At 37.0% G+C, this 222,558-nt stretch overlaps 3 protein-coding genes across 13 annotated transcripts; 2 read left to right on the forward strand and 1 right to left on the reverse strand.

The window, feature by feature from the left end:
* Positions 1 to 5,501: 5,501 nt before the first annotated feature.
* BTAF1 (B-TFIID TATA-box binding protein associated factor 1) lies at positions 5,502 to 60,106 on the forward strand. The gene is made up of 38 exons (XM_007429153.4): positions 5,502 to 5,810; positions 16,212 to 16,335; positions 17,293 to 17,407; positions 18,198 to 18,344; positions 19,810 to 19,973; positions 20,359 to 20,495; positions 21,396 to 21,507; positions 22,102 to 22,170; positions 23,667 to 23,756; positions 24,651 to 24,746; positions 24,831 to 25,007; positions 26,845 to 26,985; positions 27,100 to 27,224; positions 28,958 to 29,078; positions 29,363 to 29,467; positions 30,094 to 30,243; positions 32,942 to 33,084; positions 33,214 to 33,388; positions 33,886 to 34,089; positions 40,372 to 40,798; positions 42,131 to 42,321; positions 44,125 to 44,278; positions 44,359 to 44,468; positions 44,994 to 45,195; positions 45,494 to 45,642; positions 48,377 to 48,529; positions 48,930 to 49,051; positions 49,138 to 49,305; positions 49,467 to 49,544; positions 49,640 to 49,769; positions 50,379 to 50,520; positions 50,658 to 50,788; positions 51,880 to 52,005; positions 53,467 to 53,619; positions 54,627 to 54,838; positions 56,424 to 56,583; positions 57,030 to 57,200; positions 58,560 to 60,106. Exons 1-38 carry the CDS (start codon positions 5,797 to 5,799, stop codon positions 58,707 to 58,709), a joined length of 5,538 nt encoding a protein of 1,845 aa, XP_007429215.1. The 5' UTR covers positions 5,502 to 5,796; the 3' UTR covers positions 58,710 to 60,106.
* A 10,017-nt stretch (positions 60,107 to 70,123) lies between these two features.
* On the reverse strand, positions 70,124 to 179,897 carry CPEB3 (cytoplasmic polyadenylation element binding protein 3). 11 transcript variants are annotated; one of them, XM_025167245.2, is made up of 11 exons: positions 179,691 to 179,897; positions 170,565 to 171,463; positions 142,013 to 142,172; positions 116,814 to 116,870; positions 109,863 to 109,886; positions 99,119 to 99,286; positions 97,117 to 97,206; positions 90,738 to 90,856; positions 85,966 to 86,080; positions 78,125 to 78,306; positions 70,124 to 76,057 (listed from the first exon to the last, which is right to left on the reverse strand). In XM_025167245.2, exons 2-11 carry the CDS (start codon positions 171,450 to 171,452, stop codon positions 75,830 to 75,832), a joined length of 2,031 nt encoding a protein of 676 aa, XP_025023013.1. In that variant the 5' UTR covers positions 171,453 to 171,463; positions 179,691 to 179,897; the 3' UTR covers positions 70,124 to 75,829. The 11 variants fall into 11 exon arrangements, with proteins under 11 accessions (XP_025023013.1, XP_007429209.1, XP_087985119.1 ...); XM_007429147.3 differs by lacking the exon at positions 179,691 to 179,897 and adding an exon at positions 173,837 to 173,969; XM_088128993.1 differs by lacking the exon at positions 179,691 to 179,897 and adding an exon at positions 171,697 to 171,867 and having other exon boundaries at positions 142,082 to 142,172.
* Positions 179,898 to 180,000: 103 nt separating this feature from the next.
* Positions 180,001 to 216,942, forward strand: MARCHF5 (membrane associated ring-CH-type finger 5). Its single transcript, XM_088128998.1, has 6 exons — positions 180,001 to 180,347; positions 195,814 to 196,016; positions 199,190 to 199,320; positions 204,274 to 204,457; positions 204,818 to 204,984; positions 209,147 to 216,942. Exons 1-6 carry the CDS (start codon positions 180,304 to 180,306, stop codon positions 209,255 to 209,257), a joined length of 840 nt encoding a protein of 279 aa, XP_087985124.1. The 5' UTR covers positions 180,001 to 180,303; the 3' UTR covers positions 209,258 to 216,942.
* Positions 216,943 to 222,558: the final 5,616 nt, after the last annotated feature.

A 222,558-nucleotide genomic window follows, 5' to 3' on the forward strand; every position in this document is an offset into this window, starting at 1 on the left:
TTCGCCAAGGGCCTGGAAGACTATTATAGCCAGAGGCTTGTAGCATTCATTCGATGGAGCTATTTATATTTTGATTTATATCTTTCCCTTTGGCTCATACACTTAAAAGCCACGCTCACAGACAGTAAGTGATGCACAATTTAAAGTGTGAGTGTGTTTTGTGAAAGTGCTATTCATGCATGAGAAGCATGGACAGCTTTTCCATGGAGCCCAGAGCCGCCCCATGTGAACAGAAGATAAAAAGTGAAAGTGCTTTTGTCATCAGGCAGATAAGAAATAAACTCCACTGCTGAACAAACAGGATCAGAGATTACGCATCTAATTCAGCTCTTTCCCAAAGTTGTTGTCTTTAAAAAGAGAAAATAAAATGATAGAATGGAATTTGCCGTATAGATTAAACAAACATTCTAGATTAATATAGTTCACAAAGGCAACATTAAGTTATAGGAGTAGGATTGAGTCTGTTTGAATAATGAAAATGGGCTGCTCTTGTTTTTCTTGCAACTTCCTCTCCGTGCCATGTATTCAATTCGCAGATGTCAGTGTGGACACCTGTGTATGAGGGTGTCACATTCCTTACCGCAACTGATTTTATTTTTGATTTAGGAACTTCTAAAAGAAAGGAAATTAGTGAGCTGCAAAGCAAAAAGCCAGCCTTGTGGGTAATCCATTTTCATGAGCATTTCTGAGCCCCATATAGAGCCCAGGAGCATTCTTAGAAAATAAAAAGGATAGGAGGACTCTGCCAATGCTCTGCTTCTGCTCTCCTGCTTAGAAAAAAGGCAGAGCTGAACTGAAACAGTAGAAAACATCCTGGGAAGTTCTGAGGGGTCAAGTTGAACAATCTCACTGTCTGCCCCCTGGGAAAGGGGTATTTTTTGCCTAATCACATCCATCCCATAGTAGCAGTCATTCTAGCAGAAAATATGTGATTCCATATGTGATTCCAGCCCAAAAAGTGCTTTCTTTGTCAGACCCTTGCATGGTGTCCACAGAGGGGAGGGAAGGAGGGATCAAGAGGCAAGTCATGTGTCATGACATGGCCATGTAATCCTGGTGGCATCTGACATCAGGATTCAAGAATTAAAGGACAGAGTTTGGGGATGGCATCAACGCAGGCATGCTGTTGTTTCTTCATCATTGTGGTTATCTGTGAATGCCTAGTGATAAGGTTTAAAACTGCCAGAAAGAAAAAGGCCACGATTTCATCATAATTACTTGACAGTATACTCCAGTGAACTCAGAAGGATTTACTTTGGAGAAAATATGCTTCGGTTCAAGTGAAAGTGGCTTGCCAGTTATTCAATGGCATCCAAGGGGCAGAGGGTCAAAATCTGTAAGATGGTGGAGGTAGCATTGTGAACCAAACTTTTTGTAGATGCTCATACAAAAGGTATGGGGCTTGGATTGTGACGCCACACTTCCCATCTTGCAGAGTTTAACTGCAGATGGTGTTACGGGTATTAATTGAAGTTGAAAAAATATTTCCTGATAGTTTGTACTCTTTTTTTCTTACTTTGCCATATTTAAGTAGGCAAAGCATATGGAACTTCTTGTACTTATGTACTAAGGATACCAGCTCTGGCTGCAAAAATCCAGATGACAGAAAACTTTTAATATTTTGCATCTCAAATCTAGTATCCATAGGATGTTTGTAGTACTTTCTTTTGGAAGTAATGAATATCTAATTTCATAAGTTTAAAACGATCCCAAGGGAAGTTATGCATTTCACTAGCAGGTATACTCATTATGACAACCCATAATGTGTGTGTTTTGTTTCACCTGGGCAAACCCTACCACAGTCATTTGTAAACCTTGGTTCATAGCTTAGCATGATTTTGTGAACCCTGCCATTGTGTTTAGCCAACACACCATGGATAAACGCATAACAGTTTAGCTACCTTAGTCTGCTTGTACTTGCGTGATATACCAAATCATAAAACAGTTAACCAGATTTTATCCAGGTTATTTTATATTTCAGTGTGTTGTGCAAATCAGTAAACCATGCTTCAATTAGCCATGGGTTAGTTGTCTTGTATGAACATACTGCCTATAATAATGTGTCTTCCCAACACATAGATTGTTTTTTGTAGAATATGCTGAAATGCAAACTAGCCAAATGCATTTTAGTCTAGTGTGTTGTACAAACCCAACCCATAAGACTAGTTTATGGTTCAGGGTATCATGCAATCTCAGAAAATAAAGTCAAAGTCAAAGTCAAAGTAATCTTTATTGTCATTGTACTTCTCGTACAACGAAATTAAATGCCACCCCAGTGCAGCTTTAAAAATATAAAAACCATAGAACGCGTAAAACACATAACACACATAAAACACAACCGTCACATTCCATATTGCACAACCCCTGATGCTGCATTAATACTGCACTATACAGTAGAGTTCAGTATAGTTACAGCTCTACGATAAAAGCTATTCTTCAGCCTATTTGTCCTTGTTTTCATTATCCTGTACCGTCTGCTAGATGGTCATAGTTCAAAAAAAGAATGTCCCGGGTGGGATGGATCCTTAAGAATGTTTTGAGCCTTCTTAAGGCAGCGGGAACTATAAAGTTCTTCCAAAGAGGGGAGAGGGCAACCAATGATCCTCTGGGCAGTGGTGGTAACCCTCTGGAGCGCTTTCCTATCTGCCACTGTGCAGTTAGCAAACCATACACAGGTGCAGTAGGTTAAAATGCTCTCTATAGTACAGCGGTAGAAGGTCACCAGCAGTTTTTCATTCAGTTGTTGTTTCCTGAGAAGTCTCAGGTAGTATAATCTCTGCAGGGCCCTCTTAACCAAGGCTGCAGTATGAGAGCCCCAGATCAGGTCCTCCTTTATGGTAACACCCAGAAACGTAAAACTGGCCACCCACTCCACTCGGTCTCCACTGTTAACCAGGGGCTGGACATCTAATCTATTCCTTCTATAGTCCACTATAAGCTCCTTGGTCTTATTGATATTAAGAGCCAAATTATTGTCTCCGCACCACGAAAGCAGCCGGTCCACCTCATCCCGGCAGGCAGACTCATCTCCTAAATCAGGTTAGGTTAACCATAGGCTAGCTTAACCTATGTGAACACAGTCATTAACTATTTATTTTGTATATCGCCTAGAGACTTTAGCGTGACATGGTTTATAAGTCTAACAAATGAATAAATTGCAAAACTAAGTTAACTAGCACAGGTACCCCATCATCCATCTTCACATGGACTACTCTTTAACTGAGGTTTGTGGTTTATCCTGTCATTCAGACCTGGAATGGCCATGATTTTGAATGCCTGTAAACTAGATATAGTAGTCTATGACAAATCTAGGTTACAAAAATTTCAAGATAGTCAAGATGTTGGTTATTTCACATTGCACTATGAATCAGAAATCTTAATTAAAAACTTTTTGTGACAAGATTATATGGCTATACACATGCACTAATTAAAGTTAGCACGTAATAAACAGTAAGAACAAAATAGTTTTAGCTATTTTTCAGAACCTCTTCTATGATTGTGCATCCGAACTGTAGCAATTGACATTTGTGGAAAAATGACATATAATCTTTAAATGTAATAATCAAGAGTATAATGGGTGAAATGTATGGTTGTGTTACTATTATTGTTCATATATTTAATACTTGAGGAAATAATATAGCGTGGGTGTAGTTCAGACTAGAGGAAGGCATGATGGCTTTTTGCAGAATAGGTTAAATTATCAGCCTTTCATTGGGAAGTGGAAAGGCGCAGAGTGTGTTACAGGTTTTTTCCAGTACTGTTTTGTTTGTGGCGAATTAAACTATTAAAAACAGGCTTCTAATTAATAATGGGATTTTTGCCAAATTCTATACTAGTTTAAATTTCTTCCATATGGAGGCTTCAATGTTATGTGTACATTAAAAATGATGAATTGATGATTTCCCACTGTACAAAGGATAATAATCTTCAATATTTAATGGCTCAGGCAATGAGAATGTGGATGCATTAGTCACCCTCTACAGAAACTTCTCTTAATGATTCATCATTAACCCTAAGATTCTCTTTCTTTAAAACTTGGTCAAATACTTTAATGATGCATATCTGGATTACATAAAGTCTGTCTACTTTCTGTTTCTGAAACTCCACGTGTACCGTATTAGCATGCCTACCATAGTGAATGACCCAGAAAATAAATGTGTGTGAAAAGTGATTTTCAGCCTCATGAACAGAACATTAAAGATGGACAAGAAAAATAAGCAAGACCCTTCCCAGTAGAATCAACTGCCCATTTAACAGCCTGATTCATACATTACATGAAATGGTAGTTTGTATCTTATTGCAATGTGGGAACCCATCATTGGGTGGATTGATGAACCCACCAACTATAGCAATCCATGTTGTTGCTTAGCAGGGCTGCCAAAAAGGCTACCAGATGGCAGCAAAGGGATGGCTGCGATGTACTAGTTGCAGGTCAGATGCGGTAGCTCCTTTGCCCCGTTGCAAATCCAGTTCATGAGGTTTATACGTAATTCAGCATAATTTGCAAACCAAGGACCCCGTCTTAGGTAAACCCCCATTCGATTAAGCACGGATCGGTTGTGCAAATACAGGCAGGATGCGGTGCAGTCCTTATCAGGTACGGCTCTTTCGAGACCTTCTTGGAGCCCGTTTCTCCTCAGATTTGGAGAAAGTAGTCTAGAAGCTATCTTGCGTACAGGATAGCTTTTCTAAATCGCGCGGTTTATATTGCGCTGTCCCATTTTTTGTTCTTGTGATCTGAGGTCATTTGCTTGCTATATAGAACGGCACACAGATATGCCATTCTATGTAGACCCAGCCCTCTTCTCGAACATAAAAAAAAAACCCAAAACTCCACTAAGGCAGGATGTAAACCTTAAGTATTTCACTTTGACAGAGATTTCAACGGACGGTTCCTTCTGGAGAACAAGATACCCCCGTGTTCTTGTGAAGTTGGCCTCAAAAGACCCGAATTCACCGCAAGAGCAAAGTAAAGCTTCGCTTCATAGACAGGCAGAAGAAAAATCAAGTACTCCAAGCGCCGATGCTGCAATGGACGCCGGGAGGTGTAGTCCTCCAACTCCACTTCCAGGCAAGTTTCTTTGATCATCCCAACCCCTGAAAAGGGGCTTATTCTATTACACGGGTTCGTAGGGGGATTACGGATTTTTTCCCCCCGTGGTTTAATGCATTCACCACTTCATTGTACAAATTAAGCACACCGCGCGGCTGGAAAATGATTGCTTTTCTCCTTCTCTGAGGTTGGAAAACTGATAAACCTGCGTGATTTTATCTTTCCATTCAACTGTATGCTTGGTATTGCCCTCTCCCATAATGGCGGCAAAGCACCGCCTTCTCTTCTTCTTCCAACTCCTCAACCGACTTTGCGAACTCTAATGGTAAATTCCTATTTAGCCCCTCTGTGTTCCCGCCCCCGCGCTTTCCTTCAAACGACACCTGCTATTGGTTGCGGTCTGGCGTCCATGCCAATCAGGAAGCGGCTTCCATGGAGGAAGGGAATAAATACAAGATGGCTGCTCATATAAAACCAGGCGTCGGGCTTCTCCCTGGTGATGGAGGAATAGAGGCTTTAATCCGTGCGGCTGGTATTTCATGTTGCTGCTGCTCGCACGGGCGCCCGAAGGGGGGAGGGGGGCTCAAGCCGGCGCTAGGTACAGCCGCTTCTAGTCGCCCCTTTGCTTGTGGGCCGCGGCGTGCTTTCCGAAGGCCAGGCCGGGGCCCTGCCCCCTCCTTCCTCCCTGAGCCGCGGGGCTCTCTCCCTGCTCGGCCGGGCCGTAGTTCCGTCTCTTTCCGGCTATGGCGGTCTCCAGGTCAGTGTCAAGTAGTGGACTTAGGGGAGCGGGCGGTTGCCGGAGTCTTCTTGTGGGTCGGGGCCCGCTGCGCCTGGCTTTCTTTCTTACGAGTGGGGAAGGCCTCGTGGGATCGTCATGGGGAGGCTCCTCATTGGGTTGTGGGTAGCCCGGCTTTCCTCTAGCCCTCGAAAGCGGGGAAAATGGATTCTAAGGGCTTGTACCCTCCGCTTTTCTTCAACCTTAAGGGCCATCGCGCGTGGCATCCCTCAAGATCTCCGTATCCTAACTTTGGAAAGTATCTAGGGAAAGGACAGCGAGCTGAAATGTGATGATCGAGCCCCGGGAGTTCATTGTACTAAAGCTGTCGGTGTCATATTCTGGTATTATGGAAATCAATGGGAAGCGAGAGTGGTCAGGATTTGTAGTGATGCCCTGGTCTACTCTTGGGGTACAATTCAGGAGTGTAGTGTAAGAATGAACTAATTAGCATCTCTTTCAGCCTCTCCCCCGCCCATGCTTATCGAGTTGGGTTAAACTGGACTGGATTCATTTGGGATCCTACTGCTGCAGAATTGAGTTGTTCATCTCTTAGCTGCTGAAGTTTCAGTTTCATTTTGTCTGCTTACACCTCTTTCAAAGCTAACACAATGTGTACAAGTGAGGATTTTTGACTTTTGCTGTTTGTGTTACCTACCAGTGCTCTTCATATATTTTTACACAATGCAGTTTTGTTTGCTGTCTGCAACTGATAATAAACTAAGTTCAGAGGAAATCAAAGTACTTTCTCCTTTGACACATTCCTTAATGTTCAGTGGTTTGTTAGGTGGCAAATAAGGATACCGTGAAACTGATAATGTAGGAGGAGAGCTGTGTTAATCTGTGATAGCCAAAAATCGGGAGTCTTGTAGCACCTACATCATTTAAGCCACTCCTTGCATCTGATTAAGAGAGCTGCAGCTCATGCATGCTTGTGCCTTCTAGTGAAATGTGTTAGTTAGAAAATATGCTACCAGACTCCTCCTGGTATAGAGCTGGTAAGTATGTCTGGATTATGTAGCAGGCAACAATGTCAGCTATAGGGCAGCCTCATTGTTAGAACCTAAAATTTTACCACATTTAGAGTGATTGAGCATCATATCTCAGGTGGAATCTCTGACCTTGGTCCTCATGTAAAAAGGAGGCTACCTACAATCTGTTCTAGACAGTTCTGAACTCTGATCTGTTCCTGCTTTTAAAAAAATATGCTCTAGTAATCCCTTATGTTTCAAGATTGTTTGGATTGTTTTATATTATTTTCTGATTAGTTGGTTATGTTAAACCATAGAGCTGTATCATACCTTTCTTTCATAGAGTTAACTGATTAACTTTGTTTCTGAGCATTTAAATTCCTCTTATGCTATATTTTTGTATAATCAGTAACTGACAGTTATGAGTTTTTCTTGTTTTACCTCCATAATTATGTAGTTATTGTGGCATAGTGTAATAACTTTAGGAAATTCATAGTTCAGTGGCAAAGTACAGGCTTTAAAAGTTGTTAAATTCAATCCTTTAATTTCTTCATTTATTCATAAAAACAGGGGAGACCTTTTTTGAAGCCTCTAGAACCCTTAATTGCTAATATTATAGACAGGGAAAAATGGGCAGCACTGTCTGGTTATCACTAGCAGTTGCCCTTGTCTGTGTTACTATTACAGAAAGTGAAAACAGGGGTGACTTAAGCTACACTAAGGATACAGCATATAGGTTTGAGTTAACCAAAAGTTGTTCTTAGCATTTTAATGTTATGGGTACAGACACTATATTTCATTAAAAGTTTGTCCTGACTAAAGCAGAACAGGTTCTGTTGAATATCATTTTCAAAGTGTAATGACTACATTACATATTTTTGTCTTAAACTTTTTCACTTATGTGATTGATAATGTTCCAATCTTCCACTTACGAAGTAGCAACTCCCATTGAATACAATGATACTACTAACAATTAGTGACTGTGTTTTGTATGATAATGAAGAATATTTCATTATGAATTTTAATGTGAGGTAATTCAGTCAATAGAGCAAAATTCTGAATGCCTTTATGAACATTTCTCATCAAAATAACAGTAATACAGTTCTTATAGGTAGTGATAACTACAAGTAATTAAATTAATTTGTCTATATTATAAAATGGTTGCAATTATGATGGTCCATATGAATAAAAGTCAGAGGTTTATGGGGCTCCTTATGCTAGATAACATTAATCCATGGTCAAAAAAGGGAAGATAGCACACGATAGAGGAACTATAGTAGCCATGATGTATTTTGAAAAATAGGAAATTCTTGTTTTAATTCTGAAATCATAAGATTATGAATATTGTGTGTCAAAAGCTTGAACTAAAACTAAAACTATTATGTCTTGCCTAGAATTCTCACAGTACAGGAGATAAGTTATATAAATCCTGGCTCTAGAGGATCTACAGTTTAGCTTCAGTTTTTCCTAAACTGGGTTGTGGGCTGGATGTCCCCTCTTTATTTCTTGCTCCTGGAAAGAGTTGTCTTCCCCCCACCTTGATGTTTAGGTAATGATAGCTGCTGAAAAAAGTTTTTTACCAGTTGTACCATCCTTCCTTAAAACATGCACGGGGACAGAAGTGCATATGAAAAAACAAGAGAGATAGAAATGTATACCACTATGATTTCTTCTTAGCTTAGGGTTTTTAAGTACCCCTATTCTTAATTTCAATTCAGAATCAATTTATGAAATATAATTAAAAGATTGTTTCTAGTTCTTTTGAAATGTTGGTTTTTATTTCATTTCTAATACAGTACATGTAGTCCTTGCTTAATGACTACAATTGGGACTGGAATTTAGGTCTCTAAGCGATGCGGTCATTAAGCAAAACATGTGACTGGACCCGATTTTACAACCTTTTTTGTGGTGGTTGTTAAGCAAATCACTGTCATTAAGCAAATCATGCGGTCATTAAGTGAATCACGCAGTTCCCTGTTGATTTTGCTTGCTGGAAACTGGCTGGGAAGATTGAAAATGGCAATCACGTAACCCCAGGATGCTGCAACCATCATAAGTGTGAGCTGGTTGTCAAGCACCTAGATTGTGATAACTTGACTGCAGGGGTGCTGCAACAGTTGTAACTTTGGGCACCGGCTGTAGGTCACTTTTTAGCACTGTCATAACTTCGAATGGTTGCTAAACAAATGGTTGTTAAGCGAGGATTACCTGTAATTAGCAACAAAATAGGTTGATATGTCAGTTTCCATTTCTATGTTTCTTTGGTTACAAAATGCTAACTTCTCAATATTGTTCCTCAATCTCCCTTGGCTGTTAAAATATTCAAATTCCAACATTACTTTTGTCCATGCATTGTTCTTTCTTGGAAAAAGTAAGGGTCTTTTTTCTTTGCCTCTTATGTATTTTAATTTCCATGGAATTAATCAGGAATAAGTTGCCTCACTATAGATTCTATTTCCATGCACAAACTTCATAAATTGTTAAAATAGCATAATTGTTCAGAACGTGAATAAAAAGTCAATTTAAAATGGAAATTTTCAAACTCAATTAAAATGACAGAACTACCAAAGTATGTGCAAGTCCTAAAGATGTTTTTATTCTTTTCAAAGCTATTGTATTGCTATTATTTTATTAAGTGGTTCACAACTTTTTATAAAATATTACATATGGGTTTGTGATTACCAGGGTCAGAAAGTCTTTCAGTGGGTATTATAGCTAAGCTCACCACACTTAACTATTACATGTTCTGTCCTGTGGTCAAAGAACATACATTCTGTGTACTATTAGATTTTTGAAACTTGGCCTGATAGTGAAGTAATAACTCAAGAGTTTGGGAGGATATAGGTAGCAAACTGTTCATAGCTATGTAAAAATAAACAAGTTTTCATAAATATTGTATCCTTGAGCATAATCTGCAGCTTAAAGTCAGTAGCACTTCTGTATAATGGCATTTTAAAGGCATCTGAAATTTTCCTGCCTTATGCTGTGATCTTTACTATTCAGGTTTCAAGAAAATATGGCAAATTAATTCTGTTAGTGTTTTGTTGAAAAATTTAGCCCTTTCATTGTACATTGAAAATCAAATTATAAAAATACTCAAATGGAAACATTTTTATAATTGAAAGTTAATGGAGAAGCAAATATGGATCCTTATTGGGAAAATAAGCACTGTTTGATGAATGTAACCGAAAAGCAAGTCTTCATCCCAATAAAATCTGGGCTCAAACTATTCCCTATAATAGACAGATGGTAAGATGGAGAATAGAGCTGTGCAAATCTTCCAAAACGGTTGCTTTGAAATGTGCAGTGCAGTAGTACATATGAAATACCTCTTTTTGAATTGTTAAAGCAGCCACATCATTTTTCTAGGGTAATGGTTGTGCATGCATTTTTAATACATTTAAATTTTTAAATATTTATTTGTTTATTGTTTGCCTTTCAGGAGCTCAAGCCAGCATACACAATATTCCCTCCTGTATGACAACATGTATCATTGCTTTTCTAAAATAGAAGTTATTGTGTGGTCTGTTTAATACAGTGTTTCATTGTTCATTGAGATTGTGACTTGGACTGACATAATAGGCCTGTTGTAAACATTTGAATAATGCATATTTCAGCATCTTATCTTTTAAAACCTTGTGATTCTAAATTGCAAATGCTTCTTTACTTCTATAATACATTTTTAATTGTACTTGTATGCCTCCCTGTAAGTTGATATACTCTTAAATAGTATGCAAAAGCCAGTTTCTGGGTTTAATTTTTTCTCTGCATTTTTTCTTGTCAACTTTTATTTTTTTTCCAAATAATTTTATGGAAAGTTTTGAATAAAGCAATAGAAAGATAATACAGACTAAAAGAAAAAAAAAGAAATGCAAACAAATAATAAAAAAATTAAAACATTATATAAAGTAAACCCCTCCCCCCTAAGAAAATGAATCCCCACCCTCATCATGGCAAGTATAAACAGTACCCTAATCTCTTCACCTCCTTTTAGTTAAGAAATATAAAACTCTCCATCCCATAACCCATTTCTTAACAATAAGCAAATCAAATAATGTCTTCTTCAGTCTAGTTACCAGCAAAAGATCCAAACAAAGCTCTAAGATTTTAGCATTAATTAACTTATATAAAACTCAACATTCCACATCTTACCTCTTAACCAAAGCAAAATCCCATTTAAAAGTCATAAAATGGCCCCAATATTCTAATATAAACAAGCTCCCCAAGTTTAGCATGATAAAAAGAGACAATTTTGCCTTTACAAAAGAACAGCCCCAATACACAACATTCCAAATAACAACTTATCCCATTCAAATACAGTGGAACCTCGGTTCACGAACTTAATTCGTTCCGTGACTCTGGTCGCAGCCCGAATTGGTCGCGACCCGAAGCAAATTTTCCCATAAGGTTCAATGTAATTACCATTAATCCGTTCTGGCATGGAGGACAGGGAGGCGGCTATTGCTTGGAGGGAGAGTCCCCCTCCCTACGACCACGTGTCGGGGCGGAAAATGGCCGCGGGCCACGGGTCGGGGCGGAAAATGGCCGCGGGCCACATGTCGGGGCGGAAAATGGCCGCGGGCCACGTGTCGGGGCGGAAAATGGCCGCGGGCCACGTGTCGGGGCGGAAAATGGCCGCGGGCCACGTGTCGGGGCGGAAAAATGGCCGCGGGCCACGTGTCGGGGCGGAAAAATGGCCGCGGGCCACGTGTCGGGGCGGGAAAATGGCCGCGGACCACGTGTCATGGGCGGGAAAATGGCCGCGGACCACGTGTCACGGGTGGGAAAATGGCCGCAGATCCTGTTCATGACCCGATCCGGCGTTCGCGAATGGAGGCAAAATTTTGCGACTGGAGCTGTTCGTGACCCGAATTGGTCGTGAACAGAAGCGTTCGTGACCCGAGGCACCACTGTATACATTCCATATCTCCACTGTAAACTATAGGCACATCTGTGTTTCACAAATATAAAGTAATCCCAATATCCTAATATAGATAAAAATGTGAAGTTTAACATAACAAAAAGAATTAATTTCTCCTTTAAAAAAACCTCTCCAAACTTCCTTACTTTGAATAAAGAGAAGATGTAAAGCCAAGTTAAGTACTATAAAAATTAGGATTACACATAATAACTAGAGTAAAAAGCTTTTACATCATATTCAGTTCAGGCAAATCCAGTACCCCATATTTTCTAATTAATATGTCAATAAATCTGGAAAGAGCCACCCAGAATAACAACATATCCCATTTAATCCCTGATCAAATAAACCAACTTTGTAGTCTTTTTTTTTTCTATAGGGACAGTCTTTCTCTGTAATCCATTTAGATATTATTGATCCTTGTTACAAATTTCTTTAGCATTTTAAACAGTCTCTTTTGTAAATCTAACAAGGGAAGATTATTCCAGTTGTTCTCTGGGAGTATCATTTTTATTTCCTTCTTGATTTTAGAACCTCATCCAGTTTTCTTTGTGTCTGGTGACAGATTCTTATTCAAAGTCTCTATATTTTCTCAAGTAAATTTTGCTGCATATCTTGTTCTGTAATAGAAGCAAACTGTTCTCAAGAAGACACCACATAGCTGACATTTCATGACGCAGGTCTCTACCCAGTTCTTGAAAGATGTCTCGAAACACCATTATAAATTGCTTGTCTTATACCTCCAATCTCACAAAACAATTTCTCTTTTCCACAAGCATACTTTTATTTTAAAAAAACAAAATCTTAATATTTGCAGTCCAAAACTCTGTTTTCTGAGCCCTTAAAACTTTCTGTAGCCAAAATCTTGTCTTACTTTATGTTGGTTATTTTGAGTTCTTAAGGATAAAGGTAGATCTTCATATTCCTATATTGAGGATTGAAAACACTCACTCACCTGGTGTTCCCAGTCTTGTCATTCCAAAGGTGTCTGGTTTCTTTAAATCCGTTAATAGGCAATTTCTGAAAATAGTTAGCAAGGGAAGTTCACAAATGTGGTGTCCTTTGAAGGGCTCCATTTGCAGCTGGAGCAAGTATGATGAATTCCCGCATCTCCCGGTTTCCCACTCCACCTGAGATCACTGTCTCTTCCTGAGGAAAAGGCACAACTGTAAGGAGAAACATCTTGGGCAATCTCACGTCTCTCTCTTTAATCCAGAGAGGATCAGTCTGCTTTGGCTCACTTGTAAATTGCTACATTGCTCTGCTTGTCAGCAGAGCTGTCTTCAGTTTGCCATCTTCCCTTGGAAGCCTTGTGGCCAACTTCTATAAAGAACTTGGTATCTAATTTGTCTACTTTTCCATGAAATACATATTGGCATGGCTAGAGGACAGTACAAGTTTGCATCTGAAATTTGTCCTTAAGTATATATTTTCAATTTCTACTGGGACAATAAGCATACTACAGTGGGCGTATGGACATTATATATAAAATAATAAAATGGTCTGCCACTTCAAGTTAAATGGTCCCAGTGACTCTTGAGTTTCTTATAAAAATGATATATAACCCTATAATGAGGTAGTAAGTTTCTGGTAATATATAAAACCAATATAATAATATTAATTATGAATAGTAGTGGGATCTCAAACTTCTGCTGCAAGAAGGAATATATATTGTCATTGCCCCTATTTCAGTAATTGTGTTACATTTCATTTGTTCCTTGTCTGGAAAAAGCAAAGTAAAACTGCCTCACATCTCACTTCCGTTCTGTGACTTATTAATGTATGGGATGTAAGTAGGATTCTTTAAGTGCCTTGGTAGCTAAGAAGAACTGAGCATCTCCTACCAAAAACTATCCAAATCTTAAAATATGTCAGAACCAAAAAAGGAATTATTTACAACTGATGAAAAGTGAATGTATTACTGTACACACAAGGATTTGAAGAAAAAGGAAGAATAATAGTAATGACAAATGTTTTTTTATATGAAGAAATGCAAAAAAAAAGTTACATGCAGAACTAAAACCATTAGTGTGCAAAAATTACATTGGATATGCACACTTAGCTATAGTTTGATTCTTGACATTCAAAACTGACAAGCAAAATTAGCAGTTTAATTTTTAATTCTTACATAATTTTTGTACTACCTAAGTTTCTATTAGTCCAGTTTGTTAATTGGAGCTAAAATAAACAACATTCAGGGTTGTTGTTTTTTTAATTTCTAAAGATTAGAAAGGTGGAAGGATTCAATTTATTGCAAGCTACTCAACAGCTGTGCATCTAGACTTATTTGAAAAGATCAGGCCAAATATGGCTTGGAAGCTTTAGAAAGGACATGTGGGAAATAATAAAATACATCCCACAGAGGTTCAGCAGGTAGCAGCACCTGGCCAAACTTGTCTCAGTTCAGAAGCTAAGCTGGGTTGAGTTTGGTTAGTATTGGGTTGGGCAACATGCAGAGAATTCCAGGGCTGTAAGACTGGAAAGTCAAAAAAGCCCCCAAACCAACAGGAAACTACAGGTAGTCCTCAGTCAACAATGGCAATTGGGACTGGAATTTCCATCACTAAGCGATGCAGTCATAAACCATGACATCATGTGACCGCGCCACTTAGCACTTCTGGTTGCCATTGTTAAGCACGATGTCACATGGTCACCATTTGTGACCTCCTGCCGGCTTCCCCATTGAATTTGCTTGTAGAAAACTGGTAGTGAAGGGTCACAAATAGTGATTATGTGACTGGGACGCTGCAATGTTGTAGTTGCAAACTGGTTACTAAGCATCTGGATTGCTATCGTGACTGTGGGGACACTGCGACAACTGGACTTCAAGAACTGGTTGTAAGTACCACTCATTCAGCACTGTCCTAAGTTTGAACAGTCGCTGAACGAGTGGTCATTAAACGAGGACCACCTGTACTTCCATACTGTTGCCAAGAAAACTGTAATAGCAATAGTATCTTTATTAGTCAGTTGAACATACCAACAATGTCAACTGAATAAAATAGAATAAGGTAAAATAGAATAAGATGCTAAAATATAAAATAGGGTGGGATAAAATAATATAGGACAAAATAGAATAAAAAAGAATAAAATAAGATGGGTGCCGAAATATAGAACAGCATGTATTCAGATGAATGCATCACCTTTACGTGCTCCCCCCACTATGTTTTATAAAATGTGCTCTCAGTTGAGAACCTTATTCTCAAAAAAAAAAAAAAAAAAGCCCTATTATCTGAGCAGTTTTATGGACTACATATATGTTTGTGTCTTGAAGGAAATAAAACAGCCTATTAGTGAGGTCCTAATGTGTCATTCTGTCAAGTAATGTCTGTAAGTGCTGACCCTTGCTGGGGTGTATACTTGATAATTAAATAAGACATGCACAATATCTTCTATATCTAATGTTCCATATACATACATACTCAGAGAAGGACACTTGGTGGAATTGTCTGTATTTAACCATTGAATCCAGCTATTCAAATCTTGTTCTGCTAAGGGCTATTCTATCGTATTGAGTCAGACCCATCGTCAGATTTTTTTTTTTCTGTTCAGAAATATGTTTTATGCCAAGAAAACAACATGGATTTTGTCTGTATGTCGCAGGAGGTGAGCTCAGCTTAAGTGCATCTTTACCTTTTTATTTCAGAAGCCAAAAGCAAACTGCAGATGGAAGGGCCGGACAGCTTTTAAAAAAAAAAAGTTAATAAAAAATCAAGCATCAGTACAGTGAAAAGAAGACAAAAAATAGAGGGAAATGTATCTCTGTTCTGGAATGGAATTCCTTTTTAATTCACAGAGAAACCTTTAAATTTCTTGTCTTCTAATTGGTCTTTTTACTTCTCCAGTGTGATACTCTGAATATTTGATTCTGGATTGCTTAATGACATTACAGCAGCAGAAATTTGCAAAAACAGTTCCAAAATTGGGGGGGGGGATTACCTCTATATGTACCTTGTTTGTGTAATAGTTACGTTAAAGCCAGAGCCTATTTTTTTGTTTTTCTAAACATAAATTACCACTGGCAAGTGCTTACATATAGTGGTAACTTACATATAGTGGCACTGGCAAGGGGGGGTAGAAGGATTAACTAACCATGAGTACTGCTACTCACTAGAAATTGCACTTGTCCCAGGATCAGTTAGCTTTAGAAAATAGATCTTGTTTTTGCAAATAAGATATTTTCTCTAAAGCTGTTTTTGTATAATCTCCTCCCAAGAAATTTGTAGGAAGGAGAGATGAAAAAATGGAAAGTGTGCCCTCCATTGTATACTGCCACTTGTTAAACATGGAAGAAAATGTGCCCTTTGAATTGAAATATTGTAAGCTTTTTCTTGTAAGCTTTCCAAATTATACTCTTATGAAATACAGGAAATGCAACAGGTTGGAGTTCTTTCTATCTCTGGCTAGACAATAATAGCAGATTAATTAAACATGGTTTTTTAGACTGATGAGACAGAATATATATTTTTCATAATTTGTTGTCCCCTCTGTCAGGCTTGATCGCCTCTTTATCTTATTGGACACTGGCACAACGCCAGTAACAAGGAAAGCAGCTGCCCAGCAACTTGGGGAGGTTGTGAAACTTCATCCACATGAATTGAATAATCTCTTGGCTAAGGTAAATGTTTTGGAAATGATTATAAGCATTGTAATGTTGGGTTTATTCCTACAACTTAAAAGCGAAATAGTATTTTCTATAACATTCTATCACTGAAAGAGGGTTCTACTTTGAGAGCATTGAGGTATTCATAAAAGTACTTATTCAACATTAGCCTTATATATCAGGAATGCAGAATTTCTATAGCTTGAGGGCTGTGCTAGGCATGTTGAGGGCTATATTCTAAAAATGAGTGGGACCAGAACCTGTTGGGGAGCTGGATTCAGGGACTTTAAGGGGGGGAAATGGGTGTTTTAAGCAAATATTATGGCATTATCTTATCCATAAACTTTTACCAAAATACATGTTTGGCCCCATCCATTTGAGGGGGACATAATTTTTTAGACACCATGCATATTTGTCTTGGAACTGATATTGGATGTGCTGAACCTGTACATTGGAATCTTTATTAGGCTACTGTGTTTCCATTCTTGAGTCATTAGTATTGGTAATCAGAGTATTGGTAATTGGTGTTATCTGTATTCTTAAGGGACATAGACAGTGATTCGTCTTTGATGCTCCATCCATAAATTATTAAAAGATTAATATTTGTATATAGGTTGATTTAAATGGTTCTTTGAAAAAAAAAATGGAATGTTGAAAGCCATATGTTGATACATTATTTTTAAATAATAATGATTAAATGTTTAGGTTTCTCTAGAGTCTTCTGTACAAACAGAATAATTAGAAAAATGTCTTATTAAATTTAGTAATCAACGTTGGCACTTTCAATCTAGCATTTGATAACTGCCAGCTTATGGGGATCTTTAAAGGTGATTTATACTTATTGACCCTTTTTTTAACTATTAGTTTTTAATCCATCAGAAGCTCTTGAGTGTTGGGCAGAGTATTAGGAACTAAATGAAGTACATTTAAGATATGAAATATGAGTAACTCTTTTTAAAAATTTACTTAAAGGTATTGGTACACTTAAGGAGTACAAACTGGGATACCCGCATTGCAGCTGGACAAGCTGTGGAAGCCATAGTGAAAAATGTACCAGAATGGAATCCAACTCCACAGCCAAAGCAAGGTGCTTTAAAGAGAGCTATACAGAATTCTGCTTATAGATATATAGTCTATACATGGATTTCATCTTCAAGAATCTTTCTAGACCTCGCCTGTAACATCTCTTGAATTATGTAATATGCTTGCAAGTTAATAAAGAACACAATAAATGCAATGGCCGTCTTCTCTCTAATCAGAGGTCTGCAGCTTTTTTGGCTGTTGGAAATATTGGGAGTATAGAGAATATATTATAGGTGCTTTCTCACAGAATGACTGGCATGATACATGTGACTAATTTCAGCACCCATTTATCAGAAAGCAAACCACTAAGGTTGCTCCTCCAAACACTCTCTAACCTCTCCTGATGCTCTTTGCCATCTCATTATGCCTTTATATTTTTTTATGGGCAGGTGGGCATGCTCCCAAAGACAGCATTACGATGCAACCTCCCGCTACTTCATTTTCTAAGAATGCCTTGGGTGTTTATATGGGTCCCTAAAGCTTTATTGGAAACACACGGCTAGTGCTTTGCTTTGTAGTAGGCTCTCTCTTTGCTTTTTAAATTGTAAATAAATGAAATCAGTTGGGCAAGAAAGTATAGCAAGCACCAAAAGAAAAGTTCCTGGGCCTATTGGTGTCCTTGGGCATAAAATACTGGGAAACTGGGAACTACATGATATGAGCATTGCCTCTTCCTTCACTATGCTTGCATATGTAATGCTTTACAATGTTAGTAAAATAGAAAACGACTGAATTGTGTTTGAGCCATGTGCTTCACTGTAATCTCATTCTAAGTTTTGCTAACTTCTATCTAGAACGTGGCTGTGAAAGTCAGGTGGAAGACACCTCTACTTCTGATCGGTTGCGTTTTGACAGATTTGATATTTGTCGACTTTTAAAGCATGGTGCTTCTCTTCTTGGGTCTGCTGGTGCTGAATTTGAGGTTCAAGATGATACATCTGGTACTTGTTCATTAATACTTCAAGTGTGCTATATGCTTAAGCAGTACTCTTTTTTCTTATGTTGTAAACATTACACTTTCTCCTTTTGTGATTAAAATACACTTAGGTGCTTCTACAGCTAACTGAATAATTATCTCACCTTTAATAATTCAGGTTCATTCTTAACCACATCTGCCAGAATCGTACTACCTTTATCAGATAAGCAAGCAAAACTAAATTTTTATCCTGCTGACATAGAAACAAAATAATTCCGTTCTGCTCCTGATTTTGGTGGTAGAATTATTCTCATAGGGTTTATAGTTCATGGGATATTCCTTTTCAAAGCTCAGTAATTCCTCATTGCTTCATAGGAAATTTCAGTTTATATATGTTCATGTCATTGAAATGTTGATTCCTCTATTTTTGTTACATAGGGATTATTTGATTTTGTATATTATAGTAAAACTGGGATAGATAAAGGATTTCTCCTTTTAGCAGAGTCATTTTTTTAATTGCATTTGAGATGGTTTGGCTGGTGGAGAGAGGAAATAGGGCAGTGTTTTCCAATTCTTTATTCTCTCTCCAGCCCTGGTGGGTTCTGGAGAGTTCCATAACACTCTGGAGCAGGGATGGGCAGCACAGAAGGCAGGAGAAGAAGAATTAATGAAAATCCCCTTTCTGTTTTCTCACTGGAAATGTTATTTATTTTTTATTTAATTAAATGTATAAGGCCACACAACTCTGGGTGGCTTACAGTAAAATGAAGGCTAAAATACAATTAGAAACCCACACATGGAAGAACAACTATTCAAAAACAATAAAATGCATAGGACCTAACTCAAGGTCTGGGGAAAGAACCAAGTTTTCAGGGCTCTTTTAAAGGTGGCTGGCAGGGTGAAGAGGGGCAGACATATCTCAGAGGGATGGCAACAGAGAAGGCATGCTGTATGTTCTGCATAAAAACCTTTCTGTGGTTAGAAGGAGACTCTCCCTTCATAGAAGGTGAACTCTAAATACAATCTACTACCTGTATCTTTGAAATAATTAGTTGGGTTTAAGTACATTTTGCCAGAATTATCTAAGTGCATATGAATTGGCAAAATAGGTTTTTCAGAACTTTGTTTTTCTGTAGTGTGTAAACTTTCTGAACTTAATAATGGAATAAGGCCTTGAAAAGATTAGTTATCTGAAAAATAAAATATAACAACAAAAGCAACTATTGTGCAGTTCTTACACAATAGGTCTTCTAAAGAAGTAGAGACTTTCTTTTCAAACAGTGTTCTAACAATAAAAACCAAACATAGTTTGCAAACCAAACATGCTAATAATCAAGAACTATTTGGTGTACTTTACGCAAAATGCCTCTAAGTTTTACTGAAGGAAGCTAAGCTGTTATTTTTTGCTTTTAGATTTAAAATGTGTTCAGTACTATTATTTCAGCAAGATATAGACATGTTTTGTAAGAACACAGTGTATCATTTTTAAGGTGAAGTGGATCCTAAAGAGAGAATAGCACGACAAAGGAAATTGCTTCAGAAGAAACTTGGCCTCGATATGGGAGCTGCGATTGGAATGAGTACAGAAGATTTGTTCAATGATGAGGATTTGGACTACACACCTGCTTCATCATTTCTGGTACCCAAACAACCTGTAGGTAAAACTTCAGGCTATTTGACTGCATGGACTTACGCAGTGGATTTTTTTTTCATTTGCTTGTACATCTGCCAATAAATACTGTTCTAGAAATGCCAATCAACATTGTCACTAGAAATGATTTTGCAGGTTGGGGGCCGTCTGTTCTCCTTTAAAGAACAGGTTGGTGAGATCAAAACACTGATGTAAGCTTTATTCCAAGTGTAATTTTGTATCTCAAGCTCACATTCTTCTAAAGAGCTGTACAATTTCTTTGGTGGGGCAGCAAGGTGGAGAGAAATATAATTAGCTGCAACAAGATCGGAGGGAGGAAAGTTGTTTTTCATGAATGGAATGAAATTCTGCTTCTCTTGGGTTTATCTAAATTTATGAACCTTTTCAGACTCTCCAAGCAGCAGAGTTGATTGATTCAGAATTTCGAGCTGGTATGAGTAGCAGACAGAAGAATAAGGCTAAAAGAATGGCCAAGTTGTTTGCAAAACAAAGATCGAAAGATGCAGTAGAGACCAATGAAAAAAGGTACTGTAAATAGAATAAAAAAAACCCTAGAGTTGGAAAGGAACTTAGAAGCCATCTAGTCCAGCCTTCTGTTAAAAGACATAATGGGAAACTTGGATCTTTTGCTGAGAAATCCAGCTCAGGGTTGAATATGTTACATAGCTGTGGGGATGTTGAGTGAAACAGTTGAGAAATGGAATAGAGAATTATGATAAAGGATAGGCTGTTCCATTTGAATTGCTGAACCAAAGAAAAGTACTTCCTTTTGTACCTTTTTTAAAAAAATAGTCTTACAAAAAGCTATCTTGTCCATTTAGATTCACTGTTCTCAGTACTGTATATTGTCTTACATCTTATTGTCCTGTTATAGTAAAAATGGTAAAATTCTTGATAACTCTTCTCAATTTGCCTCCTTTCCCTGACCACAATTACAGTTTATACATCCAGGTCACCACATTTCAGTACTTGTTCCATTTAAGGAGGGCACCTCCTACCTCGTGTATGTTTTTAACGTAATGAATCAGCCATCAGAACATGAATTGTTATTCCCATATTTTCCAATAGTGTTTTTGGATTTTATGAAGTAAAATATTACTAAGGGTGTAATGATAGATTATAAATTGAGAGGCAGCATACATATTATTACTGTTGTTACTGCTGGTGCTGTTATTAATTGTAGTTCTCCTTTTTTCAGTTTTTAGAAGTTTCTGATATTAGAATATTCTCAGTAATTATAATTGCTTGACTTATCCATATTCCACATTTGTTGATGATAATGTGATATCTTTATAAAAGACACTTTCCCATAATATGAACTATTTTAATAGCATTGTAGCTATTTGTTTGAGGTATAAATGCAGACAGTGTAATGTGGTAAACATTATGGAAGTATTTGACGAATATTTCAATGATCCTTTCTAGCAATGATGGCACTGATGGTGAACCAGAAGAAAAAAGAAGAAAAATTGGAAATGTTATCATCAGTCAACCTGCAACTGACTCCAAACTTTTAGTTGATAATATTCCAGAAGAGGTATAGATAACCATCATAACAGATTTCATTGACAGAAAATCCATCCTCTTTACTCTAAATGCAATATTTTGAAACATTTATATAACACTTTCCATTAAATCCTGCTCATAATAGACATATTTCTGCCACTGAAAGCAACAGTAATCAAAGCAAAGTAGAGAAGTAATTTAGGATGCTGAAGTTTGGAATGCAAGCTTTCTCAGTTTGAACAGCTCATCTTAATACAATGCCAGTTCAGATCCTTTAAAGCTTAAGCCTGGGAATGTACTATCTTTAATTGGACCTTCCCTACCATTAGATTCAAGACCTAGAGGTAAGGAAGAGGCTCAGGGTGGGGAACAGGAAGCAGAGAGATCTTGCTTCTCCTGTCTACTTGAGAAAGGAAGAAGATGGGACTAGAGAAGGAATTTTTAAACCTAAAGCCTTACATTAATCACTTTCATTATTGTATAGAATTGCTTTTTTTTTTTCAAACTATGCCCAGAGGATTATTCTAAATGTAGATGGTAGTATATCATTGTACAACTTCATTTTCTTAAATGTAACTTCACCAATTACTATCATGAGTCATTTTTGTTTTTGTTTTCCCTTTAGAGCAATGAATGGCCTTTGGAAAGTTTTTGTGAAGAAGTATGTAATGATCTCTTTGATCCATCTTGGGAGGTAAATATTTCTTTCCCTGTCCTTGATAATAACTGGGTTGTAAGGAAGAGGAGGTTCTACAATATGAGCACATTCAGGCCAGAGGAAGACTTTCCTGGAAGCGTGCACATTTATTCCGCCCCTCAGCATTGCGGCTCAGAAACAGCGATCTAGAACTCATTTAACCTTACTGTATCACCAGCCAATAACATACAAAGCATACTCAAGACTAATTTAAAACAAACAGTGGAATAATTCTGAGTAGTTGCTCACATAAATATCCTAATAACAACACAGTCTAACAAGCTGCTAACAAGTGTTTCTAGTTACTGAAATATACCACCAGGTATAAACAAGTGTTTCCTTGATAAACTATCCTCAAGGCATAACATCAGCCCAAATATTGTTGTTGTGTTCTTGCTTCAGGAGAGTGAATATGTTTTTCCTAGATAAGCCATTTTTCGTTTAGTTAACAAGTCTGTTTATTGGTCATTGCTGTACAGTAATTCAGCTGCATTCATCCTGTGGAAAGTTCAGTAACCCTTATTGACTTTACATGAACATTCACTAATGCTAGTATTTCACATTTTTTATGCATGCAGTGGGAACTTTGTGCAATGTTTTTTTGTTGGTTGGTTGGTTTGTCCCTTTGAGTCAGTCTTGACTTGTGATGACTACATGGACGTCTGTGCAGTTTTCTTGGCAAGATTTGTTTGGATGTGGTTTGTCATTGCCTCCTTCCTAGAGCTGAGAGTGAGTGACTGCCTAAAGTCACCCAGATGGCTTCATGCCTAAGGCAGGACCAGAACTCATGGTCCCTGTTTTCTAATTTGGTGCCTTTAACCATTACATCCAACTATCCTCATGCAAGCTTTAGTGGTTTGAACATTAAGGTTTAGCTAAGATGTCAAAACCAAATTATGGATTGAGTATTGGGGAAGTAGTGTAGTCTTGGACCTGCCACTGGTTTTTTACACACTGATTTCATCTAAGTTGTAGATTGGTAACCATAATTTGTCTTGATAGTTCTAAAATAATATTTATTTTGTTATGCCTTTCAATTGATTTAAATTTTTGACTGTTTCTCAATTTTATCTACCTCTGTTCTTCTCATGTTCTTTTGTTCCTTTGTATATTTGCTTTAGGTTGAATTCTCTTTTATCATAATTATAAACATAGGCATCCATTCCTAATCATGATGACAGCAGAATGACAAATGCGCATCATGATATCATAACATATTTACCCTTTTGTATTTGCATTGCAATGTTTCATGCAAGTTCATAAAGGGAGGACTTTAAAAATAACTGCAAATGAGGTCACACTGAAGGCAAGATTTTGGGTAGAGATAATCAGTGTTCTCTGAACATCACAGCAAACTCTGGTTAGCTGCCCCAAGAGCAAAAGTAATAATATAACAAGAGATAGGGGTGTGTATATGTGTATTTATGTGTGTGTGTGTGTATAAATCTTGTGTGATGAATCTTAATGTGTTTGATTTGTGGGGGGCTTTTTAGATCCGTCATGGTGCAGGTGTTGGACTGAGAGAAGTACTTAAAGCTCATGGGAAAAGTGGAGGTAAAATAGGAGACAGCACTGTAGAAGAGGTAAGCTCAAAACAGAATTTATACACTCATAGTGCTAAGTTTTAAGTTGCATTTGTGTTATCCATGAACAAGCTGCTAAGAGCTTTCCAAGAAAGTAAGTAATAGGACATCTCAACGCAGGCTTAAGCTCTGTGCATCAAACCCAACATTCCACTTTGGCTATTAAGATTTCTACTGTTAGTGGAAAACAGTATGTCAGTTTGTCATGATCTTCAGAATGTTTGTGTGTTAATGGAATTTTTCATAAGATAATTGAACTTGATACAGTTTTGGTATCTAGTACTTGGCTTTAAACATAAAGTAAAATGAGTTGGAGAATCAATTACATCACTGTGTGTATTGGGAGGTGAGGAGATGGTCAAATTTTGATGCTTTCTTTTCATGGGGTTCTTTAATAAATTCAGGTGGAAGTTAGCATAGCAATGTGAAAGCTGTACATAGAAGACTTTTCCCTCTTCTTTTTTTTTTAATTTGGGGAACATAATTCACAGTATGCTATCCTAGTCTACCACCTCAGAGTTGTACTAATTCTTTAACAGAATAAGCAGAGCCTGCTTGTGTAACTGTTCATTGATCAAGTCCTGTTAGCGTGTGTTCCCATGGAATATAATTGACCTTATTTTTTTAAATAAATATAATTTCTCAGGTACAGGGTAACCTTTCATGATGCACCTTATAATAAAGCAATCGAATAGCAAAATACAGAATTATCTTTTCCCTATTCCATTATTGGTTATCTCTAACAATTTCTGCTGTAAGCTTATCAACAGAACCAAATATGCAGCATGAAATGTGAATTTCATATGTTTAATAACTATAGTTGCTTTTATGAGAGCCTTCATACTAAGGGGGAATGTTTTAATTTCTCACCAATTTAAAATCTCTGATGAACAGATGATTCAACAACACCAAGATTGGCTGGAAGATCTAGCTATCAGACTCCTTTGTGTATTTGCATTAGACAGATTTGGTGACTTTGTTTCGGATGAAGTAAGTATGCACCTTCAAAGCTTCTGTGCACACCCTAATTTTTGAAATGGCATCTACTAGAGTATTGTTTTACTTACACCTTAGGTAGTGGCGCCTGTGCGAGAAACTTGTGCTCAAACATTGGGAGTAGTGCTGAAACATATGAACGAGACTGGAGTTCATAAAACTGTTGCTATCTTGCTAAAATTACTTGCACAAGAGCAGTGGGAAGTAAGGCATGGAGGCCTTCTAGGGATAAAGTATGCTTTAGCAGTTCGTCAGGTAACTTTTTAAACTTTCTTCAAACTTTTGTTGCTTTGTTGATTTTTTTCAGTCATTAGACTAATTTGTGTGTAGCAGGAACCCATTTTTTAAAATATATGTGAATTTCTCAACCAAGCAGAGCTACATTTATAGAACTTTCCTGTCAGATCAGACTCTCTGGGAATAGGATGTGATTTATGTATTTCTTGTATGTTTTCTGACCATTGTTACCCAAATAAATGCAGCCAATGTAGTGCAATATTGATAGATGATAAAGGCTAAAGCCAAAAATTGGATATGGAAGCTTTAAAAAAAATCACACCATCAAGACTGAAGTAATAAAATTTAAACTACTCAAAATGCTTCTGAGTAATATTAAATATTTAAAGATGGAGAAAACAGAAAGCTTGAAATTAAAGAATGAAATCCCAAGAGGAATGTATGACCCCAAACTAGGGTGGGGAAGTACTGAAAAATCTCATCATTCTATATATAACAGATAACTATTTTAAGGTGTGGATGTTACTCATGGAAGGACATGTTCCATTGGATGCTGAGATCCAAGCAAAGCTTTATAGGTCAGAAGCCATGCTATGGAATTTATTGGGAAACAAACTGAAATCATTAATTTGGGGGGACATTTTAAGAGTGGGGGTTAGAACAATTTACTTTCCACTTACATTCTCGCTCTTAAAATCCTTTTCAAAAGGAAGAGAAGACCATAATTGGCCTAAAATGATGGTTTGGGGTGTTTAAGAGAAGAAAAGGGAATATGGAGCTTCTACTTTCATCCTTTCACTTCGTTTGGAAAACAAAAACATCTTACCACCAAAATATAGCCTTTTTGCTGCTAAATTTTGGAGGCACAATCTGAGGGAGTTTGGGGTCATATGTGTACCGTCCTAAAAGTTTCTTAGTTTCACAGAGGGGGATAGTTATGGTGAAAGTTTTATTTTACTTGGGTGCTTTGATTTTTTTAAAAAGGCTCTCTAGTATTTTCCAAATGAGCCCCATAAATGATTTCTATGAAGAGATTAATGCTTGCTTTATTAATAATAAATAAACAGGTCCAGTCGGACAATTTTGCTGTGTATCTCTAGGATGAACGCTCTTGTTAAGAGCTCAAGCAACTGTGGAACAGCAGGAAACTTACATTGGCTAATCAGACAGCTGATAAGGAGATTTAGAATTTGAGAAGAAATAAGGAATAGCCTTCAAATTCTATCCTATTAAGTCCCAAATCTATTTTATATTTGAGTGATAGGCATACATGAAAACAGAAAAAGTTCCCTATTTTTTTTCTTTCCTTTTTTATGTGCCAGGGAACATTAACACTGTGACATTCATCTCCCTCCCATTCTTCATTTCTGGGATATTTTCTATGAATTGTTAGACAGATAAACAACTAGTTTGCCATCTCTTTTTTCCACTGATGCTCTACTGTTGTGTCTTGTTATCAGGCACAGAGCATTTTTTAGACTGGCATAATCTGTTTTATTTCTTTCAGGGCCTCACTTTTCAGTTTCAACTCAACTGCCAGAACTATTCTATAAATCTAGTTCACATATGTTCTTTGAGCCTTTTAGGGGTGGGGAAGGAAGGAGGGTAAATGTTTTTCTTTTCATTTATAAACTTCTGGTTATGTAAAGAGACTTCCAAAATTTTATTTTGAGGCAGCTCCAGTTTACTTTGAATGTCTAGCCTATCAGTTTTAAGGACTTGGTTTCACTGTTGGATAGAATGATATGAATATGAAAGAGGGCATGGGTTCTGTACACTGGAAAATAATTCTCCCTGCAGGTTCACAGTCTCCTTTATCCTTGGAACTTAGGCTTAACAGATCTTACTTTTATAGGACCTAATTGATACACTACTACCTAAAGTTTTGCCTGCAATCACTGAAGGACTGCAAGATTTGGATGATGATGTTAGAGCTGTTGCTGCAGCATCTCTGGTACCAGTAGTAGAAAGTCTAGTCCATCTCCAGCCAGAGAAAGTAAGTAGAAATGCTAGTATTTCTGTACTTAGTGGCTTTGTTCTGAAGAAAATCCCAAGTCTTAAGTCCCATATTTGACCTCATGCATTTTTCATTGCTCTGCTCACATTTTAGGTATCCTTTATTCTTAATATACTGTGGGATGCACTTCTAGATTTAGATGACCTGACAGCTTCCACAAACAGCATCATGACTCTTCTTTCATCCCTTTTAACTTATTCTCAGGTTCAAAAATGCAGGTAATCTGTATAATTTTTTTAATAGTTGAAATTCCTTATTCTATCTTTATCATTGTTTCTGTTTTTGTTTAGCTGGCAAAAAAGGATCTTAGAATATATTTAATATATTTGTGCAGGCATATATTGTCTTAGCTGTTTTGTGTGGTAGGAACTATAGTGGTAATATATTTGCTTTACATGGTTCAGTCTCATCTCTGCTTCATTTTCCTATACTCAAGGCATTAAATGTACCCATGATCATCTAAAATAATCCAAAAATGCTTAAACTTTATATGTTTTCCTTTTAAATTATATGGATCCTTCTTCAGGAATGTTTCGTGTATTGCTGGCATCCCAGAAAGCCTTAAAAATCTGGCTGTGAACCTGGGCGTGGGGGTCAGGAGGCTAAGGAGCTCCATGACACAGATGTTATTGTGTTGGTGTGGCCCTCAGCGGCCATTTAGTGTATATTTATTACTATTGGGTTTTTTGCGTTGTTGATGGTTTGTTTTTTTCAATTTTTTAATTTTGTCAGCTGCCCAGAGTCACTATAAATTGACTCAGTAAAGAAATAATAAAAAGTGGAAATGCATTACACCATGACATAGCCTTTTGAGTACTGAGGGCTTGTTGAAATATTCAGAATAGTTCAATATGGTATATCTTGCTGCCACCTCTTAGTTAGATCAAGATACTTTCCAGAGGGCTTTTGGTGGAGGAGAGATAGAATCCTTCCTTTTGCTACAGGGAGAAAGCAACACATGAGTATGAAAAAAGGAAATGCCACAAAGCATTGTGAAGTATAGAGCTTCTCTTCACTGTCAGTTCAGCCAAGCCCCCCGTGAGATAGGTCACCTCCCATCCATTTTTCTTTTCCTCCCCAGGAGTCATCTACATGCTGTGACCACTAACACGCTCAAATTTGTCTGGGCTGTTGTGGGAGGGGGTTCACCCTTAGAAATCTTTTCCCAACTGTTTATATCTGAGTTAAACACAAGTTCTGTGATAATAATCTTCACTGTGCATAAACATTGGCAATCAAGCTTGAACTATTCTTTTTCTCCTGTTTTTGTACTGTATTTAATTAAGCAAGATGAAGTCTTCTTCAATTAAATATGATACAATCCAATTCTTTTTGAATGTTTTTCTTTAAAAACATAACTTGCCTCACCATGGTTAAATGAAATGGATGCAAGATTTATTCATACCGCTTTGAACCATGGTTCCTGTGATCTGCAATTGCTCTATTCTCTATATCCTTGAATAATATAATAGATATTCCCATTTTGGTTTTACATAAAAATGCATTTATTATTCATCCTGCCTTTCTTCCAGAAGCTCAAGGCAGATTTATAGCACTTTCTGTTCCAGTTTTCCCCAGAACAATCAACATGTGGGGGTTGGGCTGAGAGAGGCTCCAAATTAGCCAAAAAACTTCCATGGCTGAGGGTGACTTAGGACCTAGTTCTTCTCCACACTCATCCAACTCCTTTACATTCCTACACCAATATAAGATTAGTTTTAGAAAAAAACTTCCAAAAGTATAAAATAGATTTTTAAAAATAGTAATAGTAATAAGGCTATTGTTTGAACCTCTTATTCACTGCCAGTTGGATAGATGTTAGTAGGCCACGTGAGCTGACTTATATACACATAATGTTTTCAACTTGAAAATCTGAATATACATTACAAAATTTATTGACTCATTTATTGACTCACTTTTTGCTCTTAATTGTTCCTTCGCCATACCTTAGTATTCAGCAGTCGCTCACAGTTCTGGTACCTCGTGTGTGGCCATTTCTCCATCACACAATATCTTCTGTCCGAAAAGCAGCATTAGAAACTCTGTTTACTCTGTTGTCTACACAAGATCAGGTGAGTAATTGCTATCATTAGAGGAGTTTAGGGCAAGGGAACTTTGGTTGTACTTAATTTCTGATTATGTAGAAATCCCATTTTTCACTTTTGTTTTCTCTAAAACACATTCAAAGCATTTTTCAGTATTACAATGATCCAATTTTTAAAAATACAACTAAAAGAGCAGAGATGAGTAATTTAATTGATTTAAATTTAAAATATTGCGACATGGTAATTCTTACTTTGTTAAAGCAATTTGCTGCTAATCAAAATAATTTTGATGTATTCTTCTTTGCTATTAGACTTCTGCAGCCTGGCTAACTCCCATTTTACAAGACATGTTAAGACATATCTTTCAGTTCTGTATTTTGGAAAGTAATCAAGAAATTTTAGAATTAATACATAAGGTATGTGTCCTGTTGTACCTTACATTTGCCTTACCTTATTGATAAATCTGGTTGTGTATTTTTTCTGATGGTTAAGGTTTCAGCATTGATTATTTTGATTTTATTGGATACCATATATGAAATGCAGTTCTGTAGAACTGAAGTTGAGAAGTCTGGATATAGTTTGTTCACTGAAAGAACAAATAATATTCTTTAATAGTTTTAGAACATGCATCGAATAACAAGTATCTTTTTTTCCCCTATGTTATAAATCGTAGCACATTGTGTTGTTTCCACACTGATATTTGTATGTTTAAAAATTATTAACATTCTATTTAAATAACTCAGAATATTGAGAATAGAAAAGAGAAAGAAAAAATATTCTATCAATGTTAATTACAATTTAGGATGACAATATTACAAATATTAAAAATGTTTTAGCTTTTTCATCCAAAGTTGAGTATCACATTGAAAAAGAACTGCTATAACTCACATCAAAATTGTTATATACTAGAGGCTTTGATCTTAAGCTGATTACATATTAAGAATAACAGGTATCTTTACATTGCCCATGAAGTCATTTTCTTCCTTCCTTCCTTCCTTCCTTCCTTCCTTCCTTCCTTCCTTCCTTCCTTCCTTCCTTCCAGGTGTGGCTTGAATTGTTGAGCAAAGCTTCTTTACAGTATGTGGTAGCTGCTGCATGTCCATGGATGGGAGCCTGGCTCTGCTTGATGATGCAGCCTTCTCATTTGCCTATTGATTTGAATATGTTGCTGGAGGTGAAGGCCAGGCTGAAGGTCAGACCTGAGGAAACAAAGTATTGTTTTAACTCCTATGTGCCTGTTAGAATGGGGTATTTGCAAATGCTGGACAGTCTTTCTCTTACTTTGGGAGATCCCAGTTCTGCACCAGAGAGTCCTAAATTCTGTATGTCAGTATTTCACTAATAGAAAGAATTAGCACTTTCCTTGCCATGGCCTAATGCAGTGTTTTCCAAACTTGGCAACTTTGAGATTTGTGGACTCCAGCTCTCAGATTTGTGGACTTCAACATGCTGGCTGGGGAATTCTGGGAGTTGAGGTCCACGTGTCTTAAATGCTTGGACATTTAATACTGGCCCATGTGAAAACAGCTTGAATATAGACACTGTATAGGAAACAGCACTTTAATATATAAATATAGTGTTATTTTTATTTATTTCTAAATATTGTTTTAAATCAAGTAGCTAAATTATATTTGATTTGGGAGGAGCCAGCAGCATAAATTGCTTATGATATTGCTATTTGATAGCTATTGACCCTCAGACTGAGTTAACTCTGCAGTGTCTGTATAAGCTTCGAGGGGCTACGCTACCTGATTTAGTTGCCTCTACGTTTCCTCTACTGTAAATTATACTGTTGACGTAACACTGAATATCTTTTTTTTCAATTTGTTTGCTGCTGTTCTTTGTATTCATTGCAAGCACTTATCTTTTTAAAAGACCAAGGTCCCCAAATTGTGCCAGACAACTTTCAAAAATTATTTTTACTTGCTAGAAGAAAATAGTGTCTTTGATTACATGCCAAGTGTCTTTTTCTTTCAGTCTAACAAGGCACAACCTGTTTTTCCCACAGAATAAGACTAAGTCCCTTGTATTTTTGAAAATTGAACATTGTTTCCACCTCGTAGCAGAACAGAGCATAAAGAAACAACCATCTTGTCCATAGATTATAAATCTTATGAAAAGCTTCTCTTTGCCAACAAAAGGCACTCTGTTTTTCTCCTCTTCACCATTCAGGCTCCTGTGTTTGCGTCTGTGAGAGTCAATCTTGTTCTAGAAAGCCAAATGTGGGGTTTGTTAACTGGCATAGAAAAGTTAATGTCAGAAGGGCAGTAGTTGCAAATGAGTTAAGAGTTTGGAGAAATGGCTGGTGTGGGTCTTCCGGGCTGTGTGGCTGTGTTCTGGAAGTTTTGTTTCCTAACGTTTTGCCAACATCTGTGACCGGCATCTTCAGAGGGCAGGAGCACAGACAGGAGGGGCACAGAGAGAACTGCTCCTGTCTGCGCTCCTGCTCTCTGAAGATGCCGGTCACAGGTGCTGGTGAAACGTTAGGAAACAAAACTTCCAGAACACGGCCACACAGCCCGGAAGACCCACACCAGCCATCGTATTCCGGCCGTGAAAGCCTTCAACAATACAGTTTGGAGAAAGATTGAGGAAAACAGTGACAAAAGGAATTGTCTTTTGCTTGTTTTGCATCCAATTTGTTAGAGTGCAGCTAGAGTTCTCCTTTTTCAAAAAATAAATAAATTCCCTGAGATGAAAATGAAACAGTCCAGGAACTTATTTACTGGGAAGTATTTGGAAGTGAGGAGAAATGAGAAGAAAAAAACATAAAAAATAATTAATATTTGGAAAGAAATCACTATTAATATCTCCATAATTTTTTGGCGTCATGCCCCCTTTTTAATTTTTTAGAAAACGCTCCCATTTTCCATGTTGTATTTAATCCCCATTTAACCAACATTTCATATTATTGTTATAATTAAAAATAAGCACAAAACACACAAACACACACTGAAAATAAAGTAGCAGAATAAAATAAATTTGACCCTCCTTCCCATGAGACTGCCAACCTCCTGAATTCCCTGTGCAGGCCCAACTGGGATTGTTGAATGATCAACAGTGAACAGTGAACATGATGAAATGTGAGGACACTAGTTTTGTCCAGTTTTTGGTTGGTCACAAAAGTTGGAATAGGAGTGGTTTCATTTGAAATACCTCCTGGCCCCCTTGCCACTTTCCTCTGAAATTAACTGCACTAATACTATATCTTCATTAGGTTACACAGATTTCACTGAAACGCATATCCAAGTGAAAAACCTAGCATTAGTCAAATCTTAAGTTTCAGACAAGAAGGAAAAGGAGTTCTTTTCCTAGGCATGGAATGAAACAGATCAAAAAACCCATCAAGTATCACAGCTTTTAAATCTTCTAAAAGGGAGTCTGAGGCACTTGTAATTATTAAGAAGGAAAGAATAAATGTCTCAAGTGGACAAACAAAACACCTCCGTTTATACTTTGGAAATGGAGAGCAAACCCATATTTGCCTCTTATCTGATACTGTATCTGTGTCGGCATTTTTCTCTCTTGTACTCATCAGGACAGAATATAATCGGTTTTTAGCCAACAGTTGCAGCTGAATAGCAAATGCTGTTGTATAGTTTCCGAACCTTAGAGCAGAGGTGGGAACTAGAGCCAGCTGGTGTTACAAGCGTATTGCTCTTATATATCTGTATGCTTATGCTTGTGTTTGAAATTATCATCTCCAAAAGTAGAGATGAACTCCAAGTTTATATCATATTTGATTTAGGAACCTGTTACGTTCCTGCATAGGTTTCATCTGTGATGAATATACACATTTCAAATATTACTGTTCCAAATATAGAAAGAAAAGCTTCGTGTATGAAAAAAATCCAGTGCCTTTCTTAACAGTAGGTATATTGTTTTCACAGGAAAAGTCAGGCGGGAAGATGCGTCCAAGTCAAACCCAGACCAAAGAAGTGATACAAGAATACATAGCTGGTGCCGAAAGCGTGGCTGAAGATCCAGCAACCAGAGATTATGTTGTTATGAGAGCTCGGATGATGGCAGCAAAGTCAGTTTATTATTGAAAACCTTAATGTTAAACAAGAGAGAACTTGTAGTCAAGATACATGGCTCAAATTAGATTGCTCTGAACACTGTGTGGTTTGAAACTCAGCTAACAGGAAATATATTGTTCCAGGTTACTTGGAGCACTCTGCTGCTGTATTTGTGATCCGAGCGTGAATGCCGCTTCCCAAGAAATCAAGCCAGCCGAATCACTTGCCCAGCTCTTGCTTTTCCACCTGAATTCCAAGTCGGCTTTGCAGAGGTTCAGTGTTGCATTAGTAATCTGTGAGTGGGCTGCCCTGCAGAAGGTAGGAACAGTACAGCTGTTATATATATATATATATATATCCTCACAGTTAAACCATTTCTGCTTCTATTAAATAAAGCTGAGTTATAATTTTCAGATGTACTGCCTTTTTCTTTCAGCTGATAACCATTCATATGCAAGATAATTTTCAGGTTGACTGAAATGGACAGAACTGTAATTCATACTCTTAGTCACATCAGCTGAAAATACCCAAATATTCTTCTAAGCATATGCATAGCAGCATTTAAACTTTTGTGTGTGAACAATAGACTTCTCTACTACACTGAAATGCGCTTCCAAAAATTGCTTGAGATGTGAAAGCCAATAGGTGACTATTTGAAAGATTGCTGCTTTTTTGGGGTACAGAACTGGGTGAATCTTTTTTTTTTTTTTTTTTTGGTTTTGATTTAGAAGCACATTAATAGTAAGTTAATCCTCTGCGCCACTTTAAGATCATTTTCATTTAAAATGTAAAATTTTGGTTGTATTTGTTTTCAGGAAAATAAAGTAGTGGCCGATGCTGTCCTGTCACGCTTACTTGGTGTTCTTTCTGAGCATCTTTATTATGATGAAATTGCTGTTCCCTTCACCCGAATGCAGAATGAATGTAAACAGCTTATCTCTTCATTCACCGATGCAAACATTGATATTTCCAGCAGAGTAAACTGCAGTGTGTTTACAATAGATCAAGCTAATGAACTGGTGAGTGAATTCATGAAAAGATTTGCCTCTACCTAACTCTGAAGTACAAAAAGTATTGGAACTACTTTGGCACAGAGTGGATCTAATGTTCTTCAACTCCTGTCTCTGAATCTAGCTTTTAAAATAGTTCTGTTGATCCTCCAAAGTAGGTATTGTCTTCTTGCATATCACTTATCCGATACTGTATCCAGAGGGTACCTGTATTAAAATACTATAGAAGACAGAAACAATCTTCAATGACAGGTTTTTATCCAGTGGGGGAAAGCTTTAATACTGTGGATTTAAAGAAGTAGTTCCCAGGTTAGGCTCCTTCATCCATAATCTCAGCATAGACCATGGCCATAGATGAGAATTGTAGTCAAATATCAAGGGGTCCAAGGTTGGAGCCTAGTGCAGTGTTTTTCAACCTTGGCAACTTTAAGATGAGTGGACTTCAGCTCCCAGAATTCCCTAGCCAGCATGCTGGGGAATTTTGGGAATTGAAGTCCACACATCTTAAAGTTGCCACAGTTGAGAAACACTGATCTAGTAATTACTGCTGAGAAGAGTGAAAGATAGCAATTTATTCTTAGAATTCGGCAGTGTGACTTAAATCTTAGTTTCATAGAAGAGACTTTGGTTTCCTTTCATTTAATTGTGAGTAATTATGAATATTTATTTTTTGTAATAATATATAAAAGAAGTGGCATTTCAAAAAAATGGATAGCCCTGTCAGTCAATTTCATTTACAAATGACTGCTCTGACCATAATAAAATGCAACTGGAACATCACACTGACATTGATATCAAACCAGTAGATCAAGAATTACACAAATCCTAAAAACATTCTTTATAGCAACCTTGCAAAAGTATAATCTTAGCATCTCTTAAACTTAAAAATTTTCTACTCATCCATAGAATCCAGCATTTTCTTTCAGATAGTTGTAATATTAATAATTGTAGATAAAAAAGCAGTGCTTACAATGACATATTGAAATCAGCCACCTCACAAAGCATTATCCTTTTAGTTGAGATCCTCTTCAGCGTTTCCCGCATTTATCCCCCAGACTTTTTCTTATAATATTTTATTCTATTTTACTTTATTCCATTTGGATGCCACCCAACTCCAACTGACTCTGGGTAGTTCACAACAATAAAATAACATTAAGAAAGCAAATTAACCAAAATGAGAATAAAAATAACTACAAAATAATCCCAAGATGGCAATCCAGCAACAAAGCAAACCTAAAACATCACAACCAGGAGAGTCCCATCCACCCTACCCCAAGGCCTGGGTAAATAGCCAGGTCTTTAGGGCTTTCCATTATCAGGTTAGGATAGGATCAGCTTTTCAGAAATAATGCATCAGATCTTCTATAAATGCATAAGTGCTCACCAGCTACCTTACTATTATACCTGCCTTCCACTATTGCCAGTGGCTACAGGTTCAGCTTTTTTGGTGAAAGCCATTCCATATTATGAAATAGCTACATTTATTCTGCCCAGTTGTCAATATTAGTTTGATATCTATTGGCCCCATCACGTGAATGATAATGAAGTAATTTTGAGATGGAACTGTCACTGGAAAAATATCTCTCATTGGGGAAAATAAATTACTGTTTCATTAAGACTTCTAAAGATGAAAATATGTCATTGCTTAATCGTTCCTGTCTTTTGAAGAAGTAGAATAAGCTAAACTTTCCTGTAAATGTCTTCATCTCCTTTTACCTTGTGCTGAAAAAATCTGTTTCTGCCTTTGAAATGAGAAGATGACAAGGAAGCATAGAGATACAAGGTGATTTAAAGAGGATATGATTATCAGCCATAATCAAAGCCCTGATTTTGATAACAATCATACAGATGAGCAGAATAAGTCTCTTCCAAGATGCAGTCTATTTTTAGTAAGGATGATCCTGTTAATAGCTACAGCCTTTCTGAGAGTGAACAGGGGACAGGCAGGTGTGCAGTTAAAACTTTTAAAATATGCTACTGCAGCTAGTGATGCTTCTGTTATAAAAACCTTTTTTTTTAATATGGCTGTCTCCATATCGAAAGATAAGAGTGTACCTGAGAAGTTACAGTTGTGTCTGTTCTGTTTTAAAATATGATTACGGAGCAGGTATTCCATCCTGGGTAAGAAATAAAGGGGAAAAGTTCTCAATTACAAATATTGTAGGGATGCTACAATACAAATACAAATACTGTAGGTGCGCGGGCAGGAGAGCTGAAAAAAAGTTGCACCCAAATTCAAAAACCAAGGGCAGGATGAGATTCGGGGTGGAATTTTGTGCTTAGAAATAGATTTGCAGACACTTTTGCGGAACAGCCGATTTTGGCTCCCCAGGAGGAAAATTCGTGATGCCGGCTAAAATTCTACTGCAGGAATTTTCCATTCATATTTTTACGTTTATGTCTAACAGTATAAGTGGTGTCTAAAGAGTAGTTCCCATACTGTTGGTGGAATGCAGAAATAGCCTAGATGATACCTAGAAGTCCATAAAGTGTCTCGTGCTCTTAGATCTTACTGTAAATATTAAATATAATAATAGCGTACCTGTAAAAATTATAAAAATTCTTCTTTGAATCCAAAGGGTTTTTTTGTTCCTTTTAGAGTCAGGCCTAGGTTCTTTGATAGAAAATTTTATAGGATATAGAACAGGGAAAGCTGTGACACAATTGTGGAAGATGTCATAGCTACTTTAAGGAGTTTTATATTGTAGTCAAGTTCATACATCACATGTTCCAAAGCTCCTTTTTGAAGTACTGTACAGCCTGATGATATCTTGATGTGTCAGAAAAATCTTGACCAGTGAATAGAGCAGCTTACCCCCACTGAAATTGTCAAATCATGTGGGCTCATGGTGGATCCATTTGGTTTCCAGAGGGCTCTTGGGGAGTTTCCTGAGTTTCTGGTCAGCAGTTCAGCCAAGGCCTTAGTCAACACTTAGAATGAGGGAAACAGTGGCAGCCTTAGATTGGATTGTTTGAGGATCTTCTCCCAGTACTGTATCCCAATCCCTGCAGGAGGGGGGCCTGGTTTCTGAGAAGCTCCAGGAGATGACGTGGCATACGAGATTTCTGGACAGCTACTGAAGAAAAGAAGAGTCAGTCTCTCTGAAGACACGTAGAAACCCATGTTAGGGTGTACTACTGCATAAGGGCAGCAAAACATAATATTTTCTACTCTTACTATGTTCCCAGAATGTTTACCAGCATCGCTTTTTAAGACAAACGATAAGCTTTTAGGGAAGGAAGGGCATAAAAAGTATCTGAAAAGCTGCTGGGAGGAATATTCTAGGTATATGATGGTTAAATTCCTCAGATCTGTTCTGAAATGGATTTTGACTAGGCAGGTCCTCTGGAGTTGGGTGAGATAGGGTTTTGGCCTGTTATCTGGAAGAATTCAAATCTCTGAGTCTCAGGGAAGTGGATAGGGTCTTTGGAAGTATTATTGCCACCATCTGCCTGATCTCTGTTTCTCCTGGCTGATCAAGGAGTTGATGACTAGTGGTGATAAATTCATCCTTGGTCCCACCTAACCTGAGGCACTGGTATGTCTCTCCTCAAAAAGCCATCTCTGGATCTAGCATTGTTAGTTTGGGTTTATTTGTTTTTTTAGTTGTCTTCAAGCTCCTTGTTGAGAAAATGGTAGGGCCGTGGGTGAAGTGGATTATCTGGACACTTTTCAGTTGGGCTTTAGGCCTGGATAATAGCACTGAGATGGCATTGGTCATGGCTGTGAATTACTGTGGAGGAAGAAATTCAGATTTAATACTGGTCACATGTATGCATATATTTTGGTTATAGCTTGTACTCATGCTGTGTGTTCTGTGCTTTTCATTTAATTATTGGCTTTTTGTTGTTGTTGTTGCCATGCCTATACTTACTAAAATACCCCAAATTCCTATAGAATTTATGTCTCTAGTGAAATGTAACAGACTCAGGAGTGGTGTTATCATTATCACAACTATTTCCACAGTTAAGTATTTGGTTAGCTCATTAGAGTCAGAATAACCATTTGAAACTTAGTATTACTCACATATCAAAGCTGTAGTGTTGCATTTCAAAGGAGGTTACTGTAGTGTCTTCACACTTGCAATGATACACCAATTCCCTCAAGTTATCTTCTTTATCAATTGTAAAGCAATTTTGTCTTCACATTTGGGATCTCTATGATATCTGTGCATGCTCCAATTGTCTTTGGTCAATATACTATATAAAAACTATGTAAATTTGTAGCTTGTGACAAACTATCAAAAATAACAAATGATCATTGGTTCCTCTCCCATTGTTGCTATTTCTTGCACCTAATTATTTCTGGTGGGACTGGGATAGGGATGGTGCGACTATCCTGATTCTACTTCATATCTTAATGGCAGTGAATATAATCTTGGCATCTTTTGGTCCACCTCTGGAACCTGGGAGGACACTAGTTTTTTGTTGTTGTTTTTTAATTATCTTTATTACTGTGATGGAATGGTGTTATGAAGGCTACGCTCAGGGAGATAAGCATTTCCTTAGTCCTCAACAGGAGTGTGGGAAGTTTAAGAAGATGAGACTGGCACCACTCTAAGGAATTCAGGGTATTGTGGTTTCCTGGCTTGGGAACTTAGGTTCAGTCTGGAGAGATTTCTGTATTGAGGTGAAGCTGATAAACGCAACAGAATTGTACTGTACTGTCTGGTGGAGTTCTTTGGGCTGAACCTGACAATTACATACGTAAGAAATAATCATGACTTCAGATGGATCAAACTCTGTATCTTCTCATAAGGCTTACAATAATAAAACATATTGTGTGCAAATCATGATAGAAAAAGTGAGATAAAACAAACTTCATAAAGATAAATGCAAAATGGAATCTGGACATACAAGGGCATACCTAGTACCTTCAAATAATAAAAGCAACTACTACGAGTTTCATGGTCTTCCTAGATATTTCAGTAAGTTAATCCTGAAATAGCTGTTTTGTAATTGCTGATTGAGATTGGTCTGAAAATTTGCTGACAAGCAGCACAGCAAAAATGAAATTGTGAAAATCTTAAAATGTAAGATGTAAGATAAAGGACATTTTTATAGTATGAATCACAGATTTACCTTCAGTATCTGAACAAATGCAAAGATGGTCCTGGTAAGGGATATTATTGTAATCTCCCATTATCGTAATCAAGGGCAAGGTTGAATTCTTGTTGATGCAAATGCCCTTCTATGTGGAGCATGAAGGATATTATCAGAATATCTAGATATTTATCATAGCTGACAAATATTGTTCAGTTTATAAGATACTCATTATATCTTACCCAACATGTAAACTGTTGAGATTTCAAAATCTTTGGGTTAGGTAAGACATTACAGAAGGCTGTAAAATGAAGAGAGGAAAATGTGTATTAGTGTTAAAATAATAAAATTCTTTACATTCCAAAATGGGATGTGTGGACTGAGATTACAAACACCAAGGTTAGGCTAAACTTTGCATTGTATTGGTTTAAAGTTTTTCAGTTTATTGGGGGGTACTATGTTACAGTGGTTCTTCTTTCTTCATGCATAGTTTCAGTCTGTTTTGGTGTGGGGAAAAAATAAGCCCAAGGGTCTTTCCTGTGGGAGGTTCCTCAGGCTTAATACTTGCCCCATTCTTATATAAATTCTACATGAAATTGCTGGGTGAAGTCATCCACCCACATGGGGGTCAGATGTCATCAATACATAAAGGATACCCAACTGTATATATCGATCCTGGGTTGAAGAGGTGATTCTCTTGACATCTTGTTCTGCTGCCTGGAGGCTGTTAGGGTCTGGATGGGGAGATACAGGCTTTGAGCTCAACCCTAGCAAGACACAAGTGGCTTTAGATTCAAGGTTCTTCCATCTCTATGGGGTTTCCAAATTTAGTTCTTTATGGGGTTGTACTTTCCAATGGCACTTGTGCATAATTTAAGATTAATTTGCTACTTGTTTTATTTGTCTTTCCTTTGTAATTGTTTTAACTACTTGTACTTTGTAAATTGCCTAGAATTACAATTGTAGCAATCTATAAGTCAGTTGATTAAGTAAGTAAAAATTTGGTTATTTTCTTTCTGACTATCTGAAGCATTTCCATGGTTGTACAATATTCTTCCTACAAATATTGTTTTATTCCATAAGTGTAGTCTTATTTTGAGTTTCAATATATTTTTTATTACTTTGAGTATTTTGGAAGGAGAGATCAAAATCTATGAAAATAAATAAATATGGGTTTGTACCAGCTTCTAGTGATTTAAGATTCTTCAGGGTCCTAAAATAATTTTATTTTTATTTATTTTTCTTAAGGTTACTACTGTCTTTAGTGAAGTTACATCATCCCTTAATCTAAATCCCAAAGTTTTACAGCAATTAGAAAGCAAACGGCAGCAAGTCCAAATGACAGTCACAGAGACAAACCTTGAATGGCAAACATTGCAGCTGAGAGTACATACTTTTACTGCTTGTGCTGTTGTAAATTTGGAGCAACTTCCAGAAAAAATAAACCCTGTTATAAAACCTCTGATGGAGGCTGTGAAGAAAGAAGAGAACACACTAGTACAAAATTATTCAGCTTTATGCATAGCAAAATTACTTCAGCAATGTATAACGAGATCTCCCTGTCCCAACTCAAAAATCATTAAAAATCTTTGCACCTCGCTTTGTGTGGATCCACATCTTACTCCTTTAGCATCATGTCCAGCACAACCACAGAGCAGCCACGAAAACTCAAAAGGTACGTTGGCCATTAATCTTCAGCATATATAACCATCTTCACAACCTGTAGAGTCTGAAACAAGTTCAGATGATGTAGTTAGCGTAAATACATTATAATATTTAATGCTTTCTAAAACATTTTTAGTAATTTATGGTTAAAACCATCTCTGATGAACTCTTACCATTTTGTTCCAGCTGCTGTGGAGAACAACATCACCTTATAACTGCTTATGGAGGTTTTCTGTATGCTTAGGCGTGGTTCACTACGTCTCACTAAGCTATGGTTTGTGGTATAAACTGAAATTAGTTTGCTATCTGAGCTAAAACCAGAAGACCACATTGCTGCTTAGTGCAATTGGTGAATCTAAGATAAGAATAGAATATCACAGAAGTTTTATGAGTTTAATTCATGTGTCCTTTCACCATACTAATGGTAGATGATGATAATTGTACTATTTCATATAAAGTATGTTTTCAGCATTTAAAGGGGTCACTTTAAAGTGTGTTTCATTTTTCTCAAACATTCATGTTTTGAGTTGACGTCTTTTGGAATACCGCTGGTTTTGGTTTTGTGAACCACCATTGACTACAAGATTTGAATTTGAAACTGCCTTCCTTTACTCATACTATCAGAAAAATAATCATTATTTCCAAGATCTGTGTTTCTGTGAAATGAAAACCGTTAAAATGTTGAGGCTAGAGCCTTTCTCTAATAACTATGACTTAGTTATTAACTCATCTCCATGACAAAAATAGTGGAGGGAGTGAATATGCCACAGTCATCTCCCTAGGGATATTCCCAAGCCAGGAAAAGAAAAAAGTAATTATTACTTATTTATGCCTCCCACATTTTATCCAGAGATACTCCTATTTTATTTAATCTTCAGAACATCCCTGTGAGAAAGATTAGATTGAGCTACAGTAACTGACTGGAAGTCATCCAGTGAGCTTATTAACAAGTAGAAATTTGAATCTGAGTTTCTCTAGTTTTATTGCAGCATTCTTAATTGCTATTCCACACTGATTTACTAAATTGCATATGTATTTCCTAATTTCATGCCTGTCTCAGAATAACTTGGACCTCATTTTGATTGTTTCCTTGCCAGTGTGTTATTCTGAATTTCAAACCAGATATTCTAGTGATCATAATCCCTTTTGTATTTCAAGTTCAATTTTTTTAGGAATTGATATTTGAGATTAATTTTTCTCTCTAATTGAGAGAGATTAAATTGAGATTAATTTCCTTTTCCATTATAATTTGTGACAAGAGAACATATTTCTGCCATTCCCTGCTGCTTCTGTCACAGCAATTGATGACTGACAGTGTTTTTAATTGCCACCTTTTTTGTAGGATCTAATTCTGAAAGAGATGGGATGCATCATACAGTCACCAAGCATAGAGGTATAATTACCTTATATAGGCACCAAAAAGCTGCATTTGCCATCACAAGCCGGCGAGGTCCAACACCAAAGGCCACCAAAGCCCAAATTGGAGATTTGCCTGCAAGCAGTAGTGGAAATATAACAACAGAGCTTGATGAAGTGGGTACAAAGTTTAATTTTCAGTTTTGCAAACATTACACAGTGCTCCAATATAAATAGATAGGTAACTTGATTTTTACTTAGAAAAATGTACCAGGCTACTCTGGTAGTGAGGGGAAAAATGGTATATTTGAGAGCAGGGGGGTGAATACAAAGGATTGGTATACATTATATGCTGAATATGTATAAGGGAGGCTGGCTTCAAAGATGAGTGTGGTTTTAAAATTGGAAGAAGAAACATTAGTAACTTGCACCATGCTGGTGATGCTACTCTGGTAGCTGAAAATGCCAATAATTTGGAAGCTCTGGTAATGAAAGTCCAGGAACACAGTGAAAAACTTGGGCTGTCATTAAATATGAAGAAGATCAAACTAGACAACAGGTACAGCAATCAGGCTTAGAACTCACAAGATATTGAAGTGGGGGGGGGGTAGTGTCTTCCTTTTGGATTGACTATTAACAGTAAAGGAACCAGTAGTCAAGAAATATGCCACAGAGTAGACTTGGTAGGGATATGATTAGGATTAGCAGTGAAAGCCTTGGAAAAGGTTAGGGTTTTGCTTTTGAATTTTGGTGTTGGAGACATCTCCTGAAAATACTATAGATAGCCAAGAAAAAAAAATGGATCATAGATTAAATCAACCCAAAGTTCTCATTCGACGCACAAATGACCAGGTTCAAATTATCATATTTTAGATGCATTATGTGAAGACTTAGCTCCCTTGAGATGTCATAATTCTGGGAAAGGGGGAAGGAAAGAGAAAAGGATAACGAGCAGCAAGGGCTTGATTATAGCAGTGATGGGTACACTGTTGAAAGACCCAAAGGACCCGGCTGGGGGCAGATTATCCTGGAGAATGTCTGTGTAGTTGCTGAGAGTCAGCATCAACTTGACTGCGCATAATCAAAAAGGAGTTACATAATGAAAAGCTTAATATTTCAGCCTTTTAAAAATAGATTGTCCTATTTTCTTTCCTTGGCCATAACATCCTTTCCTCCCCACCCCCTTTCTTTTTTGATGGAAATGAGAGAAGCTTTTGTGCATGCCTAGACTGATCTCCTTCTGCCAGTCCTTTCACTGTTTCATTGCTCCTGGGAAAATGAGGCATGTTTATTTCTTACACTTGTAGGATCAGTTTTAAAAGAGATTGAGAAAGGCAGGAATGGAAGGCGAGAACAAGGTTGCTGGCAAATATTTGTGTGATTCTTTTTTAATCTCGCTAGCTAGTTCACACAGAATCATATGTATGTGTTATTCCCAACTTGATGATTTGTGATCTTGGGAATTAAATGCATAAAAAAAAAAAAAGCATTGTGATTTGAAGCAGTTACAGTATTACGGAGTTCTTTTAGCCTGTTAGTGATCCCTTTTCTCCTCAATGTTGAGCATACGTTGTAAAACAGCCCTAAAAACCATTCTCTGAATTTCACATTGAGTTTGGAATATTTCTGTTAATTTTAAATTACTCATATGCGTGAATTAAAAATGGTGGGATCAAAATTTTAGCCATCAACCTGATATCAATTATACCATATTATTCTCTTGTACCGATTTATGTTGTGCACTGTAGGTCTGTTCTAAAGTTGAGGGTTGATCCTGTTATTGTTCCTGCATTTTGCTCCTTTATTTGGATCAGCAGTATATTGTAGTATACTTCCCACTGATTTTCCTTTATCTATTTGATATATGGAAACTCTAGAATAGCACCCTATTTTTTTTCTGGAGTGACAGTGCATTAGATACAAACATGCTACTTTATCTGCCTTTATTTGCTTTTAAATTATCCTCCTGTTAAATTCTAGGCTCAGAAACCCTACATTGTACAGAGGAGAGGAGCAGAGTTTGCTTTATCCACTATAGCAAAGCATTTTGGTGGTGAAATGGCAGTAGGCTTGCCACATCTCTGGGACACTATGGTCGGTTCCTTAAAGAACAGTATCGACATAAATAACTTTGGTAGGTATATCTCTTAAGGCATGGCTGTTTTAAAATTTCAATTTTAAAAAATATCTGATATTGAGTATTTTCTACAATAGATCGAAAGTTGCTCTTGGAAAAAGGAGACGGACCAGCACAGGAATTGGTGAATTCTCTACAGGTTTTTGAAATAACTGCAGCTTCTATGGATGTTCAGCTTCACTCTCTGGTACTGAATTTGTTTAGAAATAATTAGCATTCACACTGAAGTTCACTAATAGTTTTTTGGCTTTTGGCTTTTCTTAAATTTGGAGTAATGATTAGAACTGCCATCTGCAGTTAAAAAGATTATGATAATTAGGATTTTTATATTTAAATAGACCTTTTTTTTTTTTTTTAAAGAGAACTCAGTCTACTCTAAGAGTTGTCATGGTTTTATCTTTAAGAGGCAACAATTCTTGAAGCTACTTTAAAAGCTGCTTTTCCCAGCATAACAATGACTTGACCACATCTTTAAAAATAAGGCTCCAAATGCCTGTGTTGCGGACCATCATATACCTGTGTCTATTTCTGATTGTACAAACCCACATTGGCATTCACCTGTCCCTGTTGCATGTGCAAGTAGATAAATCACGGTACTCAGCATGGTGAATAACTAATACTAAACTAAAATAGCTGTCTTTTAATAGAATAAAATAGTATCTTAAGTAGTCTTTACTGTACCTGTAACTGATTTATGATTTCTTTTTTTCAGTTGGTGGAGCACTTGCCTTACCTTTGCATGTGCCTTCAGCACCCCAGCACTGCAGTGAGGCACATGGCTGCTCGTTGTGTAGGGGTAATGAGCAAAATAGCTACCGTGGAAACCATTCATATTTTTCTGGAAAAGGTTCTTCCTTGGCTGGGAGCAATAGATGATAGTACCAAGCAAGAAGGTGCAATTGAAGCTCTCGGCGGTATCCTGGCTAAATTCTGTTGTAGTCTATCTATGTGGGGATGTCCACTGCGGGCTAAATTTGTCTAAATAAAACTTAATCCTGAAATTGGCTCCTTGAAAGTAATAACTTCCAAGGTAAATACAAGAAAATAAGGTTCTCCTTTTACCTTGATTAAAAAGATAAGCAGGGAGACGCCTTTCCTTCGCCATCTGGGGCGAGGGGGGCAAAAGGTTGGAGGGGGGAATGTTAGAATTGTTCCTGGGGTAAAAGTGGTGTCTAATGCTAGTAAGAAAAAAGTCCTTAACAATGAATACAGCTATAATGGAGCAATTAGATGTTGGAATTATTCCCTATATAGTTCTGCTTGTGGTTCCTGTTCTGGGCAGAATGAGTGATCAGACGGACAGTGTCCGTTTCATGGCTACCCAGTGCTTTGCTACACTGATTAGATTAATGCCACTTGAGGTAAGTCAAACCCTTTCCTGTTCTGTCTGAAGACATGCCTTCTTGGTTGGCTGGCTGGCTGGCTGGCTGGCTGGCTGGTTGGTGCCCTGAATCCGGGTGCTTGTGATTGCTATTATTCAAGAGTGATTTGCTGTACCTGGAAATTCTGCAGAGGATGATGGGATGGGATGCTCAGATTCTGTCCTTTGGTTCATGATATTTCCCCTCTGTTCTGATTCTTTATTCCTCTGTCTGAAAAGAGCAATTGTCCAGTATTAAAATAAAGATGGCTAGCTAAGTTAAATTAATTCAGCCAAGAAGGAAGGACTGAAGGAAGAACTATTCTTTCTCTACAACCATCTTGTTAAAATTACTCTGTAAGTAGGAGTTTAGCCAGATTTCATATATTTGTGTTCAGATCACCTTTTGGACTATAAAACAAACGTATGGGTATGCCTGTGGGTCTTTCTTTTATTTACTTTATATATTACAAATGTTTTTATGCAACTTCAATCAGTTCCAGCTCTAAGTAGATTACAAGCAAGAATATCAGTGTAGTAAACCTATCAGTTATAAAGGGAAGGCTCATAACAGTGAATATAACAAATACAAATAATATGAATAGAATGAGAATGTGCTGTAATAACCATTTTAGTACTTCCAACAAATCTTTGCTACAGCTTTTAGCACATATAAGTACTATTCCAACTGAAGTCAGCAGAAAGTATGCTAATTTAAAAGAACAATTAGACACTGCTATAACAGATTTGTGTTTTCTTTTATGGCTTGTTTTTTGTAATCACATAGAAGATTTAGTTGAACCTGCATTTTTCGCTGAAGAGCTTTTATTTTTCCAGTTCTTTCTCAGTCAGTATTATATAGAAGTTCTATTTTACTGATTTTCAGTGAGTAGTGTAAATATTGTGGAAAGCGTTAGAGTGAGGGTTAGCTGACATAGAATTCATTTTAGTAATCAGTGTTATTAATATGAGGACATTTTCAGATGGGCCAAATTGAAATTCTAATACCTAACAGATGCAAGACATGTGAAAATTCTATGCATTTTGTGAAAGATTATACCAGGGATAAATATAAAGTTAGATGATAGTGTCAAATAATTCATTTAGTGTTTACTATCAAAATCAATAAATAAAATTATTCATTAAAGGTGATTAATCTTAATGATGAATGATAAACTACATTTAAGTACTTTTTGGGGAAAATTGTCCTTTCCCTTCTAACTAAATTACTTGAACTATACATTTATATCTGTCTAATAGAAGAGAATATATGTAGCTCAGGGTTAAACTGTGAAGTCCTTGGTGTTCTCTGAGCTTGGTTGTTTGCTTGCAGACATTTCATTACCTGATTAGGTAACATCATCAGTGCTACTGAGTGTGGGGTTTTCTCCCTGTCTGTATACAGTAGCTTGCCCTGCCAGTGTTGGTGGGACTGTGGCTTTCCCCTTGGTAGTTACTTGATTAGAGTATTGCTTTCTGCTTGATTGTCTTTCTGGTGGAGTCCTTGGTGCTCTCTGAGCTTGGTTGTTTGATTGCAGACATTCAACCAGACTAGATCATATCAATGCTAGTGAGTTTGTCTGGTGTTAATCCCTGTTTATTTGGGTGTTGGTTGGTGGAGAAGATATGTTTTAGACTTTCTGATTCCTTTTTCGCTTTTTTATTGTCTCTCTTGAATGGTATGTAAATGTGATTTATCTCTGTGTGTCTATTGATGGCTGATTTATCTGAATGCCAAGCTTGCAGGAATTTGTTTTTGGATTTGGCTTGGTCTAGGACGCTCACAGTTTCCCAGTTGAAACTGTGGTTGAGTCTGTCTGTGGGTTGTGAGATTAAGGAGTTTTCACTGTGTCTTCTGACTGCTAGTTGGTGTTCATGGATGCGCTCTGCTAGTCTTCTGCCTGTTTGTCCTACATAGTGGCTGTTACAGTCTTTACACTGTATGTTGAAGATGACTCCTGCTTTTTCTTCTTAAACACAAATTCAATGGTAAACTAAATATACACATAATATAAACAAGGCATAGCTATTGAGACTCTGAAAAAGATTATCTCCATTTCCTACACTTCTGCATAGTTCATAGTTCAAGATTCTTCCAGTAGGAGAGCCTTCTCTGCCATTGCCCCCACTCTCTGGAATATTCTCCCCCCAGAGGTATGGTGGGCCTTACCTTCCTGGCTTTCTGGAAAGAACTGAAGACCTGGTTTTGCCTGCTTACATGGAGCAAGAAGAGCTTTAACCAACTTTGGGGGGGCTGACACCCTAATGATGCTCCCCAAGCCTAATAATTTCGAGCTACCATCACTTTATTTAGGACTAATTGTTATATTGTATTTTTAATTAATATTTATCTTTTCTGTAAACCGCCCAGAGTTGCTTTCTAACGAGATGGGCAGTGACAAATTTGATTGATTGATTGATTGATTGAGATAAAATATATATTTTCTATTTAAACCTCTATTTCACTGAGATTTATCATTTTTCCAATTCTTCATCCTTGCTTGGCCTTTCAGAACACCCCTTCTTTCATTCTAAATTACGATCTATTCAGATAGATAAATGACTGTGCAAGTTTGCTTAAATATTTGACTAATGTAAATTTTGGGATTATATGCATTTTACAAACTCTGAAAACAATGTGACTTTTGTTTGCTTTTTTAGCAGACAGTAGATCCTGGTAGAAATTTTTAAAAGTTCCAGGGCATTTTGAACTTGTACTTTATCTTTTCTTTCAGGCTGGTATTCCAGACCCACCAAATATGTCTGAAGATTTAATTAAAATAAAAGCCAAGGAGCGCCATTTCCTGGAACAATTGTTGGATGGGAAAAAACTAGAAAATTATAAAATTCCAGTACCAATTAAAGCAGAACTCAGAAAATATCAGCAGGTAAGTTTTCATTTGCTAAAGATATAGTTTTCTAATTTGAGGCCTTTTTTCTGAACTGGCTTTGATAGTCTCATCTAGTTTTTTTTAGTAACAGTTCCTCTCTCATAAAACTTCTTCTTTAGACAGGTAAGATGAAATGATCCATTTAGAAGAAGGATACTTTAGATTGACAACTAAATTGTTCAAGTTTCATTAATGTTTTATTATGTTTTGACATTTTCTGTTGCTCAGTTCATTTTGTGTTTGTCACCTTTTTAATTGTCAAAATATATAACTTGGAAACTGCTTCAATGGCTTTTGTTGAGGGTGAAAGTATTATGTAAATATAACAATAAATAAGAGAAGCCCAATATATATTTTTCTGCTCTCCTGCTGTTAGGATATTTGTCTTATGTTACAGGAAGGTGTGAACTGGTTGGCTTTTCTCAACAAATATAAACTTCATGGTATCCTCTGTGATGATATGGGCTTAGGAAAAACCCTGCAGTCCATCTGTATTCTTGCAGGAGATCACTATCTCAGGTAGACTATATTGTTTTGCTGCTCAGTATTTCTCCAGAAGTTTTTTCAGCACAATAAATAAATGATCCTTCTACTGTACTCCAAAGGGCCCAAGAATATGCAAGAACTAAGATGGCTGATAGTATTCCACTCCCATCCTTGGTGGTGTGTCCACCCACCCTGACAGGTCATTGGGTGGATGAAGTGGGCAAATTTTGTTCCAAAGAGTTTCTTAATCCTCTGCACTATACTGGCCCTCCCACCGAAAGGGCAAGGTAAGCAGTGCATTTAAAAAGCTTACTTCTTACAGTTTTGGTTTGGTTTTGGTACATTTCCTTTTCTTGGAATTATTTGAATCCTTAAAATCTTTTTGTCGGTTTTATTACTTTACATTGTACGTAAAGGCCTTAATTCATTTATCTTTTGTCTCCTTCAGGTTGCAACACCATGTAAAAAGACACAACCTAATTGTGGCTTCTTATGATGTTGTGAGAAATGACATTGATTTTTTCAGGTGAGAGCTATTTTCTCTCTCTCTCTCTTTTTTTTTTTTAGATGTCTCATATACTTTAAAACAGCTAAAACTAATTAATGGCATCTCCTTTCCAGAAATATTAAATTCAACTACTGTATTCTTGATGAAGGACATGTCATCAAAAATGGAAAAACGAAGCTATCCAAAGCTATAAAGCAGTTGACTGCCAATTACAGAATAATACTCTCTGGGACACCAATCCAGGTAATCCATGTCCAAATAGGCTCGATGTACTGGCAAAATAGATCTTTCAGTTTCTAAAATCACTTATTTGGTTCAGTCAAGGGTATGTATTGAGAGATGAGATTACAACCACATACCGTAAGCACCTCTCTATCATCAGGGGATGCTGGATATCCACATATTTGATTGCCAGATTCTGTGTGTGATGTTGATTACTAAGGGCTGTGCAAAGCATGTCAGCATAAACAAGGCACCCCTTCTCAAGGGTTGGTACAGCTGCTTTGAACGCTTTTCCCAGCTGTGCACGTGCAGCCACTTTGCTTCACTGGCCAACCCAGTGGAAGGATTGTCACATACCCACACAGGCAGCAAGGGAAGCCTTTGAAACAGTTGTGCCAATCTCTCCAGAGATTGTAGTGGCTTTAAATCACTTGTGCCTCAAAGTGCCCCTTTCAAATGCTTTGATTGTATACTTTGAACTTGTGTGCACTAGATTTTTCATGTGTATTTCATGCCCAAGCAAAACGTGCCAGAATAAAGGGAAAAGTACTTGGGTGGGCAGTCCGGATGAATTTCTCTATTTTGCAATAAATTCACTGCATTTTTTCCTAACTAATCTTTTTCTTTCAGAACAACGTCTTAGAATTGTGGTCACTGTTTGATTTTCTTATGCCGGGATTTTTGGGTACTGAGCGCCAATTTGCAGCTCGCTATGGCAAGCCTATATTAGCAAGTAGAGATGCTCGGAGCTCTAGTCGAGAACAGGAGGCAGGTAAGAAGTTCTGTTTAATAAAATACCTTTCCTTTTGAAAAAAATATATGAATCCTGCTCTTGATTTTCTGGAAGAATCTGGGTTATCTTAAGGGTTTCAATAAAATATATTCCTCTCCTTTTATGACTATTTGTAGGTGTTCTTGCAATGGAAGCATTACACAGGCAAGTCCTGCCATTTTTATTACGAAGGATGAAAGAAGATGTGCTACAGGATCTTCCGCCAAAAATTATTCAAGACTATTATTGTATTCTCAGTCCCTTGCAGGCAAGTTACTTAATTTGAATTACACTGACATTAACATGCAACAGAAGAATCAATTGGGGATCTTCTCAAATCCTGTAATTGTTCTAAGTGGGTACTTTGTTATATTGTTGAAAGCGTGCTTGGAAACCATGTAGGATTTGGTAAAAATTTTTGATAGAAACTTGCTATATTTATTGATGCAGTTGCCTACAAAAATAGATTGAGTACAATATTTCTTCTTGCAAATGAAGGAGATCATGATTTTTGTCCCTTCTCCCTTCATTTGCAGCCCCGTATCTCATTTAAGAATTTGATGAGAATTGTGGGAATGTATGGAATAGAGATAGGCACCAGCAGAGAAGGTGGTGTATTTAGTAAATGTAGCTTCACTACTGTTGGAAGATTGAAATGGTGGCTCCATGCATTGGCTTTTCCTTGGAAATACAGGAATATTTTGATTGAAATTGGTTGATCTGTAGGATACAGTCAGTTTGCCTTTCCAAGTATTTGCAGTTGTAGTTTAGCATATTAGAGTCACCCATACATGTTGAGGTAGCACTTGGCTTCTAGACTAGGATTTGGCAATTTGCTAGTGAGAAGATAAAGCAGTTTTAGTTTTTTAATAAAATCATCCGGTGGCAGTTCATCTCTTTTGATGCAAAACAAAAATCCTCCTTGTAGAAAATGGTCTAGTAGAGCAGGTCTTTCAAAATGGTATTTGTAGGGTGGTAACAATAATTTCACATTCCTTGCAAAGAAGAAAAGTAGAATATAAAGAGAAGATTGTTGACCCACAGTATGCAATTATGTGTTTTCAAAGAGTAGAAATTGCTGCACACAGTGTTAAAAAACCATTTTAACCTTTATTTTGTACAGCTTCAGGCTGCGTACATAGTGCTGTTACCTCTTACCTCCCCCCCCCAAGAAACCCCCTGTGAAGTGGGCTGAGCTGAGAGAGAGAGACTGGTCCAAAGTCACCCTGCTGGCTTTCATGCTTGAGGGAGAATGAGACCTCCCGGGCACCTGGTTTCTAGTGTCCAGCAGAATTTTAGCCACTATACCAATCTGGCTCCAGCTAACTAAATAATTTATATATTTGTCTCTTTTTATAGATTCAACTTTATGAAGATTTTGCCAAATCTCGTGCCAAATGTGATGTGGATGAAACAGTTTCAGCAGCTTCACTCAATGAAGAGACTGAAAAACCAAAGCTTAAAGCTACAGGACATGTATTTCAGGTTGAAAATACATCAGTTTATTTTGCCCCCTAAGTAGGTGCAAAACTCTGCCCCTCAGCCTGAACAAAATTTCACCTCTCAGCACAGGCACATTTTTCCTACATAGCTGCCTCTGTGCAGAGAAACATACCCTATCTGAGGGCCAAATTTGCAGAGAACATCCTGACCATAATAATACAGATAGAGAGGCCTTATGAGCTAGAAGTTCCTCAAGTTGGATTAAACTCTGTAAATTAAATTTAACCCTATTATACTTTATATTTGTGCAATGATAATGTGAAGGGTTCTTCCTTGAGCCCCTGAGGCCATTAGGGAGGACTAACGTTTAGGTCAGAAACTGCAAGTTGTCACGTCTTCTCAATGGATGAGGCTTCCCCTGGATGGTAATAAGTCTTCCAAATTCTTGGGGACAACCTGGTTCTATAAGGGACAGAAGTGAAAGAGATAGCTCAGTGTTCACCTCCTAAAATTCAGAAGAGGTGGTAATAGGTTTTGACTAAAACTTTGAAGTTTGATTATAAATTATCTAACTTCTCAGTTTCAGTACCAATAGGTACTGATTTTGCTATTACTTCCACAGCATGGGATTTTAGAGCATGTGAGCATAGGTGAGATGGGCATATTTTGATTTCAGGAAATGATCATCCAGGGTGTTGTTCAGTCTGCCATTCAAACTGAAACAACCTCATGAAAATACCTTGAAGTTCTCCACATTTAATGACCAAATGCTTGACAAACATATTAAAATTAATATAAAATTGAATGTTTAAAGACAGAATATGTTTATAAATATGAGCTTTCATAGCGCACCTATTCAGAAAAGCATCTTTTGACAGAATAATTCAAAAGGGCGTATTTAAATGAGGTGTGTGTGTGTGTAAAATTCCTTAGAATTTCAGATTAATGCAGAAGCTGGGCCAATCAAATTTAGGGATAAACCTGTTTGGAAAAGGGTCTCAGAAAAGATTTCCTACCAAATTGTTCAGCAGCAAAATATCCAAAAATTATTTTCATTATATATTAAAGTTGGAAACACATTTATATAATAGTTTGTATCCTTAGAAATAGAAGTTTATATGGAATTGAGAAACATTTTAATAATGTTTAAATATTGGTAATATTTAATAAAGTGGTAAAACAGCTCACTGGAATTTCCAGGATTCCGGCCGGTTTAGAACAAACTTGAATATAGAACGCAAAATAATTCCATGGGCAATAATTTGTTATCACTGCTGAAAAACACCCCTCTCATTTAAAGCTTCAAACAGGCTTTTTCTTCCTCAGTGTGAACATTAGTTAGTGATTAAAATTAATTGTGACTGGCAATTGGCAAACCATCCATCTCCTATCTTTTTTTGCAAAGATTTTCACATTTAATTGTATTCTGCCATGTAGGAAGTAAATGTATCTTGAAAGTCCTGTGCTTATTTAATGTCATGTTTTGTGGCTTGTTTTTAAAAGGCATTGCAGTATTTAAGGAAATTGTGCAACCATCCAGCACTAGTTTTAACTGCTCATCACCCGGAACATAAAAGGATCACGGAGAAGCTCGCAGCAGAGAATTCTTCTCTTCGGGACATCCAGCACGCACCAAAACTCTCTGCTTTAAAACAGGTGGACAAATCCTCGATTGTGTATTTGACTTAAGAGACGAGGACTCTTTCAAATATTCAGAGAGATACTTCTGCTAGTTTCTATAACCTTCACTGTATACTAATTAATTAGTAGTAAAAAAGGAATATCCAGAAATGTTAGGAAGGTGAAACCATGAAAGAGGCAATATAAAATATATTTTAACACAATGTTTCTCAACCTTGGGAATTTTAAGACGTGTGGACTTCAATTCCCAGAATTCTCCAGCCAGCATGCCTAGCTGGGAAATTCTGGGAGTTGAAGTCCACACGTCTTAAAGTTCCCAAGGTTGAGAAATGCTGCTTTAACGTAAATTCTTGTGTGTGTATAGTTATGTATAACTAACAGAAAAACTGTTTTGTTGCCATCTTAGGTTTAAAGGTGGGTGTTTTTTTAATAGAGTCAAACGTCTTGTGCTGTCAGTGGAATAGGAGCCTTGTTCCAGTTTTGCCATAAGCCTTTGTATTAAAATCTCATTTTTTAAAAAATAGCAAGTAGGTTTCAGTTACTAGTTTTTACCAAATTGAAGTGGTAGTATTATTATTTGCTATAATTCTCAGCTAGTGTTTAGTATCAAAAAGTGCCAGAATTTGAGCCTGCTCTGTAAGGTTAAGTACAATTCTATTTCATAGTTTGATATAGTGGAACAGAAAGATGTCCCTTTTTATTTGTTCATTTAGTCCAGTATTTTTATTGAAGTAACTCTGGGACCTCAAGCAGAGGTTTTTTCCCAATCTCCTGATCCTTACATGCCAAGAATGGCAAAGAAAAGAAATGTACCCTTGAGTTACAATCCCACAGTCGTTCAGATCTTGGATTGGACTAAGTGGCTGAAGGTGTGACTTTGGGCCAGTCTCTCTCTAAGCCCAACCACCTTCAACATGAGATACATGTGCAGTAACCAGTATGTGAAAGTTTATTGGATACTACTGGGGAGAAGAAGCCTTGAGAAGCTGGCTGACTGACTGTTTTTGTATCTGTTCTTCAAGTTATTGCTCGACTGTGGCCTGGGAAATGGTGGCTCTCCTGAGAGCGGCACCGAAACAATAGTTGCCCAACACCGAATTCTTATCTTCTGTCAACTGAAGAGCATGCTGGACATAGTAGAACATGACCTTCTGAAGCCTCACTTGCCCTCTGTTACCTATCTGCGATTAGATGGCAGCATACCTGCTGGGCAGAGACATTCAATCGTCTCACGGTAAAGCCAACATTTATTTAGTCCTACCAAAAGACTTCTTGTTTTCCCAGCTCCTGTTTTGGCTGAAATGTTATGTGATTTTGCTGTTCACTGGGGTAGAATGTTAGGCTGTTCCCCTTACCTGGCCCCTGTATATTGTCTGGCACTGCCATCAGTATGTTCCATGTGCACACTGGTAACTAATTGGGAAATCTTTCCTCCTCACTATCTAATGTAAAGGCATGTATAGATGGGACCAGCAAGGGAGAGATAATTCCTTTGCAGCTACTTTATCCACATTCATGTGGGTTGTGGATAAGAGAAGTCTCTGCTCAGTTCATGACTTCGTCTCAGGAAAATTCAGCTCTGTGGTTTCTTTGACTCTGTATTTGGTGTATAGAGGTATCACTTTTCCAAAGGGAAAAAACAGGCTGTTTGAGGAAAAAAGAGGAACACGTTCTTGGTTAAGAATAAACAAATCCCCACCTTTTCAGAAGAAAAATCCTCCTGTGATCCTTCCCAGGGTGACAAAACAGCCAGCAGTGGTACAGTTGAAGCCTTCCACTTAGCTCATCACAACCAAGACTTTCACAGTGCAATAGCTGTATTTGGGAAATAAATGATCTTCCAATAGAGATGGACAAGCTGCAGCAGAAAGATGTCATGACTTCATATTTTCCTGCTGAGAGAGCTCAGCTGAAATTTCATTAAACTGATATTTATTGAAAGTGAAAGCTTGCCGTTGGCAGCCCACCAGATGGTGGCACAAGTCCTTGATATAATGGTGGCAACTTGCAAACAGCTGAAGGTGTTTTATATCATTGCTACTTCTCCACAGTGGATTTGAAGATCACTGGGCGAAGCATCTTTTTAGAGAGCTTTTCCTATTCTAATCTATACCCAGTTGTCTTGGTTTTGTAAAATTAGTTTGGGTAAAAAAGGTAACATTATTCACCTTTTGCTTGATAAAAAGTGGTGGTATTCCCTTGGTCTTCCAGAGCAGATATAGGGAACTCTTGAGCTATTGGCCAAATATGGTCCATGGTGGTTCCCCATATAACCTGCAAGCTTCTAATGTCACCTGTCATTGGCAAAAAAACAGTTTTTATCTGTGATCAGCTGTCAGTCAGAGAACAGAACTTGTATATGTTCCTTACTGAAATTTTTAAAAACTTTAGTGGTGCCAGTTGAGTTTTTGCTGATTGCTACATTTGGGGACAGGTCATTGCTGGGCAGTGCCATACTTATCGAATGCTGTGCTTACTGCCTCTTGCCTCACCTGACCAAAATTCTCTTAGTCTTCTGGATATCTTCCATAGAAGAAAGTGTCCAGTTAACCCATCACTTACTTCAATTAACTGCTATTAATCTGCCATTTCACAAGGGGGACTGTCATTAGAAAAGATGTACTACAAAAAACCAAGTGATCCAGTTCCACCTGTTGTACTTGCAGGATGGTGTAATAACAACACCATACTAGAACATCAGTATTCTAGGTTAGATGGACTACAACTTAAACAGTGTACAGAGCAAAAATAGGATGCATGTAGAGAAGTGACTTCTCCATTCCATCTGCAGTCATAGTTGGATTTATTTTAATTGACAGGTTTAACAATGACCCATCCATAGACGTACTGTTGCTTACTACTCATGTTGGTGGACTGGGCCTTAACTTAACTGGAGCTGATACAGTGGTATTTGTTGAACATGATTGGAATCCAATGAAAGACCTCCAGGCAATGGATCGAGCACATCGTATTGGGCAGGTAAAAAAGATTAATCAAGATCATTTAAAACAAGTTGAATTAATCAAACATTGGTTGACATTTCTGAAGCCAAAGCCATACATGGTGAATCACTCAGAACCTGGGTTTGGGGGGGGGGGTTATCTTATATATAATCATAATGTTATAAAATACTAGAGTAGATTAGAAAACAAAAGGGATACAAGACAGGAACCAGGTTTTACAAGAACTGCTCAGATGAAAATGATGACTCTGAAGAACCATTTCATTTGAGCAGGGTTTGTGTTCTTAATACTGTTATATTCAAGACCCTGTATAAAAGTCACATGTATATCATTTATTTAGTTGTTGCTTCTTTGCTGCTGTAATTAGGTGTCTATTATTTTCTTTTGCTATATGATTGCTTTTTATAGCTAGCATCAGTATAAATTTCCATTAAATCCCCATAAATATTAACTATGTTGCAGAAACGCGTTGTTAATGTTTACCGCTTGATAACAAGGGGAACCTTGGAGGAAAAAATAATGGGTCTTCAAAAATTCAAAATGAATATTGCAAATACAGTGATCAGTCAAGAGAATACTAGTTTGCAGAGCATGGGAACAGATCAGCTTCTTGACCTCTTCACTCTGGATAAGGTAAAATATACTTCATTTGTGGAGTGGCTCAGGGTTCAACGCTCTCTCCTCTCCTGTTTAACATCTACATGAAACTTTTGGGGAAGGTCTTCTATCAGTGCAGGCTCCCATATCATCAATATGCAAATTATACCCAGATACATATCTCAGCCCCAGGCCAGCCAAGTGTTCCGGTTAGTGTCCTGTCTCAATGTCTGGAAGCTCTGTGGGTCTGAATGGGGAGGAGCAGACTCAGACTCAATCCTCCAAGATTGAGTGGCTGTAGATATTTGACCCTCCCCCAGATCTGGGGACATTCCATCTTTAGTCTTGGGCTGCACTTCCTCATTTGAGATGGGTGTGCAGTCTGGGAGTTGCCTTGGACTCCCAGCTCCTGCTCAAAGAGCAAGGGGCAGCTGGAGCTGGGAGGGCCTTTGCACAGCTCCCTCTTGTGTGCCAGTTGCCCCATTCCTTGATTGGGAGGTCTGCCAGGTGGTTACTTGTGCCCTAGTTACCTCATGGCTGGACTGTCGCAATGCACTCTACATAGGACTACCCTTGAAGTTGCAGCTGGTCCTGAGTGTAGCAGCATGAGCAGTGGTGGGCAGCCTCAGTGTGCCTATGAGACACCTCTGCTTCGCAAGCTGCAGGTGCTACCAGTGAGCTTCCATGTGCAATTCAAGGTGCTGGTTATCATAGCCTTCGAGGGACTGCTCTTCCTCAGTAGTTTCTGTCCATCCAAAAAGATTGGGCAGAGTTGGTGCACTTGCAGTCCCATCAATTAAACAATCCCCTCTACTGGGAACAAGGAAGCCTGCCTTCTCTGTTGTACTGCTTGCCCTCTGAAGATCCATGGCTCCCATCCTGTCGGTGATCCAAATGTCTTTAAAAACCTGGCTGTTCCTCCAGGCCTTGGGGTAGGATAGTTGGAGTCAGCTCTATTTTTGTAGCATATATAGTGTGCTTTGCTTGGACACACACAGTCTCTTCTGTTCTTTATATTTTTACTCTTAAAGTGTAAGCCACCCAGAGTCACTCTGGAGTTGGGCAGCCTTTAAATTTAATAAATCTGATAAAATAAAATATAGTTCATAATAGATCTGAATATGAGCAACAAATAATACAAGAGGTATTTTGCTTTTGTAAGTAAATGTTTAGTCGTTCTCCATTGAAGAGTCACTCATCACTAAGACATTATGACAAGGGAATTGTAAATGGCTTTCTTCTTCCCATGTCTCATAATCTTCAAGTCATCTTAGATTATTAGTTTGTTGCTTAAGTAATGATTTCCACAATGTTTTCATATTATTGCCATAGGAATGTATGCACAGATTTTAACGTGTTTCTTTTTCCTCAACATTGCTCCTCCAAATCTTTAAGGATGGAAAAACTGAAAAATCAGATGGTGCCACTTCTGTTTCTGGGAAAACAACTATGAAGTCCGTTCTTGAAAATCTTGGAGAACTTTGGGATCAAGAACAGTATGATTCAGAATATAGTCTAGAAAAGTTTATGCACTCGCTCAAATAACCATTCTTATGGTTTTTTTGGTTTTTCAGCTGATATTCAGCATATTTCAAAACATTTATAGTGGACTTCTAGCATCACAAGGAAAAAAGCTGAAGAAAGACTGATGTTCTGCATAAAGCCACCATATTCTGTTGGGATAGATAAGTCTTAAATACTTGCATTGTTAAAATTCTAAATTGCAGTTTAGCTTTGAATTTCCAGAATAACTATAAATTCTTATGGTTTTGCGTATGTTGCTAAGTATTACATATTCATTCAAATTAAGTTTGTCATTTCCCTTTTCCTGAATCTTCCAAAATTTGTGCAGATTGTTTTGAGTATTTTGTTATTTTAAACCTACTTGTTTTAATGGTACACTGTAGGAATGTTCAGTTTAACTATTCAGAATAATTTGTTCCCTTCAGGTTGTACATTGACATAATAATGGCAAAGCATACCATTCTGGAAGACACTGAGGAATTAAATGAGCTTTGCAAATACTACAGTTCCCACCTTTATATATTTAAGTATGTGGTGCTCTTCAGTCTTCTGACGTTTTGAGAGCAGTTGACTTTTTAATAAAATTACAGAAAATGGCTAACTTAGGCCATTTCTTCATCCTGTTTAGAGGGTGCTATTTTTATGAGTGTTTGTGGGTGTATATAATGGCAAGAGCTAGCCAGCTCAGAGATCTAAAGTATGCAGTAGGGTTCAATGTTATATTTTTTGTAAGAGAGCAAATATATAAATAGAGCTTTTCCAGCAGTAGATCTTATAAAATTAAGAGTTCATGCTGGAAAAATTCCCTAATGCACTAGTGCATGATCCTCTTAAATGGAAAAGGGTAATGTTTTATTTAGGGATATAGCTAAAAACACCCAATTTAGAAATGCTTACACTGCATCAGAGAGAATAAAACGTTGAGCTGAAATCATGTAATACAAATTTTAAGAAGCCGTAATAAAGGAAAGTAAGAATAACAGTTGTACATTTTTAAAAAAATGTATTCTTAAAGGAAGTCAGTAGTGACATGTCTGTGCATAGATGTCTATGTCCGTACCAAACGCATACACCGTTTTCTAAATATTTTAAGGCAAACCTGCATAAGCTGTTTAATAAATAAGTATATGTATAGATGTCATATCTAAGGTTTGGAGCATGTGTGCACTTCAGCATCAGAGCTTGAACAGCTATGAGGCCTCAGTAATGTTTAAGTAATTGTTTTTTAAAATTTTAAGGGGAAAAACAACCTGTTGGCTTATGGAGCAAGATTGTTTTTCAGCACTCGGATATGAATGAACTTGTGTCATATTTCAGTAGATATATGAACTGCCATACTGTAACATTAAACTAGCATTCCTTGGAAAAAAGAAAATAAAAAAGCCAAATTGGCATTAATTGATCTCTTACATGTTTTATGAGATTTTTCTTCCTGCATCTTGGATTATAAATGTTACACGTTCATGGAAGGAGAAAAACAGTTTGTATCTGGTTAATAAATAGCTTGTGTATGATTCCATAGCAGCACTTTTACAGCTTGAGTGATCTGACTTTTCTACTCCTTTTATGGAACAGTGCAGTAGAATAGAAATGGGTCTAAATGTAGGTGCCAGTAGTCCTAGCAGTGAATTTTAATGTTGGATTATAATACTTTACTTACAAAAAAATTACATTACAGGAAATGTATGATAATTGTTGCTTGATTGGGTGTCCACAGTCCTGTTAATCATGCCATTACCACTTTGTTATTGGAAGAGCTGATTTTCCATGGTGGGCTAGAAATATGGGGCTTACATTTTTCATTGCCATCCTTGGCAGCTGCTGGCAAGTTACAACAGAAAACTCCAGCTGTTCTTAGAATCTGTATATATTGCCTACTGTTGTTTGAAGTTGGTCACCTTGCTGCAATGCTTGGGCACTTTTTTAGTTCTTAACCAAAGTGGCTGAAATTTGTTGGCCTCTTGGTCATGTATAACCAGTTCTGTTCCTTTTAGTTCTGCACATCATTAATATTCAAAATGGAACAACTGTTTCTCTGTAAAAAGAGGTATTCCTGTGTTGGCTGGGAATTCTGGGAGTTGAAGTCCATATAAAAGTTGCTAAGGTTGAGGAACACAGGTCTAGAAGGGTATCGTGCTCAATAGATATCAAAAACTGCTGAGAGGTCCAGGAAAACTAGCAAAGTCACTCTTCCCTCTTCTACTTTCTAACATAGGTAGTTTTTGATAACTCTATATACTGCTGGATAAGTGACAACTAAAGCAGCTGGATTAAACTGATATCATGAAGATGCCTCCAAAGTTGCAAGGCCATTACCACTTTAATCATCTTTCCCAGAAACTGAATAGTTGAGATTGGCTTGCAATCAGCAGCCTCCACAAGAGTTCAAAATGATGAAAACAGTGTGGGCTGCAAATTCCGCCCCTTTTGTATACACCGTTACCTATAATTATCTGGATGTTTCAGAAGAAGGGTTTCTTCAGCTGAAGTGTAATCATTGCTGCTTTGGGCAGGAGGGAAACACTTTCCAACTACACCAGATCAGATCAGACACTGATCACTTCCTATAAGCATAAGGCCAGGAGGGGAGAAGTTTGTGTAAAAGGTTGGTAGCCCTAGGATCTAAGGGCTGCCACCCAATTAATGCTTCACCACATCCCTGTGATCTACAACCCAAAAATAATCCAACACAACAGGAGAAAGTGTTGCCACGGTTGATGCCTATGACCTACTCTTAATGTTGATACCTGATCTGAGGCAGATCCAACTGACTACAAGGAAAGATTCAAACAGTTGACAGTCGCAACAACACTGTTCTGTCTCTCACCCACCCACCAACTTCTTGGGGGAAGTGCTTCCCCAAGCAAAAAAAATTTTGTCTGCTTTGTGCAAATGCACAGCTAGGAAAGTAGACATACTCAACTATATAATTACAAACAGAAGGTAAATGGTGGCACCTTCAGGAAAGATAGACAAGAATTTGGTATTGCTCCGTTTTGGTGCCAAAGCATACTTAGATGCTTAACTGAGACTTGGTGGATCCAGTGTGATGTGGAGAAATCAAAAAGATCACAACTGTAAGATGCAGTGCCAGTCCCCGTCTTGCATAGGCTTAAGTTACATTGAGTCATTTGTGGGGTGACGTCAGAACTCAGTCAGCTGCCTAGGTTTCCAAGAAAGAGAACCGGAAAGAAGAAGGGATTGAACAAGCCAACCGCTTTGCATCAAAGTGCTGGCTGCCATCGGCTGCCTTCCTGGTCAAGGGGAAGGGGTCAGGGATGCAGTGACTTTAGCAGTACTGTTCAGATCCAAGGGTTCTTGTGGCCACTTCTTGGAGGTAGGGGCTGGAGACTGCGGATGCCCAGAACAGTGACATTTGACGCAACATATTGGCAGAACCTCTAGTAAAGACATTGGCTTGATTTAGTGGCTGACTGGGTCAAGGTGTTCTGGGAGCAGGGCCTAAAAGTACAGTAATAGCCAATGTTAGACTAACGTATGGAAGATCAGGTATCAATGGCTACAGGCCTGTACTCAGTTTTTGCCTGATTGGGCACTATTCTTTGCATATTCTTACGCTCACATTGCTTCCTCTGGCACAAACTTGTTACTTTTATAGAACATCTCAGCGTTTAGTAGTTTGAGGTCGTTTCTACATGATGATGCCTTAAGAGCTCAATAACTTAAGATTCTACAGTAAAGATACTGGCTTTATTGAAAATGTTAATAGCAAAATGTTAGACTGAGGGAATATCAGTATAATCTAGGCAAGAGATTTGGAGAGAACTATGATTTTTTTTCCCTTCTGCAGTTTTTGAATATGGTTTGCTCACCTATGACTTGGACCAGGGTTTCTCAATCTCAACAACTTTGAAAAGTATAGACTTCAACTCCCAGAGTTCCCCAGCCAGCACTAGCTGGGGAATTCTGGGAGTTGAAATCCACACATCTTAAAGTTGCTGAGATTGAGAAACACTGATTTAGTCTTTGATACTGACATTTGAAGCCCATCCTAATAGCCTGTAATCAAAACTGGAAGAAAGGTAGAACAAACCAACGTACAACAATCAGCAGCCAAACTGATGATTTCTTAGCCTTTGCTACCTTATTAACTCAGTTAGCATTCCTTTAAAAAGTAAGCCAAGTTCAATTTCATTGGAATACTTCAGCTGAAGTGTTGCACGTTTCAGTTTAATTTTAACTAACTACTGTTAAAAAAAAAATCTGTAATATAATGTAGAGTTAATTACAAAGGCAACAAGGCCATCAAAAGCATTTCTGGCTGAATCTTGCCTTAAAACAAGGATTGATATTTAACTGTATTGGCTAGGATCCACATTCAACTAATGGCTATAGATATGTAGTTCAGGTCCAACACCAAGCTTCTTCAGCTAGGCCGACATAATCTCTTGTTGGAAAGCCTGGAGAATTAATGGTGAAAAGTCTAGACCAGGTGGACCAGCTTAGGAGTCTCCTGCATTCTATCTTATGCTTGCTAACTAGGAAATAAACACCATTGAACCACAGTGGAATTTTGACCTAATTCTATTTAGGAAACTGCTAACAGTCAAGATCCTTTGAAAGGGGGATGTTACTGTTTCTAAAACTAGACTTTGGAGTGATCTGTTCTTTGTTTTCAGTAGGTATGATTTTAAAATGTGAAGAGTTAACAGGTAATTGTTGAACCAAGATCTTCATCCCTCAGTTAATAGGCCGCCCCAACATGGCAGAAATTGAATAAATAAGGGCACTTGGGAACCAGCAAGATACCTACAAAATCTAACTTTCCCCAAGCTGAGGATACTTCAAAACCCCATCAACCTAGCATACCTGCTCATGTCCATGTGACAAGGAGATTGAAATCATTTTGTGTGTACAGGTAATCCTTGACTTACAACCATTCGTTTAACGACCAAAGTTACGATGGTGCTGAAAAAAATGACTTACAACCGGTCCTCGCACTGTTGCAGCACCTCTGCAGTCACATGTTCAAAATTAGGGCACTTGGCAACTGGTGTGTATTTATGATGGTTGCAGTGTCCCGGGGTTACATGATCGCCATTTGCGGCCTTCCCTGGATTCAAAACTGTTTTATTACCTGTGCAGTAGCCAAATTCTGTGTTGCCACAATGAAAGTAAGGCATAACTGGTTACAGAAATAATCACTTTTTTTTTATTTATCACTTTAGGTTTAACACATACGAGCTATCATGTTTTTAGATGATACATATTTTACTTCATAGTCTGTCATCTTTTAGATTTACACTTGCACAGGTAATTAATGCACCATTATAGCAGTGTATGTATGTCACATTTTATGTGTCACTTTACCTTCGTAATGCTAATATTTTATCTCACCTATTTGATTTTACTTTTTTTTTTTTAATTTTTGCTGGTCATTGACCAAATAAACTGTTATATATACATCCCTAAGCTGTAGGTTCTGTTGATTCCACAGACTAGATCAAAACATTTACTCTGAATATACATAGCAAGTGCAGACAGGCAATTAACTGGGACTTTCTCAGTTGAAATAGTTGAAATAATTATTTCATTTGTTTTGTTTTATACATGTTGCTTTATCCAAAACCAGACTCTGGGAAGTATTTCAAGGACAATGTTTTCCTCCAAGAATAACAGAGTCCTTACTGGGGTTGACTGCTCAACGTAACCATTAGGAAGGGCAGATTCATGCCTCCTTTTCACATACAGCAAACTCTATTCCTTAATCCATGCAAATGGATAAATCTATGATGTTTGTATTAAACCCATACGTGCTTTCGTTCAATGAAACTGCCTGTTAGACAAGTCTAGTATTTAGTTCAGCCAGCAGTAACACAGCAGGGTGTGTTGTACAAGCGCTGCAGGGAACCACACGTAGAAGCAGAAAATGCTTACCAGTGACATCCCAGGGACGGCACTGTTTGTATTACGTAAGAAAAAAGTATTTAAAAATGTAGTTTGAAAGCTACTAGGTTGGAGCCAGGCAAGTCTATGTTTTTCTCTGATAGGCTTATAAGTACACCTCTGTTTCTGCCTCAACCGAGCATCCATTTTTAGCAGTTGTGATCATAGGCTACAAAAAAGAGAGTTGGGGGCCTAACTTGCCCATTCCTGTTCTCAAAGGCTAGAGATTCCTCCTGCCTCCTCTATAGCACCAGCAACTGCTGGAGCAGTTCCTCCTTCCCAGAAACTCTGCACTGCTAATCTAAGATACCCTGAAGCAAAGAGAAGCGTCTCAGCTGCTCTCCCATCACCAAAAGGCTGATCCTTTGGGAAAGTAAACACAGCACAAAGAGCTGCCTTTTGTTTAAACCAGTCCTATCAACCCTAACCCTGTATTTTCAGGGACTGACCAAGAGAGGATTGGAAATCTGTGTCCCTTCGTTACTGTAAATTGTGCACCCGGAAATTCCATCTTTTCTCAGAGTTGCTTCCAAAGCAGAAAGATTGTAACTGAGGGATTAAAACCCATGGATTGGATGCAAAAACAACAAACCGACACACTTTGAAATCTTTGCATTTTTTGCTTGAAAAAAACACAGTGAAGCTGGTCATATGAACAAACCCACTGGTGAGCGGGCTATGCATAAACTCCAGCAGAGAAGTCCCCTGAAGGACAGTTAGAAGCGCTCGATCCCCACTTGGAGGGCTCATCTCCTCTGGCGGCCCAGCCATATTGGTGGTTCCTCACACAGGAAGGACCCGATCGGAAGGATGATTCAGTATTTGAACTGGTGATGGATTAAGGCTTTTCCTTCAAGGCAGCAACATCAAGTGGAATCAAACAACATTATGCTGAATTTGTAGCATGCAATTATGTTTTCATGGAATGATTTATCCATTTCTTTCAGCTGTTTACACAGAACAGCTGAACAATATCAACAGCTGAACATTATCAGAACAATATCAGCACAAGGTAGCATACAAAGAAAAAAGATAAAACAAGCATTTCAAACAATCACAAAAAAATAGTCCAAAATATAACAAAGGGAACAGTATGAGAGGCAGCATAAGTTTTATTTACTACTTTATTTACTTATTTCAACAACGTTTAAAAAAAACAAACCTCTTCACCAACCAAATGGGGAATTTATTTCTGAGTACTGTGGGAGGTTTATGTTATACACGTGTCAGCCTGCAGCATAAAAGAAGTAGTCTATAATCCTTTCATAAGCCATATGAACAAGAACCCAAAAAAGCAATGAGGTCCAGCTTTCAACAAGCTTCAAATGTGGGATTCTTAGCCATTTAGCTAGGGGAAATCTTAGATGGAAATGGAGAATGCCACTCTGAAGAGGACAGATGGGGTTTGTTGTGCAAAGAGGCCCACAACAGAAGTAGCTTGGTGTATGTTGACTTCAGTTGGGCCAGAGAACTCTGGTCTTCCAAGCGCTGCTCCATTGCAACTCCCAGGATCCTTTGCTTATTGACCATGTGCTGATTAGGGCTGCTGGAAGCTGGCTCAGCAAATCTGGAAAGCCACTGGTGGTCAATCCTTTTTTAAAAAATGTGCCATTCAGCAAGATTATTATATGCACAAAGATGGAAAGACTCTGAACTACCTACAAGGGAGGAATGGTTGGTGAAGGTGACAGAATTTTCAGAGATGGCAACAGTGACTTGTTTGATTAGGGAAAAGACAACAACTACATTTGTTAGTGACTGGAAACCCTTTACGGACTTTTTGCTGAAAATGGAAAAAAATGAACTTGTGATTTATGGATTTGATGACTAGAAAGGGTAGAATATGGAAAGAAGGGAGCCATGATGTAGTCTTAGAGAGGATAAATTATAAATATATTTATAACTGCTGTAAAGAAGATTGGAAGCCACTTCTTTATATCTTTTTTTTTCTTTTTCTTTTTGTCTTTTTCTCTTTCATTACTTTTCCATTTACCTATCAGTTTACTTCCTTTTTTCTTCAAATTTGTATAGTTTTTACTTTGCAAAAAACTCCTATAATAAAAATTAGTGTAAAAATATATGCTATTTGTGAAGTTGGACATCCTTCAAAACATTAAGTTACTGGTTATACTGGTTATATATAAAAGTTATACTGGTGAATCACTGGGTTATAAGTCACCAGATTTTATTTAGGAATCAAGTGATTTGGTCTAATGGACATTAATCATTCCTTTTGTTGGACAAAAACTATCCCCTAAAGCTGAGCCTCATGCTGTTTTGGAATCTGTATTGGCTTGATCAAGGACAGCCACATCTTCAGTCCCCGGTTCTACATTGGTTCCATCCCATGAAAAACAATTGAACGTTCAGGACAACTTATACAGCTGAACCTACAGAGGTTCATATGACAGCCCATCCCAATGGAATCTGATCTAATCTGATGGCTTCGTTTCTTGATGAAAGCCTTCCCAGATGCTTCATTGTTTTCATCTAAGGTATACTCATAGGAAATTAACATACTTGTTTTAGTATTAACTATATTGTGATATTTCACATGCAAAGCTATACAACAACCATGGTTATATGTGATCAGCCTTTTAAATTACATCTTAATATTTCAATAGAAAAAACCGCTAGGAAAAACTTACACTATTTTTTTAAACTATAGACTAGTACATAAATGTGGAATTCTGTGGCAATTGCGCTCAAAAACGTTTTTGCTTTTCTATTGCACAAGATGATATTGTGGCAATAGGTTCACTAGACATCTACTAAATTTCTCTTCTCTTCTCTTCTCTTTTTCTCTCCTCTCCTCTCCCCTCCTCTCCCCTATGTCTCTAGCCTATCCAGCTATTTATCTTGAGAGACTGCAATTCACATGGAATATATCAATCAGTTCTCCTACCTGCAACTAATGTTCTCTATTTTAACATGTTCCCCTCTAGTTTGCCCATCAGATTGTTCCCCATTAAAGTCAATCTACTTTAAAGCATCTTAGGGACTGGCTGGCTTTCCATTATAGTGGAACAGTAGTCTGACAGGGCTCTTAGTCTTGACAGTATTAGAGGATGATTGTTTAGCCACTTGATACCACTTCCTACTCTGCTGCTAACAAAGGTCTTATAGGGACAGTAAATCAATGTTTCACTTTCTCTTGCCTAGGTGTCACCAAAGTTGTTTGAGACCTTGGGGTAAAAGAGCTATGCTGAATTTAACATTCACGAGCGCTGTCAAAACATACAATGAGTCCGATTTAAAGCAGCAGTAATGCAAAGCTAGAGAGATTAAAAACACCTAAAAATAAGAATAGCTATGCTCTTCTGTAAGAGGAAAAAAGCTATTCAAAATCCATAGGACGACAATGTCTTTATTAAGACCAAACAAAATGTCATGAAAATATATGCATGGTTTCCAGAACTCTCCATCAGGCAAGAAGTGATCAACAGCAATAGAACGGGAACAAGCAGGGAAGTCCAAAAATTAGGCGAAATCAGCAACTCAAAGGATGTTGCAAGATGGAGATTGTAGATGGAACCCTGTACTGGCCATATATTACTGGTAGATGTCAGTGTCAGATTTCACCCTGCTTTCAAGGACATCTGTGAGTGATCAGAAATAAACTGTACTGGAAATAGGCACATTCCCCATCTATTCCTTGCTTCCAAATGTTGCCATCATGAGATAGCAAAAGCAGTCCAGATATCACGAAAGCAATATTTGAACAGACTGATAGGTGTATCCACGCAAAACACCATCAAACAACCTAAAATAAATCCTCTTCAAAAGAAAGTTGGAAGATGTTTAGGAAATTACATTAGAGCTTGTATCAATAATCAGCAGAAAAATGCAGGAGATGCCTTTAACTTTCAAAGAATGAAGATTTAGAACTAATAGGTTGGATCCACAGCAGAGTGTTTAAAACACAGTACTTCTGTCCAGGTTTTTAATTGTTCTGGGTTTGTTTTGGTAGGTAGTGGGATAAACTCACTCATGCCAATCCTAACCATATTAACTTTTTGTTTTGTTTTGTTCATTGATGTCTATGGGAAAATTTCATCCCTATCCACAAAGGTAGGGAAGTTGTTAACACTTACATGACCTCGCAACAAAAAGATCCAGTATTTGTATTCACAAACTGCATTAATCTTGAATATGATAGCCTGCTTTTGGACTTAGCAAAAGTGTGAAGCCAGCCATTGTAGCTTATTCAAAAATATACATTTAAAATGATTTGTGGTTTAAAATGCTGTAGAAATTCATTTAAGAACTAATGTACTGTCTTTCCCTATCAGTCCATGGAGCTGACCACATCAGCTACTGTATTTGAGTGATGAGAATAACAACTGTGTATGTTTTTAATACAGTATGTGAAACAGTATTTTCATAGTACACATCGACTGAATTTAAGGTCAAACTTTGCTTCCTCTACACTCAAATACCATCTATAATCTCTTTCTGTATATTACACACATACATTTTTATTTATTCCTCTCAACACATAGCACATCATCCATCTTTGCTGCTTGCCTAGAACTCTTCCCTGTCAGTCAGGTGTTCATATTAAGAGTAATAGTTTTGAGAAAATGGAGTGGAAAGGATTAAGTGGAAGGTTCACTACCTATATTGATTTGGTTCATTGAGGCACTAGCTAGATGTTTTAATTGATTATAAACAACTAGAAAAGACAATTTCTCATTTGGTCATTGTCCTTCTTCACCTGTTTCTCTCTAGTTGCAAAATATACTAATCATCAGGATTTGACCTACACAGTTATAGTTCGAACTTGCATAGTAGTTCATAGGATGGGGTGGGAATCTCACATGGCTTTAGGCTCAGAATAGTTTGAATTTAGAGATTGTTTTTCAACTTTAGGAATTGATAGACAAAGCCTTATGACCTTTTCTCACTATTACAATCTCAACTGGATTTATAGTCTTTCTTTATAACATTTTTTTTAGACAGAGCAGTAGCAATTTGCTGCTGAAACATCATTATTGCCTCAGTCAGATCTGTGATCAAGGTATAACACAAGGACCTATTAAGCAACTTTCAGGGTAGAGAAAAAAAGTAGCATTGAGAAATTCTGCTTAGGAAGAATAGGATTATGTTTCCCAGCAACTGCAAAATTGCATTATATCATCTTCCTCCTCTTCCAACAAGCGAACTTGATTTTAGTGAACATTTTTGTCTCAGTGTATAGAATGGAGCATACAATTCATCCAACCTGAGAAATGAGAACAAAATGATTGTAACCTTGCCCTTGAAAGATACTTAGTGACAATCTCTCAGTATTGTAGTAGGTAGGTACTACAATACGCAACTTGTACTTGTGTAACTGAACTTTGGTGTGAAATTCTCCGAATTCAAGTGATGAAGTAAAATGAGAACGAAAACACTATGTAAACGTGTGCTTTGTTAAAGTGTAACATGTAGCCAAACGCGTGCCTTCTTCAAATTTCCAGTTTCTAACCCAACTGTATCTTTCCCGTTGCTTTTTTTAATATGCAAAGGATGACAAGTTTCCATACTTCATACAACTAGATTTAATAAGTTATTACAGAAAAAAAATTAAGTCCAAACTACAAAGTTGAAGCAGTTGTAAGCAATAGCAGCGTGGAGCTTCATGTTTAGTCACAGTACTGCAGTTCCATACAAAGCATTAGTCCAAGCCAAAAAGAAAAAAAGGTAAAAGCCTTTTAGGGTTACTAGCAAAACCCGTCTAAGAAACATGTAATAAAAGATATGGTACACTGAAAATTAGTCAGTTGAAAAAACAAGTACAGAGATCTTAGCTGTGAACACTCATCTCCATTATTTAGACAGCAAATTACAAATACCTAATACTTTATACCCCAACAGAACGACATCCAGAAACAAACCAACCAAAAAAATTGTTTAAAAAAGCAGAAATGATTATCCTGTATTAGCACCCTGGATATCTATTTGTTGCTAAACATTGTTAAATAAATTTAAAATGTGCAGAATAACATAACAGCTCTTGCTCGGCTCCTGTTCAGGAGCAAATAAAAGCATGAATATTAGAACAGACTCTGTGGTTAAGACAGAAACACTACAACAGTGGAAATTAAGAGAAGCTTTTAAGAGGAAAAAAAAAAGAATGCCGACATTATACAAGCTGGTGTAAAAAGCAACTACATACAAGGCAGGTTTAACAAAAATAGTTTAAAAAACAAATCTGTGACTAATCTTTCACTCGTATCTTGCAAGTAGAGATGTCACAATACTGAAATATCAACAGAGGAGATTTCCCCCCAGTAAAGCACTGTATTTTTTGTACTACTCTAACAAAGATAGTGAAATCAGCAGAGTTAATCTGTAATAACTGCATATTTGTAATACAATTGTCTTTTAACCCTGCCTTCCTAAAAGGTAAGTGTGTAGGCAGGAGTTTAAGCACACACACTTCATTCCACTCTTGCAGGAATTGGAGAAATTCCTCCTTCACTTCTATGATGCTTTTACAATTTGGGTATGTTCCAACCGTAGAATCTAATTAGAATCTAAGTTTTACTCACTATTGGAATTTGCCTGTACATTACTTACAAAGAACTCACAAAGGGCCAACTCCAGATATTTCTACAAGAGATCAAGAGGCAGCTTCCCTTCAGCTGAAGTCCTCTTAAAACAGATAGGATCTGACAACCGATGTATCTAGGGAAGGCCATTGTCTGTTCTGTTTATGTAACACCAGTTTGAGTTGCAGGATCTAAAGCAGCGTTTCTCAAACTTGGCGACGTTAAGATATGTGGACTTCAACACCCAGAATTCCCCACCCAGCTGGGAAATTCTGGGAGTTGAAGTCCATACATCTTAATGTCGCCAAGTTTGAGAAATGCTGGTTTAAAGGAAGGGATAATAGTATCCAGCTTCCACACAGAAGTTCTGCCAGGATAGCAGCAAATGGGTCAGGGTTAGACAGGCAAAGGTGGAGATGAACTACAGAAAAGAACACTGTGTGTATTATAGCAGCAACAGATGCTGCTCTTATGCTACAAGAACCTAACACAAAGAAAGGGAGAAATATACAAGCAGCTTGAAAAAAGTGCTCAGATTGGGTAATAAGGGTTCCTACACATGCATTAGATAGCACTAACTATGAGTAACTTACACTGTATGGTACACTGTAACATTATGTAGATACTATACAATTTCCTCCATTTGTTCTGAGTTACCATGTAAAGAGGTGCATGGAAATGCAGCATGAAGGACAAGTTTAATAAATAAATAAAATCATGGCAGATTACCCTGAAGCAATTTGGGAGAGATTTAAGGTAATAGTCCCCAAAAAAATAGTCTGTTAAGAGGATGGATGGTCAAGTAAGGAGGAAGTGACTTAGCCAAGCCTTAATGCTGCGTAGTCTCCATTTATTTTTGACCCTTGCACCCACTGTGCAACAGTACAGAATGTGCCCATGGTAATGGTGAGGAAGCAAATTGGTAGGACGCTAAACAGCCAAGATTGTAGACCTGTTATTTCTATAGATTGGAGTGAATTACAACAGCAACAGTGTTTATTAACATTGGTGTTGTAGAAATCTAGACAGCGAACTGGTACTGTGACATCCCTATTATCTTCCTAAATCATTCTGATAAAGGAAAAAGCTTCTAAAAAATATCACATCATTTTCCTGCTTCATTCTGTAATTTTATTGCCCAATTATTCATTACAGTTTTTCAATCATTTCACATATCCAACCATTTTCACACCATTGTAAACCACATCAGCAAGTTAATACATAAAGCTTTGCATTTCAAAAAACTAGACACTTTAGTAACAATATTACAAAGGTTTTTTAGCTTCAAAAATAACTGAAAATGAAAAAAATAAACTTTTAAAGAATTAGCATCATAAAATTAATTTATTCCAAGTAAAAATACAAAATAATATTAATGACATTGACCAGATATGAAAGTCTCTCCCAGAAACAACTATATTAATGGTTGAGAAAGCATTCCTTAAAGAAAATCTGAAATAAAAATGAAAAATATGTCAATGTTTAAATTTCTCTTAGCAAAAAATCTTTCTAAAAATAACAATGAAAATCTGTCTCAGTACAAAGGCTACATTACTATTGAAAAAATACCAGCATGAAGAAAAGGTACATATTTGACAGTAGAAAAATGATCTTAGTGAATCACAATGTCTAAAGTTTGCAATGAAAATAAATTTGCAATAAAGATTTATGCCTTTTTTCTTTTCTTTTTTTTTCTTTTTTATACAAACAGTACAAACAGTATTGCACATAACAACAAATAGTCGAGGTTAAGTTGCTTTCAAAAAGAAAATCGACTAGTTCAAGTCTCGCATCGAGGGAAGGCCACGAGGGGGCCTGTTGTACCCGGGGGCTCCTTCGTCCAGTTGCAGTTCAGAACACTTTATTTTAAAAAATAACTTCTTTTCTGGAAGGACCCTCTTATAATAATAGGATAAGATATTAACAACCTGGGGGGCACATTCATTTACAAAACAAAAAGGGACCATGTTATAATTTAATAAACTAAAAAATTATCTTTAAAAAATACAAACAGAAGAACTCTCACAATTCTGGTCAGTCGTGCATAATCACTTGATTATAAATATACAAATTAAGGGGAAAATAGGTTTTTCACCTTCTGTTCACAACTTCCAGCACCAATGCAGTTTGTTTTACAACTCCTTGCTGTACTCATTTTAATCTCATCATTTATATAACTTCCAGCATCTCTCCCCCCTTTCTCCTTTCTTTCCAGGCTATGTTTGTACACGGAAGAGGGACATTTCTTCATAAATGTATATTGTTTCACATAATTAGGTAGACTTCTGTAGGTTAGCTATGATCTTCAATATAGTTATAAAGCTCTAACTTCTTCATTTTCAAAAACGCAAATAAGCATGAAAAAAATAAAGTTACCCATCTGTTAAATCATTTCCTTGCAGAATTAAATTAATATATATTTTTCTGAATAAACTTACTTAGAAAATATTTTCTTTCCTATATTTCAAAATTGAGGTATTGCAAAAGATCATGTCAGTCAGAAAGCATGCCTTTTTTCTTTAAAAAAGAATAATCTGCCAACTATTGAAAACTGTCTAGTTACAAAAAGTAGTGCATAACAAATCTTGTATAGATGAAAAACAAAAAAAAGGAAAAGGAAAAGAAAACCCCAAACAAAACAAAATAGGCTGCTGGGCTAGATAAAGCAATATCACAAAAATGCCCAGGAGAAACTGTGAAAGGGATACCAAGAAGAATGAATATTTTTAAATCAGTAAAAAACTACTTTTTTTTCAACAGAGAAAGGTTTTCTCCCCCACCCCCCCAAAGCCAATAATTCCAACCGAACATTAAAAGAAAATGTAGAAAGTTACAACATTAACAAGGCCATCACAACACTCACAACGGGGACATTTCAATATCTACTATGCGGTGCCATATCCAGTCAGATTGTCCCCAGGCCTCCAAAACTGGGGATGGGGTAAGGGAAGAACAAACCCACAGAAAACCCAGAAAAATAATGTACACATTCTCACATTTTCATAAATAGCACACTAATATGTGTTCATGTGTTTGCCTTGTAGCCCCATATTATATGCTAAAAAAATGTCCACTGTTACAGATTAGATCTCAAATATATTCAAGCTTCACAGGATACATCCAGGATTTAAGAAATTAAATATCATACCCAAGTTAATTTTTGTACGCAGACATTTCTTTAGCGCCACTCCCCCCAATCATAAAATGTGCCCAGTTTATCAGCCACTATCTAAGCTGGCAGTGTACATATGCTATCATGAGCTCTTTGGTTTTCTGGATGTGGGCTGCAGCTACTGAAAGAGTGCAAGCATTCATGAGATAGGAACTAAGAGCTCAAAATTTATTTTGTGAGTGTGCATATGTATTTGTGTCTGTGGTTGAACTTTCAAAAGAGTGTGAATGTTAGACATAGAGGCTTAAACAGTTAAAGTTTGATCACAGTACTAGACATAATCACTTTACTATATAAAATAAATTGCACAATATAGAACAGAGCACCGCAAAGTACTTCGTCTATCATTCACAAATCTGTTTAAGGATATTTCTACATCTATTTTTTTAAAAAAATATCTGTTGTAATATAGGTCATACTGCTATGGGCTGATTTTAATTTCAGAAGCATTTACATATACTTAGGCATGCCTTCCTCCAGTCAGTAACCTGTGTGCGTGCGTGCATGTGTGTGTGTTGGTGTGTGTGTGTGTGTTTTAAATTATTTTATCGAGTACTTTGTAGCCTATATAGAGTCTTAATTGGTGCATTGTGGGCAGATTTTTGTATTAGATATCTATAAAAGATTTATTGCATGCATCAACCTGATTAAACATGCAGTCAAAACTATTGACCTTTCTTGGAAGCTTTCTGAATGCTCTACTGATCTTCTTTCAGCAGCCATCACTGTTTTAAATCACATAATTATCTTTTTAAATGATACCCTAGCTTGAATAGAGTAATGTGGTATTAGTAATACCATCTTAATAGCAGCAAAAGCTATTGCAGCATACATTTACATAACACTAAAAGGCCTAAACAAATAGGAAACTCTCAGCAAAGTAAAAAAGGAATGGGGAGGTGGGGTGGAGAAAATGTGATCCGGCTTATGAGGTATCATCCTTACCAGTAAAAATAGAGAGCAACTAAAGATTTTTTAGGGTTATTCCTACTCTAAATGATTGCTGAATATCCACTGTAAGTTTTTGCTACATCTGCCACCTACTTGTGAGTGTTACCTTTGGTAAAACATGTGCTAGGGGCAAATCAAAGTTTCTGAAAATAAGTGCATGCTCCAGTTTTAAAATAAAAGTAATCATAATTTAAAAAATCTTAATCACATATACATCAACCTAGTGGAGGCTGATGACCATAGCAGTCTACTTATTGTCAGCCATGACAAGTCTCATGTAAGAAATTAAGGTACCAAGCAGATGTTTGTGTGAATCAAAGTGCAAAATCAGTACAGTTACACTCTGCTAGGCTTGTATTATACTGGACATAGCGTTCAGTAATGTGACTGTAAATAATCATAATCATCATCATAATCATAATCATCATCATAATCATCATCATAATAAAAAGACCCATCTCTTCATTAAAGTCAAGGATGAATGCACAGATTTCCAGAACACGAAAGCCCTGAGGCAGCACTCCTTTTCCCTTCAATCCAGTCGGCTCCAGTACTGCTGGACTTCGGCCCGGGCCTCAGCTCCAACGGAACGGGACGTGGCGGGGCCGGTCTCCTCCTTCCTTCACGAGCGGTTTGTGGAACTCTCGCCCAGCCCGAGAATGAATGCTCGCCCAACAGTATTCACAGTAATACTGCAAGCAGGTAACGTTGGCACAAAAGAATGGAGCAAATTTTCCACCACAGCGAGTGCCCTGGCATTCATCACACATCTGATCATCAAGCACATATGGCTTTACTTCCACCTATAAAAGGAGAAGTTTACAGAGTCACTCAGGAAATAAAGAGTGTTTGTGAATCAGCCTCGCACATCAGAATTGAGCAGAACCCAGTACTACTGTATCACAACCTCCCACAACGTAGGCAAGAGCCAGAACTCCCTAGCTTTAAAACAAAGAGAGACAGTTTTTCAGTTTTAAGACACCAAATGTATTGAACAGAAGTGGTAATTTTAACTGGTGTAGCTTGTCTGATTGCAAATTTAGAAAGCTGTATCAGAAAAAATAACCCACTCTACTCTTACAGTAAACTATACATCTGTTACAGCACAGACACATGCAGGGATCATACCTAACACAATGTGCTTTATAATTGCTCTCCAGCACTAGTACACCCGTCCTCCAAATATGCTTCAGAAAGTTCCAAAATGCACTGAGATTTGAGGGATATATAAGGAGGGGATGGTGGTTGTAGTGGTGGTAGTAAGAATACTGTTCTGTCAGCTGATGGCCAATATTCACAGTTGAATACAGCCCCCTAAGTGAAAGATGGACACTTCTCATTCAGAAGATATAAATTTAAATATCAAATGGAAGTGGAAAAGAACAGACATTCAAGGTTATATATTATTCTTCTCTTGCAGATCAGGGAACAAAATGAATGAATGAATGAATGAAAGAAAGAATGAAGCAAGAATGAACAAAGAAAGAGTTCTTTGTTACCAATCTTGCAGCAATTCTCTTTGTATTAGGATTCTAGCTATTGATTCCTGCAGTTCTATCTAGAACTAATTTTAATTTTTCATGATCATGGTGTTGGAAGAGATTTGCACCATGAAGAATCAGAGTTAAATTTCCACATTTCACAATATTTGCAGGAAAGGTTGGTTTTTGTTATGTAAATTACCAAAAAAGTTCTGCTTTTAATTTAATTATTGTTAAAATATTACTGTCATTTCTTTCCCCATTACAATGAATGTTTAGGATCTCCTTTTTCTCAGGTTTAACCTTACTGGAGATTTGGAACTGAAAGTCCTATATTGGTAGTCCTCACTTACTGACCGCAATTGGGACCAACAACTCTGTTGTTAAGTGTGATGTCACATGACCATGCCAACTTATGATGTCAGTTCCAGCTGTGGTCATTAAGCAAATCACTGCAGGTCGTTAAGCACAAATCATGACTTCCTGCTGTCTTCCCCATTGACTTTGCTTGTTGGAAGCCGCCTGTGAAGGTCACAAATGGTGATCACGTGACTGCGGGACGCTGTGACCGTCATAAATGCACACTGGTTGCCAAGTGCCCAAATAGAGATCATGTGACCATGGGGATGCTACAACAGGCACAACTTTGAGGACTGGTTGTAAGTCTCATTTTTCAGTGCCATCTTAACCATCATAACCATCATAAGTTCGAATGGTTGATGAATGAGTGGTCGGTAAGGGAGGACTACCTGTAAAACTATCAGGCATATTTGAATATACTCCATATTAAAATATAATTACCCATAACATTCTATTAGAAATTCCATCTTTCTCCTATTGCCTTATTTTTCTTGTCAACGTATTAGATACTATGATCAAAATAAGTCTACAATGTTTCAGAGTCAAGGTAATTCTATTTTGAACTCAGATTTTGAGATAAAGGGACAGCATGATTTAGTATGTTAACACTGTTCAAGAACTTCAGTAATTAGTGGCTTAATAGAATGAGGTCTGTCAGATTTGAAAGACTGTAGTAGGGTCATGTAAATTTTTCAATCCTTCTGTTTTAGTCCCCTCACCCCCAGTGAAGAATAGCAGCTGTGATGTGCAGATACATGAAGAGGCAACCAGGAGTTTCAGAAGCAACCACACAAACCTGAAAAAAGCACGGCTGCTTTAATGATAAGGAAAAAAGGTGTTTTATATGTGCTCCTACCTGTTCTAAATTTCAAAAGATTTGTACAAATTTATACCATAGCCTTAGCCTCTTTAAAGAAATGTTTAGCTACAGGAGATAATCCTGCATTATAGACCAACTAATGGTCCAACTTCACCAGACATCTGTGCAATTTGACAGCAGGGTTAAGCCAACCAAAGATATTTACTTACCCGTTTATCGATGTCATTGTGCTGGAGCTGGACAAAGCGTGCGCTAATAGCAGCAATATAGCTCTGCTGATTGGAGAAAGCCACTCTACCAGCACCTTTGGGGTATTTTAATTCTGGGTCTGTATCAATGCCAGCATAGCAGACTCCTCCATACAAACGATCCATAATCATAGCTAGTTCAACTATAAAAGGACATGAAAATGGTAAAATGGCTATAAATTTCATCTCTAGAATCTCTGGCACTTCTATACTGTCACTGTTCTTACTTAGTTCCTTGGAAGCTGATCCCTCAATTGTCTTCTATCAACTACAAATGTGGACAGCAATGGGAAGGGGCAAAAGGAGCTAGAAACACCTTGCCCAAATTGTTCATGGAGTTAACACCAAGAAATCTAATGTAGAACATCTTTGACCTATCATATAAGAAACAAACTCACAGAATAAGATTTAATTAGCCATAAGAAAAGAATACCATTATCAGCACTCTATCGACAGCTAAAAAATCAGTTACACTGCAATTTCATCAATTAAAAGTAATCATAGGTAGTATCTCAATGCATGTCTTTTTTCAGGAGTGTATGTTTAATTGAGGTAATTAATCTAAGTTACCAAATATCCAAGGGAAGAGATTATTACCACCACCCCCAAAAAATCCTTCCTAAATGGCTTGAATCAAAAACTGATACTATGTAGCACATGCCATATTAATAACAATAGAATTAATCAAAAACACTATCCTGTGTTAAAAAAATAATCAAATGGGAATGTATTATATACATATGAAAAATAATAATTTGATTCAGAAAAGTTCAAAACCCATTACTTAATAAAATTTAAAAATACAAACAATACATTTATAGAAAGAACTGGAAAAACATTTTATCCCAAATTCTTGAGGTTCCCAATATGGCACACAGGATAACAATATGCCCATAAACACTTTCTCCAGAGCCCACTGTACTCACTGCCATATCTATTTTTTAAATTATTACTAAAGGGATATTTTAAAATTAAACTTCATGTTTTGTTTCTTCAAGAAACACATACCAAATCTAAATATCAGTTTTTTAGATCTAAAAAACTAGTATTCAGTAAACCAAGAGGAATGCTAATAGTAATAAATAAAAACACAAATGTCATATGCCAGAAAATAAGAATATGTATAGAAAAGAAATAATTCTGTTAATAGAAAACTGGAAACTAAAGATATACTATATACTAGCTTGGTATATAGTCCCAACAGAAGGCAAAACATGAAATGAAGTTTTTCAAAAGTTAAATAAATTTAGGAAGTGGGAAACATTCTGAGGAAGGGGCTTTAAATAAAGAGAGATACCAGTCAAGAAAGCAAGAATAGAGAATTTTAAAAAGGCAGAGAGAATTTGGACTAATGGAGCTTTGAAGACATTTGAGTTCTAATGTTAAGGACAACAACACCTACTACCTGATAAAACACAATTCATAATCTAGGACTGATTATAATCTTGTTTCAGATTCGGTAACGGAGCACCTTTCAATTCTTATTAATTGGTCTAGGACCATATCAGTTTATAAATGGGGTTTAGTGAGAATAAATTTGTTGGAGAATAAACCACGTATCAGAATTTCAAGACTTAGAGTAGTTTTATTAGCATGGAAGAATCATCAGAAAGGATTGCTCAAAGCAGTTGGTGAATTTTTTCATAAAAACAGCATAGAAGAACTGGCAGTACAGATAATATGGGATGCTATGAAAGCTACAGCTAGAGTAATAGCGATCTCAGTATGAGCTGTAGTTAAAAAGACCAATTTAAAATAACTAATTAAAGAAAAAACTGTACAACTGAAAAAGCAATATAAAAGGACTAAATCTAAACATTATTAAAATTACTTAGACGAAGGAGAAAACTTAAAATAAACAGACACAGATAAAATAGCAAATAAGGCCATGCTGTTCACTAAATAAACATGTCACGAGTATGGAGACTGAAGTTAAATTATTAGCCAATGCATAAGGGAAAGTTCCTCTTTTGAAAGATGAGTTCCTTTTATTACTGGATTATAGTAAAATAAATCACTCTTTTCAGAGATTCCATCATCAGTTGTACACAGCACTCAGCTTAAAGAAATAGATGTAGATAATTATTTGAAAGAAATCTTAGTTCAACCTTTTTTAGAGTAACAGTACAGGTAGTCCCCACTTATTGACCACACTTGGAACTAGCAACTCCATTGTGTTCATCAATGTGGTTGTAAATTGAAAAGTCACGGGACCACACCTGACCTATGTCAGTTCATCAGTTCCAGCTGTGGTTGTTAAGCGAATCACCATGGGTTGTTAAGCGCAATGTCACGTGACAGTGACTTGAGACTTCCTGCCGGCTTCCCCATTGACTTTGCTTGCTGGAAGCCAGCTGTGAAGGTTGCGAACAGTGATCATGTGACCATGGGATGCTGCAACTGTCATAAATGCACACCGGTTGCCAAGCACCCGAATCACAACCACATGACTGCAGGGATGCTGTAATGGCTGCAACTTCGAGGACCAGTCATAAATTTTGTTCAGCACCCTCGTAACTTCAGTCACTGAACAAGTGGTGGGTAAGCGAGGACTACCTGTAGTCATTCCCGGAGATGGGAAGGATTATGCAGACATTTCCAGCTATAGACCTATCCCATTAGTAAACCAAGATGTTAAAATATGCAGATCAATATTGGTTAATAGATTAAACTCAATGATTGGTAACTATATTAATCTGGATTAAACTGAATTTATCAAGAGCAAACAGACTGGAAATCCAGTTAGATATATCCTTAATATTCTACATTGGAATAAAAAAAAAAAAAAAAGCCTGTTACTCCAGATGCCTACGAGGCCTCCAGTATGTTGGAATGGCCATTTTTGCTTAAAACATTAGAAAAATACATATTTGGAGTTAAATTTATAAATGTATACAGAAATTATATTTTAAATTAAATGTAATTGTTAAGGGTCAATTATATGAATTCACAACATATAATTAGAGAGGAACAAAACAGGTTTACCCATTCACTCCTCCATTGTATAAGATGTCATTGAAGGCCTTTTTATAGAAATTACACAGTAACATTAGTAACAACAGTTATTGATAACAGTAACAGCCTCATAAGAAAGCAACTTATACGTGCTCTGATGATACTGTTGTGATGTTGCCTAAGCCAAATCAGGAATTCCCTTTGGTCATAGAAGAAACATTAAAATAATTAATCATGCAATAGCATGGCTAAAAATAAAATTTAAAAAGACCAAGGCATTGTTTACCAACATTGACTCCAAATTATAGCATGAGGTAAGGGATAAAGTTGCCATAAACCCATAAAGTATATTGGAATTTTAATTCCCCTAACAGTTTCATATTGGATACATTAAATTTGCTAATGCATAAAATTAAAGGTGAACTTAACTATAACTTTCATCAAATTTATTTATTTCAGTGAAAACTGCATCTCCTTAAAAATAATTCTACTTCTTAAATTATTATATCTTTTCCAAATACTACCAGTCTCCTTAACTAGCAAAATTTTAATCTCATGGCAATTTTAAAAAAACAAAATTTGTATTAAAAAAAGAAAAGCCATGTATAAACAAAATAGAATTAAAATCTTGGAAGAGTTAATATATTTAATAGGTGTTCAACTGATACTTTTTACATTATATTGAAAAATAAATTTTAAAAATGGACAGAGATTGAAGAATTCTATCTATATGGTCAAAACTTGCCATCTTTTTAAACATAAGAATATTGTATGTACAGAAACTTCAGAATCTTTTTGTAGGCTTTTCTAATGAAATCTGAAAGTAGCATCAAAAATTTGCATTATACTCTTCCCTATTAGGTCACTGAAGACAAAGAAAGGGAAGCAGGCGTTGTTTTATAAATGGAGGATTAGGACTATCCTAACAACAGTGTGTGCAAGTTCTATCAGTCCTTAAAGATGAAGATATAGAAGAACTTGCTTTATGCTTACAGATTTCAAAAGAATAATTATTGAAGTAGAGAAAAACATCAAAGGGCAATGTCAAAAAAAGTATGCTATGTTATGCAAGGTTTCTGGAATGCAGACTCTTTAAAATATTTAGAGGAATGGGAACTTGGCAAAAAATACTGGGGATAAAAAAAAGGATATGTTATAGAGGGAGAAACCGTTAACAGCAGTCTCTGAATCAACTAGAGAAAAATTATTGAAATTAATATATTGATGGTATCATAGTCTAATTCTTTTGGCAAAAAGTTCAAGTACTATTTCTAAAGATTGTTGGGAGGAATGTGGCAACATTGGAACATACTGGCACAGCTTTATGGGATTGCTCCAATGTCCAACAATTTTGGAAATCAATTTGAGGGAGGTATACAGTGGGGCAAAAAAGTATTTAGTCAGCCACCAATTGTGCAAGTTCTCCCACTTAAAAAGATGAGAGAGGCCTGTAATTTTCATAGGTATACCTCAACTATGAGAGACAAAATGGGGAAAAAAATCCAGAAAATCACATTGTCTGGTTTTTAAAGAATTTATTTGCAAATCATGGTGGAAAATAAGTATTTGGTCAATATCAAAAGTTCATCTCAATACTTTGTTATATATCCTTTGTTGGCAATGACAGAGGTCAAACGTTTTCTGTAAGTCTTCACAAGGTTTTCACACACTGTTGCTGGTATTTTGGCCCATTCCTCCATGCAGATCTCCTCTAGAGCAGTGATGTTTTGGGGCTGTCGCTGGGCAACACGGACTTTCAACTCCCTCCAAAGGTTTTCCATGGGGTTGAGATCTGGAGACTGGCTAGGCCACTCCAGGACCTTGAAATGCTTCTTATGAAGCCACTCCTTCGTTGCCCAGGCGGTGTGTTTGGGATCATTGTCATGCTGAAAGACCCAGCCACGTTTCATCTTCAATGCCCTTGCTTGAAGGAGGTGTTCACTCAAAATCTCACGATACATGGCCCCATTCATTCTTTCCTTTACACGGATCAGTCGTCCTGGTCCCTTTGCAGAAAAACAGCCCCAAAGCATGATGTTTCCACCCCCATGCTTCACAGTAGGTATGGTGTTCTTTGGATGCAACTCAGCATTCTCTCTCCTCCAAACACAATGAGTTTTGTTTAGACCAAAACATTCTACTTTGGTTTCATCTGACCATATGACATTCTCCCAATCCTCTTCTGGATCATCCAAATGCTCTCTAGCAAACTTCAGACGGGCCCAGACATGTACTGGCTTAAGCAGGGGGACACATCTGGCACTGCAGGATTTGAGTCCTTGGCAGTGTAGTGTGTTACTGATGGTAGCCTTTGTTACTTTGGTCCCAGCTCTCTGCAGGTCATTCACTAGGTCCCCCCATGTGGTTCTGGGATTTTTGCTCACCATTCTTGTGATCATTTTGACCCCACAGGGTGAGATCTTGTGTGAAGCCCCAGATCGAGGGAGATTATCAGTGGTCTTGTATGTCTTCCATTTTCTAATTATTGCTCCCACAGTTGATTTCTTCACACCAAGCTGCTTGCCTGTTGCAGATTCAGTCTTCCCAGCCTGGTTCAGGTCTACAATTTTGTTTCTAGTGTCCTTCAACAGCTCTTTGGTCTTGGCCATAGTGGAGTTTGGAGTGTGACTGTTTGAGGTTGTGGACAGGTGTCTTTTATACTGATAACAAGGTCAAACAGGTGCCATTACTACAGGTAACAAGTGGAGGGCAGAGGAGCTTCTTAAAGAAGTAGTTACAGGTCTGTGAGAGCCAGACATCTTGCTTGTTTGTAGGTGACCAAATACTTATTTTCCCCATGATTTGCAAATAAATTCTTTAAAAATCAGACAATGTGATTTTCTGGATTTTTTCCCCCATTTTGTCTCTCCTAGTTGAGGTATACCTATGATGAAAATTACAGGCCTCTCTCATCTTTTTAAGTGGGAGAACTTGCACAATTGGTGGCTGACTAAATACTTTTTTGCCCCACTTATATACACTGCCAGTTACATCATCAGAATTAAGTTTTAATCACTGTTTGAAGGAGAAAATGAAATATTAAAATCAAAGACATTATTAGATATACGTAATGGTAGTAAAAGTGTCTACAGCCCAGAAGAAAAGAGTAACATTTCCATTTTAGACCTTTGGAACTCCAAATTATCAGAAACACTTTAAAGTAAAAGGTTGTGGTCACAATACATAAAATGTAAAATATTAGGTATAACAACTCTGTTCACCTAATTTATACATTTTTTTGCTTAGGTTGCTATAAATACAGAATCAATTAAGTGACATTTGTCCTCATTGATACACAAATTGTGGAGTGAATATTAATATTTTGAACAGGGGGGTTAAAGAGGGCATCATGAATGAGTATGTATTGTGCATATTCTTTATTTTTTAATAATTTGACATTTATTTTTATTTTTAATTGATAATTGTTAACAGTGTAATTTTAGTGATTGCATTAATGAAATCAAGAAATTAATACCTTTTTAAAAAGGCTATTTTTAAAATGTAAAAAATGCCAAACTCCAATGTGAACTTTATTCCCAAGAATGCCTTTGGGGCCCCCAAATGGGTCTCATAAACTGTCTAAAAAATAAAAATGATAGGTAGTTGTAAGAAAAAGGATCAAAATAAGCAGGGACAGGAGAAAGCATTTGCAGGTAGAGGCTAATAGGTAAATATGTGCCTTGGAATTTGTCCACGGGCATCTGGAGGGAGACAAGTGAGGGGCAAATGACAACATGTTTGTTATGTTATCATGCAAATGGCATAATTTACATATTTGCACCAGACATCATGGCACAATTATATAATCTCATCACTTGCACAATGATGTCATCATACACATGTTGTTTTGATGTCACTGGGGCTTATTACAGATGCTGCTGAACCTGTTATATCCCCCTGGCAGGCATTTTGTGAATGGGAAATCCCTTCCCTTAGAAGCCATTTTGTGAGCAAATGTACATATTGTCAAAATTCTAAATAGGCCCATCAGTCCAAAAAAGTTGGGGACCCCAGCCATATACTGAAAAAGTGCATTTTTTAACTGAAAGACATACCAAGAATTCTCAGGATTTTTATTTAGAGTAATCTGACATTTTCAGAAAAAGACTTAAATATCTAAAATTTATGCACTTCCAAGGTGCAATATATTATGTAATATAATATAAACTATATATTATGAGGACTGTTGTAATTGTTTTCCTACCATTTTTAAAAAACCAAGGATTATTCAAATGCTTCCCTGTATTACTTTTTCTAATCAAAAGTTACTTTTTTACCCCAGAGGAGAGACTTTAAGACCCACAAAGTTCCTTCATCTTTATCAGCTTAAGAAAATTAATTTCAAATTGAAAAATGATCAGGAGAAACAAAAGGGATTAGCAGTACTTTTATGGAAATCGCCTTTTTTCACTTGAAATGCAAACTGGCAATGCTTTCAGGGTTTATTCTTTTAAAATACCCCCTTTTAAATTAAACATAGCTGCCTATGGTAACTGGTAGGACTCCTTTGGTTAAGAAAACCAAGTTCCTCCCTATAGGAATAAAGGGGTAGGACTGCAATTTTCACTTATTCTCTCTCCTGAGTTTCAACCTCTAGTTACAGCTGTTTGAGAAGTTCTCCCAATCATCCTGGAGAGATTTTGAAATATAGGAGAGAGAAGAGTATCAACAAAAATCAATTGTGAGATCACCCAGTTGGCTCCATTAAATTGCAATTTAAAACAGAAAATATACAAAAAGAAGTAGAACTCACTCATTTGAAATACCCTGAATAAAACTAGGCAGATTATTTTATTAAGCTTCAAGCAGTTTTTCACATTCAGCTGGCTTTTTATACTTTTACTCACCAGCTCGGAGGGGTCGTGGAACTCCTCCCACAAAAATAGTTTTTCTGGGGTCTAAAGGTTGAGAACCATCCATTACAAAGTCACTGTCGCTTAAATTCCAAGGTCGAATTTGTACCTGAAATATTCCAAAGATCAACTTCCTTTTAATCTGCCTTTCGAAAATTAATCTAAGACCAACAACTTTTATGCAGTATTTTATCTATCTATACTAAAAGAGTGTACAACTTATGTTTGTATTAAAATCAATTGATAAACTGAATGTTTTAGAAGTCCTCTTTACAAAAACATGTTTTCCATGAAAACCTGCAGTAAAACCATTAATAACATCTATGCTGTGGCTTGACCTTGATTCATGACTATATCAACTAAGGATCATCAAATGCCCATTAGCCTTTGCCAATATGGCAAGATATTCTCATACTGTTTGCCTAGAAAATGACGAATTTCTATGGGCCATCCTGGCATCTCCACAATCTTACTCTTACACTAGTGACTGCCAATCACAATATTAACTTGTTTTGCAAATAAGAAAGATTAGTCAAAGCTTAGGTGTAAGAGGTTCATCACTGAATGGTGCAGCAACACAGAATATTTGGATAAGCAACAAGATATGCAGCTTGCTATTTTATTTATTCAGGATACCCACAAAATCCATAGGCTTACCCTCTAAGACATCAGAGCAACATGGGGACTTTGTAATATTAAGACAACTTAGGTCAAATGTGAAGCATCCTAGCTGAGCCATATGATGAGTAAGAGTAGTTGATAAGTGAGCCACAAGATATTAAAGTACCTGCAAACATGATGTTGTAAGGGTTTTGCTATTGTGGGATGAACAATTTTGATAAAAAAATATAAAAACACAGAACTTCAAATGCACGTGCAGAACAAAGAATAAGATAGTTCATAAATTAGTTGATAATATGTCTTAAGAAAGTATTCAACAACTTAATTTATATCACAGAAAAGCTTTTCTATTTGGGCTCTTTTCAGTTTCAACTCAGTTACTCAATTTTTTCTTTTGTGTGAGAATAAAGCCCAGACCATTTCATCATTTATATTACTCTCCAGTTTCTATAATTAATCATCTTTCCTTTAAAGTAACCATTGTTTGAATTAAAATCTGGGAAGCAACCAAATCTTAGATGCAGAAGTATCCACATAAAATGACTAATACAAACACACACACTCCTCACTTACTGACCACAATTGGGACCAGCAACTCCATTGCTAAGTGACCCTGTTATAAAGTGAAAAATCACGTGACTGCACCCAGCTTAACATGGTAATCTGGCAGTTCCAACTGTGGTTGTTAAGCAAATCACCATGGGTCATTAAGGGCAATGTCATGTGACTACAACTTGTGACTTCCTGCTGGCTTCCCCATTGACTTTGCTTGTCAGAAGCCAGCTCTGAAGGTTGCAAATGGCAATCACGGGACTGCAGGACGCTGTGACCATCATAAATGCATGCCAGTTGCCAACACCTGAGTCGCCATCACATGACCTGGGGACACTGCAACAGCCCCAACTTGGTGGACTGGTTGTAAGTCTCCTTATTCAGTGCCATTGTAACTTTGAATGGCTGCTGAACAAATGGTTGATAAACGAGGACTACCTGCATATGCATCATAATATGTAGGATCATATTCCAAAACAAATAAGTACTAAACAATTTGATGGTAGGATTGGCTTATGGAACCAGAGGGCCCATTGTTATCACCAATTTTGGAGTACCTACACCAAGCCCTAAATTACACATAGATTCTTGCAAAATGTGATGCTAAATCTATGTATTCAAAATGGAATACACACAGAACCTGAACTAAAAATTAAAAATCAAACAGATTTAAAAAAATCATGATAAAATAAAATCCTGCCTAGGAGATGTGTTGATCCAATCTGCCTATTTGCTAACACTACACTATGAATCGACCTGACCCCATCTGTCTGTTCAAAACCCTGTCAGGCTGGATCTACTGACTGGCTAATACAGAGAATAATCTGAAAACCCTGTTGGCCTGCATCTTTGGGGCAAGATGATATAGCAGGCAGCTGCAGTTTCTCTGTTTTCATATCCTCACTCCCTCATAGTCCATTTGAGGCTGCCACTCTGCTACACACCTCCCATTCTGGGCCCCAATGCAGCTGCATATGCTCCACCTCCCTTAAACTGCCTAGGAAGGAAGGAGGAGGGAAAGAAAGAAACTGTAAGTAGATAGCATCTGGTCAGCTTATCAGGAGTATAATAAAGTTTCTGGTTGCTGATGAATCTATAAACAGGAATGGGATAAAGTTCTGCTACAGGGTGAGCTCTAGTTCTTCCCCTCTTCATGAATTTGCTTCTCAAATTAAACATGTACAGCCTCTGAACAGAATGCCTATTATGATTTAAATAAATAAAATATTAAGGTTTAAATAATATTTCCTTTATAATTTCCTTCATTTCTAGTATAAAGAAACCAAGATTAGAGAAATGCATTCCTAGTTCATATGAAGGGGTTTGAACTGTATTTCTTGAATACCCCACCTAATAAAACATGTTAAATTACTTTTAATATGGAGAAGACTTTTTAAAGTAATTTATAAATATGGCATAATGGTTTACTTATTTTTAGGGAAACAAATTCTAAAAACTATTTATGATCCAACCTTTGCATGACAGAGGATGATCAAACAATATCCTCTGCAATCAAATAGAGTTTTTGCTATTTAATAACATTTTGAAAGCTAAAAAAAAGTTGGGTGAAAAAGGAATGAATTTATTTATTTACTTAGGCTAAGAGGTCTGCCTGAATGGAAAGCATTTACTTTGTTCATTTAAGCAGCTAGCTAGCTGAATGCAGATAAGCTGTTGAATATTTTGTACTAAGCATTTTCAAAAGAATAAATAAAAATCTGATAAGTCTTATAAGCAATGTGAAATAAGTAGATATTACATATCCACAGTTATACCATTTTATTTATCATTTCAAAACTTCATTCTGTGTAGCATTTGTATTGGCTAGTTTTAGCATTCTCCCCTCAGTAATGATATAGAGAAAAAGCCCACATGGAATGGATAAAGTTGAAACAGTAAGTCAAGTTCTCCTGCATTATTTACTGTATTGGGACAATCACTCTGTTCTCACTGACCCTTTTTAGTAAACAGCCTAACAGACCCGTCTGAATTTACATCCACTTGTTTTGGCAGATCTGAACCTATCACTACTCTTAATATGGCCTTTGCACAACTCCTATCTTGTGTTCCAGTCCTGATCATTCCTGGATAGGAAGCCTTGCTTACAGTAACTCATGTCTTGACCAACCCCTTAAATGAACTATTGCAACTGTCTCTACATAGGGCAGCCTCTGAAGACCACCCAGAAGCTATAGCTGATCCAGAATACAGCAAGTTGAACAGTTAAGGGACATCCCAGTTTATTCAAGTAGCACTGCTGCTGGAAGAAATACAGTTTGCCAGTTGGTTTCTGGGTGCAATTCAGGGTACTGTTTGCAATTTTTAAATCTACATGGCTCAGGACCTGGTTATCTGCAGGACTACTTTCTACTGGTTTCTGCCTATTTAGTAAGTTCTAGTAGAGAAGATCACTTTGAATTCCTGAGGTCAGGTCAGCTCCAATCCTATTAGCATTCAGGAAAGCCACCAAGACCTAACTATTTTGGAAAGCCTTTGGGGAATGACGTTACAGCAGATTTTCTCCCTGCAGTAGGCAATTGTTGCTTTTGGGTTTGTGGATGTTGGTTATTTTTTTTTTAACTCTATTTTACTTTTTCATTAATGTAAACCAATCTTTTGAACTGAGCAGCATATAAATCACATGTTTATATACTGGTCAATTCCATATATATCTATATGCATTTATATAGAGAGTTATATAGACAGATGGATTGAGTTGTTGCCTGCAAAGGAAGGTAGATGTTGACCCAGGAATATGATTATTGCTATTCCCATTACTCAAGTGAATATAATATATGATACAGGCAAGAGCATGTGATTCGATACTTCTGTCCTAGTTATTCTGATTCCATGTCATTGTATATTATGAAGTACACTGCTGTATGTGTGTGTGTGTTAGTCATTTGCTTGTCTGTCATGTATGTTTGTATTCCTATTTGTCTAGTCAAGGAAGGCAATAAAAAATTATTCATCATTTTATATAACAGATTAGACAATCCTCACTTATGGTATCTCCTGAACTATTGTGTGGGGAAAACAACATATAATTTGGGGCTTAAGTCAGACAGAATGTCTATTTATTAATTTATTTATTTATTTATTAATCACATTTATATGGCCACTCATCTTACAAAAAGCGACTCTGGGCACTGTTCAGCAATATGTAGAACATTCCATTGCCTACTGACTCTGATCATAATGATTTTAAACAGATTTTAAATAGATCACTTGAATGAGCAAGATCCAGCAGTGAGCTATTTTTTGTTTTTTGCATTTACAAACAGCTGTTTCGTTGGGATGAATAATTTTTAAACACATTCCAAATATAAGGACAGTTAGAGTGCTTTAGGATTTCCAGTATACATAAAATGAATACAGTGGAGAATATAATGGATGCAATGATTAGATTTGGATACATACAGTAAATGACCTTCAATGTAACCTTGAAGGCTACCAGTACCACCATAAGAAGATTAAGCAAACCCAGGATTATAACCCTAAAACAGCCCTCCTCAACCTGAGCAGGCAACTCCTTCTGAGTACATTTGGTTTTCAGCTATTGAAACAAATGACTACATTATTATTTTACTTACTGGTTTGTCCTTGATAGTGGGACTTGATACACATAAATAAAGTTTCCCGTCCTCTTCCAGACAGGCATCTATCAGAGCTTGAACAGAGCTTTCTTCTTGGAATAGCAGAAAAGCATAACCTTGCGGAAAAAAGAATAAAGTTAGTAAATACAAATTATAGAAAACACAGCACAAACTAACCACAAAACATAACATGAATTTTGTAAAATAATAAGAGTATCTTCAAAAACACAATACCCTTGATCCAAAACATAACATTACAGGTAGTCCTTGTTTAGCGACCACAATTGGGACTGGCAACATTGGTCATTAAGCAAAGCGGTTGCTAAGTGAAACCATGACTGTGCTTATGATCTTTACTTCAGCTTTCCTTTGCTTTACAGACCTGTGAAGGTCATAAATGCATGAATTGGTCATAAAGTTACTTCTTTATCGCCACTGTAACTGCGAATGTTTGCTAAACAAGGCAGTCGCTAAACAAAGACTATCTGTAGTGGGGAAAGCTGATCACAGCATTCCAAATCATCCTATGCCCAAACACCTTAGTATATCACCAGCATAAGCAACAAAAGGTTACAGTGAGACACAGCAACTGCTGCATTTGCACAGATTTTTAAGCAGAAACTGAATACTGCCCCCTAATATAATTTTATACAATTATATGTTACAATGTTGCACCTCACCATTTTTGTCTGAAAAATTGGTAAACAGCAGAAATGTTAATAGTAAAATAACCCAGACTTAGACTGGTGTTGAGTGTGCCCAACCTATGGACATGTTAGGCATCCTAAACATATTCTGTCTCACAAACAGCAGTTTGTGAGTTAACAGTAGATTACATAATATCTAGCTGTTTTGCACCATTTCTTTCATAACATTAAATATGAAAACTACTCCAAAATAGTATCATGTCAAATGCATTATATTAGGAAAGAAACACCACTGCTTGAGGGTTATTCACACTTTTAGAACTTTAGAACTTTTGTATGCTTTGAGCACTCAGAAAATAATTGCACTTCTAAATCCAAAGTGAAATGAAAAATCAGGAAGGATAAGCAATTGTATATTTTTATTCCCATACAATACTCCTCTATTATAAAACTACAAGCGAAATTTTACAACTTTATTGCTTTTGGAATTTTGCATTAAGATTTTAAACAAGGCAAGGGGCAATCTTTAGCCTCAAGCCAACAGACAGCTCTAAAATGCCTTTTACAACCACCTGAACCATCCCCATTACTCTGCCAAATTTCAATAAACCCAGCTATTAGAATTTAGCAATAACACACTTATTAAAAGTTGGTGTTTTGAAGCAAAAAAGAATAGAGACATAACACATTGAAAAAGAAAATAAATACATTCCTATCCTCTGCAAAAAAAGAAGTACGGAAAGCATGCAAAAGATGGCTTCTGGAATTCTTTCCAAATGTTTTACTAACAGCTGCCATAGGAAGATCCTGTATTTTATTCTGTGTAACACGGTTGCAAATTTGCACACTAGGTCTGTGTGTCTATTCTTCCTCATGCGTGTGCACTGGGAAGCATAGGGAGGGCTGCATACTTCCACTGAGTTACATGACTAGGAAGGAGGCAGGAGGGCTGAAGAATGGAGCAGTCAGCAAAAGAGAAACATTCGGGCATTTTTAGGGAGAGAAAATTATTTTCTCTCTAGCCCCCAGCTAGATCCAGCCAATTTTTAAACAATCTTTCTTTTGCCAGCTTCTCCCACCATATCAAATGTGGTCCCTTTCTATTTAATTTTCAGGGAGTTATCCTGCTTCTAGATATTTACATAGAATCCTGAGTCCATTTGCATAATTTATTTATAACATTAAGCCATTCCAGGATGTGCAATACCTCTTTCCTCATTTTGTAGTATTGTTTTACTATACCCCTTGCCTTTTCTACAACATTGCACAGTCCAGGGTCACCAAATGACTATTCTTTCCTGCTTTAAACAAGTATTTGCATTATCTTCAAGTTGTTCTTGACATGGTAAAAACTAGCATTAATCTATAAAGTAGAAATCAAAATGGAAGAAAGATATTTCTTCCTGGGAATAAAGAAAAATGAGTCCATCTTTTAATAGTTGAGTTAAAAGATGGAAGAAGTTGTAGTGTACCTTGATCCATTTTCAATAAACCTCTAATATTTCTCTAACATAAGCCTAACCTTATAAGCAGGCTCTGATGTAGTGGTGTACCTGCTCCCATCAATAAATTGCAACCAGAATAGAAACAAGAATAAAGTCAGAAGGCCTAATATACAAGTAGTCCCCAGGTTAAGAATGCCTAGTTTACAGAGGACCTATAGTTAAGAACGGAGCCTATTGTAGCAAAATTTGAGTTAAATACACAGTGATTTGAGTTAAATGCACAATGGTTTAAGTTCATTGCACAATACTACTTATACAGTATTATATAATAATACTGTTCCAGCTTACTTACAAATTTGATTTAAGGACAGACCTTGGGAATGGAACTCAAAATGGGGACTACCTGTAGGTGTAATAAATTGTAGCTGTTTTACAGATTCATCTCACTGCACTGGGATTTCAGACATTTCAACAACCATACCCCAAACCACCAATAAGCATTCCCTTTATCTTTTCATTCACGTCATTAATAAAAATATTGAAGACTCAGGATTGAATCTAGGGGCAAATCACTAGAACTCACACTAGTTTGAGGAAGTATTGAGTAGTTTTTGAAAATGATTTTTGACTTATTTTTCCACTTTTTTACAATACAATTCACTTATAACTAACTTGCTAATGAGCATGTCACAAGGTACTCTGTCAATATTTCACTGAAATCAACACATATTATACCTACAGCATTCCTACAGAAAGTTGCCCAATCAAAAATTAAATAAGGTTAGTCTTACAAGACATGTTCCTGACAAATCCATGCTGACTTCATATAATTACTGCATTGTTTTCAAGATGTTTACAGATGAATGTATTTATTAATTGCTCTAGGATTTTCTGTAGTAGCTAATGAAGACTGAATGGTCTGTAGTTTGCTGGATCTTTCTTTTTCACCTTTTTGAAGACAGGGACAAGATTTGTTCTCCAGTCACTCGTTATTTCACCGTTTTTCCATGATTACTCAAGGATAATATGTAAAAATTCAGCCAGATTATAGCTAGCTCTTTTACTATTCTAGGATGCAATTTTTCTAGCCCTGGAGATTTTAAATTCATTCACCTATCATGAGTCCAATAATCAGGCTTTATCCTGGTTTTCACAATTACTTAGGGTATCACATATTTTCTTACTAGAGACAAATTAGGAACTGAGTAGCTTTGTGTTTTCTTTGTTATTTGTTGGCCCCTCTTATTCACATTTTGGATTAGCTTTAGTTTTAAGAAGTCATCTGTGTACAACCACTTACATAACTCATAGCATTACAATACTCCATTTATAATTATGAGTTATGATGCATGAGACTGGACAGAATTGTTTGTCCTTTTAGAATATCTTTATGTATATTTCATTCAGGATTTTTAATTAACAGAATATTTGTTTAATATAGAAACAATATTCTGTGAACAATGTCAATAATCATTATAGTAACAGAAGTTACATATAACGTAAACGGAAATAATTAACAGAGCATTTCCTGGTAACCTAATTGATACATGTTATAAAGTAATAATAGTTATTATTAACCAGCACTATAATCTGCTGGTTAAATGTATAAAAAAGATCACTGTTTCCTTAGCAATCTTACAAGTAGGAAAGCCTGATGAATTCTCCGGGACTTCATGCACAGTAACAGTGTCCCATGGGTATATCAATAAATTTAATGCATTAATAAACAGGTGGTTGTTTGGGAAGTAAGGGTTAGAATTTGAGCAGGGCAGATGTCTGGAAAGATCAGATGTTAATTGTTTCAGTAGAATGAGAAAAACATCAGCATGCATACTGAGTGGACTGACTTGAAAGTAGGATAAATAATTATATAATAATTATATACCTCCCATAATGTGAAGAATGTGAAATATGCAAAGGAAGCAGAGGTTTGATTACTACTGTGAAAGCAAGCAATCTTATTATTTGGCAGCTACTGTATACATTGCTACAAGGAAAGGATGCAATTTCAATTAGGTGAAGAGGAAGCTAAAGAATAAGGGAAGGGACACCAGAGCTTTAGCTTTTTCCAGTTGCCATTCAGCTTCAAGTTACCTGGAACCTAATATAGCCTTTCCACAGATATAACTGCTGAATGCCTTGTTTTAAGCAGAACAACTTTATTGCACTGAAGGATGGAGAAGTTTTGTATTCAAATGCAGCACTACTCAACAGAGGAAAATTTGTGAATCATATATACAAATTCCTTCTCTTTTGCCAAACTGGAAAAAAAGACTTAAAAGTAACCCAGCATTGGTTATAACAAGAGACGTGTTTCTAGTGTTTATTTTATCAACTTTAAATATGAATTCCTAGCACTGAGAATTTTACTGAGGTACTATTATGTGGTTGACTCCTTAGTTGAGCTAATCTCCAATCTAATGCTGAGATCATGCAATTCTGGGACCTCTAGAGAACAGAATTTCTAATAATCATGCTGTAGGATGTCTGCTGAAACTCTCACAGCTCAGAAGTCAGTTATAAATAATCTGGAACAGTTGTGACCAAGTGTTGTTTAGCACTTTCAGACAGGCATTCATGGCAACTGGCAGGCACTTTGAAAGCTGTTTCTCATATTAGTGTCATGGCAAAAATAGAAAAGACTATACCCTTGTCTTCTGCTAAAATAGATTTCACTCAAGAATGTTTTTAATAAACATAAGAGAGCACTGATTTAACCTCCCAAAATGCAGGATGCCTCAAAATCTATCATATTGGATGTTTAACAACGATTTTTTATTTTGTAGTTCATGAACAACAGTCTAGAGAACTCAGCAATCCTTTATTGGAATTCTCCATTCCTAAACCAAAGAAGTTTATATATTAGGTGGCATGAAGAAGTTCAGTAGTGCTAAAACCAGAAAGAAAAACTGCAGTTAAATGATTCTTCATCAAAGCACAGAAATTCCTCTTCTCATATATGTAATTGAAATGCAATACATTTTTAACATGTTGGAAAAACTTATGAAATGTTGCTACTAGATAAAGGAGTGAAGAATTTTCCTTCCTTATTCCTGCATGTTCCTATGCTTCTAAATGATAGAGATGGGGAAAATTTCAAAGTGTTCTGGGGAAAACAGAAACTGCTGGCTTTCTCTTCTTCCTGGCACCTAGAGCAGAGCCTCTGTCAGATTGTACAGTCTTTAGCACAAACAGAAACAGCTATACTGTTAATGAAAAGGCAATTCTGAAACCAATCCACAGATAATTAGGAATCATCTGGTAAAATAGGAACTGAATGTATATTAGGCCTTTTTGATAAAATTAAAAAAAAACCGTAGCTTACTACAAAATATATTTATAGAAAAGTCAACATATTAATAACTTCATTCAAATGAACAAGGTAGTTTAACCTTTTCATTCATAGATATTTTATACCTACTGAATGAGATACTGTATCATTCTTCATTACAGTTAAATGGACTAGCATTTGAAAAGAAAATCTGAAAAACAATGTTTGCTCTAAATATTAAAAAGTTACTTTGATAAATGCAGTTGTTTTTAACAGTAACTATTATATACTGGGTCTCTGACAATTATCCACTATTCTGATAAGGAATTGTTTGGATATTTGAAAAAGTTGCAAAAACATCAGTTCCTACACTCCATGCTCTGATCATACTCTGTTTCTAGAACTGTGAAGAATAGTTAGAGTTGTACTCACCAACTAGTATAAACAATTCTAGAGTTGTGGAAAATGCCATTTATTATGATTAAAAGTGTGGCAGGCACTGTCCTATCAGGAATAACATCAATGCCTTTATGCTGTGCATCGTTTTGACTTGCAAAAAAATGTGTCTATAGAATGACACTTTATTTGGCTAGTAACAGTACAAAAGATTTAAACATCCCCTCTGTTGCAGGATAACCATAAAAATGGTTATGGAACCACAGGAAACACAATATTATTATGGCTAAAATTTCACTACAGCCATGTAATGGCACGCTCAACATAGCAACAGGGAATAGATTTCAAAAGTTATAGACAACAAAGATGATGAAGCCAAGAACAAAATAACTGTTTAGACTAAGGGAGGCGGGAAGGGAATTCACATATATGTTTACGATTCTAAATTAATTTCTGAAAATACACCATTAAATAAATTCATTTTTTAAAATGTCATTTGTCTATATTTTCATTAGTTTACCAACTGAATAATATTTCAAACATTTAACAATATATTTAGAAATTTATTCATACACAGAGAAGAACATCTTCCTGCTTCAGAAAATTGAAATAATTACCTTTAGGTGGAAAATACGACTTGCTTTCAGCTTTGTGAGGCCAGTCCACTACAAGAGGTCCAAACCTACGAAAGCTGGCAGTGATTTCATCTGAAACAAAAGTAATAATTAAAGTAAATAATAATTAGAAAGAAAAATGAATGATAAAACTAAGTACTTCTCCTTAATGTTTCTGAATTTTTTAAGTATCTGTTGTGCCTGAAGTTCAAGCTTTTCAGCTTTGGAACTACAGTGCAAAATGTTTTGAGCATGAAATTCCATGAAATGTTTTGCACTCAGGGCAAAATGAGCTGTTTCAAGCATTTTGGAGGTGTTATGAGCTTAAAACAGAGTCAATCCAACTTTGAACACTTCAAAAGCTCAAGCAGAAGTGCCTGCCAGTTGCCCTGAATATCTGTCTGAAACACCTCCAAAGTACTAAAAAAAATCCATTGTGCACTTGAAATAGCACTTTCCCATCAAAACAGGATGTTTCATTAAATTTTGCACTTTATATATTTCAAAACAAAACAATTTGCACACACCTATTTAGAATCATATGTAAGTCCTCAAATTATTCATTTTTACTCTATGTTTAATTTTTTGTCTTGTCTTATATCTGTCCACTTCAGTCTCTTTGTCTATCCTTTAAAAATGCAGAAAAAAAAAGAAACTAGGGTCCAGGTCAATTAAGCTGAGGGTTAGTGACTAATGCCAGTATTTTGCTCATATACAATGAGAAGTATCTCTAGCCATGAAAAAACAATACTGCTTCAATATTAATAAAAGTAACACTAAGAAAATTAAAAATATTTTATATTCCATATCATATGGAGAAATTACTAATTTGTACTGTAAATCAGTTTAATCTCATTTGATTCAAATTCTATGTTATTATACTAGAAGAATTAGAGGTAGTGTATTGCCATCACAAAATTATCCTATCAGAAAATGATACTTTTTTATGTCAAAGCAATTATATTCAATTTACTGTTATGTTGGTATACTTAGAAGTAGGTCCCACTGAGTTCAGAGGAATTTATCGCCAAGTACATTCATACTGGACTGCAGTCTAAATTGCCAAATTATAATTTTCACTGAGATGGTATTATCAACATTATCTTGTCTGTTTCTATCTTCTTTTTCCTTCTTTGTATAAGCAATAGAGAAGAAAAAAAAGGCAGTAGACAAGGTGAATAGATGTGTGATTCAAAGTGCTGGTTGTTACTTATAAAGCCCTTCATGGCATAGGGCCTGGTTACTTGATGGAGTGTCTATCTCCCATAGAATCTGCTTGCCCAATTCAGTCTGGCAGGGTTGACATACTCCAGGTTCCTTCAATTAAACAATGCCATCTATCAGGATCCTGGAAACGGACATTCTCTGTAGTGGTGCCTGCCTTCTGGAATGAGGTTCCCCTTGAGATCTACATGGCCCCAACCCTGCTGGTGTTTTAAAGGGCCTTGAAGACGTGGCTCTTTGCCCATGCCTTTGAAAGGGTGAATGAAGCCTCCTGGAATGTGTGAGTTTGTTTTTCTTCTGTTCCTGTTCAGTTCTTGCCATCCTTGCCATCTTTTATTCTTCTAATTTTGTCTCTTACTGTATCTTTTTCTTGTTTCTAATGTTTTTACTTGTCAGCTGCCCAGACTTCTTGGAAGTTGGGTGGTGTAAAAATTTAGTAAATAATAATAATATATACACATGCATATATACTATGTCTTTGTGTGTATGTATATATGTATATTGTGTACATGTGTATGACTATGTATGTATACACACACACAGGTTTTTGTATTTTTTAAAAGAATCCCAATAATTTTTATATCTTTTTACATTTCCATATGTTTGCATGTACAAAAGTTCTTCAATGAATAAAATCCATGCTATCAGAATATAAGAGCTTACTCTAATAATCTGGGTATTAAAGAAATGAAATATCGCTATAAACAATTGTTGAGTCTTACCTGCACCCTTCCTCCCTGCACCCTTCCTCCCACCATTACATATCATTATTCCACTATACCTTCATCAATGTCAGGAGGCAGACCTCCAACAAACACCTTCCTAGAATAGCGTTCCACTCTTTCACCATTCTGGCAGCGAGTTGGAGAGCTGAGACCTGATGATAAAGACTGGTCACCATGACTGTCATCTAAGAAGCCATCTTCAAAAGGAAACAGTGAAGATCGACCTGTGAAATAGAGACAGTGACTTAAAAATCAGATATTTACATATCTGAATCAGATATGAACAGAGGCATTCCAATAATAAATCTACATAGCTTAACATGATTTCCCTCAATATTTTTCAAACTTTTCATTGCCATCCCTATTATAGTCATATTCTACATACAGATATATTTGCAAGTAAATACAAAAAGATTAACGTTCCAATCTTTTTAACTTGCATATCTGCAAAATATGAAATAGGGCAGTTTGAATTGTGGATCTTTAATCTCACAAACAGAAATTGTCATTAACCTATGAGGATGGCTATAAGCATTAAGCTTATAACTAACCAAATAGAGGTGAATTCACATGCTATATCTCCAATCAATTTGTGTTTATGTGTAGTTTGGCATACTCTCCAGTCCTATATATGAAAACCATAATTTCTGACACAAGCATGTTCTAGAAACTTTTCTAGCAATGACTGGCTTCAACACTTGCTGAGAGGGTAATACCAACACCTATTCTCTCCTGCTCAACACATGCTTGCAAATTGCTGAAATGAATTCAAAAATTAATTTCAGTCACCTTGGAAAGAAAGAGATAGCAGGAACTATTAACATATTATCCCTACTGAATTTACACGCTCACAAAATAATCTCGTAATTCGCAAGCTTCTCCCTCCCAACATGGTCATTTTCATTAGAGCATAAGCCTAAAAGCAGATCTGTCACATTTAATGTTCTTTATCTAATACTCAGATTATAAAGATTATAAAAATCCAATATGAAATATTAATATGTTCCATCATCTAGAATATCTATTACTCATACAGCATCTACAAATTTTGCTCATTGTTCAGTACAATAGGTTTTAAATGTAACTAATTTAAGTGAAAACCTGAACCATTCGGTAATGTCTTGTGGAAAACATTTACACTATGTCATCATTTATTTTATAAAAATAAAGCCAAAATGGAGAAGCCATGTGTGAAAAACTAAGTACACCTTATGATTCAATAGCTTGTAGAACCACCTTTAGCGGCAATAACTTGAAGTGATTGTTTTCTGTATGACTTTATCAGTCTCTCACATCATTGTGGAGAAATTCTGGCCCATTCTTCTTTACAACATTGCTTCAGTTCATTGAGGTTTGCGGGCATTTGCTTATGCACAGCTCTCTTGAGGTCCCGCCACATCATTTCAATCGGGTTGAGGTCTGGACTTTGACTGGGCCATTGCAACACCTTGATTCTTTTCTTTTTCAGCCATTCTGTTGTAGATTTGCTGGTGTGCTTGGGATCATTGTCCTGTTGCATGACCCAATGTCGGCCAAGCTTTAGCTGTCGGACAGACGGCCTCACATTTGACTCTAGAATACTTTGGTATACAGAGGAGTTCATGGTCGACTCAATGACTGCAAGGTGCCCAGGTCCTGTGGCTGCAAAACAAGCCCAAATCATCACCCCTCCACCACCATGCTTGACAGTTGGTATGAGATGTTTGTGCTAATATGCTGTGTTTGGTTTTTGCCAAAGGTGGCACTGTGCATTATGGCCAAACATCATTTTAGTCTCGCCTGTCCAAAGGACAGTGTTCCAGAAGTCTTGTCGTTTGTTCAGATGCAACTTTGCAAACCTAAGGCATGCTACCATGTTCTTTTTAGAGGGAAGAGGCTTTCTCCTGGCAACCCTTCCAAACAAACCATACTTGTTCAGTCTTTTTCTAATTGTACTGTCATGAACTTTAACATTTAACATGCTAACTGAGGCCTGTAGAGTCTGAAATGTAACTCTTGGATTTTTTGCAATTTCTCTGAGTATTGCACAGTCTGACCTTGGGATGAATTTGCTGGGACATCCACTCCTGGGAAGACTGGCAACTGTCTTGAATGTTTTCCACTTGTGACTAATCTTCCTCACTGTAGAATGATGGACTTTAAATTGTTTGGAAATGGCCTTATAACCCTTCCCAGATTGATGGGCAGCAACAATTGCTTCTCTAAGATCATTGCTGATGTCTTTACTCTTTGGCATTGTGTTAACACACACCTCAATACTCAAGACCAGCAAACTCTTTAAACTTCAGCTTTTATAGAGGTAGTCACACTTGCTGATGATCAATTGATCAAGGGCATTTGATTAGCAGCACCTGGCTGCTACTTAGCCTTTTCATACCTGCGGAAGCAGTAAGGGTGTACTTAGTTTTTCACACATGGCTTCTCCATTTTGGCTTTATTTTTGTAAAATAAATGATGACATGGTTTAATATGTCATGTGTTGTTCATCTGAGGTTGTATTTACCTACTTCTGAGAACTGCTAAGAACCAGATGATTTTTATTATGTTCCGATATGTAAAACCATAGAACTCAAAGAAGGTGTACTTTCTTTTTCACATGACTGTATTTACTCAGATACTATGGATTGAGGTATAGGTGAAAGCACTTAGAAATTTTGGCTTATATTGAAAAAGCTAAGCAGGATGACAATATTTGGATAGGAGACCAACAGGAAATCTCAGGGCTGTAGACTAGATAGTGAAGGCACAGCAAATCATTTCTACACTGTTGTCAAGAAAACAACCTGGATACATCCCTATAGCTACTAGCTCAGCTCAGCTCAAATGAGACATTTATGGGTTGGACAGTATGACAAGAACTTAAGAGAGTTCCGACAAGGAAGCTTTTTCTTCCACTATTTGGAAGTCTCTACGCTTGTAAAAAGCCTTTTCAAGGGATCAGAGTCTCTCCTAACAACATGAGATAGGATTCCGAAGCTCAAGTGGTTTGGGGCAAATTTCCATTGCCTAACTGGTCCCCACATTCCATCCCATGTTCAAAAAAGCTTTGATGCATGGAAAAGGATTTTCAGTAACTTAGATGGCTGCTGGCTGCTAAGGTAAGAATGGGGCAGGAAACTCCTTCTGTAAACCTCTTTATGTTACGTTATATCAGAATCCAGATCTAAATCACAATATTCCAACCCCTGTTCTTATGTCACTTTTGCTTAGCAGAAGTTGTCCTAAACACCTAGAAAGTTGTTAGATACATTGGTTAAACTCAGCTTCCACATTAAAGTACTATATTAGTTCAGATTTGCAAGTCACTTTTTCAAGTGTCTTTCAAGACAAAAGTCTTGTCCTGAGAAAGTAATATTGCATTCTCTTATCATTTTACTAGTCAATAGTTGTGAAAGATATTCACATTCATTTCTAGTGAGAATAACTACTGCAATGTTGTCAGTATAAATATTATGAACAGAACATTTTATAAGTGATAAGAAGTAAAATTTTATAGCAAGCCAATCAGAGCGTGTAAAGTGTTAAGCATTTTAAAAAATATTTCATATATCAAGTATACATGTTTATATAACATAATCTTGGTACAAGAGGAAGGACCTTACTGATGCCTGTTTACAGAAATAAAATTTGCTTCTTCTATAAAAGAAAGATCAAAGCTTGTTTTGTTACCAAGAAGAACCTGAAAGGGCAGAGAAGGAAACAAAAATCTAAAGTTGACTATTTAAAAGAAACATTACGGGGATTATTCATTAAGTGTCCATGTTATGGATGCATCTGCAAAAAACACAAATCTGCAATACCTATATTTGCTGGAATAGGAGCAACCCAACAAATTAACCTAGTTAATACTTTGAGTAATGGCATGATCAATTTCATCACAATGAAGCTGAACTATCTCACTGAGCCATTGCTACAGCCATGCAATACAAACTATTCAAAACATCTGACCTGAACTACTGGACTTAGGCAACATTGCCAAAGGCCTGAATTTTGATCTTGAATTTTGACTGTGGGGACACTGCAACAGTTGTAAGTCACTTTTTTCAGCACCATCATAACTTTGAACGGTTGTTACACGAATGGTTGTAAGTCAAGGACTACCTGTACAATAGTAGACCTAATGAGAGGGGATATATGAAATGTATGAGGGAACTATGGATGGACAGAAGACCTACATCCACACTAACTGAGAAACAGCTAGTTATCCAACGCTTCAACATAGCGAAGAGGAAGCTGCTCTCATCACTTGAGATAGACCAACTGTACCTGGACTCAAGAAGACCCAGAAAAACAAGTGAATGTGCAGCCAACACCTGAAGCTGGATCATCACTACCACCCCCTCCATTACAAAGCACAGCAGCAGATATATGGCATAAGATCATGGATAAATTAGCTATAGTCAACCCTCAAGACCAATTACCAAAGCTCAGCGTAGAGGTACCATCAGATAGTATGCTAGAAGATGCCAATAGAGCCCTCATGACAATCCTACTACCTCCATAACTCAAACCAATGAATTGGTATACGTGATAGCTGCTGTAATCCCAGAGATGCTTAGCTACGTGATCAAGGAGAACAGTAGCACATACCGTGCCTCCTTCCCCCGCTCCCGGTAAATAAAGTTGGAGGCTAAGATCAAGGCAACTTGGAGAGAAGTTACTCAGCTGGTGGAAAAGGGAGAAGGGTGTGGAGATTAAGGATAACACTCAGCTACTGAAAAAATACAACGGTCTGACTCCATCTGAAGCCCTAGAGACTGCTAAACAAAGGCTTACAGCACTGGCTACCAGGCTAAGGAGATACACTAGAAAAGCAGAGGCCAAGAAGATAAATGCCTTGTTCTTCAAAGAACCATCCAAGGTGTAATCCCAACTGCAGTGCAACAACACAGTAACAGCAGAGCTACCAACAGCAGAACTGAACATTACTGGAAGAACATACAGGAGAAAAAAAGACACATAACACCAGTGCAAAGTGGCTGCAGGATCTGAGAGCAGACCACAGCAATCTCCGAGAATAGAAACCAGTCACCATCACAGTAGCAGACATCTAACAGTGGGTCAAGAACATGAAGAGCTGGACAGCACCTGGCCTGGACATGAGCCACACCTACTGGCTAAAGAAACTAACAGCAGTGTATGGATGCCTAGCAGCACAGATGAACCAGCTGCTAGCAGCAGGCTCCCACCCAGACTGGCTAACACAAGGAAGGACAGTGCTGATCATGAAAAACCCCCACTAGGGAACAGCATTGTCCAACTACCGGCCAATAACCTGACTCCCCACAACATGGAAAGTCCTATCAGGCATCATAGCCACCAAGCTATAGGACCATATGGGCCAGGACATGAGCACCAGTTGCTCATAGGTAGAGCAGTCACCCAAGACTCAGGGTCTAGACAGATCAATCTGAGTACAGCCTGGATTGACTACAGGAAAGCCTACGACTCAATGTCACACACATGGATCTGTGAATGCCTGGTGCTGTATAAAGTCAACAGCACACTAAGGACCTTCCTCAATAACTATGGAAGACAACACTGGAAGTCAACTCAAGTCAGCTCACACAAGTGGCCATCAAGTGTGGAATATACCAAGGAGATGCACTGTCCCTGCTGCTGTTCTGCATAAGCTTGAACCCCCTCAGCCAGATAATCACAAGAACTGGATACAGTTCAGGACTGGAACTACCATCAGCCACCTCCTCTATACGGATGACATCAAGCTGTATGCTAAGAGTGAATGAGACATCGACTTGCTGATCCACCTGACACAGATCTACCGTAAGGACATTAGAATATCATTTGGACTGCAGAAGTGTGGCTGGATGGTAGTAAAGAGAGGGAAGGTAGTTAAGAATGATGGGGTGGAACTACCAGCGGGCCACATAGCAGACATACAGGCCAGCTACAAGTACCTTGGTGTCCCACAGTCACATGGAAACCACGATGAGGAAGCAAGGAAGACAGCAACATCCAAGTACCACCAAAGGATAAGGCATGTCCTGAAGAGCCAGCTCAATGAGAAGAACAAATCCACGCCATCAACACGTATGTCCTACCAGTCATCAGATACCCTGCTGGTATAGTGAGCTGTCCAAAGGAGGACATGGAGGCTACTGATGTGAAGACCCAGAAGCTCCTCACAATGTACAGAGGTCTCCAGAGCATCCAGGAGTACATAAGTAAGATGGCACCCAAAGATGAGCTGCTGAGAGAATGCAGAGGAAGTGCCATGGTAAGATGAGTCCCTGCATGGGATATACCATTGACAGATAACTGAGGTGGCTGACACTGGGAAATCCTACCAGTGGCTGGAAAGGACTGGACTAAAAGACAGCACTGAGACACTGACCATAGCAGCCCAAGAACAGGCACTAACCACTAAATCCATAGAAGCAGGGTCTACCACACTAGATAGGACCCAAGGTGCAGAGTGTGCAGAAAGGCCTCAGAGACAGTCCAATACATAATGGGAAGGTATAAGATGCAGGCAGGAACAGCATACACTGAATGGCACAACCAAGTAGCTGGCAATGTGTATAGGAACATCTGCACAGTGTATGGAGAATGATAGGGCTAAAATCCTGTGGGACTTCCAGATCCAGATGGACAGGCAGGTACTGGCCAATCAACCAGACATCATGGTAGTAGACAAAGACCAGAAGGCAACGGTGGTGATAGATGTAGTGGTGCCAAGTGACAACAACATCAGGAAAAAGGAGTATGAGAAGCTGGAGAAGTACCAGGGCCTGAAGGAGGAACTAGAGAGAATGTGGAAAGTAAAGGCCAAAGTGGTCCCAGTGGTGGTAGGAGCACTCTGGGCTGTGACTCCTAAGCTGGGAGAGTGGCTCCAAGAGATCCCAGGAACAACATCAGAGCTTTGTGTCCAGAAAAGTGCAGTGCTAGGAACAGCTAAGATACTGCGCAGAAACCTCAAACTCCCAGGCCTCTGTAGATTGAGGAAGACACATACCACCCATAGGGATGAAATGGGATCTTTTTTTAGGAGCCAGGTTGGTGTAGCAATTAAGGCATCAGGCTAGAAACCAGGTGATCATGGAATTCTAGTCCCACCTTAGGCAAAAAGCCAGCTGAGTGACCTTGGGCCAGTTACTCTCTCTCAGTCGTGGGAAGGAGGCAATGGCAAACCACTTCTGAAAACCTTGCCAAGAAAACTGCAGGGACTTGTCCAGGCAGTCACCAAGAGTCAAAAACTGACTTGAAGGCATCAAAAATAATTTTCTTTCTTTCTTGTAGGATACAAAGCAATAAATTTAGAAAAATATTCCCAGACAGGCATGGCCTAACTTTCACTTGGTTACAGAACAGACTTGTCTTTCTGGTTTAGCAGCCTCCAGATATATTAGACTATATAACTTTGTTTAGCATAGTACAATGGTTAGGAATTATGGTAGTTACAACCCAATGCATCTGGAGGGCTTGAGGTAAAGAATCTAGAATGCATAATCTAGTTTAACCATCTTGTAATTATGTTACATTCTCTTTTAATGTTAGTATAAGTTTAGTAGGTCTGCAAGTCTTTAGTTCTTTGCATAGAATTTTTCCCAGTTTCCTGAATCAATTAATATTCCATTTCTTTCGGCAGTGTTGTAGACCGTTTACCTTACCTTCACAATTTTAACCTATTAAGTCACATTAACCAAAAACAAACAAAAAATAGGAGGGCTGACCACATAACAATAGGAGAAAAGAAATGAAGGTTTAGATCTAAACAACTCATATTTGAATTCACTTATAAGTGACAGTGCATATCTGGCTTTCTCTATCCTGAGACTGGCAAAAGATATGCAAAAAAACCCCTATCAGAACCCAGACAATCAGGTAACCTTACCTATTCAGTGAGAAAATTATCTCAGCTAGCTTTAGTAGTAATTTTAATTTATCAAATAACTTTTTAATCTACTTTAGCCAAGGGATTGAACTGAAAATATGTTTGCTACTCTCAATAGTTTTTTTCTTTTATTTCAAATGCAGAGTACACATCTGTATTTAAAGCTGAAAGTAGTGCTGTATAGCAGTGTAGAAAGATGTGTGTTTTTCACTCTTCCTTTCAGAACATTCTCTTGTTTTTGGTTGAATTTATTTCCAAAAGCTATAGATACCCCTTAACTATATTTAGATTGTGCAGTAATCAAGGGATCTTTCATTTTTCTCCTATTTAGTATCAGTTCCTTCAGTCCTTAACGGCTGCCAGCACAATCAACACACTAATCTTCATCTATTAGTAATTATGATTTCCAATTGGAACATTATAACCTAAATGCAATAGTACACCAAGAAACAATCTCCAAAGGCAGTGGTTCTAGGCCTTTTCTTTTTTTAGCTTTATCATCAGCAATGAACAAAAAAATAGATGGCCACTCATGATGGTCAAACAATTGCTCTGAAGAAATTTTCCAAAATCAACATCCTGAGCAAGGAAAGAGAATGCTTTTCAAGCTGAATGCTGCAACTGATGTTGGGCAACATTCCCAAAAATGGGTAGAGCCAGTGTATAAAATGGAATGGATAATAAATACTATTATCATCATTACCATTGCTTTCATAATCTATACTCTTATACTTACTTCTGTAAGTATCAACATTATTATTACTCTCACTACTTACCATCATTATCCGCGTGCTGTCATCGTTATTATCAGCAGTATTAACACTCACTTTAAAATCACAGGACTGTATATATGCCTGCAGATCTACAGTAGCTGTAACTCAATGTTTTATTGAAAAGAAGCAAAAGCAACTTGTTGCAAATTAGATTATTTGATTTTTGGAGGATGTCATTTAAATATTGAGGGCTTAATTACTGAGAGATGTTTAAATATATTGGTAAGTTCAAACCATCAGCAGCAAATTGCAAACTGATTTTGACAGTTCTGAGATGTCAGTTCTGATTGGTTTATTTGAGGAGTCAAGTTCAGTTACTTGCCTAGCATCAAACAATTGTCCCAACTAAGCTGAACAATATCAAAGTGACCATAATTACGTTTCTGTACAGAAAAGATAAGCAAATTAGCGCTGGTGCTCTCCAAATGCTTTTGGACATAACTCCTACAATCCATTATCCTAGCCATCCTGGATGGGACTGGTGGGAGCTGAAACCAAAAATGTCTGAAGAGCATCAGGTTACCTATCCTTGCTCTATCATCTCCACAATGCTGGCCATGTTTTAACTTGGCCAGACAACAGTAGCATGGTCTGTACTACTGCTCTAGAATCTACAGAAAGAGATTGATGATAAGAGCAACAGAACCAAGACATGCCAGACTCACAAAGCTGGAGGAGCTTTGGCTTTAGCATCCAGCTCATAAAAATATAGTTTCCATGAAGAAGAGAAAAAGAATTGCTTCAGATCTTGCCTTGGAGTTTTGACAAAGGAGCAGCATGTCATCAAGCAAGGAAAAAAAATAGTGTGGCAATCTAGTGCCATAGTAGTACTAATATACAATAAGCATTACGTTGATGGATTACTAACTGATGCAGAGAATCATCAATTGGGAGGTGGGTGAAGAAAAATTAAGAAAACAAAATTATTGCTTTCGTCTCATCAAAAAAGAAAAAAAAGTAAGCTTTAATGGTGCTACAGCCTGCAACCATTAAAAAAGAACTGAACAGAAAGGTAATAGTGGATAAGAATGTGAGGTCTGTCACTGAAGTTTGATCAACAATATTTATTATCCAATTTTAAAATTACAAACTTTGTTCTGTGTAGTTGCAGAATACATATGTTGGGCTGTACAGGATATGAAGAAGAAAACTATCTTTTAAAGAGTATTTCTGGAAATTTTTGCTTTGCAGCATAATAATTTAATTCAACCTTTATTTCCAGGTTCACAAAAGGCAAAAGTTAGCTTGGTTCAAAAATCTCAAAATACCTTTAAATTCAAATTGTTATTATAAAGTCACTAAAATGTACTAGATCTGAGTTTAATGTAAAATAAAACAAGTCAAAAAAATTTAAAATATTCCTTGAAAAAGTTAAAACTAAGGGCGTTCACATATGTTTCGATTCTGTTAATTAATTTTAATGTAAATTGGAATCATAGTGATTCACTTATCCCTAGTCATGACAAGAATCACAAGTTTTGCAGACACTATTTGCATTTTGACCAAAATCTCTGATTTCATATTAATATGAACTGTATTCTTATAATATACAGCAGATAGAGGATTCCAAGGGGGAAAAAAAAAAAAGATAAATGAAGAGAGATAATACCCTGTCCCCTCAAACCACATTGATCTGTTTTCATGTATCTTAGTGAGGGCACTTTTGATTAAAAGTCATGCATTGAATCAAAGACTGTTAATAATATCATATGCTGTTTGGCTTTAAGCTTGCCCAAGCATATGTCAGGGTATTTCTTCTAAAGCATTTATTGCAGATTCCTGGAATATTCTATTTAAAAGCAATCTCTTTTTTTAAATTTAAATACATAGAGCATAAGGCTTATGCAAATATTTTTATCTAGTTTTAAAAAAAGAGAAAAATTGCATGATTATTGGAATGTATTAACATTGCATCATTTTTTTTCTTTAAGCAGATAAAGCCAATTATTCTTTGATACTCCTATCCAGTTTTAACTTTAACAGCAGTGAAATTCTCTTTCAACACTCTCACTAATAATTACAAAGCTACTGAGCAGGATAAAGACTACTATCATTGTTATGGGATGAAGAATGCAATTCTTGGGTTTTTTTACAAAAATATACAGCTATATTATTCTATAATTTGTTGTTCTCATGACCATATCTGATGAAGCATTCAAAAGAAAAATTTACCTCGTCTCCGCCCATAGCTCCTGGCTGCATGTAAATAAAAAAAAATACAATAGGTATTGGCATAATAACAATGACTACATTATAATTTTCTTCAAAATTCAAATTTGAACAGTATAGTTCAGATATTTTAAACAATCTTGGAATAAGCATATGAAATACAGCCAAATACAAAATTCTAGATTTCTAAATTACATGGGTAACATCTACTTGATACTAAAGAACTTGTAAAAGGTACCTAGAATCTGTCTCAAACAATTATTTAATTGAAATCATTTTTTAAAAGTTCATTTTGTTTAATAAAGTAGACATATATTTAGCATCCTTCACATCAAATCATATTACAATTAGTTTAAATGGCTAAATATACAACTGAAAATACAGTAGATTAAATATATAGTATTCACTATCAAAACTAATAACCTTATAATCTTGGTTATACAGCTTCATTCTGAAATTCTGATTTTATCAAAATACTAAAAGCAACTTAAAAATTACATACTGCCAAATAGAAATATAATCTGCAAATATTATAACAATTGAGCCATTATATTAAAGAACATACAGATTACAAAAATAACTATTAAAAAGCACTGGCTGGAAGAGCCAACTAAGAATAGGGATTGTAACAATCTGGAATCAATGTCAAATCTCTTGTCCCTAAAGACACATTGATCTGCTGGAGCACTTCTCCAGCTCAGCCAACAAGCTTTCAGCTGAGCTGTTGCTCCAGGGAAAGAGCTGCAAAAATAACTTTCCAGCTTTTCCACAGGAGTTGCAGGACAGGTGGTTTTCCCCTGGTGGGAACTCTCGACTTAATAGTTCCTGAGATCTCCTCCTTGCAGATTTTCATCAAGGGATGGCTGTACTTTGCAGCTGTTTATCCTCAAAACTTTATTGAGCGGAAAGATGGCTCTACTATTGCACCTTGCATAAGGATTGTTTTTGTTCCTTGCTGTGAAATGAGAATGGAGGGTGCAGACTAACTATTTTCCTGCTCAGCATTGGATAGCTGAAGAAAACCTGGTTAGTTCATGGAGACCTGTGTGTGTGGTGAAGATGGCAACTGTGAGGATACTCACAGGGTGGTGCAAGCTTGCTCCAAGTGAAGTCAATGGCTGTGTAGAAGCAGCCAGAGATAAGCATATATAAAATTTCAGGTCTTATCTCGCTAAAAGGGTAAATGGCAAGATTTCCATTTTCTGCAATGTATAATCCAAGAATTCTTTGCCTTCTTCTGTGCTTTCTCCATATGAACTAGCTAGTACAGGCAAGACTGGTTAGGGACAGGAAAAATTGAAATATGTGTTCTAATTACTGAACTGAGCAAGATTTTAGGCACAGGACATTGTAGAATTTAGCCAAATAAACTGTTCTTTCTAGAAAACTAATGTAGTGGACATTTGAACCTTTATAGCAATTGGGTGATATTTTGATCTTCTTCCGCTATTTACCAGCCAAATAATTTAACAATTTTTTTCTTTAAACTGTACATTTTGGCATTACTACTTAGAGCCTTTTAATGACTTCATACTGCTAATTTCATCAACTGCAAAACATATTTCAAATTCAAAACATGCAAACAAATATAACTGAATTTCAAAAACAAATATGTAGTGCTACATAAATCTATTGCTTCACATATAGGTTATAAAATTAAAAGCTGAAGAAAGGGTGGTAAACATTGAAAATAATAAAGAAGTTGCTATCAACGTAAAAGCATGATTCTATATTTGAAGCTTCCTAATTACCACAAGAAAAATATGAACTCTACTCTCCTAATTAAAATGTAAGATTTTAGAGATTATACACCACTTTTTACCTTTAAGCATAAAGCAGTTCACTGCAAACATTCAAATTAAATACAAATAAAGTAGAAATAAGCCAACAAAACATAGCAGCAGCAATAATAACACAACACATTTAAAAGGAGAAGTGAACATTTGTCAAGCAGCAAGAGACTCAATAATCAGCCATCTATATCAAAGACATATTTTAGTGACGTTGCAAGAAAGTTTAGTTGAAGAGGTGATCTCATATTTACCTGACTAAAAAGAGTGACTAAACTGACCTTAATAAAAACGTGTAAAAATATTTGGCAAACTCCAAACTAATGAACCCCAACTCAAATAGATGAAAAGGCTTTTGTCATTATTTGAATATATTTTTACCCAAAACCATATCCTTTTTATATCCTTTTAAAAACCAAAAAAAAAAAATCTACTTTATGAGAATACAGTGATTGCAGTCACAGGGAATCGTTTTATATTTCAGCACTCTTCTTTATAATTCTTAGGCAGGGGACAAAATAATCATTTCTGGTTCAGATGTGCAGTATCAGCAAATTGTGATGGCTTGTTTCTATAACTCTGAACCATAATTATGAGTTTCATTGTTCATCTGAAGCACTCATCCATTCTCTTTTCAATTTTTTTTTTTTTTACTGATGCATAGTGTTGAATGCACTGCATAATCTAGCAATGGAGGTAAAGTATAATAATGTGTGCAGTTCTTAAATTATTTTAACTCTGGGAAGGAAAGAATCTTAGAACAAGGTCTTCCACTTTCAAAAAATAAAACATTTTCTACATGTTTGGATATATATTTATGTCAGGATTACTTGAAACACTGAAATAAATGGTCATCTTGCAGAGAATATAGCACCAGAAAAATGGGCCCTAAATGAGTGATAGTTCACTGAAATTAATATAGAAGGACTAGACACAAAGAAATAAAGTACACTTTAAAAAGTTGCTGTAGAACAGGGAACTAAATACCAATACCAAAACACAAGTTAAAATAAAGAAAATGCTAATTAAAATTTAATCTTACTCATTTACTGTATCCCTACTCTAGAGATATATTTCACCCCTTTCTATTATGGATCAGAACAGGTGAAAATATTCTATGTTTAAGTTGCATCATGGCAAAGTACATAATTGATTCTAAGTCTATACCTAATATTTCAGTTTTATTTAAGTAACTAATCAATCCAGAATTAATAAATGTAATAAGTATACAAAATAACAAGACCTAGTAAAGCAAATTCAATGTAGCATCTGTGAATTCTTTGCAGTGCACAAAGATGACATGGAAGGCTCTGCATAGTTTGATTTTCAAGAGCTGGGTTAAAGAGATAAATTCCCATGTACAATTCAACATGTGAGAAGCAGTGTTGAACTGTACAACATGAACATTGCTTGTTGAAGTACGCACAGTAATATATAGCCTGAAAAGGACTGAAAGCTTTCACTATATTACTGATAAGCTTAGCAATTTTGGGATAGCAAAATGGGTCTTCTTATGGAACAATTCTTGAAGAAAGAACAGAAAACAGTATATATGACTGCATAGTTTTTACAATGGAGGGATACAAGAAAGTTACTTCATAATCTGTACCACTACAGCACTCAATTGTTCATTAATGAATTGGAATCAGAAGTAAGCAGTGAGGTAATTATCACTGATGACACCAAATTATTCTATATGACAAAAGGATTTGCAAAAATCTCCAAAAGGATCTTTCCAAAATCTCCAAAAGGATCTTTCCAAACTGGGAAAATGGCCACTAAACTGCCAAATATACTAAACTGCCATATAACCACATAATGAAAGACTAGGATCTACATTCCTAGCTTCACACCTACAGTTTTTGTTTGAGCTAGTGGTGACTGACCAGAACAGGGACAGGGATTCTTGGAGCTCATGTAGCTCAATATAAATGTCAACCCAGTATGCACTAGCTGTAAAAAAAAAAAAAAAAGTGCAATTCTGAACTTAGGGATCACGATGAGACAGAATTAAAAAAAGAAAACTTTCAATATGGTAAAAATGGTGTGATATTATATAAAATATAATACACAGTTCTGGGATATTGTAGAGCAGGAAAAACTGGAAAACTAAATCAGAATCAAACAAATGAATAAATGATCCTCATCACTGTCATTGATCGGCATTATATGAGCTTTGAGATAGGATAACAGAGTTTAGGTAAAGATACATTAAAAGTCTCTGAACAAATGGGGAAAAAAAACCTAAAATAGACTATATACTATGAATACTAGACTACTAAAAATGTAAATATTTAAAATTAATCACTGAATTATAAAACTACTTGGTGAATAAAATATTAAAATAGAATCATGCATCTGCATATAATAGCACTGCTATTCACCCAGTATGAATAAAATGTTACATATTATAGTACATAATAAGACAAAGATGGACAAACTGTTGGCTGCAATAGGTCACACCTAGCATTTCAGGGAACCTGAAAACCATTGTGGGTGGGACAATTCTGCAAAAAACAAGCGGAATTTAATTTTTCCTTGGTTTGCTGGAAATTTGTGGGAGGGGGTTCTTTTCCAAATTCTATTAAGCCTATTGACTAAGCTCAAAAGGATGAGATGCTATGCCTTCAAGTTTCAGCAACAATGGTAAAAAGCTACTTCAGGGCTGTAAAAAAAAAAAAAGCAGAAAATCAGTGGCCTTAGGTTGCCCACTTCTGTGATAAGAAGAGGATTATTTTTTCAAGTAAACTGTGAATGGGCAAAGGTGTTCTCTTATATTCATTAATAAAAATAAACTGGTGGAAAATGCAACTGACTGCTGAAAAGGGTCAGTTGCCTTTGAAAATTAAGAGAAGCTGCTTGCCTACTGAATTTCAATCCTGTTTGTAGTTCCTGAACCTACCTGCAAATCTTTAAAGCAATCATGTCTTTCCCCAGGATCGTGTAGCTACCCTACAGAGCTGCCAAAAGATCCCAGGAATAAATGCAGCTATTTTAAAGGGTTGAAGACAGATGCTACGCTTATCCTCGTGTGCTCTGAAGTACTTTGTACAATCAATTTCAAAGCATTGCACAGCCCTAATAATTTCCCTAATAGTGTTTAATTTCTCAAAATGTTATTTTTATATGTTTAAATATCACTGCTTTGTATTCTCTACATTTTAAAAGGTTTTCTTTAATTTTAATTGAAGCCAAACTATTGTCCACATTTGCAATCAAACTGCATTAAGTGCATGGGTCCATTTGGTAGAAAGGACTGACATGGTAGCCAACTGTTTTCTTTTCTGTAACTAAATAACTTCTCATCCATATCTATTTGGATTTATTTAAAATAAATGTAAAACTCAGTAATTTGTCTTAAGCTATTACCCGCATGATAAATGCAAACATTGGTTTGACCCAACAATCTACTCTTTCTTCTGAGTAAACTAGATGTAAACTAATCATTCCCCAAATAAGAAAATTAATGAACCATAGGTGTATAAATCAGTCAATCTGTCTGTCGGTCTATTTCACAGCAACAAAGCGCTGTCCTACATTAAAGAGATAGTTGTTGGCAGGTTGTTTTTTTTAAATACTGGGAGTGAGGATATTGAGGAATAATGTCTTGCTAGGGTCCTAATTATATATCCCACAGGTTTGGGCCACATTACATTTTAGAAGACTACCAATTACTGGAGTTAGTCTAAAGGAATATAATCTAGGATCAGGTAGAAAAACAAATGGCATGGATATGAAACAGATTGTATTGATTGGACATTGCCTGCTAGGTGGCCAACAGAATCATACAAAGTACACCCAAATGCACTAGATGCACTATTGGAAGAGAAAAACCTGGTTTGCATCTCTCATTAATAATCAAGTAAGAGCAACATATAACCTGCACTCATCCAACTTAATTCAACAGTTGATTATGACCAGTATTTCCACTGTACTAATGTGGAATACATCCATACCCACTGGGTCTATATTAATGTCAAAGTGCATTAAAAATAGGATCTCAGAAAATTTATTAAGTTCACACATTTGCAAGGCAATTCCTACAAGTTATTAATCATAATGTTTATGGAATAAAAAATAATGCTTGAATACTAAAAACAAGTATGGGTTAGGTATAATTACAAAACCTGATTTTAAATTTAAATAGTAAACAGAACAATTTTGTAAGCCTTGTACAAGTAGCAAAAAATAATGTATTATCATCAACTTTTTAAAAAATATAATGCTTCTGATCATAACTGAACCCTCCCTTCTTCAGCCACTCTATTAGGATATTAGATTGCAGAGAGAACTGTATCTGTATTTAAACAAGTACAAGCCTTTGGATCTCCCACATATACTTATGGAGATCACCATTATTAAGAAGTGAGGAAATGTATATGACCCATCCTCTAATCATTTTCAAACCCATGCTTTAATTAAGACATGCAACAGGGCTTCCAGATTTAGATACAAAATCTCCAATGATCAGAAATTTGTACAGATACATAAAACTCTGGGAGGCAGATCTGACAGGTAATACTGTCAGCAATAATAGAATCTATTAAAGTTGCTTCTGTATAACTCTTTCTGACTTAAATCATATTGCTACTCTTCTCCAGAACAAACTAGATTGATTATGCAAATGGTAATAATAAAATCTATGCTGAATTAAAAAAATAAAACCTCATTCTTGACTTAAATGAATTCATTTAAAGCATATTTAACAAAATGATTGTAACACTCCCCACACTTTGATAGTACGCAATTTTATTTCTAATAACATAAATAAAATAAGCAGATATTGGCTGCCAAAGAGAGAAATTCAATCCAACATTCAGCTCTGAATGCAAGCCCTTCAGGAAATGTTTACCATACATTTTATTTATATTCATATTCATATATATATAAAAACAACCAGAAGATGTTTACCATAAATTTTAGTTTTCTCCAATGTACTGAACAGATTTTACAACCACAGTATCTGAAGCAACTTTCTTCTCAAAAATAAAATCCTCAGTTTGGAATGATGTGATAAAAATAATAAAAAAACTAATGAAATGTCCACAGACTTTTATATTAGCTATTTCTACTCCCTCTCCTTTATAATCAAAACAGATAAATGTAAAAGCATATTGAATATACAAGTTGTACAAAATGCAGTATAAGTAAAATATGAACTTACTATTGAGAGTCATAATGTTATCTGTTCCCGGATGATGAAAATTTATACCCATACGACCTAAAAAATTTAAACAGAACACTAGATTTAATTTAAATAAAAAACTAGTTACAAAATCAAACAGATATAAAAAGTGTTAATTATCTCAAAATGTGTTCTTTCTGTACCTCTCCATAAGGTATGTAATAATAACTATGTTATGTTCATTACAGGCAAAAGCATGACAAAACATTTGAGAAAAAAATTGAACCTAAAAAAAGGTTAATCTCCTTTTATTGGTTTTTTTAAAAAGGAAATATTTCTACTCATATTTCTACTTCTTAGATTTTGATTTTTAGATTAACGTAGAACACACCTTTTAATTAATTAACTGTAGCAAGAAACAGTATTTTATGTGAAATATTGAGCCTTTGGAAGAAAAAAAACATTATTCCCTCACCTCCACCTCACTGACTCAATAGGGAAATCTGGGAAGTAATACCAGCAGCTTCTTGTCAGAACAAACCATTCAGTGTTTCTTTAACTGGTTAATGCTAGTGTGGGTAGAAATAACTTGCTTATGCTTCCCCAAGAGAAACCAAAGCCTGATTCACACATGTACTGTGGTTTGGATTTTCATTAACTGGTGAATGGAAGAAATTTCACTTTAACTTCTGGAAAGTGTTACAAGCCTCTTTAATTTATTCAAGATTGTATTGTGATAAGAATAATGGAAATATTAATCAGAGAGTCTCTGATCTGAATCTTATATAAAAGTACTTTTAAGTCAGTCATTTAATTTGAGTCTCATCTCTTCACCTGTACTGCAGGAATGGTAATAGTAAAGTGCCTTGCAGGTTGTTATAAGGAAATAAACAAGGTAATATATATTAAGCCCTAGAAACTTCCAAAGTCTTTTCCATGTCCATTTTAATATTTTAAGAACCCTAGAATACATTTACCACAAGAACTCCTTTAAACAAGGATAGAAAACCTCTGACTGACATTATGGCTTCATGAGGTATGCTTATTCAATTCATGAAGGCTCCTCTTCCTCAAAACCCAAACTATTCCTCTAAATGTATATGCTATGCTAAAGAAGATTCTTCACTTTTTGCTACATAGCAAAATATACTATTTCCTCCATGCAGAAAACGAAGTGTATGTTGTGATTATATACATTTTGGTGGAAAATATACAACTTTTAGAATCAATAATAATTTTAGCATCTTATAATACAAATATACCATACATCATAGTCTTTACCACAAGAATTGTGGGTAAAGCTGAGCCAGAAGAATCTTACTGTTTTAAAAAATAGAAAGGAAGAATACAGAGTTACATAAACTCTCCATTTATTTTATTTTTTTTAAGTCTTTCCATAAAGGCTGAAACTTTTTGTATTCTAAGTAGAACAAGTTTTAGAACATCTTGCACTTTACAAGAATTCATGTAAGCATGGAGGCAATAAGTTCTTCCACACCATTTAAAATTTAATATGCTATCATATCTTTCCCCATATTCCCCACAGAATGATTTAAGCAAAATCATGTAAGTTTTAAATCAGTAGTAATGGCCAACCTCTTCAGCATGAATTATTATCCCCAATCTCAAGCACCAAGAATAGCCCACAACAAAATTATCATTTAGCTTCAATAACAGAACAGAAACAAGAATGTTATCTTCTGAACAGGAGAATCAAAGGATGTTATCACAAGTGTACTCAGTTTTGCTCCTGCCAAAACCATTTCCAGCAGTTAAGTAGGCAATCACTTAGCAGCTTTGGCATTTCTGTAAAAGATACTAAGACAATCTTCCATTTCTTCCACTTGGCCAACAAAGTGAGAAACAGCAAACAAAACCTTTCTAAACTTCAGATATGCCCACAGAGAATCCCATTTGGCATACAAATGTCTGTCAAAATAACTGTCAAACAAATTGCAGTAAGTGGTTACTCAAACCATTTAAGCTGTTTTCATATGCAAGCTGGTAATATAGAAGTTAAGCTTGTCATTACAGCACTAAACATTTAAAAAATCCTTTTTTCGTCCTTTGCTAAAGTCAGATATAAAAATAGAACCAAATGTGTGACATCTGGTGTGCGTGTGTGCATGTTGTGTTCATTCAGTCAGTATACTAGGTGCTGCCTGCCTGACATTTTGTCACCTGCCTTTGGCTTTCTATTTTTAAGTTACACTTAACAACTACCTTCTCAGAAAATCAAAAATGCCAAGTTGTATAAGTGTATGTGTGTGTGTATCTATATCTATATCTATATCTATAGATGCTCAGATTAACAAAATGTCCTATGATGGAACATATTATTTAGTATATTTATTTCAGGATATATCATACAAATGAGAGAACAGTCCTTAGATTCAGGCCTTAATTCTTACTGTAAAGGCACTAAAATGCAAGTCAATTATGCATCAAGTTTATAATTAATATTAAGAGAATTTTAATAGCAAAATCCCACCATTTCTTGTAAGGCTTCAAGCTCATCATGAATAAGGGGAAGAAACAATTCCTATTATATACAGTTTTATGAAAATAGTTGCAATTCTTTACTAGTTAAGAGTGTACACATTAAAAAAAAATAGGAACTGTATGACCTTTTTACTTACTCTGACATAACATTCTAAAACTAGACTCTGGTTCTAATTCTCAATTTTAAACATTATAGTAAACATTTGATGAAAACTGCTATGCCTAAATCAGTCAGCAGGATAATCTAGTCATAAGACCATACTCAGAAGATTTTACAAAATTAGCCAGTAGTTGTTAACAATTAGAAAGTCTGACATTTCCCATTTCTCTTTTCTGAGTAAGATACAAGAGCTTGTAACAGCCTTGCAATTCCAAGTTTTCTTGGAGTAAACAGATTATTTGGACCTACACTGTAGATGGGATACTTAGGCCAACGTAAAATTTGGAGGAACTATGTTCAATTCCTTTTGGCTATGTATTCTTCAGAAGCTGATGATGGAAGAATATTGACTATATTGTTCTTCAAAACTCTATGCTGTTATGAACTGTAGGAAGCTGCTGGAGTTTTGGCATTAGGTCACATCATTACCCTTCCCAGTTCTATTTCTCATTTTCAACTGATACAAAAGAGTCTATGAAAATCTTAAATCTGTATCTTGATACAGTGAGGTACTAGATACTACTTTTTAAAAAACTGAGATTCAGTCCAGATAAAATTGACATCTTATTGGTGAATAGAAGAGCCAAGCTATTCTGGATGGATCTGTATTCCTTCTATCTAGTTAATCCTGCATCTACTTTGACCAAGTAGCAACTACTAAGTAGTGTTCTTTTTCAAATTTGGGGTATATGCTGATTGCAACCTGAGGTTGGCAGACCTAGTCTGATGCTTTAACCATGGATTTTGATGATTTTAAATACTGCATTTGGATCTCCCCTTGAAAATTATCTTCATATTTCAGCTTGTAGAAAACACAGTAGCAAGATCATTTGGTGTGTAATTTAAAAATCATATACCACCAGCCTCAAAACAGTGGCATTAATTCCCAGTTAATAATCTAAAATGTCAGATCCTCCTGTGTGAGGCATACCCTGAATTTTGAATTTGTCCAAAACTCTATTATGCATTACATTCAATTCCTTGAAAAAGGTGAATCTGACAAGACAAGGGTTTTAACTAGGGACATTCTAAATCCTGGAACTCTCCCTCTTCCTGCTCCTAAAAAGGCTAGCCTAGCCTCTTCTTTATTGTCCTTAGCTGAAGACATTACTCTGCCAAGCTTTTCACAATTAATTTCATTCTCCATTTTATTATTCTGTTAATCCTTTACTCTTCAACTATTTTAGTATACATATTTAACCTTTTTGCTGTTTTCATTTCTACAATTCTCCTCTGCTAAACAAATGTTTGAGACAATAGAAGAATATTCTAAATATATACATACATACATAAAGATATACATTAGAAAGTAGCTGATTAAATAACTAAACAATGTTTAAGTTTAAGAAGCTTTGTATACTGCTCAAATTTTTAACAACCCTGAAATAATTCCCTTTTCCAATAAATGAAAAATAATAAGCAGAAAGTTATCAAACATACTTGACATGAAAATTCTTCTTTGACTTTCAAGCAGTCAATTCAAGAGGCATAGAATTAAAAAGGGCTAGAAATTAATGGCATAATTTTAGACACATGACCTCAGCTGACTGCACTTGGAATAGAGATTTCGGACAGTCTTGCAAACAAAGTATTTTTCATTTAACTGTATATTTATCACATATCTTTGCTAGGATCTTAGTACAGAGAACAAGAAAGAAGCACTAACATCATCAGTTCTGAAAAAAATAACTATATGACTAACAAAATAATGACATCCACCAGTGGTGGATGTGATAATACCTCTAAAAACCCAACCAATGCAGGGAGAGAGAGAAATAGGGGTGTGTTGGTAGAGAAGCACACAAATAACACAATCTTGCACATGAACCAGTGGGCAGAAAGCAGAGCTAGGAAGGCCTGCCAAAAAACTACCACAATAATCTAGATGGGATACCACTAAGGCATGGACTAATGACACTGCCATTTCTAAAGATATGAACATTTATTATTTGGATTGTTCTAACTGTTGGTTTTAACTTTGTACACTGCCCAGAATCACTGTTGTGACATGGACAGCCATATAAATCATATAAGTAAACAACTTCTGCAGATATTTAAAAGGTTAAAAATTACAAATTCTTGTAGTTTTATCAATAAAAGGCTTTAAAGTAAGCTTCTTATCAATAAGAACTCTCAAATAATATACTACAGGAGATGCCTGGAACTGGCAGACCTAGAGAGCAAACAAACAAAAAATCACCATAAGGAAAGGCAACAGAGAAGGATAATCAGGATGACAAACAATAAGCTCATTCTTTTCCAGCTTTAATGGTGACAAGTGATAAGTTCATTTTCATTTCAAATCATTTCTTCACTTTTCATTCCTTTCACTGTGCTGAAGATTCCTTGTTTACTCATCTTTATCCACTTTAAGAACAATGTTTTATTTTATAAAAATCATTCTATATTTTCTCTGCCTCTCAGTCTTAATAATTCCGTGCTCTCTTCCACTATATTCTTGCAACTATCTTTTTCATTCTATACATATTATACCTTTCTTCCATCCTCATTTTTGCAGCAATCATTTTCTCATATACATTTCTTCTCATCCTAAGTCTCTTTCACTTCATTCCACCAAGCATCCTTTTGTATACTTCCCATCAGTGTAACTCCACATGTTTTTGTGGCATTCTGTAATATAATTGTTTTCATTCTGTTTCAAGCAGTTTTCACATCTTTCTTTCTTATATCAATTTGTCATTCATTCTGTTGGGAGATTAATTTGTATTCTAATACCTTTTTGTATAGGACATGTTCTTTCTCTTCCTTCCTTTTCTACTCTCATTTTCCCCCTACTTTTTTCCTTCCATGTCCATTTTTCTCAATAGCAACTCTTGATTTCCATGAAATGCCCTACCCCACATTCAAAAACTCTCATCATTCACGTATCATTCACTTTTTCTCCCAAAATTCATCACAGACAATCAAATCAGTTTGGACTCATATCCATTCCTTTGCCATATGAACCTATGAAAAGACTTACGCTTAAACTACTTATTTGAAACAACCAGACCTTTGACTAAGTACATATTCATCAGTCACTATTAGCATTCATTCTTGGGTCTCCAACTGCCCAATCACTTCACCTATACTTTCTTCTCATTCTGGGGGAGAAGCCAAGATGGTGACACACTAGCAGCTCCTGAAATAAGCTCCCTGCTTGTGACTGGCCTCACCTCTTCTGGCTTAGTCCTATGGCCCAAAAATGCTATCCAGAGGCAAGAAAAGAACCTCAGTAATGATACTGAGGCCCATAAATCCAATAAAGCAGAGAAACAGATGAGGATTGACTCCTGCCTCCCCACCACAGAGACAATAAAACACATGAGTTACAGATCTACAGTTTCAGGATCCCCTTCACCCCGCAAGAAAACTACAACACAGAAGCCGGTAACAAGAGAGGCCTCCTCCATGATCCTCCAGGTTTCAACCCAAATTATCCCCTGGAGCAGGGAGATAGCAGAGATAACCTCCTGGAACAAGTTTCCTGCACCCCCCACAACTATATTACTCAACCTTTCCATGAGGTCTGTCTTTTATCTGCAGAAACTCTGATCTTTATACTGCAACAGCTAAATGACTTGCAGTCAAGGTGGATAGCTTCCAACAAGCCCTTGATCTACAAATCCTCCATGGCAATCAGGGGCTTAAAACGCCAGCAGAAGTTGGCCACATCGACATTCTGGCAGCTTGTCCTATGATGTCAACAGGGTATTCGGAAGCAGTTGGCACAGCCAACTACTGCCATGTGCTACAGAAAAAGCAACTCCCCCTAGAAATCCATCAGAATGCCCACAGATGGAATAGCTGCAAGACTACTGGGACCTCCCTATCTCAGCTCCTAAACTGCCAAAATAGAATAAGTGATTTGAAAGATTTTCACTACCTACCCAGTCCAAGAAATGTTAAACACACATACACATACTCCTGAGTTTCAACCAGCCATCTCTCCCCACTAGACTCACACAAATGAGCAAATTCCTATGGCATCCAAACTGTCAGAGTCTTTAAGGATGTGTTACTCCATGACCTCATCACTGGGAAAGTGAAAAATGGTCATGACTCTGCAGATAAGAGCCATAAAAACGTATGCTCCAAATGTAGTAAATCTGCCAGTCATGCCAAGAGCAAAGAGCCTAAGCCCACTTCAAGGGAGGAAGCTAAATCTATAATCACAGAACTCATTAATCTGAGAAAAAAACTAGCAGACATCAAAACAATTCTGACATACCCTCCCAGTGCTGGTAGTAATATGGAAGTCCAGCACCAACTTAATACATCCGCCCCATTGAGCTGCTCATCTTCTAAAGCATCTCACACCACTGCCTCTCCTCTGATTCGGACACACAGAAAGCTGTCAGCACACTACTCTGACTTCCTCACTAATAACAGTGAAAGTGACACTGACAGTGATTCCTCTGAGAGCACCACACTAGCAATATTCAAGGAACTCATGCAACCCCAAGCAGCTGATGCCCAAAAGAAACTGCCTTGCAAACAAAACAAACCTCAGCCAAACACTACAGAAACCCAGTCTAGAGGTATACCCTCATCTGCTTCCAAATCCGAGGGGCCTCCCAGGCCCTGCAGGAACCTGACTCACAGAAGAAACAGCTTCCCTCACCTTTTCTTTCACTGGACAAGTCAAAAGATGTTCCCCCTGCTAAAGAGTTGGGATCCCTACGTGCCAGTGATCCACATATTGCTGCCCATGTTGCATTGATTCTTCCATGAAGAGAACAGAGGCTTGATGAACAAACAGATGGCAGAGAAGGGAGACCATGAACCATCTTCCTCCCCACAGAGGGAGATACAGTTACAACCATCTCAACCAAGAACTAATATGAAGCTATTACCCACCCAGCCCCTGGTTCGCAGTGCATAGGCTTGACAACCAAGTGATCAGCATAAAGTCACCCTTCTAACCTGGAATGTGGCTTGATGGTTTGCATCCACCAGAGATCCTTGTTTTACTGACTTCCTTTCCCACCATGACATCATATTGATTCAGGAAACATGGACTGCTGATGAATTGCTATTAAATGGATTTCATTCATTCTCAACTGGGGCAGAACCAGGGGTAAAGCATGAAAGAGCGAAAGAGGGCCTGGGGGTCCTAGTTTCCACTATGTTACATGTGATATCAAGGCCCCTATCCCCATTCAAGTCATATGCCATGGCAGTGTTAATCCAATTTAATCACTGTATCCTGTTGATAATAAAGGCTTCTATGCCCCCAATGAGGCAGAAACCCCAGATCAGAGCCTTGTGGGCTGAACTGGAAATTTATGCTGCTGACCTTATACTGCTGAATTCATATGCATTTGTAGTCCTGAGTGGAGACCTCAATGCTAGATTTGGCCCCAATGACTGCACCCTCTACAGACAGCACAAATGTCCCCCTCCCAACCCTGAAAATGATGGGTTCTTCCTCACCCGTTGCTCAAAAGATCAGAAATCAAAGTTGGCAGGTCTCTGCCTGGCTCAAACAGCCCTCAGATTAAACCTCCACATTCTAAATGGTGCCCTTGAAAGTGACCATCCAGATGAATTCACCTACCTATCTGGCTCCAGAATGAGTGCTATTGACTATATAATTGTCTCTAGGGACTGTCTCCTTTATGCCAAGGCCCTAGAAGTTATGCCTAGGTTTGACAGTGATATTTCCCAATCCTGCTCCAGTTAAATGTCTTCACTCAAGAAACATATACTGAGGACTATTACCAACCCTTTCTAATGCCAGTAGGAAGAACTTACTGCCAAGCCAAATGGACCCCCCATTTAAATCAAATGCTAACTGGCCTCAGATCATCTACAGAGCCTTCAGCTGCCCTGACTTCAGCTGAGTCTTCTGATGCACTCTTGGAGATGCACTCCCTTATCCAGGAGCTCCACCAGCATCTAACTCATAGTAACAGTGCACCCTTGAAACAACAACAGCACTATTCCAAACCATGGTTTGACAAGGACTGTTAATGCCAAAAAAGCTCTTGCTATCACTTACACCAGGCTTTTGTATCCAATATTACACCGACAGCTGCACAGGATCTCCTCCAGCAGAAGAGATACTACAAACAACTGCTGGCATGCAAGAAAAAGGAAGACATGAAAAACAACTGGACACGACTCATTCAAGCAGTCAAATCCAATGACTTAGCCTCTTTCTGGCCTATCACATCAAGCTCCCAAAGCAATGGTCCATTCACCAATGTCACATCCCCCCAGGGACCTGGAAGGCATACGTTCAGGAACGCTACATGGACATCTCTGTTGGAAGTGAACACCGTAGCCAAACTACAGAAAAACTGCCAATGTGGGCACTAGTGACAGTGACAGAGATCAAGAATCTTGTTGCTCAGCTAAGACCAGGGAAGGCCCCAGGAGAAGACCTAATCCCTCCAGAAGCCATTAAAAACAACTTGGGCTTCTGGGTTCCCACTCTGGCCTCACTCTGTACCTGTATTAACACCTATGGCTGAGTCCCCAAGGTTTGGGGGCTTGTGATCATTGTCCCTGTATATAAAAAAGGGAAAAAGGATGATCCTGCTAATAACAGACCAGTCAGCCTCTTCAATACAATCAGCAAACTCTATGCAAAACATTTACAGTGGAAATTCCAGTACTGGCTGGAACAAGAAAACATACTTGCAGAGGAGCAAGCCAGCTTTAGGGAAGGCTGATCCACTATTGATCAGTGCCTGGTACTCGAACATCTCATTGAAAAATACTCCTCCTGCAATACAACTTCCCTTTATGCCACTTTCATAAACTTCAAAGAAGCTTTTGATTCCATATCCCAAGCTAAACTATGGGAAAAACTGGAGGCCTCCTTGACTGACTGAGATTTACTTCATCTAACACAGCAGTCCCCAACCTTTTTGGCACCAGGGACCAGTTATGTGGAAGACAATTTTTCCACGGACCGGGGGGGATGGTTTCAGGATGATTCAAGCGCATTACATTTATTGTGCACTTTATTTCTATTATTATTATTATTATTATTATTATTATTATTATTATTATTATTATTATTATTATTATTATTATTATTATTATTATTTCTATTTCTATTTCTATAATTATTATTATTTCAGTGGGAGGAAACACTGGCAGTGCTTTGCGCAGGGATAGGAATCGGTTGCTGGTCAGGACTTGTCCAGGCAGTCTCCAAAGAATCGGACACGATTGAACGGATTAAAAAAAAAAAGTTTGTGGGCTTACCAAAACTGTGACTGAGACAAGTGCGCAGTGCAGGAAAGAAGCACGGACGCAGTGGTAAATAAAATAATGGGCAGGCCACACACGGAGTAAAATAAGTGTCGGATTCTGAGCACGCAACCTAGATCCCTCGCATGCGCAGTTCACAGTAGGGTTCACGCTCCTATGAGAATCTAATGCCGCCGCTGATCTGACATGAGGCGGAGCTCAGGCGGTAATGTGAGCAATGGAGAGCGGCTGTTTTCACTCACTTGCCCGCCACTCACCTCCTGCTCTGTGGCCTGGATCCTAATAGGCCATGGACCGGTACCGGTCCACGGCCTGGGGGTTGGGGACCCCTGATCTAACACATATGCTTCATGAAGGGACCTCACTCAAAGTAAGATGTAACCCCCAGGGCCATCTCACCAGCACCACTGGAACTGAGAAAGACATCAAGCAAGGTTGTATATTCACTCCCCAAAACTTGCTGTAAGACACATCTCTGTTCTACTCTATGCAGATGATACAGCAACATTTTCAAGAATATCTATTGGCCTTAAAAGAGCACTGATAGCACTGACACAGTACTGCAAGGAAGACCAGTTAGAACTCAATTATCAGACAACTAAAATCACAGCATTTGCCAAAAGGCCTAAGAGCCACTTCTGGAGCATAGATGGCCACAAGATTGAGCAGGTCTCCTGTTTCAAATACTTGGGAGTAGTCCTTCATTCTGCCAGCAGTAGGAAACCTCATGGGGACTACATTGCTGAAAATGCACAGAGGAGCTCATCTGCCATCCTTAAATTCCTCAAGACAAGAAGTGGCCACTATATTCCTGCAGCACTCAAATTATTTGAAGCCAAGCCAATAGCACAACTTCTTTATGGTGCCCAGCTGGGCCCCTTCTCCAATTTTGTACCATTAGAACTTGTACAATCCAAACTTCTAAAATTGGCCCTTCAAGTCCCAAAATGTGTCTCTAATGCCACTCTGAGACTAGAGACAGGCCTCATGAAAGTGGAGGCTACAGTGTGGATGACCATACTCAACTATTGGCTCAGACTATCTGTTTTTCCCCTTGGCCTTGCCCCATTAACTATGAGAGATGATTTTCAGTCCACATGGAAACAGGCAGTAACAACTGAAATTGCATCCTTGGGCTTCTCTCCAGGTCTTCTACTCAGCATGGGATACGATCAGGTCAAAGCACTCATTAAACAGCGTGTAGCAGACACAGAGCACCAACTGGATCAAGCCAAGTCCCCAACCTTTATTGCCAGTGAATCCAACAGGTACTCTGCCTCCCCTATGACATACTTAATTAAACTCGAAATACCTAAATTACAAAAGGCCTTTAATCTGGCACAATGTTATGCCCTCCCCTCAGCTGTCCTTAAGGTCAATACAGGAAGATTCCTTCCCCGAAGAGACAATGTCCCTGTGACTCTGAACACACAGGAACAACAGAGCATGTGCTTCTCCAGTGCTTGAATTACAGAGACATTCGTACTCGCCTCATCTCACCATTATTGCATAACTATCCAAGGCACACAGGACAATTCTATACTTCTGCTGCTTTCAGATTCCAACCCTGCTACAACATATAATGTTGCCAGGTTCTGTGCAGCAGCAATTAAAATTCATCAGATGATGACTTGTGCCATAAACTAGTCTTAATGAGCATCTATTTCTTCATCCTAGAGTGGTCTGTAATTTGATATAGTCTGCCATATGCTAACCTTTATGGTCCCCTACATCCACCTAATGCTTCTACCCCTCCTTTTAGATTCCTTTTAGATATATACTTTCTATTTTACATCTTTTAGCTTTTTATTATTATTATTGTTGGTTGCACAGCCAGTTGTGTAAAGTGGATATGGCATTTTTATCCACCTATCGAGTCCTTCCTAAGGTCCTGGGATAGCACTTCAGCTTCTTCATTTTCTATTACTTTGTTTTGTGGTCCCACCAGTTCTTGCTTACAGGCAAATGGTATTCCTTGCAGATATTCCAATGCACCCATTGTTACTACTTTGTCATGCTGTTGTTTGTAGTCAGTCTGTACGATCTTCTTGCAGCAGCTTACTAGGTGGTCCATTATTTCTTCAGTTTCTTTACAGAGGCGGCATTTGCTGTCTGTTGCTGTCTTCTTGATTCTGGCTTTGTATGCATTTGTTCTTAAGGGTTGGTCTTATGCAGCCAGAATTAGCCCCTCTGTCTCTTTCTTCAACTTTCCTGCTCTTAGCCATTGCCAGATCTTGTTATTACCTGCTTTGGCAGCTAGGTTTTTTGGGTACTGGCCATGTAATACTTTGCCTTGCCATGTCTCTTTTCTATTCTTCATTTGGTCTTTCTTGTAGGACAGTTTGATCTCTTCAGTATTCAGTCATCCTCCATGGTGTACTAGCTTCAGTGCATCTTCTTCACTGTCCTTCAGATATTCTTCCAATGCCATTTTTTCTTCTTCAACTGTCCGGTGTACTTGCAACATTCCATGTCCACCACTGCACCTTGGTAAGTAGAGTCTGTCAACGTCGCTGCGTGGATGAAGGGCATGATTCATTGTCGTTATTTTTCTAGTCTTCCTATCCAGGGTTTCTAGTTCTGCTTGAGTCCAGTCCACTATTCCAGCTGTGTATCTAATGACTGGAATTGCCCAGATGTTAATTGTCTTGATGGTATTTCCTCCACTGAGTTTGGACTTTAATCTTCTTCACTCTCATGATATATTCACTACTGACCTTCTCGACTTCAATGTGCTTGATGTTGTCAGCTTGAAGGATGCCCAGGTAGTGATCTTCATCCAGACTCCTGATGTTAGAGCATCTTGATTCCTTCAGTTTTCACTACTTTTCCTCTGTTGATGGTAAGGGTGGCATATTTGATGGTTGATGGTAAAGGTGGCCAAACTCCACTGCAATATCTTGGCTGTATATTCAGACAGTGTTGAGCAGAGATTCTATTTCAGATGGTGTTTTTCCATACAGCTTCAGATCATCCATGTAAAGGAGGGGGGATAGCCTGGCAGATGTTTTTGATGTTTGATAGCCATGGCCTGATGTGTTCAGAGCTGCTGACAGAGGAATCAATGCAATGACAAACAGTAGTGGTGATAGTGAGCCTCCTTTAAAGATTCCTCCCTTGATATTAACCTCTCCCCGTCTATCATCATTGACCAGCAACTGCGTCTTCCATTGTGCCACTGATCTTTGCACAAAGCTTCTGATGTTTCTACTGACTCCTGTTATTTCTAGGCACTTGATTATCCAGTCATGTGGCAGGGAGTCAAATGCCTTATTGTAATCAATCCAAGCTACGTTCAAGTTGGCGTTCCTTCTCCTGAAGTTTTCCAAAATCATCTTGTCAATTAAGAGCTGATCCTTTGCTGTTTGGCCAGTTTCCTTTCTGCTCAGGTGAAAAGAGCTTGTTTTCAACTAGATGCTGTTGGACTGCATCAGCTACAACACCAGTTAGCAATTTGAAAGTTGTTGGTAAGCAGGTAATTGGCCTGTAGTTGCCTGGTGCTGCTCCTTTTGTTGGATCTTTCATTATCAGGTAGGCTTTGCCAGATGTTAATCAATCTTCAATTTCACTTCCTTGTAGTATATTGTTAAACTGCTTGGCAATGAGTGAGTGCAGACCAGATGTTTCAACCCAAACCCATGCAGTTCATCTTCACCTGGTGTTGACCAGTTCTTGATCTTCCTTGCCCTTTTCTCCATCATTTCTGCTGTTTTTACAAGTTCTTTCATTTCAGCTTTTTTATTCTTATCCACCTCCTTTATCCAAGCTGCATTCTTATTGTATTTCTTTGGGTTGTCCCATGGCTGCACCCATAATTGCACTGTTTCTTCTTTGTCAGGTATTGACTGGTTCATTGCAGTCTCTCCATTGATGGATTGGATTGGTAGAAATGTTTCTGATTTGACTGAAATTGGAGATTCTGCCTATATTTTGCAATTCAAGGTTCATATCTGATCTTCTTGGTTATGGTTGTTATTTGCTGCTTTATTATTTCCAGTTCTTCTTTGATCTTCTTTGTTCCTAGGTGATATTTCTTGATCAAGTATTCTTTGGTTTTCTTGTTCTCGGCTTCTTTTCTTTCATCTGTTCTAGCTTGCTTGCATCTGATCTTAACATGCTGATCTTCTGTTCCAACCATTTGGTGGCACACTGTTTGGCTTTTTTCTGGTTTGTTAATTTTGCATCCAAGGTATTCAGTTATAACTCCAGCCGTGCTGTACATTAATTGGTTTGTTTCTTACAGTGAGCTGGTGCTCAGAACCTTATTCTGATGTTTTGTGATGTTCTAGATGCTCAGTTATTCTTTGTTTCAATTCCTCTTGTTTTTTAGTTAGAGGGCTTTGTTCTTTCTGAGGAGAAGGCAGAGGAGAGGGTTAGGGTTAGGGAATGAAAATGATTCAATAGCTATACTGGCTTCCTCTACTGCCGACTCCCCCAGTTTGCCTCTACAGTCTGAGCTACTTCTGGTAAGGCTTCCATTTTTTTGCCCTGGGTAGACCTTTGTAGTTCTTCCAATTCTACTTCAGTGAATACTTCATTTCATATTATAAACTGACGTTGATCTGCTAGCCTCTGTTCTGTTATTTCTGATTCTGGATGTTGTTCTTTCCAGAACTAGTGCATTCTTTTCAGATATCCTCTTCTTGTTGGACTTGATTTGTAAGAGCAGATCATTATTTCTTTGTTTTCAGTCTTCGTATATTTGCAACAGGTAAACAACTTTGCTTCCAGTAGTCCTGCAGCTGCTGGCCCTGGCACTCAACCAACAGTCCTGAGTCATGTAGCCCACTTGTCACCAGATGTCCAGGAACTAGAACACCTAGTGCAGTCTTTGTTGACCTGGGCGACAAGTGAACTGGTACAGGTTTCTGTAAATTACGTCTCACCACATTGTTTTTGGGAGAGGCACTCTTCGTCTGGCTCCTCTGATGAGACCTGTCCAGTATGGTTGAACCTCTGGCATAGCTCTCATCCTTCTTGGAGCACTCAAGCCCCACAACCACGTCAAGGTAGTGCCTTAATGGGGGTTGTTGTTATTATTATTTAGACTCTGATGTATTTTCTATGCTTTTCAATTGACTGTGCCCCACCCTCCTTATGCTGATCTTTGACCATAGTAAAAATTTAATTTTGTCTTCTCACTCTTACCTGTCTATTTATTTCACTTCAAAAGAATAATCCACCCCCCCCCCGGCTCACATTCATTCAGAATTTTGCATAGGTTTTCCCAAAACTCATCTCTGGTTCTTTTATTACTCCAAATCTGGAGCATAACATACAGCCTATGCTTTCCTACTTTTGTACTCATCCCACAACAACCTAAATGATGCCAATTCATACTTTACAACATGCTGTGTAGCTTTTTCTTTCACAATTACATCTGCACCACAGAAGATCATATCACCTTTATTCAGATCTATTACATTTTTCCCAATTCTTTTAGTTTCATAGGCACATAATTTATCTATTTTTCTTTCTTCTCCTTCATTTCTTAATTAATTCCCATAGCATTTACTCCTATTACATTCTGAATTGCAAAAGTTCTGGCTGTGAGACACTGTTCATTAGGTTGGGCTCCCGTGAACAGTTGGGAGTTCTGCTATTGTACCAGCCTCCCTGCTACGTGGCAGCCTCCCTGGCTGAGCTGCTGGAGACCATCTCGGGGCTGGCGGTGGAGTTCCCCAGGCTTATGGTTCTGGGGGACTTCAACCTGCCATCCCTGGGGCGGTCCTCAGACGCGGCTCAGGAGTTCATGGCTACCATGGCAGCCATGGACCTGTTGCAAATGGTGCAGGACCCAACCCGAGACAGTGGCCACATGCCGGATTTGGTTTTCTTGTCGGAGCAATGGCAAAGTGATCTGAGGGAAGATTTACAGCTTTCCCCGTTGTCATGGTCAGATCACATCCTGGTGACCCTGAGTTTCTCCTATGCCACCCCCCTCCACAGGGAGGCAGGACCCATGCGATTGCTCCGCCCCCGGCGCCTGATGGACCCATCAGGGTTTCAGAGGAAGCTGGGGGATATTCCTGTGGATCTGCTGCGCGGTCCAGCGGAGGCCTTGGCTGCTGCTTGGAATAGGGAGGCCATTGGGGCCTTGGACAGGATCACGCCTATGCGACCTCTCTTGCCACATCGGCCCCGACACTCCCCGTGGTTTACGGAGGAGTTGAGGGCGCTGAAGAGGGTCAAGAGACATCTAGAGCGCCGCTGGAGGAAGACAAAGACTGAATCTGACCGAACACAGGTTAGAGCCACTATCAAGGCCTACATTGTGGCAATAAGAGTGGCGAAGCGCCACTACTTCTCCGCTCTTATTGCGTCCACAGAATGCCGCCCGGTGGCCCTGTTTAGGATCACTAGGTCCCTCCTTGGCAAGGGGGATGTGGGGATTCATTTGCAGGGCCATGCAGAGGAATTTTCAGAGCATCTGCAGGACAAAGTCGCTCAGATTCATTCCAAATTAGACTCCAAGCGTGGGGCAGGGTCTGGGGAGATACCGGGGGACCGTTTTTGCCCAGTTATCTGGGAACAGTTTGATCCTGTTGCTCCTGAGGAAGTGGACAGGATCCTGGGGATTGTGAAGGCCACCACTTGCCATCTTGACCCATGCCCCTCCTGGCTGGTGAAAGCAGCTCGAGAGGTGACATGTGGTTGGATCCAGGCGATGGTTACTACATCCTTGTGGAAGGGAGTGTTTCCGGCCGCCTTTAAGGAGGCGTTGGTGCACTCCCTCCTCAAGAAACCCTCCCTGGATCCTACCTTACTGGACAATTTTTGTCTAGTCTCCCACCTCCCCTTTTTGGGGAAGGTGGTTGAGAAAGTGGTGCCAGCACAGCTCCAAAGGGTTCTGGAGGAAACGGATTATCTGGACCCCTTCCAGTCAGGTTTCAGGCCCGGTTATGGAATGGAAACGGCATTGGTCGCACTTATGGATGACCTCTGGCGGGAGCAGGATGGTGGAAGTGCGACCATCATTGCTCTCGATCTCTCAGCGGCTCTTGATACCATCAACCACAGTATCCTGTTGGGATGACTCAGGGAATTGGCGGTGGGCGGCACAGTCTTGTGCTGGTTCACCTCCTTTCTTCAGGGCTGATCCCAATCGGTGTTGATAGGGAGCGAGAGGTCCCATCCTCGGCTCCTCCTTTGTGGGGTGCTGCAGGATTTGGTTCTCTCCCCGCTCCTTTTCAACATCTACATGAAACCGCTGGGTGAGATCATCCGCCACCATGGGATGAGGTATCATCAGTACACTGATGATACGCAATTATACATCTCCATCCCAGGTGAAGTAAGTGATGCCGTGACTGCCCTTTCTCGGTGCCTGGGGGCTGTAAGGGTCTGGATGGGGAACAATAGGCTTCAGCTGAAACTTGGTAAGACGGAGTGGCTGTGGGTTAATGGCTCCTCTGTATCCGGGACTTTGTCATCTTTGGTGCTCGATGGGGTAGCACTGCCCCAGACAGACCCAGTGTGTAATCTGGGGGTCCTCCTAGACTCGAGGCTCCTGCTCTGGGTTGTGCATCAGTTACGCCCTTTCCTTTGATCGGGATGCCCTTTGAACAGTCACTCATGCCCTTGTTATCTCCCAGATAGACTACTGCATTGCGCTCTACATGGGACTACTCTTGAAGAGTATCCGGAAGCTACAGCTGGTCCAGAATGCGGCTGCATGGGCTATTTTTGGAGCCCCAAGAAGGGCCCATGTAACACCGTTGCTCCGCGAGCTGCATTGGGTACCAGTTTGTTTCCGGGTCCAATTCAAGGTGTTGGTTATTACCTTTAAAGCCCTACATGGCATGGGACCAGGTTACCTAAGGGACCGCCTCTCCCCTACGACTTCAACCTGTCCCACCCGATCACACAGAGAGGGCATGCTTCGGACCCCCTCAGTAAAAGAACTTCGATTAGTGGGGTCCAGAAGGCGGGCCTTCTCTGCAGTAGCCCCCGCTCTTTGGAACATTCTGCCCCCGGAGATGCGATTGGCCCCCTCACTCCTGGCCTTCCGAAGGGCTTTGAAGACCTGGTTCTGTTACTTGGCCGGGGATGGGGAGGGAATACTTCAAGCAGGGGGATGGCTAGCCCCATAGTGGCCGGCTGTCCTCAGCCCAATTTTCCATCTTGGATTTTTCTCAGATAACTCAACAGAATATCCAAATATACTGAGTTTGGGAACTATTTTGCATAGTTTCAAATAAGCCATGTACTTTCTAATATTTATTGTACATAAATACTGCTGAGTTTTATGCCATTACACTTTAATATTTCACCCTAAGGAGATCTTATGAGCAGATTTAAGGAAAAAAGTCCAAAGGTTATGCTTGTGAAAAATAAGCAAATGAATTGCTGTCCCATGCTTTATTATATTTTTTTTCTACCAAGACTTATACAATAGTCTAATAATGTATCTTACAAAAAATCTTTGAAAGGTCTGACAAATATTATGTATACTATTGTTTATTCACCAAAATTCCAATATAATTTTTACTATAGTGAAATTTTCTACAACAGCAAACAAAATTTACCAGTAATTAAAATATACTTGAGGCTTCTTTCCCTTTACCCCCCCTTACATACTGTTTAGTTGGCATTCTGTGTTTGGCTTGCCGGAAGGTTGTAAGTTAAAAAGGTAAATTGACTTCTTGCCTATCTCCTACTATCTCTCTTGCTGCACCACTGTATCATTGTCTATAATTATCAGTACCTGTAATCTAGTTAACAACATATCACAATGTGATACTTTGGAGCATGCTGGGATATGAACATAGCATCTTCTTGCAACTCTTTAAAGCAGCTGCATCTTTCCCCAGGATTATGCAGCAGCTTCTCCAAAGCATCTTTTTAAACTATGCATCTGGTACATCAACCTACAAATATTTTTTAAAATATCATGAGAGTCTTATTTACATTTCATTTATATAAAAATGAAAAATAGGATACATTACAGGTTTTAATGCCTATGCAAAGAAAAATTAACATATGATCACAAACATGTATGTTGCATCTGCTTAGTTATACAGATCACAATCCATATAATCTTGATTTTAATTTCATCTTCTGATGGGAATCTAGGCTTTGTTTTTCTAAATCAGTAGTCTCCCTGGTGCTCCTATTGGCATAGTACTTGAGCTTCAAAACCAGTTTTGATAAATAGCAATAAAAAAAAGTATATGCATCTGTGAACAATAACAAAACTTTATAAATCTCACAAACACTTGGGCATGTTTAAAGTCGGCCTTGGATCATAATGTTTACATACAATCTATATATGAAGGACTTTGCACAAATAGAGTAGCATGAAATTTGCTAAGCTTTATATCTAAACTCTAATACACAATGGTATTTTTTTTTCCAGAGTTGTTATGCTTAAAAACAAGGTGCTAATAAAACTTCACAAGTACGTGCTCACTAAATGTTGCTTGAAATCAATCTCTTTCTGTTTATAATGCTAAAAGACCAGTGACCATAAAATAATTAAGGCAATTACCACTGATAGGAGGACAGTTGCTCTGAATATAGTTCATCAGTTGTAATTATAGGTGGTAATAAATGCTAAAAAGTTAAATTTCATAGGACTATCTCTGGCCATCAATACTGAGAAAATAATGTGTATAATTAGCAACAGGACAAACACGTTGTAAGGACATTTGTAAAAATGGTGCTTCTTATACCAAGATTGCTGTTCAATAAATTACAGAAATAAAATGGAAGTCACTTTGCTATGCATGTTAAATGTAATATGCATTAGGTTCACTATATGCCAAAGAACAAGTCTAATTATATCAATCAACTCAAAGGAAGTAGAAATAGTAATTTAACTAAAACATCAGAAGAAAGATTTCAATACTTTTTAGCTGTACTATCTTAAGAATGTAGGCTTTAAGTAAGGTTTCTAGTCTGATGCCTTAACCATTACATTAAACATACATAAATGCTTGCATATTATAATATAAATTCACTAGTCACCGGTAACTGATAATTGCAATCAATATTCTGAAAGCATTGTTTTTTAATTTGAAAGAAAAAAAAAACCCAAAAGCATTATACAAAAATCTTTTAGATGGACCCCTCTCTGTTTCATTTTTTCCATTCTTTCCTTCTTCTGTAGATGTATTCTGAACTTACTTAAACTTTAATTATTACTAATTAAAAAATGAATTTTGTATAAACTTAACAATGACCATAGACCTTGTGTGGCCCAAAACTCAACAGCTATTAAACAAACCTTTTTTTGAATGGAGGAGGGAAATTAATTACAGGTAGTCCTCGACTTACAACCATTCAGTCAGCGACCATTCCAAGTTATGACAGCTGAGCTCATTATAAGAACAGTTAAACATTAGGACAGTATATTTACTACAATCTTCAGCACAGAACTTGACCAATTCAAGAAGGCATCTTCTTCAGATCAATACAGGCTCAGCAAAATCAGTGTTCCTTATTTTATCTAAGAAGTCAGATACACATGCTGTGAGTGATCCAGTCAGAGCAACTACTTTCCATACATAATTCCCTGGAATCAGAATCAGAAATCAGTGAAGGGCCACTTCAAAGAAGAGTAACTACTGAGAAATTGTCCCACTAGGCAGTGACACATAGACATTTTATCTAAAAGGATACACTGGCTCTGAAGTGCATCTTCAAAGTTTTATATATGGCAGAGGATGTCAAACCTAAGTACAGTATGTGCATGTTTGCTGTTCAGGTCTCCTCTTTTCAGTCTTTATAGAAACAAAGGGTAATCTGACTAACAATATTTTAACTATTTTAACTGTAGCAACAACTAAGTAAAGTGATCTAATATAGTAAGTATATTCTACCCATATATTTGAAAGATGAACAGCTCTCATATAAAGGTACTACTATACTTTTCCAAAAGTGTAGTAGATATAAATATGTCTTGTTATAGTAAGATGTTGATCTTAAAACCTAAAAAATAGATGAAAGACCTAAAAATAGATGAAGATGAAATTATGGTCTAATGCGATGTCACAGCACTCTTTACATTCATAGACCCAGAACTAGCGAAGGAATCCATGGCAGCAGTACTACACAACACACCCAACCTAATCAAATACACTAAGATCAAAATATCCAGAATCATGGACGTCATCAACCTCTGCCTCACTACCTATTTTCACTTTGATGGACAAATATACCAACAATTCAGAGGAACACCCATGGAATCACCACTCATAGCAGAATTGTAATGCAGCATCTAGAAACTATAGCACTCCCATGCATACAACCAAAAATATGTATCCAGTATGTAGACAACATCTTTGTCATAATAAAAAGGGAACAACTGGAGAAGACACATGAAACAATCAACAACATCTTCAAAGGAATAAAATTCACAAGGGAAGAAGAAAACACCACCACACTACCCTTCCTTGATATTCACATCAGAGGAAATGATGGCAAATTAGAAACACAAGTCTATCGAAAAACAACCCCACTAACCAAGTGCTCCATTACCAAAGTAACAACTCAACCTCCCACAAGAGGAGCTGTGTAAAAACATTATTCAGATGAGCATAAATGCACTGCAGCAACCCAGAACAGCAGAAAAAGGAAACAGGCCACCTATATAACATCTTCCAACAAAATGGATATCCACACAACTTTATCAAAAAGTGCCTGACCACTCAACCCACTACAGCACAACCAACAGGCTATGAAAAAGATAACACTGCCATACATCAGAAACATCTCAGAAACAATCAACAGACAATTTCAACCACATGGCTTCACCATAGCACACAAACCAACTAAAGCCCTCCAAAACATCTTAAGTAAACCAAAAGACCCAGTAGCCCAAGAAGAAAAAACAGGAATCATCTACAACATACACTGTAAGGAATGTAACAGTCACTATATAGGACAGACAGGCAGAAGACTAGCAGAGCACATCTATGAACGCCAACTAGCAGTCAGAAGACACAATAAAACTCCTTAATCTCACAACACATGGACAGACTTAACTATAGTTTCAACTGGGAAACTGTCAGCAACTTAGACCAAGCTAAATTCAAAAATGTGAGGGAATTCCTGGAAGCTTGGTACTCAGGCAAGTCAGCCCTCAGCAGGCACACAGAGATAATCACTTACACACTATTCAAAGAGACAATAAAAAGGAAACAAAAAGACCAGAACACCTCCTTGCCAGCAATCAACACCCAGATAAGCGGGGATTAACACCAGAATTAACACCAGACAAGCAATCAAGCAGTAAACAATACCCTAATCAAGGAACTACCAACTCAGACAAACAATCAAGCAGTAAACAACAGCCTAATCTAGGAACTACCAAGGAAAAAACAACTGACCAACATTGACACAGCAAGCTACTGTATATAAACAGAGAGCAAACACCACTCCCTTCTAGCACTGAAGATGTTACCTAGTTGGGTAACGAAACATCTGCAAGAAAACAACCAAGCTCAGAGAACCCAAGGACTCCAAAGATGTTCACCTCTCAAACTTTTGCCTGGTAGACTATTCTTAAGGCTTTATTCAGAATGTAATACACCATAACCAATGTTAAATGAATACACTTCCATTCAAAATGCTACTTTATATCACTGTTTCACCACACCTCAACTCTGCTTCTGAAGGCACACCAGTCCCTGGGAGCATATTATAAAATATAAATTAAGTCAATGTTATGGGCAAACAAATATTGCTGCCCATAATGGTAGCAATTATACCACTGAATCAAAACCTTTTAATTCCAGATTTTTACAGAAATCTGGCCTCCAAATTAAAAAAACTTTAAAAAATTTACAAGGGTAAGACAACTACAAGAAAAAGGCAATGACTAGGGTTTATGTATTTGTTTAGTTATTTGTCTCCACTGACTTTGACATCATCAGTACACATAGATATTTGTTTTAAGGACCTAATATATATAAAAAGGTAATGCATTCGTTTTAAATTATAGTAGAACACAGCCCATGCTGGTTCGTACAAACTATCATATCGTATAGAAAATCAAGGACAATGAGTCTACAGACAAATTGTAACATTACTGTATACTGTTCCTAAACTGCTTTTATCAAGGTAGCAGAGTAAACAGTTTATAGCATAACATTATCTAGTCTATGTAGGACTATATGCTAAAGCACAGCAAATCCTGCATGCTTTCTTATATAGGTGGACCACGTGATTCACAGGGGTTACATTCTGATGTACAATTGTAAACAACAAAACAGTGAATAAGGAAACCTGTAGCCTATGGGAATTGGAGGCTTTGGTTATGGAGCTCCAGAAAATATCATCATCATCATCATCATCGTAGTAGTAGTAGTAGTAGTAGTAGTAATAGTAATAAAAACAGAAAAAGTAACAGACCACAAAACAGACAAAGTAATAGAAAATGAAGAAGCTAAAGTGCTCTGGGACTTTAGAATTCAAACAGACAAGCACCTGCAACACAACACCCCAGACTTAACAATTGTTGATAAGAAAAACAAAAACGTCTGGATAATGGACATTGCAATACCTGAAGACAGCAGAATAGAAGTGAAAGAACTGGAGAAAATCACAAAATATAAAGACCTTCAAATAGAAGTAGAACAACTATGGCAAAAGAAAGCAAAGATACTACCAATAGTTATAGGTGTCTTAGGTGCAATCCAAAAATATCTGGAGCACTACTTGAAGACCATCGGCATTGACAAAATCACCAACAGTCAATTGCAAAAGGCAGCTTTACTGGGAACAGCTTATATCCTGCAATGATACCTTTAACACTATCAAACAACATCTGCCTATCCCAAGCCCTTGGGAAGAACTTGATAGGTAGATAAAGATGCCAAATCCAGTCTGAACATCTGGCTGACTGTGCGACCAATCATAATAATAATAAATCACCAAAAATGCAAGGCCAATACTTTGTACAAACTTTTACTACTTCTGTCAACAAAGTAATGTGCAAGAAGGGGATGACTATATAAAGTCAGAATGCTACAGCTCACTAGCTGGATTAGTGGAAGCTAGATGCGTATTTCTGTGCATGCACAAAATGGCAGATGAATCAGAACTGCATGTCAAAAACTGCAGATATTCAAAATCTTTTATTACATTATAACAAGTTCTGGCCTATTTATCAATTGCAAAATCATGAATAATGAGATTGCAGATAATTATGTCCATCTTTATGAAGAACTACTAGAAAATAGCAATTCAAAGCCACAGAGTAGCTCAGCTTAAATGAACCTTATCCAGATGTTTAATCCCCAAATTTCATAAGCCATTATTGTTTATTGAATATTTATGATTTGTTCAAGATTTTCATTCTTTACTAAAAGCTGGCCAAACTGCTTACTCATATAATTTATATGAAATCATATAATACATATGAAAATATATCTTAAAAAAATAACAATCAACCTATGATGGATCCAAATCCCTTCTCCCCCTCTCCCCAGATCATTCCTCTGGGCAAGGTATATTTCTAGATATGTGCAGTCAAAAACTTAACTGAATTTTCCTATGACTCAGCCTTATGCTAAATTGTTATTTTAAGAATCACCTTAAAGACACCTGATCAGGTCATCCAAGGCAAAACCCTATTGGATAAACCAGCTTGGACTTCAAGAGGCTGTTGATGAGTAAATGCCACACCCTGGTATGGAGTGAAAAGGAATCATCCTATAATTAAAGTCTAAGTAGTTAAGTGTGATAAGTTTTAATGAGTAAATTCTGCTTTATTTTAAACTGAAACCAACCATTTCTGGTTCCCCTCTGTTAGATTATTTAAGAATTATACTGAATTGGAAATTTTCTAGCATTGAGAGTGTTCTTACTCATGTGCCAGGTTGCACACTTACTGAGTTCTTAAGGATAGGAAAGGAGGAGCTTTCTAGAAAAAGGGCCAGTCCTTTCATGAGGAATGACCCTTACGCCTTGATTTTCATGCTTAGGTTTAGTGGTTGTTTTCTTTGTAAGTTATATGTGTCAAAAGGTGCTGGAATCCTGTCTACCTCACAGGATTGGAGATGCACATACCCTCAGTTTGTCACACACACTCTTTTCAAAACAGAATAAAACAAATGCTTCAAAACTATGTATACTCCTTTGACTGAAAATTTAAATTTGAAGACCTAAGACATTTTTGGAGAAAAAAGGCCAATCACAGAACTATGATTTAACATCTAATTGCATCAATAACCATACTGTATACTTACTTTTCACCTCAGTTAACTGAGATTCTGAAATCAAGGAGTAGCATTAAACATTTAATAATTTACTAGCAAAAAAAGCAATAACATGTCAAAATGTTATAGTAGCAGAAAAGCTGTTTCTCTTTTAAAGCAAGTATGAACATATGAATATTCCTAACCTGTAAAATGATTCCTCCACATTATATCAGCGAAACTCATTGGTGGGCCACTGGGAGGGTAGTGTTTACCTTTAAGAGGTTCATGATCAGTCCTTATCATATCCATTAATGAGTTTTCCAAAGAGTGCAAGTTAAAAGTATCATAGGGCCGATTCCGGTCCTAGGAAAAAAACAAAACAAAACAAAAAAAATAGGACTGTTACAAAATTGTCACTAAACAATGCAGACATTTAAGACTTATTCCACTCATCACAAATTATTGTAAGATTAGCAAAATATGCAAAGCTCAAGTTAATAATATCTTTAAAAAATATTGAAAGCAGTAGGACAAGTGAACAGGAGGACCATACTTGTCCAGAAATGCAATTTACTCTAGCAAGTATAAATGTTCTGATAATGTATATTTTAACATGTTACCACAAATGTACTTTTTCACTATCCAACTGCATTCTGAGGCAAAGGCTTCCATATATCCTATTTTGTCACACACTTATTGGGAAATCAAGTCATTCTAGAGAGCATGATCTATTAAAGTGTACTACAGTTGTTCCAGCTGACAAGATTAAATAACCAACATCTACATTATGTGATGTAACTATTATATATACCCATGATCTAGAATGCAGCAAAGGAGACTACTCAATTTCTAATTAAATAAGTTTGTGTTAGGGTGTGTGTATTTGAATTTCAGGTACATTGCAGTTGTATTTCTCCTTCTTGAAAACCATCAACTGCAATTCTAGAGGCTCTTCCATGCTCAAAATCACTTTGGAAGAAGGACACAGTAGGCTGTAGCAGATAACTTGTGAATGGAACATTACTTGCAATTTTCTGCATCCAAATCAGAGTTTACAGTAGAACCCCTTCCTTTTTCTTTAATCATACTGCTGTTTCTATGAAGATTACAAGAAGTGCGCAAGTGGCAATCATATGACTGCAGGATGCTGCAATGGTTGTAAATCCTTGCCAGTTCCAAAGTGCCCGAATCTCAATCAGGTGACCATGGGGACATTGCAACAGTCATAAGGGCAAGAACCGGTCTTAAAATTACTTTTTCAGTACTGTCATAGCTTTGAGTGGTTGCTAAACAGGGCAGTTGTTAAGCAAGGACTACCTGTTCTGCATTTTGAAGCTGCAAGGGCTGGCAGGGGAGTGGGGGGAGGCAATAGCACATGGACATGGGTGCTGCCAACTTATTTTTATTTTTTCCCCACTTTAAAGGGTTAGATGACCAGGCTTTGTTTTTATATTATATTGAAATTTACTCAATATTACATTTTTTGCTTCAAAACAGACGGTTTTTCAGCATCCGAGGCCCCTAGTCCTAAAATGGACATGTCAAAACTGACACAGAACTTGAATATTTGTAAATTAAAAAGGGAAAAGTAGTTCCTAAATTCAACCCCCCCCCCTTTTGTTTTTGCTTTACTCACAGGCCAAATAGCCTTCCTAAAGTCCTCTCTTATTGGCCCCGCTGTTAATTCTTAAGAAATGCTGCACTTAATCAGCATCACAAAGGACACTGGAGACCACAAAAAAGAAGTTTGAAATCAATAGTTTGGCAATTATGCCCAAGCTTTTAGCTAGCTTAAAAAGCACAGGAAACCAAGTTAGTTACAGGTCTCCTGTACCTCAGACATGACTGAGCAGAAAGATATTAAGCCACTGTAATTTCAAGGTCTACTGACTAAAAAAAATATACTAATCTGTTGAATTTATTAGAAATTTCAATAGAGTCTAGAGATCAGAGATAATTAAAGATTCCTTTGTTGGAATATGCTGATATACACTCTCTGGATAGGGCCTCTAAGAAATCATATCTCTGAAATTTGACAAAATGGACAAATATAGTCAAGAAAGAAGTGCTTAAGTCCCAAAAGTTTTTCAATATGGCTTGAAAGACAAAAGATCTTCATAATATAAGCTAAATCAGCCTATTCTTTGTAGGAATTTGTATTAAAAATTAGTACAAAAATTAATATTTGCTTCATTTCATACTTTTTAGCATGAAATACAGTGTGTTTACTTATTTTGTACAATATAGGTTTCAGTGTATTCTTAATGATCTTTCTACCTTTTGAAATATAGCCAACTTCTCTAACATTCTCCTACTATTTTCCTATACAAGTAGTCCTTGAATTAGTCCTTGCTCAGTGACCGTTCAAAATTACAACGGCACTGACCGAGGGGGACTTACAACCAATACACGAAGTTGCGGCCATCACAGAGTCCCTACAGTCACGTGATCACAATCTGGGCGCTCAGGTGCGATGACATTGCAGTGAGCCACGGTCACGTGATCACCACTTGTGACCTTCCCTGCCAGCTTTCCACAAGCAAAGTCAATGAGGAAGCCAGCAGGGAAGGGCACAAGTCATTCCCATAAGTCGCTCCCACCGCTTTTTCTCCTGAGGAGCTCCACAACAGAGCACGCCTCCCTGTGCCTCCCCACCCACCTGCACTTCTTAGCATCCACCTGCGCCACTCCCCCACCCTCCATTGCACCTGTGCACCTCCCTGTGCTCATTATCTGGGACACCCACCTCTTCCCACTTAACAACCTGCATGGTTCCTGGGGTTACAACGGCAGCTAGGACTGCTGGGATTGCTGTTGCTAAGCAATGCAATCACATAATGTTGCGATTCACGACTGCATCCCTGTCCCATTTCCTGTTGTAACCCAAGGACTACCTATAGTAAACAATAAAAGAGCAAAACCCAACTTAGTGTTATCCCAAAAGTTGGGAACTTTTCATACATAGGCAAAAGGCAAGATCAGGAGGCTCTCCGGTCAGTCATTCACCCTGGTCATCTCTCAGTTAGACTACTGCAATGTGCTCTACAAGGGGCTACCCTTCAAGAGTATCCGGAAGCTACAGCTGGCTCAGAATGTGGCCGCATGGAGAATCTTGGGTGCCCAACATATAACACCTTTGCTGCAGGAGCTGCATTGGGTGCCAGTTTGTTTCCGGGTCCAATTCAAGGTGTTGGTTATCACCTTTAAAGTCCTACATGGCATGGGTCCAGGTTACCTGAGGGACTGTCACACCCCCATCACATCAACCCATCACACCTGGTCAGGCAGGGAGGGCATGTTGTGGATTCCGTCAGTTAAAGAATATCGGCTGGCGGGCCCAGGAGGAGAGCTTTCTCTGCCGTTGCCCCCGCCCTTTGGAATATTCTCCCCCTAGCGGTGCAGTGGGCCCCTACCCTCCCAGTTTTCTGGAAAGGACTTAAGACCTGGCTCTGTCAGCTTGCACGGGGTGATAAAGAGTTGTAATCAATCCTGGGGGTGGCTGGCACCCTGATGACACTTCCTGAGCTGTTCGCCAATTTTATCATTCCTTGGAATTTATTATTTATTTAAGATTGTTTTTATATTGTATTTTAATTGATTTTATCTCTTCTGTAAACCACTGTAAACCAGTGACAAATTTGATATATAAATAAATAAATAATAAAAATATCCTAAAGAAATAAGTAAGAAGGGCAAGAAATAGCACAGATTCTCGCAAGAGTTAAATGTATAGGATATTTAATTGCAATTCCTACAACTTTTTTGTTGTTGGGAGTAAAAATAGCTTCAACAGTTAAAGAACTAAGACAGGTATCTCCAACCTGAGATTTTAAATTGTCTGCACTTCCTCTGAGTTTAGCCTGAAAGTACAATATATAAGACTATTTTTTTAATTAAAAAAATGAAAGTAAGTGATGAAGTTCCTGGTAAATAAATGCTTCCTTTTATCAGTCTTGGGAGGGAGCAAGTAAAATACTTTCTATGGTGGAAATAAGTATTTTTTTTCCTTTTAATTAATTTCAGCTGTATATTTCTTCTTCCAGAGCTTAAGATAAAGAGGATTCTTTGGATTCATGACAGCAAACCCTTTCACTTTAAAACTCAAAACAAGACCCTCTTCTCTTCCTCCCAACCCCTCTACTACTTTCTTCCAGTTCCTAATTTCTGTAGAAGCTATGATTTATAGTTAATTGCTAACTGTTCCAAGCAATATTCTAAAAATATTTCAAATATTCAATATTTTTTCTTCAATTTATTTTTACTTATTTTTCAGTTATGACTGTTGACCTATTTTGAAAACCTGTGCTTTTCCATTCATTGATCACTATCAGAGAAACCTGCAGTTGAGGAAATCTAATGAATGCAACTTATTTCTGTAAGAGATTAAATATATTACAGATTATTTTCCTGGACTTTTTGTTGGGCAAAAAAGAAAAAGTAATTATTCTTACTTCTTTGACTATGTGCCTATTAATTATCTAGCAGACTTACACAATTGACTGAGCACTTACCAGTGGCATTTAAATTATGGTTATATTTAGTTCAGCACCAGGGTTTAGATAAAAATCTGCTCACATATTCTCATTTATGAATCGTTTAAAAAGCTTATAAACACTTTCTATTCTGTAGATTAAATCCAAACCAGACTAAATTATTTTGCTGATAATTAAAAACTAATATCCAAAATAGCCATAAACAAAGAAAAAGAAAAATTAAGAAAGATAAATCTCTGAATCTATATATTCTTGACTATGAAATAGGTAGGCTTACATATATATAAAATATACTATACACACACACACACATGCACTATAAATGTTACATATATATAAAATATAAATATGTAAGATTACAATATTTAAATACTATAAACTAGTTTGTTGATAGAATGAATTAAGCTAAGTATTTCTAACAACATCAGTCAATCATTACAGTCTATGATGACCAGCATATATTGCAATTCACTGAAGTATAATTACAGCTATGGAAGAAGATACATAGTAGTACAATGCCATGTTTAGTGATTGTTCGAAGTTATGATGGTGTTGAAAAAATAATTTTACAACCAGTCCTCGCATTTACGACTACTGCAGTGTCCCCTCGGTCACGTGATCAACATTCGGGCACTTCGCAACCAGTGAACGTTTACAACTGTCACAATGTCCCATGGTCACGTGATCACCATTTGCGAGCTTCACAGCCAGCTTCCAACAAGCAGAGTCAATGGAGAAGCTGGCAGTAAAATTGCAAGTCACGGTCATGTGATGTCTCATTTACTGACTGCAGGTGATTCACTGAACAACCACAGTGGAAGTGGGGTCGTATGTTCGTCGCAGTCATACGATGTTTCGCTTAACGACCGTATAAAGGAGTTGCCAGTCCCAATTGTGATGGAGTTGCCAGTCCCAATTGTGGTTGTTAAGTGAGACCTACTTTTATGGCTGCTCAAATCCTTTGAGAGGTGTTCAGAACATGCATGACTGCATAGAATGCATCTTGTTTCAAGATAAGTAATGTGTCTTTTTACAGGCTCATGTGGCTACTTAGGGAGCTGGTTCTAGCTATATATGAAGGCACTCATAGAGAACCTGGGAGCAGCTTCTAAAACAACTGCATGAGCAGAAATTTTCAATTAATTGTTCACTGGATATATATTATCTTAAAAAGCTTTTTACTCACTATAATTATTCAAGCTCAGATATCCTCAAATTATGTATAGTTATATTTACGGATATTTATGGCTGTCAGCAAACATTTACTTCTTATCACATAGAGAGAAAACTCCAGGAATTTACTTAATGTTTAAATTATCTTCTCAGTAGTCCTGCATGATGAATCCAAAAAAATACTGTGGTCATTAGTATCAAAAGCCACTGAGAGATCAAGGAGCACAAGGATGATGTGCCACTCCTATCCTAGGTCTGCCACAGATCATTAACAAGGATAGTCAGTGCCATCCTCATACTAAATTCCAGCCTGAAACCCTACTGAAATGGGTCCTAATACAGTAATACCTCAGTTCACGAACACTTCTGTTCACAAACAATTCAGTTCATGAACAGCAGCGTTCGCAAAATTTTGCTTCTGTTCGCGAACTCTGCATCGGGTGACAAACACGACCCATGGCCATCTTCCCTGCTCTGACACGTGGTTGTGGCTTCCTGTAGGCGAGATCGCGGTTGCAGACAGACACTGGCTGTGAAGCTTTTTGGTGTGCTTTTTAGCATGGCTCCAAAGAAAGTGCAGAGCAAGCATGGTGGTAAAAAGAAAGTGCAGAGCAAGAATGGTAAGAATAAGGTTTTGAAGAAAATAACCATTGAATTGAAGAAGGAAATTGTAGAAAAGCATGAGCATGGTATTCGTGTGACTGATCTGGCCTCGGAGCACAAGATGGCGAAGTCGACAATCTCGACTATTTTGAAGAATAAAGATGCCATCGAAGGAGCTGATGTGGCAAAAGGAGTAACAATGGTAACCAAGCAGAGGACACAAGTGCTGGAAAAGGTGGAAAAACTTTTGTTAGTGTGGTTGAATGTGAAACAGCTGGCAGCTGATAGCGTTAGTGAAGCTATGATCTGTGAAAAAACCAGGAAATTGGACAGTGATTTACTGCAAAAAAAACCTCTCTACAAGCGCAACAAGTGAAGAATTTAAAGCCAGTAGAGCCTGGTTTGATAAATTCTGCAAGAGAAGTGGCATCCACAGTGTGAGAAGACATGGTGAGGCTTCCAGTTCTGACAAGGCCGCTGCAGAAGCCTACAAGAAAGAATTCGCGGAATTCATGAAGGTGGAAGGATACGTTGCTCAACAACTGTTCAAGTGCGATGAAACAGGGCTCTTCTGGAAGAAGATGCCAAACAGAACCTATATCACGCAGGAGGAAAAGGCACTGCCAGGGCACAAGCACATGAAGCAGAGATTGACCCATTTGCTGTGTGCGAACGCAAGTGCCGAGCTGAAGATTAAGCCACTACTGGTCTTTCATTTCCAGAGGGTTATGAAGCGCAGGAAAAAACAAATGACATTAGACAGATTTTTCACCAAAACTCAGCCTGCAGCTAAAAGACAAAGAAGAGAAGAAACCCCTGAAGGAGATCTCCCCGATGTCCTTTTGGAGGGGGACTCTCCCTCCAAACAATAACCGCCTCCCCACCTGCTTTCCTGTCCTCCACACCAGAAGTCACCTCAAGCAAGGTTAGTGTTCTCTGTCTTCATACTGTACTGTACTGTACTTTGTTTCATATTTTTGTGGTTAAAAAAAAATACATATGGTTCAGAACGGATTAACCTTATTTACACTGAACCTTATGGGAATATCTGATTCGGTTGACAACCAAAATTGGTTGGCGACCACATTTGTAGGGGTCAGAACGGATTAACCTTATTTACATTGAACCTTATGGGGAAATTTGATTCGGTTCGCAACCAATTCGGTTCGCGACCAGAATCATGGAACAAATTAAGTTCGTGAACCGAGGTACCACTGTAATTTGCTTCTTCCAGGGTCCTCTAAACTAAAGCCAGACCCTCTCCACTGCCTTCCCTAAAAAGAGAAGACTGGAGACTGGATTATAGTTGTCCAGAACTGATGGGGTCAGTGATTTCTTCTTGAGAAGAGGGTGTACCACAGCCTCCTTCAAGGCTGAGTGGACCACCCCCTCCCTCAAAGAAGCTGACACCACCACAGAGGCCCTACCACAGGTCTCCTCCCAGGCCTTAATCATCCAGGAAGGACCTGATTTAATGAACAGGTGGCCAAACCAACAGACTGGAGAACCTTGTCCACTTTCTCAGGAGTAACAGGGTCAAACTTGCTCCAGAAAACTACACAAGGCCTTGCTCTGGGCCCTTCAATTGGACCTATCAACTCTAAGTGAATCCAAATGACTTTATCTGCCAAATAACAAGAATGTTCTTTACAGCAACCCTGAAGATGAACCTGCAGCCTGTCCCTCCCCAGCAGGGACCAGGTTGCCCTAACAGGGCTGCTGTAAAAATTAGGCACCCCTCATCAAATCTGTTTACAGATTCAAAATAAGATAATAGTACATATGGTAGATACAGCAGTTTGGACACCCATCCAGTTCATTCAATGTTTTAAAAACTATAAAATAAAGCTGTTAATAAGGCCCAAAAAGTAACTCATTAGGCCCACTGTACAATTAGCTAAAGACAAATCTTCAGGTAAACAAATATTTTAAATCTTTTAACCTCTCCAGAAGATCAATTTTATGTAAGAATATCTGTATGACCTGAAATTCTCTTAAGAAGTTTGAATGGAAGAAAAGGGTAACCATTTTGAGGTTAATATTTTGAGGTTCTCCTGGTCCAGGAAATTTTTCTTAACTATCTGCCACAGAATACTGTAGACATTTGTTTTTTATCAGAATCAACTATGAGAGCACCTTTATTTTCCCCTAGGAATTTGGGGCCAGTTAAGTGGAGTCCCCTTTTAGTTGTTTTTATTATGGTGCTTGATCACCATTTTATATTCTGTATTTCAAATTTATATTTTGTGTATGTTTTAACATTGTGTGTGTGGGGGTCTGTTTATTGTTTGTTTTTTATTATTGGATGCCACCCAGAGTCACATTGTTTGAGTTAGGCAGCTTTATAAATCCAGTAAATAAAATAATTATAATAAATTTGTAGCACTTTCATAAAAGCCTGTAAAATGCAAATCAAGTGCAAATCAAAGATATAATTTTAAGATTTGTGCGTGTAAAATCTGTTTGTGCAAAATCTGCCCTATGAGGATTTCCTTTAATATTTTAAGAAGCACAACTGTTTCTTGTTACTTTGTTTGCTATCTATAAAAAACTTTCAGACAATAGACTTACTCAAATTAACAATAAACAATGATTTAGGATTAGAGAAAAGAGATTAGGAAATTCCTGAGCTTCCCGCTTTTCCATCAAGTTGGCAGAAAGGATGTTATTTAAAAAAAAAAATCTTTCTACTGAACTTATTTCATTCAGATCTAGAAAAACTACTTTTATTCTTGTCTCATATACACAGACACACACAGTGTATAAAACACACTATAACTGTCAAGATTTCAAGATGAAGCAAGGTTTAGGATAAAAATAAAATTGTAAATTGGTTACGGGGAAAAAAACACTTCTAAGCCCATCACAGTTGCAGCACAGGAGAGTATATGAACCAGAGACTCACTGAAGACCTGCTTGCTTCAATGCAGCCAAAGTTACATATTTGCGTATGGCAAAAGCATGTGAACCTCTAGGATTATCTGTTCATTGGAAAGGGAAATTAGAATCAGGTATTTCATTCAATGGGATAATAATGGAGTGTGGGAGGTCCTGCCTTATTTAAAGAACAGAATTCTGGGTATTTATTTTCAAAGTCTGATCTTCACAACACACGTATGTGGAAATGTGTCATGGCTCAAACAAAGATGATTTCTCAGGACCTCCGAAAAACAGTTGCTGGTGCTCACCAGGCTGGAAAAGATTACAAAACTATTTCCAAAGAGTTTGCACTATACCAGTCTACTGTCAGGCAGATCATGTACAAATGGAAGCAATTCAACACCATTGCTACTCTTCCTGGAGTGGTCAGCCAACCAAGATCACACCAAGAGCAAAGCATGTAATACTCCAGGAGGTCTCAAAGAACCCATGGGTAATGTCTAAGGAACTAAAGGCCTCTATTTCATTGGTGAATGTCAGTGTTCATGAGACCACCATCAGGAGAACACTGAATGGTATGCATGGCAGGGTTGCAAGGAAAAAGCCACTACTCTCCAAAAAGAACATTACTCCCTGTCTACAGTTTGTGAAAGACCACATGGAAAAGCCAGAAAGTTACTGGAAGAATGTTCGGTGAATGGATGAGACCAAAATAGAACTTTCTGGCTTGAATGAAAAGAGTTGTGTTATGTTAAGCAAAAGGGAAATGCTGCATTCCAGCATAAGAATCTAATACCATCTGGGAAACATGGTAGAGGCAGTATCAAGGTTTGGGCCTGCTTTGCTGCCTCTGGACAGTTCCCATCATTGATGGAACTATATATTCTGAATTGTACCGGCAAATTCTACAGGAGAATGTCAGGCTAATTGTCTGTGAACTGAAGCTCAAGAGAAAGTGGGTCATACAGCAAGACAATGACCCAAAACACACAAGCCCTATGAAGAAAGAATGGTTAAAGCAAAAGAAAGTTAATGTTTTGGAATGGCCAAGTCAAAGTCCTGACCTTAATCCTACAGAAGTGTCGTAGAAGGACCCGACGCAGACAGTTCATGCAAGGAAGCCCACCAACATCCCTGAGTTGAAGCTGTTCTGTAAGGAGAAATGGGCTAAAATTCCTCCAAGCCCATGTTCAGGACTGATCAACATTATTGAAAACATTTAGTTGCAGTTATTGCTGCCCAAGGGAGGCACAGAAGTTACTGAAAGCAAAGGTTCACATACTTTTGCCACACACAATTATGTAGCTTTGGATAATTTCCTCAATAAATAAATGAACCAGTATGTTTTTGACTCACTTGTTTAATTGGGTTCTCTTTATCTAATTTTAGAACTTGTGTGGAGAACAGATCACATTTTATGTCATATTTATGCAGAAATATTGAAAATTCAAAAGGGTTCACAAACTGTTAAGTACCACTCTATTTATTATGGATAGTCAAATGGATAAAATCTCTGAATAGTAGAATGTCAATATTAGAAGGTGCCACTCTAGCCAACAGAGTTCACAGATATTTATAAGGATACAAAAGACAATTAAAAAATTAAAAGGACATATTATAAGACAAAGCTTAATAAGAACATGGAATTCCACAAAAACAATACGAAGTCCAGCAATCTAGCCTTTGGTCTCACTTTCAAATGCCTTTTATTCTGGAGACAATTGTTGTAAAAAATGTGTAATTATGTATGTGCACATGGTACATCCATAATAGACTAAACAGAAATAGACTAAAGACACAGCAAGAATTATTTGGCAAAGACTGAAATTTATCATGGTGGTTGTATTTACAGACTGCTAGAAGAATAAAAAGTGACCTCAAGAAATAAGGGATTTTAAAACAAATGACAGAATTTGAAACACTTATACAGAACCAAGACCATCAATTAGGACATATAGGTAGTCCCCGGGTTAAGAACGCTGGGTTACAGATGACCCATAGTTAAGAATGGAGCCTACGATAGCAACATTCGAGTTAAATACACAGTGATTTGAGTTAAATACACAATGGTTCAAGTTCATTGCACAATACTAGTTATATAGTGTTATACAATAATACCGTTCCAGTATGATGGAATGCAGTAGAGATCCAGGTTCTCAGGAAGGAAGGAGAGCATTCCAGTGAGGAAACAAGAAGCAACATAGTCCTGAGCAGGAGCATGGGAAGAAGAAGAGACTTAAGATACCTACTCCCTAGATTCTCCCAGAGTATATCTATTAGGTTAGCGTAGTATAGATTTAGTCTGGCAAGATCCTGTCTATATGGTGTAAGCAATAAAGAACTGAATTTAGCTGGTGCTTGGGCTGGGCCTGACATCTGGCTTACATGAAAATTTGACTTAAGGGCAGACCTTGGGAATGGAACTCATCCTTAAACTGGGGACTATCTATCTATCTATCTAAATATTACCCAGAGACAGAACAAGTAAAAGATTATATGAAAGAGTGGATGCAAAATTTTAAAGAAACAATTACATTACAACAGTGGGAGGTCTTATGCAAAAATTAAAATTTACCCCAAACTATAATTTAAGAGAAAATTGGTAATAAATGTTTTACAGATCATACATCGCTCTGTCCATAACTGCAAAAATAGATAAATCATACAATAATAAATGTTGGAAATGTGATACAGAAGGAACATTTTGTCATATGTGGTGGTTATGTAAAAAAATTCAGAAGTACTAGAAAGAAATACACAGGATTATTTTAAAACAATTAAAACAAAGCTTGAATTGAAACCTCAGTTTTTTCTACTAGGAACTTTTCCAGAACAAATAAATTAAAAAATCACAATTTATTAAGATACATGCTGATGGCCACAAAGACAAATTTGACCCAACACTGGAAAAGTGACAGCTGACAATATCAGACTCATAAACCAAACTTGAGAAATATGCAGCAATGGCAAAATTAACAGTACACATCCAGAACAGAAGCTTGATTAAATTTAAGCAAGAATAGCTTCCCTATACATTACATGTCACACAACAAGACAAACTCACTTAGAGTTTGGTTTTTATGGGGGAAATGTTTGATATAAAAATAATAACCATGAGCAATTTTAATATTTATATATAATTTTATGTAATGACCAGCAGGGAACAATGAGAGGAAACCTAGAACCTAATATTGTTTTTACTGATTGTTTTTAGTATTCATTTTTTATTTTTTATTAGATCATGTGCATTTATTTCAGATAATAAAAAATAGTGGTGACATCAATATAAATATTAATGCTTAGAAGTTTGTAATGATTACAGTTATCTCACAAGATTATATAATTAGTTTTAAATATTCAATTAATTAATCAAAGAAATAATGAAGTAATAAATTTTAAATTTTATGACAATAGTAAACTCTGTTCATTTACTGGTATTTTATCTTCCATCCACTATGACTTGTCTTATTTTCTTCTTTTCTTTTATGTAGTCATTTATTTTATTCTTTAAATGTTTTAAAACAAATACAAATAATATTAGGCCTGCTGTTTATTAGTGAAGCTATTACTTTATCAACAAGATTCAGCATTAATGTAATTGTACTTTGGACTTTTTTGCCACCGAGCAGATGATCCTATGCTTTACTCTCAGGAGAACCCTGCATGACACTGCAGTGAATCAGAATATCCCAGATTGGAGATCTCCAGCTCTGCATTTGAAGGAGCATGTGATTCAGGCTGAGAGCTCCAAAATTATCTTGTTGAACCTCCCTAGTAATATTTGAAAACCAGGTTACACCCTTCTCTAACAGAAGAGAGCCAAATACAAATAAAGACCCACGCAGAGTCATGAAACATTTTATGTCTCAATCATTTTGAATAATAGAAAAGAAATTCTCTGTATCCCATTCAGACATCTTTCATAACTAAACTAGATTCCTTTGCCGGAGTAACTGTCTTTAATAGTAACTTATACATGGAAGAATTAAAATTGTTGTGGTTAACTATTAAAAGCAAAAGGATGTTTGAAATTATTTTAAGAAAATCAGAGAGAAGAAAAGGCCAATAAATAGAGTACCAGGCCCTTATTTCTGTTCCAGATGGGCTGGCTCCTTTTTATAATTTATTCATTTTCAGAGCAAATTATCTGCTAAATAAATATAGTGATTTTAAATTATCCTTTCAAAATCAAAATTACATAAAACATATCTGATATATTGGAAATCTCTAACAAGATATATTGTGCATGTGCATTGTTATATTTATGTATTTACTTGTCTGATTTATATTTCACTTTTCCTCCAAGAGCCTGAGGTGATTTACATCTCCTTTCATTTTATCGCCACAGCAGCAATCTTCTGAAGTAGGTTAGACTAAGAGAGCGATTGGCCCAAAACCACTCATGAAAGTCCATGGCTGAGGGAAAACCTGAACCTGGATCTCTCCACTCCTAGTCCTATACCATCTATTCTATTATATAGTATGAAATGTAATGTTATTTAAATCAATGTACAAAAAAATTATTAAAATGCTGTAGCCCACTTTCTATCCCCAAATGGGATTTTAAAAAATTAAATTCAGACTTGACTAAAATAATTGCAGATGTATTCAAAAAATATCACTCTATTTTATACTTAGCTATTGAATCAAATTTAGTGTAATGCATTTCAAATATAAGATCCTAAACAGGACAGCTACCTGCACTATTACAGACCTCATCAATAGCTAAGATCATCAAGGATATCTTCCTGTGTGTAAGAGACAAATCATAAAGTGACATCTTATGTTTATTCACAGGCAGGCCTTCTGTTCACTGGCATATTCATTCTGAAGTGGTCTCCCTTCAAATTTTCATGAGGTCCTACTGTAAAATCTTTCAGGTATCTGCTGAAATTCTGTTTCTTCACCCCTCCTCTCTATGAATGCATAGAGTATCTTTTGTTTTCTTCTCCCCTTCAGTGAACGTATTTTTATATTGTTTTTAACATATTGTTCACTTTATTGTAAATTGCTTTGGGATTTATAATAGAAGTGACAAACAACTTTTCTTTTTTTTTTTTTGTCTGCACTCAGTCATTGCTGACCCTGCAGTGACTGCTTGGATGAGTCCTTGCAGTTTTCAAGGCAACTGTTCTTCGGAAGTGGTTTGCCAGAGCCTCCTTCCTAGGGCAGAGCCCAGCTGGCGAGCGCAGGAGGCGGGGTTTCCGTTGCTTCGCGCCCTTTTTGGGCGCGCGCGGTTTTTCGCACTTACCGGCAACTGCTCCCAACTCCTTTTTTGCAAGGCGCCGCCAGCATTTTTCCTCCCACCGGAGTGAGAGTACCCATTTATCTACTCACGTGAGTTTTCGACCTGTTGGGTTGACAGGAACTGGGGAGGAAACAGGAGCTCACCCTGTTTAACGCGAAGGCTGGACTCGAACCGCTGAAGCGTCAGCCATTTCTGGCCAACAACTTTCAGCGTCATTAAGCCGCTGCGCCACCGCGTCCCCCTGACAAACAACTATATTAAACAGTAATAGTTTAATAAGGTCCACTAAAATAAATAGAAATGGTCAGTCCTAGTTTTCTAAAGAAAAAACATCTTACTGTTAATATCAGAGAAGAGAAATAAACAACAGAGAAACTGCTATGATTTGCATACAGAGTATTATTATCTCACACTTACGTAGGATATATAATAAGGGGTAAAACAGTGAGCAGAGTATGAATTATTCAGTCAGTGAAATCCTAATGAGTCGGAAAACTAGACAACAGGCAACAAAAACTGGATACAGTAATGGCAAAAGACAACTCATGTTGCAGACATATTTACTCAGAGGCCTGATAGGTGGAACAAAGGAATCAATTAGATCTGGGGAGAAATTATTTTACCATTATGATTTACATGGGGAACAGATTTTCCTTTTAAGATTTATGCAGTGCCTGGCTAAACATTTTATCAAATCTCCTATAATCCTTTTTAAACATTTTCTTCCTTCCTTCAAAATCAGAATACTGGCTTGGGGATCAGTGGCTCTGAGGCTAACATTTGCAAAAGCAAATTGGTACAAGAAAAATTAAGCATCCTTATAGCAATTCTCCTATTTGTCTAATTTAGATAAAAGAGAAGTGGGAAAATCACACAGAACTTTAGCTTTATGCGCAAGAAGACAAAATGCACATTGAGACAAAATGCTAATTATACCTATACCTTAAAGTAGAACTGAACTTGAACTGACTCTCAATGAATTTAAAGTTTGATAAGACAAAATGTTCCATGGAAAAAGACATGTTGATTCTTTTTCTACAAGCTTTGGCATTAATCATGTAAATGTTAATACCTGTATCTCCCCTTTTTTTCAGAACAATCACCAGAATAGGCCTTTCTATTATCTCTTTCTTTAAAATTTTTCTTTAAAAAATATTCTCATAATCACAAGTTAAAAGGATGATTTGAGTGAGAATCTGTATACATCTGATATAAAATTAACAAATTCTGAAGTGAATTTGAAAACTTAGTGTATACTGGATCTGATGATATTGATCTTTTATATAAATCTATAAAATAGATTTGTCTATTAACGCCAGTCCTAACACTATACTTGCAGCATAATTCATATTTATTTATCAATAAAATCCTATTCAACTTGTACTTAACAGAGCATATTCCAGGTAAGCATATATAAAATTTCAAACTTTTTTCATACATCCTTGTCCCTTCTCTAAATCTTTCTCAATGACAATCGGCATAAATACTTCATTATAATTTTACATCTCCAGTAGTGAATTGCTGGCACTATTTCTGCTTTGCTTGCCTTATTTTTAGCACTATTATCCTGAAATTGTTTTTTTTTATTGCCTTGCTATCAATGTACATGTATATTATTACAGTAAAACTTTTGTTCTCTAAATTTAAACAAATTACTACTTTTTAAAATTTGCCTTTTATACTTCATTGCATTACTGTGTTGGTATGCTCTTGGATAACTGATTATGCTTTTCATAATCTATAGTGTTTTTTCTATTACTGCTTTCCCAAAAAACGGCAAGTGTCCTGAAGTTTAGCCCCTTCGTTCTCTCATTTGACATCCTTTTATTAAATCTATATTTCTAGTTGTTCCCTTTTGTAATTAAATATCCATATATTAGATTTTCTGGACCATTTCCATTCATATTTTGAATCTGACAGTAACCAAGGTCATGATTTCTCATCTTTTCCATTATATTTGCATCTCACGCTATAACCTAAAGACAACTCAAAATGAAGCCCAGGACTGCCTGCCTCTTAAGGTTTATATAGTATACACCTCACTTATACTTTGCATGATGCACTCATCAAAACATGGCCTTCTTAAAATTTCTGTTGGTATCTGCATATTCATTTGATGATGCTTTTCACTTTTCAAGTGTCCCTGCATTAGTGGTTTTGGTACAGAGATATTGTGTGCATAAATGGCTTCATCTTGCAAAACTGGTTTGGCAATTTTTCTTCCCACTAAGTAGGCCTGTCCCTCTCCCACTGGAATATCAGTGTTTTTAAATGAAGTTTTTAAGAAGCATGACTGTGAATAACTAAGTTTTAAAAAATGCACAAAGTGCACTTGCATTGCTATACATAACTTCTCTGTAATATGTGTTGATTAGATGTGACAAGTTAAAATGGAGTTTCAATCAACTTTCTCCATCACTCCTTTTTTTTCTTTGAAATAACATTTGGAATGTCTTTTCAAGCATTCCAAGTTATCTCTCTTTCACTTCCACAATAAATATACTTCACAGTACAATCACAGGTCTGCTCATGAGACCCATTTACTTCAAAGATAATTACTCCTAATTAAATTGAACTTACTGCCTGATTCATATGCCGAGAGAGAGAAGATCAAGACTGTGCTTGAAACGTGACAAAAGAATGGGATAAGCATAAGTTTCCCTTTATTTACAGATATGATTGAATGATTATTTCGATGGACAGAGAGAGGTAAGCATTAGTGGATTTTAGGAAAAACAAGTGGGGGAAAAATTCAACATTGTAAGGAAGAATTGCAGTTTCTACTCCCAATCCACAAGGATAAAAGGAGGACATGCCAAAAGACTACCAAATAACTGAGAAATTGGAGAAAATAAGATCAGAACAGGAGAACCAAGAACATTTTCCTATGATGCTTTGTAAAATCATCTTAAGGAACTTGAATGAAAATATCTAGAAAATACGCATATACAATTGTTTGCAGAAGCACACACACATTTACTGAAGACATTTACCATCCTAATCTGAAGAAATTCCCTGGTGTAACTACTTTTTGTCACTTCTCCTATCCCCAAACTCAGAGAATCCCAAGGACCCCACAACCATTATTTGCATATATTCTCCCCAGGTTGCCCCATCTAATGCCTCTACACACACAGCATCTGCCTCCTTGTGACTGCAGAATTGCGTTACAGTATTTCCTTTCTTTAGCTCTCAGCTTTCAGCATTACAGGAAACACAATGTCCCTTGATAACCAGAGAATATAAGTAAAGAAAAATAACAGTTTTTATATTAGCAGAATTAAGGATTAATTTTGCATGTGATACTAAAAAATAATAGAAATCAAACTGAATAATGTTAATGATTTTTTTCTTCATTTCTCCACCTGATTTTGCATAAGTAAACTTTAAAGTTTGCTCACAATTCTGTGCATTTTTGATTGGCCCTAATAAAAATACTTTATTGGAGCATATTTTTTCATAAAGATCTTATTTTAAAAAATCACAATAATAGACTACAGTATTCTTGCCTATGTAGTATAGCTATTACAGATCTATGTAGTATAGCTCGTAGAGATTTGTAACATAACTATAATCAGATTGAAGTTAATGGAGATTTATTTAATAGTGGTCTGTAAAAACAATAAGGAACTGGAATTGGACTTGAAATTACCCTTTGAAGATATTTATGTTTTGGTGTGTACATGCCATGTCAGTTACTACATCCTTCTCAGGTTTGACAGGAGACTATAAACAAAGGTTATAATCTCCAAATCCTTTCTGGAAGATTTTATTGCTTTATTTACAGGTAGTCCTTGCTTAACAATTAGGACCGGCAACTCTGTCACTAAGTGATGTGGTCATTAAGGAATACGGCACATGACAACAGCCTTACAACCTTACTTCTGCTGTGGTTAAGTGAGTCAACGTGGGTCATTATGCAAGACATCACATGACCGCAACTTGCAATTTTACTGCTGGCTTCTCCATTGACTCTGCTTACTGGAAGCCATCTGTGAAGCACGCAAATGGCGATCATGTGACTATGCAACAGTCATAAATGCCCGCCAGTTGCAAAGCGCCCAAATCTCAAGCACGTGACCTCAGGGATGCTGTGACGCTTGGGGTGCAAGGAGAAGTCATAAAGTTACCTTTTCAGTGCTGTTGTAACTTTAAGCAGTTGCTAAACAGGGCAGTCATTAAGTGAGGACTACCTGTATTGATATCTTCTTAAATTTTATGCTACCATTTTAAAATTTATATTACCAATTGTTAATTTTAATATTTCTCTTTTGTTAGACATGCAACATCTTAGCATTCTGTTTTTAATACTTGTAGCCAAAATTTCTTATAAATTTTGTCTAACTATTATCATATTGTTGATTCAGCTTCAGATATTCACGTATTAATTTCCTTTGTGCAGGGTAACGACCACAATAAAGTCTTTCTGTTTCAAAATGCACCATTCAGGTGACAACCACTGTTCTTGTTTCTCAGTCCATGCCTGTGGCTTGACTTTTGTTTGCCACAGTTCACTCCACTCCTGAAAAATGTATTTTAAATTAATTCCAAGGAACAGTTTTAATGCATATAAAGACCTCAAAACTGATTCATCACCTAGATATATCTATATGAAGATAAGCAGTTCTTAAAATGTGCAAGCAAAATATGCCAAAGTTTGTTTTAAAAGATCATAATACAATACTGTCTGAACTGAAATTTTATTTTTTTTTCTAGCTATAGAACTAATGCATAAACTATATTACTTTGTGAGACCCATTTTAATGTAGTGGTTAAAATGTTAGATTACAACTGGTGAGGCCAGGTTCAAATGCACCCTTGGCCACAGAAGCCCACTGGGTGACTTTGGGCAATCGTTCTCTCAGTCCAATCTACTTCACAGGATTGTTGTGGGAAAAACTGGAAGAAACAATATATACACCACCCTGAGCTTCGAATTAAAGGTGGGATATAAATATTACTTGACTTTGAAAATTACAACATAACTTAACTGGCAGCATCAACAGATATTCAGATTCATGATTTAGCACTGAACAGAAAAAGGATATACTGAGAACTAAATAGTTTCATTTAACCCTAACTCCAAAGGACATTTCTGGAATTATGAGAGCATGCCAAAGCACTCACCCACAAAATAACTATCATGGGATGTTGCCAGTCACAAAGCATCCAGGCACTAGAATGCAAATTGATAAGGCTGCTTTAACATCTCATCTAGTTCCAAGGATACCACCTATGACCAAATTTATTCTTGCCTTTTTCCTGGCTGATGGCACACATCTAAAACACTAAACTGTATATACTGTAGCTGCCATTTTTATTTTCTCTGAATCTGCTTGTCCAAAAAGTATTTTTGGAAATAAAGATGGGCTTATACAGTACTGTGCTTTACACAATTTACACTGTTTTTGTTTTTGTTACTTTAAAAAAAAGAATTTGTGAATAGAGTAGGGAGCCTGGAGGGTACCAGTGAAATGTCCACAGGCATAGTTACTTGCATAGATACCTCACTAAGTATACTTCTGGGATTCCAGGAGTCTAGGTTTTCAATACAACATAGTAAAATAACATATGTGCTCTTTTATGATCTAACTCAGTTTATAGTATTTTAGTATTAAAGTTTAATATAAAAGTTATATTAAATGACATGGTATAATTTTCATTTGGTTTATCAGTGCTTTATAATCAATAGCTACTTAGAAGGGAGAGAGAAGGTGTATATATATTTCTATTTTTCACCAAGGGAAAGCAATTAACCATGGAACATTTGGATATAAAGTTGTTTTGACTGTCATCTTGTACTGTGTTATTAGAATACCTCTTACTGCCAATAGCAAGAAAGAGAGAAGACAATCTTACTAATGTGATTTAAAATTCCTCCATCCAATGGTTGTGATCTCTTATAATTGCAGTGAATTGTTTGTTCCATTTGTACTTTGTATTAGAATATAATGGTGAACTCATCTGTTTTAGCCCATTATTCTATTCTCAGTAAATGAACTCTGGCAAATTAAATGGAATTGATTTTTTGTGGGAATTTACGTTACATAAAAAATAATTCAGCAAGCATTTTAACTAACCCATTTTTTCCAAATAATGATATATTTGACAATACCCACTAAAATATACAACAATAAAGAATATACTTTGTCAAGAATGATAAAACCATAGTTCTTAACATTCATTTTCAGTATATTTTAATTAGCAATAAACAATAGCTTTGCAGCTGCTAAAATACTACTTTGTATCAATAAGTGCAAAAGCAGAAACATTATCATCACATTTTTATCTTACTCTATTTCAGAGAATTGAAAGCATCACAAATGGCATTCTCCTACTTTCCTTCACAAAGCAACTGTGTGTGCAGAAACTGGCATGTATGAACCTTAATTGGCTGCTAATTAATGAGGGTTTTTTTTTGTTAAAAATAAAGTCTGTAAGAAGATAGCATTCTGACCGTTAACAGATTTTGAAAATCTTATGTTAGAACCTTCAGAGTCATCTAAAGGTCTAACATCCAAAATATATAAAATCCTGTTAGAAATAATTGGTGGGATCAACATCTCTCAAAGAAACATGGGAATCAGATTTAAGGATCAATTCTCAGACACACAATGGGCTACACTTTGGAAGAACTCCACATTATGATCTATATCAGCAAAGATCAGAGAAAACTATTTAAAAGTTATTCACTAATGGTATTATACCCCCATACAAGTTGCTAAAATTACTGGGAGAAGCCCAAATAAATGTTGGAAATGTGGTAAAGCAAAAGGCATCTATATGCATGTATGGTGTTCCTGTGAGGTTGTACAAAGATTCTGGACAAAAGTGATTAGAGAGATTAACGGCATGGATATTGGAAAATTTAATTATGGTCCCAAGATATATTTACTGTCATTATTTAGCGAGACAACTCATAGAACTGAAAACATAACTGTTCAATGCATGATGGTTGCTGCAAGGCTGGTTATAGCACAACACTGGAAAAATACAGAGCCTCCATCATTAGATCTCTGGTATGAAAAATTATGGAAGATTGTTGTAATGGAAAAATTGATGTATAAAAGATGAGAGATGTTGGGATATACTAGAAAAGCTACTGTTGATTTAATCTGGGAATTATCCTTTTTGCAAAACATAATAGGCCAAATTCTTTTTGTTTACCCCAGTATATACAAAAATTGTTGTTGGAGTCTTGATTTGTTTTTAGAATTTTTAAATAAGTTTGTTAATTCTGTGATATTTTTAAAAGTTAACTGCTGTCTTTTACTCTGTTATTGTTTTTACTGTATATTTTATTATCTATTGGCAAGTCATATATCCCTCACCCTGTATCTGTGGTTTGATTTGTTTTCTAAGCAAAATAAAGTTAATAAAAAAAAAAAAAAAGCAACTGTGTGGAATCAGTTGAGCTGAGAATGAATGGTCCAGTTCAGTAGGTTTTGCTACTGAATGCCAGTACAACCCACTCTGACCACCAAGTCCTGCTGCGCTGCCTTATCATGGCAGGGGGTATTCCTGGGAGGGATGAGCAGAGAACGTCAGGAGTGTATGACAAGAGTATATCATCCAAGTAGGTCACCCCATGCATAAAGATCATCCCAGCTGCCCAGCTAAAGCAAGCAGGCGCGTATATTGCACACAGTATAGAGGAAGATGCTGAAGGTAACATTATCACTTTAGTGAAAATGGCAAAGACATCAATTAATACTGTGCAGCAGAAGGCAATGGTCAACCACTCCTGTATTTTCCAGAGATGGAAAAAATAAAATGATTGATATAATGCTGGATTATGGGCCCCTCAGGTGGATGGCATTCAACATGCTACTGAGGAAGAGCTGAGGATCCTTCTGAATACTAATGGTATTTATGATGTGGCTAAATTAAAGCCTTTGGGACGTCTCATTGCTGATGTTGCCATACAGGAAAAGAAAATCTGAAGCTGCAAAGAAAAAACTGCACTGAGATCATGGAATGCTAAGAAGCATGAAAATGGGAAAGCTCAACACAGTGAAAAATGAAATGAAACTACTACACATTGACATAAGCAAATTGAGATGGATTGGGATTGGATACTTTCAGTCAGAAGATCACATTGTTTACTACTCAGGACATGAAAAGCAAAGAAGAGTATAACAAGAACAATACTTGGCTACAATTGCCATTCATTGATATTATTCCATTCAATGAAATCAATGAATGAATAATATCAATTAGATTTTGTAGACAACCTTTTAATATGACAATCATCCAAGTTTATGTTCCATGGAGGTTGATCAGTTTTATAATCAAGTTAAATTTCAAACTGACAGAACACATAAGCAAGATGTACTACTTGTGATCGGAGACTGGAATGCCAAAGTTGGAAACATTAATGAGGAAATGTAGTTGGATTATATGGTTTAGGAAACTGAAAGAAAGCAGGAGACTGTTTTATCAATTTCTGCCAATCCAGTGATTTTTTCATTGCTAACAATGTCTTCAAACAACCAAAATGATACCTATATACATGGATATTATCAGAGGGAATACACAGAAATTAAATTGACTACATTACTCCTAAAAGGAGGTAGAGGAACTCAATTATGGCATCAAAGAAATGGCCAGGTGCTAACTGTGTAAAAGATCACAAACTGCTCATGTGCAAGTTCCAAGTTAAGCCACAGAAGAAGAAAGCCAACCAGTTTCCGCCATATGAACTTGTGTATATACCCACCATTTTGAAGGAGAACATCAGAAATAGCTTTGAAGTCCTGAACCTCACTGATAGATAACTATACAAACTGTGGAATGAACTTAAAGAACTAGTTAAGAATAAATGTGAAAAGAGACTGCCAAAGATGAAGAAACAGAAGAAAACAAACTGGATGTCAAAACAAACTGTGGAAATTATCAAGAAGATAAGAAAAGCCAAAGCTAAGAAAGGCAAAAATCTCAGGAAGAAACTTAACAAAGAGTTTCAGAGAGCTGTTAGAAGAGACAAGAAACAATGTTACAACAACATCTGCAAAGGTACTGAAGATGGAAACAGATATGGAAAAACAAGGAAAGTCTTCCAAAAGATCTCTGAACTCTGAAGGAGGTTCCAACCTCAAATTGGTGTGCTAAAGGATGCCAATGGACAGGGATTCATAGATCAAATAAAGATGAAAGGAGTATACTGAAATACCATACAGTAGAGATGTCAACATCCAAGATACCTTAGAAGATATTCCCTACTTACAAGAACCTGTGGTACTGGAAGATGAAGTTAGATTAGAATTCTGGTCATTATTAAGTTGGAAGGCTATAGAAAGTGATTGAATACCCACAGAAATATGACAAGAAACAGAAGAAGAATAAGATTGTAATGAAGCTATGCCAGCAAATCTAGAGAACAACACAGTGGCCAACAGATTGAAAAAGGTCAATCTATCTTCCAATACCAAAAAAGGAGACTTAACAGAATGTGCAAACTATTATACAGTATCCTTAATTTTACATGCTAGCAAAATAATGCTTGGGATCGTCCAGGATGGATTAGAGGCAGCATGGCAAAGGAGATGCCACATGTTCAAGCTGGCTTTAGAAAAGGCCGAGGAACATGAGACATTATTGCTGATGAACACCGGATAATTGAGAAAGCCAAAGAATATCAAAAAGTAGTCACTATGTGCTTCATTGATTACATAAAGGCCTTTGATTGTGTTGATCATGTCAAATGGGTATCCTAGAACATTGTCCTCATGCGAAACCTATATATAGATCAAGAAGCCAAAGTACAGACAGAACATGGCAAAACAAACTGGCTCTAGGTTAGCAAAGGCATGAGAAAAGGCTGTACACTCATCCCTTATTTATTCAACCTAAATGCTGAATATATATGAAGGGAAACTGGATTGCAAGAAGATGAGCATTGTGTTAAAATGACCAGGCTCAAATTATCATATTTTGGACACATTACACATGTGCGGGAGAAAGCTCTGATGCAGAGAAAGGTGAAAAGAAAGAAGAGGAAGATCAGCAGCAAAATGGATGGACTCACTTAAGGTGATGAGTACACCATGAGAAGACCTGAAGGACCAGGTTAAGGACAGATCGTCATCAAGAAAATGTATCTATGTAGCTGCTAAGAGTTGATACCAAATTGATGGCACATAATCAATGAGTCAATCAACCAACAGAAAGCTGGATTTAAACACTATTACTACTATACTATGCTATGCTAAGTCGTCATTCTGAAAACCAAATTTCAATACAGATAGTCCTCACTGATAATTGGAACGAGCAACTCCATCACTAAGTGATGCGATCGTAAAGTGAAACATCACATGACCGCACCCAACTTACAATGTCAGTTCTGGCTGCTGTCATTAAGCATGATGCCACGTGATTACAACTTGCGACTTCCTTCTGGCTTCCCCACTGACTTTGCTTGTTAGAAGCCATCTGTGAAGGTCGCAAATGGCAATCACATGACCGGACACTGCAACCACTGTAAATGCACACCAGTTCCCAAGTGCCCAAATCGCAATCTCATGACCACAGGGACACTGCAATGGCCACAAGTTCAAGAACCAGTCATATATTTCCTTTTTCATTACCATCATAACCTTGAATGGTTGCTGAACGAAAAGTTGGCAAGCGAGGACTACCTGTAACCATTAAGATATACAATATATAGTTTCAAGTAACTGATATAGACCATCCTATCACCTTCAACATCTGTCAGCAATTATCAGAGGAAATTTTGATAATGTTGGAATCATAGCAAGATATTGCATGTGTTTTTCATTTGTTGAACATATTTTTGAAGCAACATATAATACTTATTCCTATGAGAATATGGTTGAAGAAGTAATATAACGTAATTAAAGATGTTAACCACATACTCCTGTATAATAAAAGCAAATTATTTGTTATCCTGTATGCTGTCAAAGATTTTTGAACTGTTTCCTCATGGATCTAATCCAAAGAAAATGAAGAATGCTCAAAGCAGGAAAAAAAAAAAATTTTATCACGTATTTTAGGAAGTTAATATATGGCCTCCACCATTTTTCAAAAATCAATATAAGAGAACTGAAATTAAATAATATGTGTTGTTGCAAAAGGGATCTAAGTTCCAGGATATCCTGCTAATAAGTCAAGCAGGATCCTCCATAAGCAACAATAGAACAATGCTGTCCTGCAGAATAAGTGATGCTTTACGGCATGAATTCTGTAAACACAATTAGATAAGATGAGAAATAATAGGTGATGTTCATTTAAGGAAGAAACAAGCTATATAATAGACATAATTTTGATAATGTGGAGAAAGGAGGTCTCTTCTCAGTGCTTACAGCTGATACATTAAAATAATATTTTGTATATTCAGTCACTTAAAAGGACATTGTATAAATAGCTATACAGATTAGGTTGTCTTTTTTCCAGTATGCCACTTATTCCCTTATGTATCTCTGTAAACAACACTATAGCGACTTGGTTTCTAAGACTGAACTACATACATATTATGCAGTGCTGATCAAATACAGTACTGCAAGTTATTAATGTACAGAATTATTGGAATAGTTTTTTAGTATTTTAACATGCTCTCCATAAATAATTTCTTTCAACAGTTTAGATGACAGTACAATAGCATAGGTGACATGATACTGTCATTAACAAATTGACAATTATGGCTTTAAAAAAGTCCCAAATCATACAGTAGGTAGAATTTTATACCTTATATTTTAGCTAGCTGATGATTTCACAAAGTATAACTATGTTTATAGTTCCAACATTATTATAACATTCAACTTAATATACTGGGTTAAAATTACATATTCTCAAACAGCACCAAAAACCAGTATGTAATAAATTGCTTAATTGTTCTTTCAAAATGCTGAGCAATACTAAAAACAACCATTGTGACATTTAGTGTTCTTAACAGTAGTTCAAGCTCTCAGGTCAAGGAGTCCTACTATTAAAGCTTAACTTTCAATTGTCAGGGCTTATAACAATAAATCCAGAATTGTACTTTGATAAACATTCTCATGTCCAAATTTTAGTTGTTATTTCTATTTCCCTGGCAATCCAGGGAAATAGAAATAACAACTAAATAACTACTAAGCCAATATACACCTACTCTGCATTTATATCCAGTATACAAAACATTTATGATTACTAGGATCCTTGTTGATTTGGTTGTATGTGTTCAAAATAAAATGATCCTCCAAAGAATTGGCAAAGATAAAGAAATTGTCAGTGAAAGAATATTGGGACATTTAGGACAAGCAAGAAATATCAACTACTTCAAATAATTATACAAAAAAGATTCAAGGGAAATGCAGTGTTTGAAGACAACACATATCTTAGCTGAAAAATATAAGTATATGGTTTGGCAAAATGCAATGGCCTTGTTTCTGACAGCAACATCAAAAGAACAAATAGCAGTTGCCATTAGGAGACAACTCTAAAAGAAAATAATGATTGCTTGGAAGGAGAGGGGTGGGGGGAATAATCTTATATTGTAAATCTACAGTGTATGTTCCTTCTATTACAGATAAATGTTTAATATATCACATTTAATCTCTGAAAATTATGTTTGCTTCTGCTTAAATGTAGTATATTATCTTTCTTACAAAGGGGTGTGGGTTGTTTTTGCATTCATTTATCATAAAATTCTTCAGTCTAAAGCACATTACCAGTAAGGAAAATGTTATACATTAACTTACACCAGCAATTTAATTCAGAATATCAGTATCTTTTACCTATCTTAACATAAACATTTATGCTTTCAAACATCAATATGATACTGTTATATATTGTTAGAAGCACATATAATTAGAGGCATATAATTATCTCATTGTCTGATATAGTTAGAGGCATATATTGTTAGAGGCATATACTGTAAGTATAAATTTTAGAATGCAATACTGGACTACAATTTTTAAAAAACAGCATGACTTTAAGAAGTCTTCCTCCCTCTGAATGTATCTATCCTTTAGTTTTAAGGGTGAAAGACTAAGTGGCAGAAATATGCTCCTCCCTTAACACTGGAGAACCAATAAAAATTATCAACTTTTTTTTTTTTTTTTTAAAGAGGATAAAATAACAAAATGAGGTTTAAAGGCCACAGTTCTCTAAATTAAATGAAGCAGCATTCCTAGCTTGATATTATTCTGTACCACTGAATATACAGTATTCATCTTATAATAGTTTATATTGTGTGTATTAAAGAAGTGAATCAGCGCAAAACCAAAATTAATTAATTTCACTGCACAAAGAATCTAATATACTGTATATTTACTTACAACAGCTTACAGTTAAAATAAATCAGAACACAGAAAGGCTTTTATCTTAATAATCTGATTTGGATAAAAGATAAAGCATATATGCCAATTATTCAGTTAAGGAAGCATTCAACACCAACTAAAGTTCCATTCTACATTAAAATTGCAAAGCTTCACTTTTATTCAGTCTCAGTTGTTGCAATTGATCTGCCTTGACCTCTTAGATAACAAAACCATTGCAAGACACTGCCGCTTTAAATATTTCAAGGCTTATGTAGCTAGTAAATAGGCTCCATTGCAATATGGCTGTGAAGGTCGTGTCCTATTGTATCTTTCCTCTGATATTGTGTATGAAAGAATCAAAATGTTTACTCCACACAAATATTTTTATGTGTCTTAATCTTTGTGTTACCATTATAAATGTTGTTATTAGTAAATTATATCCAGGTCAATACACACCCAAGTCTCTTCCTGAATCTATTTAAATCCACACCCTGAACACATTATCATGATTACATTTTAGCAATTTCAGCATATTATTTGCATTCATGTGCCTAATTTTGCAAACACAATCCTGTTGAACCTCATTTCTCAGCATTAGTGAGGCAGAGCTCTTTTAAGCAAAAGGGATTGGCCCTTTAATGTGGAAAGGATAATTAAACAGATTCCTCAAGTGTTACTGGAGTTGGTCATACTATTTAATTTACAATTTGAAGCCACCTAGACTAGATCTGAAACTTTGTATTTCACATTTTTAAGGAAGCCTATTTTAGTTAAAATGCATACAACAGAAGCAAATAATATTAAGGAAAAGAGGTGGAACCAAGCTGCAAATATTTCAAAAACAGCAAATTAAATGGAAACAAGAATTCTAGAAATAATCAAATTTGTTTTTGAATCCCTAACATATGTGAATGCTCTCTACAAGTATATAGCTTTAAGTATATCAAGAAAGACTGCGAACTAATGCAGACATGAGCTGTAATGACAAAAATGGCATTTAATTTTACACAGGATTAGATTACAGGACAAATGCTAAAATATGTCTGCCCATCCTCTTTTCCCCCACCCCACACTTGTTCTGCACTCCATGAAGGGACTTTACCTGAAAAGGCAACAGATTATTGCCATTGTCTGTCCTGAAGGCGTTGTCTTCCATCCAGGATTTTGGAGCTAGAGGAGCAGCCCGGGGAAATTTCGGTGGGGCAATAACATTGGTAGAAAAGGGCTTCTTAAGAGGTGAAATGGGATTGAGTGGGGATGGCACTCCAACTCCAACTCCCACACCAACTCCCACACCTACTGCCCTTCGAGGGTCTCTGCCAGCTTGCAGCCCACCCCAAGGATTGGAAGGTGTACTCCAAGCTGCATTTTGGTGGTTATTCCAGCTGGAAGGAGAAGAGGTGGAGGCGGAAGAGGAAGAAGGTTTGCTGGTCATGATGGGCTGATGGCTATAAGCAGCATTTCTCTGGGCAAAAGATGCTTGATTAGGGCTGACCGGTGACCTCCTTTGCTGCTGCTGTGCTTGTTGTTGCTGCTGCTGCTGCTGTTGGTGGTGCTGAGTCTGAGCTAGGCCAATCTGGGGGGAGAAAGTGCCTCCAAAAACAGGATTGACATGATGAGGGAAATTTTGGAAAAGCATTGTCCCATTAACTGGGGTAATCCCTTGAAAAAAGCTATCATCCACTGCGTTTGTGGTCCCTGTAGACCAAGTGCTTCCGAAGGAGGGAGACAAGGACGTGCCGGCTGTGGGCTCCTGCTGAGGCTGGTGGAAACTTAAGCCCGGCAAGATGGGAGACTCCATTTGCATCTTTTCTTTGCTATTTTGGGCAGGAGCTGCTGAGCCGATGCTAGTCACTGGACTGTCCTCCGGTTTGGGTGTCTCTGACGTTATGGGTGTAGAAGGAGCTTCTGCTGCGTTTGGATCTTGCTGCTGCTGCCGCTGCTGCTGAGGCTGGACTTTGCTTTTGTCCATCAGTAAATCATCCTGCATGGTTTGCGCAGCTGAAACGAGGAGAAGAGAGAAAAACCATAAATACAGAGTAATAACATTCATAAAGCTGCTTTAGCCTTCCACTGCTTACTAGAATTCCACTGCTAGTATAATGCCGCCGCAAATTGCCAGACACAGCAAGCCTAATACGTAATCCCCACCCCCACTCCCTTCAGGGGTAAGCGGTTTGAATCAGCACGATCAGTTCACATTGCCTCTAAAAATACATTTGAAGAGGTTTCACCCTTTTCGATGTCTTGCTTCCTTTCAGTGTAAAGGAAAAATGTGCTTATAGGGCGCAGATATACAGCAATTTCGCCACGTCTCTTTCTCTTATACCGGAACTCAGAGCTCTCGCCCTGCAATGAGAAACTGATTCTGGTTCCTGTTTTTCCGTACACCCTCCTCCCTGTTATTTGCATACGTCAATAAATACTGCTGCGTCCTTCAGCAAGGTTAAAAAGACAGCAGCCTTTACTCTCCTCCACCCCTTTCCTATGAATAGACTTTTAAAGGAGCCGAATGCCCATTTTGATTAATCAACAAAAAGATTCAGCCAACTAACTTGAAACAGTTCACAATTCGCGATCTCAAGTCTAGAATAAGCGTAAAAGCTCAAGACAAGACATTTTGCTCTTTAAACTACGGAGGGTGGGGGTGGGAGTGGGGTGGGGGAAAGAGTACCCTACATAACAGGAGGTTCAGTTCGGCTTGCTTTAACAACCATTTTGGGTAAAACCTGCTAATAACTAGTTTCAGTTTGTTTCCGAATTGTTTATTCTATATTCCTTTCAAGCACGTTAAATGTAACATTTATAGCGTAATCTTATACTCTCGTAAATCTCACTGAATTCAATTATTATATCTTTTGATTAAAAATAAACTTAATTGAATTCAATTATACTTACTTATGAGTAGACACGTATGCATTCTTACAATTAATCCTTCTTTAAAAATGATTTTTTTAGCCTAAAGATATTGAAATACTCAGACCCTCGTAAAACTGATAAAAGTATTCAACAGCTGTAACAATTTTCCATAGACAAATTACAGAAGGTTTTCGACGAGTATGCATATAAGATTACTTAAAATACTGCCCATTGTAAATCTAGTTATGTTTCAGTAATATACTATAATTGTCATTACTTTCATTCTTAATATTCTCCCGAAAATCTTTTATTATTGGGCAGTTTAAAATATAATAAACACACAAATAATCATAAGAGCATTCACTAGCTATCCCCCTAGAAAGAAAACTATAAGAGAAAAATTAAATAGTAACATAGATTAAAAGGCAGCCATTCATGTAATATGTTGAACTTTATAAACAGATTTATTTAATAATACAACATTCAAAATCCAAAGCTGTATCATCACTCCCCCCCCCCTTTATCCAATGTTCAAATCACTCGCATTTTCTTGCTATTTAACTGCATCGAAGCAATCAAGGCGTCATAACAGCAGCTGCTTAGAGGACTTAAGAGTATTATGAAGACAGTAATTTTCCTTCTCACATCTATCCCATTCAATGGATTCATAAATTTATCATTCCTCTTTAAACAGATAATTTCAAGTAAGAACAGCCAGCAGCATATTTTGCATGGGTATTAATCCACACCAGGAATACATCACAGAAATAATTTTCTTCACTACTGATATACACACGAGTTAAAAATAACGTGTTGAGGAAGGTGCATACGGTACATAGAGCGTTCTAAGCTAAATTCAGAATCCCCAAAAGGAGTAAACTAGCACGCAGGTCTGACGCTGCTGTAGGGGGTGCAGACAAACCTTTAAAGCAGCACTGCAGCAAGCCATAATATCACAGCCTTTGTGTAGTTTTCCATTAGCTGCACTCTGATCAAATTCATCAAAGCGGTAGTGCAGACAACATATACATAAAATATTTCATGCAAAGAAAAAAGACTGGGTATATTACTCTGCACCGGCTTTTAAAATGCCCATTTATGAAAACATTTCTACAAACAAGGGTAATCTTATCATTAAAACTATGCCTTCCAATGCAGATGATAAGCTATACCATAACAATTGATTTAGATACCGCTATGAACTTCATCTTATTACACTTAGGATTTCATTAAAAATCGCACCTTTCCGCCTCAAGGTCAAGATCTACCTTTAGTGAAGGTAGGCAAACTGAACCGGGAAAAAAAAGGATGTTACTTTGAAAAAAAGCAGGCAGCAAAATACTGTACCTAGTAGTAGGTTAATATCCAGAGTCCCCTGATTTCTCCACCCCTTTTTCTCCCACTGAATATATTTGTGCTAGTCCAAAGTATACTACGGAAAAAAAAAAATCCCCATCGTACTTCATCTGCATGCAGTAACCCACACAGTCAAGGCAAGATGCCGAGAACATTTACCTTTTGAGTGATCAGTATTTAAAGATCAATGAAAGGAAGGGACAGTATGTCTATTTCCTTCTTTCGGGTTTGGTATATGATAAATAGAAATTGGTCTGGCAAGAGCACTTTGACAACTGTAAGCTTAAGGCGCATGCGCACTTGTGGAATTGTGGGGGTTGAAGTCTTGAACAGAGGCAGGCTGGGAGAATACTGTAGTACCCTATTCAAAGCAGCGATGCACGTTTAACAAGAGGAACTACGGCTATATGGTTCTTCAACAAAGAAAACTGGCTTAACAGGTACCTTTGGAAATAATAGTTACTTCATCATATGTGATTGATTGAACTTAATTTAGACATGGACCAAAATGCTAACGTTTCCTTGTTTTTTAGAGATTTGTATCATATCTGAATTAAAAGCAACCCTGGTAATAGCTGCCCAAAGTAAGTTATTATAACCTTAGACCTGAACTAAGCAGTTGGGTTTCATTCCATTAAAAAAGGCTTAATATATTTATCAAGATATATTCAGATCTATTGTGTCCCTCCTTCTGCCTGCTTTGCAAGGATTTTTAAAAAATCATATCCATTCTTTAGTATTTATCCCATACTGTTTACAATGAAAGTTGGTCCTTCTCTTCAGGCAATGTGCACATGCGCACACACATGCTCACACAATATCAAATCTAAGCATAAATTAAAATCTGTCATGGATAATATATCACCTACAATTTGATGTCTCTTTTCCATAACTGGCTTTAGATGTTAGAAATAATGAGAAATATAACAAATCATATTTTCATAATACTCTTTATGGTGGGAAACTTCTAGTTAGTGATTGTAAATTAATCCTGATTATAATAAATCATAAATTATAATTTTAAAAATCATAACTGACTGAAGGTACAATAGCTGTTATCTTTTTTCATCAAAGTATTTTTAATGTCCACATTATGAAATAATTGCCTTACATCATTAACAATATTCAAATGTCTTCAAGTCAAATATAACAAGGAAAAGGTTGAGTAAAGATATAATAAATGTTTTTCAAAACTTTATATCTGGCATTTTCTAAACTCTACTATCTTCATAATCTAAAAATTCTTAAAGTTAGTGTGGATAACTAATGTGCTGAAATTACATATCACTTCAATTAATTGTGTTCCTTTGTTATGATTAATAATAGGATGGATTAACTTTTAAATGCTAAGTTAATGCACAGAAATGCCTATTTTTCCAGTTACTGCCAGTTGCATTTTGTTTGACAAAATTACCTGGGGAGGACAAAAAAGATCTAAGCATTCCATCATAAAGTAGCATCAGATATTATATGCTAAGATGCAAAGGAGCATTATTTATTTATATAATATTTTTGGATTTTTAAAGTTATATTTGAATTTAAATAAAATATCTGAATCATCCATTTTAATTATACTTGAACAACTGGATTCTACACATATTTATTCAGATGTATGTTCAAGGGGTCTTTTTCCCAATAAAACTATTATACTTTAGTCTCTCTTTTGTTCAGAGCTGGGGGAAGCAGTTGGATCTTTGAACTGATATCTGAGAGTGATGTGGAAGTTGGGATGTGGAAAAATAAACACAATAGGACAGAAGTTCATGTTCCTGGACAGTTGACATATAGGGCAAGGGCAAGTTACATTCATTCATAGTCTTAGGATGACAGTCTGAGAACACTCCATTGCTTCTGGATACTTAGATGGTGTCAATTGAATGAAGTGTATTTTTATCACCTGTGGCAGGTAAATGCCAACTACAGTCAATTGCCCTTTCCAGACTAAATTACTTAAGAGGAACCTTATGTTAAAATATTCTAAAAATCCTGTTTGTTGAAAGTGCTTCTGCCAGGCAGAAGAGTGACCTGAAACATCACCACACTGTTATTTGATCTGTAGTAGTTACCATTTTAGTTTCTAGTCCAATTTAAATCTATAATTAAAGATGGCAATGATAATTTCTCCCACATATATTTCTACTCAATTATTTCATTCAGCATTATGTTTTGCCCCAAATTCTTTTACTGACTAACTTATGGAGGTCTTCATAAGGAGTAAGGTTGTTTTACTTGTGGTTCCAACTTTGTAGATCATTTGCCATCTAGCCCAAGTAATATTAGTTTTAGATTTTATATATGAAGCTATGGTCTGGCTTTTAGAGGGCTTTTAGTGATTTTGTTTTAAATTTTTTGGCTCTTTCCTTTTATCCTTAATTTCAAAAATTGTTTTTGCTAATTTAACCTATTTTCTTTATTTATATATTACTATATATTTATTATTAAAGCCCATTGTATTGGGGTTATAAGTCACTCTAATTTCTTTTGAAGTGAGATAATGTGTCCTACAATTGATTATAATAAACAATTATGATAAATAAGATTTCTTAGAATTAGTCATATATAAACCTCATCAACACATACCATAGATGGCCCTGCTAGGTGGCAGCACTTACCAGGTAGGTGGCTGCACCTAGCCAGCATTGGCTGATCTCAGAAAGCTAAGCAGGGTTGGATCTGGTTATTACTTGGAATCCCAGACCTGTAGTCTAGATTAAGAAGTCAGAAACATTGCAATGGCAAACTATACTAGTATGGTTGCCAAAGAAAGCTACATGAACATGTCCATGAAGTCATGAAGGAGGAGATATTCTAACCGAATTCAAGCAGGAATGGTTTCCTCATATAAAATGTATTACCCAGTAAGGCAAGCTAAGATACTTATAATATGGTTTCTGAAGAAAAAGAGAAACTGTTTAAAAAATAATTAAAATGATCCAAATAGAAATGAGCAATAATCACAAATGTCCAAAGCATACTATAAAAATATTTAAATAGCTATTAGCAGCTGGGAAAAATGGCAGGGGGGGGAAGAGAGGAGCTACTAGAATGCTTTTTCCTATATTTTTTCTTTTTTTTTTTAACTCAGAAATATTTTCATAATCATATTTTCATTTCAAATTTCTCTCTAGTGTAAAGTTTATTTCATCTGTGTATATGTATTCCTTTTCTTTGTTTTTGCATTTTTTGTTGTTTTAATTAATACGTAATAAAAAATACAATCAGGGGCTAATTCAAAGATATTACCATTCATACCATAGATGAGGAAGTAATAATAGAAATGAAACATGGCTCAAATACCTAATGAATAACATGCTTTTCTTTTAATAGGAAAGAGAGGAAGGGCCCAACATAAAATATGAATGAGTGAAGCATTCTCAATACATTACACTGAAACCTTAATTAGAAGATTAGATTACTAAAGTAGAATAGCTTTTGTATTACAAGGACATGACCATACATTTGGAAACCAATTTTTTTTTTCCCCATTACTGTCTGAACAAGGGAAGCAGCCTGAAGTGTGTGAGGTAGGATAAACATAACATACTAATATATACATTTACAGATGAAATACTGAAACCTATAGTTTGTAGGTTTCTTCAAGACAGAGAAAAATTAATGTCACTGAAAGTATATTTTATAAGGCTTCGGTTATTGCCAAAAACCCTACATAGATATATTCGTGAAATTACCAGGAGTCAAGCCTGACTTGAAAGAGACTTTCTTGTAGGAGGACATGAAAATACACAATTTCATGTAAGGGCAAACCCTTCAAATGTAGAACAATAAAGAATATTTTTATTTAAGGTTATATTTTGAAACAAAAATTATAGTAAAATAAGAAGAGTGTATCCTGAAGAACAAGCATTTACCTTATGTGTGTTGTTTGAGCAGAAGATACAGTGACATCTACTCATTCTTTCCCCTGGGTTTCTTTTATCCATTCATTTCTTTATCTGGAGTACTAAGCAGAACTCAACATTTGTCCCACTGCATAATGATAGACTGTTAAATATATGGAAGATCCAAAGACCAGCACAAGAGCTACCGCTTCAAAGTCAATATTGTTTCCATTTTAAATAGAGCATCCAAAAAGTTCAGAAATAATATGAAAATATATGTAAATTTTCTCTTTCAAGTTAAATAGTAGTATGTTTCTTAAAGACAACTAAATGTTGGACCCAACACTGAAAATGGAAGAGTAAATGGACATGAGAGATGTGAGGAAAAAGAGGCAGGATCAGCCTGCTTGTATACTTACAAGTATATAACACTTTCCCTCAACCCAGAATTAGATATCAGTCCATTATTCCCTTAAAGAAAATGATGAGACTGTGAGTAATGGAATTTGAAATACAACATACTGAAGTATCATGTTGAGAAAAACTGGATACACTGATTCTTCTGGTTGCAAAATTAATATGGAAGTGATATCAAATATGTAGGGTAGGGTGCAAAAACTAACAGGTAGCTTTTCATATAACATTCACTGTGCAAACTTCTGTATTGACATCCAGTTCACATGACTGCTAAATCTACCTCAGCTTTCATAAGGAAATAACTAGTTCCCTAAAGATGGTAAGACATCCCATTATTAAAATTGTTGTACAAATTATTACAGCCTGCTATATGATCCTGTTAATGCTTACCAAGTTAACAAGTTAACAACTGGTATCAAGTATTTTAAAAACATTTTAAAATTAGTAGTAGAAAAATTGCTAGTTCTTGAGAAATAAGTGAGCTTCATCTCTGTTTGGGAGAACCAAAATAACCAAATATTAGGTCATTGGATAGTTTTAAGTTTGTGGTTTAGAAGTGAGAGGATCCCTTTCAAAACAAATTGTAATTTTTCCATTACAACTTTTAAGGGTATCACATATGTTCAATCCTAAATTATACTGTTAAATCAAAGCCAACTGCTATTTTCTAAAACTATATTTAATCTATTTTTTTTTTTTAAAAAAAGAGCAAAGTAAAAGTAGCACTATTTTTCTGATACTTTCCTAGAGGAAGGCCCACGCTGGCTGTGTTTGTACCATATGCTGAAGCTCAACTCACCATACATATTTTAGCCTAGCCTGTTGAGGGAACTCAGCCTGTGTAGTTATATTGTGGTTTAGTCTGTCATGCATACTCAAAAAATTGGGTTAATGGAGTAAACTCTGATTCAGTTAACCATGGATAAGTACATTGTGTGAACCCAGCCAGTAGTTAGTGTCCTTGGTTTTCTTTTTTTCTAAACAATGAGCTTCAGATATACTGTATCATATTTTATCTACATCATTCGGATATAATGTGAAGAAGATCTGGCATTCTAGGTAATAGCTGGAAGTTTAGCACTTTATGCCTAGGTATTTCTTTCTGCCCCATTTCATGTATCTCTGTAAACAACATGCAGGTTAAAGAAAATGGGTCAGCTTCCATTAAGCTCTTCCCTCAGGAGGAGTGGACATGACATTTTAAGAGGCTATCCCATTGAAACACTGTACCACACCAAAATTGTGACAGGGTTTGTCACCCCAATCCAACATTAGTTTTAATAGCCTTCCTAGGAGAAAAGCAGAGGGTAATATTCTGTCCTCGAAACAGAACAACTTGTCTCATCCACAACGTCTAATCCAACCTCCTTTGCTTAACTCTGAGAGAGGCTGGTTCTCTTTTTGTTTCTCTCACTTTGTTTCTGACGTATTGACAGCTGCAAGGAGCCATCCATTTTATTGGTCTAGTTGGCATAATCAAAAAGTCACAGGTCTTCCAACTATCCCTATAAAAAAAAGCATTTGCAGCGTGGACATGGGAAAGGGGGATATGGGGAGAGAGACTGAAAATAGGAGGACGACATAGGAGGCAAACCTGTAAGAAAAGGAAAGGCGGTGGGGTGGGAATGTAATTCATATTATAACACCTAACTACGAATCACTCCCTTTTCTCTCCCGCTTGCCCAGAAGGGAACGACAAGAAGGCAGAGTAAGGGAAAAGCAACCCGCACAGAAATTGACAGGGGCGAGGTGCTGACCTTTCCCGCAGCGAGCGTAGCCATCTCGCCGCGTCTGCAGCCGAAGGCAAAATGCCACCCGCCTCGCGCTCACACACCCAGCTGCGGCTTAAGGACAGGGTGAGAGCAACCGTAACGCGCGCGCCGTTAGAAGAAGGAGGAAAGGGCGGGGGAAGGGGGATTTAAATCCCCTCAGGGGTAGCAAGGAGCAGGAACTACATCTCCCATGGTGACTTGAGCGCTGACTGCAGTCTCTCGTTTACAGCGGAGGAGAAGGGAGCCGAGCGCAGCAGCGGTTCCTCTGTGAGGTAAGAGCTGGCGCGTGCGCAGTGGCTCTCGCTCCTCCCTCCCGTCCCTCGCTGCTCGGAGGTTGCGGCCTTGCTTTTTTTTTTTCCCTCCCGCTCCGTTTCCTCGTTTTCTCTCCCTCGCGCGCGCGCTGTCTCTTACTCTCGAAGCTTGCCAGGTGTGAGTGGCACCTGCCCTCAGTGGCGTCTTTTGTCGCCGCGAACGAAGCGTCCGGGGACTCCGACGGGGTCCCTGCCCCCTCCTCCTGGCAGGCTCTGGGCCTTGCTTTCTAGACCGGTCCCTGGCGCCTGTTTTAGCCGAGCCCCCGGGTTCCCCGCACCCGGGGAAGATGTCGGAACAGACGGGCTTAGTAATGCCGCAGACCCTGGACAGGTAGGAGGGGAGGGCTAAAGTTGGGGGTAACGGGCGAGTCAGGTAGCCTGCTCAGGTGCGTCAAGCTGCTTAGACATGGAGCCGACCACGCTGGAAGGAAAGCCTCTGGGAATGCCCCCCTCCAGCTGACAACGCGGTGGCAGGGAGATGTGCGATATAATGAAAGGGCCTGTAGAAAGAGAGAGTTGCTAACGAGAAAAGGAAGGAAAAGAGGTCTGTGGGTTGAGGATAATTTGTTGCGCTTGCGGTCCCTTTCAAGAGCAGAAAATTAATGACTTTTCAAATATATTTTCCACCCCTCTCCACTGCGAACATATATTCCAGTTGGAATTGCGTTGATATTATACCCCATAAGCAGCTTAAAGTTGGAGACGCATTGTTAATTCATTTATGATATCGATTTAATATTTATTGAGTCCACTGGATATTTATTTATTTTAAATTTATTGGGTGGCCAATAAATTTAAAATAAATTAATATAATACAATATTCAGATAATTGATTAATGTTTGCCCTCAGTTTAGCTTATATTTTTTTACATCCCAAACAGGTGACTAAGGAAATTAGTGGAATGGAAAGGAATTTGGATACTATACTGAACGGGGCATAATGTGGAACCCCCCCCCCCCCTTTTTGCCACTATTCCTCAGTATTGATTGCTTCAGAGGCTTAATGTGATGGTATAAACAAACAGGATCTTGCTCATTTTGTGATCACTGGAAAAGATATTTGGGTTGAAAATATTGCTATTGTAGCAGTTTCAAGTTTAGTTTTATTAAGTGTGTAGCTATAGGCTGCTGCATGAAGTTCTCACAGAGCAAGATGCAAAACAATATTAAGTCAATTCATATGGAATTTACTTACACTAGATTTAGTGAGGGAATTGAGTTTTTGGTCCATAACTTTAATACTACAATGGCAAGAGAAGCTACACGCTGAGAGATCTGGACAGCTTTATCTGAAAGAAAAAGACCAGCTTATCCTCATTAGAACTGAAATACTAAGAATCCAATAAGGCTTTTTTTCACCCTACACAAATGAATTCAAGGGAGAGTGAATTATGTAATGAGATAAATTTTCAATCTAGGATTGGTAGTGTATACAGAACCTTTGTGCCAATGGAATTTCATGGTATCGCCCTTCGTATCATTGACATACTGCATCAGAGGACTGGGTCAATTGTATGAAGTTATATTAGCTACCTGGCACTTCTGGTAGTCTATTCAGTCTATCAGTACCATGGGGTAAATTTTGTGATGGCTTTTCTGTTATCTCTAATATAAAATATATATATATATCTTGATTAGAAAGGATATAATTGAAATAGATCAAAGAGCTATGATTTTCATGTCTTCTGATATTTCACCACTTCAGAGCATTGATTAATCAGAAACCTATTCTCTTTCAGTAGGATCAACTGTAGTAGGAGAGAGAACCCTATATTCCAAAGTGGTATATAAATTATTAAAAATCTAGGAAAATACTTTTGAGGGATTCATATATAATTGAGAGCCAGTGTGATGTAGTGCTTATAGTGCTGGATTAGGAGTAGGGAGACACAGGTTCTAGTCCTCCCTTAGGTATGGAAAGCAGCAGGGTGACTTTGTGCCAGTTTCTCTGTCTCAGTGTTACACACGGGGAAGTCAAAAAACATTCATCTATCTACCCACACTGTACCAGCATGGCAGATTATGGTGCATAACTTTCAAGTGAAGAGTCCTTCATCCTTCAATGGATTGATTTGGAATAATACTATAACTGGTGGTCTGTGAGTTGCTGAATAATCTTTTCATCCTATGTTTGTGGACCATTACCCTGATCTCTGTATGGCAATTTTGGTTGTTTTACCTTTTGATGTCATTTGTAATATACTGCTTAAAATTATGAATATAAACCTTTATCTTACAGTAAAGGATAATGATTAATAGGAATCCACTAAAACAAAACTATATTCTCTGTTCACTTAATAATAGAAAGTAATAAGTTGTAAAGGAAGGTAAAATTAAATAAAACAGTTAACTTGAGATATTGCACTGGTATTATTTTAGACTAAACCCAATGAGCAAATCAAGATAAAAGTAAAGGTAGAAAATCTGTTTTGAGAAATTCTACCACTGTTATTGCTATTCAGTGATATTGTAGTTATTGCATTAAGAGACTGATATTTGTACCATTACTTTACAGATGTGTGTGATTTGGGGACATTGGTTTTGAAGAGCTTGGAAAATGGACCTAAATATGGCAAATGAGGTTCGGTATAAGGAAGTGTAAAATTATGTACACAGTAGGGAGATGTAATTTCATACGTATACTTGGTAGATTGGTAGCTCAATAAAACTGCTAACCCAGTGTGCTGCTGGATTAATGCTTCCCATCTTGGGAATCATTTAGGAAGGAATCAGAATAAACTTCCAACTTCATAATGCCTTTCAACAAATTTAGGGTATAAATATATTTGAAGTAAAGTTTTGGTTGTATTTCTTCAAAATATGCTGGAAAAGATAAAAGGAAAACTGTAGTGTTTAGGGAGCTGGAGCAACTTTCTTTGGAATAAGGATGCTGGGATTTTCTTGCTAAGAAGAAAAATGCATAAAGTTGAATTTGACAGAGATGCATTGTATTGCACATGATGTAGAGAATTATAGATAGGAAGATATTTTTCTTGTTTCTTCATTATACTGGAGTTCCAGGGTATACAATCAAGCTGAATAATGGGAGATTTAGGAAAGATTGAAAAAGAGGTAATTTCTCACCTGACACATAGTTTAACTGTGTTATCATAAAATTGGATGATGTCAGCTAACTTGAGTGGTTTTAAAAAGGAAATTAGTCAAATTCATGGCAGATAAACCTATTAGTGGCTGTTAATTATGTTGGCTGTATATTATCTCCAAGATCCAAGGCAGAAATGCCTCTCAATATTAAGGAACATGAGCAGGAGCATAAAATTATGCTCATATCCTATGGACTTCCTATAGGCACAAGCTTGGCTACTATGGCAGCAAGATAAATGAATTTGGAGGGTCAGTTGTAGTTGTAAATTTAAGGTTCTTTATTAATCATTTTTAGACATTAGCAAAACTTCATTAAAGGATGATGTATCACTTTTATTAAGTTGATAGTGAGCAGATTTTTAAAAACAAAAATTAAGTTTTAGCAAGGCAAGGTAAAATATGTGCAATAAACTAGACTGAAAGCTGAGGCTGTACTCCTGTACTTTATTAAATCCTATATTAAATTCAGTGGGCCTTTTACCCTAGTCAGCATGTATAAGCTGCACATTAACATTACATAGATTAGACTTGGAAGTTAAAAAAAAAAAAATCCTTAAAGGAGGCAGTGCCAAGCCATTTCTATATTACTGCTATAAAATATATGTGAATGTGGACATGAGGTTTCTAGGAGTTCTTTATGATCTTTGACTATAAAAATAAATAATAACTAAATTATGCTTGTTTTAGAATATAGTTTTCACAGCAGAATGTTGAAAAAATAAACAATGGTGTTATGCGAAAAGCAAAATGTGAGTTTTGCAGAAAGTAGATAAACAGATTTTTACAGTCATTTACTTTATAGGGGGCTTTTATAGTTGAAAATGGACACATCACTAATGACTTCTTTATTATTATCTAAATTGGCACTGTAAATTGCTTGCTAAAGAGAGGATGTACATGCAGTAATATTGTGAGGCTATAAACTACACTGTTTTGCACTTCTAATGTTAATCCCTGTGTAAAGGCATGGTAGAAAATAATTTATACTAAATGTTTTTTTTTACTATTTATTAATAGAAGTGTGCAAAAATCTGGAAAGTTACATACTTTGCATCCAATTATGCTACATTAAACAATATCAGATATCCTAAAAAGCTCTAATGGGACAATATTAGAATTTTTTTTTGGAAATATGTCTAAATGGCTGTTGTTTAATGTGCTGGTCGGCACTAAGCAATATACCTATTGTTTAAATTATAATAATTCTAAGACCTAGTGCATTCTGAAGGCTTATTTAATATTTTGATATGGGATTTTTCCTTTAGAGGTCTCAAGGTTTCTGGTTTGTCACATTCCACTTTACTCTCCAAACAATCACATGAAGTAGTTTATCTAGGGATATATGATTGTTTGAAGGTCACTAGTTAATCTTGTGGCCAAATACGAATTTGAGTCTTCTCACATCTAGTTTAATAATGTACCCCATGGTTCTCAGGGTCTAATAGAATCTAACATTTCTAAATATATAGAAGAACTAAAACTTAAAACATAAACCAATATTTAGCCAATCTTGTCATAAGAGCACTGTCATCAAACTCCAATTCTCAAAATCTTTGTAAGTGTTCTTTTTTCATTTGCCATTCAGGGAGCTTCATTATGAGAATCTGTTCTATCAGTAGATGTTATTTTTTTCAAACACCTTCCTTCCCAGTGACAAACTAGATGAAAACATAGTTTCAATTCATACAGTGCCTTTAGGATATAAGATATTTATATTATGCTTTTATTATGGTGATTTATATCTTTCTTCCCATACGACATTCAAGGCAGATACTTCAAATGCCAGGAGAATTTTATTTCCATTAATCCTTGGGTCAGTTGCAAAACTTTATATTGATAAGTCATCACTAGACCCATTTTTGAGTCAATCATTCTGATGTTAGGTAGGCAATGTTTACAGAACAGTTTTATGTTATTGCAAAATGATACTGCTTTGCAACCATACTGTAATAGCATTATAGTACCGTGTGTGTGTGTGTGTGTGTACACACAGATATATATGTTAGCACTTGGTAGAGTAGTCATGAAGGTCTTGGAAATGATATTCAGATCCCGTATTGTTTCTATTCCTACAAAGATCAGAATGGTGCAGGCGTTAGTATTCCTTGTGACACTCTATGGAAGTGACAGTTAGATTTTGAAGCTGCAGGATAGAAAGAGTATTGATGTTTTTGAAATTTGGTGTTGGAGAAAACACCTGAGGAAAAAAAAATGGATCATTGAACAAATCAACCCAGAGTTATCACTTGAAGCATAAATGACCAGGCTTAAATTATACTTTGGACACATTATGTGAAGACCTAACTCTCTGGAGAATGCTCTAATGCTGAGAAAGTGGGAAGAAAAGAGAAGAGAATGATAGGCAGCAAGGTGGATAGACTCAGTTATGGTGGTGATAGGTGCACCATGGGAAGACCTGAAGGTTAGACACAGATCATCATGGAAATAATCTATGTGGATGCCAAGAGTCGACACTGAGTTGATGGCACATAACCAATCAAACCGTATGTGTGTCTTTTTATTTTTTTCAACTCAACAAAACGTGAGCAGAAATTATGCAAAGGGGCTTGGGACTCTGTCTGTTCTTCAGAACTGAACAGAACCAAATTTGGGAGAAGTTACCCCCTTCCCCCCAAAAAGAAGACAGTTTGAAAATGGACCAGATCCAGTGGGTGTGGACAAAAGAAAATTCAGAATAAAAACCCAGTATATCCATATGGGGAATGGCTCAGAATGCTACCAGCTGCTCCATTCTCAGCCTCCATATCTCACCCTTCAGGTCATGTGACCTAGAAAAGAGCATATACAGCTTTCCCTATGCTTCCTAGTGCACACACACACATTATCCAAGTGGAGAGCAGGAAAAAACACACACAAATTAATCCCTGGAGTGAAAGCACACACACACACACAGACACATAGATGCAACACATTTCTACATAACAGAAAAAAATACATGTCCAATGGCCACTGCTGGCAAATGGAGTGGAAAAGATTCCAGAAGCCATTCTCTCCATATTTTCCCTCTGCATTTCTGCATCCCAAAGGAATTATGTAAAAAGGCTTAGGACTCTTCTGTCTGTCCTTCAGAAGGATAACTGCCCGAAAGCAGAACATTATGGAACCAATTTTGGTATGGCAGGAAAAGCCAACAAAAGAAAGATCATATTCAAAAGTTGGCTTGATTCAGCCAGAGGCTATGAGGGCAAAACATTATCCAGTGCATTCCAATGGGAGAGGCTGTTGGGTGGCAATTCAGAAGGTTTCTAACTGCTCTATTATTGCACTCTTCCTTCCCAGTTATGTGAATTTTAAAAGCTATGCTCTGCTTACTTTCCCTAGAAAAAGACATAATGTGTACAAATACAAGTTTAAGCAGCCACTTAAGCTTTATTTTATTTTATAGAATTTCTTCATATAGCAGCACTATATTAATATGTGCCTTGTCATTCTCTGCCATTAACAGTAAAAAATCATTCTTCATCTGTTTGTATCACAGTGTGTGTAGAGGCTAAGCAGTACTTTCCCGTGTTTCCAAAGTATTACATAACAGAAGCAAAAACATTATACTGACTTCTATTTAGAATTCAGAGACTGGTGTGTTATACCCCTAACCTGACAAATAATTAAGACTATTAAATATATTGTCATCAGTTCATGATAATTCATGTCATATTGTTGTAGGATAGTAGTGGATATTTGTTTTTCATTTTAAAAATAAAACAAGTGTCTCTTTAAAGTCTTATATGTGCTTACATTGATGTTAAGATATCATTTTCAGCTGTACATTATTTTTTTAAAGTCATCTGATTACCATGCAACTATCATATGCCATACAAAAATAATTTTGAAACATTTCTTTGTTGTTTTAATGTGGCAATATTTTGAAAAAGGAACACACAAGAAAAAATATTCCAGATATTTAGTGGTTTTCATATGTAAACACACAGAATTCAGTGATTAGAATATTGTTATTTTAGATACAGAAACACACTGCTATCAGTAGAAAAAGAAAATAAATGTCCTAAGTTTTTTACAAAGCAAGTGAAACAAGACTTTAGACTTTGCGGTTAGTAACGTTTAGAATCTTCGTTCACATGTTTATAAAAAGGAGATCACCTTCCCAAAAGCAGGATTAATGTAAGAAGACATTTTATCTCACCTTTATTTTCCTGTGAAGTTACTGACAAGATGAATTAATAGCTCTGATACGTACAAATGAAGAGAGTGGCTGATTAGTGTTAGTGGCAGAGAATGACAAAGCACATTTTAGTTTAGTGCTGCAATATGAAGAAGCTTTGTAGAATCTTTAAATAGAATTGAGATTAAGTGCTTAAATTGCAACTTAACATTGTTTACGTAATGACTTTTCAGTTCTAAAAACTGTCAGTTTACTATCCTGTCAATTAAAATATACTTGAAAATATAATTAAATATGTTGAACAGGTTCTTTTTTAATATCTTCATATTGTTCTGGGCAAAAAAGTCCCTTGTAGCAGCTGTGCTTCAGTTTAAAGCTTTATTCCTACTGAGCCTTAAAAACCAAGACCTGTGTTGTAGTGTTTTGAAGGTGGGCTGAAAAATAGTGAGCAAAATGCTTAATTTCAGATGTACTGAAATCTTGTGATCATGAGTTCATTAAAATGTTGCAACTATTTTTAGATGTAATTTTTTTCTTCTTTACAATCTAATTTTATTTTTATTTAGAACAACAAGGGTATAGTTGGCAGTCAGATACCAATGAGTCAGTATTCCAATCTCACAAAAATTATAAAAGTTGAGTTTTGAACAGCTCTTCTTTCAAATGATCTGGGGATTGTAATAGCCTTTTATCAAAAACTATAGTGAATTCTGATAAACATGTTTAAAACTTGGTGTGAGCAGAATTTTTTTCTGCTAGTATAGACATTCTTGTAAACTCTGTGGCTTTAAAGGGAAAGGTTAAAAAGATGTATCGAAGTTTCTTGCTTCTGTTAAAAACATTGTGTGCTGCTGAAGTTTTTCCTTTATTTTATGTGCCTATTCAAAAAAGCAAACAGTAATCTCTTTGTCTTCAAATTATGTCCAACAATATTTATTTTTATTTATTTATAAATCAAATTTATATGCCACCCATCTCACTATCAGGCGGCTCACAAGTAATATATTTTGGATTGTTACATTCTGCATAGAAATGCTATAATCTGTACAAATCTATTCTTTCCTCATCTAACATATAAAACAAAGGTAATAATACTGTGTTGGCTCCTCAAAAATGGCTGTTAAATTTGTAAAAATTTGTAATCTTTGTAAATTTTTATTTAAATTGTAAATAAATTAATAAATAACAAATAAATAACATTGTAAATTTTGTAAATTTGTAGAAAATACGGAGATAGTCTTTAGATGCGAGAGGGCTATGCGTATATTCTTGTTTTATCCTAACACATGGGGCTGACAAAATTGTAAGTGTAAACTCACAATAGCTGAAAAGTCTGATTCTGACCCTTGGACTTTTGTAAAACTCTCTTTCTCCAAAATTTGAACACAAGTAATAGCCAACTTTCTAGCATAGAATACTATGCCATACTAGAAAATAGAAACATGAACAGTTTGTCTTTTACATATTTTGATTGGAAGAAAGAGTCTTAGAATGCTTCTGGAAGTTTATCATCACTCAGTCAAATGTCTGTGAGTGAAATGGAAAAATGATATTTTGTATATATAAATAAAATATTTTATTTTGTGTAAAAGGCATTAGATATATATTACATAGAATAAAAAAGAGACTTATTTTTCCAATGCTGATATAGTAAGCCATATCTGATATCATGAAAGATTTGGGGAAGGTATTATACAAGGACCAAGCCCTGATTTTTAGAAAGTGTGTTTTGTTTGACGTGGCAAACTTTCTATTTTAGGTTGCTGTCTGAATAGCGACCTGATTCTGTACTAGGCTAAAGGTAATGTTTTATTCAGTACAAGAAAATGGAAAAATTGGCAACAGCTAAGATCCTTATATCAATGACTTTATTTAGCTTTCTCCTGTATCTACTGTCAATAACAAGATAAATCTTATGACAGAAAGCAAAGCTTTACCATTACAGTAATCATCCATATTGTGCTAAAGGTTTAAGACTATAAAAGTAATTGTGCAATTCTTTTACAATTCACCCATTGTTTGGGGTGTTGTACATATTATTTAAACTTATTTGAAAAACTTATTTAAAAAATACATGTAGTTTTCAAATAAGTTTTTCAAATAAGTTTTAATGATCCACTGATGCTTTTTAGTTTTGCTCTCATTCAAACGAACATTAATCTTCTTGGACTGTTGAGTTGCTTCAAGAATATTCCAATATCTGTTTTTCATTTCCTCCATTTTATCTGAAGTAACCATTAAACTTACTACAAGTTGAGTAATTAAGGGAAAAATCATTAATGTATCTTTTTTTCTTGATTAGAAGAATTTATAATTTTGAAAATTATGGTCTTAAATGTATTTTGTATTCCTGAGATTTAAACACATATTCTTTTTATAACAGCATTCATAGTAATATTTCCTTTTGTTTTGCGGGATTTTTTTAATTAAATATTTGCATTATGTAGTGAGAAGGAAATTTCCTTGGAAACTCATCTTTGTACATACAGTACTCTCCTATATGTACATATGATGGCTTTCCCTGGAGAGTTTGGGCAGGTAGGACAACATTAATAAATCCATTAATAAATGTATTTATATACAGAGCAGATTATGTTACTGAAATATTGCCTGCCAGATAGATAGATAGATAGATAGATAGATAGATAGATAGATAGATAGATAGATAGATAGATAGATAGATAACTTTAAGATGTTGCAGGAATCCCAAACACAATTGTTATTATCAGTAGTGAGTAACATTTGGATAAGTGAGCCACAAATCAAATTCAAAACATGTATATCACTCTAGGATAGATTACAGTATATAGGTTGTTCCCCATTGTTTTGGGTGCTTTTGCTTGCAGATTTTGTATAAATCCCATTCAAACTGCTTAGTCCCATTTCCTAGTCTCAAAGGATTTTGGAGAGACCTGCTCTCTGGTTAGGAAGAGCAAAGACAAAAAATATTCCTGGAATGTGGTTCTTTATGGGCACCCTAAACGTTCTGTTCCTGTAGTAGTTTGAAGGACGTTTTGTTTCAAGAAACCTCTACAAGACTCTTTCAGTGCCTTTCAATACTGTAGAGCAATAATAGAATCAAAAAGTTAGAAGTAATGTTAGAGATAATCTAGTCCCAACTCCCTGCTCAGTGGAGGATCCACTATCTGACAGATAAACATGCTGTAAAATAATCTGTTTGAGGACCTTGCCTAATAATGATGTCAAGCTGACAGGTCTGCATTTTCATAGGTCCTCTTTCTTGCCCTTTTTGAAGATGGGGATGACATTTGCTGTCCTCCAGTCTTCAGGGACCTTGCCAATCTTCAAGACGTTCTTAAAGATTGCCAAGAGTAGTTCTGGGATCATGTTTGCTGGTTCCTTCAGTAAGCTAGGATGTAATCCATCTGACCCAGGAGACCAATATCTTTAAAGAGCTAAATTCTCTTTTTTCCTCTCCTTGTCTATCCTAAACTGCAGTTCCCTACTACCCTAAAAGCATAGTTGTGACCAGCTAGGCACCATTTCCTTTCTCAGAGAAAAATTAGGAGTTTTGAAGTTCTGCCTTTTCACCACTACCCCTTACCAATTCACTACTTTTGCCTCACAGTAGAGAAAAGTATTGATTCTTTTTGGTTTTCTTTTTGTTTCTAACATATCACATAACACATTTTTTGTTGTTTTTGTATCTCTTGCAAGCCTCAGCTTGCTCTGAGCTTTAGCCTTTCTAAAATAGGTCCTATAGTTTCTGGAGACTACCGTGTACTCTTTGATTATGTGTCCTTCCTTCCATTTTTTGCAAATATCCACTCTTCTCCTCAGCATTTTAGATAGCTCTGCATGTATCCACACTTGGCCCTTTAGATTTTTCCCATTTTTTCTTAGTAGGAATGAAAATGTGATTGCACTTTAAGTATCTGTTTATAGGATACCCCATCCTTCCAGGACCCTTTTCTCCTTCAGGATTTAAAGCTATTAGATCCAATCTTTCCTCCTTTGGAATATATCAGAATCTACTCTTTTGAAGTCCAGTATACAGACCTGACTCCTTTCAATTCCTCCTGCTCTGGGAACAGAACATGGTCATGTTCCCCCAAACATGATCTATCTTTTGAGTATAGATTAAGTCCATGATAGCAGAGCCTCTTGTTCAGCTTCTGACAAATGAAGTTATTAGCAAGAAAGGACAGGAATTTGTTCAGCCTTTAACTATTACATTCTTTGGAGAAATCTCTCCTTGTCACTATGGCATGCACTCCTGTTTGAATAACTGTCCTCATCTGTAACTTTTGCTTGCCTTTGGGATCTATAATAAACTCAGTAACAGTAGTTTCTCTCTCCTTTTATTCCTTTTGAGTTTTTTTCCTTTTTAATAAGTTGTAGCCTTCCAGTGCTATGTGCCATCCCCCCACCAGGTTCCAGTGATTCTATCACATATTTGCCTTCCTTCCTGAGTTTGGCGCTCTAGTTCTTCCTGTTTATTTCCATACTCTGTATGGAAACATCTGAAGGTTTTGAGTGGCACCATATAGTTGTAGTTTCCTGTGACACTGTACCCCAGCTTAGCTGTAGGCGTTTCCCTTTGTGTTCTGCTTTATTGGCCCCAGTGTTTGACTGTATATTTGGTTCCAGACTTTTGCTATACTACTTTTTTGTTCCAGCTTAACCCACTCCTGTTGAGAGTGACAAGGTGATTGCCAAACATGTCTTTCCAATCTTTGTAAAATGTAGTCCGGGACTTATATATATAATAATATAGCACAGGCTGTTGTAGAATCCAAATCCTTCTCAGCAGCAGTACAGTCAAAATATCCCCAAGCATTCACATGTATATGCATTATCTTTGATCTAGCTATTAAGCCTATAAATGTAAATATGCAAAATTTAAATTATTTATTTTCTGTTTTAAAATATGTGAAGTGCCTTTGAATTTGTTTTTCTTGTGATTAGAAACAGGTTCAGTTTGGGCATTTGGACCCTGAATTTAGGTTGTGTGCTATTTGTCCTTGTTCATCTGTAATTTTTCATATCTTGTGGAATAACAAAATTTGGAATAGTAATAACTTTTAATTTAAGTTAAGCCACATATTTGCATACAATACATTTAATTAGAGTCTCTTGTTGAATTGCTTTTAATTTTAATTTTAATTTCAATTTTAATTTCAATTTTAATTGTTTAATTGTCCTTTTAAAATATTTGGGTTAAAAGAAATTATAATTTTTTTGAAAACAAATACATTGTGCAGATTTAAATTCAATTAAAAGCTTCACTTAACTTTGACAATAAAATATTGGTTTAATAAACCAAGATTTAGATTTTTGCACATACCATATATACTCATGTATAAGCCCATTTGTGGATAAGCCGACCCTTGAATTTTTAACCCAAATACCATGAAAAATGTGTCACATGCAGATAAGCCTACCTTCATTTTCATGGTATTGGGGTTAAAAATTTGAGGATCTGTTTCTCTGCAGATGGCTTATATGCGACTATATACGGGAAATATAGGTAATTTTTAAAAGCATTACCGTATATATTCACAGATAAGCCCATCTGTAGATAAGCCAAACCTGATTTATGGGGTATATTTTGGCACCAAAAATTCTCAGCTTATCTGCGAGTATATATGCTAACCCATTTTGTCATGTTCTACTTTCCCTCTGCAAGAACAAAATAAATAAAGAAGCTGCATTCAATTATCACTTCCCATTATAGCTAGAACAAGATATCCTCCATTGAATCCATGTCCCTGTATTTTTTTCATATTTATATCATCCAGCCTAAATTTGTACCTAATATAAATATTAAATCAAAAAGGTGGGGTTTTTTTAAATCTATAAATTACTTATTAAATGTATGCAAGAAATAGAGTTATATGCCCCTCCACACTCACTAGTTGATAAAAGGTTACCTATTTTGGTTTATGCTGATAATGCCACTATTTTGTCATTGACCCAAAATGGTCTTAAGAGAGGATTTAAGGCTCTCACTGAACACTGTAGAGAGATGCAATTACTCATTAACTATCAAAAAAACAGAAGTCATGTTGTTTTCCAATAGTACCAGGAGCAAAAGGTGGCATATAGCCAACCATGACATAGAGCAAATTAAATGTTTTAAATATCTAAGTTGTTTTCAGTCTTCTAAAAGAAAAACTGCTCATGTTTAATATACCTCCCCTGTGATGCAAAGAAAGTGCTGCTGCAGCACTTTTATCAGACTTCATTAAGTGCATGGAAGCAACTTTATTCTTGTTGCCATCAAATGATTTGCTGCAGAATTGGTTACAGTTACTGTATGACATGCTCTTAGGTGCCAACCTCAAAAAGGACAATAAGATTTCTTAAGATGTTTTTTTTTTTAAAAAACCCTGGATATGTTCCTAATGAAGCCTCAAAACTAGAGCCAGGCTATTCAGAATTGAAGTCAAAGATTGGCTAGTCATTTTATTTGTATGGATAAGGCTTAACTTGGCTGCAGTTGGGTTGCTCTCATTCATATCAGTTGACAATTATATGTCTAAGTGATGGAGGATCTAAGTGATGGATTATATGTAATGTGCTCTTACAAGGCCTCGTGCCCAAACATCTATTATTCTTAGAATTTGAAAAGGCTAATGATGTTATCAAACAGTGGCTTTGAGTTTCAGAGCAATTTAAGTCAAAATTTAAGTCAAAATGTATTAACTTTATTAAATTGAAACTGATAAATTTATCAGTCTCTCAAAGAATCACAGAGATGCTTCCAGCTGTTTACTTATACTCACATATCCCAAGTATCATTGGGTATTCTTTAGTGCCCACTTCAGTGTTCTCTCCTCAGCATTTCTAGAGGGCAGATAGCATAATATCCTAGCCCCTCAGAGGTTATGCCCATGTGTACCAAGCAAGAGTTTGCCTCATTTGGTCCCTTATAACCTTCAGACATCAAATCAGGATCTGCACAGCATATCCAATTTATCCTGGAGTGGTAATGTACAACTGCGTATCAGCATACTTATGGTATCTCACCCCAAATCTATGGCTGACCTCTCCCAACAGTTTCACACAGTTGTTCAATAGTATGGGAGGGAAGGAGAGGGCCACGTCCTATGGCACCCTACATTGGAGTAACCATGGGCTCAACTATTTCTCCCTCAAAATTATTAATGAGAAATGCTCACTCAGATAAGACTGGAACCACTATAAAACAATACCCAATCCTCTTTCTTGCAGGTGGTCCAGGAGGACATAATAGTTGATGGTACTGAATACTGCCAAGAGCTCTGAAAGGATGGGAGGGTGCATGTTCTGACAAATGTCATCCCTCGGAGGAACCAGTGCAAATTATATCCCACTTTTGTGGACAGTATTGCAAAATGGCTGCTTGGGGAGCAAGTCAATTACAAAACACTGATGTACTAGAATGCTGCTTATTGCCCCCTCCACTTCCCACTTCCTGGCTACCTTTTCAAACTATGGCCATTAATTTACACAGTCAGGAAAGGAGTCAGTGGCAGATGCCAAGAAAAGTATCTGCAGGCAAAATGCTGTTGCATTAGCATTGTTGCATTCTTATAAACGTGACGCCTGTAGAAATACATTTTTTGTTTTATTGATTTCAAATCAATTTATTTTTGTTACTGAGTTTAATTACCCTGCACCTCACCTTGAAAATTATGACTGAAAGTGGAATATCTTTTAAAAAAAAGAATAAAAGCTATTTTTTGTTAATAATCTGTTTATAAATTATATTCCTTCAATTCCTAGAAGTTTGTAGTAGCATGCAGTACCATGCCTTAAAGTATCTCCAAATTAGCTACATTTTGAGTTCAGAAGACCATTACTCTTTACTATTAGAAATTCTTGAGTATGTGCACTTGCTACCTATGGAAAACAAAAATGTCATTATGACTGTATTCTTGGGTGAAAATAGGTAGGTAGATCATTCATTTTGAAATTCTAAGCAATCTAACAATGTACCACTGAACTGCACGAAACTTAGTTCTAAGCAAATATATTTAGATTAAACTGTTACGTCTTAAATCCCTACTGTAGTTCTTAAATTATAAGCTTTAGATATTATTTTAAAGTAATGTGTAAGATTGCTTTTAATATTGGCCAAATATCATTTGGTGAGATCCTGTGTGGCTAGACCAGGAGCAGGGAGAGGTTTTAGTCCTTCCTGAGGTACAGAAACCAGCTGGGCAATTTTAAGCCATTCATTCCTCTCAGCCCTAGACTGGGAAGTTGAAAAACATCTGTCTACTAACCCACACTGGACCTGCGAGGTAGATTATGGACCATAACTTCAATGAAGAGGCTTTCATCCTTTAGTAGATTGATTCAGCCAAAGGAGAAGTTGATGAAGTTGAATTTTTGGCTGGAACTCAAATTTCCAAAGAATAATAGTCAAAGTTGTGATCCTTTTTTTTTTTTTTTGCTATTTTTATTGTGTTATTCTTTGATGAATAAAAGCATTAAAAATTCTGCTAGATTAAATTTTAAGAAGAAGTGTAGAGATGAATGAGGATAGTTTGTTCTTATGTTTGTAATTGTAATTGAGATGTGACTTGTGTTTAATTTACAGGAGTTGCTGGGTTTGTTTTGCTACTGATGAGGATGACAGAACAGCAGAATGGGTGAGACCATGCAGATGTAGAGGCTCTACAAAATGGGTTCACCAAACTTGTCTACAGCGTTGGGTGGACGAAAAACAGAGAGGAAACAGTACAGCTCGGGTTGCCTGTCCGCAGTGCAATGCAGAATACTTGATAGTATTTCCAAAGCTAGGTAAGATGCACATATTGACTGAAACAGGTTTTTCCCCCAAGATTTTAAGTGTGAGTCTCCTGTATTTGAAAATTTGGAAATGGTATGGGAAGGTTTAGGTTTTCCATTAACACTTAATATTTAAGTATATTACCCTACCTGAGATGATCAGTGTGGTTTATGGCATCACATCAATAATAATATCACACATAAAAACTGCCTAGAGTCACTATACAGGTGACTCTAGGTGGTTTTTATGTGTAAACTGCCTAGAGTCACCTGCATAGTGAGATGGGCAGTGTATAAATTTAATAAATAAACACATAAGGAAGAATAATTATTAGACAAGTCAGTAATAAAGTGGACGTAGTATAAAATGTTTGAAGTATAAAAGTTCAATGATACAGAGATGTATCTGTTTCCAGTCCATGTCAATATTATATGTGTTCACTTATAAATCACTTTGTTTCTATAATATGGATTTATGCTGAAGAACAATTCACACAAAAATGTGCCAGTTTTAATACATGTAAAATTATTATTATTATAATTATCCCGAATCAATCCACTGCAGAAAGTCCTCTTCGTTGAAGGTTATGCATCATAATTTACCATACTAGTCACATGCAAGTTGGTAGGTAGATATTTTTCAACTTTCCAGTCTAGGGCTAAGATGGAATAACTGGCTCAGATCACAGTCCGCTTCCATGCCTAAGGAAGACTAGAAACTGAGTTTCTCTGCTCTTAGTCCAGCAGCTTAAACACTACCCTCATCAGGTCTCTTTTTGTAAAATACACATTGTTAATTTTTTGTAAATATTTGCTATTTATAAAGCTCAGAACTCTGTTGAAGATGCCAATATTAGAAAATAAATGAGCTCTATTTTGCGCATTAGGGCAGGATGTACAAATTAAAATGCAGCTGAATAAAATGTTGAAGCATTCTTCACAAAAGTCATAACAGACTCCAAGGAAATATGCATAAGTCAGTATGACCAATCCACTTTCATACAGTCTTCACTATTTAAAACCAGCACAGTTGTATCTTTACCTGTAGTACTGCATAGCATTTCTGAGTTACATTGCCTTAAATAAAACCTATTCTGAATAGGTTTTACAGTAACCTATTCTATTCAGCTTATTAAAAAGGCTGGAAATATTGGTGTATTTTTGGTGAGAAAATGTAAGGATTTTGCTCAGCCTGATTAGATGATTTTAATTTAAGAGAGAAATAGTTTAAGATTGGATTTTAAGTAAAATATTGTGTGAAAATATATTTATATTAAAATATTGAAAAAAAATTTTTATAGCTTCATCAGGTTGCAAAGTTTTTGTTTAAATACCCTTTTGAAGAAATTTCCATTGTAACATTTTATCAGCAGAGGGAATACAAGTAGTCCTCATTTAATGACTACAATAGGGACCAGAAAATTGGTTGTTAAGTGGGACAGTCGTTAAACGAGTCACCACATGACCTGACCTGATTTTACAACCATTTTTTACAACAGTTATTAAGTGAATCACCATGGTCATTAAGCGAATCACATTGTTAAACAAATCCAGCTTCTCCAATGGATGTTTTTTGCCGGAATTTGCAAAATGTCCATTGGAGAAGCTTGATTCATTTAATGACCACATGATTCATTTAACGGCTGCAGTGATTCACTTAACAACTCGTAAAAAAGGTCACAAATCTCAATCAAGTGACTGCAGGAATGGTGCAACGGTTTGCGTTGGTCATAAGCGCAAGTACAGGTTGTAAAGCACTTTTTCTAAGCCCATCATAACTTTGAGCCATCATTAAACAAACTGTTGTTAAGTGAGGACTACCTGTAAATGAAGAAAATGTCCACAAAACATCATCACAAAATGCCACAACTTATGTCTTTGCATCTGGCATCAGGATTCAAATATGTAACAGTGGGATTTCCTTCATGATATAACATTTTGGCATTTGGGCTTGCTGCAGACACAGCTGTGCTTTCTTTTTAGATTTAAACTTGGAAAAATAATGCTAAGCTGTTTCACATGTACGAGAGAGTTTCCTTCTACTTTATATACAGCTTTGGATGCTCACATTATTGGCAAAACAATTTATGGTCTCCAAAAAGCTTGATTTTCAATATAGTGGTAGAAGCTGCAGTTTGAGGGGAAATTGAAGATCTCCTGCATTTATACAGTGTGTTGTTTCTGTGTGAATTTCACTCAGAGTCATCGCATATTTTCAGACCAATGAATCCAGGTATAATATCTGTATACATTTTCTAGCTAATTTTGTGTCAGTGCTCTTTTTATTATAGGAGCTACTTTAATATCTGTTAAAGAATCTGTATATTCTTTAATATTTGTAGGGGATTGCAGTTGTGAATATGGAGGGCACTTCTACACTAAGAGCATTTTCAACTCTCCCCCAGTCCAAAGCTGTATATAAACACTTCCTTGGAAACAGTATCAGAATGGCCCACAATCAGTTTCACATGCCTGTTCAAAGAAAGGTTGATCTGGGTGATATTCCCTCTACTTGACTGAAGAGGGTGCATAAAAAATGCCAATTCTGTGCCATCTCCTTCTTGCTCATTTCACTATTTGCGGTGGGAGAAAAAACTAAATTAGCTACTATTGGCTAAACCCAGGTGCAAAGGCACTGAGGTGCTATTAGCTGACTTGGCAGCATTGGAGGAGAGTTACTGCTAATGAGAAAATTGCCTACACCTGAGCCCCACAGAATAAAGTGTGGCCAGTTGCAAAATGGACAAAGAGGAAAAAAAACAGTGGTGTGGCACCAGTAGCAAAGCCATATGTGGAAGTGCCATACGTTAAGAACAGTTCCTAGTTGTGATAAGGGCAAAAATAAAATTGAGAAAAACTGTTGTAGAGCAACATCATATATTAACTTGTTTTTCAGATCATGATGCAAGAAGGTAGGTCACCAGCTTAGTGTTTTCTGTTTCTGCATTTTCAGATTAAATTGTTTAAGAACATGTGTATTACAGATATACCATTAGCTATTTAGAAGGACATAATAATGGATTAAAAGCATAGATGTATTATCATACTTCTGCAGAAAGAAATTATTCAATTATAAAATTAACTACTAATAAAACATAATTTTCATTTGCCAATTACTCCTCTGCTACATACTTTCTCAGCTTATGACAGTTGCTACAGAATCTTATTTCTTCTTTACATTATAGGTCCAGTTGTTTATGTCTTGGACTTAGCAGATCGTCTTATCTCAAAAGCCTGTCCATTTGCTGCAGCTGGAATAATGGTGGGCTCTATCTACTGGACAGCTGTCACTTATGGAGCTGTAACAGTGATGCAGGTTCAGATAAACTTTCTAAATGCTAATTATTGTAACTGAGCTGGAAACTGCTAGAGATTTGCTGAAGAAACCCTTGGGGGGCAGGTAAAAAGAGAATTCTAAGGCAGGATTGGAAAACCCAGTTTATTACACCCATATGGAGTTTTGCTCCTTTTTAGCCTCTTTATATTTGTCATTATGATTCTGTTACTTTGGTATCTTTAGCAACTGGTAAAGGCATTTATGCCAGAGGAAGTGGCAGCACCTCACTGATCTTGGCTGATCTCAACAACAAAAAAATCAAAATGTTAATTTCCGGATATGAGACAACAATAAAATCCATGTATTGTCATTTACCGTTAGATCTTAAAAGGTTCTTTAACCTTATCCAGCTGATTAGAATAATGCTGTCATGTTCTGTTGTAATCAGACTCTCTTTACCACACACTGATGACACATTTATTATAATATATCAGTAACATTTTACAGTATAACCATTTCATTGGTTATTTGCTACTAGCCAGTCAGGGCGAATAAAAAGTGTTAACACCATTTAATGTTCAGCTAGTGTTTGATCATTGCAGGTTGAATCACACTTTTAACAACTGAGTTATTATCAGACCAGACAAAGGTCCCTGTAATCTGGGAGTTTGTTGTCTGCAGTATTCAATGATAACTATGAAAAACTAACAACATATGAAGCTGATGGATGTTCTTATATTGCTTCAAAGCTTCTTGTGGCATATAGTGATTATAAATAAAAGTACTTTGAAATATTTATTCAAAGACACTATAAAAAGTTATATGAAATTGTGCATATAACTTAGATACAAAAGTCTTTTTTTTTAATTGGATAATGACTATGATTTCTTGCTAAGGCAAAACATAATCTGAAATTTAAGATGCTTAAATTACCATGTCCCCAGTTTATTTTTAATTGTGCCAAAATATAGCAATTTTTTCCTTTAAAAAACAGCTGGTATAATATTGTACCTGAGCATTAAAAAAGTTATGTAGGCATCATCTTACAGAGAATACAGTAAACCCTAAAGTTGTGCTAATATTATCTCCACTATTGCAAATTGGGTCCTGATGTTCAGAGAGATTGCTTGGTTAGGTGAAGCAAGGTCTGACTGATCTTTTAACTTGTAGCTTAATTTTCTAACTGTTATAGCAGTTCTCAGTCTTACCACTCATTTTCCCATTATTTATTGTGTTTACATCTCACCTTTTCTCTGAGAGCACCAAGCAGTTGGGCTCAGAGTTAATGATTGACTCCATTACTGACTCCAGTGAGCTCCATGGATGAGTAAGGATCAAACCACAGTTTCCACAATCCATATCTAGTCAATAGCACTGGTATCAAAATCTATAGTTGAGATGCTTTATTGAGGTTTATAGGAAAAAATTACAGTGGGGCAAAAAAGTATTTAGTCAGCCACCAATTGTGCAAGTTCTCCCACTTAAAAAGATGAGAGAGGCCTGTAATTTTCATCATAGGTATACCTCAACTATGAGAGACAAAATGGGGAAAAAAATCCAGAAAATCACATTGTCTGGTTTTTAAAGAATTTATTTGCAAATCATGGTGGAAAATAAGTATTTGGTCAATATCAAAAGTTCATCTCAATACTTTGTTATATATCCTTTGTTGGCAATGACAGAGGTCAAACGTTTTCTGTAAGTCTTCACAAGGTTTTCACACACTGTTGCTGGTATTTTGGCCCATTCCTCCATGCAGATCTCCTCTAGAGCAGTGATGTTTTGGGGCTGTCGCTGGGCAACACGGACTTTCAACTCCCTCCAAAGGTTTTCCATGGGGTTGAGATCTGGAGACTGGCTAGGCCACTCCAGGACCTTGAAATGCTTCTTACGAAGCCACTCCTTCGTTGCCCGGGCGGTGTGTTTGGGATCATTGTCATGCTGAAAGACCCAGCCACGTTTCATCTTCAGTGCCCTTGCTGATGGAAGGAGGTATTCACTCAAAATCTCACAATACATGGCCCCATTCATTCTTTCCTTTACACGGATCAGTCATCCTGGTCCCTTTGCAGAAAAACAGCCCCAAAGCATGATGTTTCCACCCCCATGCTTCACAGTAGGTATGGTGTTCTTTGGATGCAACTCAGCATTCTCTCTCCTCCAAACACAACAGGTTGAGTTTAGACCAAAACGTTCTACTTTGGTTTCATCTGACCATATGACATTCTCCCAATCCTCTTCTGGATCACCCAAATGCTCTCTAGCAAACTACAGACGGGCCCGGACATGTACTGGCTTAAGCAGGGGGACACGTCTGGCACTGCAGGATTTGAGTCCCTGGCGGCATAGTGTGTTACTGATGGTAGCCTTTGTTACTTTGGTCCCAGCTCTCTGCAGGTCATTCACTAGGTCCCCCCATGTGGTTCTGGGATTTTTGCTCACCATTCTTGTGATCATTTTGACCCCACGGGGTGAGATCTTGCATGGAGCCCCAGATCAAGGGAGATTATCAGTGGTCTTGTATGTCTTCCATTTTCTAATTATTGCTCCCACAGTTGATTTCTTCACACCAAGCTGCTTGCCTATTGCAGATTCAGTCTTCCTAGCCTGGTGCAGGTCTACAATTTTGTTTCTGGTGTCCTTCAACAGCTCTTTGGTCTTGGCCATAGTGGAGTTTGGAGTGTGACTGTTTGAGGTTGTGGACAGGTGTCTTTTATACTGATAACAAGGTCAAACAGGTGCCATTACTACAGGTAACGAGTGGAGGACAGAGGAGCCTCTTAAAGAAGTAGTTACAGGTCTGTGAGAGCCAGACATCTTGCTTGTTTGTAGGTGACCAAATACTTATTTTCCACCATGATTTGCAAATAAATTCTTTAAAAAACAGACAATGTGATTTTCTGGATTTTTCCCCCCATTTTGTCTCTCATAGTTGAGGTATACCTATGATGAAAATTACAGGCCTCTCTCATCTTTTTAAGTGGGAGAACTTGCACAATTGGTGGCTGACTAAATACTTTTTTGCCCCACTGTATTTTTAAAGTGCCCTGTATTTTAGTCGTACCTGAATCTCACTTTTTTCTAAGGTAGCAGTCCTAGTGGAACATAGTGGAGTCCTTTCCTCAAAGTCACAGCAGCTGTGCTCAGTCACTCAAAGAAAAAGCAGGGGGTCCCAGATTACCATTTAAGAACTCAAACCATTAGTTTAATGTCTTGCAAGACTGCCAAGAGCCAGCATGCTTAGTGAATAGTGGTGACATGTAAACCTGTGTTCTAGATGCTGCTGTGTCATAAGCGTTCCTGGATGACTTATAGGACAGCTGTATTTTTTTTTTTCAGCCCAGTCTTCTTTCCAATTTTTTTATTTTAAAAACAGCATGATTGTCAGCGCATGCTGATCTGAGCTATATATAGAGAGAAGTGGAATTAAAAATTTAGGAGGAGGAGATCAGGCTTGAATCAAGCTTTCAAACTTTTTAAAAATAAAACTGCAGTGACTACCATACTTTTTCAGTCTCTGAGGGGAAAGAGAAGTGAGGCAAAGACAACTGACTTGCATTGAGCTTTGACTGCCAGTTTTAAGTACCTTTTCATGCAGCTCTTCACTTCACGTAAGCCTTAACACAAACACTACACCTACTGACATGTGTCCAGTGCATTTCAGCTATAATTTTATTTATGAAACTTAAATACTGCCTAGAGCCAGTTTGGTGTAGTAGTTAAGGCACCAGGCTAGAAACTGGGACACTGAGAGTTCTAGTCCTGCCTTAGGCACAAAGGCAGCTGGGTGACCTTGAGCCAGTCGCTCTCTCTCACCCCTAGGAAGAAGGAGGCCAGGGCAAACCACTTCTGAAAAAAAAACCTTGCCAAGAAAACTGCAGGGACTTGTCCAGGCAGTTGCCAGGAGTCAGCAGTGACTCAAAGGCACAAAAACAAATACTCCCTCAGCCTAGTAGTACTCTAGGCAGTTTATAATATCTATACAATTATATTAGTTTTCAGTTCTTTATGAATGATTATTCACCCCTATAAATAGAGTAATATATACTATTAGTGATTTTTTTAAAGTTCTGCTTTATACTGAGGTTTGTTCTTGATATATTAACTTAGAAACGCCATTCTTGTTTAGCAGCTACACTTCTTTCATTTCAGTTCTGTCACTTTCAGATTGATTTACATCTTGTTAAAAAAATAATATGTCAAATTTCAGTTTCAAGATATTTTTGTGCTGCCAACACAGCTTATTAAGATGATATTGCAATAGATTTGAAACATACATCAGAAGAAATGAATTTTTTACTTTTTTTAAAAAAAGATAAAAATATTGGTCTTAAGTGGTCCTAAATAAAATTTATCCAGCCATCGATTTCCAGTTTTCCTGTCCTTAGTGCTCTGACAGGCTGTGGTTACTTTCTCTGCCCAGGATAGCCTTCTTGTCCCAGTTTAAGAGTGTGGTACAGTGCTACTTATATTCCCTGGAGGTGATCAGGGTATTTTCCAGCTCTTCTGCAATGTCTTCTAAACAAATTTGTTCAATTGAAGCTATTGTTTTTGCATAATTGAAAAAGGCCAGATTGGGTTATTTTTTTAGCTGTGGCACTTAATATTACCCATAGATTTCAGATGGGTGCCAGTAGTAATTTCTTTTAATTCAGAAAGTTAAAGCATTTCATTAGAGCAGTTTCTACTATACTTGAACTAAGATATGTGAAGGAAAAAAGTCTTCATCTGATAAAATTAAGAGCTAGTGTTTTATCTGAATTAGAGTAGATGGCTGTAGATGCCATTTAAATTGTAAGTAATTGTCTTCCTAAATGAGCTTTAAAGGATTCAGCCATGGAGTTGTTGATAAATTGTACCACATAAATAACACCTACACTTGATAAAGATTCTTTGAGTGATCCTTTTTAAAATGTTTATGTGTTAATGCAAATAAGGTGCTTTGCTCAATGTAGTAATGTGCAGGTTTGTTTTGGCTGTTGTTTTGGTCAGGTTGTGGGTCATAAAGAGGGCCTTGATGTCATGGAGAGAGCAGATCCATTATTCCTTTTAATTGGACTTCCCACCATCCCAGTTATGCTTATATTGGGAAAGATGATCCGCTGGGAAGACTATGTGCTTAGATTGTGGCGAAAATATTCTAACAAACTGCAGATACTGAACAGTATATTTCCAGGTAATGCAACAAAATATTAATATCTAGGCTGGGCTTGGTTTCAGTGAGGAAGAATGAAATGGTATAGCAAATTTCTCCTTCTTTAAGGAAGAGAGCCTATCTAACATATTTTTGGGGGTTCTGGTTGAATTCTATCTCAGTTGAAAGAACCAAAATGTAAAGAATAAACTTACTTTGTATGGCATTATTAATAATCATACATTATTTTAATGGGATTTAGTGCAAAAAAAATGTAATGCAAAGAATCCTGAATGTGAATACAATTAAAATGCTACATTGAAAAGTTTGTTGTGTAGAAATGTGTAACATACATGATTTAGGATATTCTAATATTTGGTTAGCAATGGCATTTTTCTTCAGGGATTGGATGTCCTGTTCCTCGTATTCCAGCTGAGGCCAACCCTTTAGCAGATCATGTCTCTGCTACTCGTATTCTGTGTGGAGCTCTTGTCTTTCCCACAATTGCTACAATCGTGGGAAAATTGATGTTCAGCAGTGTTAATTCTAATCTTCAAAGAACAATTTTGGTAAGATGAAGTTTCTTTATAGAAATAAACCTATAAGATTATAGAAACTTTATTTCTAACCATTTGTCATCTCTTTACATAATTGTGTTTTTATCCTTCTGCTAAATAACATGCTCTATAATGAGCATGTAAATTCTCATTTTGAATCTGTAAAGAACTGTGTGTAAATATTAAATATGCATTCAAATTCGCAGATATCATGTGGAGGTTGTTCTGTTCTGTTCATTTAGAGTTCCATTGAAACATACAATTTGACCAGGCAGGGGTGCCTAAATTTTGCATACCAGTGTAATAGGCTGGGTTCATATAACATGCTACGCCTTAACTTCATTTGATGAAACACAATTGCTATTTCACAAACACACTATGCCTATATAATAAATAGCTGATTTCCCATGACTATAAACTATTGAATACAGCCTTACCTTCAGGTGTTTTGTGAATCCACTTGTATAGTATTTTGGAATATAGCCTGCTGCATAAGATGTGTTTGTGTGTCAGATCAGGATTTCCTCATGTTACAAAGCACTGTTTCTCAAACCTAATCAATGATTTCATAATGAAGTCAATACCGAACCCTGAGACTTGCCTTACTCATAGCTGAGTTTCTCCCATACCTAGAAATTCTGTAATTGTGTAATTACATGATTTATTGCAGGGATGCGAGATTTCTAGGCCATGGATTGGATATGGTCCAGTGGGCTTCCATCCAGGTTCTTTCCCTGTGATTGCACCCATTTGTCCCCACACCTCTGTCATGTGCACATGAGCAAGAAGAGGCTGGAAGTTCCCTAATCCATATGCAGCAGGAGGCTGGCAATGATTGTGTTCTTGTGGAAAGGCAGATGAACACAAGTGGCTCTTAAGTGGTTTTGATCATGGCTTTTGTGTTGCAATTATACTTTTTGAGAGAGTTTTATTTGGATGTTATTGTTTTTGGTTTTGGATTATATGGGGATGCTTATGTATTTGTAAGCTGTAGGATGAATAAATATGGGATAGACATTTTGTAAATAAATAAGATGGAGGAGTAAAAATAGGAACCCTTGTTTCCAAATCCAAGATTTGGCCTGCTGAGGTTAACAAGGAAAACTAGCTCCTTGAACTAGATGCAGTTTCCTACTCCTAATTTATAGCTTTGACTAAACAATAGATCGGTAAGTTAGTTGATACAGAGTGGGCATCTAGAACCAAGGCTGAGGCTCACAGATTAGTAAGTGTCTTCTAGACCATAGTGGCTGTGGCTGTGTGGCCTCAAGGTTCCAAATACTTTACGTGAATGCATTAAGTTACAGGAGCAAATGTTCCTATTATATGCTGCTTGTTACCACTTAAGTCATTGTATTCAAAAATTATTCTCTTATGTAATTGCTTTTTCATCAAAGTGAATTAAGCCAAGGCTGAATGCTAGCTAGCTATGGATATCAAGGTTATATGAATTAATTAGAAATATGATATCCAAAATTATTATGTAAGATAATTATAATTTCATTACTGCTACTGGCAAATAAAGGACAGTTTTAAATTCAAGTATACACTGTAAGGGCATTTTGGGAATTTGGGAATGAAAATATGTTATTCAAAACATAGCAGATGAGGAACAAATGGACATTTCACCCATATCTATTCAATGAGGCCTCAGTCCATCAGTTAGGGAATCTGCGAGAAAGAAATTTGAACCACTCATAGAGAACCCTCATCAATAAATTAGGAACACAGTTTTCTTACTTAGTTTCCAAGATTCTGTAATCTAATCCCTTCTTGGCATTAAATCTTATTAATAAGATTGTGAATCTTGCTTCCTTGGTGCTGTTAGGAGTTTGACACACATGGAGCTTGATGGTGTAGAGAAACGCAGCACTTGCCACTGAGAAACTTGGGGAGGACAGCTGCTGAACAGTTTGGCTATCTGGGATTATGAATACTAGTTACTTTTCTCACTGTTTAGTTTAGGAAAAGGTGGAAACAGGTGTGAATGGAGGAACATATGCTTGTTTGAGTTGGATGTGCCTAAATTTACGCTCTGAAGTAGAGGAATTTTGTCAAAGGTTTAACCCAAAAGGTGGGATTAAGAGAGCGCAAGATGAGTTGCATCACTTAGGAGGCAGCAAAGGGAAGAAATGGCTGAGTCCTTTGAGGGGCAGGCAGTGACGGAGCTTTTGGGATATAAAATCTGAGATTAGTGGGGAAACAAGGCCTTCAGATTTAAGGTTGAATATTGAGTATTCAGAATACAAATCTGGGAGCAGAGTGTTATGAAAAGATGAGACAGGAGGAGACAACATTTGAGAGTGGATGAAGATACTCAATAAACTATTTGATGAGGTGACAAAAGAACGGCTTTTAGTTTTTTGCACCACTGTACTGGATGAAGTATCTTTAGTTTAGCTATAGATGGAAAATGGAACTTAAAAGGAAAGTATAAAAAATAAGTACATTTTATTATGTTGTTATTCAGCAAAATGAATGGTAACTTTTGGAGAAGAAAGATTTGAAATAAAAGTTGAAATAGCTGTTGGACATACTGATTTTGAGGGAGCGCTGAATTATCAAGCAGGGCAATCAGAGAGGGAATTGAAAATGTGAGGCGAGAAAATGAGATTGTGGGGGCAGTTACATGAATGAAGATGATACCAAAAATTATAGCATAATGTTACTCAGGGATTATTGTTTGAGAAGTTGAGAGAAATTAGAATCAAAATCTGATTCCTGAAGGTCATTTGGAGTAATGGGAAGAGAAACTAGGGGAAGAGCTATCTATTTTCTCATTCCCTCATTGCATTGCTTGCTTGTTTTATAGTTCAAAGTAGTGCAAGCTGAGCCTTCCATTTTTTCCTAGTGTTTCTCAAATTGTGAATTTCCCAAAATTATAGGGACCACCTGAAAAAATAATTGATACCATATTGCTCAGGATACACATCCTAATAATTCACTTTTGAGCTAATGTTTATCATTTCAAGTCCCTCTTTTAAATAAGCTAGTGCTTAATAAAACAAATACAGTTTTATTAATAAATAATAAAGAAAAATAAATAGAATATCAAACTAGTACTGTATATTAAAACCAGAAATATAAACACAACAAATTTGCACTTGTTGGCTCTTAATTTTCCATTAGAAAAATATATAGTATTATCCAAAATCATCATTTTACATCTAGCTGGGAATTAAAGTTCTAGTTTAAAAAAAATAAAATAAAAACTAAGCTAGGCAAATGAGGAACCCTGAAATGTGTCTGGGTTTGCCTAGCAAACTTTCCTAGAAAGACCATGGCATTGTTGAAATAACTGTGCTCCATAATATGACACTATTTACTTTACCCAAACAGGTAATTTTATTTTAAATGTTATTTAGTCTAAAATCCTTGGATAAAAAAAAATTGGCTAAAAAAACCCAAAGACCTTGTTTAGAATTAAGGCTAAAGTACGTTTTTTTACAAATCATCTTCCCCCTTCCCATCATGATGAGAAGTTCAGAAGGATCTATTTCTGTTTTAAATTAGCCAGAGTTTGTCTAAGCTCACCCATTTGTTCTAGTTCAGTCTAAATAATAAAAGGGAGGTGGGAGCTTTCAATCCCCTTATGCTTACATTGGCAAGAGAAGGACCAGCAAAAGAAAAAAGATTTTTACATGTAGTATTTTTGTATCCATAGCCACTCAGAGTCTGCATTTAAATAATAGTGCCTGAAGGTTCCTGTAGCTGCAGGCCTGATTAGGAGGACCTGCCTTACCTAATCGTTCAGGTTTGCAGGTGGTGAGAGAAGAGCAACCTGTGATTTGATTAGAACAGGCATGTGGTCATCATACCCCCGGGGAGCAAAGGGCATGCTGAAGCCTCTGGCTCATTCCCATTCCTTCAAACCATCACGTTTAGAATGGTTCAACTTACTCTCATCATTAGAAATCAGAAGACCTCCCTCCCATTAAATTAATTAGGAAAACCCTTCCAAAATAATGTGTAAAATCCGCATGAGATATTTTTATAAGAGAAACATCACAGAGCCACATTATGACAGGGAATGGTATGTTTCCAGTGTTTATATGAAATTGCTTTAATTAACCTAACTTCAAGGCATATTACAATGGTGTATAAAAAGCTACATTAAAAAAAGATACTGAATTTCTTCGGTAGACTTTGAATAATTGTTCCCTTTTATTTTTAGGGTGGAATTGCTTTTGTTGCTATAAAAGGAGCTTTCAAAGTCTACTTCAAACAGCAGCAATATTTGCGACAAGCTCATCGGAAAATTTTAAACTATCCTGAGCAAGAATAGTTTGAGCAAGAATAAATGACTACTATATGCCTGTCAGACTCTGGCAATCTCATTTCCTATATTCTGCAGCAATTCTATTATTTAGCTACAGGAGCAGAGATTGGATGAGATGCTGCTGCATTTTGTATCTCTCCCCTTTCCACATAGACTAATAAAAGACTTTATAATGTCAAGGTCAATTCTACTTAGTTGTTAAGCTTAAGAATGTAATTTGTTTTCATTATTGTATTTTTCTTTGTGGCGGGAGACATCTGAATCCATTTTCTGTGGGCATATATTGACTTTTTGTTTTTTTGAAACAGAAGCCTAACACTTATTAAGTTAATAAATTATGTGCAGACTGTACTGAAGTATCTTTTGTATGTTTATTGCGGTAAATGCATAATTCTTTGCTAGTCAACAGCTACCTGTCGAAATAGCCGACATTTCTAGAATGTTAAAAACTGAAAATGCCTGCTCTTAATAAGCACTTGGAATATTAACATGGGTTTGTTTTTTTTTAACAGTTTCATCAAATGGTTTTTAGTCTTTGCATTGTAAGCTGTACTATATATAAATGACTCTTATTTGCCACCTGTGAAATGAAGAAACTAAATCACAATCTGCTTGTAACCAAGTTGCAATATTGGGGTTATTACTTCGTACCAGTGTACTGTGGAATCCCAGCCAAATTGTGGGTATCATTAGTTCAAGATAAATATAGAAGCAAGGGTTCAAAACCAGGACTGATAACATGAAATTATATGTAGAAGTATTCTACCTATACTTCCAAAAGTGTTCAGGAAATTATAAACATTATAATACAAATTGTATTTATCAGTAGGGCTTTTTTAAATAGAAGTTGTTTTAATATTTTACTTCTGTGACATCTGGCACTTTACTGCTTCTATTTTGAGAATGCATTTTCTAAGTGTCTTTGATTTTGATGGAACCTCCCAGCAAATACTTGGAGTATTGGTACTAATTCTACATACGCACATAGAGAAGCCCTGTTCTAGTAAACAAAATGGGTTTCTTAGAACATAACAGAATTGAGATTGAGGAATGATACTTAAGCAACATTTTTCTTGACAAGAGAAATAAGGTTATCAGTGTGAAGTGATATTATAGCTATGTAATCAATTCCAAATCCTGGGTTTACTGGTGGCATTTGTGTCAGCAGTAGTAGGGAACTAGATAATGTTAGATTCAACAATGTGTAACATTCACTGCAAACAATAGAAACTTTTTCTTCTTTTTAAGAATTGATAAATAGTTCTTCACCAGAAATTAAGCAGACAAGAAAATGGGCTTCATGTTCGTTTGCAATAATGTATGTTAACAAAATACAATTTTCTGAAGTGAACATTATTTTAAATATAGAAATGTAATATTTTAAAAGTGTATAAAATGTATATAATGACCAACTAGTATTCCAGTATTAAAGTATGTGCAGAAATATAAAGTATAGGAGAATACTAGTTGTATCTTCCAACTACTGAAAAGAATTACAAGTTTAATTCAGTTGGACTCTGGAATTACACACACAGAGAGCTGTACTTGCAAATTGCTGGATTTCTTCAAGGATCTTCAGTGCTGTAAATACTTTGTAAAATTCTTTTGAAGAAAAGTCTTGTGAGTGTTATTTCCTGTATATACACTAGCCCTTTGCTACCTGCAGGATTTTTTTTTTTAAACACACACACTCATAATGTCAACTAATGCAGTGTGGATTTGAAATTTGTTCTGTAGTTAAACTTCAGAAACTATTCTGTATCTTCTGATCCAAATGTACTGTGAATAATGTGGAATTATTTTTAATTCAGTAGCAAAACCATTACTTTGTTATTGTGCAGTTTAAATGTTCTGTTGGTACAACTTGTGATCACATATTGGATGAGACTGAATAAATTTTTTTACATTTAAGTGTACAGTGTCTGAAGAGAGATGAAATGCAGAAAAGTTGATTATATTTTATTGGAGGGCATTAAATATTTAACAACAAAAATAGTAGCTTGAGAACCAAAGTTAACTCTGTTAATAAATAATCTACAACAAATTCCATCTTCCAAAACTATTTTACTGTTCACTATTTTACTTTTATGAGACAATCTTTAGATGCTTGGGATGCAAATATTCAGAATTAGGTTGAGTTTTTTGCCTTTATTATTCAGTGCAGATCCTGGGAACTTGCCACTATTTTCCTTAATTTTGAGATGGAGTGATGAGTTCTCCACTGTTCTCTTTCCCCATTTTTTATCCTTATGCTGCATGTCTGAAGTGAGCGAGCCTTCCACGTCTGGCTTCGGTGTACTTTGAACCATCCTTTGCTTGAGGCTGACCTACTTGCATAAGTGGAGGAACCAGCTTTATGCATACATCGAGGTGAGGGAAACAGGTTCAGTATAATCTTCCACTCAGTGGAATTGTTCAGTAACAAACTGCTGTGTTGTTAAGCAGTAGAGCTAGCCTATACGTTTGCTTGGCATTCAGGTAACTCATTTATACGAAGAAACCTTTGCAATTTTTTTTTTCTTACAGAGGATAGCTTGCTCCGACACATTTATGTGACTTTCTGAAAAAAATGCTTTTGTCAATTTCATCAAAAAAGACATTCTAAATACAAACAGTTGGACACTCTGCCCAATTCTGAGGTTTTTGCTGCTTACAATGTGTGTCCAGCTTGTACTCCATTATGTGTGGCACAACTTGCAGCTTAGCAATTATTCAGTGATGAGATGAAACAACTACTTTAAGTTTCATTGGCCGTTCTATTTGTTTCACTCGGGGGTTCCTAAATGTTTTGCCATCACACCTCCCTTTAGTGTCATCTTAATGCACACACCTCCCCTAAAAATCCAAACACCAAAATGAATACTAATGAACAATGAAAACCATACAATGAAACTTTGGGAAAGGTGGATTTCTTGTAACAATGTAACTAAAAGGTTCTTCACAGCTCCCCTAGATTCTGTCTGCACCTCCCCAAGGGAGGTACACCTCACAGTTTGGAAAACCCTGGTTTAAATGATGCACTTTAATTTTTGTGTGACCTTGCTTTGCCCTACTTGTTTTGAAGTATGTTTTATAAGAGAGAGAGAGTGCAAGCTGTCCAGTGTACCTTAATGGTAGGCCTGTGACTGGAATAATCAGCAAACGCTAATCACCCAAGTAACAAATTAAATTTATAGTGAAAGGAAAGCATTAACACTGGAACGTGTCTCATCTGCATCATCTAACTTTGCCTGCTGCTGTAGTTAAGTCAACACTTGTTTTAATTAAGCTCCTCTGTAAATAATTGAGAGCAGTTATGCACATTCATCCTGACTGTATTATGAAGGGACTGTACATAGTCAAGGCAACATTATTGTAAAGTAATAATCATTTTTATAGAACAGCAGGAAGGCATTAGCAAAACAATTTTATGAGCGGTCTATGTCTTGCTGCATCAAAATGTTCAGATTGCAGTTTTTAAAGCTTCAGTTAATTAAAGGCTACTTAGAGAACAGGAGTTCCTAAATTGATGCCTTCTGCTGGTGCTTTTGTTCAAAAAGCATTTAGAAAGCGTTGCCTTCATTTCTGTCATCTTACCGTGAAGCAGGGATAGGCATAGTGATGCATGTGGTGTTAACATGTCCCTAGACACCTACCTTGGCATCACTCTGTGCCCTCCTACGCTAGTTTCAATATTGTTTTAGATTCTTAATTAAAACAAATTAACCGGGAAGCAGGCACACCACAGAGCAAACTGTCAGCTTCTGGCACATCTTAATTTCTAGATGGTCCCTAGACACTGTACATGTCCCCCACCATTATTATTTTTAATAATAATGGTGGAACAGCCCATCTTGTTTGGAAGTGTCCATGACTGGTAGAGAAAATGACAAAAGGGAAGTTGGGTACAAGCTTTCCTGAGGGAGGTGAAAGAGAAAATCTCACCAATTTGCCATCTGTTTAATGTGTATTTGGGGCTGGGCCTGCCTGTACGGTCAGCATTTTTATGAGAACTCTAAGTAGGTCATGGTGTGCCCCACAAACGATCAAATATTCCATTTTGGGACAAGCAACATCCAAACTACAAATAATAAGCAAAACAAAGGCAGGAAATGAAAGAGAATCATGGTTAAATAGTTTACACCAGTGTTTCTCAACCTTGGCAACTTTAAGATAGGTGGACTTCAACTCCCAGAATTCCCCAGCCAGCCATGCTGGCTGGGGAATTCTGGGAGTTGAAGTCCACCTATCTTAAAGTTGCCAAGGTTGAGAAACACTGGTTTACACTATACATCTCCAGATTCTTCCATCTTTACAAACTCTCCTTGCTACCACTATATCCATGCACTATATTTGTTCTTCAAATTTCTCATTTATTTCTCTTTGAGGATCTCATGAACACCATCCAAACAGAATTTTATTCATCTTCCCCTTTCTTTTCCTTTATATATTTCTTTTGTGATTTGATGTTCGTTCATTCTATATCTTCAAACTATCTCAAACTACTTCCTTCATACTGATTATTCCTATATTCAGTCTACATTTATTCAGCACCCATTAATCTTGAGGCTTCTTGTTTTATCACATGCACTGTCTTTAGTAACCTTCTGATTGTATTGCAAATATTATAGGAAATACTTCCAAGCTGTTCGTCACTGAAATTCAGTGATTCCATTTGCTGAAATGTAGTAGGAAGTTCCAACATAGTTGATTTTTGGTGGCAAATGGGCAGATTTTCAAGAACCACACCAAAGCCTCAGGAAGGGCGTGCCTGGCCTAGGGATTACCTGCCTTTGCTCTGTATTTAACATCTTGCATAGTTCCATATACGAAGAAGACAGTTGCAGATCAAAATCACTTTCCACCAATTCTAAAGGCTTTGTTCAGTAGCAGTTGATGCTAGCAAACTATGCTATGTCAATGCCACTTGCTTAAAGTGTCATTCCAAGAAAAAAAATCCACACTGCACATAGAAACAGTAATTACATACACACTTGGGACAGCCATGGCACAAAGGCTCAGCATAATTTGGATACGCTCACTTTCTTGCTTGTCAGATCAAGGGTTGGATGGGCCTAGATAGCTATCTGAGCACAATTCCTCACATTTCACTATAGTAGCTTGATGTTGTTATTTTTAGCTGGGGTACAAAAATCAGTGTGGGTTGAAGATTGTCTATCATTCAGGACAAAGTGTATTGATACTTGGAGATGTACAGTATACTTAAAGAGGCTTAACAATGTGGCTAGGCTAGGAAGTTAAGAGGGTGTGCTGTTTACCATGAGACTGCAGCAATAGCTGTTTCCAAGTAGAAGGCATAATTTGATCCCACATTGATCATGTAATTACTGCAACATGTATGGGAGGTAAGGGGTTTGCACAACATGAGGAAACTGCTTTGTTTTGAACATTGAACAAAACCACTGTGTTCAGGGGTTCTGCCTAAACCATTTAGGGCCAACCATGCTTTGGCTGAATGGACCCTAAACTGTTTTGGTTCCAGGTTTCTGAGAAAACAAAATCCAGAAAGGGTGAGTAAGCAAGGCACCAGCACATTGCATCACTCCCTTCCCTTCTCCCATCCCTTCAGCAGCCTCCAGGGTGGCTTATCCCATCATCTTACCTGCCCGTGAAGTTCCCAGCACCTTCTGCCCCTCTTCAGTCACTGTCACCAATGTCAAAGTGCAGCACATACCAACTGCTGCCCGTTTTGTCTCTCTGCTGCCTTGGATCTTGGCTTTTCCCCCACACACCCCCTCCAAACCATTTCTGACCAGAACAACACAGCCCCATTTCCTTCTATGCACAGACCCAAACATGCCAGTTTCTATTCAGGCACACAGACCACCCAAAACCAGCTCTTCTGTACACGGTTTGTGCATGGAACGTTTTGCACATTCCTAGTTGGAAATAATTAGTATCCATTTTCATCAGATATGTCAGAAGTTGTTGCAGGACAATTCCTATCAGCCCTAGTCACTGTGATCAGTGGGGTGACTTGCTGAAAGTTGCATTTGAACAGCATCTGGATTTATACCTTGGACAGTTACTCAATGAAATCTTTGCAGCTGTGCCTGAATTAAATTTGCAGAAGCAAATGCTACAGCACAGACTGAACAAACAGCTAAGTATCTGGCACTCAAGCAGAGTAAGGCCAAGACCCACTAGTTCCCCACCTTCTATGGCTCTCACGATCTGTTGTCCAAACCCACTGCTTCCTTGTACCTAAGGGGGTTCTCAAGAGTAACTGGCGCTCTCTCTTGCTGTGAAGGTGTTCTCAGTGCAGTCAATTTGACATTGGCCTGGGCCTGCTTACCAAGGGAACTGGTGCAGTCACTTCACAATGCATTGCACTGAAGACCCCGTCTGGCTCTCCAGAGGGTGAATGGGGATGTGACCACCAGCAGGGAAAAGGAGCGCGGTTTTCTCTCTGTGTGCATTACACTGTGGACACTCAACAAAGACCCTCCCCCCCCACCAGCCACCACTTTTGTTGATATTTGCAAGCCATGCGCTCTGCCCTCAGCAGAACGATTTCAGAGCCCCAGTGAAAGTTAGTACTGCAGTAGCTAACTCCTACACACCTTTCAAAGCTATAATCAGCACTGTTACACACTGATACTATTTCCTCCCACCAAAAGGAATATATAAAGAATCACACCATCAGTTTCCCTTGCATATTATGGCAGCCTACATTTAATTACCTATTAAGTCTTGCATAAGATACTGAAACTTAGGACCAATTGATACAGAAATGCTATTTGCTTCCTTGGGTAGGAGGCGGAGAGCATTTGGCAAAATGTGCACAATGTTTCTTCATGCCATTGTACAACTGTCATTTCTAAGATCCTTTTACTATCACCCCTTCACACACTCATTCTTCCTCTAGAATTTATTTGAGGAAATGGACAAGGACATTTTCCCTGCAAGACTCCTGTGCTTATGGCTTTTATATTACAACAGCTTTCTCTAAATTGGTATCCTCCAGATGTGTTGTTGAGACTGTGACCCTCAGGATACACAGCCTGCAAGGAATTCCAAACACCTTTGGAAGTGGAAAGTTTGTCATAAAGGTAAGACACCCTCGATTTTTATTTATTTGTAGCATTTGCAATCCAACCTGAAGGACTGGGAACGGAGTACCACAGATTAAAATTACATTATAAATTCAAACCAGAAAGAGATTCCAAATAGAGGAACCATGTTGGATAGCCATGATTATCAACTGGGACTAAACACTTAGTGATTTTACTTGTTTATGAAATGTAAGAAAGGTAAAAGTTGGGAGTATCTCTGGGATCCTAGACCAGACAGGCAGATTCCATTCTCAGAAAGTTACCTAACATCTCCCAGTGCTGAACCCAAAAAGGTTGAAAGGTAACAACCAATATTTGGAATTGCAGCTGGGAGCTTACTGGTAACCAGTGCGATAACTTCAGAATTCAGGTGTTATTCTACACTGGTGGGGTTGTCCTACCACCAATCTGGCTGCCGCATTTTGTACCAGCGGCAGCTTTTGAATAGCTCCCCAGACAGTGCATGGCCATCATCCAGCCAAGTAGTGACCAAGCCATGAGTTACTGACCACCAGGATATTCTAGTCCAGGTAAGGTTGAAACTGGAATTTGGCTTCCGGCTAAACAGGAGCTGTGAATTCCTGAGGATCACGGACCACCAGATTACCGCACAAGGTACCACCTTGCTCATCACTGTCCATCTAGCATCCAATTCAGAATAGATACAGTACAAGCTTTCAAACCAATAACTTCCAGTCTCAAGCCTGAAGTAGGAGAGTGGTGTGAAAAGCCTACAGCGCCTTCCAGTTGACATACTGTAGCTGTTGCTTCAATCAAATTGTAGCAGCATGGTGGCTGGGGAATTCTGGGAGTTGAAGTACACACTTCTTAAAGTTGCTGAGGTTGAGAAACACTGGACTAGTCTTCTGTCAGGGGTTGGGTATTCTCTTCATAAATGCTTGTTTCCCACTATGTGCTCTGCAACTTAATTTCTGTTTCACTGTAAATAATTTGTTTCACTGTAAATAATTTTATTTGCATAAGAGAATGTATTAGCACCCATGGCTTTTAATCTTAAGTCTATTTACTCTATGTATGAGCATGTAAGAGGCAGTCAAGTCTCAATAAACTACTTGTTTCAAAAGAGAGCTTTGTGTACTCAATCACTCAACTGACAGGGCACCAAGTAGCACAATACCATATTATTTGGTCAGGAGTCTAAATAGGTCATAGTGGGAACATCCAATAGTAATAATAATCAGCAGAGGTATCTAAAATCCTAGAAGAGAAGTAGCACCTGATGCAAAAAATTAAACACATGGGCACTCAATGAGCAATTTGGGAGCGGCTATTTCATATACAGGCTGCACAACTGAGGAGGCCTCCTCCTATCTCCTATTTTCATTCAGTGGAGGCAGACTGAGAAAGGATCAAAAGATTATCTAGAAGGTACATTTAGTGAGCGATACTCTTTTAGATAAGACTGAATTCAATCCGTTCATAGCCCTAAAAATCACTGTCAATCCTTTGAACTGAATCCAGAAATGGAGGGAGACCTAACGAAGCACTACTCCCATGCAGCCAGTAACTTAATTGTCTGTCAGGGCCCAGCTAGAAACATCATCTTGCCCAGAAGCTGAGCCTGCCAATGAAGCTGCTAACCCAGGAACCAGATAAGAAAGAACAGATGTTCCTGACCTCAATATGAAGGATCCTGACCTGGAACTGAAGGGAAAACTGATGCCCCAATGTATGGAGGATCAGACTATAGGAAGATGAAGGAGTAGCCACTCATGGGGACAATGCCTGATTGGAAATTCTGATTCCAACAATCAGGGCGGCTCAGCTTCACTTGCACCTAAGTGGGGAGTAAAGAGATATTAAAGTCCATTCAGAGGAGAGATTCTCTACTGCAGTGCTTCTCAACCTCAGCAATGTTAAGATGTATGGACTTCAACACCCAGAATTCCCCAGCCAGCCATGCTGGCTAGGGAATACTGGGAGTTGAAGTCCATACAACTTAAAGTTGCTGAGATTGAAAAACACTGCTCTACTGGAATAAGTTCTGCAACAGTGTCCCTTGAAGCTGTATGCTGTGCAAACTATGAATTCCTGACTCCCAGACTGGACTTGACATCTACAGATGACTCCTCCTTGGAACTTGAGCATTGTACTTGGATTCCTTATTGGGGTTTTGATTGTGGGCCAGTTCAGATACTGCTGTTGCCTGACCCCTTGCAAGCAAGACAAAGGGCTTAAGCATGATTTACAGCTTTACAAGCAAGTCCAACTCTTAACTCCTGTTTATTGGTTTGCTGACTTTTGACCAAAGCCTAGTTAGCCTGTGAATTGGACCAATTCAGGATTATCTTAAGTTTCTGAATCATTTTCAGAGATGGCCCAGATATAAACCATTGCAGCTTATCTGAACTTGGATAACTAAAGAGCATTCCCTATTACATAGAAGATGGAATTGCTTAAAAGGTCTATCTAGCCTCCACTACAAAGATCTCCTGGGAGTACTCTCATGCTACATCTGATCCTTCAGGTGAAATGCACACCCTTCTCCCCAACCTTCATGTAGACTAATATCACTTTTCCCAGGATGAACTCAAAAACTGGCTCTGTACATTTTGCTACTGTTTTATAACTGTTTCTAGATTTGGTGTTTTAAGTCAAAAGGTGGAAGTATAAACGAATGTACTGTATCCAAGTACTCCTTAAAAACACACGCACACACAAAGCCAGACAGCCCGAATCACCAGAAAGCAATCAGCTCTTTCGTTTCACTTGTGATAAGATCATCCACAAGCTAAGATGCAAGATCAGAACTGACTTTAGAAGCCACAAGATGTCTTTCAAACCTCCAATGGGTCGTGTATCCAGTAAGGACTATGGGAGTAGCCAGATTAGCTGTTCTATAAAGGCAGTAAACCAGATCTCACTGCCTACAGAAAGAATAAGCAGGATCACATATCTGGTCTTTCTATATACAATTGGTTTGTGTGTCTGTGGGGAGACACCAATACGCAATTTATAAGAACACCATTTGTGCAAAAACATAGAACTTCTTGTGGAGATGAGAAAAGTAATTTTGTTTTACAAGAAATGTACTGTGTGTTCCACTGCTAGAGGCAGGTACAAACTAGGTCCATGTTCCCAGCAACATAAAGATAACATATTCCAAGAGAAAATGCAAATGTTTGTCATCTAGAGGACTGAGAAGCCAAAAATGCATATCCGGATGGATGGCACCACTAGACTGTTTGGGCTCAGGACCCCCTGCTACAAATGAATTTGCTTTGGGTGTAGACACACATATTCCCCCTTTTCTGTAATATCACTATTCTCTGAAATGGGTGGCCCTTTCCAGGGAAATTCACTTCATTGTAAAAGATGGAAGCATTTTTTTTTCATTATCGGAATGGGATATTTTATTATTGATTGAAACAACAGAAAGGGTGTTGGATTGAGAGAGAGAGAGAGAGAGAGAGAGAGAGAGATTTTAAAATTTACAGTAAAAATGTTTAAAACCTTGCATCTTTAAAACCATGGAAGTGTTTAAAATTCTGTAATATAGTTCAACCGTACCAAATCAAAACAGAAAGTAGAACAGCACAGCTTTAATCAGAAGCTTTAGCAAAAGGTAGCTTAAACTAGTATCAAAAGCTTGCAAGGCTGGTCATTAACCAGGACTGAAAAGGGATAAGTTTGACAAGGAGGCTGTTTTTATCAAATGCAGCATGCTGAAGATCTTAATTGATAAATACCCACATAAGGGAGAATTTCCTGTTAGATACCAAGATCTTAAACCTTGGATGTCAATAGTGTACTGTAACAGCTTGCTGGCAAACTGGCATCCAATATAGTACATATAACATACTCCTGTTTGTCTTCTTCAGCAGATTGTATTAATATGGTGTAATGGTATGTGGGGATGAACTTGGGAGACAGGAGGAAGAGCTGCAGACTGGGCCACGGTCAGATAAGAGGCAGCTGAGCCTGCAGAAGGAATGGGGGCATGGCAAACATCTCAGAAGGGACCCTTCCTAGTTTCTTGGATTGTAAAGGCGAGTGGGAAAAAGATGTACTTTCTGACTTGCAAGACTGACGTCAGCCCTTCGAGGTAATCCAGACAAGCAGCACACCCAGGAGTATTAGCTCTATACTATAAGGTTACATTAACAGAATCTTGTAGCTACCTGTCATTAATTTGAACGTAAAGTGCTGTTTGGCTGACTTTGGGGTATTACAAGACGTTATATATAGCTTTTAGACATCTAAATTGAAGTCTCAAGTTTTTCTGGGAGGAAATTCACCCAGAACCTAATATCAAGAAAAAGTAATAACCCCTAGATACTGAATCCAACCCTGGATTCTTTGTCTATGACTGTTTGCAAAATGTACTTCACCTTACTCTATTCGCTGGATTTACAGAATTTCAAACACACTAAGATACACACCAACAAAATTTAACAAAACCCTGAGCAAAGTTAACACTAGCCAGATTTCCTACACTGTAGAAAAGGAAGTCTAGATGGTTAACTTGCCTGATTATAAACAAGTTGGATGAAGAGAGCCATTTGTTATTATTTCCAGAAACTCCGGTCCGTTTAATCTTTTTCCAGGGGGTTTCCACGGAGAGAAAATACAATATGCCCATGTTTCTTAGCTACAGACAACCTTGATTATCTGACTGAATCTTGGTTCTTGTGGCTACCTCCACCTGGTTGTATCGCAGGTAGCCATCTGGAGAAGACAAAGGATGCAAGAAATCCCTTCCTTGGTCCTCTGGCTCCCTTCAGATTAGGCCTCTCCACTGTTTTCATCATCAGAGAAGAAAAACAAATGTAACCAAATCTGGCTTAGCTCTTACGCATATCAAACATGCACAAACCACCATCATCTCTACAGGTCAGGAGGGTGGGGATCAGCTGCGCTTGAAAGCCCAAGGGCTGCCCTGTAGATTGCGCAATGGGCCAGCCCTAATATCGGGGAAGGCCTAATGTCCAACTCAGGCACTTGATTTGAGTTGACTTGGTTTTTTATTTGGTTGGCTTTTTTTCTAGGAAGATTGCAAGAAATAAAGAGTACAAAGGTAGGGAAAATGAACAATGAACGAGGCAATGATGAAGTACTAAAGTTGATTAATAAACAGCAAAAGCTAAACCAAGAAATAGAAGAGAAAGGGAAAAAATCTTAAAATTAAAAAAACCCAACCAAACCAAAACCTAAGAGATATCAATACAAAACATCTAAATATATATTTAAGCATATAGAAATCTCTGGTTTACAAGAAATACCTTATAACAGTGTTGTCCAAACTTGGCCAGTTTAAGATGTGGACTTCAACTCCCAGAATTCCCCAGCCAGCCATGCTGGCTGGGGAATTCTGGGAGTTGAAGTCCACTCATCTTAAAGTGGCCAAGTTTGGACAACACTGCCTTATAATAATATATTGTTTTGTTGTTTAGTCGTTAAGTCGTGTCCGACTCTCCGTGACCCCATGAACCATACTGCGCCAGGCCTTCCGGTCCTTCACTGCCTCCCTGAGTTTGCTCAGTTTCATGCTCATTGCTTCAGTGATGCTATCTAACCATCTCATCCTCTGCCGTCCTCTTCTCCTTTTGCCTTCAATCTTTCCCAGCATCAGGGTCTTTTCCAAAGAGTCCTCTCTTCGCATTAGGTGACCAAAGTATCTGAGCTTGAGCTTCATTATCGATCCTTCCAATGAGCAATCATGGTTGATTTCCTTTAAGATTGACTGGTTTGACCTCCTAGCAGTCCAGGGGACTCTCAAGAGTCTTCTCCAGCACCACAGTTCAAAGGCATCAATTCTTCGGCGCTCCGCCTTCTTTATGGTCCAGCTCTCACAGCCATACATTACTACTGGAAAAACCATAGCTTTGACTATGCGGATCTTTGTCGGCAAGGTGACGTCTCTGCTTTTTAATATGCTATCTAGGCTTGCCATAGCTTTCCTCCCAAGGAGCAAGCGTCTTTTAATTTCATGGCTGCAGTCTCCATCTGCGGTGATCTTGGAGCCCAAATAAATGAAGTCTGTTACTGCTTCCATTTCTACCCCTTCTATTTGCCAGGAATTGATGGGTCCAGATGCCATGATCTTAGTTTTTTTAATGTTGAGTTTCAAACCAGCTTTCGCACTCTCCTCTTTCACCCTCATCAAGAGGCTCTTTAGTTCTTCTTCACTTTCTGCCATTAGGGTGGTATCGTCTGCATATCTGAGGTTGTTGATGATTCTCCCTGCAATCTTAATTCCGGCTTGTGATTCTTCCAGCCTGGCATTTCTCA

This window comes from Python bivittatus, unplaced genomic scaffold (genome assembly GCF_059951505.1).
Source record: "Python bivittatus isolate LINGU-HERP-01145 unplaced genomic scaffold, Pbiv_v1 ctg000780_np1212, whole genome shotgun sequence".
Taxonomy (NCBI): domain Eukaryota; kingdom Metazoa; phylum Chordata; class Lepidosauria; order Squamata; family Pythonidae; genus Python; species Python bivittatus.

Bases quoted from the DNA above. Each gene is read 5' to 3' on its own strand.
- BTAF1 (XM_007429153.4), top strand. The intron at 16,336-17,292 runs GTAAATGTTTTG...ATTTACTTAAAG, and splicing joins TGAATAATCTCTTGGCTAAG to GTATTGGTACACTTAAGGAG. The intron at 50,789-51,879 runs GCAAGTTACTTA...CTCTTTTTATAG, and splicing joins GTATTCTCAGTCCCTTGCAG to ATTCAACTTTATGAAGATTT.
- CPEB3 (XM_007429144.3), bottom strand. From the start codon at position 171,515: ATGAATGTTATTACTCTGTATTTATGGTTTTTCTCTCTTCTCCTCGTT. The intron at 116,871-142,012 runs GTTAGGAATATT...TAAATTTTTTAG, and splicing joins GTGGAGGAATCATTTTACAG to GTCGTATGGGTATAAATTTT. The intron at 90,857-97,116 runs GTAATTATTTCA...TTTTTCCGCAAG, and splicing joins GTCGTATTTTCCACCTAAAG to GTTATGCTTTTCTGCTATTC.
- MARCHF5 (XM_088128998.1), top strand. From the start codon at position 180,304: ATGTCGGAACAGACGGGCTTAGTAATGCCGCAGACCCTGGACAG. The intron at 196,017-199,189 runs GTAAGATGCACA...TTTACATTATAG, and splicing joins GATAGTATTTCCAAAGCTAG to GTCCAGTTGTTTATGTCTTG. The intron at 199,321-204,273 runs GTTCAGATAAAC...TGTTTTGGTCAG, and splicing joins GAGCTGTAACAGTGATGCAG to GTTGTGGGTCATAAAGAGGG.